Raw genomic sequence first — 288,358 nt, forward strand, 5'->3', positions numbered from 1 at the left:
ACGGGATTTGCTAGGTTTTTTTTTTCCCCTACAATTCCTAAAATTCCCGCCAAAATTTAGGAGTGTCATTACCAAATATAGGAAGGGAGGAGAGAGAGGGAAGAGAGAGAAAGAAAGAGGACATCATTCCCTAGGAAAGAAAATGAGGGGACAAGGAGTCCATGTCACCACAAAAGCAATTATTACAAGAGTGGGATTAAAAACATTATAGTCCTAAAAGGCAACCAAACATGGGATGGGACGAAAATTTTACTAAAGACTTCCTCAGAACCAAACGGAACATAATATCTTAAATCGACCGCCATGTCTCTCTCTCCTCTCTTTCTCTCTCTCTAAGCACCGCCCTATATGGGGTCGATTTAAGATACATGGGGGTCGATTTGTCACTGCCCTTAAAATTCAAGGTTTCTTGTCAGGGGATATGTTTTCTTCAAATTTGTTGTTCTTTCCAAATTCAAGCCCAGGTTTCTTAATTTCGCCAAAATTTCCAACACTAAAACCATGTGTTTTTTATGCAGATGCATCTCGCTGAGCATGCAGATCGATGGCTCACGTCGATCCTAAACCATAAGGAATTTTTAAAAGCTTAGTTAAGTAAATTATGTTGATTTTTTTTTTGACAAAAAGTAAATAGTACTGATACAGAACAAAATCTTCGGCTATATGTGTATCTAAAATTTTAATTCGCTTGTTCGGTCTCCAGCACTAGTTGGGATTCCGGACACTTGTTGAGGATGGGAGTCTAACTCTTGGAATTCCTTCTGGGATCGATTGGAAACTTTGATTTTGTTTCCCCATGATCGTAAAAGTTAGCCATTTTTAAAATATAAAAAATTTGAATTCCACAATTACAAACCTGTGGCTCCATGGCAGGTCCTTTGATGGGTGAAAGAAATTACTGTGGCTCAGTTCCTATGTAAGAGAGAAGAGTTTGAGACCCAATTGAAGTGTGAGTTACTGGTGTCTGTGGGGCCCTCCCTTATCCTTATAGCCGGTGAGTTGGAGTGGGAGTTCTGTGGTTACCTTAATAAAATAGGACTCTTGGCTTGCGTCCAAAGAAAAATTATTCCACTGAATATTGGTGCCAATGTTTCCTAGTAACGTTGGTAACATCATTTCCTAAACGAGGTGGATTTAATTTGTGAAACGAAGGAATTTGTTACTAGATTGCTATTTTTTTTTGTAAGGGGATTTGATTTTGATTGGTTTGCTCTCTGTTTCTAGTTTGGAATTTTGGGTCTTGAATTTTGTTCAGCTATTAGGTTTCATTGAATGGATAGGGTCTGCGATCAGATAATGGTATGTTAGGGTTCTCTGGTTTGGGTCATGGTTTAAAATTTCGACCGAAATCTGAAATTTCAGATACCAGTGGAGACCGAAACCGGAATTTTCCGAAATTCCATTTCACCCTTTACCAAATTTCAGTTTTTGGTGGGGTCCGAAACGGTTACCGAAACCGAAATTTTAAACCTTTGTTTGGGTCTATGTTTGATTAGTGTTGGGTAAAAATCGGTTTATATGGTACCAACCCTAAAGCTACCTCGAAACCTTAAAAACCTCCTGAAGGTTCGACAGGCAAATGACACAATCGGTACCGACACATATCCCAAACCTTCCCACAAGTTTTGCATCTTGCGCCACGTCAACTCTTCAAACGGTCGGTAACGACTAACGGAAAACATCAAACACAATCGCGGAAATCCCGCCCTCCAGCGACCTTTCCAGACAACCGTTACGTTAAGCGCGCCCTGTGTGAATTCAAAATATCCCGCCAAAACATGTTACGCGCCATCCCCGCCCAGGACATCCGGAGATTATGCTCCCACAACCGTAACTGCCATCCGTTACGCTAAAACACGCTCTGTTGTAGACACCCCATTTTGACCGGGCCCTAAACCTCCTTTTGTAAATAGAAAAATTTCCAAATCAATGATCTACGGCCCCAAATTTAACCCTAAGATAGTTTAGGATCCCAATTAGGTCCCTTTAAAATTTCGTAAAAATCCGTGGAGGTTTAACTAGCAAACGAGTGTAGTTCGTAATATGGTGTAGCATAGTGTAGCAGCAGGGGAATATATTATCCAGGCTCGGGGGTTACCTGGGAAAAATAAGACGTGATTAATTTGCAGTGTAAGGGTTGTATCTGGGTAACCAGAGGATCGCGAATTTATCTGTTAATATTTCACTAAAACTTTTCCTAGAGACCACCTTTTCCAAACCAAAACCGAGTTTAAAACTATAAAGTACATAAAAAGTGGATGTCTCGTCAACTTATAGGGCCCAATTAGGCCATAGTCTATAAATAGACGAGAGGAGGGGGCTCAGTCTCATTTTTTTACAGAGCAAGAGACAGGGGAAGAGCAGAAACCCTAACTTGTTGCCTTTTTTTTTTTTTTTCTCCGATTAGAGATTGTCTTCTCCGACCAGATTCAGGCAAGATCCCGGCCAATCTGCCTTCTACGGCAAGCATCTCTTTTCTTTAATTCACCTCAGATATGTTGTTTTCTCTTTCTTTATACATAAAACCCTAAGCTTCACCCCTTTCTTCTCCAATCATGTTTTTTCGGTAGATCTCCGGCCCACCAGCTCCAGTTTTCCGACAACTTTGTTTCTGTTAGAAGGTGTATTGCATAGCCTAAGGGCATAGTGGTCTTTGTATGTTCTCTTTATATATAAATACTTAAGTAAGGGGGAGTAAACCCTAACTTCTTCTTTTTCTCTCTAATCTCTTCTCCTCTCAACATGGTATCAGAGCCCTAGGGGTTTTTGTGCCCTAGGGACCATTGGAGGAGCTCCCCTTCTCCTTCTTCTCTCCTCCTCCCTCCATCACGCTCCTCCTTTTTCTCCTTCTTCTCGCCCACCCTTCCCACTCGCCCCAGCCAATTTTTTTTTTCCCGCCCCTGCTCCTCCTCCTCCTCCCTCGCTCTCTCTCTCTCTTCCACCCCAATCTCTTCCTCTTTCTTCCCATTTTCACTCTTCCCTTCCTTTCCCTCATTAAAACCCTCATTTTCCCCTACTAATCCCATTTCCTATCCCTCATGAAACCTTAAATCCCTAACCCTCCCACCCTAAGTTCAAACCCTCTTTCTCTCTATGGTCTAAATTTCTTCCGCCCCTCTTTTCTTCTTCGCTCCGCGACTCCGACCTTTCATCTTCTCCATTTATGCCCTAGAGGCCCTATTATGTCTTTTTTTTTCCTCTCCTTCTTCGGAGTCGCGCCACATTCTCTCACCACACATAGTGGTCTCTTTATGCCCTAGATGCCTTCTTATTTCTCTTGTCCCTTACTTTGACGTCGTGTGTTGTCTATTTTGTCTTCGTTCCTTCTATGGATCCTCCTATTGTAGACAATCCCTCTCTCGGGCAAACCTCTTCTTCTTCTACCCTTATTTCCCATTCATCGGGTGATGCCTCTTTCCTCCCGATGACCACGGTCAAGCTTGATGGTTCCAATTACATAAATTGGAAAGTGGCGGTGGAAGTTTATCTCATTGCCAAAAGGAAGGTCTACACCATACGTCGTGACCCTCCTGCGGCTTTGGATCCCACTTATGAGCAGTGGGAAACGGATGATGCTCATATCCGTAGTTTACTCTGGCAGAGTATGATCCCACAGATTTCAGGGACTATGATGCAGCTTCCGACTGCAAAGAGGATTTGGGATCATACTGCGGTTATGTTTTCAGGCGTTGGTAACCTCTCCCGTATTAGTGCCACATATTCTGCGTGGATGCATCTTCGGCGTGGTGACACCCCTCTTTCTACATACTATGGTCAGTTCGTCGCTCATTGTCAGCAGCTTGACATTTTTTTGCCCTTGACGACAGACTTAGCCGTCGCCGCTCGGCAGCGGGATCAGCTTCGCGTTGTTCAGTTTCTCGAGACCTTGGGCCCCGAGTTTATGTTTTTTCGCCAGCAGATTTATGGTTCTGGCACTATGCCTTCCCTCGAGGAGGTCTATCAGCGGGCACAACAGTGTCTAGGTGGAGCCTCTCTTACTCCTGCTGTTTTTTATGGTCATGCTACCGCGGCATATGCAGTAGGAGATCGTCCTGCCAGTGGTGGTGGGATGTTTGGCCGAGGCCGTGGCGTGACTCTAGTCGTGGCGGACGTACCATGGGTACGGATTTATCTAGTGGCAAGCGATATGGTGGCCGACCTCATCCATATTGTACACATTGCCGGCGCATGGGCCACCATGATGAGACCTGCTATGTGCTACATCCTGAGCGTCGTCCCTCGCCGCCATCTCAGTTCGGGCGATCAGCGCACCTTTCTACTCTGGATGACTCTGATCCTCGAGCATCTTCCTCCGGCTCCAGCCCAGCTATACCGTCTTTCACTCAGGCCGACTATGATGAGCTCCAGCGCCTACGCTTGGCCGCCCATCCTCCCGGTGCTGGCTTTGCACAGCCAGGTAGCACACCTGCCTCTCTTCTCAGTAGCTCGAGCTCCTGGATCATTGATTCGGGAGCCTCGAACCATGTGACAGGTACTCTATCATCACTCAGGTCTTTTCACCTTCTTTCCTCTCAGTCTATGACCCTCGCTGTGGCCGTACTACTCCCATTTCTGGTATAGGGAGTACCTCTCCCTACCCTGGTCTTACCCTCTCCTCTGTGCTTTGTGTTCCCCAGTCTCCCTTTAACTTACTTTCAGTCAGTCGGCTCACTAAATATCTTAACTGCTATGTCTCATTTTATCCATCTTATTGCTTATTACAGGATCTTGCGACTGGGAGGACGATTGGTAAAGGACGTGAGGTAGATGGGTTGTATCGTCTGGATGAAGGTCCCCCCCGTACCATTTTACACAGTTCTGTCGACGCCTACCAGTGGCACTGCCGCCTTGGTCATCCATGCATTGAGCGCTTACGACGCACCTCTATAGTTTCTGTTCCTATTCAGTCTTTTCAGTGCGAGGCCTGTGAACTTGGAAAACACCACCGTGTGTCCTTTCCCTCTAGGCTTGTTAGTCGAGCCTCGCACCCTTTTGCTTTAGTGCACTCTGATGTATGGGGTCCCCTGAGAACTCCTTCTATTTTTGGATATAGATATTTTGTTGTTTTCATCGATGACTATTCTCGCATGACTTGGCTGTATTTGCTTCACGATCGTTCTGAGGTTTTCTCTGCTAGAGAATATTTCTCCACTACCCATGGGTTCCAGGATTTTCTTTCCAGTCGGGGTATTCTCCACCAGTCTTCTTGTGCTCACACCTCTCAGCAGAATGGTGTGGCTGAAAGGAAGATGTGCTCTTTACTTGATGGGGCTCGCTCTCTTCTTATTCAGATGCGAGTTCCCAAGAGCTATTGGGGTGATGCTGTTCTTACTACATGCCACCTTGCCAACCGGCTTCCATCCTCGGTTCTTGGTGGCTCTTCCCCCTTGGGTGTGTGTGTTTTGTTCACCACCTTGGTCCTGGATTTGATAAACTGGACCCTCGGGCTGAACGATGCATCTTTCTTGGGTACTCCCGTACCCAGAAAGGTTATCACTGTTACAGTCCTCGCCTGCGTCGGTCCTTTGTGTCTGCCGATGTCACATTCTTCGAGTCTGAGTCCTACTTTGTATCTTCTCATGAGACTCCTTCCACAGGTCCTGACTCGGACCTTCCTCTTCCCCTCCCCACCCTTCAGCTCCTCTCCTCTCCCCTCCTGTATTAGCTCCTGAGACTATTCCTGTTTGTGATCCCTCCTCTTCACTACAGGCTCCTGAGGCTACTGAGGCTCCTCCTCCCGCTCCTCCGCAGACATATCCTCGTCGGCCGAGATCTACAGCTCATCCTCGTCGACCGAGATCTACAGCTCATCCTCCTCTGCCTGCGCCATCGTCCTTGCAGCCGGAGATCACACCCCCCACATCTCAGGTACCTATCTCTCCTACTCCTACTTCAGATTCTCCCATTGCTTCTCGTACTCGTTCTCACAGTACTGCTCACCCGATTTCCTCTGTTATTTCATATGATTCTCTCACCCCGATGTTTCGGAGTTTTGTTTCCTCTTTGTCCTCTGTTTCTTTGCCACAGTCTTTACTAGCTGCACTTGATCATTTGGGATAGCGTGCGGCCATGGATCTTGAGATGGAGGCCCTCCAGGCCAATAAGACATGGGAGTTAGTTCCTCTTCCTCCTGGGGCTCGACCAGTTGGTTGTCGCTGGGTTTATGCTGTCAAACACTTACCTGACGGTACTATTGAGCGCCTTAAGGCACGGTTGGTGGCAAAAGGCTATACTCAGACCTTTGGTGTTGATTATTTAGAGACTTTTTCGCCGGTCGCTAAGATTCCGTCTGTTCGTGTCCTTCTATCTCTTGCAGTTACACATGACTGGCCTCTGCATCAGTTAGATGTCAAGAATGCCTTTTTACATGGTGAGCTTACTGAGGAGGTGTATATGGAGCAACCTCCTGGGTATGTTGCTCAGGGGGCGATGTCCTCCTCAGTATGTCGGTTGCGGAAGTCTATATACGGTCTCAAGCAGTCTCCTAGAGCCTGGTTTGGACGATTTAGTGATGCTATCATGCACTATGGCATGAAGCAATGTGCAGTTGATCACTCCGTCTTCAGTTCTCATTCCACTACTGGTTGTGTGCTATTGATAGTATATGTCGATGACATCATCATTACAGGCAGTGATTCAGAGGGGATACACAGGTTGAAAACCTTCTTGTAGAACGAGTTTTTAACCAAAGATTTGGGTCGTCTCAGATACTTTCTAGGCATTGAGGTTGCATATTCTACTAGAGGTCTCTCCCTCTCACAGAGGAAATATGTACTAGATCTTCTTGAGGAGACAAGTCACCTTGGAGTGAAACCTGCGTCTGCTCCCATGGACCCAAATGGGAAACTTCTTCCAGAAGAAGGAGATTTATTAGATGACCCTGGCAGATATAGGAGGCTGGTGGGTAAGCTCATATATCTTACAGTCACTCGTCCAGATATATCATTTGTTGTTGGCTCAGTCAGCCAACATATGAGCTCACCCCGTACTTCTCACTGGGCAGCAGTGATTCAGATTCTTCGCTACTTGAAAGAAGCACCAGGGAAAGGACTCGTATTCAAGAAGCATGGTCATACCCGGGTAGAAGGCTTCTGTGATGCAGACTGGGCAGGATCTTCAGTAGATAGGAGATCTACCACTGGATATTGCACCTTTGTTGGTGGCAATCTAGTGTCGTGGAAAAGTAAGAAGCAGGACATAGTCTCCAAGTCGAGTGCCGAATCAGAGTATCGTGCTATGTCTCATACCAGCGAGGAGCTTATTTGGTTACGTTCTCTCCTTTCAGAGATTGGTTTCTCTTCATCTGCTCCAGCTCAGCTGTATTGTGACAATCAAGCCGCAATTCATATAGCTACCAATCCAGTCTTTCATGAGAGAACCAAGCATATAGAGGTTGATTACCACTTCATTCGCCAAAGGATACAAAGAGGCGAGATTCATGTTTCTTTCACGCGATCTGCTGATCAGTTAGCAGATGTGTTTACAAAGCCCTTAAGCTATACAAAATTGAGTGACATATGTAACAAGCTTGGAATGTACAATATATACATTCCAGCTTGATGGGGAGTGTTAGAAGGTGTATTGCATAGCCTAAGGGCATAGTGGTCTTTGTATGTTCTCTTTATATATAAATACTAAAGTAAGGGGGAGTAAACCCTAACTTCTTCCTTTTCTCTCTAATCTCTTCTCCTCTCAACAGTTTCATTTCGTTTTTCTCCTCCATTTTGCTGCCTTAATGTCCTTCCCTCTGTTTGCAAATCATACTTTTCTTGATAAAGTTCTAGCATTTCTAAATAAAAACTTGAGATTTCCTCATCTCACATCTCAGATCTGAGTCTTCTCTTAGCCTATTAAAGTTTTAAATCAGAAGGTTGAAGCAGTGATTTTACTGATCCACAAGTACCTTCGAAAAGGAGGAATACAAGGTCTGTGGATTTATGTACGTGATTCCCTTCTAAAGTTGAGATCTTTTTCAGGTAATCCTTTATTATTTTCTTTGTTTGCTTAATTTGTGAATAGTAAGCAAGTTACTTGGTTTCAATCGAAATGAGTTTGGAGCTTTTAGTTCAAAGTGATTGATCTATGTTTTATATTGAAGCAGATTTGTAGTTTTGAGTGCAAATGATAAGAATCATATATGAATTTATTATAAAAAGATTCAATGGCCTGTATACTATTTGGAAAAAGGTCTGAAAGAGCTGAAATATCATAAGAAATGCTCCACAAGTATATATTCTTAGTTGAACATTATAAATTTGGGAAGTGACATGAGGTTTTATCTTTGACTAGATCCCTGCCCAATCACCTTGAAATTTGTTACTTTTGAATTGGTTTGGGCGTCTGTTTTTCACGTTTTTGGAATATTCATTAAGTATGATTATAAATTGGAATGTAGGAATGACTGAAATTATTTGTTCCTATAGTGGTTTAAAAGACAACTAGAGTGACTTGTTGAACATGAAGTTAAACATGAAATTGCTTATGAAAATTAAAGGGTTTGATACATCTAAGAAGATTTGTTTATTCTCATGTGTTGTTATTAAAATTATTCCACCACTGGTATGCAACCTAAGATTGTCCTTGATTTTCTGTTAGTCCAAGTAATAGTGCCTTGAAATTGTATTAGTTATTCAAGATGAATGATCATGTCCTTCTCTTATTTGGTTAGATACTTATGTATACAGTTGCTTTGGTAGTTAATCCTTATTATTCAGGGTTATAAGATATTTCGTTTATTATTTGTGCACGTAAGGAATGATATCATTCATTTCTTCACCACTAGGTCCGCCCATTTCCTTTATCCACAACCATTTTCTTCATCAGCCACCACTTTATTTTGGATTCCTAAACCTATAGCCACAGCCCCTGAAATCCAGCCATTACTATCTTAGTCCGGCTAGCATCATTAACCTCCGCCACCTCGTCTCCTAGATCCCATCACCATAAGCTTCCCTTTATACATATATCCCAACCTTCTTGATATTGGCAGCCCTCACCTCTTTGAAATTGGCAGCCCCACCTTCTTGATATTGGCAGCCCTCATACCTTTATGATACTGGCAGCCCCCACCTTCTTGATATTGGCAGCCCTCACCTCCTTGATAATGTCAGCCTAAGTTTATTCTATGAATTGCACAAATTTAACTTACTTGTCTAATCCATATTTCTTTTGTACTGAATTGAATACACTTAACTGTTGTGACAAGAAGACAAGATAAACCGAGATTTATCTGCAGTTGAGGGTGAAAAGGAATTGCCTTTGACAGTCCTTATTTCATTTGAGCTGCGATTATATGGTTTTAGGTCTTGGTCAGCTCATAATGATGTTACACACAACTTTTTTGTGGGCTCTCTGTGTTATAGTCCTCATTATCCCTTGCTTCTAAATTTCCAACACATCTCTCTTATATGTCTTATTATACATAATTCCTTTAGGTATATCTCACAACCTGTGCTAAACTTATCCTGCTATTTATATTTGACATTGTTTCTTTGATATTTACCAAGTAACTGTAATGGCCTTAATTGACAATCATGACAATTAGCGGGTCACCTCACAAGGATCAGTTAGAGAGTTTGATCTTTTGTGTCCTTGTTGTTCCAAATTTGGGGTCCTTTTCTTTCTTTGTTCTCATCATTTTTGGTTATTGCATTCTAGGGTAATCTTAGTTTAGGTCTATGTCTCCATCTCCTTAAGATATTGCTCCAAGGATTGGGCCGTGGTCATTGATCTCTGAATGTTTATCTCTTATTAAATATAGCGGCAGGGGTCTGCCATCTCTTATTAAATACTGCGGCAGGGGTCTGCCTAATCCCAGCTTTCCCATAAAAAAAAGGTGTCCTGAATCCCAACAAGTGTCCTGAATTCCAACAATTAGGATTAGAACCCAAATTCCAGTAGTTATACTCCTGTCCCCAACAAGTGTCCGGAATCTCAACAACTGCCATCAGACCCCGAATTCCAATAGTTGTACTCTGGTCCCCAACAAGTGTTATCAGAGCCCGAATTTCAGTAGTTATACTCCGGTTTGCCACAGATGGCCGGAGTCTGAACAAGTGGTATCAGAGCCCGAATTCCAGCAGACTAATTTATTAAAAATTTAAATACACATATTATTGTAGTGAATTATATAATCATTCATCATTATAATATATGACTTCTGACTGATTTTGTTGTGTGTCAATATTATAGAAAAGTAAAATTGTTTTCTCTATCTCTAAGCTTTTAGGTAAGTAACATTGTTTTTTCTATCTCAAATATTTGCATGTGTTTCTTGATCATGATTCTTCTACTACAATTATTTTCTTTCAGATCATGGTTTTCAAATATAGTTTTTTTTTTTTTTTCTTTTCTCTCATCTTATTTCCAATTTCAATTCATAGAGATTCTTGTCAGGGATTTCTTCAAATTATTTATTCTTTCCAAATTCGAGTCCAAGTTTCTTAATTTCTCCAAAATTTCCAACCCTAAAAGCCCGTGCTTTGATCTATTTTTATCTCCTTTATTGATGGTTTTGTTTCAAATATCACTTGTTTTTTACTGATTTTTATCGACAAAATTTAAATCTTCAGCTGAAAACTGTAACGGGGACATGGAAGGAAGTACAATCTCAAGTGCATTCTCAACCAACCAACTGGAAGGAGATCCTGAATACGAGAGAAGATATCAACGGCTCAGTCACAGACAGAGACAAAGATTAGAAAAGTAAAGATTGCCTCTTTACAATAGCTCTGGATATTGAGATCTTATTAGTAGAAATAGTATTATCCTGATTGTAGGGATATAATCCTTCCTGATTTTGGTATGTTGAATTTATCATTTTTTATTATAACTGACATGATAATGATGATTTTGTGTTTAAGGGAATACACCAAAGATTCTCATATCAGCGAAGTAAATCGAAGAAAGCTCACTGAAGAGCTGAGCGTGGATTCTAGTGAGGTCAACTTCTGGTTCAAAAACAGGCGAAGTAAAGATCGAGTAGGATACCTTTTTATCGTTTTTCTTTTACTGTAAATGGTGATAGAGATTATTTGGATATTCCTTCGACTGGCCATCCTGCTTGGTAATTTTATCTGGAATAAACCCCATGGGATTGGCCATCATCATAGACTAGTCATTGTGCTGTTATTGGGGAGTGGGGGGCAGAGTTCTGGATCGGAAAGTACTGTTGAAGGAAGGATTCTCCAGCCAGAGGAAGCTGCATTCTTTTTGTTACTGGACATGCCGAGGCTTAAACCCGATGACATCAAGATGCATGTTGACAACATGAACAATGTGCTGGTCATAAGTGGCAAGCTGAGCGAGGTGGAAGAGGAGAAGGAAAAGGAGAAGGTGAACGTGGGTGCTAAACAATTCGTGCAGAAGTTCGAGTTACCTGATAATGTGGATAAGAGTGCGCTACAGGCTACCCTTCGGAATGGGGTCCTCAGGGTTATTGTGCCTCCATTAAAGCCAATGATCATCAAGTTCAAGATGTGATGAATGAAATGCAGATATGGAACAACTCTGCTATTGTTTGCCTGTTTGTTTTGCGCTTTTTTTTTTTTATTTAGGATTTTGTGTTCTCCATCTACGGGTAGCAGATGAATGTTACTGCTATTTCCAATAAAAAGTGATTATCTATTATGTATTGAGAAATGCTGTCAAATTCAAATATATCTATTTCAATCTTGTGGCAATTTCCTCTTCAGATCACATCAAGATGCACAGTGCCCTGTTTTTGACATTATTCTATTAGTGTATGGTTTTGGTCTTTAAATGGTTCTTATCTAGGCCGTTCTTACACTTGGGATAGCTTACACAAAGGTGACGGCGCTCCTGATCACAACCATTCATTTAGTAAGCCTTATTAGATGAACAAAACAAATTACAATAAATCTCATTTTTTGAGGTTGTGGTTCATAAATGATTGGCCTCATGGGAGGGAAAAATAGAAACATTGCCTTCTTAGGTGTTGGGAAAGCCTAAGTATTAAAAAAGGAGGTACGTGCATTTCTTTTCTTGGGTGGAGGCTACCTCAAGTGGGCGTGAAAAAAGAGAAAAAGGATAGAGAAGGGAGAGAGAAAGATAGATTCTTCTCAGGTTCTTCTCATGGGTTTTCTTATCGAGTTTTCTTCTCAAGGTTCTCTCTCATGTTACTCTTGGTGTACGGTCTTGGTTAAGAAGAAAGGGAAATAGTTGCGGGTTCATGGGTTTTGTATTAATCCATTGTAATCCTTGTACATTATTTTTTTCTCACAGTGGACGATCGTGCTCTCACCCGTGGATGTAGGCTTTTGTGCCGAACCACATAAATTGTCGAGGGCCGTGTAAGGTGATTGTGGTTGTTTTTGTTGCATGGTGGTTAGAGTGATCATTAGTGGTAAAGAGATTTTCTAAAAGATTCTTGTTCGGGTGGAGCGCTACATTGAGAAGTGCAAAGTAATATGACATGGCAGTAAATCGAGTTTTACCCAATTCAATATCAACAGATTTGACGGAAAGGGTAGTTTCATACTATGGCGGATGAGGGTGAAGAACATCCTAATTCAATAGGGCTTGGCTAAGGCATTTAAGGGAAATGATGGAAAGGTGGAGGAGATAACGAATGCCGAGTGGGAAGACATGGAGTTTAAGGCGGTCAACACAATTATGAAAAATATGTTGATAATGTTATGTTTAATGTGGTCTATGTCTCGGAGATAACGTTATGGAAGAAATTGGAGTGCCTAAATTAAGGGAGAAGTTGGAAAATCTTTGCATGTCAAAACTGCTTGGCCAACTGATTGTGTCTGAGGGGGCAATTGTATGGGATGAAGATGCAAGAAGGCAGAGACATTCTGGAACACATGATTGTGTTCAATGGGCTTGTGGATTAGCTCAACATAGTTGATGAAAAGTTGAGCTTCCAGATTCGTATGACAACCTGGTGAAGACTTTATTGTATGATAAGGATACCATGAAGTTAGAGGAAGTTACGGTGTCGCTCTTATCGAATGAGATATAAAAGAAACATGTTCTTAATGGGAGTCTAGAGCATGGACTGGTTGTTCATGGTGGGAATCAAAGAGGAAGGTTGTCTGACAGGGGATCAGTAAAATGTGAGTCAAGAGCCACTGTCAGCGAAAAGGGCGTGCAATGCTATCGTTGCAAGTAATATGGCCACATCAAGACATGATTGTCCGAAGCATGTCAGACAATGGTGCTTTAGACAATGGTGTTACGAATATGATGGTGCCCGTAACGGATGAGCAGAGCGAAACGATTGGAGATGTTCTCACACTTTTCACAGGTAATTAGACTTTTCCTCATGATAAGTGGATTTTAGATTCATTGTGCTTTGTTCATGTAGTTCTGGTACGTAATCCACTATAGTCCTTGTGACACGGCTCCCCACAAAAGAAGGAACCAGGGTGGTGAGTTGAAGAGCAGAAGTATTGTTTTGACACAGCAGTTGCTCACGGGCTCGCATCATCAACCAAAATGGGCTCGCATCATCAACTAACACCACATGCACCTGCAAAATCAAATTTGAATGCAGACAGGCACATGCAGTTTTAAGCGTTCTCTAAGCATACATATGATTTTCTGCAAGAATCTAGCCCTCAATGGTTATTTAGACCCTGTTTGTTTTAGATGTGACAACTTATTGTTTACCCCAAACAGATTATTGGACTCAAATTTACATTTAATTTTGAGTCCGACATTAGGCTTGGGGCTTACAATCGGTTGTCACAGTCTAAAATGAACAGGGTCTTAGATGTTTGGTTGAGTGCTCCGTGAAGCTGAAATGTAACAAATAACAATGAACATTGTCTAAGCAAATAACAGATAACTAGTAAAGAACACATCATAGTATGTGAACTTAATAAATGCGTTTATAAGTATTAAACTAACAGCTGCAAAATCTAAATTTACCATGATAAGGAAATGGAAATATTCACATATTGGGAGAGTAAAGTTGATCCTGGGGTTCAGAAATGCAGAATTTTTTTTTTTTTTGACTCGGCCCTTGGGATACACAGATTTTTCTTTTTTGAGACAATAAAGGAGAAAAGTAAAGAAAAAACTATACCTACCAAACTAATCTAAAACTATCAAAGAAACAAAAATGAAGATGCGAGAGTGAGAAAATTTTGGGTGGTTTTTTAGATGGATACTGGTGGTTTCCTTAAAAGTCACTGTAAATTTCTAGTTCTCCATATCTGAGGCTCCCCACTACCAAATTAAGTGATGCCTGACCCAGCTTTCACCCATGCTTAGCCCACCTAACACAATTAATTGATCCAATGTACGATGGTGGCTCCCTATGGTACCGATTTCCTATAAATTGTGGCTGAAAAGCTCCCTTTTATGGGATACCGGTGGTGGATCAGAGATGGCGGCAGCCCTGGAGGAGTTAGGCGTTATAGCAATGATTGGGTTTAGTGTTCAGGTTGTAGGGTTAGATCCTTTTTATTAGTTGAGTTTGTCATTAGGTTGTTTATCAAAGGAACAAAGACATGTACTCTACTACTCCTCCTTATGGGAATAGGACTACTTATCTCTTCTTCCCTTGAACTGGACAACCTCAATCTCGCTCGATGCTTTGAATAGCGTAGCTTCGTACCTGAACAATAATTGGATCCGTGCCTAATACCTTGCTATGGTTCGGCCTGAAACAATTGAGAGAGAGAGAGAGAGAGAGAGAGAGAGAGAGAGAGGGGAGGTGATAAGGCAAAAAGCTATATCATTTTCATTATATAGATATAGTGAGTGTGCGTGCAGGGTGTAGGTGTACCACTTACGAGAAATAACCCCAAGCTCAAGCCCAAGTTAGTTAAGTGGCAAGTAGTTAACCAAACACAAGTAACTAGTTTGTCAGTCCTTCCGACGACGCCTCCCGTTCTTTCTTCATTTCATCATGTTTGTTGTGTAGTTCCGTTCATAGGTCTCAAGTGTAAGAGTTTTCATCATGTTTGTTGTGTTGTTCAGTTCATAGGTCCCAAGTGTAAGAGTCAAGCAAGGTTGCTTGAAGCATTACACCCTAGGTATCTAGCTCGGAATACCAAGTTTGTTGCCTCCAGCCCCTATATATAGAGATACACTAGGGTTAATGACTAGTTAATGGACTATAGCCCATGTCTGCCCACTACACCGGTCCATTATCTTATTGGGCTTATGTTAGAACATACATGGGTTATATTATATACCTAACAATCTCCTCCTACGTTCTACATATAGCACAATCTAATAGATAGATAATGCGATGTCCAAACAAAATATTGAATCATTCATATCACCATATAAAAAAAATATGTAATTCAACTGAAAACAGGAATACTTTTAAGAATAACCAAGAGTTTTAGAAACAATCTAATCTCAAACAAAAGCAGTTTCACATGTAAGTGAACTATTTAATCAACTAAAAGAAAATAATAGTTCCCTCATGGCTCTATAAGGATTCACTCATGTAGCGATGAGGAGATCTCGAGACAATATGTTCTCATTGTTTATTTCCTTCTTTCTCATTAACCTAATCCTCCCGAATTTGAGGGCTTCCCAATTTCTTTGTGAATGGAGCTCTATGAATATTTTCAAAATAGGTCTTCACCATGGACTCCTCTAAATCTAACAGATCGTTATTAGTTGCGTGGGATTTCAATAGTATCATCATTTTTCAAGTATATACTCGAAGAACTTAACTACTTAGAAATCAATAGATTGTACAAAATTTCGGTCATTTGATCAAATGACCAAAAGACGTGATCTAATTCCTTATTGTCAGATGTGAATAAGATGGCAAGTTGAAAATGAGACAATCAAAAGCAAACTATCACAACCTACAAAATAAAATAGAGAAGACACAAATTTACATGGTTCGACGGTGTGTGCCTAACATTACACGAGTGATGAAGAGATTACTACATTATATTCATAAAAAACCTGAGGCTACGATCTCTCAACCTCACATCCATTTGAAAGAAAAAAAGGCAGACTTTTTTTTTGGTAAAACAATAACCCTAATTCGTGCGATATCGATTGGAGCATTTGATTAGGACCTATCTTCCAGCATTGGACCCCAATCTCATAGCCGTGCCCTTTGCTAAAGGTGGGCTTACATCACTATGATGGTTGTGGAGAAAACCTGTTTGTTCGGTCCCCTCCTTGGTCGTACTCTCGGTCTCCCTAACATTACTCATATTTAAAAACACAACTAGAAAAACAAACAGCATTTTGTTTTCCCACTTTTTTCGTTTAGATGACTATTCTCTTCTCACTCTCAATTTACTTTCCCCTTCCCTCCCCTACTCAAGGCTTAACTGTGTGCAACATAAGTAGGACCTAGCAAACTCCTGTGGACGGTGGATTCAAAATGGATTGTGGTTTGAAAATTTAGATTTAAATGGCACTCTGAAGAGGATCCAATCGAACGTACAACTCTTATAATCTTGCTAAATCAAATCTCTAAAAGATCTCCCAATTTATCTAAATCTACTTTTCCTAAAATTTCTCTAATATCAATTCCTACGACTAACTCTAGGAAATTAAAATTCTAACGAAAAGAAAATCTAAAATACTTAAACAATCATTGTCGGCCGTTGATCTCGTGATGTAACAAGATGCACCTACATCAATATTCCAAACGGGTAAGCTGTTAGAGTTGGTTTTTATTTAATCATTTATAAGGGATTTGCTAGGGTCCATCCCAAAAAGCATTTCGCAGGATGTCTGTTGCATGAGAGAGCAACCACCTCATGAATAAAGACAAAATCTGTGGAAAAGTGAGCCTGTGTGGCTGCTCTCGCATGCACCAGAAATTCCGAGAAATGCCATGCCTTATTGGTTGATGGGTTAATGGTCCCTAACAAATCCCCATTTATAATAATACACTCCGCTTCACGTGTGCCCCACTATTATTTTCATGTGGACTCGCCTCGGCGAAGTCCTTCGACGTCGTGGAGAGTCGGAGATGACTCTCAGCAGTAACAAAAAATATGTCTAAACCAGACTCCGCTAAATCTACAAAATCATTATAAGCTGGACGAGATTTCAACAGTATCATCATCTTTCAAGTATGCACTTGAAGAACTCAACTACTTACAAACTTTTGGTAGGGATTGAGCATCTAGCTCAATGGATAAGGCTGTTTGTTTTTCAACTTTGAGGTGGGAGGTCCAATCCAAGCTTACCTAACAAAAAATAATCTTATTGGTCGCTAGAAGAAAGGCTGAGATTAAAAAAACGTATTTTTTCAGAAGATTAATTTCAACCCTTCACAAAGGTGAAGACTGATTGTGACAGAGGTGAAACATCATCTTGAAATTAAAAATAACTATGTGCATATAACGGTTATAATGGTCTTTGAAATGCCAGGACCAAGATCGTTGATCTTTTAGAAACATCTTAGTCCTATCCCTCCCATGTGTAAGATGTAGGACTAGAAAAATCAAATGTTGGATCGAGGCTTGATGGATCAAGGGCCTAAGATCATCATACCAAGGTGTTCTCAACATCATTTCGCCAGCCTCATGATTACCATTAGGATCAACATATCTTAGAATCAGCTAAACTAGGCAGAAGTGTGCCCAAATGAGCATCTTCGAGGGAGGAACATATTTTCCTTATGGCTGTTATTTGAGAAGAAAATGACTTGACAACTGGAAAGAAAAACACGTGACTCTGTTTAGTTGTTAAAAAACTTAAAAGAAACTAAACAAAAAAATATACAGAGTCATGTGTTTAGTTGGATAGAAAATATACGAAAAGTTTACTAACTTTACCCCAAACATCATGTGAAGCCCACATGTGGCTATCCATGCCATCTACTATTAGAGACACTTATAAATATTTGGAAAACGATAGATTCACCCCCTTTTTTTACATGGGACAGCCCGCTCCAGCGTATGTGCGGCAATCAGACCCGTTGAATGAATCCCTTAACACGTGAAGTGTACAACAGCCCCTCTGCAGTCAGATATACACGCTGCTGGCTGGCTGTCTTAAGTTAAAAAAGGGGGGCGGATATATCACTTCCCTTAATATTCTCAAAATAAGTAGGCCCAATATATCTGACGGCTGATATTTTAAAATGCAAAAATTACAACTACAAAAGTAACAAAAAAAACAGACAGTGATCCATGGTAATAGCCACACTGTAGGCCTAGATCCATAGAAAAGCTTGTGTTCTTCCACTATTTTTGTTACTTCCTAGCCTTCTTTGAGCTGATTAACTATATATACCTTATCATTAAGTTAAACAGCGAGCCAAAACTGATACAAAATCCACTTATCAAATATTAAGATGGGTCTAACCTTATGCATGTGATGAAACTATATAAGTCCATTTTTTGGGATTGGAGCCTCTAGCTCATTTTGTTCCCAGCTTAACTACCGGAAAAAAAAAAGTAGGTGCAAAAGACCAAATTAATCCTTCATCATCTCCATAAAACCATCTTTGTTATTTGGATCAGGGGATGGCAGTGAAACTACAAGAGTCCCAACTTCCCCTGATGTTACTGTCGACTTTGGAATGATCCCTTGCTCTTCCATGGCGTCGCGAGCAGCTTTTTCCTTGGCTTTTTTCGCTCTCTCAAACACTTCCTCCTGCATAGATATTTCACTTTTTAATCAGATCAAAATGTACAACTCATCAACCATTTACATAATTTGCATAAAAAAATATGAAATTTCATCGGTCAAAATAACAAAAAACATGTACCATGCAACAACCCATTCACCATAATTTTCTTTGCATTGTAAGCAATCTTCTTTGTTTGAAACTTTAATGAACCATGTTATTTTGGGTTTTGCTAGAGACCATCGCAGAATGCATTTCGCGGTTGGGCTGTTGCATGTGAGAGCAGCCACACAGGCTCAGATTGTCTTATTCATTTTATTCATCTGGTGTGGCTGCTCTCACATGCAACAGCCCAGCTGCGAAATGCCTTCTGCGACAGTCTAGCAAATCCCTGTTATTTAAAGGCAGCTGACACCGATCATGCTTGCTATGCTCTATTTGGTTGCTCAAAGGTGGCTGGGAGATTAGTAGAAGAAGAGGTCAAAGGAAAGTAGACAAGCATCCAAGATGTCTAGAAGATTAGTGGAAGAGTGGTAAATAGTGTTTGGTTGGGCGGCAATCCTCTAGAAGATTAGTGGAAGATGTAGGGGTGTCATTACCAATATTTGCCAAAGGCTAGAAGATCAGCAGCGTTTCAAACGCCGCTAATCTTTTAGACATCTTCCCAAGCATGTTTGGTTGCCAAATTTGCAATGAAACTTCCTTTGACTCCCAAACATGTTTGAGACATCATGATTGGCTCTTTTCCTACGTGGCGCCTATGTGGCGGAGACGTTCCCTCCTCTAATCTTCCAACCAAATTTCACCATTTTGGTGGAACTTTGGTGGAAGAAGAGGTGAAAAGGTCTTGTCTTATTCTCTTTTCTCTCTTTCTCTCTCTTCCCCCTCTCTCTCTACAAGCCTCTATATTGGTAATAACACCCCTACATCTTCCACTAATCTTCTAGAGGATTGCCGCCCAAACCAAACACTACTTCCTACGTGGGAACTATAATAACTTTTTGCTCTTTAAACACTAAAAGACAAGATGCTTTAGTGGAAATATCAAAACATGGTAGTGCTGATATCATTTCCCTTTCTTTATTTTTGTTTTTTGGGTAAACAGTAATATTAATTGATTGAGGAAACAAAACATACACCATGGACTTACTTTGGAGCTTATTCAGCAACTAGGGCTATTTGGAGTTACTTTGGAGCTTATTCCTTCCCTTTGCTCTATGGTCAATTTGGAAAGAAAGAAAGGGAAAAAAAGGTTGTTTGACAATAAGGCCAAATCCCTGGAGGGAGCGACTCATGATGCTTTCAAGCTCACTATTCCCCTAAACTTTTTGAGGCATTTCTAGCTCCGATCTAAGGCACGTGTGGGGCTTTTCAAGATTGAGTCGGGTACTGCAGAGAGATCATGGCCCCTAGGGCCTAGGTGTCCGCCTCCCCCTCTAGAAGCCATCAAACTGAATGTCGATGGGTCTAGTCTAGTGAGCCCTGGGCTGGTGGGTGTTGACAACTTAATTCGTGATCAGTGATCACGAAGGTGAGGATTCCAATGAGGCAGAGGTGATGTCCATCATTTGAGGCGTTAGTTTATGGTTGGCATATGTTTTGATCCTTTGATTGCCAAAAGTGTTTCCAGCAGTGTTATCAAGTGGATCCAAGCTAATTACCCTTAGTGGTTCATCAAGTACTTCGAGGATATCATTGACCGATTGCATGTTTTTGTGTCTTTCCAGCATTCCCGGAGATCAGCGAAAGGGAAAGCTGACTCGTTGGCAAAAGACATAGGTCAATCATGGTGCTATTGTTTTCCTCTTCATCTTTTCCTATTGAACCGAATGTGTAGTCTCATCTTTGGCTATAGTTGAGTTCTCACTCTAGACCATCACTGTCTATGAGCTGTTGTTTTCCTCTTGATTCATTAAATAAAATCTTCTTTGCCATTCTAAAAATAATAATAGTAATAATTCCATGGATACTTTTGTTGTCAAACTAACTATTATGCTTCAAATATAAGATACTCTCATCTAATTAACTATCATTCTTCTTGTTTGTTACTGTTTTTTTAATGGCTTCTTGTTTGTTATTGTTGCTATTTGCAATTTAATTTTTGAGTGTGAATTTTGTAGATGCTATAATCAATGTATTAACAATTCCTAAAATTAAACCTAGTCAAGTATTTTAAATTTTATCTATGGATGGCTTGTGTTTTACCCTTTTTTCTAGTTGGACGTCACGTGTCTTTTATGATGCTTACCAGTGTCCTGCATTTTGAAAAATGTAGAGTCGTAACTCCACTTTTGTGTATGTGGTTGTATCCGTATCCTTATATGACTAATTGACAATGTTGGCGTTGCAGTTATTACAGGAGCGCTAAATTTCATTATCTCTCACCTAAGGGCATGATGAAAGTAAATCTATGACAATGAAGATCATGAATCTCATCCAAAACATCTGATAATCCTAAAGTACCTCTTATGCAAGTTGACTGACTACTGCAACAAGGCAATTAAAGGATTAATAATAAAACAATGTGTTCTGATTTCTTAAAAATAAAGAAATGTCTACGACATGGCAATGATCAACTAAAAAATAACAACTATACTTTGAAGTATTATCCAGAAGTGGGATTTCTAGAACTCATGACAAATTATCCCAACTCTTCCATGTTTTTTTCTTTTCTTCTTCTTCTTTTTTTTTTTTTAATAGCATCCCTACTCTTCCATGTTGTGGTATGAAACTGACAGTTTTTTATTGTTTCCTCATATGTTCTGAGATGTATGAGGAATTACTAAGCACTTCAGAGACATAGATGAAGATGTAATCATCCAAGGCATTGGTATGACCATGTTTCAGAGTAAAATCAACAATCTTATATAATGTCAAATGAAAGGAGAAAAAGAAGGCAGATATTATGTAAATAAATGAAATTCATAGGCGACCTACTACCTGAAGGTCTCGTGCTTGTTTTTGTTGCTCAGCTTGCCACCGACCGAACACACTTAAGAATTCCCCAACTGTAGATTCGACTCGTTCGCTAAGAGCCTCGGCCAAAGCCTTGCCCAAGAAAAAGGCATCTAAAACAGCTTTGTTTTCACTTTCACCTGCAATAAATCAACATCGCAGTATGCAGTAGAAAGGTCAGCAGGGTATCAGCCTTCCATTTGTTTGCACGAAATCAGGGAAGCACAGTGGTAAACCAGAAGTTTAAACCATGGTTTTAAATTTCAATCGAAAGTAACCGAAACAACCGAAATGTTTCTGTTTCCATCAGCACTGAAACCGAAACAACTAAAATGCATAAACTAAAGTCGTAAATGTAATAGTGGCATACTAGGTCAGTATGTATAACAAAATTATATTTATAAAAATTGCATGCAAAATGTAGTGCATGTAAATATTTATAGGAATTACATGTGAATTTTGATATACACTAAATTATCAGACATGCGCAGCAGGGCATGTCACTATGTGTTTGATGTTTTTAAAACTTATGTAATGGTTTCTAAGTGTGTATTTGTGCTTATTCAAGCATTTCAAAGCACCGATACAGAAGCAAAGGGACTTTCTCAGGATGGTAGATTGTTTTTTTTTTGAATGATATCAGAAGAATGATTGTACGAATGAAAATCAGACAATTTGAGAAACAAGGGCTTATCTTCACATGCTGGCCATGGATAAGCGGAAACAATAAAAAAATTGAAAGCACAAAGAAGGATGTCAACATATGTAATGCAAAAACTTAAAAAGGCAGGTAATCAATATTAAGGGGCTGTTTGGATACGTGGATCTTAGAATCCAGGTTTTATAATTTGAAAGCGGTGTAAATTTCTGGATTTTAAGTAAGAAATCTAGGTTTTAGAAATCTCTCCTCTATCCTGAGATTTCCAAAACCTGGAAACACGGGACGATCTCCTACTCTCTCGCTCGACAGAAAGAAGGGCGAGAAATCAAAAAACGACGGACGGTCTCCTTCTCTCGTCTCCCATCCAGGATTTTGAGGAAATCCAAGATTCTAAAATCCGCATATCCAAACCTAAGGGTTTAACAGGCATCACTTATAGATTACGTTGTGTTGCAATGTTTCATATTTTGTGATAGGGCCAACTAGTTAAGTAGTGCTTACGTTATTAATGTTCATTTAAGAGAATTTTTTTTGTTTGGGGGGAGGGGGGGGGGGGGATACTTTTGATTTTGAGCAAATCCAAGATTCTAAAATTCGCATATCCAAACGGCCCCTAATGCTCTGTTTGGTTGCTTGTAGATGGCTGGGAGAATAGGAGAAAAATAAGTCAAAGAGAATTAGACAAGAATGGAAGAGAATGGAAGATGGGGAGAATATTAGGAGGGAGATTTGCGAGTAGTGTTTGGTTGCGTGAGGAAATTAGCAGAAGATGTAGGGTGTCATTATCAAAATATATGTGGAGGAGAGAGAAAAGTAAGAGAGAAAAAGAATACGACAAGAATTCCCCCAACAAATTTCTCCATTTTGGTGAAAAAAGGGGAGAAGATTATGGGGGGGAACATCTCCGCCAAGTAGGCGCCACCTAGGATAAAAACCAATAATGATGTCTAGAAGTTGTCTAGTGGTCAAATGTGTAAATGACAACCAAACATGCTTTGGGGAGATCTCTAGGAGATCTCATGCATTTGAAACTCCTACAATCCCCCCAAAACAAGCAACCAAACAGAGCATAAGGGTTTAACAGGCATCACTTATAGATTACCTTGTGTTGCGAGTGTTTCATATTTTGTGATAAGGCCTACTAGTTAAGTAGTGCTTATGTTATTAATGTTCATTTTAAGAGGATTTTTTGTTTGCGCGGCCGTGTGGGAGGGGGAGATTCTTGTAATTGTGAGTTCAGTTGATAACATACATATATCGGCATGGAGGTTGTAGGGTTTTCTTCTTTTTAAACTAGTAACATTATGATCATGTTCAAAAAAAAAACATTAAACTAGTAACATTATGATCTCTTCTTTTGCTTCCATGCTGCTTCATCTCAGTTCAAGTTTTCTCCTTTTTTAAAGTTGAAGACATCATGAAACCCTAATCTAGAGTGTCTGAGTTGTGTAGCCGCCACAACGGTTGGCTGTGTTTCCAATGGTGTTCCTAATCCTAACAGATTGAGTTCCTCTTCTCATGGATTCAAAGTTTCAAACACAAAGATAAACAGATATGATTTCAACATTGGAATCAAGTGCTGAAATCATGATTGAAGTGTGCTGACTTGTGTCGTTTGATTTGTGAAGTGAAAAAGGTACATTGGCTGGTGTGTGCGCTCCTCCAAGACACAAAGAATATCAACTTGTTGCAGTAACTTAGCTTTTTTCTTAGTTACCTTCCTTTTATTTGGGTCGTAATGGAGAGTAAAGTGGTGGAAAAATCTGGTGTGTTTGATCCACCAGCATTTCTTGAGCTTCAAATGACTCCTATCAAATTAAATAGATCCAATTATCTAGAGTGGTCTATATCTGTTCAAGTTTTTCTTACAGCGAAGGGAAAATTGAAGTATCTTACAGAAAAATAAATGACCCTAATGCATCTTCATATGATGAATGGGTCCCAGAGAATGCTCAAATTATGACATGGCTTTGGAATAGTATGAATCATTATGTTAGAAGTAATGTAACATTTCTAGATACTGCTACGGAGATTTGGGACTTTCTATGTGAAATGTATCTGTTAAGATATTTCACGCATTACCAACTGAATCAAGAAATATATTATGTGCAACAAGGAATAAAAGTGTTGGAGCGTATTATGGTGTTTTAAAAGGAATGTGGGGGAGCTTAACGTGTATCAGCCCCTTATATGTTGCTAGTCTTTATTAACTTAAAGGCAACAACATGAAGAGTTCAGAGGAGCTGAAATTCTCTCTGAATTAACATTTGAAGCCAGTCAGCTGAGTCTATTGAGCCACAGAAAGCCCATAAACCAATGTGCGGAACCTTTAGAGTCTTCTCTGACTTTATAAGGTATACCCTATCTCTAAGCGCTAAGCTCCCTCTCGAATGCAAAGTCTCACATGCTAATCTCCATGCAACAACTTTCTTGACTTTCTGTTGGCAAAGAGATACCCTCATTGAATGACACCTTTCGCGTCTCTAGAGAGCTTCACTTGGTGGAACTCCATCTCTTGTTACCACGTGTGATAGATATGCCCTTATTATCACTTGATATCATGGAGTTAATGGTCGCGTAAGAAGGAAGAGGCAATAGTGGTGGCTGTGCTAGTTTTGGTGACCAAATTTTCATTTTTAGTGGCAGCAACGGCGGCGGCGGGTGGATGGTGTGTGTGTGTGTGTGTGTGGCGTGGGGGGGGGGGGGAGCACTGATCCACAGAAGTGTACTCATTACAGACAAGCCCATCATATAGTTGATACTTTCTAGGATTTATGGGGTAGTCATACTTTCTAGGACTTATATGGTAGTCCAATGTGGGCCAATCAAGTATCTTATAAAGAAGAGAAAGGATGCATTTTCATCGACATCCTCTTCTCAATAGCCCCTTTCCAATAATAAATTGGTAACTCTCACATAAGAAGAATATTAGTGGTTGATGAAAAATCGGGAGACTTCTCAAGTTCCTTCCAGACCCACTGCCACTTTTGCCAATACCAATGTTTCAAAATGCGAACATGGGTCAAATGTGACCAAAGCAAATCCTAGTCAACTCGCCATGATGCAGTCAAGTACTCGGTTGACGTGGTCATAACTCGGGAGAGTCAATGGAGTTCTGAATTTTGATTGACTTTGTAGGGCAAAATGCAGTCACGAACAAGAAGATGGCCAAGGTTAAAGGGAGTTGACTCGGGAGAGCCCATGATGAAGTGCGGGAGTTTTGAAACTGTGATAGGTACTGAATTACTTTCTTCTACGTCATCAGCTATTGGGTCAGTGATTTTTTAGCCACAGATCGTATTACCGGCGACGTAGGTAAGCCCATAGTTACCGGATACGCCATCCGCCCTCCGATCCGCGATCCGGTGTCGCATGATCCCAAACGTGGTTCGCTAGCGACCCGGATCACCAAAAATGACGAACCGTGGCGACCCGCGGGAGAGAAATAGAGAGATGCATATAGACTAAGAGAGATGGAGAGAGAGCTACAAATTCTATCTATTTTGGGTTGAATTGGAACTAGAGCTTTATTTTTGAACAAAATATGTAGGGATGGACTATGGATGGATATTCATATACTCCAACGGGAACTTTCTTTTTGAAAAAGTATGTATGACATACATGAGGTTTTTATCTGTTTTTGTATTAGATGTATGTAGTGTGTACTATGGAATTACATTCTTGTAAAAATATATGAAATTATACACACACACCCTCATCGTACTGCGTACCGGGATACCATCGTACCCCGTACCCGTTCCCGTACCACGTACCGGAACGAACTGCATTCCAAGTAACATTCCCTCCTTGTAAAATAAGTCTTCTTCATCTGGTTTTATCACTATAGCAGATGATAACACATTTAGAGTTTCTAGAGTTAGTAACGCACATCTTATTTCTAACATATCATTACCTGCTATGTCACTTGCTCCAATGGCAAGTGTAAGGGAAAATGAACATATTAACAGCCCTTTCTTTATTTTGAACTTTTGCCATTGTCTACCAGTTGGGAATTGCAACAGCCAGGGACAAAAGTTAAACAAAAAGAGAGAAGTGTCAAAATCAAGGGATGAGAATATCAGGAACCTCCTTGAATTTCTTGGAACTCTTTCATGAAACATGTACTTACCTTTTGGTTCCACTTCCTTTGTACTTACTTTTTGGTTCTACTTCCTTCTGCAGATAGAAATAAATCACTGCAGGTTTTTCTTTTCCCTTACTGAAAAGATTATATAATTGTTTTTTTTTTTCAACTAACCAAGACCTTACATGATGATCAAGTTTATGGTAAATGAACTTTCAAGCCCATGCTGGCCAGAAAAATCCAAACAGAATATTGAAAATCACATCTTAAGCTGAAAAAGAAAGAAAAATGAAGGGTCGGTGAGTCAGAATAATAAAAAATCCATAATTCGATTAAGTGAACAGGTATTATTTTTGTTATAATTTCTCAGAACCTATTGAATATTAAATATTAATAACCGTAGAGATGTTTCACTCATATCAAGAACAAGACACTCTAACAGATCACTCATTGACCACACAAATGCATAAATTTACTAAGAGGTAAATAGAATTTAGTCTATGATCCAATGGGTACTTAGGTGACAAATTTCAAACTCCTTGGATAAATGACCCAAAAGGATATTTTTAAAACTTTTTGTCTTGATTATATTACAAAGACCTTAAGAAGAAACAGAGAAGCTCCTCTCTGTAGAAGCCTCTGTATTTTGTAACTCCAAGAACTTGGTCTACTGTAAGGAAGTTTTCCATGACTTATGATTTTGCCTGTGCAAGTTAAGTATGTTTTGCCATTGATGATGGATGACAACATCCAATGACTGATATGCAAAGGATTCTTGGCTGAATAAAGCCTTGAAAGTGCCTTGGATTAAAATTCACATGCTCTAATGTTATAAAACCTCAATGCAAAGCTTGTAGATCTAGGCCAAAGGATGACAACAGAAAAAATAATCAACATTGGAGTTACAATTCCTTTACTAATAAATGGTTATCTGGGCTATCTCTCAATGTGTTTGGTTCTCATATTTCATCCAACCACTTCAGAATTTCCTAAAAATAGAAATAAACCTACCATAAAATTCATTTGTGTTCCATAGATTATAGATCCTCACAGACATCAAGTTCGTCTACCAAATGCATGAATAATATTTTATTTAAGTCGCCCAATCAACTAAACAGGCTTGCTTGCCTTTAAAATTGATGTATAAACAGCGCCTCCATCTATTATACACTGTTATAACTTATGAGAACCTAATACTTTCAAGGAACCAATCTAAATTATGAACAAAAAATGATGGTGTGAGTTAATGCTAACAGCTTCTAGAATCAATAACCCTAAAGAAACCTCAAGGAAATCCAAGCCAAACCTTAAAGAGACTAAACAACACCAAAACATAATTCAACCAGAGGACTTGACCTGACCAGAATATGTAGGGAGCCAAAAAAAACTATGAAACTAGAAGAAAAAGTCAACCTGAATCCAAGCAAAGAAGATAAAAGAGTGCAATAAATATGAAATACACACACACACAAAAGATAAAGAAAGGAATCCCACTTAAAATCAATTGAAGAAGCCAACCCAAATCCAACAAGATGAAACAGAAGAGCTCAAGAAAGTTTGAAGGAAAATACTAAGATGATGGTGGTTCTAAAGAGAATAGAAGAAACTCCGGTGGAATCAATCTATTTGATTCAAAACCAACTATGGAATGCAAAAAAGTTCAATAAATACAGAAAACATAAGACATGTGGAATTGAGAAATTAAGTAGAAATCCAACTCTTATTTTATTATAAACTCTTAATTTAGCTCTTTAACCCCTTCCTTACACCTAAAACCCTAAACAAACTCTAATTCCAATTTTATATTCATTATATCCTATTGGTCACCCTTTCTCATTGCATATTGGAGACTGAAGAGAAGTAGATTAAATTGATGAATGCATTGTTATTTGATTATCTCATATTTATTTTAGATTATAATTGATTAATCCTAAGGTTTATTAGTTTGTTAAGTGAATACAATATTTATATGGTTGCAAATTATGATAATAATCAATAATTGTATATGCATGTACGCTTATGGGCATGTCACCATTTCTAGATTTTTAAAGGTTGTAAAGCCAGACCCCTCGTATCCGTGTTGAAACTCAGCACACAAATCCGTGTCCACAAATCATGATTATATATACTTTATGTTTTAGACGTGTCCCCGTTTCTAAAAAAAAAAAAATTTTTTGCCGGGGGGGGAGGTTGTTGTGTCTGACACTCTAATGTCCTTGTCGACACACGACACCATTGTCCGTGTCAAAAACCCAACCTATATGCATAGATATATAATGGGGAAACTTAGGGTGTCATGCACATGCCCCCACGTCATTTATAACAATAAAAAATCATTTCCATAAAGGTACCTTCATACATTGATCGCTATTAGATTTCAAATATGAATTGAATGACAATGGAAGAAACTTAAATAATAATCTATATATGATATAGAATGGGAAAATTTGGGAGGATCCCAAGGTTATTTAAAACCTTGAATTTGAATCCCCTCTAAGCTATTAAATACCTTATAGCTATACAATATAAATTTGCCATTTCAAAAAAAAGCTATACAATATAAAAGAAAAGGCCCCAGCGTCATTTAAAATCATAAAAATGAAAAATTCTCTTAAGCTTTAAGTGTAAGTTTCTCTATGGATATTAAATATCTTATAAATGTAAATTTGTAATTGACTACTAAATAACTTAAAAATGTAAAGTTCATAACAAACACTATGTTGAAAGAATCTATGTACTACGAAATACTATGTTATAATACAGGATAGATTTCTGCAAATATTCTACAAATACAAACAAAATCTTCTAAAAGGAAGAACACTTAGCCATGCGAAAGAAAAATTAAAAAAACTTGACTATTTCACAATCTAAATCCAAGGATTTTTTGTCACGCAAATACAAAAAAAAAAGAAGGAAAGGTTAGTCTAGGCCACTCATGTCACATGTACGTAATCGAATCCATTAGTCGGTGGACAAACACAAGTCCAGCTCATTGCATTTGGCCCTACCATAATTGGATGATCATAAAACCTTGACCAAATAAGGCTTCTGTTAGTTCTGCAGAAAGTACACCTAAAGAAGCTAAACCATTGATTTTGTCAGTGCTGATCTTAGATAGGGTGACCATGTGGTGTGGGACCAAGATCGTGTAGGTCGCCTCATGGGGAACCATCAAACCAATGGTCTTGATAACACATGTATACTATGATCTTAACAACTATCATCTGGGATTTTTTTATCGTACGTATCTTTACCTCATCAAACCTTAGTCACCCCTAAAGCACATATTTGTTGCATGAATCATATAAGGAACATAGCGTGAGCTATGTGTGTCTTTCATTTTCTTCCTAAAAAATAGTTGATTAATGGATAAAAGAGAATAAATCATAAAGAAATGCCCAATTTTCAAATATAATTCCATCAGCATTGTATGACAGTGTCACAGAATCTAACAGTTTATCATCCCGTAAAAAGGGGAGACAAACTAAACCATTTATATTTATCAAAAACAATTAAAAATAAACCAATTTCCATGTAAATCACCTCATCATTTCATGGCATTACCATTGCTGCTATAGTAAAATTACATCTAGAAAAACATAATCACTCATAATAACAATATATTCGCCTTTTTTTCTTGAGACAGCCCCCCCTCTATAGTGTAAAAGAGCAGTCATAAATACACTAGAGCGAGCTGTCCCAAGTAAAAAAAGTGGGGCGAATATATCAGTTCCCCTGATTGGATAGCAAGAAAAACATTTCTTTAGCAATTTTTTTTTTCCTTTTGGGGAATTTTTTTATTTCCACATTTTACAGGAAAATGATAAATTTTAGGGACAACATTATAAAATAATGGTCCGTGTAAATAAAAGTTGAAGGTTCAAGCCATTCTTTAAGATGAAACAATGGAAAAGCATAAAATTTTGTTAAAAAATTTTTTATTTTCCAAACTTTTCCTAAAAAAAATAAAAAATTCCTGGAATCCAAACAGGGCCTAAAAGGGAAATTAAAAATAAAAGCAGAAGAAGAATAAGAAGAATCTGGTATACCTGAATTAAACCCAGATCCGTTGCTGCTCTGAACCCTAACCCTAGAAAATCGTCTAAGGCATTTGAGTTTTATACTTGAAGAAAGGGGCGACTGGGGAAAACGAGGGGGGCATATAACAGAGAAATGGCAGCGAGTAGCTTCCAATTGAGGAGAAAAGGAATGAGGGTAAGCTAAAATTCCCATCTCTCTCTCTCTCTCTCTCTCTCTCGACTAAACGAAGACTGCTAATGAAAGTGAAATGTCATCTTCTTTCTACCCTAAAATAGTAAAATGTGTACTAGTTTCCTCTGCTCATGTTATCTACGTGAAATGTTACAGACGGGAAATGGAATTCTCGTGGTAATAACATATCACCCTGATTTTACTTTTTATTACGCCCATGTTATCTTCTTATCTAGGATGGGGGCTCGCCAAACACCTGATAAGAACTACTTATCCTGAAACGAAACAGCAGTCTCTTTTACGCAAACCAAAGAAAGTTGGTGTGTAAACCAATGGCACCGACAGAGATGTGATCAAATGATCCTAACCATCAAATCATTGAACTTTTTTTTTTCTATTAAAATAACAATTAGGTATCTTTAGCTAGGAGATTTTACATTGTACGGGCCACACAATAGGATGATCCAAACCGTCCATTTGACGGGCCACAACCCCAAAAATCATTTTCACAGGATGATCCAAACACTCCGATCTATAGAGGTTTCCATAATGTGCAGTTCCTCTATAGATCGGAGTGCTGTGTTCATCCTATGGAAATGATTTTTTGGGCACAACTTATTTATGCTGTGGCCCATCAAATGGACGGGTTGGATCATTCCATTGTGTAGACCAGAAAAAACTTCTAAACAAAAATAGTTGACTATACAGGCTTACACCGTATAAAAACTAATCTAGGTAGTTCAATTTTTATTTTGTGGCACAACAAGAGGATGGTTTTATATCTTGATATTAAATTTTTATGTTGTGCCACACAACAAGAAGGTGGTTTTATATCTTGCCTCTTTATAATTAGCTAAGATTTTGTTCCACAACCATTATTACAGAGGAATGATGGATACAAGGGAGCCCTTTCATAAAGAGCCGTAAAAGGGCTTTTGATTGGATCCACGTAATCAGACGTAACTGATTTTACTTTATCAACCGATTTTAAAATGTAACTGAAAATGACGTGGATCCAATGAAGAGCCCTTTTGAGGCTCTTTATGCAAGGGCTCCCTCGTATCTATCATTCCTCTTATTTGAATGGCTACCGCTACTTTTTTAGGCGAGGAGAAGGAAAAACAATCCCAAAAATCTCATTCAAGAACTATGACATCTAATTGTTTCTATGTTTTGCACAGCTCAAATATGAGATTTCATGTAACGACTTGGAATCGCTTTCACAGGTTCTCATCGATCCGTTTCCGCCCATTTAGTCGGGTGATAAATGAGAAGCCTTGCTAAACACGTCCTAACTACATTGCATCATTCTTTAAAAGAGGAATTCTAAACACAGGGAGCCCTTGCAAAAAGGGTACCCTTTAAATTCACCAGATTTGTGTAAGGATGCCCTTGAGTTTAGCATTCCTCTATTTAAAAAGCATCTTAGAGGGGAGAATAATATTTTGGAAATTCTGACGTGTGACTGGTAGGTGGTCAGTCTATGTAAGCGGAACTTTGAACTTTATTTAAAGAATTCTTAAGCTTCATTTTTTTATAAAACGTACTAAATAATGGTTTTTATATAAAGTTTCAAAACTATTGAAATACAGATACTAATGAACTCCAATTTAGTTTTTTTCTTAAGGCCCTGCCTGGATTGCAACAATATTTTTTAACTAGTGTTTTCCCATTGCTCGATTACGCATTAAAAAAACTAACTTGAACTACTGCAGTTCAAATTTTATGTAGCGGAACCTTCAGTTTATTATGATATCCCTCTAAATAAGTCATGAACATATCATTTCCATCCAAATTGTGGAGAAAAAAAAAAGAAGTATAAGTAAAAAAATCTACAATCCAAACAAGACCTAAAGAAAGGTTAGATAAAACCTTATAAGTGTAAGAGTGAAAGAGGACGATTTTGTGGACGTAGGTATCACAGTTGAATCATGTAAAACTTGTGTTATTATGTCTATATAGTGTGTTTGCTTCCTCCCACTGCTTTGCGTATGATGGGATCAATTTTAGCCCATTTGTGTTTTGTGCACCTTTAATAGTCAAGCAAGTTGGAGCTATCCAATCTGGGCGTTACAGAATCTCCTGAACGGGAAAATGTTTTTCTTTTTCTTTTCTTTTTTTTATATGGGTAAGCTGGGATTAGGTGGACCCAGGTGCGGAGCCAGGAATTTACACTTGAAGGGCCGGACTAATTTACACTTTTGTGAATTAGTCATTCGGGGGACCATGGCCACTAAGCATGCATGTAAAGCCACTAAACTAGCTAAGCATGCATGTAAGGCCATAAACAATAAAAGGGATTTTGCAATTCATTGGGGGGCCTCATGCTATATGCGCCTCCGCCCCTGGGTGGACCACTACCAGTATATTAAAGAAAGAAAGATGAAACAATAGCGGGAACAAGATCACTACCCAATCCTTGGAACAAAGTCCGAGTAAAAGGGAAGAACAGCTAGGACCATGATATCATTCGGAACAGGAAAATGCTGTTTACTGGCCTTTTGAAAACCAATCCAAAATCTTCTCCAATCATCGTCAGTCTCCATTGATTTATATGCTTGAAAACTAAACTCTTTATGCCTATTTTTGTCATTTCCTTTTTCGTTCGATTAGATAATAGAGATTTTATATGATGTGTGCGTGTCTAGTATTTTTCAAAATGTAATACCGGTCCCACTTTGTAGGATGATCTAAATCGTTCATTTGTTGGGCCACAACACAAATAGGCTGTACTATGTAGATCATCCACATATGATGATCTTAAACCCTAGATCTATAGAGGGACTGCACTTTGTGGGTCATGTTTTGAATGGTTTGGATTATCCTACAAAGTGAGCCAAAAGTACTTGATGAAAACGGACTTCACGCATACAAACATATAAAATCTCTCGATAGTAAACCTAGTGAAATGATATATTCACCCCCTTTTCTTTCCCTTCATCCCCCAATTAATGTCAAAGAGCCAGGGCTGCAAATGAGCCGAGCCGGTTCGCGAACATGTTTGGGTTCAACTCGTTAAAAGCTCGGCTCGGGCTCGTTCGTTTACTAAATGAGCCGAATCCGAGCCCAAAAATTAGGCTCGCCAAATAAACGAGCCGAACGTGAGCTTTGTATAATTCGGCTCGGAAAAACTCGCGAGCTTTTTAGGCTCCGTTCATAAACGAGCCGAGCCAAGCCGAGCTTTAAAGCTTGGATTATGTTTGTTTTTTATATATAAAATAAAAGAATGTGGGTTGTTTATCACAAATGAAAATTTGGACGATTGGTTAAGGCACTGGATTTAGAAGGGGCTTGGGTTCAAATTCCACCGAGCCCGAACACCCCAAAGCTCGGCTCGGCTCGGCTCGTTTGCACCTCGCCTCCTATTCTATCCTTCTCATTTTTTTAGGGTGATTATAAATTCGCACCCCCTGGGATAATTCGCAACACCGTAAAACTTTGAACCCTTTTTAAAGTGAAAGGGGAGCGAATTATCCTAGAGAGGTGCGAATTTATCATCGCCCATTTTTAATCGTAATCATGCAATTTTTGCTTGGCAGCAATCACGATACACACGAAGTCCTCGTATGCCGTCCAACTGGCATTCAATTCAGACGTGTTACTCATTCGTTTGCAGATAAAAAAGTAAATACTAGCTGTCTCTAAGGGTACTTTAGGAAATTTTCCCCAAGGATATGAGCCCATCGCCTTCCTCGTAAACTCTCACTCCAAATCTATTCTCCGAAAAAGGTCTAGGGTTTCAACTTTCCACATCTCTCCAAACTCTGTTAGATTTTTACCTTTACCTTTCCCTTTCTAAAAATCGCTCTTTTCTAGGGTTTATTCCGAACTTCCGATTTTTACCTTCTCGTTAGCCGTTCGATCTGAGCTAGGGTTCGATCTCCGTCTCGCACGTGTAGAAACGTGCGTTTTATGCCCTTCGGATCGGTATGTTGTTTGATTTATCACTTTTTTTTTTTTTTTTCATTTTTAGGGTTTCAATTGATATTTTTGGTATTGCGATTAGATTAGGGTTTGTTTATCTATTCTGATTTTTCTTGGGATAAGTTTTAAAGGTGAGTGAGTTTGGAGCTGCATTAGGGCTTTGAAATGGTTCATATATCTCTTTTTTGTTCTCAGTTTGGTAGTTTTCATTGGGACTTGCTACACTGTGATTGGATCGACTAATGCACAATGAAAGTTATCAATTAGTCTGTGATTGCTTATTTTCTGTGGCCTGAACTATGTTATGGATTTCTCATTCATTTATGTTATGTTCTTGTATTTTTTTTCTTTTTCTTTTGATGGTTTTTAATTAGGGTTTATGTATTAGATGTCTAGAACCTGATATTAACTTAGCTTTCGGATGCGTTCGTCTTCCAAGTAACTCGAACATCCACCAATTACACAATTTTACGAAATTTTCCACGGTTGTTTCGAGAACGGCTACACTATTACTGTTATACTTTTTTGTTTTGTTTTTTGTTTTAGGGGGTGGCGTTGGAGGGGAGTTTTGAACTGTAGCAATAATCACGGATTATCTAAAACACTACTGCGGATAGAGAGCATCATTTCATGGTAGATGCTGTTATTAATAGGTCTGTCAATCCATATGAGCCCATTTTTAATGGTGTGTTTTTCTTTCTTTTTATAGGTACTCTGTGAAGGAGCCCTTATCATAAGTTAGAAGATGTTTTATTATCAGGGAATCTATGATTTGTTGACACGGCCACAGAGTGTCGGACATGGAAAACCCCCAAAATTTAGAAATGGGGACACAGCTAAAATAGAAAGTATATATAATCATAATTTGTCGATATGGATACGTGTATTGAGTTTCAACACGAATATGAATTATCTGACATGGAAATAGCTAAAAATATTGAAATGGTGACATGTACATATACAAAATTATTGATTATTACACAAATACGTGTCCACACGCCCACATTAACTCTTAACACTCCTAGCAATATATTTAAAAGTGTCCAAAGGAGTGTCGACACGGCTGGACATGCGTGTCAACAATAAATTCAAAATGTCGGCTAAATCATAGCAGGAAATACATCAGCACAACCATGTTTTGATATTTTCACAAACGCATCTTGACTTTTTGTATTTAAAGAGCTATCGAAAGGTTATTACAGTTCCAAAAAAGTTCCCACAAGCCAATTAAAAAAGAAAAGACAACTGGGTCCGTGCAATTATTAAAACATTGTTGTGCTGATATCATTTCCCTTTATTACATATACTCTATAACTCACTATATGAGGACTGGTAAGAACTATACAAAGACCTAACAGTTTAGACATTTGAGGTATCAAAATTCGAAACTGCTATGTTGTGCTTATAATCCACGTTTACCTAGGTAGAGTTGCGTTCCATCCTTAGCATGAGTGTCACCCATTTTGAACTGTCTAGGTAATGTGGGTCATTATGCACGTGGACCTCTTGTTCACTGTTCTACTTTGCACCATTTGTTACAATGTAAGGTTCTGTCGGGAGTATGTTATTCTACTCCACCATGTCTGTCCATTTGAGAGCTTGTTGACTTATTTCTGATCTTTTTAATCTTTAAAAGCAGAGGTCTTTACACCAATGGCTAGAATAAGGCTACTGGTCTATAAACTTGTGGATGTTGTTAATAAAGAAGGTGGTGCTGATGGGCATCTCATTGAGCTTTTTTTGTTCTCTTGCTCTGGACTATACACTGCCATGTTGTTAATCTATATTTTGTTATTTAGCGAAGTTAGAAGCTTTCCATTCACCCTCTTTCAATGAAAACTGGGAAAGGGACTGTGGGGGAAGCCAACGCATCATTCCTACAAAAAGCCATCTCATGGCATTTTATATCTTTTTTTGGTGTGGCCTAATGCTTTCCATTTTCTGCAGGGTTCGCCAATCATTTTTACAAAGAGGCTGAAGCGAACATAGCTAATGAATAAAAAGCAATAAAAGAGGTGTCCAAACTTCGAAGCCTTTTTCAGAATTGTGATTGATGTATTGGGAAAGAGTTCCCTCTCACATGCGTGTAATGCATATTCAGTTGGAAGTTTCTGTCAACAACTTAGTTGTCCACGAGCATACAAGACCTCCTTTTATATTCTTTGTCATGGATGACATAGAGTGGAAGCCTTTGGATCATTGAATAGGTTATTGACTTTGCTTTCCCATGGCTGAACATTCTTTAGTTGTCCCAGAGCATTCTTTAGCTGGTGCGGACCATACTTTATCTGTTGGCGACAATACATTATCTGTTGCGGACCATTCCTTAGTTATTGGGCAGGAGTTTCCAGATGTTGAAACTTGCCGAAGGACGCTTAAGGAGATTGCAATTGCCTTACACTTTGATCTTCGGATAGTAAAATCAGATCGGAGTCGATTTATAGCCAAGTGCTCCAAGGAAGGATGTCCCTGGCGCGTCCATGTAGCAAAGTGCCCGGGGGTTTCAACCTTTTCAATTAGGACTTTGCACGGCGAGCATACTTGTGAAGGAGTTCGCAACCTTCATCATCAACAAGCTTCTGTGGGTTGGGTTGCAAGGTCTGTAGAAGCACGTCTTCGAGATAATCCACAGTACAAACCAAAGGATATATTGCAAGACATCCGTGAACAGCACGGAGTTGCCGTGTCTTACATGCAGGCTTGGCGTGGTAAAGAACGCAGTATGGCAGCGGTGCATGGCACTTTTGAGGAAGGATATCGGCTTCTTCCCGCATATTGCGAGCAAATTAGAAAAACGAACCCCGGAAGTATTGCATTGGTTTCTGCCACTGGGCAGGAGAATTGCTTCCAACGTCTCTTTATTTCCTTCCGGGCATCGATCTATGGATTTATAAATGCCTGTCGGCCACTTTTGGAACTTGATAGAGCACATCTAAAAGGAAAATATCTCGGGACGTTACTTTGCGCTGCAGCTGTTGATGCTGATGATGCGTTATTTCCATTAGCATTTGCTATTGTTGATCAAGAGAATGATACGAACTGGATGTGGTTTTTGTCAGAGTTACGGAAACTTCTTGGAGTTAATACTGACAACATGCCTAGACTTACTATATTGTCTGACAGACAAAGTTGCATTGTAGAGGCAGTTGAAACACATTTTCCAAGCGCTTTTCATGGATTTTGTTTGCGTCATGTAAGTGAAAACTTCCGTGACGAATTCAAGAATGCAAAATTGGTGAACATCTTCTGGAATGCTGTTTATGCTCTTACACCCTTTGAATTTGAAGCTAAGATAGCCGAGATGGTAGAAATTCAACAAGATGCTATGCAGTGGTTCCATCGCTTTCCACCTCGCCTTTGGGCTATAGCGTATTTTGAGGGGGGACGTTTTGGTCATTTCACTTTGCGTGTTACGGAATTACTGTATAACTGGGCCCTTGAAGGTCATGAGCTTCCTATGGTGCAGATGATAGAACACATTCGCCTTCAATTAACGACTTGGTTTAGGGATCGTCGCAATATAGGTTTGGCATGGACGTCAACTCTTGTGCCGTCTGCTGAGAAGCTTGTTTTAGAAGCTATTTCGGATTCTCATTGTTACCAAGTGCTTCGAGCAAATGATGTGGAATTTGAAATTGTATCGACGGAACGAACAAATATTGTAGATATACGTGCTCGTATTTGTTCATGTCGCCGATGGCAACTTTATGGTTTGCCATGTGCACATGCTGCTGCCGCACTTATCTCTTGCGGGCAAAATGCCCATTTATTTGCGGAACATTGGTTTACAGTTGCTAGCTATCGTGAGACCTATTCACAAATAATACATCCAATTCCAGATAAAAGCCTTTGGAAGGAGCTAGCTGAGGGAACAGAGGGTGGAGGTGCCAAAGTCGATATCACAATACGCCCACCCAAGATTCGTCGACCGCCGGGGCGCCCCAAAAAGAAGGTTCTTCGCATAGAGAACTTTAAGCGTGGAAAGCGGGTTGTTCAATGTGGTCGTTGCCATTTGTTAGGACATTCTCAAAAGAAATGCACCCTGCAAATTCAGTAAAATTGTCAATTTGTATTTGCAATAGAACTAGTGTCCCTATTGTAATTTAAGTATATGTTTTGATCTTTTGATTGAAATCAAAGTCTTTCTCTTTTATTTATATGTAGTGGCACTGATGGAGCTTCAGATTAATAAAACTTGAGGCTTAACCTAAATGTCTGCTGTCTTGTTTATTGCTTATCGTTCTGCTTCTGTCAGTGCAGAGACGCTTTGAAGAAACCCACTGCATTTGACGCTAGTGTTTCAAAACGCAGATGTGGGTCAAAATGCGGCTGAAGAAAATCCTACTCGGCACGTCGTAGCTTCTGTCAGTGCAGAGACGCTTTGAAGCAACCCACTGCAGTTGGCGATAGTGTTTTAAAACATGGATGTTGGTCAAAACGCGGCTGAATAAAATCCTACTTGACTCGGCACGACGTGTCGAGTACTCGGTTGATGCGGCTGAGTACTCAGTTGATGCAGTCATAACTCTGAGAGTCAAAGGAGTTTTTATTGACTCTGAAGAGCAAAACACGGTACGCGGCCAAGGTAAAAGGGAATCGACTCGGGGGAGTCCACGATGACGCGAGGGAGTTTTTGAACTATGGTTGGCGCAGCATTGCAGGAGTAGATAATAGACGCCGCAGTAACATGAAAGATTTAACCAGAGGTGATTAAACTCATTTTCTTATCTATTCTATCTAGTGATCATATTTATATTGTCAGCCCCTTATTTTAGAGGGTGAGCCTTGGCGCAACGGTAAGGTTGCTCCATTGTGACCTGGTGGTCACGGGTTCGAGTCACGGAAACAGCCTCTCTGCAAAGCAGGGGTAAGGCTGCGTACATCTAGCCCTTCCCAGACCCCGCAATGGCGGGAGCCTCGTGCACTGGGCCGCCCTTTGTCAGCCCCTTATTTTGATAGATATACACCTCTTTGTTTTAAACTTGTTCATTGGTTCTTACAGCTCAATGGACATTGTAAAAGCCAGTGAAACAAGTTTAAACTAGAGGGGTGTAAAGGTCAGCTCCCCTTCTTTCTGTGCTATGTTTCTTTCTTTCGTGAGGCTCATCTTGCTAGACTGAAATGCTACTGAAGCCCGAAGGGTCTAACCCTGTCAAAATGGTTCTGCACTAAAGAGGTCTTGATTCGTATGGATTTTATATACCATATCTTCAAAATATAGAAAGTTAGATTTTGAATTTATAATTTTTGTCGGTGGAAAATCCCATCCCATGCTTTCTAATTATATTTGAATTTTATGCAGAGACTTGCTTCCTAAAACATTGTACCTGCATTGCCAAATGAACAGAATTTTAGTACTTTGATCTGTTTATAGGAGAACAATAATGGAAATTTGCATAGGAGATTTGTACTACTGAAATATTTGATGATAAAAAATGCAAATGTGACAATCTATAGCCTTTTCTTTGAATAGTTTGTGATGATTGCCGGGAACAATTCGCATAACTTCAGCGACTTGGATATTTCGTTCTAATACCAAATTGATGTAGGACCAAGAGAGTGATAGAAGCAATAGGGGAAAAAAGAAGAAGTAGAAGAAGTAGAAGAAGAGGGGAAAAAATAGAAGAATAGGGGAAGAATAGAGGAAGAAAGAAATCTGAGGGAGAAGTTCTTAATTCAATTAATCATCCAAAACTTAAAATCTCTACTACATAAGGCCTATTTATAGGTAAGGGAAATAAAATTCTGTGGGAAATAAAAGCCCTAAAACTAAAACATGAAAATAAAATCCTAGAAACTAAATAACATGGAAATTAAATTCTAAAGGGAAAATATGCCTCTTATTTGGCCTTTTATTTGCTAACACTGTTGAGGAGACGCATGATTTTAATATCCAGCTGATTTTGTGGATGAGACCATTATAGATGTTGAGTCCTTGCTTATGTCAGATATAGAGTCCATCATGGCAGATACATAATCATAGATGGAAGATATGGAGCCAGAGAGTCCAGTGACTGATGAGGTATTGCCAGAGCATGCAGAGCACGAGCAGTTCATTGAGGATGCCGATTCCATATCAGTACACGAGCACAGTGACATAATTTATTCTGTGGTAAATGTTCTCATCGATATGATTGTGGAGGTTAAGACAGAGGATTTCAGTATACATGACGATCATCGAGAGGATTATCAGTCTGACATCACTGAGCCACATAAGATGCCCACAGATGAGCTTCTTTTTGTTGATCTTTTGGAGGGTGGTCATGGACTGGTACTCCCCATAGCTCTCATACCGATCCAGGAGGAGTATGTTTCTATCTTCACAGCTACTTTACTTCTTCAGAGTGGCCTGTGTTCGTATGATTAGACATGGGTGATTTCTTCCGTATCGCTCCGCCAGCATTTCCGATCACTTTCACGGTTGTCACGCACGTTTGACATTAGGAGTGCCTCAGAGGGATTACGACTCCTACTACTTCAATGGATCGTTTATATTTTGATCCAGGCGGATTAGAACTTGATGGTGACTAGAACTTCAAGAAGGGGAAAATGATGCAGATAGTAGGCCCAATAAGAGGTATATTTGCCCATTAGTATTTATTTTCATGTTTTTAGTTTTTAGGACTTATTTTTCATGTTATTTAGATTTAGGGCAGTTATTTACTTTCCATGGAATTTTAATTGCCTATATATAGGCCTCATGTATTAGGGATTTTTACTTTTGGATGATTAAGATTGATCAGCTTCTCCCCTCTACAGGTTTCTTCTTCTTCCCCTATTCTTCGTCCATTCTTTTCCTTCCCTTCTTCTCTTATTTTCTTCTCTCTTATTTTCTTCTCTCCTCTTATTCTTCTATTTCTCTCTCCCGGTTCTACATCACCTACCCACCCACATATAATTATATGGACTCTAGTGGAGGTAAAGAGTCCTTCCCTAGGGCATGAACCCTCTGGAGCTCTAAATCATGGTTTTATCTAATGAGAAGTTCAAAAATTCTCCTTTGGTCTGTCTGCGCGCGTCCTCAGAGTAGAGTTAATGGGCTGGTAATGATACAACTCTTCCCATTTGCCTTTGAGCAGTCCCATGATAAGATTTGGAAGGATAGGAGCCAAGCGGTCTGTCATTTAGATCTACTGCAAATGAATATTGTGACCATTCTAAGTAATTCGATCTATCTAATCTGATGGTCATGATATGGACTTCATGTTGGCCCATCAGACTACTACCTTGGTTCGGAGAAGGGGGGGAAATGATCATAAAATTGCTCGAAGATCTACTCTCAGACATCTTCTAGCCTCAAACCTTCAACTAAGCTTCCATATTCAGTCAGAAATACCTTCATAGAAACTATCCTTGTGCAGTTAATTGTGGCCAGAATGGAGGCATTTAATTCTGACCAGAATGGAGTCGCATTACTTCCACTCTACAACCTCATTAAAAAATGATGGAGTGGGTACTACTTCTAAAAATACTTACTGCTTTGATCTTGATGAAAACTCCAATCTTGACTTTAGTTTTTTAGGAAGCTGGAAACCAAAAAACTCAAAATACTCCTCAAATCCACCATAATTTTTTTTTAGAGAAATGTTCATAAATGCCTCAAGAACTATCTTTATCATATTATGGTTCGTTTTTTCCACGTCTGAAAGGTATGGGGCCGTAGAGTTGATGCCTGATGATCTAAGCCATACAACCTAAAAAATGTGAATCTCTTCTCTTTACTTCAAGCTTTTAGATATCCAACTTGCCTCAATTTCAATGCATATTCTGGCATAGCTCAGTCTAGTTGCCTCTATTGTCTGAGCATCCAATTACAGGGGTTGATCGATTCGACTTGCAGTCTTTGCTTAGGACATGTTGGGTCCAGAACTTTAAATGGAGGCCTTGTAGCCTAATCCATACAGGAACTGGATAAATATAGCTTCTCCAAAGAGATGTCTGGAGTTCTGTGGCGGAGAAGAAGAGGGCGCCCCTCGTATCTGGGTATGTTGCCTTCCAGGACTTGATCAGAATCCTCTGGGTTAGTAAACTTAAATAGGAAAAAACCACTTTGAAACCCAAAGAGTTGAAAGTCTCCTTTCAGTTTCCAAGTTCTAGCCAGACGACCTTGTAAGGCCATGAAGTATGGTCGCTTACCCAGAAACTTCCAACAAGTGAGTTCGCCCACCTCTGTTCATTCTTCAAAAACCACTCCTGTATTACCCTCATCAGTAGTTGAAGGAGCAACAAATTCCGTTTGGATGGTGGTTGAGTCATCTTTTGGGTAAACAATGAACTCCATGGGGTTAAATGTGTTACAGTATTTTGCGAGGAATCCGGAATCTCTTGAGGCTGGGTAGGTTTTGTGGTTTTTAGGGAAGGCTAGTTCAAATTTAATCCCATGTCAGTTATCTTGTCTAGGATTTTCTCCATTTCCCCTTTTTGGAGTCATCTTCAAGCTTTCAACGTTTCTGGAGGAAGAAGATGAAGAGACGCTATTTAACTTTTCTTCCAGGAAATCAGAGAGCTTTAGGACTTGAGATGTTGTCTTCATCCTTAAGCTACTAGCTTCCAGCTGCTCAGGGGCAATGATGACCTCAAGCTTGGTGATGCCTTCATCCTTCATTCCTTCTTTCATCTGGTTCTCTTTTCCTTATTGAAGGCTCTCTTTTTTATCCATATTGTCGTTAATGGGGTTTGTCGTCAACCTCTGGATTCTTACGATCAGTCACTTGGAACTCTTCCTCTTATTGTTGGAGATTGCCAGATTTGGTCATCTCTTTTAGCCTTCGAAGCCTCTCTGCAATTCGGGAGTGGAGGCAGCTTTCATTTTTTTTGAAAATTGACATATATTCATTGATACGATGAAAGTTACATTAGGGACCAGGAGTCCCAACTATCTTTACATAGTATCAATTAAGGCAATTCAGGGCATACCCTGAATCACCAAAAGAGCCATATAGGCCTATGAATCCTACGGATTCCATGAGCATATCATACTCTACCGTTTCCTATTCGGGAATCTCCGTATCTATGCTTATTTTCAACTCCCCGAAGCATTTCGTCGCTTGCTACGTCCTTCCTCGTCTCTGGGTGCCTAGAAGCAACGTAGATTCTCCCCATCGCACCCAGAAATCTATCCCGTACCACTGCTGCCCCTCCATCATCTATTTTTAATCAATCACCCTACCCCTATAATCCCAGATCATCACCTCCTCACTGCTTAGAACATAGCCAAGAAATAGGATTTTCAGGCAACCGTCCCTCCATAAGCGAAAGACCATGGTCTCTCAAGCTTTGGAGGATCAACTTCTTTCCTGCAGCACACCTGAAGTTTGGCGTTATATGGCCCAATTCCACCTATTATTTCACCCGCATATCTATAACCAAACCTAGAACGCTACTTGTATATACTGTAAATTCGACCATTATCCATAACATCCCAAAAGTCCCGTCGTTTTCCAAAAATCCAAAACAAAGATTCCCCCAAGTTTCTACCCCAAATTTCATTGATAGAATTCTCCGCTACCCTCGAAATTTGCATTCAATGATATCAGAAATTATCATATTTTCTCCTATGGCAGATGTCCTTTGCCGCCATCTTCTTCCTCTCCATCCGCGGACCCCTAATCTTCCAGATTATGATATTCTTTTGAGAAAATGAGTGCCCTCCCACAATACCCTTTAACCTTCACGCATTGCAAGGCTTTGTGCTCCCTTTTTCCTTTTCCCAAGCTTTTGATTTATGTTTCCCGCCTCGATCCCTGGCATTAGTCATGCTCTCTGCCTCCACTGTCTGATCCGGAGAAGCTGCTTTGGATTGCATCGTTTTCCTCTGTATCTGATTGGGAGACGGAGAAGCTGGAGGGACAACGCCAATAAAGGGACTTCCAACTCCAATATTCGAAGCAGAATGAGTTAAGTTGGTCCGGATAGGGCCCATAATGCTCAAGTTAGGATAAGACAACACCCCATAAGGGGTATTTCTACCGACATCAGCAGGTAAACTTAGCAAGTTGGCACCCAGCTGTCCTTCATTCAGAGAACTTTTAGCATGCACCCCAGCTGTCGACCACTCGACTCTGTGATCCACACGATCTCTGTGTAAACAATCCACGTGGCAGCCATCATCGGCGCCCTCCTCACTATCATTATTTTGAAATTCGAATCTGCTTCTATCATGCGCCGCCTGCTATCTTGCACCTCCTGTCGAAGAGATGGTCTATCGTGCGCCATTCCAGGGTCCCTACCACCCAGTGCCGAGGTTGAAGATGATCCAGATCTGAGCTTGGAATCTGATCAAGCTGATCCCCTTCAACCCGAGACTCCCCCTTTGACCAATTCTCCTCAGATACGTCCTCAAGGCTCTCATCATTTAGAGTACCACCATCTGAATTTCCTGACCGCTTCTCCTCTCTCCAGACAACTTTGATCCATACAATCTCACCATCGATTCTAACTGGGAGATTGGACGGAACTCCATCCATCGCGATTTGAATACAAGCTTGCTTATATCCCCTGCCTGCTTTGCAAGATAAATCAATATTCATCACTTTGCCTATCATATTTCCAATCTTCCTAAAGTTCTCTTCGCACCAAGAATGTGGTGGCATCCCTGATAATTTCCACTGGCAAATTTTATTAGGATCTGGAAATTTCTCCGCCCACGGCAACAGAGCTTCAAATGGCTAGTTGCAAGCAGTTATCCATTTAATTCTCACTGAGTCTGCATTTGCTCCTTTTGGAGGGATCACCAAGATTTCTAAGACATCCATCACATATATGTGATGAACTTCTTTGGAACCAGACCTATGCCTCAGCCATTGTTCCATAGCTGGTAGATTACCCAACCAACCTTCCCTGATTTTACCCCAAAAACATGCTCTAGCATTAGGGATGGATTGAAGAGTTAAAAGTTCACTGTACTCGAGATAACTGGGGTATTCCTTCCTCTGAGAAACAACACCCTCAACAAGTTTTGGTCTCTCCGTCTCTTGCTGACCAGACACAAAAGCTTTGCGCTGCAATGAGATGTTTTCATCCGTTCCAGACTATACTTTTCCGCACTTCCCACATGCAGATCTCCATGCGAAATTCCTGTATGCACACCGTCGATATCTCCAATCGCCTAGATTCGCTTCACTGCGCCTTTGGGATGCACGGTCGATCCTCATTTCCTCGCAATCATTGGCTTTTGGATGTCTGTTACCTTCTATCTTGTGAACTCGGTAGAGTTTCCTTCGCTCTCTCTCCTCTTCCAAGCGCTTGATAGTGGCTTCATATTTGGCACCTCTATCGGGTAAAATAGATACTACCATGGCTTTTTCACATTGCACTCTCTGAATCTTTTCATCTATCTGATGATCAGAAAGAGACTTGAGACTGTCTTTTTGGATAATATCTTTGACGACCTCCACTTCTGCAGGAGGATCGTCTTCATTCATGGGCATTTTCCTCTTCTTCTTCTCTTATTCAATTATTCTTCTTCTCTTCTCTTCCTCCCATTAGTGACTCGATGCAGTAGCAATTCTACCTTCTTTTTTTTTTTGAAATGGTGAAGTTTATTGATATAAAAAGCGAACCGAGATGGTCAGCACAATACATGGAAACATACAATGAATAAAACGAAAAAAAAGTAAACTCTCAAGGAGGAAGTGAGTCAAATAAGGCTTCCTTCGATACTCCAATCCTCGCGGACGATCTGCTACATCATTTGCAAAGCGACGCACGTGGTGGAAGACAAATTAAGCATTAGCATACCAGTCATGTATCTCATCAAAAACACCATCAAATCTCCATGAATGTTTATGTGTCTTCTTAAGCCATTGAATAACACTCAAGGAATCTCCTTCAACCACCGCATTCTCAACCCCTTTGCTCACTAGAAGATTTAGCCTTTGATAAGCCGCTTTTACTTCGGCTTCAGTGGCATTCGCTACACCCAGCGGGCCTGCATAGGCCCAGATCACCTCTCCTATATCATCCCTGAGGACAACCCCTATTCCTGCAGGGCCTGGATTCCCCCTGCTAGACCCATCAAAATTCAGTTTCACCCAACCTGACTCTGGAGACGGCCATCTCTGAATCACTTTCATCTTAGGAGAATTGATGACGTAAACTTCCCTCCACTTTTCCCAAAGATCATAATTGGAAACACAATTGAAACTAGGTGATGATTTTGCCCAAGATATGACAAGGTCAATAATTTTCACATACAAATCCGCTGCGGATCCAGAGTTCCCTTGAAACACACGCTCATTTCTTTCCTTCCAAACCCCCATATGGTTGCTAGGAAACACATATTCTAAAGCACTCTACCTTTGCCTTTCCACGGCGCCCTCATCCACCGTGACAATAAAAGCTTTAGATTGACAGGGAATACCCAGCAAATGCCAAATTTGTTTAGTACTTTGGTCCAAATTTCCCGTGTCATTGTACAATGGATTAGAAGATGGACCGCCGTTTCACCGGCTTTACAACAAAGAGGGCAGTGATAAATCAACAACACCCGTCTTCTTCTAAGGAAATCCACCGTTTGGAATCTATTCTTTATAGCTGCCCAACCGAAAAAACCAACCCTAGGGAGCTTGAGTTCTGGCATTGTTATTTCTATTTTTCCTCTTCCCAGAAGAGTTATGGTTTTTTGACATATGCTGACTAGCAAGCCCATGTTGACCTGCAAATTTGTGTGAAATTAGCTGCAATATCACACTTACACAGGCTAGATGTTAATTTTGCTATTCATCGAGTATGTCAATTTGTGGATCAATCTACAACATCCCATCTAGAAGCTAATGAAAGAGTTCTTCATTGTTTTATGATCTTCCATCATCTCATACAGAACCAATTTTGTTAAGAACCTTATGTCAAATACCATTCAGAATAAAGAATTCACATCAAATTTGATTGGAGAATTCCTTACCTTCTGATGTTTTTAATGACCATCGTTGGAATCATGGTAACACTCACCAACATTCTTTTGTTTTCGTGCTGAAATGACAAGGCTGCAAAATGAAAGCATCCTCATTGGGTTCTCCGCAGGACCTGAATTACCATTACCTACTTATTTTTGGTTATTGTTTCCATGCATATCTTCCTCCAATCCAATTATGACTAGTAAAAGATAGCTTGCACCTTTAAGTGCTTCCATCCTCCAAGATGATAAACCTTTGTCACCCCAAATGATGTACCTCTTATACTTGTTAACCTACTAGCACATCTATAATCCAGTAGTTGCTACCCTCGTTGGTTTGATTCATCAGCCTCGTGGAATGACTCATGATCACAGGTCCCTTCCTTCAACTTTATCATATCCTTGCTAGTCTTCATCTATCCTTCAGCCCTTTTCATAGCATCAGTGGTATTTTTTCAATTCAATAGGATGTCTCTTGCTCATTACCGCACTTGGGATCCTGTCCTCTTCCAGCAAGTAAAATCTATATCTGCTGTCAGTAAATATCTACAGATGCTTGGTAGTTCTATTGAGATATGAAAGGTTATATCATATATGACGGGTGGTTGTCATTTGATATAGGAGTATGAGATACATTGGTGTGAGACTCCTATGGCAAAGATGGTAACTGTTGTTACTTGATGTTTTTGTTGCTATTTTTTTTTTTTTTTGAAATGGATCAAATTGTTGTTGCTATTTGTTCTCGGCATCTTTCAGCTGGATGGGAAAAATGCCTTCTTCCATGGCGACCGATATGAGATGGTCTTCATCTCTCTTTTTCTGGACCACCACATTTCAAATGATAGTCATCCTTCTAACTCCACTTATGTGAGATCTTGCTAAAAACATTAGTAGAATTTTTTGCATTGTGACGCTAGCTCTTCTTTTCTTCTTCCAGATCTTGGCAAGTTGGCTTCCTTTAGTATTGGTAGAGACTGATGACTTTGCAACATCTCAACACTAATATAGATGAAGCAATGGGGCAATCTTAACTCTCTCTGATGTTTTCTGGATATCAAGGTGACATGGTCTCATGTCGGTCAGTTTTTCCCAGCTCAGGTATGCTCAAGACTACTTGCTTATGCTTAGGGCTGTCAAGATTTGGTCAAGATGGACCCACTCCCATTAGTTTTTGTTACCATAGTGATAACTAGATCCCAGACATTGACACTCCTACGCTTTGATTTTCTGATGCAGTGGTCACGCTCAATTGCATACAGACATGTTTTTGTCAAAGTCTTGGATCTCAGTCTCTTGCATGATTGTCTTTGGAATTTCTCGAGGTGTATCTTATTTTTCTATTATTTTCAGGTTTATATATGAAAAAACTGAAAAATAAAATATATAAAAATATACAATTTAAGAACAACATTAGACAAGTAATATCATGATATTTTTGCAGTAAAAATAAAAAATATGAAGATATCTTTATGTTTTTTTAAAAAAAACTTGAGAATTTTTCCAAATTATATAAAAAAAAGGGCGGCCCAATGGACGAGGCTCAAGCCATTGCAGGGTCTGGGGAGGGCTAGATGTATGCAAAACTGCAAAATTTAGAGATATTTGTGTCTATGGTCTCTTGGGTCCACATTGATTATGCTGCCAGTGAAGAAGTATTGCATCTTGCATACAGAGACATGGGATTGGAAGTTTTTTGCAGATCTTTTCTTTTATAAACTGGCTCATTGGCTTCCATTAGTAATGGTAGATACTAGATAATGATGACATTGCACATTGGAAATCTTAATCCTCTGGTGTCTTCTGAATATATCAAGGTGGTCTGGTCTAAAAGTTGGATCTGTTTTCTCTTGGCTATGTGAGGTGGCTTGTATAATCTGATGGCTTTCTTTTCTGCCTTCAGTCTTTACTGCTTTGTTGATGCTAATTGGGCTGGCCATATTGACTCTGCCTCTCCTTGTTTTTTGGATCTCCAATATGTGAGGGAAAAGCAAACTTAGTTTTGCTAATGAATTGAGAAACTTGAGTATTTATTTGGCTATGACTTCTCCTAGCAGTGTTGTCTTGTCTGGCTTGTGTTATTTTCTTTGAATCTGATGTTTACCACTTCTTTGCTATCTCTGTTCTCTAAAGAGCAATGCAACTCAGATTGACTCAAACTTTAATCTTCCAAACCCTAGTAACCCTACTAAGTTGGCACATGATTGCCACTCATTCCCTACTTTGTGTCACCACTGTTACTTCACAGTTGTTCTCAGTAGTATTTAAACTTTTTTCAAGTGATCTGAACAAACATTATGTATGGGGATGCAACCTTGTCATTGTTGAAAATGGAAAAAAATTCCAGTTCTCGAAATAATAGTCAGGCTCGATCTCTCAGTATTATTTAAATTTTTCTCAAGTCTTTGAACAACATTATGTATGGGGATGCAATCTTGTCATTGGTGAAAATGGAAAAAATATCTGGTTTTTGAAATAATAGCACATCTAAGTTTGATCAGGCTCAATTTTTAAGGATCTTGCTAATTCCAAGCTATGATGGTGGCTTATGCCCTGTTGTAAAGCATTATTTCTTCAGAATGCTAGCACTTTTGATCTCAATTAATATTGTACGGCACAGGTTTGAGGCTTTACTGGAGGGTCTTCCTGGGGACTCACTGTTATGCGATGCAATGATTCCATCCCCGAGGGCATGTTTGGCAACCATGAAAAAAATATTCCATGGAATGTTAGTGGGGCCTGTTGTGAGAGATGGGTGGGTTGAGAGGAAGAGACTCTGAGAGGGCGGGTGTGAGGGGAGCATGAAAAGCCCCTGAAAAACAAAGTCAAAACAAACCCAATTAGTAGTAGTGTGTTTTTTTACTGTTTTATTAAACCTTGATGTTTGCATTGTTGAACTTCCTGTGGCATGTCTGGGATGCTCAAGTCTATGGCATCAAGACTTTCGTACCCATTTTTTGTGAATTTATATGAGTTTACTCAACAAGATTTCCTTCTGTGGCTGGTTTTCTTATCTGAGATTTTATAAGGCCGTGCAGCCCAAAAATACAGTGGGGCCCACATTGTTTGGGTGATCCAAACCATTCATTTGTTGGGCCCCACTTTATTCTTGGGCTGCATGGGTGGATGCCCTGCCGTCCACTATATAATTTCTCATCTTACATAGGCCCAGCTTGGGTTGCAGGAAAAATATTTCTTGTTGAAAAAAATTTCCCATGAATTTTTTTTCGTCTCCATGATTAAGATTATGGCTTATTTAGAGGGATATCATGAGTTTTTATATGGTGGCCGACCGTCAAAACGGTACCGCCCTTGATATTTGATCCAACAGCAGCTCACTTTTTAAGATGCTGCTGTTGGATAAATATCAAGGGAAGGTCTCTAGTTATAAAACTTAAAAAGCTGTGGCTCAAGTTCCTTTTTTTTTTTTTTTTTTTCCATGTGTAATCAATCAAACAATAAAAAAAAAGCAAGAATCTTGGCTACCATTCAAAAAAAAAAAAAAAAAAAAAAAAAAAAAAGGTAAAAAAAAGCAAGAAATTTAGGAAAAGAATTTAGTTGGCTGGCTCACAGGATATGTAATAGCTCCCAAATGACTTAGAGCCCCAGTGCTTGCTCCAAGTTGGAAACCCATGAACAATTCTTTTGATTCTTTTTTTATCTTCACTGAAACTCTAAGATTGCAATTTGCAAATAGAGAGTGAGCCAACCTAATTTAATTTCTAATAGGGTTATGTTTGAGGTCTTGGGCAACCGAACTCGACCTCCATCCTTTAATTAATTTTATCAGATTTTCCCCTTTGAATGGGGTACAAGAAAAATGACATGAAGAAAACCATCCTAACGATCCAATGAAGGGCATGCCAAAGAGTAACACTTGAATCAGGTAACATAGTGACAATAGAGACAACAATTGTTTCTATAAAATTAAAAGTTTAGACTACTGAGGTAACTGTCTGTTACAAAATATTTATTGCAATGGTTAGCCAACGAAGCACTCTGTACATTGCATCACGCACAACACCCAACAATATTTTTTGAAGTAGAGGAATTTCTGGAGTGAAAAGCTCACAACTTGAAGTGAGAAATTGCACCTTTATCAAACAAATACCTAGCATGAGGACCATCAACCTAGCAAATAACTGTACTCATCACAGAGCTCTGTAAAGGGAAGATCTACATTTGACAGCCATTCAGACAAGACCCAGCCAGTGTGAAATTGTCAAATTGTAGTTTTGTGTTGGGACTTTGACACCAGACTATTTGTCATCTAACCATGGTAGACACTAAACACTAATAAAATCATCTCAAATTATCTTTCAGGGGATAAGACTAGACTTACTACCTTTTCCCCAACTGGAATGCTCACAATCTAGTGTCCTTTGCACCATGTTTGAAGACCCTGTGAAAATTCAACAGAACATTTTATAAATAACTAAAATAAGAATTATAGGGAATGCACACAGTACATGATGCTTGTCAAAGCAATAGTCTAAACAAATAAAATGTACTATAGTTGTGCTACTTCGAAGCAATGGAAGTTCAATTAGGGAAAAAAGTAAATAAATAGGAAAACAACAAATTTAAAGCAACAGAGATGAGAAAAAAAAAATGCTCTTGTTGAATTTTACAAGATCACCATTACCACTTGATTTGTATGAAGAAAGATGAAAAGAAGAAGAGAAAGAGAAAGAAAGATGGAATAATTTTCGTAGTTGTTGAATATCCAACCCCACAATTTGAAGATTTTAAATAATCTCACCTAATGATAATTACAAACAATGCCATTAGGGCCATTCATGTTGCTATCTAATTAACATAACACAGACATAAAATAAGCACTCTACCTTAAAGAAATACACTGCAACTTAATGTATGGCAAACTTTATTCTTAACACTTCCCATCAAGCTCGTACATAGATATCGTCCATGCCCAACTTCAAACAAATGCTTCTAAATTGGCTCAGTGCAGGGGTGTAAATGGCTATTCGAAAATTCGATTACTGTCCGCATCCGCATCCGTTTATGAGATATCCGGCTCTCTTTTTTTTTTTTGGCCAGCACCTTACATTTTATTGATGAATGAAAAAAAATAAAAAAATACATGGGGGACATAGCACCTTACCTCAAACCCTACAAACAGAAAAAAAAACCTACATAATTCGAATGCTAGAATACCTAGAAAATCACACCTCATAGCACCCCTAGCTAATCTAGGGAGGTCTCTCCACTGATAGAACATGCTATTACCTTTACACAAGCAAAATTTGCAAGGGAGTCGACTACCTGGTTAGCCTCTCTATATTGATTAGATATCCTTGGCTTAATATCTAGAAGAAGATCTTGAAGTTCCTGCCAGTAATATATAATAGACCATGGTGGATCCCTCTTGGTACTGATCACATCTATTAGCAGTTTACTATCTGATTCAAGCCAAACTTTAGAAACTCCCAGGGCCTTGCAATACCTAAGTCCATCACGCATACCGACATCATAATAATGTGAAAAGGCAAAGATCATCTTTATTTCTAATAACTCCGCCACCACCAGAAATTCCGGGATTCCCATTAGATGCATCATAAGTATTTAGCTTTACCTCTTCTCGCCTCGCTTTAACCCACACCACTTTCAATATCTTGGGAAAATTGACCTTTTTAGGTATAATGCCTATAGCACTTACCGCCCAACATTCCCAATCAGAACACTCTAGGGACGGCGTGAAGGATTTAGATAACATCTTACACCATATCAATATATCATTAATGATTACATCAATAGGCTTGGCAATTCCCTCCATATGTCGTTTACATCGCTCCCTCCAAATCTCCCAAGTTATTAGGGATGGGATGACTTTCAAGGTAAAAACCATAATCTGAATTTCTTTTCCTCTTTGATATTTCAAACCATTGCAAAATCCTGGCACATATAGACTGGTTGCATATAACTAGAACTTGTAGAATGTTGGCAAAATTAACCCATAGAAAATTTGCCATTCTCAACAAAAACATGATCCAACTCTTCTTCCTTAGGCACAGCGCAACATGTGCACCCTTGAGTCTGCTATCCATGGGAACAGCTCTCACAAAAACTTTCCATATAAATCAGCTGATTTTAAGAGGAAGATCCTCCCAAATATAATTTGGCCATCTTTTCTTTGGAAACTTGCTCCTCACCATATTCCATGCAGAGCTAATATTAAATTGACCTAAGTTATTAAGGACCCAAACTAATTTATTCTGTTTATTGGATAAATTCAAAGAAGAAGCTTTGATGTTCTCAATCACACCTTGAGGAATGTAACTCTCCACTCTCACTAAGTTCCATATTCCAGTCTCATCAATCACATCTTAACACACAAATTCAAGTCAATATTCGCCCCACAAGTTACACAATCAACAAGAGGCTGATTGCCAAACCATACATCAGTCCAAAAAGAAACAATCCCTTCTCCAATGATCCATCTGGTGCTATTAGTCCATTCTTCCTTCAATAAGAGCATATCTTTCCATTGCTTCGAATCTCCAATTTTTCTTTCCGTCAAATAAAAGCTTTTACCCTTCAAGTATCTAGACTTAATGAATTCACACCATAAGTTTGACCTTAGGTGCAGATTATGTATGCTTTTAACTCTGAAGGCATTGCAAACTTCCTTCAAGGACTTTATACCAATGCCTCCTTCCTCCTTGGGTTTACACAAACTATCCCACGCCACCCAATGATGTTTCTTCCCTTGGTCAATGGATCCCCACTAGAAATTTGCAAAAATGCTCTCAATTCTTAGGCTCTTAGTGGATGTGAATCTGGTAAATGGTACATCCGATCCGTTTAACATCCGAATCCGAGAAGTACATCCATTTATCTCGAATATCCGCGTCCATTATCCGAATTCATTTGAAATCAAGGATGGTAAGATCCCAGCCATCAAAGACAAGATGGACGGTTCGAATTTACATGATAAGCGGATACAGATAATATCCGAATTTGAACAATATTCGCCGGAATCGAATTCGGTAATAGATATTAATTATCCGTCGAATTCGAATCCAAATTCGGATAGTGTATACTGTAATCGGATTCGAATTCGGATTTAGCCATATCCGCTTCGAATTCAGTCCATTTACACCCCTAGGATCCAGGAGAAAAGGCGGCGAATAAATTGCTTCCCTTTTTGTTATAGGCTATGTCCCATCTACATAGGCGATCCACTTCAGTCTCAAACCTTGATTACCCAACATTATAACATGTGTACAGTGGATACAAGAGAAAAATGCTAGCCATGGTTTCATGTGACTGCAGCCATCCAGATCAATGCTAAGGATCAATTTTTGGGTCCCACAGGGGACATGTATATTGAATCAAGACCGTTGAACATAATAGGAGGCCCGTCGTTCTTGACTGAACAGTTTAGCATTTCATGGCAAAATCATAAATGATCCGCCATTTGGGGGGCCCACATTTTGTATACTTCCTACACCTTAGATCTCGACAAATTAACTGTTGAGATTGTAGAGAGGCACAATTTAAAGAGCTCCCGCGAACATAAAAAAGTGTTGGAAGAGACAAGTGGGAACCCAATTGGAATTGACAAACTTAAAGTTAGGCATTATATCCATGCCAGTATGTCTTGTCTTATTCTCTTTCAAGACAAACGAAAAGGGGTGTCATTTGTAATTTTCAAGACAAACAAAGGAAAATCCATTTTTTCCCTTTAAGAGTAGCTAAACAATGAGTTAAATGGGTGTTTGGTTTACATGATAAGTGAAAATTTGATTTGTGAGATTTGCCTTATCTAGGCGTTGGCGGCCAACTAGGGGTGCAACTTGGGTCGGGTTCAACCCGAAAAACAATCGGGCCGGGTTGGGTATCCTTTGGGTCGGGTTCGGGCTGCATAATGTTGATCTAATGTTGATCTGGTAAATGGTACATCCGATCCGTTTAACATCTGAATCCGAGAAGTACATCCATTTATCTCGAATATCCGCATCCGTATATCCGAATTCGTTTGAAATCAAGGATGGTAAGATCCCAGCCATCAAAGACAAGGACGGTTCGAATTTACTAGATAAGCGGATACGGATAATATCCTAATTTGAACAATATCCTCCGGAATCGAATTCGGTAATAGATATTAAATATCTGTCGAATTCGAATCCGAATTTGGCTAGTGTATAGTGTAATCGAATTCGGTCCATTTACACCCCTAGCTCCGTGCAAGTGCATCCATAAATATATCTGCTAAGTGATCTTTGGATCTCACATGAATTAAATATCAATTTACTAGTGGCCTTTTCATAAATGAAACGTTAATCAATTTCAATGTGTTAAGCCCTCTCATGAGGGGTTTAATTATCACAGTACATCTTCATTGGCTAGCAAAATTTTGAATCCTAGTTTCTCCCATCAATTTTTCAACCAGACCAACTCACATGATGTGTGTCCTACTGCTCAATATTTTGATTCTGTTCTATCAAGTAGCTACATTCTACTTGTTATTATGGCAACAAGTAACTAGATTTTCTTGAACAAAAGTATCGTAGAGTGCCTACAAGGGGGTGATTCCTGTTCAATCTATATTCGGGAAACTTTCCACTCTTAAATGATTATTTTTCTTGAAAATAATTCTTCTTCTAGTTTAGACACCTCATTTTGTCCCATCTATTCTGACATTAGTCACCTGCAGTAGCTCCAATGATGAGGAATGCCCTTTATATTCCTCTCAAGAAGATTAACTTTGTACTACCCCAAGTCTGATTGATTTGAGAGGTATTTCCCGGCCTCCATGACACCAATTCTTCAAGCAAAAACCATGAGTTGCAGACTCAATTCTGTGAAGGAAAATCTTTCTAAACCAAACTACCCAAGTTGTGGAACTTCAGTCGATGTTAAGACCATCCAAAAATAACCCAGAAACATACATATTGCAAAAATCCTAATATAACTCCAGTCCTTATCCGACCTACAAATCTGAGCCAGAAGGAAACTTATTTTTTCAAAACCCTGACCACCTTTTTTATCCCAAGTTTGATTTTTATTGCAAATAGTAGTAAACTTGCAGATTACAAAATCAGGCTAAATTTCACAAAAGATCAAATGTTTAGTCCCACATCTACTAATGCCGCTTAGATTCCAGGTCTTGCGGCCGATAAAAGGCTCTTAAACAGAGGCAGAGATAGAGGAAAGTATTCACGATTTCCTAGGCAAGATAGAGTTCCTTCTCTAAATTTGAAGAATGTTCCAAGTTCCTTTGAAGAATTATGTGCCGAAAACAGGAAGCTGAGGAGCTACTAACTGCAACAACTCCCTGACAACCTCAGGTATAATCCCTCTTACCATGTTAGTGTTTATTAATTCCTTTTATGTTCTACATTTATGTTTTCTGCAAGTAGTTACTGTATTCTCGTATTTATTTCATTAGAAGGTTTAGGTCATGCTTAGCTGGCCTCTCTTGGCTTTGGGTATTTGAGTAATCCGAATTTTGGGTGTCGAAGGCCAGGCCCAGACTAGAAGACTCAAGCCCAACCATGAAGGTATATCTCTGCCTCTTAGGCACCTCCAACAGCTTCGAATGACTACGCTTTTGTGTCCTTGCACACCGGCATTAGTTCTACCTCGGCAAAAAACTAATGCTCGGACGATTTGAGATTGCAAAATGATAGGGCACTTATAGTGATAGACTAGGGATAGACGGGTGATTTCGGGTTGATAATACCTTTAAAAGGATGAAAAAGCCAATCGAAAGCCACTTGTGGATCAATCCAAGAATCAAAAATACAAATCTCGATCTAGTATCAGTCTTTCGCTTCTATATGTCTTGCAATTACATTTCTCAGAACTTGCAATTGGACCTTGGATTTGTATTTTGAAGCTGGGGAATATAGTTTCAGGGTTTGGAATGGTGGGGTTTGGGATGTTCTGATGCTAGAAAATTTGAACTTACGGTTTTCAAATGATGGCATTAGGTTTTGGGCAGCAAATGGATTGAGAGTAAAAGATGGATTTTGAATAGTGGGATTATTGTTTTGGGACAGTAACGTGATTGGGATCTCAATGCCTCTGGTATCAGAGAAGGTAAGATCCACAATGCACGACTTCGATAGCAGAGAAGGCTATCATGTGATTATGTCTTAGGTCTAAATGACTCCAAAAGCAAAGATGGTAAACTCCAGAAGATAAGAAGAGAAGTGTGTGGAGAGTAAAGAGCTCTATGATGTCCACAGTCCACACCTTGGATCTTGCTTTGATACCATGTTGAATTTTAGAAGATCAGTATTACCACTTGATTCGGGTAAAGAGGATGAAGAGAAGAGAAAGAGACAAAGAAGAAAAGGAGGAAATTATTTTGGTGGAGACTAAATACCCACCCTCAGAATTTGAATCCTTTATATGATCTCACAAGAATAATTACAAATTGTGCCATTAGGGCCATCCATGATGGACTCTATCTAATTAACATAAAAATGACATGAATCAGTACGCTACTTAACAGAATTGTAGCTTAATGTATATCAACTTAAACTCTACATTTTGTGTAGAAACATAGTTCAGAACAAGTTATAAAGATGGATATAGAAAATATCATAACTAACATTGATGAGAAGAAACTCACTCATGAGATCCCTTCAAAGTAGTATCCATGTGAATTTATCCCTCAGAGCAGCAGTTCGCGAATTCGTACTGGCCGTTTCACCGCATTTGTAAAACCCTGTAATATTCATATATAGAAGGCTTAAACAAAAAAATGAGAAATTATGAAAGAGGAGGAAGTAAACCTTGTCCTTGATGCCACTTATCAAGGGAGCAAAAAGAAGAATGACCATCCAACACTTGATTTATTTTCTTGTATCAGCCACACACCAGTTCCTTGAAACTCTATGGTAACTCTTTGGAAGCTATTGACCCTTAATAATATTTATTTTTTATAGACTTTTCAGCTGTTCAAAGACTTGTAATAATGATCGAGTATCATTTTTTGAAGTCAAAGAGTTTTGGGCGGAACTCATACTATAAACACCAAGCTATAACCAATCTGTGTGGGATACACTTGGTAGCTGGAGACATACTTGATTTTCCTATATTTTTTATATATCTTAGAGATGAGATAACTTTCAGAAAAGGACCAGCAATAGACAGAAATAAATACCTCGTTAAATTTGAATAGCAAAGGACGTGAATCTCTTTCTAATGTTGCTTGCTTTTGCAACGAATCATCAGGATTATGGGAGCTTTTATTCGACTTTCTAAACCTGATTGAAATAACCAAGAAAAATCAGAAACAAACAAATTAAATTACAGGCAATTCATATGTTTATACTATTCTGACATTAGTTTCACCCGTTTTGGTTTGTTTTCAAATATTAGCCATTTTTATGAACTAATTTTTAATAAAAAGATGATGAAAAGCGAACAGAATTGCATTCGAAATGGAAAACAAAGAACAAAAACACAACAGGAAGCTAATCTTAACTCGTAGAACCTCTCTGCAACTGCATAAAAATTTGAAGCTACTAAAGGTCAAAGAAAATAGATAGTCAAGGCAAATTGAGGAAATGAATTAGTTTGAGCAGCTTTGGTTCAGAAATCTAATAATTTGATGCCCAAACTAACAAATTATGAACACATTTCGGTTTCGGTACAAAATTTTGGCCGAAATCCTCTAAATCACGGAAACATTTCGATTCGAAATTATGGCCAAAATTCAGGTACGATTCTTCACCACTGTTTTTCTTTTTGTTATTTTTAGAAATATCTTAAATTAATCTCGTTGTTCTTCCTTTTCTGCACGCGGAGTTGATTTTTGTCAGGTTTCTGTCGAAATGTCGACATTTCAACAGACTTAGTTTTTTTATCTGAAAAGTTGCATTTTTCGCGTATATCGACCAAAACATTAATATATTCCTGAAAATTTTTGGTGAAATCTGGTGTTTTTCTGAAACCATGTGGAATTTGTTTCGGTAGCAGCCGAAATCGAAATATTTCAGCCAAAAAGAAATGTTTCGGCCAAAATTTAAAATCATGGTTGTAACAGCCTCTAAATGCTTTTAAAGCATAAATTAAGGAGTGCCATCATAATAACAAATAAGTATAAAATGAATACCATCGCCCGTTATAGAAACCTAGCGATATAAAGTGCATAATATGCCATTTGAAGCCATTTTGAATTCAGTAAAATTTGCATTTCAGGGTAGTTTGTCATTGATGTAATATGCATCATATATGTATTGGTGATGCATTGTAAAGTTTTTGGTTGAAATGTTTATATCGTATTATGTGATACATATCAGTTTATGTATCACATAGGACAATAATGTAATCAGTGACTTATGCATGGTCCACTTTATTTGCTTATTTTAAAAATTCAATGAGATTGTTCTCGGCAATGACCAAAAGAGGGAAAAAATAAGAAATAGGTAAGCCAAACATGAATCATCACCTGTCAAAAAAACTACAAGAGGAAGCACGAGAAGGTTTCTTTACATCTCCAGAGGATTTCAATTTCATGCCTGCATCAGTTGTGCTTTTATTAGATCCCAAAACTGAGGTTGTGGAGGCATCGGCTTTCCATTGCCTCTGAGTTGATGTAGCTTTTGGAACAGTGGTATAATTTGTTTCGGCAGCCAATGCTTTAGGTATTTCTTCCATGGGTAAAGCCAGGTCCTCACTCTTCTTTCCATCATTTGAATGTATAGATCTACCGATGCTTTCTCGCAGAATTTTTTGCTTCTCAACCTGCAACATTGGTTTACATATATCGAGGTTGATCCAAATATTTAGAGGGTAAAACAGGAGAAAACAATAATGGTTTCTAAAGGAGGAACATTTGAGGTCATGGTTTCACAGTACCATACCCACCAAACAAAACTGAGCTCTACAAATTCATTGGAAAACAAGTTGAACCACGGGCGTAGTAATATGGGCACTTGAATCTCTTGAAAATACAGTATTAGCCCATGTTCTTTTGGAAAAAAAAAAGTGGTGGAAGAAGGCCTTGGTGTTTTAGTTGTTAATAACAATGCACACACACACACACACACACACACACACATATTACAAAAAATGAAAAAAAAAATCAAAGAAATGGAAGAATCCCAGAATTACTTCTAGCAGATACATAATTAGCCCACATATATTACAAAAAACGAAATAAAATCAAAGAAATGGAAGGGTCCCAGAAATACTTCTAGCAGATACATAATTAGCCATTTAAGACAATAGAAGGAGCCATTTAGTCGTCCGAAAAAAATTAGTTGCACGTTTTGTTTTACGTTATAGATTGAGTATCTTGGGGTAAAAGCTATTACCTAGGACAACTTAGCAGTTCAAATCAGTTAAAAAAGTATTGGGTTCCTGCAGTGAGAAACACTGATATGACTCACCTCATGCACCAAAACCTGCTTCATTGCTAAAGAGAGTCCAGAATGCCCACAATGATAGTCCTTTTTACACCAGCAGAAAGAAAATGTCAACATAAATGACCAAAATTTTGTCATGTCATATGCCTCAGAAAGCAAAGTGAAGCTATTAAACCTTGAAGTTAACAAAGTCATAAATGGGGGGATCGAAAGAAAGTGATGGAGCTTCTGAAGGTGCTTCATGTCTCTGGGCATCAGGTTGACGTTCAGGTTTCGCGTTCTTATATGTAATGGAATAAGAAACCATTGTATCCACCAGTTGATTCAGATCATCCTTCTCTCTCTCTGATAACAATTGTAATGCTACCTGAGAATAATATCAAGTGTTGACCAAATCAAAGAAAGGCAATAGCACAGATTGCAAGAATTTCAAGCAAGTTAGTTAACCAATTCAGCACAACTACCTAAAAAAACATGACTTGATATTCAAAAAAAGCAGCGCCGAGGTAAGTATCTTAGACACCGATCATGTAAGAATTAGAATTCATGAATATGGTGAATTTGTATCTACCTTTCTAGCAGCAGCACTAAAATTTCTCTCTCTCTCTCTCTCTCTCTCTCTCTCTCTCTCTCTCTCTCTCTCTCTCTCTCTCTCATATATACTAAACATGTTCTTTTCCATTGTCATTCGTCATTTTTCCAAGAAAAATTTTTATTAGAAAAGGTTTTCCCCTAAGAAAATGGTTTTGCAGCTAATCATGCTTTTCCAAAATTAATTTTGATTTGCCGTTTCAATTTTCCCGTCAATAGACTTTTCCCAACTAATTGACACTACTACAAAATCGGTTTATTACTACTAATAATTTTTTCCCTATAAATTTGGTAATCGATACAAAATTAGTTTCCCAATACTAATCACGTTCCTTTTTCCCACTATTAATTTGAGTTTGCCTCCTAAAAAGAAATTAGTAGCCACCATTCCCCGCAAAATCAAATGTGCCAAAAATCGAAATTGCCACTTTAATTTAGGGTTTATGAACACCATCGCATTTAAATTTTAAAATTGAATCCCAACTTTTATGGATTAAAATAGTAACTGCCCATTTCACCTTCTCACAAAAAACTGGCATCCCCCCTAAAAAATGGTAACGTGCTCCCTTAATGCTTATCTCTCAGTTTTCCCTTTCCAAAAAATAAAATAAAATGCAGAAGGCAGTTTTCCTGTGTGTTCAGCGTCTTGCCTATTTCTATCTTGCTCCCGTTGCAATAGAGATTTTAACACCCTTCTCACCACCCACGGGCACTGCTTCTACCTCCATGGCATCGTTCCAATTGAAGAATATGTTGAAGAATATGATAGAAAAGGTGAGTTTCTTTCGTTATTTTTTTGGGCATTCCCTCAAGTTAACAACCTGATAACCCATTGCTCATGTATGCAGGGTCAGGGGCTGCAAATAAGTGGACTCAAACGGTCAAACCTATAAAAGACACTTGAAGCATTTCTATCCTCCACTCTAGCTCATGATTTGTACCTTCATTGCCTTTTATTTTCATGGATTTTTTTAAAATTAACATTCACTTTCACTACATGCAAGATAGTCCATAAATAGCCATAAAGCGCCATTTCTTCGATTTCTAACTTTATACCACCTTAAGAGCCGTTTGTGGCCTTCCGATTCAAGAATCTGGTTTCTATTATAGATCACACACCCTGATAGTAGTAAGTTCGCATATATTTACAGGCTTCGTAAGAATCAATGAGAACAGAGAAGGTGGGATTTGGTTTAGAGTAAATGTATAATGAGTTAGTCACAATTCCTAAGGCCTTTTTCCGGTCTTTAGAATGAATGTGTTATTGATTTAGATGTTTTCAAATGTTTGCAGATTGCTAAAGCTGTGCTGATGCAAATGGAGGTGCAAAAGTAGCTATATGAACAGATTGAGGTCAGATTGAATGCCTTCAATCCATATGAAACCATGGATTGTGGTGGCTGTGATCAATTTGAGAGCATGTAGTACTTTTTTTTGGTGGCTGAGCATGTAGAACTTAGTAAGGAGAACTTAGTTGAGAATCTTATGTTTAAGTTCATTGTTCTTATTTTATAAGTATTTTTTATTTATATTTTTCTTTCTGGCAATTTCTGGACATATTATACTTTGGGATAGTTTTGAACATTTCCATACTGATCTGCAAAATATTTTTTTAAAATCGTTTACATCTATAACTCATAGCGATGTTGGATATTTCTTTCTATTGCATTATCATTCATTTTACAGTTTGATTCTAAGGAACTTATTGGCTGTTACTCAAATCTCATATAAAGGGTCAAAGATTGCAAGTTGGAGTTTTGTCTTCCCTTTATTTCCTTATACTGCACAGCCGTTCATCGTTGCTTACAATTTTTTCATTTCTTACAATAATTTTAGATAGGTTTCATTTTGGCTTTTCTGTATCTTCTCAATACCAGAAATTAGATCTTAATACCTCCCCACGGGTTGTCTCTTTAAGGGCTCCTCAACAAAAACCTGCATCTTCTAGCCTCCCTCTTATCTTTAGACTAGAGCGCCAATGTACGTGTGCTTTCCTCATATAATGAATCTCAAAAAATGAACAGTTTGGATCATTCACAGAAGTAGGCCAAGCTTCCTATATGAACTACATGAGAGTTTAAGTAGAAGAGGACGGTTGGATGAACCCAATTTTTTTATTTGCGGACCTCATTTATGACGGCTCAGCAATGAAACCTCTTCTAATCACAGGGTTTGAGATCATTCAATGGGCTCCACTTTTTTGGATACGGCCCCCAAAATTGAATGGTTTGGATCATCCACGCAAATATACTTTTGTCCCACAGAGAGAGAGAGAGAGAGAGAAAGAGAGAGATTGAGAAAACAGTTTCTACACACATGTGTAGACAAGTTATCTACGCACTAGCTTAAAATACAGTGGAAGGCTTATTGTTTGGGTGATCCAAACCATTCATTTGATTGGCCCTCACATAGATAGGGTGTCCACAAAAAATCAGCTCCATAGGATCATCCCAGCCCTACGATTTGTGGAGGTAAAATGGACATGTATAAACCTTCACAAATCTGTCCATTTTTTGCCTCCACGGTTCGAAAGGTTAGGATGATCCTATGAAGCTGATTTTTTGGGCACACCCTATCTATGTGAGGGCCCATCAAATGAATGCTGGGATCACCCAAAAAATGTGGGCCCCCACTGTATTTTAAGCTAGTGTGTAGATAACTTATCTACACTAGTGTGTAGAAACCGTTTTCTCATATTATAATATATATATATATATATATATATATATATATATATATATAGAGAGAGAGAGAGAGAGAGAGAGAGAACATTTCCTACACACTTGTGTAGGTAAGTCACTTACCTACACACTAGCTTAAAATACAGTGGGGGCCCACATTGTTTGGGTGATCCAAACCATTCATTTGAATGATCCTCACATAGATAGGGTGTCCACAAAAAATCAGATCCATAGGATCATCCTAACCATTCGAACTGTGGAGGCAAAAAATGGACTAATTTGTGAAGGTTTATTCACGTCCATTTTACCTCCACAAATCGTAGGGTTGGGATGATCCTATGGATCGACACCCTATCTATGTGAGGACCATTCAAATGAATTGTTTGGATCACCCAAACAATGTGGGCCCCCACTGTATTTTAAGCTAGTGTGTAGGTAACTTATATATACATATATATATATATATGAGGAAAATCTGACTTACTAAAATTTTTCCATGAATTCTTTGAGGGAGTAGTTCTTGACAAAGGGACAGGTGCTACTTTTATTTCCCTAATTCCAAAGATCGAAGGGGCGTCAAAAGTTTCGGATTTTCGTCCGATTAGTTTGGTGGGTAGCCTGTACAAAGTTCTTGCCAAGGTTTTGGCGGATCGTCTCAAAGTGGTTTTACCATCAATTATTTCGGACTGTCAAAGCGCTTTCATAAGTAAAAGACAAATTCTTGATTGCTCTTTGATAGCTAATGAAGCTATCGATTATTACAGAAGGAATGGGGAAGGAGGGATTCTATGCAAGCTTGATATGGAGAAGGCCTATGACAGGGTGGACTGGGGAGCTTTAGATTATCTGCTGGGTCGAATGGGCGTTGGTGGCCGTTGGAGATGGTGGATCCGAAATTGCTTAGCGTCTGCTTGGTTCTCTGTTCTAATCAACGGCTCTGCCAAAGATTTCTTCAAATCGACTAGAGGTTTGAGGCAGGGGGACCCATTGTCTCCATTTCTTTTTGTGATAGTAGCAGAATCCCTTTGCAGATTGATAAAAAAAGGAAGTGAGTTGGGTCTCTTTGAAGGGTTTCTAATAGGCAACAATAGGGTAGAAGTATCGATTCTTCAATTTGCGGACGATACTCTCCTGTTTTGCCCTCCGGTTGTCTCCCAGATTCTAAATCTTAAAGCAATCTTAAGGTGTTATGAGATGGTCTCGGCCAAAGATCTAATTTTACGAAATCCAGGCTGTATGCGATCAACGTTCCCGAATGTGACGCTTCCTCCTTTGCAGGTATCCTGGGTTGTGCCTTCGATTTTCTTCCAGCCTCTTATCTTGGCCTTCCGCTAGGAGTGGGAAGACCAAACAAAAATTTATGGCTCTCCATTATTCACAGAATTGAGTGGAGATTGGACACCTGGAAGCGTAACTTGGTATCCAAAGGTGGTAGGTTGGTTCTCATAAAGGCAGTTTTATCAAATATTCCGATATATTTTCTCTCTCTTTTTAAATGTCCTGTGAGTGTAGCTCAGAGAATTGAGCAAATCTAGAGAAGATTTTTGTGGGGAGGATCGGGCTCATCAAAAGGGATTCCTTTGGTTAAATGGAGTGCGATTTCTCTCCCTATAAAAAATGGAGGATTGGGTCTTAGGAGGATTCAAGGTTTTAACAAGGCTCTATTGAGAAAGTGGCTTTGGAGGTTTGGCGAAGAACAGTCTTCTTTGTGGGTTAGAGTTATTGGAAGTATGGGTTCTCGAAAGGAAACTGGTGCTCTGCTGACAATTATAAATTCAAAGGTGTCTCGGTGTGGAGGGATATTTTGAAGGTGGAGGTTCTTTTTACGAAAGGCATTCATTTCAAGGTCTATGTGGGGGATAGGATTCGTTTTTTGCTGGATCCTTGGTGTTCGGCTGTGCCTCTCAAGGAGCTTTTTCCTGAGTTATTTATGGTGTTGTCTCAGAAAGGGGCATGGACTGCTTTGAAAGAGTGAATGCGAAAGTGGTTTGGACTCCCAAGTTTAGAAGAGCATTTTTTGATAGAGAATTAAATTATCTTCAAGGATTCATATCTCTATTAGAAGCTTGCTACATCAAGAAGGCGGGCGCAGATAGACGAGTATGGATTTGGAGCCCTTCTGGCTTCTTTTCAGTTAAAACTTGTTATCATCACATGATTTTTAGTATAGCGGAGCCTTTATCTTCCTCAATATGGAAGTTCTATTGTCCGCCGAGAGTTGCTTTCTTTTGGTGGTCAGTTTGCAGTGGTCATATTCAGACAATGGATTGTTTGAGGAAGCGTGGAATGTGGTTGGTAGATCATTGTCCTCTCTGTTTATCTGATGGCGAATCAATAGATCACCTTTTCATCCATTGCAAGGTAGCTAGAGTCATTTGGGATCTCATTTTCACTCGTTTTGGGGTCTATTGGGTCCCATCCAAATCTATGGATGACTTCATCAGGAGTTGGGAGTGGAATCCTTGGAGAAAGAAAGGCAGGATCCTCTGGAAGATGTGCCTTCTGGCTACGTGGTGGTTCTTGTGGAAAGAGAGGAATGCGCGAGTCTTTGAAGGAGAGGCTAAGTCTCCCTATTGGATTTATGTAAAGCTGATAGCTACTGTTATATCTTGGGCTCGGAGCCTCCATTTGTTTCGTTTTGTTTCAGCTTTTGACCTTTGGGAAGGATGGGCAATCATCTGTAAGGAATCTGTAAGGAAGGGGTCAGCAAAGTGAAAATCATCCAATCTTGGCATCCTCCTTCAGATGAGCTAATGAAGCTTAACTTCGATGGTTCATCCCTTGGTAACCCTGGAGAAACAGGAATTGGGGGTTTATGTAGAAATGAAAAGGGAAAGTTCTTTGGGCTTACTTGGGTCCTATCGGAGTAGCGGATTCAAATGAAGCAGAGGTCAGAGCTGTTCATAGAGGGATCAAGTATTTGGATAGATCGGCTTTTGACAAAATTATAGTGGAAGGGGATTCCTTAAATGTAATTCGCTGGCTTTCGGGTAAAGCGATTCCTCCTTGGAGATTTTTGCCTTTTTTCGAGGAGATTGAGGATCTGGTTCAGGGTTCTTCTATTGTGTTTGACCATGTTAGAAGATCAGCCAATGCTGAAGCAGATTCCCTAGCCAGGGGAGGTGTTTTTAGGAGTTTTAGAGTGTTTTGATTATCTTCCTCCTTGACTTATTGTAATTTTTCTCTTCTCTTTGTTTCTCTTCAGGACCATCTCGGTTCTGTTTTTTAATAAAAAACTGCCTTATTCAAAATGAGAAAACGGTTCCTACACATATGTGTAGATAACTTATCTACACACTAGCTTAAAATACAGTGGGGGCCACATTATTTGGGTAATCCAAATCATTCATTTTTAAGGCCCTCACATAGATAGGGTGTCCACAAAAAATCAGATCCATAGGATCATCCTAACCATTCGAACTGTGGAGGCAAAAAATGGACTAATTTGTAAAGGTTTAAAGACATCCATTTTACCTCCACAAATCGTAGGGTTGGGATGATCCTATAGATCTGATTTTTTGTAGACACCCTATCTATGTGAGGGCCTTTAAAATGGATGGCTTGGATCACCCAAACAATGTGGGCCCCCACTATATTTTAAGCTAGTGTGTAGAGAACTCTCTACACATATGTGTAGGAACCGTTTTCTCATTCAAAATATATATATATATATATATATATATATATATATGAGGAAAATGATTGTGAGCTTGAAGCTCATATAGCTTATATGAGCTTGAGGGCCCAAACACATGGGTCCCACATTTTTTGTGATCCAAACCTTTCATTTGCAAGGCCCCATCATAGATAGGGTGTGTACCAAAAATCAGCTCCATTGGATCATCCTAACCCCTCCAAAAGCGGAGGGCAAAAATGGGTAGACTGGTGGCAAACGGTGTCTGTCCATTTTGCCCTCCACTTTTGGATGGGTTAGGATGATCCCATGGAGCTGATTTTTTGTACACACCCTATCTATGTAAGGGCCTTTCAAATGAATGCTTTGGATCATCCTAACAATGTGGGCCGACATGTGTTTGGGCCCTCAAGCTCATATAAGCTATATGAGCTTCAAGCTCACAATCTCTCTCTCTCTCTCTCTCTCTCTCTCTCTCTCTCTCTCTCTCTCTCTCTCTCTCTCTCTCTATATATATATATATATATATATATATATATATAATCTCAACTCAACTAAGCCTTTGTCCCAAACTAGTAATCAAGTCACACATTTTTTGACCCTAAAACCTGCAATCTAGGTTACTAAGCTCCTTGCAAATTATGAACTGCAACATGAATCTTAATAGAAGAGACCTGTGGTTCAAGGACTAAAGTTTGATATTTTATGTTCTTATCGTGCTGATGAAATTCTTCAATACAAGTTATCATCTTTAAGTGAAAGATCTGAGATGAAAAGAAAACGAGTAATATAGTTGTAATAAAGCACAAAAATGGAACCCATTATAAAAAAAAGCACAAAAAAGAATGCAATTGGTAAAGTATGAGCAAGTTACCGGCCTTAGAGTTGGTGGCGATAAGATTGCTAGTAATGAAGAAACAGCATCTTCTACAAAATATTCAATTGACAGGTGCCTTGAAATAGATGGTGAGATCTTATTGTGCCAAAGCTTTAGAAGGTCCTTCTTTTCCATGAACATTGCCCGGTATCTGCAAATTTGCTTTAACAAATGTTAATAAGAACAATGATAGTGAAATATAAGGGAAAAAAAAAAACTTACCTCTGAAAAGATTTTGGCCACTCAATATTCGGATATTCTACTTGGGCTATTAGAGACCGAATATTTATTGCAATGGAAGGCTGATAAGCTGCCAAAAATTATATTAATTTTCATTTTTTCAGTAGTGGAGGCAAAAATTTATAGGAAATGATATGCTGATTACCATAAAGTGAAGTCTGTTGTGTTCTCATAATATACTGAACTAATGTATCAGAAATGCCAAGAACATTTAGGCACTTGACCTGCCAGTCATATGACTCAATAGTCAGATATTTGGTTAAAATAATCAAACCTGATAAAATGGAGAAAAATCTTATAAATGCCTCACAGTCTTCTGCATCATTGGATCATGATAATGAAGTTGCAAAAAGTTTTCATGAACCCCATCCATAGTCAATTCATATTCGCCACTGAAAAAATGTATATATTTACAGGAAAATTTGTCAATAACTCTAATATATAAAGAGTAAAATTAGATTTTGGGAGGAATTTTCATCATACCGGTTAGATATGAGGGAGTATAGAAAGTCAAAATCCTTTGGTACACTACTGCAGCTATTCATGGATCTTCTTTCATGTTTTACTTTTCTCCTTTGGAAAATCTAAAAGACAAAGGAAAATATCCCCATATCAAGCAAGCGGGATAAAAAAAGGGTGGCCCAGTGTATCAAGCAAGCAGGATACATGTTATAAAATATGAGATGAAGAAACAAATAAAAGTAGAAATAAAAAAGAAAGTTCAGTGGCGTTAACAACACAGAACCTCCTTCCACACATCAAAAGCACTTCTTGACATATCCTTTCGACCGACGACTTGAGAACCAACCTCCAACTAAATACCAGTTAAACAATTCATTAAATTGAAATGGTATAGTATCCATCCATAAGATACTTCAGAATAAGCAGCAATATGCATGTTTACAGCTTACAATGTTGATGGTTTGTTTCTTCTTGTTGAGAAATTGAAGTGTGTTCAGGCATGAACGTATGTCACATTCTGCAGAAGGCAACATAATTGAAAAAAAAAAAAACATAATTGAAAAAAAAAATCAAAGAACAAGGCAACTGAGACACGTAGAATCCACATCATATATCAAGGAAGCAAAGAGCAAATTTTTTTAAAGAAAAAGTGATGTGGCATTTTCACAATCAAAGAAGTCATTAATAAAGGCCAAATGATGCAACAAGCCCCTCCAGATTGGACTGTCATACTGCATAAGTCGAAGTTGAATTTGAATGACTCTGTATTGTGTTTACTATCTAAAACAAATAAGAAATCTGCAATATCTTGCATTTTTTCAGTCAAAAATGATCTCAAATTATGGGCTGTAAGGTAGAATCTCACAGAAATAAAGTACAACAATGTATCAAACTAGATGAGAAACTTTGCTTATTGTCCATTTTGAACTGGAAAACATTCTGAAATATAAATACAATATCAATGTGAGACGAAATGATCATTGATTAAGGTTATCACAATCCATTAGCCCCCAAAGTTTAGTTTAAAAGAGCCAATGTAAGCCTATAAAACTGAATTCCCCAAGGTAAGAGGAAATCTGACTCACCAGTATACTCAGCAAGTGCAGTTAATGCAATACCACTTGTCTTGAATCCTTCCTTGTTGCAAATATATTTAAGCCTTCCATAAGCAATTTAGGCATGTTGAATCAGAAAGGGAATGTGAACATGAGGAAGAATAAGGGTGACATATAAAATATGACAGTTAGAGAAAGCCAACATTTTCTTAGGCATGCTTGAAGGAAAATAAAAGTAGGACCCATTATTAACAGGTTAAATCAACAAATATTTATTTTCTTCAAATGCATTTACCTGTTCACTACACGACTAATTGTTGGCTGCACAAATGTATGCACCCTATAAATTAAATAAAATGTTCACTGTTAGAGTAATGAGATATGTGCAAACAAATCATAAATAAATGGGAAGAGGCTATAAAGCTTTCTCATGACTCATGTAGCCTTATGTCAACAGAAAACTAGACTGGAACACCAAACTGGTCTTACTTGGCTACTTGGCGCAGTTGCCTCAAAGCAGGGGCAAAAAGGTCATTGCAAATGCAGATCACCTTCATTTCAAATAATTTCACTCATTAAAAGAGCGGAAGAAAGCACTAACTGAATAAGAAATTTTGGTGATTAGTTCTTACGGGCCTTGATAGTGTTGCAACTTTACGTCCTCTTTTGGAGGCAATCATTCCTGGTTGTGATTCCTGATCAACGTTCTTTCCAGCAACAGATTTCTTGTCACCAGCCACCTGCATGAACAACACATGCATCACTCTAAGGTGATAAGACAATGGCATGGTTGGGCATGAATTGCCAAGTTGGAAGCGAAAGGGTAGAATAGATTCAGTTAACTGAATAAATAAAATGTGAAAATCAAAATCTAGACAGTTTCTCTCAAAACTCTTTATTTTATTTTTTTTGAACAGTGAATGATTTTATTAAGAAAAGGGAAAGGCCCAACAACCGAGTTAGGCAGTACAAACCAAAGCAAGACAAAATGCATCATAAATAAAATGAAAAAACAGAAACCTAGACATGGTTTTAAATTTCGGCTTGGTCAAAATTTCAGATTTTGGCCAAGGCGTCACCGAAAGTACGAATTTTGGTGTCAGCCCAGATTTTGGACGAAATTTCAGAAATTTTGGCCATATGTATTTTTTTAATTTGTTTTTTTTTTACAGAATTTCGGCCGAAATTTCAATTTCGGCCACAGCTGAAACCGAAATTCCAAACCTTGACCCTAGAAAGACCAAGGTGGAAGGTAATCAAATAACTCCCAGTGGGCTCTCACAACTCCTGTACGAACCAATCTATTAGTGTCACTATTGGCAGATCTCCTGAAATATTGAACTATAATCTCATGGCCTCTCAAACAACCCTAGATTTCTTCAATGGAATTCACGAATCTCCAAGGATAGCGGTTCCTATGGTCCATCCATCTAATCACATTTAGGGCTTCTTCTTCCATGATCAAGCAATCCAAATCTCCATGATATGTCAGCCTGATACCATGAAGAATAGCCATCACCTCTGCCTCCTTGAAATCCTTGATGTCAATTGGGCCCGAGAACGCCTACTTTGTTTGCTCGAGTTCGTCTCTAAGGATCCCTCTAACTCCTGTTGGGTCCGAATTGCCTAACCTTGATCCTTCAAAATTAAGTTTCAACTTGCCTTGGGCTGGCACAGTCCAACTGGGAGCTGGGATGTCGATTCTCTCCGTGCTCATGCATACCTCTCTCCAAAAATGGCTTAATGCATAGCTAGAGACAACCCTAAAACATTGTGCCCATCTACACAGCAAATTAATCACCTTTGAATAAATAGAAATAGGATCTTTGGAAATGCTTTTGAAGATCCAGTCTTTCCTTTCTTTACAGATAGCCCATACAGTAGAAAGCAGAACCAGTTTATAAAGAATTCTTCCTTCGTCAGGCCAAGAAATAGCTATCCAAATGTTAGAAAGAACAATTAGCTGGGCAGGGAAGACTCACAACATACCAAACCGGCCTAGAATGAGACTCGACACCTCCCTAGTGATTCTGTAGTGAATGAAGAGGCCGACTACCATATCTTTATCCATGTTCTTCCTCAGCTTCTCAACGTATCAAATGTATCAGATGTAGGATTTGTTGGAATCTATTCATTTTTTCATGCTTTTAGAGGTAATTGATCGGTGAAAGGTTGTATGTCTCCTATCAAGGGTTTTTTGAAGCTTTTCCTAGCAGGATTTGGAGAGTTTTGTTTGAGCATCCTCCAATTTTTAATAAGACAGCTGTCTGTCTATTTCGCGCAATATAAGAAGCTTTATATGAAGATGAATATTGCTTACCATCTTTAGAATCACCTCTACAGCACCCTTCCCTTCACCTAAAGCTCCATCAATTTCATCAATTACCTGTAGAAAACTTAAATCAAAATTTACCCAGATCAACAAAACAAAATAAATTCAGGAAATTCTAAATGAAACCCACCAGACACTTAGGCCTTGAGTCAGCCATGACAGAGTTCATCTGTACCACATCAAGGATTTTTGACTCGATTGTTGATGATGACCGATCATCGCTTGCATTTATCTATATAGGACCAAAACAATCTTAGAGAATACTTTAAAGCCCTTCAAGAAAGCTGAAGTGAAATCAAGCCCAAACTATGTAACCAAAGGGGCCACCAATATCTTGGTTTATAAGCATGCAAACAACTAAAAATTGAAGCCAACAGAGTCCAGATTCTACCAAACTCAGATCTAACAAAAATGAACTCCTGAATAAAGATTTCGATGTCTAGAAGGAATTTAAAACATGCACATGACAAAGTTTAAATCCATTAATATATCAAACACGAAAATATAAAGGTACCAAAGGCAAAGTGATGACAAAGATAAGATATGTGGTGCAAGACTATTATATCATTATGCAGAAAAATGATGTTCTATATACATCAGCCCTCTAACTCACGGGCTGTGTATCTAGGTAAATGCATGTGAGCATGGGAAAGAAAAGAAAATCTTCTTTTTAAGAATGTTCAGAATGAAAATTGTTTAGTCTTCTCCTTGATGAAGCTTTCTTTTGAGACTGAGCATGATATATATATGTTAAGAAGAGCAATCAAATCATAATGCATAGTGAAATGCAAAAGTCCATGAGAATATATGATTAAAATTACTCAAACATGAGTATATAGAGTGTACAGTCCAAACCTCCACAACACGATATCCGCAGTGCTTAGCAGCGACATGTGCAAGTGTGGTCTTTCCAAGCCCTGGTGGACCACAAAGTAACAAAACCTGCAAAAAGGCACAAACTTCACTTATTATTTACCAATGACCATGAATTATAAGAATCTACATACAATCAATTTATAGAGAAGTAAGAAAAGAGTTACTGCTGGTATAAGGTGAAGCATAGAGATCATTCACTACTTTTAAACTTTAATGCTTACAATTTGGTGCATGTGACTGCTTTCCATATGGGAAAGAAATCATGTTCGTCAATGAAATACAACATGAACAAAGATTTTGCAAGCAAAAAATATATATTCTGAACTAATAAAGGGCCAAATAATATCTAATTCAAGCTTTTGCATGCAAAAAAAATTGCCAAAATTCATCGATGATCAAGAAATGCAGCAGTAAAAAGGGATTATGGCTTGCTATCAATTACGGATTTAGGTGTAAGCTTTAATAACAGATGAGATAGACAACAACCTCAAAACTAGCCCATAAATCTGATTTAAGGATCCTTATTCTTAATGTTTGGATTTAAGCAAATGGGGAGGTAGAGAAATACAAAAGTAGACAGGCAACAACCAATAGGGCTCCTTCAAGAATATTTACTCAAAAGCGAGGAAATACTTGCACTTTGCCCTGCAAGTTTTCCATACGAGCGGCCAATTTGATCAATTCTGGACAACCCAAATATAACCCATGAAGCAAGTAAGAAAAAAACGCCCAGGATGCAAAGCTGGATAATAATAAACATACAAGATGCCTGAAGGATTCCAACACTTAAGTACATGGGATGGCAACTGTGATCAAATCCAATAAGGTCCTTAATGAAGTAATATTAATGATATAATGAGCTAGAATTCAACCTTCTTGTCTTGACCTGCCATTTCAAGTCCAATCATAAGATTTACAACAAGCAATGGCTACAAGCTGGTGTGCAATAGATTTTCACTAGAAATACTCCAACTAGGACATGGGCCCAAGCAGTACCTTCCAATCCTCCGCCTAGCATTATAGACCATTTATTGTCTTTGCATCATATAAATCAGCTTTATTGGTTCAACCTTGGAGAATGAACTCTCCAATGTTCGTGACAGCAATGTCACACTAAATATCACTCTCACAGAGGCATTCACTGGGAGACTCCAAAATCCTTCTCAACCATAATTCTACCACTACATGCATATAGCTGGAAAAAGCTATTACTTTCAATAACCCAAAGCAGATTTATTTAAGGCGTGTTCAGCAAGGCTTCTCATTCTCGTCCAATTAAACGGGCAAGAAACGGATGGATGAGAATCTTAGAAACGACTATTAGTCACTCCAAAGAATCCTTGCTTTTAGCCTAAAAAGAAGGCATAAGTTTAGAATCGGGCTTAGTGGGCCGGATTGTCAAACACAACTTTTTGAGATACTTTTGCGCTTTCACATTCTTAACGCCTAAAAAAGAGGAGAATGCAGTTATTTAATGGTTGCCGAACACACCCTTAGTTTCCATGGCCATTGGCTAAAGTGCAATGGTGAAGCTTTTGGGTTTTTCAGATTCGAAGCACCAACCATCATAGATTAAAGATCCCATCCCATTTAACGAGATGAACGCCTCTCTCATCCTCACTACCCATATGAGATATCTTTGCAATTTTCCAATTACTGCTATGAAAGTATCCCACCTTTAATCATTGACAGAAAGTATACCATACATTCGTTAGTGTCGCCTTTATTAAGCTAGTACTTATCCAATTTTGATAGAAGATAGCCTTTCAAAGAAGCCAGCTTTTGCCTGATCTTGCAATTAAATTTTCCCACGAAGATGCCACTATTAGTATGAAGATGGCAATAATTTCAACAGACCAAGGAAAACAGGGAAGCCATATTTTCAGTCAGTACAAAAATATTTGCACAAGAATTGCACCCCCTACATACTAGATGTTTAGTAGGCAAGATTAAAGTGGCTTTAAGTGTAAAGATACCAAGGAAAACTGTCTCATATAAGGGTCGTTAAATGCACAGGACCACAAATACATTTTCACCAATTTTACTGTTTACATGAATGCAATTATTGGATTTCATTAACGTGTAATATATGTCACTTGAAATGCAAAGCCAGATAGGAATGAGTATGCAAACAATCCCATAACGCACCTTCTGGCCAGATGGATCAGTAGCCAAGGACTTTTTGTTCCACAATTCAGAAATGCCTTTTAGACTTTCACTTTTCTGGTTGAAACCATTTGATTGCTTAAATGTTTGGTTACTCAATGGGGCTCCTTTATTCTTGCTGAAGGAACTTTTACTATCAGAGAATTTTTTTTGTTGCACAAAAGAAGAATGTCGTCTGAGAGAAGACAACACATCATCTGCAGTAGACCTAATTTGTGATCCAAATACACACGAATCCCATTGTTTCAGCCATAGGAGCACCTACAAAACGGCAATAATCAAGCTTCAAAATTGAGGTTGAAAGCCAAAATCATGGGGAAAAAACGCACACATACGATTCAAGAAGATTTAGCCAAAAAGGAGGTTAAAATAGGGTAGACGGTTAAGAAATCTATGTACCTCTCTATTTGTTTGCTCATCACTAAGAAGCTCAGTAAAGGAATGTGGAGCATATTTATCCACCCAAAGTTGTTCACTGACTACTTGCATTGGTGGTTCAACCAAGTCATTGGGACTTCCTGTACTAGCTTGCAAAGCCTTCATCGCCACAATAAGTAATTAAGAAGCTCGTTAAGGAGAGAATGTATAATTAAACATACTAGAAAAGAACATAAACAATTAGGAGAAAAAATTTCCAGAACAGCATTACTAGTATTTTCAAATAGAATCTTTGAAATGAAGACTAGGATCAGTTCATCTTTCCAATCATATGGTAATGTTAAGAAGAAATAATAAATTTAGGCTTGGATTGCAAGAAATGAATGAGACAAACAAGGAAAAAGTTGGGTTTACAAAACTTGCATTTCCTTAAATGAGACATTATTGCTCCCATTAATTTGGCTCAATATAGAATGAAGATTTGCAGGTAGGAGGTAAAAATTCTCTAATATTGCCTAGCATCAAACGAGGACACTGTTCCACCGGATTGTATTAACTGGAATGGTGTTCAATATTCTATTAATTGGGATGTTGATTTAGATTTCAGATGGTGTTTCGATTTCTATTTGTCTCCACTGGTGATGTGCTTGTGCATCTAGATGGTGAGATGTGGTAATTCATTCCTATGTAGAGGCCTAAGGACAGTTGGCAAGTCCAAGCTAAAGTTTCGTAATTCCGACCAGATTTGGAAGAGTAGGCAACCAAGGTCTGGTTCAAACTGCCTCGACTTTTCTTAGCCTACCAACAGCAAACAATGCTGGAAAAAGAAAGCATTGTCTCTCGAAAACTGAGTCAAATTAATTTCTCATTATCCTGTGATCCAGTATATTAAAGAGAGATCCACTAAAAGTGGAGATAATCAAGATGGCATAATACAACATTGGATCCCGTTTGAAGGATTACTTAATATACTCAAACTGTTTCAAGGCTCCAAAAATATTTGTATACCTTTGTCAAAGCCTCTTGTTCCATTCTTTCCATTAGAACATTGATAGGTTCTGACAGAAGACCTGCATGGTACATAAGTTGGCAAGTATAAAGTTTCAACAATAGGCATGTGTTAAAGGATATATCAGAATCATCATACTAGACTTACAAATAACAACAATGAATAGGATTTGGTGCTAAGGTTGGTACCATAGCACTGTTAAAACTGTCAGCACCAGAGCACAGACCAATATTTGAAAAAGGAAGAAAATGGCAACATGTATCTAGGATAAAAGCTAATCTCCTACAATTCACATATAGAAGTCATTTCTGATCTGTCACAACAATCCTATCTCGTTTCGATCGGATGATCCAGAACAATCCTATAGACCACCCAGTTTAAAATTTCCACACTAAAATGGCTCAAAATTAACAAAAATAAATAAATGACGATGTGAAATCTAAAACCCTAAGAATAAGAAGAGAAGAAGAATTACTCTTGCCATAGATAGGTCTCTCTACATTTAACCTCTTCACATCATCCTTCATCTCCCCCCGGCTCATTTTAGCATAAACCCTATCACCATCAGGCCCCGTCACCGAAATACAATCTCCTTCGATCTCCGATGCAAAACGCGAAATAAATTTATCCTCGACGATGACTGTATCAGCATCTGAATTTCGCGGCGAATAACGCAACCAGTCTTCGTCTGTTTCGGTTTCGGTTTCGGTTTCGGAAACCGTCCTGTTTCGCTTCTCGTTTGCTTCTCTTCCTGACGCATTGAAGTCTCCCTTATCTGACCAGAGCCTCTTGCGGGGTGTAGGGTTTTGGGCAGGGGATAGATCTGAAAGATGTGATGAGAAATCAATGGGTGAGATTTTAGGGAGGGTGAATGTTCCTGAGACTGTAGTAGAAGGTTCTGGAAATTGTTCTTCAGGGAAGAAATCTTCTTCTTCGTCTTCAAAATCTGCGTTGCTTTCGAGCCATTCGAGTTCTTCTGGAAGTGGAATATCCATTTCCATGTCCATTTTCGATGCCCTAATAACAGAGAGAGAGAGAGAGAGAGAGAGAGAGAGAGAGAGAGAGAGACTTATGAGACTCTTGGCGGGAAAAAAAGAAGAAAGGAGTGAGCGAATTGTCTAAACTACCCTTACCTTTTGAAGATATACCAGAAGGAACATTACCGATTTGAGAGGATTAGAGGAATGCTTCCTTATTGGTTGGGAGATTTTATACCGTGTAAGCCCTTAATAGTTAATAGTCACTTAATTTTTCAAGTACTGTACGGACCACACTATACTATAGGATGATCCAGACAGTACATTTGATGGGCATAACGTAAACTAGTAAAAAACCCGTACATCGACAAAGAACTGTACGGCCACGTCATAGGTTGATCCAAACCGTCCATGTGATCGGACACAACATAAATAGGTTGTGCCCCAAAAATTATTTCCATAGGCTGATCCTAGCCCTCCAATCTAAGGGTGTCAATTTTGGCTCGGGCTCAGAAGCTCGCTCGAGCTCGGCTCGAATCCTTAACGAGCCGAGCTCGAGTTACGCCAGGCTCGGCTCGGCTCGGCTCATTAAGGCTCGTTAAGAATTTAATATATTTAAATATATACATTAAAAGGGTTGTCCATGGAGTGAACAGGGGGGCAAAATATGTCACTTCATTTTTGGAACCCCATTTGTTACTAGGACCACCCCCCATAGTGTAAAAAAAGTAGTCAAATTACACTAGTAGGGCTGTCCAGGGAAGATGAGGGGTGTGAACATAATATAACCCGAGCTCGGTAAGGCTCGCGAGCCTGACCGAGCCGAGCCCGAGCCTGAGCCGAGCCTCACTTGTGAGCTTAACGAGCCAAGCCGAGCCTGGCCAAGCTCGGCTCGGCTCGGCTCGTTTACACCCCTACTCCAATCTATAGATTTTTCCATAATTCCTCTTAAATCGGATGGTTAAGATCACCCTATAGATTTTTTATTAAAAAACCATAAATGAGGAGTGAGATTGAAATTATATGGCTTTAATGGGTGCCTTTGTTAAAAGCATAAAGGAGAGGGTAGGATTGAAAATATGTGAGTTGAATGAGTGCATTTGTTAAAAAAAGAGTGATGTGTAATTCTCATATAATTTTCAAAAAAATCAAAAAATTCACTTTTTTTCCTCCCAGCTTATAGTAGTAGATAGGTTGTGTCCAAACAAACCATTTCCATAGGATGTTTAGACCTGGCAAACGGGCGGGCCGGGCCGGTTTTGACAAGGCCCGTACGGGTCCGGTCAAACGGGATGACCCGAAAAATTTTACAGGTCACTAAGCTTGGGCTGGGTCAACCCGTGGGTCACCCGGATATTTGACATATTTTTTAAGATTTTTTTATTTGTAGAGGGATTTGCTAGCCACATTCGCTAACCATTTGTGTTGACTGTTTGAGAGATTTGTCTTATTGTCGCGAGGTTCAAACTGCAAAGATTTGGTAGAATTAAGATTTGTGAAAAGGTGGCTAGCAATAAATAATAATCATGGGTTAGTAAGCTTTAAATGAAAAATTACGGAAAAATGGAACCAGAGTAGAAAAATTAAGGGAAAATACATAAAAAAACGAAAAATTATGACAATGACTGAAAAAAATAAATAGAAAAAGTAAAAGTTATGACAATTACGGAAAAAAAAGTTCAAAAATAAAACCTTTTGCACTTCTCTACCGGCGCCCCCGGGTCCACCCAGCCCCGCCCAGTTTTGAATGGCCGGGTGGACCCGTGGGTCAATTTCAAACGGGTCACTGATTGGTGACAGGACCCGTAATTTACAGGCGGGCCAGGTGGACCTGCGGGTCCGGGTCACTTTTTGCCAAGTCTAAGGATGATGCTAAGATCATTTCATCTATAGACCGGACGGCTAAGATCATCCCTAAAAAAAAAAAAAAAAAACACATACTCAAATAAAATTTCTTTGGGTCAAGCTTGTTATTGGACAGGCCACTTGTCCTGCCATGCTGGCGAGGCGTGTATGCTTGTCCACGTGTGCACACGAGTCTGCGTGACGACAAATGGCTCAATCAAGGAATATGCAACATATTGGCATCAAAATTATTTTATTTGATTAATTGAAAAGGCCAATGATAGGTGAAGCATCTTCCTCTTGTCCTTGGAATTAGCTTAGCTAGCTACCTAGTAAAATGAACAACAAACAAACAAACAAAATTTTCCAAGGAATGATGCTATCTCTTTTGTTAAAATACCTGTACTAGCCCTACTTATAGAAATATATTAAAAAAAAAAAAAACTTCATTTATCTACTCATACTCTAAATTACGGTAAAGGCTCTACGATATGAGAGATAACGACGAGTAAAATACCTATTTAAGGGTGCGTTTGGATTGCCGGAATCAAACGCTAAAATCAGGATTTGATTCCAATTGTGGCGTTTGGTTCAAAAAGAAAGAATGGAATAGAGGAGGCGGAATTGACATCGAGGCCAAATTAGAGGGCAAAATACCAAGAATCCGTTTCTTGCCCCAAAAGAAAAGAATGAATGCGCCCATTCAGAATAGAATCTTTACTAGAACTCTATAGAAATAAAAAAGTTTCATTTTAAATTTGTAATCAAGGGAAAATTGGAATAGGGATTGGGATATGATGCAGTGATAAACCATGTCCAAAGACTTTACAATATGTTGCTTTTGGTATTTTGAAGAAATAAAAGATATCCCATAATGTAGGGTATTTTAGGAATCTAAAAATATATATTATTAGTCTAATATATAATTAATCACTTATTAATCCTGTTTGAAGCCGGCAATCATAAGACCATTTTATACTTTATCCGGGCGTAGTCTTCAATCTTAGGTTAAAATAATGTAAAGGAAGCTTCCTACGAATTATATATATTGCCATCTTAGGACCCTTTGCATGTAAGTTCGTGTGTAAATATATATAAGGGCGTGGGATCCTTGAACTACACCAAGGTTTTCTAGCCATGAATATTTCACACTCTCAGCAGCCGAGGTGGTCTACAGGCCTCTGTGGTTGTGAAGACTCCGGTACATGTAAGGTTCTTTTCTCATTTCTTTATTTTCACACACACACACACACACGAGAGAGAGAGAGAGAGAGAGAGAGAGAGAGAGAGAGAGAGAGAGAGAGAGAGAGAGAGAGAGAGAGAGAGAGAGAGAGAGAGAGAGAGAGAGAGAGAGAGAGAGAGAGCATTATTTTTTTTTTTCTTTGAGTTTTTATATGGTGCCCGACCGTCAAAATCAGACAGGCAGGTGGTTTGCCACCTAGACCGTCTGATTTTGACGGTCGGGCATCATATAAATTCTCTTTTTTGAATGGTAAGGAATTGGATTATAAAGAATAAAGAACCGGGGGATGAGCCTGGCAATCGAGATGATCAATGTACAACCGAATAGGAAAAAAACCAAAACTACAACAAAATGCTCATCAATGTTTGTATGGAAATTATGGATCTTAAAATTAAATATTTGGATTAGAAAGGAGTTGGAAGTTTTACAAAGGAGAGTGAATAATAAGAAATACAGAAGAATGAAATCATTCCTCTTTTTTCTCTCTTCAATATTTTTTTAGTTCATTAGAGGCTTTTCAGCATTGTAATCAACAGACACTTTGTTTTATTTTTCCATCTTATGGCAAAAAAAAAATCTATTCGAACTAGGTTTGATGTGAGTTTGAATGGCTTACAGGTTGCATTACATGTTTCCTTCCATGCATCACCTTCGGACAGATAGCAGAAGTGTTGGACGAAGGACGGACGTGTGAGTATATCTAATGATAAAATAAACACAAAATCAACTACATAATCCATTAATTAACAACATTTTTAAACTACATTTAAGATAGAGTACCATGATGAGTAGTATGTTTCATAGGTTCAAAACTCGCCCCGGTCATTGTCGACTCTTCCTAGTCAATTCCCTTTCACCATGGCCGAGTTCTCGTTCGAGTTTGCATATATAAAATACAACTCTTTCGAATTATGTCCGTGAACTTTTGCCCACAATGTGTTTTAAAGTACCCGCCTATATTGTAACACATTGTCATTAGAGGCAAATTAATTTCAATCCTACAAGACAGAGCCGTTTGGATCTAGGAAAAAAATATGGAAGAGGAAAATTAGAGGGTCTAGTAAGTTTGAAATTTTAGATATTGCCAACATTTAATGATATTACATATTACCGACGATTTTTTCGGTAGCCAAATGTATATAGAGATGGAGATTTATTTAGGAAGATGATAAATTTGCACCCTCTGTATGATGATTCGCCCCCTTTAAGATGAATTGACCTCAAAAAGCATAAAAAGGCGTCACTTTAACTCTCTTTTGACGTCAATTCACATTAAATATGGGAAGTTAATATGTTGACTCCCTTGTCCTGAATCTTCATAACATATATCCCTTTTGTTTAGAATTTTGCAAGCTACCAGAACATATAGGTTTAAATATATAAAAGATAAACGGTATCTGCTCTTCTTTAACGAAGGTTTTATGAATTGAAAAATATAATTTATGCATGTTATTGTGACTGGTGAACAGCATGCATTGCGCACGGTTGTGTGTTTGGCCTATTGGCATTAATTCAATGTCAATGGCTCTACTCATGCGTTTATAGAGAGAGGTTAAGGGCTAAGTATGGTTTACCATCCGAGCCATGTAACGACTGTTGCGTTCATTGTTGCTGTGAAATGTGTGCCCTTTGCCAAGAGCATGCCGAGCTGAAGAACCGGGGCTTGAACCCCTCTAAAGGTTAGCCATCTATCCATAATATATACTATCCATGTTTCTTTCCGTTGCCATTCGTTCTTTCCAAGACAAAATTTTATTTCTTTCCAAGAAAAAAATTATTGGAAAACCTTTTCCTCCAGAAATCCCGTAGCCTCTCTATCTCCCTCTCTCTCTAACAATCTATCATGGGGCCCATTATTTTTTACGTATGCAATGTTGGCGTTGGGCCCAACGATTTATAACCATGCCTAGAATGGGTGTAACTCACCATCTCTACCAAACCCATACATAGGCTGGGGCCCACCATTTCGCATGTGTCATCATCATCATTTGTCAAAAAAGTTTTAAATTTTTCAAAATGAAAATTTAAATTTCCCTTGTTTTGGTATATATTTTGAAGAACTAACACTTCATGTGTTATAAATCAGGTTGGATTGGCCCGCCATATGCTCCTCCTCCAATGCCCCCTTCCATGCGCAAGTGAGCCTTAAGACCGGAGCGAATCCGTTGGTCCAATACTTTGTTGTAACCAAGTCCACAACGAAGATATTAGTGTAACTTTATTCCTAATAATTGTATTTTTCAAACTTTGATCTCCGATCAAATGTGTGGGTGCTTGAGAAAATGGTCAAATTTTGATAGGAAGGAGATTTGAATAATCTAACTTGATTATAATTAGCCCTAAAACAATGTTTATATAGGACACTTAAGCGATAAGCTTATAATTAAAGATATATATAAGGATTAAAATAGGGAAATGATATCAGCATTGCTAGATGCACGACACATACACATTGTGTCGTGTAGTATTTAAAGGGCTGTCAGAACAATATTACAGTTCTCAAAAAGCTTTAGCAAGCCCTCTTAATACTAAAAGATAAGATGCTTTTGCGCACCTTATAAAAAGAGTGGAGTGCTAAAATCATTTCCTTTAAAAGATAAGATGCTTTTGCGCACCTTATAAAAAGAGTGGAGTGCTAAAATCATTTCCTTTAAAATGTTCTAATCTAACCTGACCACCGCATTTACTTGCCTAATCTAACCCGTTACTCATTCTACGAAATATAACAAACACTAACAATCTAGCGGTGAGATTTCGAACACTCCAACAAATTCATCGACCAAACATTGCTTGTTTAGCATCATATCGGTGATTTATGTATTCCGCTCGCCTTAAAATGATGGAAAAGTCTATGGGCCTCTTTGAATACATTTAGAATTTATCTACGTATAATCTTGTATGTTTGAAGTTAGATATAACTATTTGAAAATGTTTTTGAAGTCAGTCACGCATAGAGTTCCAAGGGGCAATATTTCTTTGGAAATGATCGACCCAATGGGTGAATTAGGCTTCAAAATAACCCAAAGCCCATTCACCTTTTGAGAAAGCCAAAGCTCAAGTTTAACTCATTCCCATTTTTAACATTCAATACAGTCCGAAGAAAAAACATTAGGGGGCGTTCCTTTGTCAACGTTATATAAAGACAATTTTGTGTTTTCTTTAGGGAGATATTTTATCCCCCCCCCCTGTACGATTATGTGCCCCGCTTATAACATGAATTGTGGGCATACTTTAACGCTTTTTGACATCAAATCACGCTACAAAGGGTTCCTTGAGAATTTCATATTTGCCAAATAGTCATAGCTTTTGGAAGTTAATTGCAATAAAATTCCCTCTTTCGGAATAGAATTTCTATTAGAACTTTTTTGAAATAAAATTTTCATTTTAAATCTGTTCTCAATCCATCTAAGGGAAAATTGGAATATGAATCGGAATATGTCGCTGATTTTGATTCTTTATTCAGGCAATCTAAACGCGGCTTAAGTGTGATAAACACCCACCATTTACAAGCTCTAAGGTGCACCCACAAATTTCTCTAAATTTTTAGGCAATGCAGTGACTACCACTGGCGAAACACCCTATGAAGATTTTCCTATATGTTGTTTGGGTACTTTGAAGAAATAAAAGATATCTCAAAATGAAGGGTATTTTACAAAACAAAAAATAAGCAATTTAATATAGTTAATCACATCTTAATCATGTTTGAAGCCGGCAATCATAAGAGAATCTTATACCTTACCCGAGCGTAATCTTCAATGTTTGAGTTAAAATAATGTAAAGGAAGCTTAGGACCCTTTTAAATGGAAATTTCAGTGTAAGTATTATACATGAAGGGAGTCATTGCAGGCAAATTTCAGTCCAACTAGACGCTGAGGGGCTGTTTGGATCTAGGAAAAAAGAAAATTACAGGGTTTAGTAAGTTAATTTGTAACTTTGGTACAAACAGGTTAAAAAATAGTATTGGAAAAAAATCATGGATAACAAATGCTGAGATATTCATTTTCCATGAAAACAAATCCAATAAAAAAAATGCCCTCTAACTAAATAGCCCTCAATTATTTCCATGGAAAATTTTATTTACCACAAAAAAATGCCCTCTAAGCTAGCCTTTGAAAAGATAAACAGTATTTACTTTTCTTTAACCAAGGTTTTATGAAATGAAAAATGTAATTTCTACATGTTATTGTGATTGATGAACAGCATGCATCGCGCAAGGTTGTGGTACGGTCTATTTTCAATAATTAAATGTCATTGCCTCTACTCATGCGTTTATAGAGAGAAGTTGAGGGCCAAATATGGTTTACCATCCGAGCCATGTAATGACTGTTGCGTTCATTGGTGATGAGGATTGTGTGCGTTGTGTCAAGAGCATGCCGAGCTGAAGAACAGGGGCTTGAACCCCTCTAAAGGCTAGACATCTATCTATAATATATACTAACCATGTTTCTTTCCGTTGCCATTCGTTCTTTCCAAAGACAAAATTAATTTCTTAGAAAACCTTAATTTTCTTCTAGAAACTCTCTCTCTCTCTCTCTCTCTAACAATCTATGATGTGGCCCATTATTTTTTACTTATGCTATGTTGGCGTCGGGCCCAACGATTTATAACCATGCCTAGAATGGGTGTAACTCACCATCTCTACCAAACCCATACATAGGCTGAGGCCCACCATTTTGCATGTATCATCATCTGTCAGAAATGTTTTAAATTTTTCAAAATGATTCAAATTTCCCTTGTTTTGGCATATTTTGAAGAACTAATGCTTCATGTGTTATAAATCAGGTTGGATTGGCCCGCCAAATGCTCTTCCTCCAATGCCCCCTTCCATGCGCAAGTGAGCCTTAAGACCGTAGCGGATCCGCTGGTCCAATACTTTGCTGTAACCAAGTCCATAACGAAAATATTAGTGTAACTATTTGTATTAATTGTATTTTTCAAACTTTGATCCAGGATCAAATGTGTGGGTGCTTGAGAAAATGGTCAAATTCTGATAGGAACAAGATTCGAACAATCTAACTTGATTATAATTAGCCCTAAAACAATGTTTATATAGGACACTTGAGAGCTAAGATTATAAAGATAAATATAAGGATTAAAATATTCTAATCTAACCCAACAATCGCATTTACTTGCCTAATCTAACTGTTGGAACGTGCAAGCTGGTCCTGCCTTTCTCACCTCTTGTTACTATTCTTGGAAGATTTGCTTGATCTCTAAAATGGAAGAATGGCCAAATCTCATGGGATTTGATTGAGAAATTGTGGCATGACCGTTACATCTTCTTCTTATATATTATTTCTAGACTTGTATTATTTTTCCTATGAATGAAAGAACAAATGAGAGATCTCATCGTGGAGTAGGCACTGCGGAACCATGTAAATTGCTTGTGTTGTGTGGCTGTCGATTTCTTCACTAACCAATTACTCATTCTACAAAATATAACACACTAACAATCTAGCGGTAAGATCTCGAACACGCCGACAAATTCATCGTCCAAAACATTTCTTGTTTAGCATGATATCGGTGATTTATGTATTCCGCTCAACTTAAAATGAATGAAGGAATATTTAACGTTTTTCTCTGCCTTTAAAACTTAACGAAAATGTTGTGTGTGGGGGATATCATTTCCCTATAACTATTTGTAAATGTTAGAATATATCACATCGATTAGGATCTGGCCATTGGATCATCCATGGTTTAGATTAGGCAACTGGATTGGATTAGGTAGCTGTTTAGACTAGACAACTTGTTTTGACTAGTCTTATTTGCAAGTTGTTTAGACTAGACAACTTGTTTTGATTGGATTCTCTATCCCTAAATCTTATCTTTATTTCTTACCTATTTTATCTCTTAAGTGCTCTACATAAGCAATGAATTTGGCTCACCTCGATGTAGATTCACAGTGTAGGCTTTTCCTCCTCTCCATTCCAATTTTATACTCTGGCCTGGCTATTAGGCCTTGGCCTCACCTCCCTGCTATAATCATTTGTCTCTAATAATAAGATTAAATTAAAATAATCATATTTGCAAATAAGAGCCAATTTTGTTGCATTCGAGTCTCTTTGAATTTAAAGTTAAATATTGTTGTTTGGATATATTATCATCGATTTAACGATAATGACAAGCGCAGAAGTTGGTCCCGAAGGACAAAAAACAACAGGAATAGAGTTCCAAGAGGCAATATTTCTTTGGAAATGGACGACCCAATGGGTGAATTAGGCTTCAAAATAACTTTATTATGGGGAGGGCTCATGTGGAGGCGTGGAGCCCATTCACTTTTTGTGGAGGGTAAGTATTGGGTTTGCGTTATTGAATGCCTAAGCCCCAACGTTGAAGTGTTGAAAGGGTAAAACGAAAGAGTTTTGTGCACGTAAAATTAAAGATTTAGGGCTTAAGAGGATTGGATTCCTAGGGCTTGAAACAACCATTCTATTTTTCACCTTCTAGATAGTGTTTAGGGTTTTGTTTTCAATTGTTTTTTAGGGTTTCGTGGTCTTTAAATTCCCCTCTGCATCTCTCCATCTTGCATAACACTTCGTTCTCCGGCATAAAACAACTTCTTCCCCGGAAATACAATCGTTTCCCGCTTCTTGGTTTCTAAAACCTCAAATTTGGTTAGTCGAACCCAAATTTGGTTACTCGAACCCAAAAGTAACCTAAGGTCATTTTTGGTCATTGAATTTCGTTTTTAATTTTCTTATAAATTTGCATTTATACGATTTTCTTAACAACCGGAATTTTCACGTTATATTTTCAACAATTTGGCACGAAACAATAATTTACCCTTTTTCTATAATTTAAAAAGGAAAATGATATCGGGACAACCATGTTTTAATAATCGCACAAACTTAGCATGTCTTTTATATTTTAACTGTCTTGTGATAGATGTTTGGGAACTGTAATAACCTTTGGCAACTCTTTAAACAATAAAAGACATGATGGGTTAGTGCAAATATCAAAATGGTCGTGTTGATATCATTTCCTTTAAAAAAAAAAATCTAATATGAAGTGTAATATGATTTTAAAAAAGAAAAAGAAAAAGAAGTACTTAATTTTTAGCATTGACATTCTTATTTTGGCAAAAATGTGGGCACCACCATTTTCCTAAGTGCAAAAAAGTAGTTACTAAAGTTAATGGAATTTTCAGGATTATGATAATAGTTAAGGGCTTAGTTATAAGGGATTTTCCTATTACGCCCTACTTTGCAAAAGGGAAATGATAAATTTGCCCCTTTTCATCTCTTGGGACACCCAGCTGCATTGTACGTGGCAATCAGATCACTCCATTCCTTCAAATGTGAAGTACATCAGCACCTTTGCAGTCATAGATACACTGCAGCTGGGTGTCCCTAGGAATGAAAAGGGGTGCATCTGTCATTTCCTTTGCAAAATTATTACTATATAGCCCTTGAGAATTTCATATATGCCAAATAGTCCTTCCTTTTGGAAGTTAATTGCAATGCGATTCCGCCTCTTCCGGAATAGAATTTCTGTTAGAACTTTTTTGAAATAAAATCTTCATTTTAAATTTGTTCTCAATCCATCAAAGGGAAAATTTGAATAGGAATCGTAATATGATGCTGATTTCGATTCCTGACTCAGGCTATCTAAACTCAGACTAAGTGTGATAAACACCCCCTGTGTTCAAGGTCTAAGGTGCATTTGCATGCGCTGCTGCCACAAATTTCTCTAAATTTTTAGGCAATGCGGCCCTTGCCAATAGCAAAACACCCTATGAAGACAGAAGACTTTCCTTTGTGTTGTTTTTTGTAGTTTGAAGAAATAAAAGATATCTAAAAATGAAGGGTATTTTAGGAATTTTACAAAAAAAAAAAAATCAATCTAATATAGTTAATCACATCTTAATCATGTTTGAAGCCGGCAATCACAAGAGAATTTTATACTTTATCCGAGCGTAATCTTCAATGTTTAGGTTAAATTAATGTGAAGGAAACTTCCTGTGAATTATATTGCTAGCTTAGGACCCTTTAAATGCAAGTTCGAGTGTAATTATATATGAAGGGAGTGCCAGTTGAACTGCGCACCAAGTTTATCTAGCCATGAATATTTCAAACACTCAGCAGTCGAAGTGGTCTTCAGACTTTTATGGTTGTGCTGAAGACCCAGGTACATGTAAGATCTTTTCCTCCTCTTTATTTTCACACACACCCAGCTAGTTTGGGACAAAGGCTTAGTTGAGTTGAGTATTTTCATAGAGAGAGACACAAACACATAGAGAGAGAGAGAGAGCGAGCGAGAGAGAGTAAGGAAATTACGGATGTTAAATAATTGGGTTAGAAAGGAGGTAGAAGTTTTACAAAGGAGAGCGAATAATAAGAGAAGTTCCATTTTTGTTTTCTCCATTATTTTTTCTAATTATTTAGGACCCGTTTGGATGCCAAGAAGATTTTGATTTGGATTTCTCACATTTGCAGCCCATTTTGCGTTGTGATTTGGATCCGGATCAAATCCTTGGATTTCCAAATCAGTGATTCACAGTGAATAAAATCAGATTTACAAATATGCCGTGGAAATAAGTAATTGGAAATCCACTGGTAGTTTCCTTTACCCTCTTTGCTCCTCAATCTCTCCCCTCCAGTAGAAGTACCCCCTTCCCTCTCTGTCTCCCTCAACATGAGCTGCCGGAGCTATTCATTTTGTATTCAAAACTCAATTCCAAATACAAATACAAAATATGAGGAATCCAAACGGGCCCTTATTTATTTTTCTTTATTAACGGCTTTTCCTCACTTCTTTTTTTTCCTTCTTATGGCATAAAAAGTCTGTGTGAACTAGGTTTGATGTGAGTTTAAATGGCTTGCAGGTTTCATTACATGTTTTCTCCCATGCATCACCTTCGGACAGATAGCGGAACTGGTGGACGAAGGACGGAGCTGTGAGTATCTAATTAGACAAAAATGCAACTACAATATCCATTTAACAACATTTTATAAACTAAATTTAAGATAGAGGAACATGACAGGTATAATGTTGCATGGCATATATGTATACATACATACAGGGAAAAGTGAGTATGAGCTGCCCCTCATATAAGCTTATATAAGGTAATAGCTAGAAACACGGTGGGCCCACATTTTTGGGGTGATCCAAACCATTCATTTGCTAGGCCCTGACATAGATAGGGTGTGCCCAAAAAATCAGCTCCATAGGATCATACCAACCTTTCGAGCTGGGGAGGTGAAAATGGGCAGTTATAAATTTGCCCAAATTTTCCCATTTTCACCTCCACAGTTCGAAGTGTTGGGATGATCCTATGGAGCTGATTTTTTGGGCACACCCTATCTATGTTAGGGCCTATGAAATGAATGGTTTGGATCACCCCAAAAATATGGGTCCACCTTGTTTCTAGCCGTCACCTCATATAAGGGGCCACTCATACTCACTTTTCCCTATATATATATATATATATATATATATATATATATATATATATATATATATATGGGAAAGGTGTGCGTACTCGGTCGAGTAGATAAGCTTATCTACTCGGTCGGGTTAAAAACAGTGGGGGCCCACAATTTTGGGGTGATCCAAACCATTCATTTAAAAGGCCCTTACCTAGATAGGGTGTCCACAAAAAATCAGCCCCATAGGATCATCCTAACCCATCCAACAGTGGAGGGAAAAATGGGCAGATTTGTGGACAAGCTGTGTTTGTCCATTTTCCCCCATTTTTCCCTCCACTGTTGCATGGGTTAGGATGATCCTATGGGGCTGATTTTTTGTGGACACCCTATCTAGGTAAAGGCCTTTCAAATGAATGGTTTGGATCACCCCAAAAATGTGGGCCACCACTGTTTTTAACCCGACCGAGTAGATAAGGTTATCTACTCGACCGAGTACGCACACCTTTCCCTATATATATATATATATATATATATATATATATATGAGAAAACGGTTCCTACACATATGTGTAGAGAGTTCTCTACACACTAGCTTAAAATACAGTGGGGGCCCACATTGTTTGGGTGATCCAAGCCATCCATTTTAAAGGCCCTCACATAGATAGGGTGTCTACAAAAAATCAGATCCATAGGATCATCCCAACCCTACGATTTGTGGAGGTAAAATGGATGTCTTTAAACCTTCACAAATTAGTCCATTTTTTGCCTCCACAGTTCGAATGGTTAGAATGATCCTATGGATCTGATTTTTTGTGGACACCCTATCTATGTGAGGACCTTAAAAATGAATGGTTTGGATCACCCAAATAATGTGGCCCCCACTGTATTTTAAGCTAGTGTGTAGATAACTTATCTACACATATGTGTAGGAACCGTTTTCTCATATATATATATATATATATATATATATATATATATATATATATATATGTGTGTGTGTGTGTGTGTGTGTGTGTGTGTGTTTCTAAAGCCACCGAGTGGTTCATATGGCGGGTCCACCTCTGCGGGGTCCACAAAAAGTGACCAATGGACAGACAGTGTTTGTCCACAAATCTGCCCATTTTGCCCTCTAGTTTTGGAGAGGTTAGGATGATTCAATGGAGCTGATTTTTGGTATACACCCTATCTATGACGAGGCCTTGCAAATGAATGGTTTAGATGACCACAAAAAATGTGGGACCCATGTGATTTGGCACTCGAGCGTACCTAAGGTTAGGTACACTCGAGCGTACAATCCTTTTCATATATATATATATATATGAGAAAACGGTTCCTACACATATGTGTAGAGAGTTCTCTACACACTAGCTTAAAATACAGTGGGGGCCCACATTGTTTGGGTGATCCAAGCCATCCATTTTAAAGGCCATCACATAGATAGGGTGTCTACAAAAAATCAGATCCATAGGATCATCCCAACCCTACGATTTGCGGAGATAAAATGGATGTCTTTAAACCTTCACAAATTAGTTCAATTTTTGCCTCCACAATTCGAATGGTTAGGATGATCCTATAGATCTGATTTTTTGTGAACACCCTATATATGTGAGGGCCTTAAAAATGAATGGTTTGGATCACCCAAATAATGTGGCCCCCACTATATTTTAAGCTAGTGTGTAGATAACTTATCTACACATGTGTGTAGGAACCGTTTTCTCTCTCTCTCTCTCTCTCTCTATATATATATATATATATATATATATATATATATATATAGAGAGAGAGAGAGAGAGAGAGAGAGAGAGAGAGGAAACTGTTGGTGCGCTTAAGCTCACCAAGCTTATGGTGCGCTTAAACGCTCAATCACATGGGGGCCCACTTTGTTAGGATGATCCAAAGCATTCATTTGAAAGGCCCTTACATAGATGGGGGGTGTACCAAAAATCAGCTCCATAGAATCATCCTAACCCATCCATTTGTGGAGGTCAAAATGGACAGACCTTGTTTGTCCACAAATCTGCCCAGTTTTGTCCTCTACAAATGGAGGGTTAGGATGATCTTATGGAGCTGATTTTTGGTACACCCCCTATCTACGATAGGGCGTTGCAAATGAATGGTTTAGATCACCACATAAAATGTGGGACCCATGTGATTGGACGCTTAAGCGCACCAACAGTTTCCTCATATGGGCAGATTTGTGGACAAACAAGGTCTGTCCATTTTGACCTCCACAAATGGATGGGTTATGATGATTCTATGGACCTGATTTTTTGTACACCCCCCATCTATGTAAGGGCCTTTCAATTGAATGCTTTGGATCATCCTAACAAAGTGGGCCCCCATGTGATTGGGCGCTTAAGCTCACCAACAGTTTCCTATATATATATATATATATATATATATATAGGGATTGGATTGGCTAGCGTCCATCGCAGAAGGCATTTCGCCGATGGGCTTTTGCATGTGAGAGCAGCCACCTCGTGAATGAAGACAAAATTTGCTGAAAAGTGAGCCTGTGTGGCCACTCTCAAATTTCAATCCAACTAGATGCTGAGAGGCTGTTTCGATCTAGGAAAAAATATGGAAAAATTACAGGGTTTAGTAAGATTGTAATTTTGGTATAAACAGGTTAAAAATTCATCATTGGGAAAAAATCATGGAAAATGAGTTAAACAAATGCTGGAATATTCATTTTCCATGAAAACAATTCCAATGAAAAAAAATTCCCTCTATCTAAATAGCCCTCAAATTTTTCGAAGGAAAATTTTATTTACCGAAAAAGAAGATTCCCTATATCCAGACAGCTCCGTAATTTGTTTAAATTAAGGAAAGAGCAAGCCAACTGCACTACAAGAAAACCCTTAGCAAACAGAAATAATCCATCTTATTCATATTATAGACACTTTATAGGGACTGATTTTATTCATACTATGGCCAATTTTATACATTTAACTACATTAGATATTGCGGAGGATTTTTTCTGTTGCTAAACGTATATTGAGATGGATTTAGGACTTTTGGCCATAGATTTATTTCTTGTAGTGCAATTTTATTTTATCTATACTCAACTCAATTAAGCCTTTGTCCCAAACTAGTTGGGGTCGGCTAATGAATCATTTAGAAAATTTTCATGAAGAAGGTGAAAGGTTCTACCCGGCTCAAATTGACTAAGTCTAATCTGACACTAGTTGCGTTCGTCTACATGGATCAATTTCTTCTATTCTATCCTATCCAAGGTCATGTTCTCTGTTATATTCCTAGCCCTCGAGTCTTTCCTCATTGTTCCTACCCAAGTTGTTTTCGGCCTGCCCATACCACTTTTTACTCCATCAACATGGCAAGAGTCCCTTCTTCTTACTAGAGTATCCCTTGTCTTGAATCTTGATAACATGTACGCGTTTTAATTTGATTAGAATTTTGCATTGGCTATTAAAATATCCAATGAGCTGTGTTTGCATGCTACCAAAACATGTGGGTTTAAATATAAGTTAGCCTTCTAAGGCCCTGCTTGTTTTAGATTATGACAACTGATTGTGGACTCCCCAACAGATTATTGGACTGAAAATTACACTAAATTTGAGTCCAATAATCGACTGGGAACGCCACAATCGGTTGTAATAATCTAAAACAAACAGGCGGTAAAAGATCAGAATTTGCCCTTCTTTAACGAAGGTTGTATAATTGAAAAATGTAACTTCTGCATGTTATTGTGATCGGTGAACAGCATGCATCGGGCAAGGCTGTGCGTATTGCCTGTTGTCAATAATTCAATGTCATTGCCTCTACTCATGCATGTATAGAGAGAAGATGAGGGCTAAATATGGTTTACCATCAGAGCCATGTAACGACTGTTGTGTTCATTGCTGCTGCGACCGATGTGCATTGTGTCAAGAGTATGCCGAGTTGAAGAACCAGGGCCTGAACCCCTCTAAAGGTTAACCATCTATCTATAATATAAACTAACCATATGTTTCTTAATTTCCATTGTCATTCGTTGTTTCCTAGACAAATTTTTTTTTTCTTTCCAAGAAAAATTTATTAAAAAAAGCTTTTCTTCTAGAAATTTTGGAACCTCTCTCTCTCTAACAACCTACGATGGGCCCACTATTTTACACCTGATGCTATGATGGGTCGGGCCTAACAGTTTATAGTCATGCCTATCCTGAGCGGGGCTCTCCAATTCTACCAAACCCACGCATAAGCTGGGGCCCATCATTTTGCCCCTAATGTTATTGATGTGTGGGGCCCACCATAACGGAATTGGATTATGATATCAATCTTGATTCCCGATTCCGACAATCCAAACCCAGCCAAAAATGTTTTCCTTGGTCTTATCATACATTACCACTAAATATAAGTTACTAATTGAAAGTTAGCTTAAATCAATAATAACATTTAGTATAAGAACGGTATACTATAAAGATCACATGTATCACCATCATCATCATCGTCATTATCATAATCATCTGTTAGACATGTTTTAAAATTTTCAAAATGAAATGTCAAATTCCCCTTGTTTTGGTATATTTTGAAGAACTAACACTCATGTGTTATAAATCAGGTTGGGTTGGCCCGCCAAATGCTCCTCCTCCAATGCCCCCTTCCATGCGCAAGTGAGTCTTAGACCGTAGCGGATCCGCTGGTCCAATACTTTGTTGTAACCAAGCCCCATAACGAAGAAGATATTGAGATGAAAGATGATTTTTACTTCGCTTTTTAGTTTAACTCTATATGTATTGATTGTGTTTTTCAAACTTTGATCTCATTTCATATGTGTATGTGTGGATGATCAGAAAGATAAAGATAAGGATGAAAACATCCTAATTTAACCTAACCACTACAATTACTTAGTTTCCTAATCTAACCCATTACTCAATCTAAGAAATATAACACATAGCAATCAAGCCATGAGATCTCACACACTAACAAATTCATCATCCAAGCATTGCTGGTTTAGCCTGATATCCATGATATATGTATTCAGCTCGCCTTAAAATAAGGGTCAATTATGTTGCATCAGAATCTCTCTGAATTTAAAGTTAAATATGGTTAATATATTATCATGATATAACAATAATGACAATCCCAAATGTTGGTCCCAAAGGACGAAAAAACAATAGGCATAGAGTTCCAAGAGGCAATAATTTTTGGAAATGAGCAACCCAGTGAGTGAACTGGGCTTCAAATTTGTCGGGGTTCCATGCAAAAGCAAATAGTCCCACATTGGATAAGTGGAATGGATGAGGATGGGTTATATGGGAATGAGCACCCTCCCTCTAATGGCTAGCTTTTAGGGGTGAGTTCTACCTGATTAAAGTCCTAACAAATGGTATCAGAGCTCAGGGCGTGGTACCCCGGTTTGCCTCCGAGGGCGGGAATGCCCCTCGGGGAAGAAAAAATAAATCTTACCTTGCTCTTATTATCTATAATGACACCTCCTCCTCCGGCATTACCAATGTTGCCTCTAACCACACACTCAACATTTAGCTTCATGATGTTGCCATCAGATCTTCTCCAGTAAACCAAAAAAAAAAAAAGATTTCTCAAGGATGGGCTCCTTAATTTGCTCCATGAAGTTACAACCGGGGGTATTTTTAGCATTATCGCTTACTTTCCCAAGCCAAATTATGATTTTATTTTTAATCTGATTAGTTTGGGTCATTTGATTTTCCATCATTAGATCAAATATCAAGGGTGGTAGCTTTTTGACGCTACCTGACGGTCGGACATCATATAAAAACTCCGCTTTTATTAATAGATTTAAAAATGCTGCAAATATGGACATTTTGTCTATAGACGAGTTTAAAAAATATATACTATGGGTATTTTGGTCACAAAATTATGGCATTGCGGATTTGCAAAAGGGAAATGATATCAGAACAACCATGTTTTAATAATTTCAAAAAATTATCTAGTCTTTTATTATCTAAATAGGCTATTTCACCTCTCAAAAAGTTCGACAATCCAATTAAAAAAGAAAAAGGCAAGCAGACTTCGTGCAATTATTAAAACATGGCTGTGCTGTTATTATTTCCCTCTGCAAAATTCTCTCGGATGTGATCTTCAAACTGTAAAAGTAGAAGATTTCGAAAATAGAGCAAAGCAGAAGTCAGTTTTTTTGCAAAAACCACCTTTGCGACAAATACGTGCACGTCCGTGCGGACACCCTATAAAATCTCCTTTTGTCAAACCATATAATTTCTCGAGAAAGAGAGGAGATTTTATACGGTGTAAGCCGTATAGCCCAGCTTTTTACTTTAAAAAAAAAGTACTGTACGGCTTACACAATAAGATCGTCTAAACTGTCCATTTGATGTTGTAAAAAGTAAAAGGCCCCAAAAATTCATTTCCATGGGATGATCCTAGCCCTCCGATCTATGGAGGAACTGCATATTATGGAAACATCAAACATATGAAGGGCGATGGTTTTCGCCCCTCTGTAGGGTAATGTACATACTTTTTAATCGTCAAAAAGCGTTAAAGTCTGCCCCAAATCAAAGGGGGGCGCATTATCCTACAGTGGGGTGAAAAAATCATCTTCCCCATATGAAAACTCAAATTATACCTAGGGATGGCAATAGTTCGGTCTGACCCCCAAATCAAACCAAACCGAAACTTGAATAGTCTACCGAACCGAATTTTGAATCGGTTTGGTTTAACCAAACCGAAACTGAATTTTTGGTTCGGTTTCGGTTCGGTTCTGCCAATTTTGCCACTCCTTACTCATAATCATTGGAAATCTTCAGTTTCGGTTTGGTTTGACCCCGAAACCGAACCGAAATTTGAAACGGTTTGGTTCTAGCGAACCGAAATTTGAAGAAACCGGATTTTCTGTTCAGTTTAAACCAAACCGAAACCGAAATTTGAATCAGTTAACCAAACCGAAACCGAAACCGAAATTTCGGTTCAGTTTCAGCTTGGTTTCGGTTCGTTCGGCTTATTTTGCCACCCCATTTATACCCAGTTATCATTTATAACAAGAAAAACATACATGTACGTCCGTGCGGAAATTTCGGTTGAATTTCAGTTTCGAAGAGGACCGAGACACATTCCGAAACCGAAATTTGAAACCATGATATGAGTCATATGACTACCCCTCATGTTTCTTCTTTTAAAAACTGATACTCACACTGTGAGTTTTTATATGGTGTAAGGCCTTGCAACTATACGGTGGAGGTATCACCCTTGATATTTGATCCAACAGCAGCACACTTTTTGAGCAGCTGCCATTCGATCAAATATCAAGGGTGTGTATCTCCACCGTACCAAGGCCTTATAGTTGTAAGGCCTGACACCATATAATTTCTCATTGCTTTGATATTGTCAACCCCTCTGATTTTGAATTTTTCTCATTGCTTGATACAAGTTCAAGCAAGCTGAGAACAACCAATCAAAATCAGACAATAAGAGGTGAAATGTTCAAAATAGAGGTTTTCCAATGTCAAAACAAAGAGTTGCATTTGCATATAACGATCGGTAGGACTCTATTTTAATTTTCTCTCATATTGACATCCATCTCTTATGGGGAGTCGATCTAGAGTAGAGAGAAAGACACATGGGGAGTCGATTTATCCATTTGGGGAGTCGATTTATCACTGCCCATCTCTTATTTGTCTTTATTCGTACATTCCCAACGTGGGCTATTTGGGTGCAGGACTGCAGGGTAATAAATTTTCCAGCATTTGGCATGACTTAATTTCTATGATTTTTTTTTCCAAACTAGAAAAAACTCCATGATTCTTAGGGACGTTGCAACCCTTGGGCTGTTTGGATCTTTTATTGGAATTTTTTTCCAGTGTTTGTTTGGTAAACTTATTTTTCGTAGAATTTTTTCTCAAAATCTTTTCCTTAGAAATTGCAATCTACTAGTCCCTTAAATTTTTCCATGCAATATTATTTTGCCGGAGTTTCTTCTTCTATGGAAATAAATTTAAATAACACGAAAAGTAAGACGAGACGAATGAACAAGTGATTAATGTAGGTTCATGATATATTCGCATCCCCTGTAGGATAATTCACACCCCTTTTAACGTGATTTGATGTCAGAAAGCATTGAAGTCTGCCACAATTCACGTTGTAAGGGGTGCGAATTATCCTATGGTTGAGTAGTGATACAGCTTCGGTCGTTTTTTTGGAATTTGGGCTCAGTTGTTGCCATGAATTTGGGTTGGGTTTCGGTTGATTCCAATGTATTTTTTTCCCAAAAGCTCAACCCGACCATACCCATTTCAATTTATTTATTTTAGCTCAACAAGCCAATGGAAAGTTATAGACTCTCTGAGGGCCTTGCACATAGGCCAGATCACATTTAGAAGGGCACTAGCATTCCAGGCCCATGCTAAGCATGGTTCTAAAACATGGTGGGTCCTCCATCCTATCCAAACCATTCATTTCTTGGCCTTCGCGATGGATAGGCCATGATCTAAATATCTTGATCACTTGATGCTATTAGCCATTCATGCTATAGGATTTAAAAAGAACCATGCCTAAAGTAACATTGGCATATGAAACTTAAAAATTGGAGGGTTGGCTTATGGTCTGGATTTTAGGTCCCGAAAGTGGTAGACCCCACACAACTTTTGTTACTACCAAGGTTTTAAATTTTGTTTTCAGTTCCTATTTTGGACCCCACCGAAATCCGAATTTTCGGTCCGAAATTTGGTATTAAGGTTCGAAATTTGGGACCGAAATTTGTAGCATTTTTTTTTTAATGCCATTTTCTCAAAAGTTCGGTCGAAATTTAAAACCAAGGTTACTACGGTAAGTTAAAAAGAGATTACCTTTGTACAGAGGGAGGACGGAAATCAAATGTTCTTTTTCCATATCACCTCTGACCGAGAGAAAGAGTGAGGAACACATGCAAACGTGGGTTTCTGTTTGCTAGTTCCCATCGTGTTCATTTAATATGAGAGAGACCATCTTTTTGGATGGAAATCTTCAAGATCCAAATTAGTATTTTTTTGTCTGAAATGGCATATTTAAAATGGAATGTTTGTTATAAAATTTGTAGTGGAAACCGATTTAGAAACTGTAACCACATTTATAAGGGGAAGGTTGAAAATGGTGGACACGATCTATTAGTGGTAGGGAGAAGTTGAATTGAAAATGAGAGAACATTTCCTACACACTTGTGTAGGTAAGTTACCTACACTCTACCTTAAAATACAGTGGGGGCCTACATTGTTTAGGTGATCCAAACCATTCATTTGAATGGTCCTCACATAGATAGGGTGTCCACAAAAAATCAGATCCATAGGATCATCCTAACCATTCAAACTATGGAGGCAAAAAATGGACTAATTTGTGAAGGTTTATACACGTCCATTTTACCTCCACAAATCTAAGGGTTGGAATGATCCTATGGATCTGATTTTTTGTGGACACCCTATCTATGTGAGGACCATTCAAATGAATTGTTTGGATCACCCAAACAATGTAGGCCCCCACTGTATTTTAAGGTAGTGTGTAGGTAACTTAACTACACAAGTGTGTAGGAAATGTTCTCTCATTGAAAATAGCAAGAACGTCAAACCGAATTCAAGGGGCGGATTTTTCTCTCTCGGAATTTGCTAAATTTTATGGGTCATATTAGCTGGCGAGACCATCACAATAGTAAGTGCAATATCCTAAAATCTCTCCTTGATTTCCATATCAAATAAAAAATCCTACTTTTATGGGCGTAATCGGTAACCCCACCGTTTTACCTCTCCATGTGTCCCATTCTTATTGGAGAAAAATTATTTCTAGAAAACCTTTTCTAGGAAAAGGCGAATGACATTTTGGAATCCTACACGCTTAATATATATTATAGATAGATAGATTGATTGAAAGATTATATTGTGGCAATTGACCAGCATTCAAACTAAGTAGCCATCGTTTTGGAGGTAATACCATTTTTCATTAGTTTGCTTGTCTGTACTCTCTCTCTAGTGAATGAATAAAAAAAATATTGTGGTGAGAGAGAACCATTTTTCATTAGTTTGCTTGTCTGTACTCTCCCTAGTTGAATGAATAAAAAAAAAAGATTGGGGTGAGAGAGGCTCGAACTCTCGACCTCAGGATTTCTCTAAAGCTATGAGACCTACGCGCTAGCCAACTGCGCCACCACCCCATTGTTGTTTGGGAGTTCAAACTTTATTATAAAGTAGTATTTAAATATGGCTACAACAAAATCAGATTGTATGATATCAGAACTTAGTTGCATAAAACGCAAGTTTTTACCACAGAGAGGTCACCCCCGCTCATAAACGTTGGTGAATGACTTACACACTGGTGGGAAGAATAGTATATGTTGTATGATAGGGCCCACACCTTACTTGAACATGAAATTGAAATTTTTTCATTTTGACTGCTGTATTAATCCTAGAAATCAACATTGTGTCCTAAAGGGGGGTCACATGTGTATAATTGGAGTAATTGAATCCTGCGGATCATCACGAAAAGGCCCACATGATCTTGGCTGCATACCGAATTAACCGTAAGATTAAGGCCTACATTAGATCAACGCCTCAGGTTCCATTGGCAGAACCCAAAATGAGGCTCATTGGGTCTCTTCTCTTTGGGAATAGATTTGTCTCAGATTAGGCTGAGAAGAGAAGAGAAGGGCAGAGTGGATAGAGTGGAGATAAACAGGGATTATTTTTATAACATTTAAAAGAGGGATTATATTAACCGCGGTTGGTGGGATGTAGAAAACTTACTCCCTGAGATTTTAATATCCCTAGAAATCAAGATTAAGGGGGTGTTCGGCTACCATTCTCCACTGCATTCTTAGTTGCAGTGAACGAGAAATCCCAAAAACTAAGTTTCATGAAGTTCGTTAACCAGATCCACTAAGCCTGTTTCTCCTAATTCCGATTTTTTATGCTAAAGTATGTGGAATAATGAGATTTTCCGTAGCGACTATGATCCGCTTCAAAAGATTCTCATCCTCCCGTTTCAATTGAAGAATCTCGAAAATGGTTGCCGGAATTGTTCAACCTCCTCCTGAGCACCTAAACCAACTCCTAAATCTCCTTTTTATCATGCCAAACACCTAAACCCTCTTTGCCCTATCAAGGTAAATAAGCCCACCAAATAGAATAGGCCCAATGAGGCTGCTAACCCTGAGTGGGGGCGTGCCTGGGTATGGGACGGATGGGACCCAGCCTGCCATGGAACAGATTTAAAGGGCCTAACTTAATGCGTTCCATCAGTTTTGGAGTTTTTGGTGTATTGGTTAGGTACCTAACAATTGAAAACAAAAGATTAAGACAAATGTTTTCATGGTATCAGGGCACTAACAATTCTCTATTGCTAGTCAAATCGATCCTTCTCTTCCTAACTCTCCTTCTTCTTCACTTCCTTTTCTCTCCTTTTTCAATAGCTCTTCTTCCCTCCCACCGTCTGGTTCAACAATCATGCCCAATGTTGGATTGCTTACCAATATTTCTCATCCTGTCTCTGTGAAACTTGATAGAACCAACTACATATCATGATGCCTTGACTATATAGAAGGTATGTCGTGGTTATCTTGAATGAGATACGTTAACAACAATAACAAAGCCTGGACCAGATTGATGTGAAATTGAAGCTCATGTATCTCTACCCTCCGATATAATTTTCATGGAGTCTTTGTGAACGGTGACACATATTGAAGACAATGATCACTTTTTAATAAGGATAACAACTATGCAGAAAGTCACTTTCACCGTAAGGGTAAAGGCTAATTTTTGGGTATTTAGGGGAATCTGGGTGGTATTCTGATTCTACCTTAGTCGAAGTAATTTTTTTATTATTAGAATATTTTTGAATTAAACTTTAATTCTAATATTTTTCTATTCCGTTTACAAAGGAATCAAAATAGGACGCCGATTCCTATTCATGATTCCAACCACCCAAACATTGACCCATATATTTTCATTAGCTTGGAATAAAGCACACCTTGGTGTATTATACACCGCACGACAGACTGTGATGTCTATCGTCACATGGTGTCATGTGTTAAATATAAGATATTTGTTAAGAAAGTTGAAGACTGATAAAAAATAGGTTGTCGTGAGATCAGATATCAAGGTGGCACCCCTTGGTTTGAAACTTTTCCCCTTGTTTTATTTTAAAATTATATGATTCGGGAGAAGAAGCCACCATCAATCAATACAGTGATGCATATATGAGAGTGACAAAAGTTAAAGAGAAGGGGGGGTATCAACAGTAGTGCAAGAGGTGCAAGTGTGCAGCTATCAGCACCCTTTTGATATAGAGGAAGAAAACTACATGATAGATTTATAAAGGTAAATAATGATAATACGGTTCTTCTAGTAAGTCCCTAAGTCTTAATCCAGTCAGGGTGAATAATGTGTTATACAGGTGAAGTGTATTTTGTATGGGGTAATTTAAGATAAATAAATTGAAATATCGTGATAATCACATATAGATAAAGAAGGTGATAAATTGAGATGAAGTGTGCTAATTATGAGAGTAATCATACTATGGTAGATAAAGTGAATTATCAGGATAAAGAGTGACAGTATGAGTGAGGCTTACTTGTAGATTCACATGAGAGTACGAGCCTGGCCTACTTGCGAGTGAGCCAGTAGTATGAAGTGAGACCAACTTATGGTGACAATATGAGAGTTGCCCTGAGGTGGTTGGTCTGACATGCGACAGACCAGCTGAGAAGTGCCTTCTGCGATGGACGCTAGCAAATCTCTTATAATATACAATATATACAATGCCAACTATTAAGATTTTCAATATATTATTACATAGTTCATAATAATTCTAACAAGTGAACAGTTTTATCATAAAATAAGTGCCCCCTGCCTTTGATTGATAGGGACCATCTATTTAATAGATACTAAAATAAGTCCCCCCCCTATAAGACCGCCGTTATATACTATTCTGCAATAGCAAAAACTGATACAGCCAAAAAATTAATATTAAAATAATGAATTTCCGGCTTAATAAAATAAGCTGATCCCCAATTTCTTGTAAAGAGAGCCTTCATTAATAAATTATAACCTATTGATTTTTGCAGTATTTTATCTTACACATGGGAAGTCCATTTGGAATAGGACTAATTAAGACCGTGTGGATTGTCTCAAGATGATCTACAAGATCAATGGTTGTCTTGATTTCACATGCATACCTTTTTGTGGGGTCCAAAAATCACCTTACCATTGATCCCAAAAGTGCCTTACTGATGTTTTCTATTTATATAATGTGATTCCAAGTGGCCCGACAAATATTCAATGGATTGTGGCAAGGTTTAAACTTTCGGTTTCGGAACCGGTTTTGGACCTTGAAATTTTGAAATTTCAAAATTTATGTCGAAATCTGGTACAAAAATCGAAACCAATATTCTATTCAATATTAATTTTTGGCCCAAAACAGATTTTTTGGGTCAAATTTCAGAAAAACCGAAATTCCGAAATTTCGGCTGAAATAAATGACCATTTCGGTTTTGGGTGGTTCCGGTGTCGGTCTCCACCGAAATTTTGGAGGACCGAAATTTAAAACCATGGATTTTGGACGGTTGAAGAAAATCTTTTGTAAAATTTGGGTTTGACTATGACCAAACAAATGTAGGAAGACTTCATTGTGGTTAGATACATGATCACAATTGGCATACTTGGGGTGCACTTATCAAAGTTCTTACCCAACAAAAAGATCTTCCTTGTACTTGTAAAATCCTCGTGGCCTTTCACATTCAAAATTCCAACCATGTACTCGTTACCATCTTAATTACTTGATCGCTCAACTTCAACCCTACACGTGGCACGCATAAGGTGATCGTATGGCTAAGATTGCTTGTCAACGAGATCTTTATACCAAGGCCAATGCAAAATATTTCATTGATAGGGTAATCTAATCATCTAATCAATGGATTTTCTCGAACTTTAGCAAAAAATATTTCTCGGCTTGCTGATCCTGTGGCTAATATTGCTCGAAAGAGAGATCTTTATCCCATGACTCATATATAGTGGGTCCCAAACGGATCACTGACATATCAGGGTGAAATACAAAGGGACATGATAAATTCGCACCCCCGGTAGGATAATTCGCACCATTATAATGTGAATTGCGGCAGACTTTAACGCTTTTTGACGCCAATTGAAGTTAAAAGTGGTGCGAATTTATCAGCACCCAATACATAAATCCTTGTGAAAATTGCGATGGTGAATCGGTCTTTTGGCTAAAAGGCATGTAATCCTCGCACCCACAAACTGACATGGTCCCCATTTTTCAGCTTCAGTGGTCCTTTCGTAATTACTGATCTAATCAAGGGTAAAAATAGAAACATCATAAGCGTCAAATGGCATTGTTGAGATTTGATCTCAAGTAGCAAAATAGGAAGAAAAATCGAATCTTCCCTCCTCTCTCTCTCTCTCGTATTCAACATCTAAAATATTAAAACCTAAATAACTCTTTCTAATTTCAATCAGTCCGATCTCGAAACCCTACAAGGTAAAGCTTCCAAACTGTTACGAATTTCGCATCATTTTTTTTAATGTTCTTGTAATTCTGTAGAAATTTAAATAAGTGTTCATTTTGTATTTGTTTCTTTAACTTATTTAGGTCTTGGATTTGAATCTGAAATCAGTTTGTTTGATTTCTCAAATATCAGTATAAGGCTTTGATTGTTAATTGATTGTTTGTGTTTGAATTTTTCTTAATGATTGCGATTTTGGTATAGATTGAGTTCTCTTCATAGTTTAACCATGTCAAGGAAGATGCTTATTGATGGAGAGAAGGGCAATTCTAATGAGGAAAATGTTCAGTATGATTTTGATCTATTTGTTATTGGAGCTGGCAGTGGTGGCGTTCGAGCCTCTAGAACTTCGGCCGCCTTTGGAGCCAAGGTAAAAAGAGAAGAAAAATCTTGAAACCTGCTAGGGTTATTTCTGTTCATCATGATCAGTTAAATGAGTATTTTCATTTATGCGATTGCGGTTTACTTTACTGAATCTTGTTTACTTGTTAGATACACTGAAATATATATTATCTCAAATGATAGTGAAAAATTAAAAAAAGAAAGCCATTGGGAAAAAAATGCAGATCAAATCTAATCATTTTATTATTTGGGTTTTGAGATTTCTTTCTTTTTGCAGATATTACTGCTGCAAAGTAGAATTTATAGGAATTGATATTTTAGAGGAATATCTACTGTCTTATCTTCATAGAGTTTGATTTATCTTTGCCTGTCTGATTTGTTAACCTTATGCTTAGGTTTGTTAACTTCACCTCTTTTTCCCTTGGTGGAAATGTTGTAACCCGGGATCACGTAGCTAGAATTTTCAGCAGAAAATATGTCAAAATGAGGGGATGGATTATAGAACAGTCCCTGGATTGTGCTGGTTGTGACTGTTCGTGTGACAGTAAATAGCTATGCTGCTGTGGAACTTTAAACTAGACTTTAACTCTAACACAATCCAGTCTTCCAAGTTATAAAATAAGAAATTATTGCTGAATTATAATTACTAACATAAATCCTAAAACTATCCATATACTTGTTATAAATCGACTAGTTATATCAGGAAAGTGCCTAGAGAGGTACTTGGAGAATCTAGAGGAAGTGGGTTACCGTCTAAAGACACGTGGTGGTGGAACGAGGAGGTCCAAAAGGTGATTAGGTCTAAAACAAAATGTTATAAATGTTTGCATAAGTGCAAAAATGAGGAGAATATTGAGAAGTATAAATTGACTAGAAAAGAACCTAAGAAGGCAGTAAGGGAAGCTAGAGGCAAGGCATATGAGGATTTGTACCACAGGTTAGGGACGAAAGAGGACGAAAAAGATGTCTACAAGCTTGCTAAGATGAGAGAAAGGAAGAGTAGGGACTTGAATCATATAAAATGCATCAAAGACGAGAATCAAAGATTGCTAGTAAAAGAAAACGAGGTTAAAGAGAGGTGGAGAAGTTACTTCGATAAGTTGTTTAATGGAGAACCTGTAGCGAATTTGGGAGAACTTGGTAACGCTTTTGATGATACAAACCGGAGGTTTATTTGTAGAATCCGAACATCATAGATAAGAGTATCTATGAAAAATATGAAATTAGGTAAGGCTAGGGGGCCTGACGATATTCCTATTGAGACTTGGAGATGCTTGAGTGATGTGGGTTTGGTTTGGTTAACTAGATTATTTAGCAATATTTTGAAGACTAAGAAGATGCCTGATGAGTGGAGGAAGAGTACATTATTATCTATTTATAAGAATAAAGGGGATATTTAGAGTTGCACCAATTACCAGGGAATTAAGCTAATGAGTCATACCATGAAGCTTTGGGAGAGGGTAATTGAGCATAGACTAAGAAAAGAGACTAAGGTGTCAGAGAATCAGTTTGGCTTCATGCCCGGACGATCGACTATAGAAGCTATCTTCTTGATTAGGCGGTTAATGGAGAGATTCAGAGAAAATAAAAAGGACCTTCATATGGTTTTCATTGATTTGGAGAAAGCGTCTGATAGGGTTCCCAGGAGTGTTATGTGGTGGGTCCTTGAAAGGAAAAAAGTTCATACTAAATATGTTGATGTAATTAAGGATATGTATGATGGAGCAGTAACTAGTGTCAGAACCACGGATGACACGTCTAGTGAGTTTCCAATTACAATAGGACTGTACCAAGGATCAGCTCTAAGCCCTTATCTTTTTACCCTAGTTATGGATGAGCTTACGGAGGGTTATCCAGGATGAGGTGCCGCGGTGTATGTTATTTGCAGATGACATAGTATTAATCGATGAAACCAAAGCAGGAGTAAATGCTAAGTTAGAATTATGGAGAACTACTTTGGAATCCAAAGGTTTTAGACTGAGTAGGACTAAGACATAGTATATGGAGTGCAACTTTAGTAATGTAAGGAGGCGTGACGAGATTGTAGTAAATATGATGGACAGGAGGTACCTAAGAGGGATATCTTTCGCTATCTTGGTTCAATTCTACATAAGGAAGGAGAGATTGAAGATGATGTTAACCATAGAATCAGAGCAGGTTGGTTGTAGTGGACCTTAGGAGTTCTGTACGACCGTAAAATTCCTACCAAGGTGAAGGGAAAGTTTTATAAGACAACTGTGAGCCCAGCCATGCTGTACGGCTCAGAATGTTGGGCCACCGAGAAGCAGCATGTGCATAACATGAGTGTAGTGGAGATGCGAATGCTTAGATGGATGTGTGGCCACACGAGGTTAGATAAAACTAAAAACAAAGACATTCGTAAAAAGGTGGGGGTGGCACCAATTGAGGAGAAGATGAGAGAGCACCGCTTAAGATGGTTTGGACATATCCAACGTAGGCCTTTGGATGCTCCGGTGAGAAGAGGCGACTCGTGCCAAATTGATAGAGTAAAAAGAGGTAGGAGCAGACCGAAAACAACTTGGGTAGAAACAGTGAGGAAAGACTTGACAGCTAGGAACTACATGACCTTGGATAGGATAGAATGGAAGAAAATGATTCACGTAGAAGAACCCAACTAGAGCCGGGATTAGAGCCGGTAGATTCCTTTCACCTTCTTCATGAAATTTTCTAAAGGATTCATTTTAGCTGACCCCAACTAGTTTGGGACAAAGGCTTTGTGGAGTTGACTTGAGTTGAGTATACTTGTTATAAATCAAACCTGACTCAACCGCATTGTAGAAGTAATCTTCACTTTCTGCGAAAATAACTATTATTATGGAAAGTAAAAACTGAAAATCTCCCTACTTTCAGCTTCAAAAATCCAGTATGGGTGATAAAAATCTTCTCTTCTGGAACCAAATTCTGTCTTTTATATTCTATTTTCATAGCCATTCAATATACTATGACCACTTCCACTCTAACGATTTTTATGAATTCTGATGCAAGGTTGCAATCTGTGAGCTTCCATTTAATCCAGTCAGTTCAGAAGTCATTGGAGGAGTAGGTGGAACGTAAGTTTGTTAAACCTAAATGCTTATATTCTATTTTCATAGCCATTCAATATGCACACGAGAGCAACAATTGCAATTTCTAGGTTTTGGATTTCTTTCATTTCGATATGAACCTATACTCATTCTTTGAAGCTTATGTTGTTATGAGCATGGTCGAAATTTTCTGAAATTCAATTTTTCGCCATTTACCGAAATTTCGATTTAATGACATTATTTATTAAAAAAAAAAGTGTTACAAAATTTCGGCCGATATTTCAAAATTTGGGTCCGGAATTTGGAACCAAATTACCAAATTTTGGACCGAAATTTCGGCGAAATCCGAAATTTTGGTTTTTGGGGGTCCGAAACAGTTACCGAAACCGAAATTTTAAACCATGGTTATGAGGGAGATCCTGACCATCTCTAGTGTTAGAAACCCCTTCTCGTTCATGTTTTTTCCCATAATGTGCATTTTCAGAGCGTTTCCAGTCATAGACGGTGATGTTTGCCAGTATATTCTGCTGACATTGCTAACTTTTTGTTCTTTTCTTTTTTCATTATATATATGTCGTTATACCACTTGCTCTTCTTAAGCTACCTCCTTCAATCCATGTCCATGTCATCGCATTTTAACACGTAATTCAATTGTAAATTATGCAAAAATCTATGTCTGTGGCTCTCTTAAATATTTATGTTTATTTTCCAAATTGCTATCTTACATTTTATCAGAGGAGACTAAGGGAACCCGACTCCTTTCTTTGACCCTATCAGTCACAGCCCTTTTTTTTTGGATTGCCAGCAAGTCAGACATGGTGATTTTGTTTAAGGTGGGAAATGGAACAAATGGAAGATTTCAGTGGTCAATGATACTAACCAGTGTTTAAAAACCAATATAAAAACTCTCTCAAGGTAAATGCAAATTGACTTAGACGAGTCAGTGACTGATGCAATCAGCTTTTGTTGATTTGAGCGAGTCAAAGTAGTTTCTGATGTATCGGCTAAGGCCAAAACTGAGTAAACTGGGGTAGTCCCTGATTGATTCAGGGAATTTTCAAACAGTGCTTCAAGCATAACCTTGCTAATTACATAATTGTCAAAATGACAAGTCCAACTTCGATTTAGCCAGGTTTTCTGACCATGCATCTCAGATGGCAGATGGAAATTGATTCATTTGGCTGTTACTATCTATAGCATACATTGAATTTGTCAATTTTCTGCTTGAAATGACTCATTACTGAAATTGACATTGATGTGATTATTTGTTTGACTTGTCCATTAAGTATTCGTGGTTGTATGGTTCTGGGTTAACAGGACTTGCTTCTATTAGTTTGGGTTGTGCTAATATAATACTGGTACTTCTGTAGTTGACCTTCAGTGCGATCATGAAATTCCTACCATCTGATATTGTAGGTGTGTTATTCGTGGTTGTGTTCCTAAAAAGATTTTGGTGTATGGATCATCGTTTCGAGGTGAATTTGAGGTGAGTCTTGATTGATTTTTGTTGAAACTTGACCGCTTTGAGCCTTTTACTGCTGCTGAACATTTTTTATTTCTTTTTCTTCATTGGATATTATTATTTTCATGCTTGTGTGACATCTATTTCATTGGTACTTACATTAGCTTTTAGTTCTTTTAATTGGTTGCATGCGTAGGCCTAGTTTCAGACTAATCTTTCTATTATCAATTCATCTAACGAATCCTTATCGCTTTGATTGATTTGTATAAGGTTTAGTTCATGCTTAATTATATTCTTTACAATTATTTATGCTATTTAAGTCTCATTATTGCTGCTGCCCATAGAGTAATTAGGCATTAATTCGGCCCTAGGTAAGTTGTTAAGTGTTCTTTTAGTTTTCCGGGTAAGCCCTAAATTGTCCTAAAGTCTTAATCCCACTAGGAGTGTAGGATTTTCCCTAAATTAGGTATTGTCCTACATTAGATAGAAAAAGTTAGGAAGAAAGAAAAAAAGAGGTGGATGGAAGTGCTTGAGATGCAAGTTCCCCAACTATAGTTTCAAGAGACGTTGCAAGATTTGTGCAAAGTTCTGGTCCAGAACAATCAGGAACAATCAAGATCATAGACCTGTTCAAGAAATTCTAAAAGAGGGAGAGAAGACTAGAACCTCGGTAGGTCAGAAAGAATGTGAGCTGAATTGAATCAAAGTGGGAGGGGGCTGAGAGGACTAGAGGGCACTGAGAAGGAGAGATGGGGTCTAGGAGAAGATGGGGAGCTTTGCAAATAATAAGTGGAGAGGAAGTCTCCATCGCCCTCCACTCTGCGTGTCGAGGACACAACTCGATAGCTGGCAGTCTTCGAAATCCATATACACCCATTTGATCAACATAGGAAAGCATTGAAAATTAAAAAAAGAAGACATATAATTGATGAAAACGAGTATCTTTCAGAAAAGGCATTAATGGTTTATGTCAGCTGTCACTGTCAGCGGAGGAAATGCCTGCATGTCAGGAGCATGTGTTGAAATGGCATGCTGGTGACTGGTGAGTTGACTCACTAGCATGGGATTCCTCTGGCTGAGTCAAGCCAAAGGAGATTAGCGGTAAACCTGGCTCTGGGGTGCAATTATCTTGGAGACAGTGCTGTATCAGGGGAGCCTAGGATCGAGCCTAGCGAACCCCAAAGTCCGGTGTCTGCTGCCATGAGGTCTGACTATCGCAACCTGGACTTGCTGTTTTCAGGGGGATGAGCTTCCACGATCAATGGTTGATGTTGTTTTCCTCCCTATCCTAATAGAAGCGCATAAGAACATTAGGAGTCACAAGGAGTAAGGAGAATTTCAGATGGATAAGCGTTCCAACAGGGGCGGCCCTACGACAAACATCATATGCTCCCTGGAAAACCATGGCTTTGGTGATATGAGAAGGGGACCGCAAAGCTGTGCCCCAAACAGTAGAGGGAGTCATCCTCCAAACCCAGATTCGGAAAGGACAACAAAGAGTCGTGGGCCGAGCCATTCTAAGAACAAAAGTAAAGGAACAGGAATAATGGCGAGCCAATCATGGGCTTTAGGGAATACCAGTGGATTTTCCCTTCACGGTGCGGCTTCTCCATTCCTTGTGGCGTCATAGTGCTTGAGATCCTCTTTGACTCCCTTGAATGGTGTGTCAGGGTTCATCAAAGCGTGAAGGTCGGAGCTAATGTCTATCTAGACCTTCAATAAGGAATTTTTGCTGATGGGATTGATGGCATCTCTTGGGAAGGTATGCCTTTAGCTCAGTCATCTGCCTATGATTTCCATTCTAGCATACAATCTGATGGAAAAAATTTCGTGGCCCTTAACTTGCCTCTAGAGGAGATGGGGGACCCATCTCTAGTCCATTTAGGTCGTCTTTCTTGTGGCCAAGGTAAACCCTAGTCCCCTTATACTGCCCCTCTACTGCCTAGCGTAGGGATCTCAAAAATTTTTAGACCGATCAGCCTTCCTAGGTACTCTGAGTCTCATATGGTTCCTCTTGGGGTGGTCCAAGATAGTTGGTCATGAGGATCTAAGCTCCGAGTTGGTCGTTTCCGGCTAGATGTCGAGTAGGATGGTTGTCTAGTCGCCCCCGATCCCAGGGGCTCTGTAGATGTCTCCAGTTGTAGTTCTTACTCTATCTCTCCATCATTTAAGGAGACCTTTTGGTTGCGATTGTCCCTGCTGAGCAACCTTTCTAAGCCCATTTCAAGAAGATGCTAAAAAAAAATACAAACCCTCCATCTTCACTATCCAAGAAACAAAAATTGAGGGTCTATCAACCTCGGTTATAGAAATCTGTAGTTCTGCTTACATCTGTTTCTCTGCCTTGGACTCTAGAGGCAGGCTGGGGATATAGTAGTTGCGTGGAAAGTAGCTAAAGTTGTCCTTAGTTGAGGAGGTCATAGGAGATTATTGGGTTTGTTATTACTGAAAAGTGTGGAAAATAACTCTAGGTGAGCATTCTTCGGGTTTTACGGCCCCACAGATCCATCCTTTTGAGCACTTTTGTGAAGTGAACTCAACGCCAGAAGTGATGGATGAGATACTCCATGGTGTTGGGGGGTGGGGGGGGGGGGGGGGGGGATGGGATTTCAATATCACTATATTTCTAGGGGAGAGAGCGGGGAACTCTAGGGTTACTAGTAGCATGGCTGCATTCCCAACTTTGTTGGTAGAAACTTCTTTGCCAACTTCCCATTGACTGTTTTGTGTTTTTCCTTGCCTGGTGCTCAGAGTTCTTGGGTTCAATTTTGGTTAGCCTTCCCATACCTGTCTCGGACCACATGCCTATCCTATTATACCTGGACCTTGGGTCGTAGGGAGAATAAACATTTCTCCCTTCTGTTTTGAACTTGCTTGGGAGAATAAACATATCTGACAACAAGCATACAGTTAGAACCCACTGGAAACTCCGGTTGTTCTCCAAGGGAGTGTAACTTATCAATTTACCTGATGGATGCCATAGAGCGAGTCCTCATACTTGTTTCTTTAAACCCCTTCCATCAATTTTCTCAGTTACATGATGTACGCTTATATGAAACATTATGTTCTTTATTAATTGAATTCATGCATTGAATGTGACCCAACTACTGTGACATGTTCCAAAATTAATATCAATCTAGTTTATTTGGTTTTTTATTTCTCTTTGATACATGCAATATATGGTTTACGGATGGTTTCTTTTCTGTTTTGTATTCTGCAGGATTCAAAAAATTTTGGGTGGGAAGTTAACGAGCAAATTGACTTCAACTGGAAAAAACTATTGCATAATAAGGTTGTTGCTAATCGATGTATTCTTTTGACACATGGAAGTTATCATTTTTTGCTATCTGTAGCATAACTTGCCAAAGATCATTTATATTGTATATTGTAACATCGTTCTCACCCAGAGACAACCATGCACACTTCTAAAATCATGCATATGAACAACCTTGAACACCTTGTTTCAAAGTGGTGTTCTTGTTTTTGGCTGTCAAAAATCTTTAATTCCGATTTTTATATGTTCAAAAAATTACTTCCAAAGGTATTGCCTTTCAATTTGAGGTCACGTGCAGTGCCTAAGGACAGTTTCCCATTCTGTATTTGTGGTTCTTCAAGGAGCAACGTATCTTCTGGTTTCAATACTTTCCAGCAGTTGAGGACTTTCCTTCTATCAAAGTATTGGTTTAATGGACATTTTCTATTATGATTATCTTTGCTGTCCATATTTTCAGTAATGTTCCCATATGCTTCCTAATTTACAAATTGGATGGCGACTGCTCCGTGCACTTGTCATCTCGCTCACATTTTGTGGTGGAAATAGGGAATGATTTGATCATTTACCTTGACTTTTCTTGGACGCCGAAAAGGAAGGCCCTGCAGATTCAAGAATATTGTTATAAAAATTGTAGTCAATTTGTAATTTGGGACCCCCCAAAGGCCCCAAGGTCCATTTTCAGTGTTTCAAAAGGCGGATGTGGGTCATAACTCAGCCCAAGCAAATCCGAGTCGATTCTGTTCTGCTCAGCTGAGTAGACTGAGTTGTCGAGACCTTAAAAATAAAATACAATGGCTTTTAATAAAGACAATGGGATTGTAAATCCTAGAAAGGGGGGTGGGTGATCTGAGATGTCAAGGTAAACACAGAAACGAGAAAGTGTGCATGCTCTCTCTCTCTCTCTCCCTTTACGCCTTTCCTTAGCTGTCAACAGCTGTTACGGTTCCCAAAGAACTATGAACAGCTGTTACGAATCCCAAAAACTATCAACAGATAATCAGAGAAGTTTTGAAGTTTAACAAAGAGCTATGCGATTTTTAAAACCTTGTAAAACCCTAAAAAAAATAAAGAGAGAAGTGGCAATTGTTGATAGTTTTCTGAGCTTGAAGGAGACACAGAGATAAAGACAGATTCTTTCTCTCACTGTGAAGGAGATGGAGACAGATCCTTTCTCTTTTCAAGTATAAAGGATATGGAGACAGAGAGGGACACCTTTTTTCTAGTTCTCTACCTAGAGTGTGTGGGGGTTAGTATATGCTCGTATGGTTTTTTCTTTCCTTTTTCATTTCTTTCCTCATTTTTTGCGTATCATTCTTGCTTTTGTTTCTCTCCTTTCATTTCCTTTTTTTTTCATTTCATTTAAGCCACTAGGGCTTGGGATTCAGGGGTTCATGTTTGACTTTTCCAAAACTTTGCCGAGCTCTAAAGCTCGAAAAAGCGCTCGGCCCTAAATCATGTTGGCTCAGCCAAAGTCCTGAGTCAAGCTGACAAATTTTGAAACATTGAACATTATAGGTAAAGAGCTTTTGGTTTTTGTTTCTTGTGTGCCATTTTATTTCTTTGGGTGTGATAAAGTATAAAAGATTAAATAACACCATCACTAACGGCTTAAGCTTTTGGGGTAACTGGTTGTTTCACAGGGTTTTTTTTTTTTTGAATGATTTGTTTCACAGGCTGTTGGGTATGGATATTCATAGAAGTTGGCTTGTTGACGTTGCAGACACAGGAAATATTCAGATTAAATGGAGTATACAAGCGTTTATTGTCAAATTCGGGTGTGACACTATTTGAAGGCGAAGGAAAGGTCACTGATCCTCACGGGGTCGAGTTGACACAAGTGGATGGCACAAAGCATCGCTATTCAGCAAAGCATATCTTGATTGCCACTGGCAGTCGGGCTCAGCGGGTACCGTTTCCTGGTCAGGTATTTTTCTTGACAGAATCCTTAGAAATTGATACTACGCTGTGAACTAGGAGGCACAAGATGCCATTTTGTAGTAATGGTGATGGAAAAAAATTCCCCAATGCACACAACAAATATAAATCCACCCAAGTATCTAAACAACCAAAAAGAACAGAACAATATAGGGTGCTGGGTTTCAATGAGAAATACTTCAAAAGATAAATTCAAGGCTAAAATTCCTTGAAATTAATAATTATAAAGAAAAAATCTCTTACATCTCCCATGTCAAGCCAAAACAATTCCTAAACCCATTTTTTATTCCAATGTGGAACTTAGAAACAAAGTTAATAGACCTTGTATTCTGTGTCCTAAATTCCTAATCACACTTGATAGCAAGTAACTTACAAATTCTATTTTTGGAAGATCACTTCAAGTAAGAGAAATTCCTAAGCTTTTCCTACACTTCTAAATGCCTATTTCTAACTTGAATTGGATGGTAATGCCCCTATCTAATTCGTAACTACAGTCCCAAAACAACCCAGATCAGATTTAGAAACCGACTTGTCTAAGAATGTTATTCTGGTTTCTCCATATAGACAACTTAAAAAAACTCATCTATACTCATATTCCAAAGCTGTTAAAAATCACCATAAGTTGATAAATTAAACCACTACAATTTCTGGCCAAACAAAGCCATCTAGAGGCATATGCCGAAGCCAGCATGACATCATGACAACTTGTAATAACAGCATTCGATTAGCCTGTTTTCATGTACTCTTATTTCCTCCATTCATCATAGGCATGTGGGAACTATGAGATTGTGCGAAGTGCATCAGATCGATAGTTATCTCTTTTTCTAAAAGGTTCTTACCATGACCAGTTTCATGTTTAAAGGACCAGGGTTTTGAGTTCTGAACTGCGTCACTTAAGTCATGTGTTTACAAATGCCGCCAACAATGCGATCTACTCTATCTTCTGATGCATCTTGTACCTGGATTTTGTTGAATTGTTGTAGATGATCTGAATTTGTTATTAGGTCATTACATCTTCATAGCTGCCTATGGATGTCTGGATATAGGGTGGTACTTGGGGGTTTAGCTTTTACTAGAAAATTAATTGGGTTCGAACTGAACCTAACCCGATTTCAATGTAAAAATTCAACTCAAAATCTTAAAAATTGTCCCAAGTTGCACTATTGCCTAGATATGGATGGTTATGGCTGCTACACTTATCTACACATACTATTCAAGTATTAAACTCAACACAATATAGATAATTACATATTCGAACTATCTTGGTAGTAAAGCTTCAGATATGAAGTATAAGCAATTCATCGTTGCCGAAAAAATTATTTAACTAGAAAACTTTTTTCTTTTGTGGAAAATGTGACTTAAGGTTTTATTGTTTAATTTTCACTTCTATACTGTCATACCTCTGATATGACTTTTAGGAGTTGGCTATCACCTCTGACGAGGCTTTGAGCTTAGAGGAGTTACCTAAGCGTGCTGTAATACTTGGAGGAGGGTATGCCATTTATCTATTCAATTTTTCATGTTACCATTAATTGCTTATTGGTATATTGTGGTTATAATTTGATTCTTGTTACCACCTCATGTTGTTTAGGTACATTGCTGTTGAATTTGCTTCGATATGGCGGGGGATGGGCGTTAGCGTGGACCTATTTTACAGAAAGGAACTTCCGCTGAGGTTGTTGCTCAAATTCTTTTTCGTCTTCTTTTCCATTTTGACTTTAGAAATTCGATTATTTGTTTTCTATCTCAACAGAGTGCTATGCAAAACAATTACTTGTTATCTATGTTTCTGCGTGTCAAGAATGAACTAGCCTTTTTTACGTCATGGAGTTGGTTCTAATTGCTTTCATGTGCTCTTATCGCAGAGGTTTTGATGATGAAATGAGGGTTGTAGTCGCGAATAATCTCGAAGGCAGGGGAATTAAATTGCATCCAGGGAAGACTTTGTCACAGGTACATCAAGTTCTAATAGTGACTTCATTATTAATTATACTTATCATTTCTCTATTTTTTTGTTTGGTTTTCTCTTTCCCGTTGCAAATACTGCTTTTGTATTTTAGTTGATCAAAACAGAACATGGAATAAGAGTTCTCACAGACCATGGGGAAGAATTGATTGCAGATGTTGTATTGTTTGCTACTGGTAAATTTAATCCATCTCTATTCCCTAGTTCATATAGATTTCAAATTCATGAAGAGTATTTTGTTATTGAACTTGAATACTTTCTTTCTTAGATATGGCTTTCTGATTGTTTGTTACGGATGCATCTTCATACTGTGTTACCAGTGTTGTTTACTTTCTTTCTTGTTTTCAGGCCGACTTCCAAACACAAAGAGGTTGAATTTAGAAGCTGCAGGCGTTGAAGTTGACAAAACAGGAGCTATAAAGGTTTACTTCGTTTCTCTTCATTTTTGTCTTGTACATGTTATGAATTTCTCTACCATTTTACTTATTCAGAATAAGAGATCTGATGAAGGTTGCTTGCTTTTTCTTTATTTCTTATGTACCTGCTAAGAATTTCTCTACTAGTTTACTTAAATAGAGGAAGAGATCTCATGGTCTAGGCGTTTTCATTTATTTTGGCGAATGTACAACACTGTTGGCCTTATACCGCATTATAGTTCCAGATGTAATGAATATTGGAGCAAATTGATCATACCCGGGAAAAAAAATGCAGTCATAGGAATCATAATTTCGTAATGAGACTGGTCACTTTATGGGAAATTTAAGCATTTGAATTTTTCTATTTCCAGGTAGATGAGTACTCACGCTCTTCCGTCCCCAGCATATGGGCTGTTGGTGATGTTACAAATCGAATGAATCTTACTCCTGTGGCCTTAATGGAAGGAACCTGCTTCTCGGTATGTGGAACGTCAGAAGCTTCATAAGTTACCGTCATTGAGCTCACCACAATGCTTCTTTGTTTATTTACTTATACTTTTGGGCAGTTAAAGGAAATATTCCATTTCTTGTTTAATTTTGGTTTACTTTCGTCTGCATGGCCTGCAGAAAACTGTTTTTGGTGGCCAACCAAGCAAACCCGACTACAAAGATATTCCTTGTGCTGTCTTCTGGTATCAAAATTCTTCCCACCTGACTCACAAAGTGATTTCACATCTGTAACTGATGCATATGATACACATATTACATATTCTACGTCCACGTCCAGTTTATCTGCCGGCTTTTATGAAATAAAATAAGTTAGATATTGTCTGACAAATATAAAAAATACTAATCAAAAGAAATAAAGGATAAATCGACCCCCATATAGGGCAGAGAGAGAGAGAGAGAGAGAGAGAGAGAGAGAGAGAGAGAGAGAGAGAGAGAGAGAGAGAGAGAGAGAGAGAGAGAGAGATGAGAGAGAGAGAGAGAGAGAGAGAGAGAGAGAGAGAGAGAGAGAGAGAGAGAGAGAGAGAGAGAGAGAGAGAGAGAGAGAGAGAGAGAGAGAGAGAGAGAGAGAGAGAGAGAGAGAGAGAGAGAGAGAGAGAGAGAGAGTTGATTTATCACTGTCCAAAATGAAATGACAAATGTAGTAATGTTGTTCAGGTGACACATTATCAACTTCTACTAAAGTTATGATGCATGTGATCGTATGTTCTTACTTTTTACAATGTTTATTGTTTGGAGATTTCCTTTCAATCTTGTTTTAGAATTTCTAGCTGTATATACGCATGTTAGATATATCTCATACAACATCTTGTCTTGGCAATACTAGTATTATCTATGGATTCAACATTTTCCATTGGCATCTGAGTTAACAATCGTACTTTTGTCATGTATGTAAATTGCATTAGGGTAAACATGCATGTAACTGCTCATTTGTGTATCAATGAAAATTACGAACAATTTGTTGCTCTGAGATGGTGTCTATCAATGAAAATCACGAACAATTTGTTGCTGTGAGATGGTGTCTGTTAGAAGTTTGCAAATCAAAATACTCGAAACCTCTGCACCATTCTATTCTTTCCTACATATTGATGCATTTTTGACCCATGGACCATCAAGTGACTCGAAAGGGATTATTCTAAGGTTGGGTTGGAGTTCAGTCAGTTTATTTCCACATGTGAATATTTATTTTCTTTGATATCATTTTACATTGTAATAGAGACGGAAAACTGTTACAAACTATGATTCTTTTTTCTTCTGTCTTCCTAGTGACATAATCGGATCGTGATATGAAATTTCATTTTTTTGGCAGTATACCACCTCTCTCTGTAGTGGGCCTCAGTGAACAAGAAGCCATAGAGCAAGCAAATAGCGACATTTTAGTTTTCACGTCAACATTCACTCCCATGAAGAATTCGATCTCTGGGTAAGTGCATGGTTCAGAAATGTTTCTTCGTTCTTATTAAAGAAACCAAAATACAAATAGTGATAGTTGTTGGGTTACTCTTCTATTTCAGCAAAAATATTTCTTCTTTCTTCTTATTATTTTTTGAATGGCTGAAGTTTTCACTCAAAAGAGACCGAGATGGTCAAAGATACTGAAGAAGATAGAACAAACCAAGAAAATATGAGTACATCGATGGAAAAAAGAAACCTCTCCTGCCACAACAAATCAAGTAGGTAAATTATCGAACTGTTCAAGAGCTTCTTTATGCACCCATTCCCTAGCAAGCTTGTCCGCCACCCCATTCGCCGATCTTCTTATGTGGCAAAAGGAGATGAGTGAATTATCTGAAATATCCTTGATCTCCTCAAAAAATTCGGCAAACCTCCAAGGGAAGACATGGGATACCCTTAGCCATCGAATGGCATTTAAGGAATCCCCTTCAATCATCACTTTATCTAAGTTTTCTCCCTCTAATAGTTTGAAACCTTGGTGTACAGCACGCACCTCCGCTTCGTTTGAGTCTGCCAACCCAATTGGTCCTGCAAAGGCCCATTTTATATTTCAAAATTCCGATGGTTGACGAGCGTTTGTGCAACCAAACACTGCCTAGAGAAAGCCCACATGAACGCAAAAACTACTTATAATCAAACTCCACACACTCCTCGCCATCTTACAATGAATGAAGAGGTACTTTACTCCACACACTCCTCGCCACCTTACAATGAATGAAGAAGTACTTTACTCCACACACTCCTCGCCACCTTACAATGAATGAAGAAGTACTTTACTGATTCCTCTGCTTTCATTCACAACATATACATGCAATCGAGCCTTTTTCTTCTTCGAAAGGTCAGATTCCATCAAAATATTTCCACTCTAGGTGGCATTGGAGTCCCCAACACTTCTTAAAGTGGAGAATGATGGCTCCCCAATCTGAGGGCCGTAAAGAAAATATTGTTGCCATGCTGGAGTCTCCACTGGGATCTTTCAAGCTTAACTTCGATGGTTTTAGTCTTGGAAATACTGGTTCTATGGGTATCGGAGGCATCATTAGGGGTCATAATGGTATGAGAAGAATGGGTTACTCTGGGCCGGCTGGTTTTCATGATTCCAATGGTGCGGAGGTCCAGGCCTTTAAAGCATAGATCAAGCTTTGGGCGTCGTTGTATCGTGAGCTGCTGATTTTCGAAAGCGATTCTGATAACTTCATTCATTGAATGAAGTCATCTGGGCATCCTCTATGGAGATTTCTTGACACTATCGATGAGGTAGTGGATTGCATAGGAGGTTCAGAGTCTACTGCATTTTCAGATTCTTATCCAATCGATATAATTCAGTAGGGATTTAATGTCGTCCTTTCTCTGATGGATGATTCCTGTGTTGCTTGGGAACCATCGTGCTCTGTGAGCTGGGTGAATCTTTTGGTTTCTGTTAGTAAGATTATCTATCATTTGGAAAAAAGAATTATTTGAGAATAACCTTCGATGATCGCACACCCATACTCTCCTATCTACCTACCAAGAGAATGTGGACCTCTTCTACTGACCTAATCAATGGTAAGAAATCAAATTCACCCTCTTTGAGGTTTCTCATAATACCAAGCTCCAAACATTTACCGTTAAAAAAAAAAAAAGCTCCAAACATGTGTGCCCATGGTCTTTGACACAGAGATACTAATAAAGAGGTATGATTCCCCAAGTCGATATTAAAATCTGCTATGCAGATTACGACAGTGGTGTTTGGCTATGGTAATATAGTAATATACAAGATACAGGCCATACAGCTGAAGATTGTCCACCTGTATCCCCACCTGTATCTATATCTCCTATCCCATCAGCTAAGACACCGTCCTACTCCTAATACAAGTGTGTATATCTACATGTTAATTTTATTGTTTTTGTACTCAACTGTGCATGGCTGTGAGTGTGTTTCTGTGAATATAGTTGATGCAGATTGTAGGCTAAATAAGTGGCATATTTGCCCATTATGACTTTTAGGGAGTTTGGGTGATGCCTCTTGGTTATATATGGTTGAAGCATGGAGTGGGTGGTATTTGCGCTGCCGCTGAAAGAGGAAATGGTTAAGTGGCTAAGTATTGGCGAGTTCACAGTCAACAGAAACTTCGGTGGTGAACTTTGTGACGGGATGCAGCTTGCGATGGATTGAGAAGACTTGGATCGTTTGCTCTTGGCGAATTCTGATGACTTCGACTATTGGATCTTTGGTTCTGATACCAAATTTGATGTAGAACTGAGAGAAAGAAATTGAAGAAAGAGGAGAAAAGAGAAGAAGAGGATTAGAATAGAAGAAGAATAGAGGAAGAAGAGAAGAAGAGGAGAGGAGAACGCAGAAGAAGAAAAGAATTAGAGGGGAGAAATCTCAATCAATCAATTAATCATCCAAAACTTCAAAATGCCTAATACATGAGGCTTATATATAGGCAATGGAACTAAAATTCCATGAAAAATAAAATCCCTACAAATAATATGGAAAATAAAATCCTAGAAACTATATAACATGTAAATAAATCCCTAAAAGTCATACCTGCAATGTGCATCAATAGTCCATAGTCCATACATATATGTGCTCAAAGATGAGTGACTCTGGGCTTCTATTTATCCCTTCTGGCATGTGGATGAGTGTGGGCACATGTTTGCTTATGTGGGGCATGTATGTTGGCCTTTCTATTTCTATATAAAATGTCTGATTTGGTTAGTGCGTTGCGTAACTGGGTTCAAATTTTCAGCTACTGTTCAATAACTTCTCAGTTAATGGTTCTATGATGTTTCTGACCTTTCGTCTCGAATGCTTGATATGACATTGCATTTCTTAGATTTCTTTTGTTGTAACTCTTGTGGGGAATTTTTTTCTTCCGTAGTTTGTTAATGCTTGTTGTGGTTTTCACTTAAATTTTATGTGGTTTCAGAAGGCAAGAAAAGACACTTATGAAGCTTGTTGTTGATTCGGAGACTGATAAAGTTCTTGGGGCATCCATGTGTGGCTCAGATGCACCTGAAATCATGCAGGTATTTGTTTTGGGAGGACATTTCACTTTGTCAGTTCCAAAATAATGAAAACATGCTTATTTTCTCAAGAGCTGTTCTCTTTCAGATGCATGTTTTCTGCCAGCCATTTTATAGACTTCTTTAGATTTTGGTAGTTACATGCGTGATTTTTTAGGATAATAAGGTTCCTAAAAAATAAAAAAAACAATGAAAAATATAATAAGTTTCTGAGTGGCAATTTGTAAAATTTTCTTTTTTTTTTGCAGCAGTGAAGTGTATTGTCAGTTTCATTTTCTCAGTGCTAGATGCTTGAAGTGACTATCTCTATATTATATAGCCCTAATGAGAATTCTTTCTGATTAATCACTTTGACAAAACAATTCATATGAGTTGTGTGTATATCTGCATGGGCCTAGTTTAGTGTATTCTATGTAGATGATCCCGGTTAAGCTCTAAGACATTGTTGAAATATTTCAAGTATCATTGAATACTTAAGCCATGTATAAAAATAAAACCATGAACAAGGACATGCAATGTAGACAGGAATTTTGTGCCGATTGACTTAAGATTACATATCCCCAAACCAAATGGATGAATATACAATATTTGTACATGGGTATCCATAATTCCATATACATCAATCGAAATTCTACCTTATTTCATTCTCTATTAGTTGATAGAGAACATTTGCTAGATGTAGCTAGACTCCTCCTTTCACACAAAACAGATGTTTTTAAAAAAATTCCAATTTATCTGTTCTGGAAATTTTACCATTTAATTTTCTGACTACTTTTTTGGTCTAATTTGCAGGGTATTGCTGTTGCACTCAAATGCGGAGCAACCAAGGCCCAATTCGACAGCACAGTAAGCCAATGTTTCCCCATTAAACTATCCCTATATTGGGAGTGCAAAAAATGAACAAATGAAAATTATACCTTGCTTTTGGGGTCGCTAGACTACTTAGAACCTAATCTATTACTTCTAGCCTGCAACCATCACATGGCTAGCTCTTGGGGGTGAGACCCTTGTTCCTAACTACGTAGGATTTCATGGGAGATATGTGATGCAGTTAAACGACTAGGGATCCACCAAAAGTGGAAACTTGCTTGAGAAGTGAAAAGTTAAATGAACATACCTATCAAATTGTGCAAACTAGAACTAGAGAGATAAAACAATATTAAAACATGACTGAAATGGTATAAAATTCGTAACCATTCATTAACATTTTCAAGTACACCATTACACACACACACACACACACACACACACACACACACACACACATATATATATATATATATATATATATATATATATATATATAGCAGAAGAGAAAAGGAGAGAATTATTTGAATTTCTCCCAAAATTCTATGAGAATTACACAACACTTTTTTTGACTTTTTTTAACAAAGGCACCCATTCAACCCACATATTTTCAATCCTACCCCCTCCTTTATGCTTTTTAACAAAGGCACCCATTAAAGCCACATAATTTCAATCCTACCCCCCTCCTTTATGCTTTTTTAATTATGGAAACCTCTATATGGAAATGATTTTACGGGCACAACCTATTGATGTTGTGTTCCATCACATGGACGGTTTGGATCAACCTATGATGTGGTCCGTACAGTTCTTTGTTGGCCCGTGCATCGCACGGGGTTATATATATATATATATATATATATATATATATATATATATAGAGAGAGAGAGAGAGAGAGAGAGAGAGAGAGAGAGAGAGAGAGAGAGAGAGAGAGAGAGAGATGACACCAAGAACCACTTGGTTTAGGGTTTTCTAACTCCAAAGTCCCTACCCATGCCTTAAATTTTCCATGTATATCATCAGAGGGGTACTTTTGTGATTTTATCAAGAAAACAATGATATTTAGTAATGAAAAATGGTAACGTATGCGTTGGTGTGTGGTGCTAGACGGTGCAGATTAGGGGCATCCATGCTGCTCTCTCTCATCTTATGTATATATAAACATAAACAATCCATGTTGGGGCCCGTGCAGGTCCTGCCAAGGAATCAAACTTCGGTTTTGATATGTGCTTTGGTCCCCACAGAAGTAGAAGTACTTCGTGGAATTTTATGGAAGCCCGTAGAAATCTTGTAAAAATCATAAAAGTTTAAGGAAGTCCATGAAAATGATGGAAATTTACGTTGAAACTTAAGGAAATGCTAGAATAAGTGCAAATGCACACTTGAAAGCCATCCATAATGGTTTAACAAGATCAAGCGCGTGTCACACATGTCTAGAGCAGTAAGGTTCATTCTAGATATTGATATTTCACATGTTTTGAAAGTTGACGATTGTGTCATTTCTTTTACTTTTCAACTTACTCATCTTGCTAATGGACTGGGCATATTAATATTTTCTACATATATGGGATTTTTTTCGTTATGTGGGTGCATGAAAGGAACCATACTTTGGAATTTAATCCTCAAGAAAGTTGACAAATGTCAGCCGAAATCGACACATGTTGGTGGAAGTTTAAATCTGTGGGTCCAACATGCACAAACATATGCCACGTCCAAAATAGAAATTCCAGCATTTTTGATTTGGTGCTATAATGCCTTGATCCTTTATATATGTATGTGTATATATATATATATATATATATAGAGAGAGAGAGAGAGAGAGAGAGAGAGAGAGAGGGAAATGATTGTGAGCTTGAAGCTCATATAGCTTATATGAGCTTGAAGGCCCAAACACATGTGGGCCCACATTGTTAGGATGATCCAAAGCATTCATTTGATAGGCCCTTACATAGATAGGGTGTGTACAAAAAATCAGCTCCATAGGATCATCCTAACCCATCCAAAAGTGGAAGGCAAAATGGACAGACACCATTTGCCACAAATCTGCCCATTTTTGCCCTCCGCCTTTGGAGAGTTAGCATGATCCAATGGAGCTGACTTTTGGTACACACCCTATCTATGATGGGGCCTTGCAAATGAATGGTTTGGATCACCACAAAAAATGTGGGACCCATGTTTTTGGGCCCTCAAGCTCATATAAGCTATATGAGCTTCAAACTCACAATCATTTTCCTCATATGTATATATATATATATATATATATATATATATATATATATATATAGAGAGAGAGAGAGAGAGAGAGAGAGAGAGAGTGTTGGTGAGCTTAAGTTCACCAAACTTATGGTGCGCTTAAGCGCCCAATCACATGGGTCCCACATTTTCTGTGGTGATCCAAACCATTCATTTGCAAGGCCTTATCATAGATAGGGTGTGTACCAAAAATCAGCTCCATAGGATCATCCTAACCCCTCCATTTGTGGAGGGCAAAAATCGGCAGATTTGCGGACAAACAATGTCTGTCCATTTTGACCTCCACAAATGGATGGGTTAGGATGATCCTATGGAGCTGATTTTTGGTACACATCCCATCTATGTAAGGGCCTTTCAAATGAATGCTTTGGATCATCCTAACAAAGTGGGCCCCTATGTGATTGGGCGCTTAAGTGCACCATAAGTTTGGTGAGCTTAAGCTCACCAACACTTTCCTCATACATATATATATATATATATATATATATATATATATATAGAGAGAGAGAGAGAGAGAGAGAGAGAGAGAGAGAGAGAGAGAGAGAGAGAGAGAAAACGGTTCCTACACATATGTGTAGAGAGTTCTCTACACACTAGCTTAAAATACAGTGGGGGTCCACATTGTTTGGGTGATCCAAGCCATCCACTTTAAAGGCCCTCACATAGATAGGGTGTCTACAAAAAATCAGATCCATAGGATCATCCCAACCCTACGATTTGTGGAGGTAAAATGGATGTCTTTAAACCTTCACAAATTAGTCCATTTTTTGCCTCCACAGTTTTATTGGTTAGGATGATCCTATGGATCTGAGTTTTTGTGGACACCCTATCTATGTGAGGGCCTTTAAAATGGATGGCTTGGATCACCCAAACAATGTGGGCCCCCACTGTTTTTTAAGCTAGTGTGTAGAGAACTTATCTACACATATGTGTAGGAACCGTTTTCTCATATATATATATATATATATATATATATATATATATATATATATATATATATATATATATAGAGAGAGAGAGAGAGAGAGAGAGAGAGAGAGAGAGAGAGAGAGAGAGAGAACGGTTCCTACACACATGTGTAGATAAGTTATCTACACACTAGCTTAAAATACAGTGGGGGCCACATTATTTGGGTGATCCAAACCATTCATTTTTAAGGCCCTCTCATAGATAGGGTGTCCACAAAAAATCAGATCCATAGGATCATCCTAACCATTCGAACTTTGGAGGCAAAAAATGAACTAATTTGTGAAGGTTTAAAGACATCCATTTTACCTCCACAAATCGTAGGGTTGGGATGATCCTATGGATCTGATTTTTTGTAGACACCCTATCTATGTGAGGGCCTTTAAAATGGATGGCTTGGATCACCCAAACAATGTGGGCCCCCACTGTATTTTAAGCTAGTGTGTAGAGAACTCTCTACACATGTGTAGGAACCGTTTTCTCATATATATATATATATATATATATATATATATATATATATATATATATATATATATATATATAGAAAGTGGTCTTAAGCTATAGCTTAGATAAGCTTATCTAAGCCATAGCTCAAAAACACATGTGGCCCCACATTTTTTGGGGATCCAAAGCATTCATTTGGAAGGCCCTTCCATGGATAGGGTGTGTACCTAAAATCAGCCCTATAGGATCATCCTAACCCTGCCATCTGTTGAGGGAAAAAATGGGCAGAAACATGGACACACAGTGTCTGTCCATTTTCCACTCCACCTTTGATTGGGTTAGGATGATCCTACAGGGCTGATTTTTGGTACACACCCTATCCATGGAAGGGCCTTCCAAATGAATGCTTTGGATTCCCCAAAAAATGTGGGGCCACATGTGTTTTTGAGCTATAGCTTAGATAAAGCTTAGATAAGCTATAGCTTAGGAATACTTTCCTCTCTCTCTCTCTCTCTATATATATATATATATATATATATATATATATATATATATATATATATATATATATATATGGGATTTGCTAGGGTCCATCGCAAGGCGCATTTCGCAGAACATCCGTTGAGAGAGCAGCCACCTCATGAATAATGACAAAATCTGTTGGAAAGTGAGCCTATGTGGCTGCTCTCTCATGCAACAAATGTTCCACGAAATGCCTTTTGTGATGGACCCTAACAAATCCCCATCAAATGAATGCTTTGGATCACCCAAACAATGTGGCCCCCGCTGTATTTTAAGCCTAGGGTCTACACTAGGGTGTAGGAACTCTTTTCTCATATATATATATATATATATATATATATATATATATATATATATATATATATATATATATATGGGAAAGGTGTGCGTACTGTTTGGATCACCCCAAAAGGTGTGCCCCCGCTGGATTTTTCGTGGACACCCTATCTAGGTAAGGGCCTTTCAAATGAATGGTTTGGATCACCCCAAAAATGTGGGCCCCCACTGTTTTTAACCCGACCGAGTAGATAAGCTTATCTACTCGACCGAGTACGCACACCTTTCCCTATATATATATATAGTGTTGTAGATGGATTTAGAAGAGAACCGAATGGATAACCTACAATTCCATAATTCCAACCTAACACATGGCTGGGATGAAATTGGAAATCATCCAAGTTAGTTTCTCCCTTTGTCATTATGTCCCTAATCCCTCTATTTTTGACCACTACCCTTGACTCTTCGTTGTTGCACTCTTGTTCCCCTTTGCCAGCAAAGTGTTTTGTCATCACCACCAATATTGGCCTGATTCTTCAATGGCGTAGGCTCAATGATCGATCGCTCTTTCTTGGGCCATTGTGAGAGATACTAGAACCCATTTAGATCGATTTCAGTCAATGATCAATGATCGATTTCAGTCTGTAAATAAGAAATTGGAAATCCACAGATCTCGCAGTTTCCTTCACCCTCTTTGCTCCTCAACCTCTCCCCCTCCTGTAGGAAGTACCCCCTTCCCTCTCTGTCTCCTTCAGCATGAGCTGGTGCATCTATTCATTTTGTATTCAAATCTCAATTCCAAATCCAAATACAAAATACGAGGTATCCAAACGGACCCTAAAGGAATCTCCTACGACAAGGATTGGTGTCTTAAACCTGTTTTTATTCTCTTAGGGCATGTTTGGTAACCATGAAAAATATTTCTTTAACTAGTGTAACAGAGGGTCGGAGATGGTGGAGAGACTGAGATTTGAAGGCGTGGTTAGTCAGGATAGCATGGATGAGGCTAAAAAACAGGGAAAACTATTTTTTAACAGGAGTTTTTTTTCTCTCTGTTTTCCAACCCAGTCACATGCTCTCCTTTTTCTCTGGCCTTTCATATCTCTCTCTACAGCCGCCTCCACCCCTCTCCCCTTGGGTAAATAATTATCCCATCACTTTTTTTAATGGGTGCCAAACATGCCCTTAATGTTTTTTGTTAAAAGGATGGAAATAAGGAGGGTATACTATCTTTCACATGACTTATTTCATTTTAATTATTTCTGCTCCAACTATTTATCCATGATTTCCTAGGCTGGTTATGTTATATGAACTTTTCAATGAACTTTCAGCTATTATTTACCAGTCCTTGACAGATATGTAATGTCATTTATACTCTTTTGGTACTAATAAAGGAAATATATAATCAGGTGGGCATCCACCCTTCTGCTGCTGAGGAATTCGTGACAATGCGATCTGTGACGAGGCATGTCACTGCAGGTGGTAAACCAAAGACAAATCTATGAACAATATCAGAAATTATAGGTTGTGTCCTCTTACAGAAATCTAGATTTCTCTTATTCTTATTAAAACACTTCACAATAGAAGGGATCTATTCTGGTCCTCTCTGCATATCTGTCTGGGGATACGCATGGAGCGTAACGAACCTCACTTTCTATAGTGTAGGGAGTGGGCTATCTTCTTTTTTCAGATGATTGTTACAGTTAAAAGTGTAGCATTGAAGTCGCCTTTCCATTAGTCGACAGAATAAAAGTGTTGTAATGATATTCTTAATTCATGGACCAAAAAGAAACATTTTTGTACTAATACTGATGCATTTCTTATTAAAATGGATTAGTGATGGCATGGTTCAAGAATAAATTAGTAGGGTGAAGTATATTGATTGTTAGAGAACAGATTTGGAGGTTCCCAAATGCTGCTTTGTAAAATCTTCACCATCCACATTCACGTTTGAAGTGATCAGACTTGCTGGAAAAGTGGTTGGGGATATATTTCGTCTGGGTTCTGCCAAATTTCAAGTCAGCCTGCAGCTATACCATATCGGTGTCCTGAGAACTGTTAAATTGCAGTGCGTTGATTTTGGGAAATGTTTTCTTCGTAAATTGGCTTGTGAGAGTTTTTCGGAAAATGTAATTACTTTTGCCAGCTCTTTGAATACTAAAAGACGAGTTTTTTTATATGGTGCAAGGCCTTGCAGCTCACTTTTTTAGAAGCTGCAATTGGATCAAATATAAAGGGTGGTACCTCCACCGTACAAGGACCGTATTGTAAGGCCTTACACCATATAATTTCTCGAAAAGACAAGATGGTTTGTGTAAATATCAAAATATGGTAGTTCTGATATCATTTCCTTTGATTTTTCATCTAGTTTTTGTGTCCTTTTGAAGGCGGAAATTGTGTACCGGAGGCTTTCTACCAGCGTAGAGGGAGAGGAAGATACTGTTTTTGCATCCATCATCGTTCAGGGTCTAAATTGCACGGTCTCAGGCCCTCTACATTCTTATCACAGGGGACAGAATGTTACGGTCTTGAGTGGGTCCATCTAGTTATGGGACTAGGTGGGACCCAGCATGGTACGAGAAACCATGAGACAGGTTTAAAGGGGCCTAGCCTAATGTGTTCCATAAGCTCTGGAGCTCTTGGCATATTGGTTAGGTAGTAAGGCAGCAACTTTGGTCGGGTTTAGAAATCATGGGTCTTGGATAGCGTCGGGTTTAAAGAAAAAAAACTCGAAACCCGACCTGAGTCATATAAGGTGTAGTGTGACTTTCTTAAATATTTCTTGAATAACATAGCAAATTAATTTTCAATATGCTAATATAATTGTATTCATCGAGGTGATCATGTTTGTGATGTGAAAATAAAGTTTTCTTCTTAAATTTATACACTAGATGGCATAAATTTAGAGATTTTTGGTGTGAAGATTTGCTTTTTCTCTACACTCTTTAAAATTATTAGTCACTACCCTATGCTAAAAAATAAAAACCCTAACCGGCCCGACCTAAGAAACACTATCTTGGGTAGTGCCGGGTTTAGGAATCTCGGGTTTTCCTAAAATGAAATTAGAACCGACCCGACCAGTTGCAGCCCTATTAGGTAGTAGACTGGTGGACTGGAGGTGAGCGGTTTTGAAAGGTGGAGAAATACACACTAGTGGGTGAACAGTTTTGGGCCTCCAAGGGTTGCTAGAACTGATTGAAGAAACCAAGATCATGTTTTCACTCAGCTGTCAGATGTTGCAGTACCTAAACTGACACAGGTGGGGTCAGATATATATTCCATTTGCATGGATTTGGTATTTTTAAGGATCTCACTTTAGGGCTCTCTTTGTTTGTTGAGCACTTATTGCGAGTCCAAAACTGATCATTGGACTCAAATTTACGTGTAATTTTGAGTCAAACAATCAGTTTTGGACTCTCAATCAGTTCTCAAAATCCAAAGGTCTTGTTCATTTAAGATTACCAAACCGATTCTGCGTACCAAACCGATTATTGGACCCAGAATTACGTTTGAATTTGAGTGCAATAATCAGTTTGTCACTCACATTCGGTCATAATCTTAAGTGCCTGTTCGTTTGAGATTGTGACAACTAATTGTGAGCTCAAAACCTATTATTAGACTCAAAATTACATTAAAATTTGAGCCTGATAATAAGTTTGGGGCTTACAATCGGTTGTCACAATCTCAAACAAACAGGGCCTTTAAACAAACAGGGCCAAAACAATCAGGGATTAGAATTACATAGGGGTAGTTTCTGTTGTTGGGGAAGTCTTCTCTTATGGGGTATGGGGCCATCTTGTCCCCATTTTCCATGCAGGCTGCAGGGGCCACCTTGTCCCCTAATCTTACCTGTTTTCATGACTTCTTGTATTCAAATGCATGAGAGAGATCACTATTATCCCTGGGGAAGTGACATATTTGCCTCTTTTTTCCCTGGGACAGCGCCTTCTAGTGCATTTTGTACTGCCTTTTAGTCTTTTACACTACAAGCAGGTGGCCCAAGGTGAAAAGGGGGAGACTATATCATTTCCCTTATTCTGTTGAATAGAAATATTAAGCAATTTTGTTACAGTTCATTCCTACTTCAACAATTGAGATTTTTTTTTACAAGCATTGTTTTTACCATGGAAAATGATTATTGTATGGCTATCTGATGAAATAAAATCACTCTAAGGGGTGTGTTTTGGCCACCATGAAAAAAAATATAGGAAATGATATTTACGCCCCTTTTATCACCAGTGACACCCCGTGTCAGTGTACGTTGCAATCAAATCCACTGGATTTTTTCTGACATCAAGTGCATTAGCCCCCCTTTTGTCATTAATACACTGACACCGGGTATCCCTGGTGATCCAAAGGGGCGTAAATATCACATCCCAAAAATATTTGTGGGGCTAGTTGTGAGAGATAGGAATTTGGTTTTCACGAGTTTTTAGGGATTTTTTATGCTGTCTCCATTCCACAGCACACTTAATTCTCTCCTCCCTCCCTCGCCCTTCTTAGACAATTGGGCGTACAAATATTTCAATGAATAGTTTTTCATGGTTACCAAATGTGACCTAATTGTTCGAAGGTTAATGATAGTTTGCAGCGACAGCGGACCGGCGGTGACACTAACGAAAAATCTTTAGGTGGATGGAAAACAAGCCAAGGTGGAGATCGTTGGGAAGTTGCCTTGTTTCCTACACGTTGAGTGAGAAGCAAAAATAGAAAGTTGCCTTCATTCCTGATTACAGTGGGAAAGTATGCTGGTTTAGGTTTTTACAAAACCTAGGTATATAAAGATATTATATTCACGGCCAAAATTGTGGGAGGCTAAGGGGCAGCAAGAACGGGTTTTCTCTTTAGAGAGAGAGAGAGAGAGAGAGAGAGAGAGAGAGAGAGAGAGAGATGCTTCTTGGGGCTTTTTCTCGGGTTGCACTTATGTGCGGTCTTAATTGAAATGAGAAAGGGTTTGTGAGTTTGTAGGCTCATCTTGTTGTAATCCTTGTATTTTGATTTCTCATAGCGGAAATTGTGTTCTCGCCCATATCGTTCCCTAGGCACTATGCGAAAGTGGATCTCAACAGATCTCCAATCTCCACCAGCTAATCAATCTTTGAGACGTAGGCAATTTAGCCGAACCTCATAAGATATGGTGTTCATTTTGTGGTTTGTGTTTATTTTTATTTCTTCGTTTAGTTGTGCATGATCGAATCGGAATTGCCCTGTAGATTTTCTCAATAAATATGATTACCTCTCGCATGTGATATATTTACTTATTGGTTCTATGTAGTCATGATAGATGAACTGTTGGACAAATTAGATGTTATCCAGTATGGTCTGATATATGGCTTGATTGAATCCAGAAATTAGAAATGTAAATAAATCAGTACTTAGCTTTTGTAGAAAACATTTCTGTAAAACAGATCGAGAAGAAGAAGGCTGAGTCGTGCCACTGGTCACTCTCCTTAAGAATCGTATCCGCCCCCTACCGGTGCAAATCGGTATCCGCGAACCGATGCTCCAAGATAAAACAGCCAAAGTTGGCTCTAGTCTACGTGCACTCGCTGACTGGTCCACCCAGAATCACCGTAGAACTGTGCTCAGATCAGAACGGAGGAAAGGAAGAAGACAAGCAGAAACTTTGATGTTTTTTCTGTAAAAAACTATATCCTCCAATGGTGCTGTTCTCTTCTTTTTATAGATGAGAATATGACTGTTGGAGGATAATTAATCACCATTAAAAGACCAAAATATTTCTCTTTTAATCACCATTAAAAGACAAAAAACGTTTCTCTCTTAATCACCATTAAAAGACAAAAAACGTTTCTCTTTTAATCACCATTAAAAGACAAAAAACGTTTCTCTCTTAATCACCATTAAAAGACAAAAAACGTTTCTCTTTTAATCACCATTAAAAGACAAAAAACGTTTCTCTCTTAATCACCATTAAAAGACAAAAAACGTTTCTCTTTTAATCACCATTAAAAGATAAAAACGTTTCTCTCTTAATTACCATTAAAATACAAAAACGTTTCTCTTTTAATCACCATTAAAAGACAAAAACGGTTTTGGTTTTGAAAACACACCACAAGCACACTCACCAAGGTCTTGGGTTCAAGTCCCCACATATGCAAAAGTCTTTTGCTTTAAAACAAGAGAGGGAAACATAATTTGAATCTTCCCTCCAAATTTTTTAAACAAAAAGAAAAAGCATATTTGACTTTTCAAATCTTTTTATTATTTTGTTTAAAAATTCTAACAATCCCCCACAAGATTCAAAATACAGTTGAAAATTGAAAACGGAAGTATCTGAGCACATTAGAAAATAGAGTGGATTCATACCGGTGTCTTTTGGACTTCAACCGATATTTAAGATAAACAGATTACGTTACCGAGTATGGGTAGAGTTAGACTCCTTCAACCTTTCCTCGTGGGTGTAACTGACTAACCTGTTATCCACACTCTACATTTGATTCCTTGGTGATTCATTCACAGTTTTGGAACATTTTGGCCTTGTTCCCCTCTTGGTTCTCATGAATGTTCTAGAGAATTACTCGTTAAATTCTCAATAGGAAGCGGCCTTACCTCCACATTCACTTAGGTCAGTCATCAAGTATGCACTGCAAGTAACATACCACCCAATACAGGTTATGATCTGATTAAGAGTCTATAACTCATCCTCTCTCATTTGCAGTGAACACTATCTTTCATCATTTTGCATCTAGGAGTAGGGGGTGATAGTGTTAACAAACCATCCGGTGACTTGTTAGTACCCATTGAACCAAATTCCAGGGATCTCCTTTCACATTGGTTGGGTGTCCATCACTAATGATTCATGCCACGAGCTTTAACCCCATTCCTTGCGATGTCTCATAAACCACCTTGTTTATCTGTGGTTTTGTCAGAGGATCTGCCAGATTCCTCTCCGACCTTACAAAGTCGAGTGCTATTGTTCCCTTACTCAAGTATTGCTTTACCAAATTATGCCTTAGGCGAATATGCCTTCTTTTGCCATTATAGGTCTTATTTTTGGCCTGGGCTATAGCATTTTTTTGGCAGTCACTATATAGAAACACCGAGGGAACTGGCCTTGGCCATAAAGGCACATCTGCCATAAAATTCCTGAGCCATTCGGCTTCAGCTCCTGCTAGGGCTAAGGCTATAAATTCCGCTTCCATAGTGGAACTTGTACTACAAGTTTGTTTAACCGATTTCCAAGAAATCGCACCACCACCAAGGGTGAATAAGTACCCACTGGTATACCTTGATTCTCTCAATTAGAGATACATTAGCACAACGTAGCCTTCTTGAACAACAGGGCCCCCACAATTTGAACAATTACCTCTTAATTCTGAGTTACCAGGTACTACCCATCCCAATTTGATGTACACATGTACCTTTCGAGCAACAAACCATAAGTGAGTACATGGCATTTACATTTTAAGCCGCCATACTCCAAAAATTATGGTTAGCCTCCCATTCAAGAATTTAGAGTCATGTCCATACGATACTCATACGCAATTACATTCAATTATCCAATCTTTATATAAGTATTCTTACTTTCTACAACCTGCAGAATATGTATATATTAGGCACATAATGCATATATTGTTCAAATTTTGTTCCAATATGCAAAATCTACTTATTTTTCAAAAAAATATAGAAAAATTAGAATGACATTTTAACATGCATTATATTGATGAATTTCATCAATTCTTCTTTAGATGGAATAAATTAGTTAGGGTAATGCCAAACCCAATTTGGCTCTTAGAGTTCCCATGCCATAGTACATATAAAACATCATTTCCAATACATCAAGTTCCTTAACAAGAACAAGAACTTTAAACTTTGATACTATATAGCATTCCCATTCAAGTAATGCGGATTTTTTGTCATTGAAAATAAATCATTACTTATATTGCCATTAGATTCATTTACAAGCATTCAACAAGACATGCTTATCTCTTAAAGGCATTTTAGCAAACACTTGACAATCATCATTTTTTTTAACTATGTACCATTACCAAAACAAATGAGTGTCAAAACATTTAACTAGATAAATGGGTGTTGATATCAAAACATAGGCTACTGATTTTATGAGCCACCACAAACGGTCCAAATATCAAGCCCATATGATGATCAACCATGAATTCCCTTTTCTTTTATCAACAAACCAATAAAATTTCTTAAAACAGAAATTTAACATGTTGAGGCAATTGTATAAAGATACAATAAGAAAATCCATCATCAAAGCCAAACAAATATAATCTACTAGTTTAGGTGCCAATAACAATATTGAGTCATAAGGTACTCAACCTTTTAATTTGCCAAACCAAATAAGAAATGGGTTTTTGCAAATATAATCAGCATTATTCCAGTTTTCAAAATCAGCAGAATCTTCAGATGGTTTTGATTGTGTAAGAACAAAAGCGGCACCAATTTGTTGTAGAGCAAACAAGATCTGTTGTTTCCATCTTTTATAGTTCAATTTAGTAAAACGTTCGATCTTGGAAAAATCTGGAATGGTGTTGAGAATTCTGTTCACAACAGAGGTGCGAACAACCGTTGGATTGGAATTCTCAACAGAGATGGTATCAACAGAAGTTGGGTTCGGATTATCAGAAGCCATATGATCAGATTTGAAAAATTACGATTCTTAAGATTGTTGGACAAATTAGATGTTGTCCAGTAGGGTCTGATATATGGCTTGATTGAATCCAGAAATTAGAAATGTAAATAAATCAGTACTTAGCTTTTGTAGAAAACGTTTCTGTAAAACAGATCGAGAAGAAGAAGGCTGAGTCGTGCCACTGGTCACTCTCTTTAAGAATCGTATCCGCCCCCTACCGGTGCAAACCGGGATCCGCGAACCGATGCTCCAAGATAAAACAGCCAAAGTTGGCTCCAGTCCACGTGCACTCGCTGACTGGTCCACCCAGAATCACCGTAGAACTGTGCTCAGATCAGAACGGAGGAAAGGAAGAAGACAAGTAGAAACTTTGATATTTTTTTTGTAAAAAACTATATCCTCCAATGGTGCTGTTCTCTTCTTTTTATAGATGAGAATATAACTGTTGGAGGATAATTAATCACCATTAAAAGACCAAAACATTTCTCTTTTAATCACTATTAAAAGACAAAAAATGTTTCTCTCTTAATCACCATTAAAAGACAAAAAACGTTTCTCTTTTAATCACCATTAAAAGACAAAAAACGTTTCTCTCTTAATCACCATTAAAAGACAAAAAACGTTTCTCTTTTAATCACCATTAAAAGACAAAAACGTTTCTCTCTTAATTACCATTAAAAGACAAAAACGTTTATCTTTTAATCACCATTAAAAGACAAAAACGATTTTGGTTTTGAAAACACACCACAAGCACACTCACCAAGGTCTTGGGTTCAAGTCCCCACATATGCAAAAGTCTTTTGCTTTAAAACAAGAGAGGGAAAAATAATTTGAATCTTCCCTCCAAATTTTTTAAACAAAAAGAAAAAGCATCTTTGACTTTTCAAATCTTTTTATTATTTTGTTTAAAAATTCTAACATGAACCCATGTTTAAGGTCTTGATGGGTTAGCATGGTTTGTATATGGTGCACATGTACTCTTTTAGCTTCCCCTTGGAAAATAAATTTCCTTGGTCACTTGAAAAAATTGGTAGTCAATTGATTCAAGAAAGTGATCAAACGGGCAACCGATAAATCATCTGTTCGCGAGCGATTGCACCTTTAATTTGGTGCTTTAACTTGAAATTAGCTGAATATGTTGAACTGCTACCAGTTTTGGCACATTTGCACACACCATCAGCCAACAGTTTTGACACATTTACACACACCATCAGCCAACAGTCAGTCTCTCTCTCTCTCTCATATGCAACAAGAGTGTTCAAGCAAACCTTATGTATCTTATTCATAATTCACCCGTACATATTATATAGATATAGATAGTTCATACATCATACTACCAGTCTACCAACAACGATCATTATTGAGAATAATACAAGAGTGATCGCCCTTCAAGGTCTTAATCCCATACTCAAACATACCTTAAAAGTAACCTAAATGACAAGTAGCGCCTTTCCATCAGTTTGCATTGACCTGGATCTTCATCCCGGCCTCACAGTGGCCTGGAAGACTGCAGATGAAGAAGTTGGCCCCCTTCTTTAGACTGAACTTGTCGTTCCCACTCGTTGCAGCCTTAGATGTACCAGCCTTGCAACTTCTATACTCCCCAATATTAACTGGAACCACGTTATGTTGCCCAGCTGCGTAGTTGAATACTGCAGTAGACAAGGATCCTACAATTAGTAACTTTGGATTGGTCTGGAAATTATTTTCTTGAGGGAACATAATGAAATATTTAAGGGGCACATGTGTAGTATAAGCAAACCATTTTAAACCGTCAAGTCCTTGAAATAGGGGACATCTATCATGACTATATAGAGCCAAACAGGTAACTATATCAGAAGTGTGGCCCACTAAGTGTCGTTTAGGTGTGGAAATATAGCCATTGTAGGGGCTGTTAGGATATTAGGGAAAGTTTATATTGGAAATTTTTTTCCATGGAAAATGCATTTTCCAGCATTTGGTTAACTCATTTCACATGGAGTTTTTATTTTCTAAAATTGAAAAATTTCCATGTGTTCTAGGAAAATTGAAAACCTACTATTCCACAGAAAAATTTATTTTTCATAATTTTCGTTTTTGTAGATCCATCAGGCCCTGTTTTGAATTTTTAAGAGAAATATTTCTGACAGGAAAATTTTTCATTTTCCACAATTTAGTGGGTGATCATATGATTGTGGTTAAGAGGAATATTATCGTAAATTGAAGGACCTTTTTCCTGCAAAAGTGAAAATAAGGCTCTGTTCCTTTCAACGTAAAATGGGTGTAAATACAAATTTTGAAGTCACTTTTACACTTAAAAATGAGCATAAAATTTGTTTCACTTCCATTTTACGTTGAAAGAAGCAGAGCCTAAGGCCTTGTTCATCTTGCTGGAATTTTCTGGAAAAGTTTTGAAAGGAAAAAATATAACTTGAACCGACCCTATTCATATTTTATTCAGAGGGGCCTTTAATTTTACAATGATATCACTATAGTAATATCATTTCCCTCAAAATTGTGGAAAGGAAAAAAACTTTCCCAATAAAAATTTTCATCAGAAATGCTTTTCATGCAATCCAAACGGGGGAAATGAAAATAAGTGGGTACAAACAGGGAATATACCGAGAGTGTCCCCTACAGCCCTGGGTTTTGCATTAGCCCAATCTTCATATGAGACTGAGAAACCCCACCCTTGTGAGTCCCCAACCACATGGGTCGTGGAAGCACTTGTGCCACTCGACCAACATATTACTATGAAAGCAAGAAACACAGCCACTATGCAACTGCCTCTTCCCAGAGCCATTTCCTTTGCTTGGTTTCCTACTCTGAAGAGAAACTCAAGTATGATATTTATAAGGGATTGGAGGTGGGGGCTTTGTTAGTATTTCCAATATTTAAATTGATCTTTGCTTGATAGAGGAGGTCTCTTTCATTCTCATCTCATCCCTATGTGTACCCACTACTGCAAAAGGAACACTTTTGCATCTCTAAATCAAGAGATGATGAGAAATTATCACCTTAGGGATTATATCCTCTAATCTAATTTAATATAACAAATACAAAATCAATTCACATGTTAGAAGCGAGCCTCTAAACCATGATTTAGGCAGTGTTTGGCAACCATGAAAAATTATTCCATGGAATACTCGTTGGCTCAATTGTCTGAGAGGGGCAGCCCCAAACATGGCCTTAAGATTAAGAGATTATTTCATTGACGTTTACTTTATTTCCAACACGACCAATCTCCGATTTTCAGCACATAAAAAATAAGTAATTATTCAATCGCGAAGTTGATTTGGGGCTCTATAATAATGTTAAGATGATGATAAGAAAATAGTATTAGTGCAAATCCACAAGTTAGGCACGATTAGCAGGGCTAATGGGAAAAGAAAACAATTCAGATATCATTCTATGTGAGTAGATATGCATTTGCCTTAGCATCCGTATCAATCTTAAACATTAGTAAAATTGCTCGTGTGATTTGGCCACTTCGAGCACTTAAGACGAATCTTTTGTTTGACAAATAGGATCTAACCAATGTGTTGGGTGGTGATATTAAATCTAGGCTATATTTTGATACGAGACGCTCATTTTTCTTGTCTTTTAGTATTTACTTGTCATGTAAGTGCTTTTTGGGAACCGTAAAACCTTTTAACAGCTCTTTAAATACTAAAAAACAAGAAAGATGAGCATCTTGTATCAAAAATGTTTGTGTTGAAATCATTTCCCTTTGTTTATTGTAAGAAGGATGAGATGTATTACCGTGATGGGATTTTGCTCAATTTCTTGTCATGTGAAAAGCTCTTGTGAGGCCAAAAGTCAAAATGACCCACTTGATATTAGGGAAATGATATCAGCACAAATATATTTTGATATTTGCACGAATCTCGCTGTCTTTTCTTCTTTAATTGGCTCGTGAGAGCTTCATGAGAAATGTAGACGGCTCTTTAAATACTAAAAGACAAGATGGGTTAGTAAAAATATCAAAATATGATTGTGTTGATATCACTTACATTATTGTTTTGACGCTGCAGCTTCTAGTGCAAGGAAATGCAAAAAACAAAATAGGGTTTTTGCTCTTGGAGAAGCTAAGTTTGCATCTCTGTCTTCTGTGTGTAACTTGTTGCTGCCATTTTTTCTCATAGACATAGCTCATGGTTGACAACGTTAAATCTATAGTCTGATTTGTGTGAGTTGCATTTGTTTATTCATTGAAATATATCCCTTAAGATTTGTTTATTCGCTAACCAACAAATTATCTCCCTTAAGATTGTTTTACGAGAGGATCAGCGGATGAACTATTGGGATCATCAAACAAGTGGAACGGAGCTGCAATTTCCTTAAATTTTTTCTTGGAAAAGAAGACTGACACCGAATCCACTCTTTAAATGTAAAATTTTTATTGAAATTTTTTATGTAAGAAAACAATTTTTTGATCATATGTCAACTCATTTTTCATGGATTTTTTTTTTCAAAATATAAAATTCCAAGGAAAATTACAAATTTACCAGTCCCTACGAATACACACAACGACCTACTCACCACGGGTATCAGTTAAGTCGGGGGTGGGATTCGAACACTCGTCAATAGGGAGCAAACCCATGACTTTATGCCGAAGAGCCAACGCCTCGGTGGGTTACAATGATCCAGATGTGGTTCCACTTAGTTGCCCCTAACTGGCTAACTCAACCTAAATATTTAGTAATCTAAAGTCAAGAGACCCCAACAAAATGTACGCTTCTAAGGGCAATCAGATGGATTTACAAACTCTTATTAACAATATAAAAATGATAAAAGGTGTAGATCAGGAATAGAGGAAACAAAGAAAAAAAAACAAACCCTAAAAATTGAATTTGGTAAAATATTATTGTAAAAAGTAAAAAATGAGAAATATATTATTTTCTCATCATGGTATTTTGAGCAGTCTCTTATTTAGACTATAAAGGATTGCTCCAACACCAATGTCAATATTTAAATTTCTTTCTTACTACAATAATGACAGCAAAGTAACAACCTATATAAGAAGTTAATCCTTTTCTTCCCATTCATTGTGGACTAAACATTAGATTTATTAGGGCCTTATTCGGTCATTACTGTCATCTACAATTAAGGCAGTGATAAATTCGCCCCCTTGAAAGAAGAATACATCCCCTTTTGACAGAAAACGTTACGTTTTAATGCTCTGGAGTTAACCCTAGCTCATATCCTAACGATTTCTGTTAGAGGGGGTGTATTCTTCTATTTAGGGGGTGAATTTATCACTGCCCTAAAATTATTTTTTAAGTTAATCTTGTTTGCAAATGGACATTAAAACCTCTTTAGAGACAGTTAAGCATACAATTTCCAAAACTACTAATGCATTATTTCCAAATAATGCAAAATGTATTGAGGTATCCAAAGCCAAAGAGGCCCCCTTAAGAAATGAGGAAGCTAAAAAATAGGAAGAGATATATCCACCCCCTTTTCTTCCCAAACCACTCCTCTCTAGTGTATTTATGACTCTTCTTTTTACGCTACAAATGCATTATTTCCAAAATCGGGTTCGACGGATTGAATTAGGGTTGAGAGATTTAAAGGTGGGTTAGGTTAGGGTTAACCCTCGTCAACCCGAGGTTTGGATTGATTAAGGTAGTTGTGTTAGAGCTTGGGATTGGTTAACCCGGCCCAACCTGCCTTGCACTCCTAATCATCTTTTCTTCCAAAGATTGCACCGTATAGATATCAATTGCTCCCCTACCATAGCTGCAAAAGCAAATAAAGATAATAAAATAAGGGAGATGATATTTTCACTCTCCCTGCATTATGTGCACGCCCTCCTTAAAACCTGATTTGATGTGAAAATTGGGCAACTTTATGTCAAATCACATTATAAAGGGAGCGTGCAAGTAATGTAGGGGGGTGAAAATATCATCACCCTAAAATAAGGCAAAGGAGAAGAAAAACGAAGGACTCGTAGGCACTTGGCAGTTGAGACTTGAGATCATAGCTGCTCTCATCCTTATGATTTTTGTTTATTCAAAAGCAAAAAGAATCGAAAAAAAATCTGTAACGTTTAAGTCCCGGGATTCGAGTGGCACACATCCCTCTTGGTTGACAATGCGTGTAACGAATGACCACTTTGAAATGACAAAATACCCTAGTCATTTTTTTAGGATTAGCCCATATTTATCAGCACTACTGTATTTTGATGAGGGCACTCACTTTATTAAAAGTATGGTATGGCTCGCATCATAGGATGATCCAAACCGTTCATTAGATGGGCCACAGGCTAAATAGGTTGTGCGGCGAAAATTATTTCCATAGGTTGATCCTAACCCTATGATCTGAATGTTAGAGCATGTAAAATTCCAAATATTTTGAAAGTTATGACCGAAACAGTGGGACTCGCGAGAGTTAGGATCAACCTATGGAAATGATTTTCGCCGCACAACCTATTTAGGCTCTGGCCCATCTAATGGATGGTTTGGATCATCCTATAGTGCAAGCCATACCGTACTTTTACTAAAGTGAGGAGTGCCCTCATCAAAATACAGTAGTGCTGATAACATTTTCCAAAATATAATAGGGGCACATGGCCTATTGCCTCGTGCATGGTGTTAGGGTATGTTGATCTCATATGGGAATGCAGATCTCCCTAAACATAATACAGATTAAAAAAAGAGCACCAAAAAATAGTAAATGAACAAAAGGGAGAAGAGAACAAGAGGAGCTAAACTATGGCCTGGAATACCCTAAAGTTTCCACGCAGAAGACTCGCCAAAGATCAAACCTAATCCATGTAAAGAATCTTTTGCCAACTTATTCAATATTTCGAGATGGGTGATTTGGTCATTGTGGAAAATCAGGACTATGAACATGGATTCCCTAAAAAATGATCTTGAAGATACAAGCATGATGCATAGCTGGCTCACCCACTTGTGTTATCTAAGAATTGACAAAACCCTAATAAGGACACATTTTGTGCAACTTTTTCTAGCACCTAACCCTAATAAGGTCTCTCTTCCACACTAGTATTCCAAACCCTCACATGTATAAATACTTCACTCCTCTCCCAGGCAAGGGAGCCTAGGGTATACTGATCTGCTTTGCTACTTGCTTGACATGGCGCGTCTCCTCCTAGTATTTGCTGTTTTCTTATTCCTTGTTAGCTTCATCCATTCATCCTGGCTAACGGGCCGACCACTTCCCCAACAGGGGACTTCCCTTCCGCTCGATGGAAGGATCACAGGTGGTGGTGGTGGTGGTGGTGGTGGGGGTGGGGGAGGGACTAGTTCTGGTAGAGGAAGTGGGTCCGGGTCCGGGTTTGGTAGTGGTAGTGGGTCAGGTGTAGTGGGGAGTGGGGGAAGTCGCACCGGAGGTGGTGGTGGTGGCGGAGGAGGTGGAGGAGGGCGTGGTGATCATGGTGGGAGTGGAGGTGGTTTTGGTAGTGGAGGTGGCTATGGATCAGGCAGTGGGGGAAATGGAAATGGAAATGGTGGTGGCGTGGCAGAGCCATCGGACGTGGAACGTGGTGGAATCCCTTGAGAGCGAAAGAGTGGAGATCCCTTATCTCTCTCAGTAGATGGAGATAAGAACTTGTTAAGGAACTGTTTAATCCACATTTTCTCCCTATGTCTTTTAAAGGCAAATAATGTAATGTGGCTGGATAAATAATGACAAATAAAATTTGTACTTGCTTGAAAATGCCATGTCTCTGCATTAGTATATCTTCTTTTAAAAAAACAATCGTGTGGGACATTGTGGGTTCAAGTCCACTGTTATCGGTTCTCTTTGTATTATTTGCATATTTAAAGATTGAGCCTCTAGCTCAATAGCCAAGGCTTTGTTCCTCAACCTGGATTTCCAAGGTTCAATCTCACCTTAGTAGCTTTCCTGTATCCTACCAAGAAAATGTAAAGCTTCTTTAGAAGGCATAATTTGTGGTTTCGAAAGTGTAGGAAGACATGACCGTGGACAGAAGTCCCTAATGCCTAGGGGTGTCATGGACCCATACGGTCTGAGATCTAAGGGATAACAGCGGACTTGGATTGTGCATTTTCAGGATTGTAAAATCCAGGTTTTAGCTTATAAAATCTAGGTTTAGCCTGTAAAATCCTGGATTATAAAATCCATGTATCACTGCCCTTTGGTTGTTACCTTTAAAAAAAATTGGCCCCGGCCACCACAAATCTTTTTGGGTAGATCAAAGGTTCAGATTATCCAACATGTGGGAGCAACTGAGCATGGTGTTATGGTGGTGGACTACTAAATAAAACTTATAAAGTCCAGCCCCTAATTTTATTTTTATTTTTTATTTTTATCTTTTTCTAAATATGAATTCATTTCAGCAAACCAAAATATCTCTCCTTTTGATTCATTATTTTCCTACCACATTTTTATTAAAAATTTCTGTAAAAAATATTGATTTATTTTCTGTAATCATATTCATCCTTTACGTAGATAGGAAATTATCTTGATAGAAGAAATGCATTACCCAAGTCGGATATTATCTCGATAGAAAATGTAATAAGATATTATCCACCTAGGAAATGCGATATGATATCACCTAGGACATAACCTCAGTAGGATATTATATCCCGATATAAGATATTTACTTTGATAGAAAACATGCATTTTCTTCTCTACTCCTCTCCCATTTTCTTGGTGTAAGAGGCAACTGGTATAAGCCATTGTCGAAAGAAGATATCATCCATTAAATAGAGGACGGCTAAACATGAACGGAGACATCATCCGTTAAATAGAGGACGGCTAAAAAGAAAAGGAAAAAAAAAATATATGAAAGATAAAAATAAGAAATATATTCATTTGACAACAATTGGTATCAGAGCCACTTCTATTATTTAGGAAGAAGCTTTGATACCAATTGCGGCATATATTATATTTCCCATTACATTATTTAATGAAAACTACCTCTACTAATATAACTTGCCCAAATTCTTTTCCTGATTCGATGTGGGACTACACAAGACTAGGGTTTTTTATTCAGCATGGTACCTTTTGATACATATTTTAAAAAGAACAGTCATCTATTGAGATTTTCTTGAACAGGCGTTGTTTTTTCCAAGGAAAATGATTATTTCACGGCATGAAACCATTGCCAAGTGTATGATGATTAGGTCCGCAAATCTTATTGGCCATTAAGGTTTATTTTACCCTGGTCCAACAGATGACTCTAGATCCTTGATCAAGGTTTATAAAGCACACTTCCATAATGTTTTTTTTTAAGCGACAGAGCTTTATAAAAGGGGGAACAAACTCTAAACCGAGAAGGTTGGGAATTGTATCATATCAAACGGGTGGGTCGGGCCGGGTCAACCCGCGGGTGATGCGGGTGCGGGTCACACGGGTCGGGTCAGGAGATGACCCGCATTTTTGCGGGTCAGAATTTAGGTGACCCGCGCGGCCCGCGGGTGGGCCGGGTCAACCCGCGGGTCACCCCCAAATTCAAACAGTTGTTTATTTTTGAAAATGTTATCACTGGGTTTTGATGAGGGGGGTATGGCCGGCACCGTGGGATGATCCAAACTGTCCATTAGATGGCCCACAGCCTAAATAGGTTGTGCCCCAAAAATCATTTCAATAGGTTGATCCTAACCCTCTGATCTATAGAGGGTTAGGATCAAGTGATCAACCCTCTAACATTCAAATTGGAGGGTTGGGATCAACCTATGGTGCTAGCCACAACCTATTTATATTATATGGTGCCAGCCATAACCTATTCAGGCATCAAACCCTTAAAAAATAGATTAGCATGACAAAATCACCATCCTTTACATTAGAAAAAAGCCATCTAACTAGATTAGCATAACAAAATCACCACCCTTAAAAAAGCCAAGTGACTTGCGGGTGCCCGCGGGTTGACCCGACTCGACCCCTGTTTTTGCGGGTTGGGTCACCCGCGGGTTAGTTTTGACGGGTCACTAAAACTCAGACCCGTGCCCGCAAATTTGGGGGTGGGTCGGGTCGCTTTTGCCAGGTCTAATCATAATATAACTAGCAAAAAACCCCGTGCGATGCACGGGCCGACAAAGAACTGTACAAACCACAAGGTTGATCTAAACCGTCCATGTGATGAAACACAACATAAATAGTTGTGCCCGTAAAATAATTTCCATAGACTGATCCTAGCCCTCCAATTTATAGAGTTTTCCATAATTGTTGTTCCTCTTAAGGTGCCCAGAATTTCTCAATATTTTTACAGGTGTCCTACATTCGCAATATCAAACTTTCCATAATTTGACCCGCACATAGTGAATAAGGAAAAGTAGTTTTTTCGTCATCGTTAGGGGTGCAACTTGGGTCTCCACCCGACCCAACCTGAGGAACCCATATTTTCCAACCCAACCCGACTGGGTTTAACCTGACCCAACCCGATTTGCAATTTCCTCAACTCGATCCAACCCGATTTCCAATTAGGGTTGGGTTGGGTCGGCCTGACCCGATTTGATATGGTACCAATTGTTGACCACCTCAACTCAATCCGGGTTGTTTTGCATTTTGAGAACCAATAGTGAGTCACCAATAATAAGTTTTTAACTCACAATTGGTTCTCAAAATTCAAACCAAACAGGGACTAACAATTAACAAAGGAAAATGTTATCTGCACCTCTATATTTTGATGATCACACTCCTCACTTTATTAAAGTACGGTATGGCCCACACCATAGGATTATCCAAATCGTCCATTGTGGACTGTGGAGACTATTTCAATGTTGAAAATGAAAAACACATATACAGAACTTCTTTAGATGGAACCCAAATTCGGGTTTCGGGTTGGGTCGGGTTGCTCAACAGCCCAACCCGACCCGACCCGATTTCGAATTCGGGTGGATTTTTTCCAACCCAACCCAACTCGATTTGCGAAAAGATTAACCCGACCCGACCCAACCCAAATTCAGGTTGAACCCGTCGGGTTCGGGTTGAACCAGACCCGCGTGGGAACATCCAAGTAACAACGATGGTTCAAAATTATATATAGTGCTAATGTCCTCACTATCATATTTTATAATGGCACTACTCACTGTATTTTGATGATCGCACTCCTCACTTTATTAAAATGTACGGTATGGCCCGTACCATAGGATGATCCAAACCGTCCATTAGATGGGCCACTGCCTACATAGGTTGTGCCCCAAAAATAATTTTCATAGGTTGATCCGAACCCTCGGATCTATAGAGGGTTATAGGTTGATCCCAACCGTCCATTTGATGGAACAAAACATTAATCGGTTGTGCCTTTAAAATCATTTCCATAGGTTGATCCTAGCCCTCCAATCGATATAGGTTGATCCTAGCCCTCCAATTGGTAGAGGTTTCCATAATTGTTGTTCCTCTTCAGGTGGCTGGAATCCGTCAATATTTTGCAAGTGTCCTCCCATGCGTAATATAAGGTAGTTCTTTCGTCGTCATATGTCTCTACCTCTTCTTGGTAGTTTTTTTCCGTAATTGTCATAGATAGGTACCATATGTCGGTACTTTTCGTATGTTGTGGAACCCGATCCGGGACGGGCGTGGAGGACGGGCCCCCGCGCGAGTCTCTCTAGATCGTCCACGTGAAGGAGAGCCCCACCAAGGAACTCTCGAAAGAGTGCCCCTCACAGCATGAGCGGCGATGTAAAGTGAGATACCTCTCGATTCGGGGACTAGCCCAGATTCGAGGCGTACCTTAAACAAAGAAGAGTCGCCATCCAAGGAAGTGGGCCCTGGATCCCATGCTGTGCTCTGTTGCAACGGATAACCAGAGATATAAAATAGGGTTCGTGCCTGATGACGAATGGGGAAGGGATTAGGCGCCCCCAATTCGCCCAAGTGCTAGCACCTGGTCTCTTATGCCATTTATTATTAATTTTGAAGAGTTTTGGGCGAAAACCATGCGAAATGGGAACGAATATCTCCGAGATAACGTCTAGCTAATCATGCATGTCTCGGAGATGAATAAGAAGCACACACAAAAGAAATGAAAGATATGTCGCCTAAGAATAGCTAGGTTATGAGTGCCATGCCTAATTGGTGTCTAAGTTCTGGTGGACAAGCACATGCATGTTACAGCTAAAGGTATAGGATCTGTACATAAAAATAAGAAAACACAGCATAACACACAACACAACACGACTCGACACACGACCCGACACGACAAACCCTAGACTCTAATGCAATACTTGACTCGGACCAGGATGGCCATTCATCCTAGCTGCACTACGTATCCCGGCCTCGGGAAGAATCAGAGCAAACGTAGTTCGGTGTCCTATGCTAAACCACAATGCCTAAACCTCTAGGACCGCTATCCTAGACTCGATCAACTAGACTCGACTAGTTTTTAAAGCTTTTTGTGCGATTGCTTAAATTCAAGTGGATTGTAATTTTTAGGACTCTCTATATGTCCTAACTAATGCAAGTTGATTAGCCTTAAGCTAATGCAGGTGGGCCCTACATCCTATGTGTATCTAGGCTGTGCATTCTAAGGAAAACCATGGGTTGACTATATGCTTCCTAGTCTAGCCATCGGTTCGACTAAATGTCTAACCGATCGACTTGAGGCCTCCTAACTCTAGGGACACTCACACGACAGGACACACCATATCAATACAAATCAGGACCGACTCCTAACTCTAAAACACCCTAAATATCTAGGACAGACTCCTAACTCTAGGGGAAGATCTTTTTTTTTGAAAAGGTTTTGAAGTTTTTTGTATTTTTTTGGAATTTTTTTGAAGTTGTGAAAATTGTGAAAGTTGTGAGAAATATTTACAAAAAAGGTGTCTAAAAATGGTGTAAAAAAGAGTGAAAGTGAAAATAATGGTGACTGCACTCAGGATGCCAGCAGCACGCCTGAGCTGCCTACGTACCCCTCAGCTAGGGATCAAGCCATCCGTAGTTCGGACTGAATTCCTAACTACTCTGCACATGACTCAAGATTTTTTGAAATTTTGATTTTTAAAATGTTTTTGGATTTTGAATTGTTTTTGAGATGTTTTTGAATTTTCAAGTGTTTTTTGGAATGTTTTTGTTGTTTTCAAGTATTTTTGAAATGTTTTTGTTGTTTTTTTGACACCAGAGAATAAAATCCTATCATAATAAGGGTAGGGAGACTTCTGGAATCCCGCAAAGGTTGGACATCATCCTATACTTTGCGGGGGAACGAACAGGAAAATAACTCGGCAAGGGTTGGACAGCATCCTATACCTTGCCGGAGCGGGTAAAGATCACGACTTGATGAGAGGATGGACAGAATCCTAACCCCTATGATGATAGGAAAAATTCCTGGACTGACTGAAGGACTGACTCTCAAACTGGAAATTCTAAAAAATATATGCTAATGAGACAAGGCATGTCTCTTAAAGAGATGGAGGACAAATAAGGGTGTTAACACCATTTGCAAGAGGGTTGCACATACCAAAATGAAATGGGTTGCCATTATTAAAGTGAAGAGGGCTGTACAAACCAAAATGAAATGGGTTGCCATTATTAAAGTGAAGAGGACTGACAATATCAAGATGAGGGGGCTGACATATATATATAAAAAGAAAAATGAGGTGGCTGCCAATACAGAGTCGGTATGCTTGTGTGGGGCCCGCTGGCATTGGGTCCCGCTACTAGTGGGGCCCGCTGGTGTGGGGCCCGCTGATGTGGGACCCGCTTATGGTCAAAGAGAGAATAAGGACGGTCATCATTTCCCTTGTTTTTAAATTGCATGTAATGAGTATGTTTTGATTTTTTTTATGGCATCCAATGCATTTGATTATTGTTTTTTATTTTTTTTGCAAAAATATAAGGGAATTTGGGGAGACAAGAGGGGGACAAAAAAATTCTCATTTCTCCCCTCATGATGACTCATGATGGGTCTTCTCTCGCGAAGAAGAAAAACCAGAAAAAAAAAGAGGCAGAAGAAACCAAAAAAAAAGAAAAGAAAAGAAGGGAGAACGAGAGAGAGGACAGTGAAAAAAACCAGAGGAGGGAACCAGAGAGGAAAAAAAGAAAAACCAGAGGGAAGAGAAAAAAAAAAAAACAAAAAAAGAGAAAGAGGAGAGAGAGAGAGAGAAAGAGAGAATTGCAGAGGGAGAGAGCTCATCATCTCCGGCAAATCCGCCGGAGATCCAACCTTCATCTCCTCTTCCCTCACCGGCCGCCACCACCGCCTTCTCCGGCAACCTCTACACCTCCAATCCTACGGCTTCCATTTTCTCCGGCCGTGTTCTGATCGTCTTCCCCCATTTTCCTCCGGCCTTTTCTGCAAATCTGAGATTCATTTTTTTTCGATCTAAGCTCCGATCTGAGATCCTTCTCTGATACTTCTCCGATCCATCTCCGATTCATTTCTTTTGTGTGTGCTTCTTATTCATCTCCGAGACATGCATGATTAGCTAGACGTTATCTCGGAGATATTCGTTCCCATTTCGCATGATTTTCGCCCAAAACTCTTCAAAATTAATAATAAATGGCATAAGAGACCAGGTGCTAGCACTTGGGCGAATTGGGGGCGCCTAATCCCTTCCCCATTCGTCATCAGGCACGAACCCTTTGTATCTCTGGTTATCTGTTGCGACAGAGCACAGCCTGTGGACCCCGATCCCGAGACAGGACGGGCGTGGAGGACGTGCCCCCGCGCGAGTCTCTCTAGATCGTCCACGTGAAGGAGAGCCCCGCCAAGGAACTCTCGAAAGAGTGCCCCTCACAGCATGAGCGGCGATGTAGAGTGAGATACCTCTCGATTCGGGGACTAGCCCAGATTCGAGGCGTATCTTAAACAAAGAAGAGTCGTCATCCAAGGAAGTGGGCCCTGGATCCCATGCTGTGCTCTGTCGCAACAGATAACCAGAGATACAAAGGGTTCGTGCCTGATGACGAATGGGGAAGGGATTAGGCGCCCCCAATTCGCCCAAGTGCTAGCACCTGGTCTCTTATGCCATTTATTATTAATTTTGAAGAGTTTTGGGCGAAAATCATGCGAAATGGGAACGAATATCTCCGAGATAACGTCTAGCTAATCATGCATGTCTCGGAGATGAATAAGAAGCACACACAAAAGAAATGAATCGGAGATGGATCGGAGAAGTATCAGAGAAGGATCTCAGATCGGAGCTTAGATCGAAAAAAAATGAATCTCAGATTTGCAGAAAAGGCCGGAGGAAAATGGGGGAAGACGATCAGAACACGGCCGGAGAAAATGGAAGCCGTAGGATTGGAGGTGTAGAGGTTGCCGGAGAAGGCGGTGGTGGCGGCCGGTGAGGGAAGAGGAGATGAAGGTTGGATCTCCGGCGGATTTGCCGGAGATGATGAGCTCTCTCCCTCTGCAATTCTCTCTTTCTCTCTCTCTCTCTCCTCTTTCTCTTTTTTTGTTTTTTTTTTTTTTCTCTTCCCTCTGGTTTTTCTTTTTTTCCTCTCTGGTTCCCTCCTCTGGTTTTTTTCACTGTCCTCTCTCTCGTTCTCCCTTCTTTTCTTTTCTTTTTTTTTGGTTTCTTCTGCCTCTTTTTTTTTCTGGTTTTTCTTCTTCGCGAGAGAAGACCCATCATGAGTCATCATGAGGGGAGAAATGAGAATTTTTTTGTCCCCCTCTTGTCTCCCCAAATTCCCTTATATTTTTGCAAAAAAAATAAAAAACAATAATCAAATGCATTGGATGCCATAAAAAAAATCAAAACATACTCATTACATGCAATTTAAAAACAAGGGAAATGATGACCGTCCTTATTCTCTCTTTGACCATAAGCGGGTCCCACACCAGCGGGCCCCACACGAGCGGGTCCCACATCAGCGGGCCCCACACAAGCGGGTTCCACACAAGCGGGCCCCACACAAGCGGGTCCCATATCAGCGGGTCCCACATCAGCGGACCCCACATCAGCGGGCCCCACACAAATGGGTCCCACATCAACGGGCCCCACATTCATTCATTTTCCGTCTGACCTCGGGATTTCATTCGAATACGCGGGTTTAGGGTCCTGTCAAAATAGGGCGTCTACACTTAGCTCGTTCGCTAGGCAAACGTGGTCGGATCTTGACAAAATTTCACAGGGACCTTGGTGGGACCCTAAGCTAGCTCAGGGTGCAATTTGGGACCCCAACTCACTGATTTGACGAGACTCGCACAGACAACGCAAACTTGGGTCTGGTCAAAATGGGGTGTCTACATATGTAGATTACGATTTACCCTCAAATAATTTCTCATGGAGATAGATGTTAGATATCAGCAAAGGGGTTAATGGCCGACAAAGAACTGTACAGACCACATCATAGGTTGATCCAAACTGTCCATGTGATGGAACACAACATCAATAGGTTGTGCGCGTAAAATCATTTCCATAGGCTGATCCTAGCCCTCCAATCTATAGAGATTTCCATAATATGTTGCTCCTCTTAAGCTGTTTAGAATTCGTAAATATTTTTCAAGGTGTCCTGAATTCGTAATATTCTCAAACAATTAATCAGAAAAGTAGTTTTTTAGTAGTTGTCATATTTATATATACCTTACTGTGTAGTTTTTTCAGTAATTGTCATATACAGGTACCCTTTTTTGTAATTTTTCTACTTGACAGCACTTTTTTCATAATTTTCCTCCAAAAGTTTAGTGCGTGATGATTATTATTGCTAGCTTCTTTCGGTACTTGTTATTGCTACCCACCTTTTCAGAAATAGTATTTTCATGCAGTTTTCACGTCTAATTAGACAAATCTCTCAACACATACAATTGCAAAGGATGGGCGAGAAGTAGCCTTTGGAGAAGGTGACTAGTGATTATTATTGCTAGCTTTTTTGGGTACTTATTATTGCTAGCCACCTTTCCTAGAAATAGTATTTCCGTGCAGTTTTCACCACGTCTAATTAGACAAATCTATCAACACATACAATTGCAAAGGATGGGCGAGAAGTAGCCTTTGGAGAAGGTGGCTAGCAAATACCTATAAAAACTAAAGGTGAAGAAGAAAACGACAGGAAAGAATGAATGGAAATTACCGTCGACGTATTAATTCCACAGCTTTTTCAAGTAATTCCGAAAATTCACCTTTTACCTTTCCAGAAATCGTATTTCCGTGCAGTATTCACCACGTCTAAGCAGACAAATCTATCAACACATACAATTGCAAAGGATGGGCGAGAGTAGCCTTTGGAGAAGGTGGCTAGCAAATACCTATAAAAACTAAAGGTGGAGAAAAAAACGACAGGAAAGAATGATTGGAAATTACCGTTGACGTATTAATTCCACAACTTGTTCAAGTAATTCAGAAAATTCAAACCTTTTCTCTTCTGCTATATATATACTAGTAAAAAACCCCGTGCGATGCACGGGCCGACAAAGAACTGTAAGGACCACATCACAGGTTGATCCAAACCGTCCATGTGATGGAACACAACATAAATAGGTTGTGCCCCAAAAATCATTTCCATAGGCTGATCCTAGCCCTCCAATCTATAGAGGTTTCCATAATATGTTGTTCCTCTTAAATCGGATGGTTAAGATTACCCTATAGATTTTTTATTAAAAAAGCATAAAGGAGTGGGGTAGGATTGAAATTATTTGGCTTTAATGGGTGCCTTTGTTAAAAAGCATAAAGGAGGGGGTAGGATTGAAAATATGTGTGTTGAATGGGTGCCTTTGTTAAAAAAAGTCAAAAAGAGTGATGTGTAATTCTACAAAAAATTCTCTTATTTTCTCTTATACTATATAGATATAGATATATATACTAGCAAAAAACTCCGTGCGATGCACGTGCTGAGAAAGAATTGTACAGACCACATCATAGGTTGATCTAAATCGTCCATGTGATGGAACACAACATAAATAGGTTGCGCCCGTAAAATAATTTCCATAGGCTGATCCTAGACCTCCAATCTATAGAGGTTTCGATAATTGTTGTTCCTCTTAAGGTGCCCAAAATTCGTCAATATTTTTACAGGTGTCCAGCATTCGTAATATCAAACTTTCCGTAATTTTACCCGCACATAGTGAATAAGGAAAAGTAGTTCCCGATTTCCAACCCGACCCAACCCGATATGCAATTTCCTCAACCCAACCCAACCTGATTTCCAATTCGGGTTGGGTTGGGTTGACCCGATTTGATATGGTACCAATTGTTGACCACCTCAACTCAAGCCGGGTTGTTTTGGATTTTGAGAACCAATGAGTCACCAATAATAAGTTTTTAACTCACAATCGGTTCTCAAAATCGAAACCAAACAGGGACTAACAATTAACAATTAACAAAGGGCAATGTTATCCGCACTACTATATTTTGATGATCACACTCCTCACTTTATTAAAGTACGGTATGGTCCGCACCATAGGATTGTCCAAACCGTCCATTGTGGACTGTGGAGACTATTTCAATGTCGAAAAAGAAAAACACATATATAGAACTTCTTCATATGGAACCCAAATTCGGGTTTCGGGTCGGGTCGGGTTGCCCGACAGCCCTACCCAACCCTACCCGATTTCCAATTCAGGTTGATTTTTCCCAACCCAACCCAACCCGATTTGTGAAAAAGCTTAACCCAACCCAACCCAAATTCGGGTAGAACCCGACCCGGTGGGAACATCCAAGTAACAATGATGGTTTCAAATTATATATAGTGCTAATGTCCTCACTACCATATTTTATAATGGCACTACTCACCGTATTTTGATGATCGTACTCCTCACTCTATTAAAATGTACGGTATGGCCTGTACCATAGGACGATCCAAACCGTCCATTAGATGGGCCACTGCCTATATAGGTTGTGCCCCAAAAATAATTTTCATAGGTTGATCCGAACCCTCCAATCTATAGTGGGTTATAGGTTGATCTAAACCCTCCGATCTATAGTGGGTTATAGGTTGATCCCAGCCCTCCAATCGATATAGGTTGATCCTAGCCCTCCAATCGATAGAGGTTTCCATAATTGTTGTTCCTCTTCAGGTGCCTGGCGTCAATATTTTGCAAGTGTCCTGCATGAGTAACATAAAGTAGTTCTTTCGTCATTGTCATATGTCTTTACCTCTTCTTGGTAGTTTTTTTCGTAATTGTCATAGACAGGTACCCGGGTCGGTACTTTTCTTATGTAGATTACGATTTTACACTCAAATAATTTCTCAAAGAGATAGATGTTAGATATCAGCAGAGGGGTTAATGGTAAAAGAGTAATGCTGATGTGTAAATCTCACTGAAAAAGAAAAGAAATTCCTTTTTTCTCTAGCTATATAGTAGTAGATGCGACAACTATAGGCATCTTTTGGATCTTTCTGTTTTAATTTTCTTACTCACAGCACCTGAAAAGCGTGTGGAGAATGATTGCCGAAGGTAACCTATATTTGATGAAATAAAATCACTCTAATTGTTCTGTTCTAACCAAACAAATCTCTCCTATTGGATGATCATAGGTGGGAACCGAATCTATGTCAAAATATTTTCTAAAATGAGAAATATATTAATTTTTCCACATGGTATCAGAGCAAACTCTTATTTGGTACTTTATAAAGGATATAAGATTTGGTCTCTTATAAACCATATAAGGGATTGCCCTAATACCATGTCAGAATATAAATTTATTTCTCATTACAATAATGAGAGCAAAGTACAAACGTATTGATGAGGACATCGACCATTTTCGTGGATTCAAGGTCAATAGGCGTCGAAGGAGCCAACAGATATCCGCGATCCGTACAGCTGATGATGGAGATGATCGTGATCGTTGATATTAGCATGGCCCACGTTACCACCATGTGTGGGACGTTTTTTTTATTATTGCTTTATTTCATTAGTTGCACGTTATTTTTTTTACTATTATGAGATGTCAATTACTTATATCAGAGTTGTAATAGATTAGGAAACCAATTACTTAGTGATTAAGTAATTATCTAAAGCCGTGTAGCCCCACTTAGCATTGGGAATATTCACACGTGAACTCTTTATGTGAAATGTTGGACATTACTTTTGGGAATAGAATACAATTATCGAAAATTGCTATTGCGGTGGAATTCTTCTCTCTTTCTCTGCAGGTGGCTTGGAGCTGACCCTTCTCTCCTCTTCTACCTTTTCTCTTCTCACATCTTAGATCTGTTGCATCACAGGTAAGATCAAAACCCAAACTGCATGTGCCTTCTTCGTCCAACTAATTGGAAATCCTATATTCGAATTCATTTATTTGTTCGTATGATCTTAATTGGAAACTTGAAGAACCCTAGTTGGAATCAAATTTTCAACCAAATACCGAAGATCCATTGCTTTAAACTCTCCAAAATCCCTAATTAATAAGCCTTTGATTCTAGCCTTTGGTTAACAGCATCAAACTATTTTTGGCCGTTAATCTGAACTATTTTTTTCAGATATTTTGAAACCGCTGAAATTCCCTCTTTGCCGTGAATCATCGAATGATACTAGTTTCATATCTATAGAGGTTTAATTCATTGTGTTACATCGTTCTTTGTTATTTTAATTGATCTTGCATAATAGACTACCGTTTTGGGTTAATTTTGCTATTATCTGTTATCTCTAGGATCTATTACTTGGTGATTTCATTTGCATGGATTTATCTATTTCATATGAGTTGTGATCTCTCTAACTTATGACCGCTTGTATAAGTCGTACTACTGCCCATAGAAATTAGAGAGTCAAATCAGCCATACTTAGTTAATTTCTGTGTTATTTTGTTTCCTAAGTAAGCCTAAAAATTTCCTAAACCCATCATCCCATTGGAGTGTAGGATTTTCCCTATTCTAGGTATTGTCCTGCTTCACATATAGAAGCAATTATCCTTTTTTTCTCAATTGATGTGAAACTAAACATTAGATTTATTAGCAATCATTAGTTTAGGGCCTCATTCGGTCATGACATCCATATAGAATTATTTTAAGTTAATCTTATTTGCAATTGGACATTAAAGTCTCTTTAAAAATAATTATATATGCATATAATTTCCAAAACTATTAGTGCCATTATTTGCAAATAAGGCAAAATGTTTTGAGGTATTCAAGGAGTCCCTTTTTTTTTTAAATGGTGAAATTATTAAAGAGAAAAGACTCCCATGACCAAGTAAGTCATGGGAAATCGAATGCATCAACAAAAAGATCAAGAGAACAGATACAAGGTTCCTAATGATGTAAGAAAATAAAAAAAATTCAAGTCCTTCTCTAGCCACTCCGGCACGAGCAAGATCGCCTTACGATTTGCCACCTTCTAACACGATGATAACAAACTTCATGACCCTCGACCGGATTTGAAATTTCATCCACATTTCCTATCGGACCTGAGAAGATAAAAAGGGGAGTGATATATTCGCCTCCTTTTCTTTCCTATCCACCCCTCTAGTGTGGGGCAAATATATCATTTCCCAAAAAAAGATAGTGTCAATAACTGATTATTGGACTGAAATTTACATTTAGACCCAGTTTGTTTTGGATTTTGGCAGCCTTATTGTGATCTTAAGACTGAATTTGGACTCTAATTTGCAAATTTGGGCCTTTTGGGGTCACAATAATTCCAAAATCAGTTTTGGGGTCGCAATAAGGCTCTCAAAATCCAAAACAATCCGGGCCTTAATCTGAGTCGAGTAATCAATTTTGGGAGTCTATTAATCAATTTTGGACTCACAATCGGTTCTACAAATCCAAAAGCCCTGTTTGTTTTTTATTTTGAGAATAGATTGTGAGTTCAGACTGATTGTTGGAGTCAAAATTAAATATAAATTTGAGTCCCAATAATCAGTTTTTGGACTCGCAATCAGTTCTCAAAATCCCAAACAAACAGGGCCTTAGTGAGTTGTGAAACATTGCACACTACAACAAAAAAAGGTTTTTCCTGGCATTCATGACGGCCGGAAAAAACCCTCATTTCTGCCGATGTAAATTTTACCGGTGGTTTATCATCTGCTGGTGACGAAGCCATCCTTAAAGGTTTTACGGGCAGATATGACAGACCACAGCGGTATAGATGAAATTATTGGTAGTCTAGACGGCCGCTATATTGGGAATGGAATCGCTGAATATGCGTCATTCACCGGTATTCAAATGCCGGTAATTAACAACATATATGTACCGGTGGTCTTAACCGATGGCATAGGTCCCCTTATTCGGTTTATTTCTGAATTAAAATGGGACGGGCGTATACGATCCCCGTTAAATCGATCATCCTATGGAAATGATTTTTAGGGCACGACCTATTTACAGTTGTGGCCCAACAAATGGACGGTTTGGATCATCCTATGGAGTTGGCCGTACCAAACTTTTTGAAAAAATATGGGTTTATACAGCGACATGTCATATAATATCTCTATGATGTTAAGCTTGAATCATACGTTGGTATTCAGATAAGAAAAATGAAACTTAAAAATGATTCAATGCTTAGAGGTAGGGCTGCAACTCGAGCCGGGTTTTACCCGACCCGCATCGACCCGACCCGAAAATAGCCTGGGTTGGGTTCAGGTTTCATGGGTTTCAGGTCGAGCCGGGTTGAGCATTCAAAAGCCCGCATGAATCTCGGGTCGAGCCGGGTTTGAAGGGGCTCGACCCGAGTTACATAAGTTATAGTATGTACATTTTTTTCTATTGTTAGTTAAAAGTTAAAAGTGAAAACCCACGCACCCTCTGTTATTGTATGTGAGTGTAATTTCTGCTTCTATGAGTTGAGTTGATTCAGCATTGTTTGATTGTAATTACAACATTGTTTGATTACAACATTGTTTGATTCAAGTGTAATGTGAGTGTAATTACATCATTGTTTGATTCAAGTGTGATGTGAGTGTAATTTCTGCTTCTATGAGTTGAGTTGCCTTGCAGACCAAGAATTTTCCTTAAAAATTGCGTCAACGTGAAAAAACCCGACCCGACCCGAGATTTATCATGGGTAGGGCCGGGTTTGGGAATCGTGGGTTTTCCGAAAAAAACCTGACCCGACCCGACCCGAGATATTTCTCGGGTAGGGTTGGGTTCTCCAAAACCCGACCTGCCCGACCCGAGTTGCAGCCCTACTTAGAGGCGTGATTATTTGTGTTATTTCATCTAAAAGTGGGCCCCTGGATTAAAGATAAGGTTCATGCTGACATCATAAGGTCAATGTTCTCACCTCTCGAGGAAAACGGGATCCCGTGCTGAAAAAAAAAGCACGGGATCCCTTATTGTGACACGCGTGCAAAAGACAAATTAATAGAGCGATTATCCCCACAAAAGTTAAAAAAAGACATGTGAAAATGCTTTATCCCCTGTTGTGCCATTTTCATCCTGCTTTATTCTAGAACTAGAAAACCTCACCTTTGTTTTTTAGCAGAAAGAGGCTACTATATTCCCAATACCATATTTTGATAACAAGACACACTTACATTGTCTTTTATTCCTTAACCTGCCAAAAGCTATTACAATTCCCAAAAAAAGCTCTCAACGACTAATTAAAAAGGAAAAAGACAAGGTGAATTGTCTTATTATCAACGAATGGTTGTGCAAATATCAGTAGTCATAAGAAATTAGTTGTGACTTTTGACTACTCTTAGCTAGTCCAAAATTGATATTTGGTTGTGCAAATATCAGTAGTCAAATTTACATTTAATTTTGAATCCAATAATCAATTCTGGACTTGCAATCGGTCCTACGGATCCAAAAGAATTTGAGCCTGAAGTCTTTTCAATGAAATAATTGATTAAGGGAAATGATATCTGCGCCAAGTGTTTCAATAAACATGCGCTCCACTTACTACAACTACACAACAAACAAGTGGAGGCTTGTTTAGAAACACTTTGGCGCAGATATCATTTCCCAGTTTTAATTGCCCTAGAATTAAATTTTTTACAAGGAAATAACCTTTATTTTTTTAGGCTACTGATATCTGCACGATGATGTTTTTATTATGAGGCCAACTCACTTTGTTTTACACTTTAATTATCCCTTGACAGCTGGATAAACAAAACGTCAATGGCCTATTTGAATTTGAAGTATGAACAAAAGGCAATTTCGTTCCGTCTTCCGAACGCGACCGACCCTCCGATCAATAACAAAAAAAATGCCACGTCACAAAAAAAGGTAAAAGGTTGAGCGTAGGCTGGATTACGGTACAAAATACGGTTTCACTTTCATCAAAATATCAAAATTACCCTTCTAGCTTCACTTCTTTGATCCAAACCAGTAATTTAGCAGGTCCCACTGCATGTGGGCCAGCCCATGGAAGTCTCCTTCACGGTTTCACCTACCATTTGATTTGGATACAACTCCACCAATCAAATGATTAAAATCTTTGGCCAACCTAAATAAATATAGGAATATTTGCAAAAGAAGTGTTCTACTTTTCTTTAAGGGCAGTGATAAATCGACTCCCCATTTGGATAAATCGACTCCTCATGTTTCTATCTCTCTCTAACCTAGAGGAGAGAGAAAGACACATGGGGAGTTGATTTATCAATTTGGGGAGTCGATTTATCACTCCCCTTCTTTAATTGCAAAAACAGTATTCAAATCAAGTCATGCCATCAATTTATGACCAAAACAGTATAAAAAGGATTTTTTTTTTTTTTTTCAAACTTTTAAAAGACTACAATGTCCTTATATGTGACAAGACAAAGATTACCTTGAAAATGATCAGAATACCTTATGTTTTGAATCAAGGTTGTGAGAATATCATCATTTCTATAAAGATACACTAGCATTCTTGGCCCCGCCCTATAAATGGGCTTGGGTGGAGATTGTGGATTCGTGGGTTCTAAAACTTAAGGCAAAAATGGTGGGCCACACCCGATGCATGGGTTTGAGTTGAGTTGGTAGGACCCAGCCTACTAAAAACCTATCTTTGAGCGTACCACAGGCATTCGGTCTTTTTACAAGCTACTTTTCGTCTTTTCAAATATAAGGACATTTTGGCCATTTTATGAGTTGAAAATCTAGATTTTGGTAACAAATTGATAGAATGACTTGATTTGCAAAATTCACTCAGGCTCTGTTCACTGGCGTTCCCGGGAAAGCAAATCCCTAGAAAACAACCTCTTTTCTCCTTGACAAGACAGAATTCTGGTGTTCACTTGCTTTCCTAAGAAAGTAACAAGCCTAGGGTGGAAAATGTCAAATAATGATATGAAAATTGCCAAAAATGATGTGAAAATGTCTCTTTTCTCATAAGTGTGGGAAATCAAATCCCACTAATTTGGTCGGATTTGCTTTCTCGGAAAAACTAGTGAAAAAACATGGGCAAGCAGTTTCTCGGGAAACCTTTTCCTGCACAGTTTCTGCGCACGTGAACAGGCACAGGAAACCTTTTCCTACACAGTTTTTCTGGATTTCTTTTCCTAATGCCACATCAGATTCCTAGGAAAGGTTTTCTTTTCCTTTCCCAAAAAAACAAGTGAACAGAGCCTCAAACTCGATGACTAGAAGACTGTTTCTTACAATTAAAGCAGGGAAATGATATTTTCACCCCTCTGCAGTATGCATTCGCCCCAACTTTAACGCTTTTTGACGTCAAATCACGTTAAAAGGGTCGAATGCGTACTGCAGAGGGGTGAAAGTAGAAGAAGACATCTTTTGCAAAAGGCAAAGCATCAATGGCACTTTCGATATTATATTAACAAAGAAGGTCTTTTCAGTACACCGATCAAAACTAGAAACCTCGGCACCTCCTTACATATACTTTGCCTTGTAACTCTCGTCAAACATTTCTCCCAATACCCAAAAAGGAGAAAAAAAAATAAAAAAATCCCTCTTTTCTCTTATCTTCTTCATCTCTCTCTCGTCAAGAAGGGGAAAAAGAAAAGAAAAACTCTCTCTGTAACTTTTATAAATCTAGGGTTAGGGTTTCTAAGATGGGGCAACAGTCCTTGATCTACAGTTTCGTGGCTCGAGGGACATCAATCCTCGCAGAATACACAGAATTCACAGGCAATTTCACCAGCATAGCCGCTCAGTGCCTTCAGAAGCTTCCTTCAAGCAACAACAAGTTCACATATAACTGTGATAGTCACACCTTTAATTACCTCGTTGAAGATGGATTCAGTAAGTCTCTGATTTTCTCTTTGATTTCACGTTTTCACAGTTTTGTGGAAGAAAATCGGAGTTATATTCGTTTGATTTATTGATTTCACAGTTTTCGCTCGATCTAGTCGTAAATCTAGGGTTTAATCGGGTTAGGGTTCAGTTTGATCCATTTCTATAAGCATATTGTCTCTTTTTCCTTGTTTTCTTCATGATCTGTTTGTTTGCGGCTGAGTTTGATTCACTTTTTGAGTTTCCTTGGTGATTTGCTTGTTTGCGGTTGAGTTTGATGCACTTTGTAACTGTATTTTCTTTTTTGTTCTTTGTATTTCGTCCAGATCTGGTTCTTTGTGCTTGGATTTGCTTGTGGTTGGGGTTTCTAGATCATATTGTTTCGAGATATGTTGTTTGAACTTGTATCAGTTGATAGGTGTCTTAATATTTGCATTTTCCTTGATGGTGATACATAGTCGATTGATAAATTAGAGAAAAGTTTATGGGGGAACACCTTTAGTACTGTGTTTTGTTTTGGATTGTTGTAGCAGTTGGTGACCTTTTCAAATCTTTTGTCGGATCAGGGTAGCTCTGTTCATGATACATAGACTGGTGTTTTCTTTTGTTTACCTGCCTATTTCTTTCTGTTTTTTCTGCATCTAATTTCTTCTCAGATGTCTGATATCTCGACTGGGTCTGTTTTCGATTTGAGGGGTTCCAATACAAAGAGACTATATTGAAGGAATGATATAAATTCCTCATCAAGTCATTTATAATTATCACCTCCTCCCAATCCTTTGGTGTTAAGTCCGCGCCCTTTCTCACCCGCATACTACTGCCCACTCGTTTAATAGGTTCTAGAAATTTAATTTCTGCTCAAAAGTCCACACCTTTGTATCACACATCTATTACTACGTTGAGAAAGATAATATTCATGCAAGAAAGATAACATTATGACTCCGCATCTTAGGGTGTGTTTTAGGGACAGAGCCAGTAAATTTCAATCGGGGGTCAATAACGAAATCAATTTACATTTTTTCACAATTAATGATAAATATATGTGATATTTTAACACAAAGGACAATAATAGACTGTTTGCAATATCAGACTCTCCTCTAGTGTTGCGCTATTTAAAACTATCAACTACAAAGCGATCAATATACTAGGATTCCTCAAATATGAATTATGATGCGATATGCGAATGTAAAAGTATAAAAGCATTTGATCAAATGTGTGTGGAATATGTTAAAATTTAATGTGATAGAGATAAATATGATACATGCTATGTTGCTGTGTTCAAAATCTCACTCTTGGACCATAACTTGTCTGAGGTGAGACCCAAGTCAGCTTGGGTGAGTGACTGGATGTGAGTAGTTTTTGTTGGTTCATATGAGTCAGACAAATTTATGATTGGCCTGGAAGGGAAAGACTGAGTTGATTCAGGGCAAGTAAATGGTTGGCTTGGTGATTTTTTTAGAGAATGCTATGTAATTTGGAACTAAAATGGTGTGAATTAAAAAAAGGATAATGGAATCTCATGGAATAAGAAAAGGGGACTATTACGTCAATTATACATGTAAAGTTTAAAGGTAAACAATCAATTAGTTCTAAAAATGGGTATTAAATTATAACTGTTGTTGTGGACCTGGTCCCTATGTCACTTATTTTCAAATTCTCCTTCCTATTTATAGCTGAGGACTCACAGTAGGTTGTGTTTCAACTGTTTGGACTGAGCTGGTCACACACGTAGAATTTTACTGAATTTTATTTTATAAACCAATGGTTGGATACTCTTCCATGGACATGTTTATCTTACACGAGGACTCACAATAGGTTGTGTTTCAACTGTTTGGACTTACCTGGTCACACACGTAGATTTTTTTATTTTATTTATTTATTTTTGAATGGCAACACACGTAGAATTTTACTGAATTTTATTTATAAACCAATGGTTGGATACACTTACATGAACATGTTTATTTTACATGCTCCTTTTGTGACAATTATATTTTATAATTATTGGTGAACACTTGTATACTGCCCCTTATGCAGCTTTTGCTACTAAGGGCCTGTTTTGTTTGTAGTAAAGGGCTTTATAGATAGAAAGAGCTTCCCTCAGAATGCTTTATCCCATGTCACATGGATTCTTCTAAATGAGCGAATTACCCGTGTCGGACATATCTCGGATTCCAATACTTAAGCATTCTTTGAGACACTTCTAGATGTCTTTTATCTGTTTTTTTTTTCTGAATAATACTACCACAATTTTACAATTATCACATGTTTTGAGTTTTATCCATTCTTATAGTAAGTTTCTTAAATATAAATAATAAAATATTTTATTTACTTAAGCTAGTATAATTTTCGATATATTACTTGTTATAATTTTCAATATATTACTTTGTAAATCGATCTTTTTCAGTCTTTCCAAATCCAACACTCAATACCTGTGTGGGATTCCGACACTCGTTTTGTATTGATGCAACACAGGCTGCCGTCTCCTTTTCGTTACTTTCCTTGAAAATTGTTTTAACTGTTTGGTTCAACAATATGAAATGGAAAACTTTTTTTGGAAAAAAAAAGTACTTAAACTATTTGGATGCTCGACACTTGGAAAATGAAAATGAACATATTAGTTATTTTACTTTTATGGTAATCAATGATCTAGTAGTCATGCTGAGATATAGGGCCAATTTACAAACACCCCCACTTATAAAGTAATGGGTTATATATTATTAGGGCCTACATAGAAGGCCTAATGGTCGAAAAAACAATGGGCCCCACATGTATGCTAGTCAGTTGTCTATTACCGGGCCTAAGATGTAGGCTCCGTGATAAAAACTAATGAGACCAACATGTATAATAGTGAGATACTAGTTAATGACCCCACTTGTATACTATCACTAAACTATTTCCATGATTCATCCAATCAATTATAAAACATAGGGATATTAATTTTGAAAAAGCGAGGTCTAAAGGGAAAGGGCCTTGATTGTTATCTTATTTTTATTTTAAGTAACTGATCACAAGTAGCGAATGTTGATACCTGGGTCAGTTCTCTTACAAGCAAGCTTCATAACTGACACTTTGAAGTTGCCTATGGATTCTTTAAAAATCTTATTTTTTGACAAGTCGCAACCAGGAATCCCATAAATACTAAAATTTATCTAATTTCTTTGGATTTTAGATGATAGATGTGTTACACATTTGTTGCAATTTGGGATTTCATGCTTGATTTTGGATAAGTTCTTACCAAATTGGAACACTGGATTTAGGAAGTAGGTTGCAATTTCAAAGAAAAATGAATCAGTCAAATCATGCATAGTTTGTATTTTGTAATATGAAATGAATGAAAGATATACTCATTAATCTGCGGAACATAGAAGTCCCGGTGGATCTCCTTTTTACATGTTCTGAATATAGCCTTATTGAGCCAACCATGACTTCTAAATGTTTAGAGAAGTTTTTTCCATATTGTAATACTGGATTTTGAAGTAGGTGCACTTTCAAAGAACAATGGAGGAGTGAAATAAACATGTATAGTTTGTATTTTGTAATATGAAATGAATGAAAAATATACTCAATAATCTACGGAACATATAAGTCCCGGTGGATCTCCTTTTTGTATGTTCTGAATATAGCCTTATTGAGCCAACCATGACTTCTAAATGTTTATAGAAGTTTCTACAACATTGGAATACTAGATCGAGGAAGTTGGATGCAATTTCAAAGATAAGTATAATGGGTGATTGTCTTTGGCATGTAATGCTTGTGTTTTGTGAATGAAACATAAATTCCTGCAACAATAAAATCCTGATGGAGATCAAGCTTGGCAATATAAGTGGTCAATTTTTTTATTTTTTTTGAGGAATTCCTAAAAGCCTCCTGCTTATATCTAAGGGTTAGAATCGGCAATATGGTGTTGGACCATTCTTTTCACATGGGTTGGTGAGGCCCAATTCCTGATCAGTTTACACATGCTACATGTAAGTTGGGAGTGGTGGCTGAAAAATGGATCTCAATTGGGTGTCTGGGCTTATCAACATCTAATTTATAACTTACAACATAAGTTCGTATGTATAATTATATGGTTACTTCATAGCATGTACCCTGTGATACTTGGATGCTTGATCCCTCACAACATTAACAGTAACACTTATTGTATCCTTCAAAACAATCTATGGGCTATCAAATTTAGAGGTTTCATGCACTTTATTCTTTTCATATTGAACACATGTAGCCATATAGGGACGAACCAGCACAACCAAGTCCATAAATCATTTAACTCATCAATTAACTGTGCCAACCTCCACGGACTAAAACTCATCTTTTTTGCTTAAGCTATAAAGTTTGGTGAATCACTTTCTACCCTAACAGAAGTCGCCATATTGTCAATGAAAATAAGGAGTCAGTAAGAAGGGCCCACAGCTTCAATTTGTTGAATCCATGTCATTACATTGGAAAAAGTTAAAAATAATCCCGCACAAACCATTCCTCGAAACATTCTCTCTCCCACCAGATTTCCCATAGATGAAACATCCAAATTAAGCTTGGGAGTATTAGGGGGAGTGGCTGTTATCCCATCTCTCACATAGAGCTTTGATAGAATACCACTTAAAACTCTTTCATCACTAGGGACCAGTTAACTTCTATGCTCTTCGCCTCCCAAATTGGATGTTTCACATGTCTCTCCTTGTCCCAAAACTTTCTTCGGTTCCTTCTTTTTTGAATGGCAACTTTATTCGGTTCCTCTCCACCATAGCTTAAATTTTCCACCAAAACCTACACGAAACTGCCGAAATGTTTTCATTTTCATCCCCATCGAAATATATACCAAAACTGAAACGTATTACGAAACCAAAGTTAGTAGTATACTACATCAATCCATATTATATAATTATATTTATATAAATTTCACGTGAAATATGGTGTTTGTATTTTATATAAATATTTATATGAATTACATTTATTATGTGGTATATACTGAATTATCGTCCATGAGCGACAACGCATGCCACTAGGTGCTGATATTGTTAAACCATTACGGGTTTTTTTTTTGCTTATGCGATGGTTTAGGGTGTATTTACTGAATTATCATACATGAGTGACCACGCATGCCACTAGGTGCTGATGTTGTTAAACCATTCTGGGTGTTTTTTTGCTTATGCGATGGTTTAGTGTGTATTTTTGTTTATTCTAGCATTTCCTGAAGTTTCACCTTAAATGGCTGTTATTTGCATATACTTCCATACATTACTGTAATTTTATAAGATTTCTACCAAAATTTCCATCCTGAATCGATACGTTTCCATTTCTATCGCTATTGAAGCCGAAGCTTTAAACCATACTCTCATCTGGTTCTCATCTGCACCTTTTGCAAGACAGAGCCTAACAAAAGCAACTAAGCTCCTTAAAATGCCACTCTTCTACCCATAGAACATCAACACTACTCTTCAAGTCAAGATAATGTGAAAAACCCAAGCACAAGCAAACCGAGAGGAAATGCCTATCCAGAGCTCCCTAGTTTTTGAGCAATGGATAAAAAGTGACCAAAGATTCATTTTAATTTTATATAGATGAGAAGCAGAATCCCCACAAGAAGTTAATCTGCAAATTGGAGATAGGATATGGTTGAACTGAATCTCTTTTTTGTTGAGAAAGTCTTCAAATTAATATTCCTACCAAAACTTTATACTTTTCAGTTCGCAACCCCTACTCCATTTGCCTTTACGATAATTATTTTATTTATTTTGTATTTAAAAGAAATGAAGTAATTTTGTCTAAGATTTCTGAACACTGATATTTAAATTCTTCTTATATGATTTTATACTCACCCAATAGTTTGGAGATTGCTCCATTAGTCTTTCTATTAAACCTTGTCCTTAAATAGAGGGAAAGAAGAGGAAAATACAATAAAAGCATGCATTTTAGTATCTGTTTTGGCAATGTGGTAACTCTACAGGATTAGAGCCATCTAAGAAACTCAAATGATTTTGGCTGTATTAGAGTTCATGGTTAGATGCTTCGGAACTCATCACAAGGATTTTGATATATCTTGTTGGATCTTGCAGCCTACTGTGTAGTTGCAGTTGAATCAGCTGGCAGACAGGTTCCCATTGCCTTCCTGGAGCGGGTCAAGGATGATTTCAACAAGAGATATGGAGGAGGAAGAGCTGCAACTGCTGTTGCTAACAGCCTCAATAAAGAGTTTGGGTAACACCTATTTCTAAATCCTTCTGAGAGTTTGCATGGCCTTTGTTGGTGTTATTGTTGAATGATGGAACTATCATAAATTTCTCAGGTCCAAACTAAAAGAGCACATGCAGTACTGTGTGGACCACCCAGAGGAGATTAGCAAGCTTGCAAAAGTGAAGGCTCAGGTTTCTGAAGTTAAAGGAGTGATGATGGAAAATATTGAGAAGGTATGGCGCATCTGTTCTCTTCTGCTTATTTTGATGTCCCATTTTTGTGGATGCCACCGAATGATTTCAATCTTCTTAGTTGTGGGATGATCCATACTTGACTCCTACCATTCAAAAAAAGTAAAAAAATAAAATCCGTACTTGACTCCTCCCTCTCCTTTTGTGCAGGTTCTTGACCGTGGTGAGAAAATTGAGCTTCTTGTGGACAAAACCGAAAATCTACGCTCTCAGGTTGGCAGTGTTTCATTTAATTAACTTTAAGTGTTCAAAAAAATTTGGAATTCAACCTGGACTTGATCAGCATCATGATCCTAGTTGACATAAGACTCATTTGAGTACGTGATTGAGCTTTTAGTCTTCATGCCAGAAAAAATGGTGAGAGTAGTTAGTGCCAGTAAGATGACAGTTTGTGTTGACTGAAAGCACAATGGTGGTGTCTAACAATGTAATAGAAGATTTTTGCCATTAAAAACTGTAATAGATGATCTTCGGTTGATGTTTACAACCTGATTGGATGCACCATAATTTCTTTGTTATAGTATATCTTTTATTTCGTACCACACAATGTAATATTTTTTTTATGTTAAGATGTAGCTTCCATTTCAAAAAAATAAAAATAAAAAAATGTTAAGATATAGCTTAGACAAATTTATTTCACATGCTTGTGATGAGAAAATATCTTATACAAAATTATCGCTCTCTTGCAACGCTGAGTAATTTGAATTGTGCCATACTAAATAACCACAATCAAAACCTAAATTGACGGAGATTGGGATGTCACATCCTGGTCTGCTGGATAAATACTAATTGAACGGTAAAAGCTTTTTTGAGTAGTTGATACACACTTGAATGTGTTTTGTGGGTTTTATGTAGCACCATTAGAAACTATGGAAATCAGATTGTCTTTTGACTACTTGCTGTCTTGAGGATGTTTCGGACTCTCGGTTATTATTTCTTGCATGGTTTTGTTCATTATTGTGTAGACTATGACTGTATCCACTGGCCATTGGCATTTGCTTTATTTAATAAAATTTCCACTGTAAAAATAAAAAAAACGATGGAAATGCCCATTTGTTTTGTGGGCAGGGTGACATGATGCAGATCCCGAAGTGTGTTTCAAATGTTTTAGCAGGGTTATTTCTTCATCTATCTGACATTTTTGTTGGGTTTTGTTTTGTTCTAGGCACAAGATTTTCGGCAACAGGGTACACAGATGAGGAGGAAGATGTGGTTGCAAAACATGAAAATAAAGCTAATCGTCTTAGGTATCATCGTTGCTTTGATTCTCATCATAATCTTGTCTGTTTGCCATGGCTTCAAGTGTTGATCAACACCTCTTTCTTCCAACGACACTCTCGCATTTTAGTTACAGCATTCACTATATTGGTTCTAATCTGTTGTTTTTATACTGTTCATTTTCAGTCTTTGCTGTTAGTGTTTGTGATGTGAACAATCTGTATTATTTTTTTTGCTATGGCCTCTGGGTGTATAAATTTTATGCATGATTTCTTTCTTTTCAGTGTTGTTATTCTTGTATCGGTTTGAAAAAAACAAAGTGCCCTTGCCCACCTTCAAATAGACGCTAATTTTTCAGGTGGACGAGTGAGGCCTCTCGTCCACTTTTCCCTTGGTTGCGATGCGAGTCTACATTATTTAATGTTTTATGGGGGTATCTAGTCACAAGTCTACTTTAAAACTTGTTCCATTTACTATGTATAGCTAGTTTTTGTCCACCGAATTGGGGAGTTTATTTTATGTTTGGGACAAAACCTAAATGAGAAAAGAGTTCCTACACTAGTGTCGATAAGTTATCTACACCCTAGCTTAAAATACAGTGGGGGCCATATTGTTTGGGTGATCCAAAACATTCATTTGATTGGCCCTCACATAGACAGGGTGTGCCCAAAATATCAGCTCTATAGTATCACCCTAAGGCCCTAACCTGTAGGCAAAAAATGGACAGACCCTGCAGTATTTTAAGCCTAGGGTGTACATAACTTATCTACACTAGGGTGTAGGAACTCATTTCTCAACCTAAATAGGTTGTGCCCCAAAAATCATTTTCATAGGATGATACCTCTAGATTGGACGGTTAAAATCATCAACGTATGGAAATGATTTTTGGGGCACAATCAATTTACGTTGTGGCCCAACAAATGGACGGTTTGGATCATCCTATGGAGTGGGCCGTACCTTACTTTTTGAAAAATACTAGACAATAAGGCCACACCTTCTAAAATATCTGAATATCAGTATGAAATGATGACATTAGTGATTATTGTTTGGTAAATGACATGAGGACACTCGAAAAAGAGGTTTGGCCCTTCCGTGGAAATATCATCTCTAAATATTGACGGCCATAGGATGATCCTAACCCTTAGATTTGTTGCCCTTGTTTTTGGACGATGCGATAGTAAAATCTTTTATAAATCAGAGGGGTCACGATCATATGGCCCCAATTTTTGAAGCAGGGCTTATATATAGTGAGGACCCAAAACTGAATGGTTTAGATCATCCATTCATGAGCAGTGCTACTTCGTTAACCATATAAAAACGCAGTGGTTGAATGGTTAGCTTTGTACCTATCATGATAGATTATTAGTATGGTGTTAGCCCTTAAAGAACTGTACGGACCACACTATAGGATGATCCAAGCCGTCCATGTGATGGGCCACAACGTAAATAAAGTTGTGCTCCGAAAATCATTTCCACAGGATGATCCTAACCCCTAGATCTATAGAGGTTTCCATAATATGCAGTCTCTCTATAGATTGGAGGGCTAGGATCATCCTATGGAAATTATTTTTGGGGCACAACCTATTTACATTGTGTTCCATCACATGGACTGTTTGGATTATCCTAGGATGTGGTCTGTACATTACTTTTTGAAAAAATAAGGGACTATAAGGGCTTACAGCGTACAAAAATTCCATAGGTAGAACCAGGAGGCTTCATTTGGATTAGGGCCCAAATCATGTATAACCTTCAAATTTGTCGCTGCAAAATGCCAAATTTTATTCAGGAGAACAAATCATGTTCAAGCAATTTTTCATAAAACGCGTTCTCTCGGGGGAAAAAAAAAAAAAAAGGAAGAAGAAAGAGGGAACATAAACGTTAGGAGAGAAATGCTAACTGAAGGCCGCTCTGCAAACACATGTTGCGAGGATACCCTTATATTTTAACAATGAAACGTGTATTTTGAAGATTAGCATCAGGATCTATGAAGATGGGAAGATGACGACAACATTGTTGACAGACTAATGTTGGAGTGAGACTCTTAACACCAGATGGATTGATGGGAGCAAACCACATCTGTTGTGATTCGCTGCAAATTCATTCGATGAAATTCGAGACATTGTAGAAGGTCACTCTCTCCATTTTCTGCATGTCGAGACATTTTAGAAGGTCACTCTGTCCATTTTCAGCACCTCCTTGAATTATAGGCCATACAATTGCTATTCATAACTAGGGAGAATAATGGATCTCGTCGTTAATAAAGTGAAATAGGTGCTCGTCATTCATCGGTGGGAGGTAAACCTTATCATGTCAAAGTCGAGTACAGAAGTACAAGCTTTAGCTCAACATATATGTATGTCTGCTCACAAAGTGCGAAGAGTCATTGATCAGATTCGTGGGCGTTCCTATGAGGAAACACTTATGCTACTAGCATCTTATCCCATTTTAAAATTGGTTTAATCTAAAGCAGCAAATGCTAGTCACAATAAGGGTTTCAACGAAGCTGATTTAGTCATTAATCAAGCCGAAGTCAATGGGGGTACTATCGTTAAAAAGTTAAAACCTCAGGCCTTACCTTGTATAATTTACTTTGTATAATTTTTTCCCTCTATTTTCAGTCGATTTAAAAAAAAAATGAAAAAGGGCGCCCTTGTGGCTGGTTTTTGCTAGGCGCCTTTGCTATAGTATCACATGCAAAAGAAGTTACCCTTAACAACATTCTCTTTTCCAAATTGCATACAAAAACATGTAATCACCTTCATGGAAAGAATTCTCTTCCATCAAACACTTGTTAATTGTCTCTTACGAGGAAAAGAAAGAAAAAACGGTACACACCTATCTCCACAACTAACACCACCAAACTCCAAAGAAAACCCCATTTATTTACACAAGCACTCCCCCTCCCCAACCCAAAATAATCTCCATGGAGAGAAAAATTGTCAACAAGCTACTTGATCCCTAAACGAAGAAATCTCTTCAAAGATGGGCAGTCTTCTAGACCTAAAAGGGGCCCACTCATTCATCAAAAGGTCTAGCCCTTCCAGGATGGTCTCTTCAATGTACAAGCCAGGAGAAGAAGGTACTTGTGATTCGAGTTCAGGCGGCCGAGTTTCGATCTCACTCAGCAATTCCTCAGCCCGACTCAGCGATCTGCAATCATCGGAACTCGGAATTCTACCCTGCAAAACATCTTGGAGAACGGACTGGGCCTCGTCAAAGCGGGCCTGCTTGATAAGGCATAGGCCCAAGTTGCAAGCCTTGTTAGAGTCCGGTTCGATCAGTTGGGCTTTTTGGTATACGATCTCTGCTGCTGTGTAGTTTGTTTGCTGCATGTAAGCCCAACCAAGGTTTCCCTGTAAGATGAGATGGAGCCAATTGAAGTGAAATGAAAAAAACAAAGAAATTGTTGGCAAGGGTATACAAATAGTCAATAACATTGATCCTAGTACTATTCTCATCCAAGCCCGCTTAACTTCGGAGTTTCTTGTTGGACACAATGTTTTATTATTAGCAAAATATTTAGTAACCTAAATATCCGATAAACCCAATCTATCATCTGATACTGCAGTTTTATCGGTTTTGAAATTTGATGGAAATTCAAATTTATAACCTTGAATTTTTCTCTCAAAATAATTATTAATAAAATGGAACTTGTTTTCATGGCCGGAAAATCTTGAGATTTTAGATTTAACAGCATTGCCCATGGGTATATATGACTAAGAAGTCGATGGTTCAAAACCTTGGTCAGGTCAAAATTGGTGCAATGTTGAATGCAGCGGTTTGGTCTCTTGAAATCACAGGAGAGTTTCAATTTGGCCAAAATTGTGATGAGTCATGTGGCATCAAATGTTATATAAATTTTTGTAACTAGCTACTACAATTCCAAACAAACTATTGAAAGCAATGTGTCAAAACACGGATGAGGACCAAAATACGGCTAAAGCAAATCCAAGTCGACTCAATGAGGCACAACTAAGCACTCGGTTGACGGAGTTTTAACTCAGTAAGAGTCAAAGGAGTTTTGGTTGACTTTGTAGCATTATTTCAAAACGCAGATGTGAGCCAAAGTGCAGCCAAAGCAAATCTTAGTCGACACAGCGCAGCACTATCGAATATTCGGTCGACATGGACAAGTACTTGATTGGCGTGGTAATAACTAAGGAGAGAGAACTTTTCATTGACTTTGTTGCACAAAAAACAGACTCCGACAGGAGCGTGGCCTAGGTCAAGGGGAGTCGACTCGGGAGAGTCAATGATGAAGTGAGAGAATTTTGAAATTATATGCTTCGTAGGGCAAAACACGGACTTGGACAAGAACTCGACAAAGTTGAAAAAAAGGAAGTCTAGGGCAATTCGACGATGATGCGGGGGTAGCTTTGAAACAATGACTGTGAAGGGGGAGATTAGATCGGTCTAGCAAGGAATTAAATTGATTGGCCAAGAGCTCCTATAAGATGGTTGAAAGGAAGCAAGGCTCATCCATAGAGGTCAGTGCAGTTTATTGATGAGATCTTGGATCGAGTAGCATGATCCTCGATCACTTTTCATCATGTAAGAAGATTGGCTAATACTGAGGCCGATAGGCTAGCTCGGGAGGGGGTTTCAAGGGCGGAGTTGGGCAATTTCGATTTCCTTCCTCCTTGATAGTTTTTTTTATTATTGTGTAGTTTTTTCAATTTTCTTTGTATGGAACTATGGATCGATCTTCTCGATTGGTGGCGGATCTCCCCTTGTTTCATTTCTCTATTAATTTAATTATTTACCATTAAAAAAGAATAACAAAGGATGTACAAATATCAAATAAGAGGTTCCAAATTAATAAAGTGAATGATCTAAAACAGATGTCTAGCAGGGGAGGCCCACTAATAATTGACTTTATAAATTAAAAACATCTACAGTTAACTTGATTCAAAACTTGATAACTAATAATCTTTAACAACTCCAACTCCGGGAATACACCTCTCTCTCTCTCTCTCTCTCTCTCTCTATATATATATATATATATATATATATATATATATATATCATATTTAATATCTGTCCTCTTCCCTTTATCATCTTCTATCAACCTTGGGGGTTCGTTTGGAGGTGCAGCCCAATACCATTTGGGGGGAAGTAAGTGCGTAAACTTGTAATTTGCAAACTTGCATATTCTTTAAAGTTTAAACACAAATTCCACCAAAAATGCTAATGGGTCGCACACAAACCAGACCCAATGAGTTTTTTTGGTCTGTACTAGATTAGAACATGCATTCATTTGTGCATGCACATCGTTGGGATGTGTCTTGTTTCCACAATATTGTGGGAATGGTCTTGTCCTCTCTAACAATGGGTAATAGGTTCGAAATTGTAGTTGGACTAGGATAACTAATCTCAGTGATTTTCATATGGAATATTTGGAACGAGCAAAATAACATGATATTTGAAGAAAAGGAGAAGAGGCGGCACCAAATTGCTATTGACATCAAGTTGGCTCTAATAGCATGGACTAGAGAAAAGGTTGGTTTTACTTATAGTGTTGGGTAAATTCTTAGAAATTGGCATGCAATTTTATGGGAAAAGAGAAGAGAAGATATCTCATAAGTGGAAGGCCCCTCTGGTGGCTTGGGTCAAGGTGAATTTTGATGGAAGCTCTATCAGTAATCCAGGTCGAGTCGGAATCGGAGGTTTGATTCGTGATGCTAGTGGTGTCGTATTGATGTCATTCTCGGGTCCGGTTGGAAATTGTGATGCTAATGAAGCCGAAGCTAGAGCTATGCTATTTGGTCTTTAGATGGTTTGTAAAGAACAACTTAGGCCCACTCATTATCGAAGGTGATTCATTGAATGCGCTAGCATGAGTGTCTAACAAGTGTAGGGGTCCTTGGAAGCTGGAGAATATTACAGTGGAGGTTCGAAATTTGGTGCGTTTTATTTGCCCCAAAATTCAACATATGAAAAGGTCTGCTGACGAGAAGGCTGATCGATTGGCAAAGGATGGTGTGGAATTGGAAAAGGTTGACGTGTTTATACGCCACCCTCAGGAGGGTGTTGCATAATCTTATTTTTGCAATTCGAAGTTGACGTGTACTTGTATCTCTTTCTTTTCTAGGAGTTGCATACTTTTTTACCTGATGCAGGCACTGTCTGTGTTGTATCTTGCATTTGGGGATAGCTTGTCCCCTTGGCTGTAACTCTGATTTACTTGGAATGATTGTTACCTATCAAAAAAAAAAAAAAAAAAAGAGCAAAAGAGGAAAAATGTCTAGAATGGGTAATAGGCTAGAAATCCTACTTGGACTATGATAAATAATCTAAGTGATTCTTTTCTATGGATGAAAGGAAAAGATGAGAAATAAAAATCTCAAGATAGAGTGAGAGAGAGACTTTCCATGTAAAAGAGACGGTTGGTGTCTTTCGTTGGGGCATATTTGAAAGAGGTAGAGCTTAGGCAATTTTCAGGGTGAGAGAAGGAGAGGATTCCTTCCTTTCATGGTGAAAATTGATTCTCGCCCCAGTGGACGCAGGCATTGTATCTTGTACTCTCTTTGGGTGCTTCTTATCGTCAACATTATTTTGCGCCCGTGTAATGAGATTGATTTTACCCCGTTGATTTTCTACAAAGTACTATCAGAGTTGTAGGATCGACTAATCGGAGAAGAACATGGAGCTAGAAAGCTTGTTCGTGAGATTTTCTTTGAAGGTGGAGTTCTGCAACGAGTTATTTATTCTCTAAACTTTTCTTAGTCATTTCGGAAGGTTGTTGAATCCATCAATGGTTATTTAGATTGATTGGTCTGTGGAAAAAGAGTTTTCTACTTGTCTTTCTCAAGTTACCTACTTATGTACGAGGTGACCAAGTTTATAGAGTGTTGTCTAGAAGGTGTGGGTCGATATGAATTGGTAGTAAAGAACTCAACTTCAAAATTTGAGATTTGAGTAACTTTACAAATAGGACAGTTTCAATCTCTGGTAGAGAAGAGTGAAGGACATCTAGTTCAACTAGACATGGCTGAGGTGTTGAAGGAAAATGATGGAAAGTCAGAGAAGATGTAGGATGTCGAATGAGAGGAGAATGAGCCAAGGGCAGTCAGCATAATTCGACTACGTTTGGCGAATGGCATTAGGTTCAACGTTATAGAGGAAGTATCGACAGCTAATGTATCAGAGAAGTTGGAGAAGCTCTGCATGTCAAAGAGCTTAGCTAATAGTAAGTAATATGAAGCATTAGTTGTACAGGATAAAGATGAAGAAAGACTAGAATCTTCTTGAATACATGACAACGTTCAAACCGATTCAAATTCCGGTTCGGTTCGGTTTGGGGATCAAACTGAACCGAAACCGAATAATTTAACCACTCGAAGTGGAACTACCAATAGGGGTGGCAAAATTGGCCAAACCGAACCGGAACCGAGCCGAAACCGAACCGAAAATTCGGTTTCGGTTTGGTTAAACCAAACCGATTAAAATTTCGGTTCGGTTCGGTTTGGGGATCAAACCGAACCGAAACCGAATAATTTAATCACTCGAAGTGGGACTACCAATAGGGGTGGCAAAATTGGCCGAACCGAACCGGAACCGAGCCGAAACCGAACCGAAAATTCGGTTTGGTTAAACCAAACAGATTCAAATTTCGGTTCGGTTCGGTTTTGAGGATCAAACCAAACCGAAACCGAATATTTCCAATGATTATGAGTAAGGGGTGGCAAAATTGGCGGAACCGAACCGAAAATCCGGTTTCGGTTCAGTTTCAGTTTGGTAAAACCAAACCGATTCAAATTTCGGTTCGGTTCGGTTTGGGGGTCGAACCGAACCGAAACCGAACCATTGCCACCCCTAACTACCAAGAACATGCTCATAATGAGAACAATAACGGTTTCGAAAATATTGTAGTAGTAGTGGTGGGTGAACAGAGTTTGTTAGAGATGTTCTCATAATCTCCAAAGGTAATAGCAGTTCTTATGACGAGTAGATTTTAGATTCAAGGTAATTGCACTTCTCGTGATGAGTGAATTCTAGATTCAAGGTATCCTCTTCATATATAATCTGAGCGAGAAAACTGATACATTTAAAGAGAGATTCAGGCATAGTGTCCTAGGGTGATGATATTATTTGTGACATCACTGGAGTTATGACGGTAAAAATCAAATGTTCAATATAGTGTGGTTGATATTTTGGGTGGTGTGATATGTCTTAGAGATACGGAGAAATCTGATATCCCCTAACAAGTTAGACTGTAGGGGTTGCAAGTATTCAACGGCAGGTGGAGCCATGAAAATCACATGTGGTTGCATGATTCTAATGAAGGGAGAGAGGTATGAAGGATTATATTGTCTGGTAGGGAATACAATGCCTATTAGTATTCTTATGACCTCGACATGTGATTAGAAATAAGGTATATAGCATCACAAGGCCTTGTGTAGGGTCTCTTTCACAGTTGGTAGAGAGCATTGATGGGTTTCAATGTGCAAACAATGATGAGAAGTTCGTTTGTGTTGGGAGAGGACGGATCGTGGCCTCTGTCCAGAGTTGACTAGTTGATTGACTCGGGGCAATTGCACATGTGCATTCGCCAGGTTGATCGAGTAAGGAGGAATCAGAATCAAGATGATTCAATTGTGTGTAGCAAGTACTTTAGAAGGTCAATAGTGATTTGTGGCGACATCAGACAAGTAAAGATGTCAATGAAAAATCTTCAAAGTGATTATGAAACAAGCCAAGGTAGAGATTGTTGGGATTGGTACCTTGCTTCCACACGATTCTGAGAATGGTCTTGTCCTAGTCTCACTAGGATTAATAGGTTGGAAATTCTAATTGCACTAAGAAAACTAATCGGAATGACTCATTTATTATTAGGTACATAGATGAGTGAAGACAAGAAGAAATACAAGATACTCATGAGGGAGACCGTGAGGGGAGAGAGAAAGGGAAAAGGAGTTAGAGGATTTCCACGCAAAAGAGAGACGATCTCTCTCTAGGGGCATAAGAGAGAGAGAGAGAGAGAGAGAGAGAGAGAGAGAGAGAGAGAGAGAGAGAGAGAGCTACAAAATCTATTCCCAACCTAAATATTATTTATTAGAAAACACAATGGTAAAAGGAAAAGAAAACTTATAGCTCATATTCTCTAATAACTACAAAATCTATTTCCCACCTAAATATTATTTATTAGAAGACCCAATTGTAAAAGTAAAGGACAACTTATAGCTCATTCTCTAATAACTACAGAATCTATTCCCAACCTAAATATTATTTATTAGAAAACCCAATTATCGGTGTATGAATAATTGAGATCCTAAGTAAATAAAAAAACAATAAAAAAACCCAATTGGACAATGAACATAGGTGTACGAATAATTGGGATCCTAGGTAAATCTAATAAAACAAAGCCACTTGTTCAGTGCTAAATCAACCCTTGCTACAAGCAAAAGCCCTACATAGTTTTTCCATTTGGACCATGTTCTACATGCTAGATCATCTTCATTTAATTAGTAATCAGTTAACTAATACCTAGAGAGCCAAGGAAGTGATTAATGAGTGTTAATTACCAGTATCCTGGATGTCTCTTGCTTGATAGAAACCTGGAATTTCTTGCCGTGTGATCGGGCTGTCTTGGTGGCCTTGCCATTGAAAACCTCCCCTTGGTAAATCATCTGAAGCTTCCGCTTAAGCAGCTCTATCTGCTCCTCGACCCTTCCACATTTCTGTCAAATCCAGTCATTGTTCATCATTCATCATTAATCAACAACATCATCACCATCTCAATGAGCTCAAACTATTGTTATGTGGATATGGTGATGTTCACATCCCCACATCTAGGATAAAAATTAAAAATAAATCCCAAATAAAAGAACTAAACCAGTCTCTCATAAAAAAGTTACCTAAAATAAAGTTTATGGCTGATGCATCACATTGGGATATGAATTACCTTGTAGAGATCGATAAGTACATTGTCTAGGGACTCCTGGGCTTGCTTGGAGCAACGATCCCTGAAAGATTTAATGGCTTCAATGGCTTCCTCCGCCCTGTCTTGTTGCTTCATCACCACTGCCATGTCTTTCAGAGCACTGTCCACTCTGTCGCCTGCGTTTATCGCCTTCCAGAACAACACAATCGCTGCTTCTGGATCTTTATCTACTAGCTGAAAACCGCATTCACCAAAATGACGAAACAAGTTATCTACAACTCAGAAATATGGATCCATTAACCCCAACTTCATCCACACTATACAAAAAGAAAATCCTAATAAAGAAGAGCCAACAACTTCCAAAAATAAATCTATCTACATCATCTACAAATAGTATACATTTTTGGCTGAAACATTTTATTTTGTCCGAAATATATTGATTTCAGCTACTATTGAAACGAAATCAATTCAGAAATATACAAAATTTTGCTCAAATTTTTGGATTTCATTAATTTTTTGGTTGAAATATGCGAAACATGCAACTTTTTAGATAAAACATTTCGACAGAAACCCTGACAAAAATCAACGCCACTTGTATAAAAGAGAATAACTACGAGATTCATTTATGGTATTTCTAAATTATGACAAAAATAAAAAATAAAAATCAATGGTGAAGAATCTTGCTTGGATTTTGGCCATGATTTCATACCGAAATGTTCCGGTGATCTAACAAGATTTCGGTAGAAATTTCGTATCAATGTTTCGATTTCGCTGATGATAGAAATTAAAATGGAAACCTAAATTTAAAACCCTGTTATATATCTTTACGTAAATAAAAAAAGCAACCAATAAAGTTGGAGGGGAGCTTATTAGAAAGCAATCTCTCTCTCTCTCTCTCTCTCTCTCTCTCTCTCTCACACACACACACACACACACACTCTGGCAATAAGGTATTTTCATCTCAATATGGAACTGATACTCTTGCCCTTTCTTTTGATATTTGCAATTTTGCACCCATCTTTAGAGGAATGCTAGCTGCAGAGCCTGCAACTGCACTCTATCTACTCTTACAAGAAGGCACTTATTTTTAGTTCTAACAAACAAGAAGGCACTAATGCACCTAGTAAAAAATAAAAAAGAAGGCGCTTAGGGTGTGGCTCTGTTAGGTGCCTTACCAATACGCCAAAAGCTTCAGAGCTGATGGAACGCGTTAGGCAAGGCCCTTTAAGCCCGTCCCATACCAGGTTGGGTCCCACCATGTCCCATACTAAGGTGGGCCCCACTCAGGACCGTAACATACCACCACGCTTCCGCATCCGCCGTCCTCGGTGGCCGACTTTCACTCTGGCCTTTTCTTCAAGGTAGCCCTTTTCACAGGTTGCCCCTTCCGTGACTCAAACACGGGACATGGTTGCTGCTCTGATACCAAATGTTAGGTACCTTACCATTACACCAAAAGCTCCAAGAGCTGATGGAACACATTAGGCAAGGCCCTTTAAACTTGTCCCATACAGTCTGGGTCCCACCCAGTCCCATACCTAGGCAGGCCCCCACTTAGGACTGTAACACTCTCCTTCAAAAAAAGGAGCGGGCTGTCAATATCAAACAAGTGGTGCCAATGTTAGCCCCCAATCTTCAGATTTCATCATCTAACGAAGATGAAATTTGCACGGTAAAGGGTGATTTCCACATCTAGTAGACGTTACTTATGCCCCTTCGTGGCATATTTCCAAAAAAAAGATAAAATTTGTCCGGGAGTGGCGATAACAATTTTATCATATAAGGCCATGTCGCCGACACGAATTACGGATCGGGGAATTTGTTAAGATCCAAAAATCTCGGAATTTTTTCTCTCCTATCAATACTGAAGAAAAAGAGATACCATTAAAAAATTAAAATGTTCCTAATTTGCAACAAAAAGAGATCGAAATAAATTCAACTGAATTTCTGAGAAAATCAAAGAAAAGTAAAACGAGGATGACGAAATTCAGAAAAATCACAAAAATAAAAAAAAAAATAAAAAAAAAATTGATCATTGCACGCAGAAAATATAAGAACAAAAAATCAAGAATGTTTATGGAAATAACAGAGAAAAAAAATCACATAAGACAAATCCTGGATCTAAATTCATAAATCCCGCAGTTCCATAAATAAAAATAAAAAGAAAACTCTGATTAATAGGCTACAAAAATAAATCATCTCAATTCACAGAGTAACAGATAAAAGCCTAAAAAGAAATAAATTTTCACCTGTACGTGCTTAGCTCGAACGTAATTTAGAAGAAAAAAAATTCACTGTTTGAAAAAAGAAATTAAAAAAAATGAAGATTATTAACAGAAAACATAACAAAAAAAATTCTTAAAATCACATGAAACAAATTTGAAGAAATAGGCTAAAAAGTAATACATTTTCTTAAAATTTGAAAAAAAAATAAAAAATCTCTTAAATGAGAAATAATCTATAATAAAAATTCAAGAAATCTTCAATAATCGATTCGAAATATCAATCAAATCAAAATAAATAAAAAAAATAGTTTTTTTTCTCTATTTTTTTTACCTGAACGTGCTTAGCTCGAACATAAGGACTATCTCCTGAAGGAACTTTGTGAATAACATGAAAAGGATCTCTCTTTTCTCCTTTTCGTGGAGAAAAATTCGAGTTTTTTTCCATTCTCTGTTTGTTAGATTTTCTTTCTTCGTTGGATTTTTTGTGAGAAAACTCAGGTGGAAGAGCTCAAAAAAAAGAAGGATTAGGAGAAATGAATGTGGTTGGAAAAGAGTCCAGATTCATTTTGTTGAGAATCGGATTCTATGGGAGACCCTAGTATCCGTTGCCACGTCATCATAATGGACACCTGGGGAATTTTATTAGGGTCAAATGATAAATTCGCACCCCGGTAGGATAATTCGCACCACTTTACGTTAAAAAGAGTTAAAGTCTGCCACATACTCTCGTTTACAGGGGTGCGAATTATCCTACAGTGGTTTCACCAATCGAGTTGTTTTGTTTGTGGGACCTTATTTGTTAGATCAAGACCGTTGATCTAGTTGGGGCCATGTTGGGATAATTCTAATAAATTCTAGGAAATATATTATCACAACCATTTTTTTAATATTTGCACTAATCGTTCTTGTCTTTTTATTATTTAAAGAGCTGTGAAAGGTAATCACAATTCCCAAAAGACTGAGCTCCTAAAAGTGACTTAGAAAAGAAAAGAAAAGACAAGCTTTTGCTGGTATCATTTCCTTAAATTTATCTGTCCTAGCTTCCTAGGTCGGTCTTAGGCTGTATATATTTCAAATTGGAGTGTCTTATGTCGTTCTTACATTGCAAGTAGCTAAGGCTTAGTCAAGACATAGGGTTAAGAGGAGGGTGTGTGTGTATGTGTGTGTGTGTGTGAGAGAGAGAGAGAGAGAGAGAGAGAGAGATGTGCTTAGTCAAGACATAGGGTTAAGAGGAGGGTGTGTGTATGTGTGAGAGAGAGGGAGAGAGATGTTGTTTGTGGTTTTGAATAGGGTTTTCTATAGGGAATTGCTAGCGTCCATAGCAAAAGGCATTTCTCATATGGTCTTTGCATGTTAGACCAGCCACATTGTGAACGATGACAAAATCTACTAAAAAGTGAGCCTCTGCTGGTCTAACATGCGACAGGCCATCTGCGAAATGCCTTTTGCACGCTAGCAAAACCCTTTCTAATATTATGAAAATATCCCTTACGAGGATATAAATAAACGAAAATATGAAGGAGATTTTCTCATTGCTAGGGGTGTCAATGGGGCTAGGCGAGACGATCCGATTAAAGGATCTGAATGTTAATGGATAGGATTTGGGCACATAAGTTGGATCCGAATTTTGTTCATGGGATCCTTATCGAAATCCCCGGAAGGGATTTTGCTAGACTGTTTCGTGGAAAGCCATTTCGGGGCTTTGTTTTGCATGACAGAACAGCAACATAGGCTCACTTTTAAGCAGATTTTGTCTTATTCATTTAATTCATCTTAGGTGGCTGTTCTCTCGTGCAAAACTCAGCCCCCAAATTATGAATCCCAATTATGAATCGTAACCCAGACTAGCCAAAATATTTGATGGAGTGTCCTAGATCCGAATGGAGAGTTGCAATGAGTATTCATTTAATTCATCTTAGGTGGCTGTTCTCTCGTGCAAAACTCAGCCCCCAAATAGCCTAGCAAATCCCAATTATGAATTGTAATCCAGCCTAGCCAAAAAATTTGATGGAGTGTCCTATACCCGAATGGAGAGTTGTAGGAGTGTCAATGGACGGTCCGATGGATAGTCCGAACCCGAACCTTAATAGACAGGATTTAGGCACACTAGAAGGACCCATGGGCCATGGACATATTTTGGATCCTTTTCGTAAGATCCAAAAAATTTCGGATCGTGATCAAGAAAAGGCAAAAAAATCCAATGGATAGTCACGATCCGAAGTCCTTTTACTAAAATACCCTCAAAATATTTCTTATATTAAGTCTTAAAAGAGGGGTATTTTCATAAAAATGAACTAAATAATGCTTACCTTACGACTTCCCACTTCTCCCCCCCCCCCTTCTCTCTTTTCCAGGCATCTTTTTCTCTTCCTCTCCTTAATCACTTTTTCTTCGTGTAAACTTGCCACTCACCCTTAACAAGGATTAGTTACTAGAAAGTTTTATCGTCACTCACCCTCGAACATTTGGGTTCTTTTAATAAACAAAAAAATCCTATTCTTCATCAAAATTACGGGTTATTATTAAGTATAGTGACTCATTCTTTTCTGAATTGAGGAAGTTTTGGAGTTCATTTCAAATGAAAAAAACTGAGATTTTTTGCTATTTTTTAAGTAGGGCCTACTAGGACACTCCAATGGACGATCCGATCTGAAATGGATCTTGACCGGGACACAAGAAGTAGGATCTAAAGAACACTCCGAATCCGATCCGACAGAAGAGATTTGAATGGATCGTGACTAAGACATAGGTGGATCCGATCTGAAGTGGATCTGTTGACACCCGTAAGAATAGGAATGGCAGTAGAAGAATCTAAGAGGGGGTAAGGAATGAGAGTGGGCTGAAAGTCTGGGAAAACAATTCCAAGCAGCCTTCCACAACCCACGCATCCCTCCCTCCTCCCCCTCTCCCCCCCCCCCCCCCCCCCCCCTCCCTTTTTTAAGGATTTCTCATACTTCCCCTCCTGTCTGTCTTTCGCAACTGGTCCCACAAATATTTCATAGAATATTTTTTAGGCCATCTTCGTTTAAGATTATGATAACCGTTTGTGAGTCGATTATTAGACACAAAATTACGTTCAATTTTGAGTCCAATAATTGATATTGTACTTACAATCGGTTGTCAGAACCAATTGCTGGAGGCTGATAACTGTGAATTTCCGCCTTCCCTGGGCTACTGACATTCCCCACTGGATTTGATAACGAGACAAACTCACCTTGACGTTTATTATTTACTTAGTTTCAAGTTATTAGAATTTGCAAAATACTCCCAGTAGCCAATTAAAACGAAAAGACAAGGTGATTTTGTCTCGTTATCAAAACATGGTACTTCAAATGTCAGTAGCCTAATTTTTTTGTGTTGCCAAACATGCCTAAACGAAAGAAGCTTGAATTATCAAATCAAATATATATAGGGATTTGCTAGCCTATTCCGCGGAAATCAATTTTGCAGCTGGCTTTTGCATGTAGTACATCCACCTCAGATTAATAATCAATAAGACAAAATCTGCCAAAAAGTCAACCTGTGTGTGGCTGTCCTCACATGGAAAAGCCAGCGGCGAAATGGCTTTCCGCAAAATTGGCCAGCAAATCCCCTCTAGGTTTGGTAGTTGCGGCCCCTGAAGCCACCATGCAACATGGTTTTAAATTTCGTCTGAAGTCTGAAATTTTAGACCGAAATTTCAGTTGGGTCGGAAACCGAAATTTGACCGAAATTTGGCCAAAACCCAAATTTTGTATGAGAAAAGTGTTCCTAAGCCATAGCTCAAACAAACATGTGGTCCCACATTTTTTGGGGATCCAAAGCATTCATTTAGAAGGCCCTTCCATGGATAGGGTGTGTACAAAAAATCAGCCCTATAGGATCAACCTAACCCAATCAAAGGTGGAGTGGAAAATGGACAAACAATGTATGTTCACGTCTTTGCCCATTTTTCCCTCAACTGATGGCAGGGTTAGGATGATCCTATAGGGCTGATTTTTTGTACACACCCTGTCCGTAGAAGGAGCTTCCAAATGAATGCTTTAGATCCCCTAAAATATGTGGGGCCACATGTGTTCCTAAGCTATAGCTTACTAAGCTTATCTAAGTTATAGCTTAGGAACACTTTCCTCTTTTTTTTTCTTATAAGAAATATTATTATTCCGAAAATTCGGTAATTTCAGCCAAAAATTTGAAATTATTAAAATATTAGGTTTTTTTTTCATTACAGGATTTTGGCTGAAATTTCAGAATTTCGGCCGAAATTTTGGTTTCGGTGAGGGGCGAAACGTATACCGAAACGTAACCATGCTATGCAGGCGTGAGAAGATTTATTCAAGGTCAAGATGAGAGGTCACAGCTCTTGTAACACGTACGTACGATGATGACACCTTATATCTTAAGGCCCTATTTGTTTGTGCCTGTTTGTCTTGAATTTTGAGAAACGATTGATTCCAAAACTGAATGTTGGATTCAAAATTAGGGCCCAGTTTGTTTTGGACTTTGAGAACCGATTGTTAGTCCAAAAGTGATAGTTAATTGTTATCATATGATGCAAAAACAATTATCAATATGGAATCGATCATATGATGCAACAACGATTATTAGAGGGTTGAAAGGGCAAAAGAACATATATGAAATGAATTACAGCAAGGGATAACAACTGTGAAACAAAAGGAAACAAACAAACAAACAAAGCCTGCCCACATCCATGTAATAGAAAAGACAGAACAAGCCACTGACTCTCTTGAACTGACGCTCAAAAACAGTCTTAACATTCCCCATTTAAACCAAGCAAGAATTAAGCAAACACCACACTCTAGGCCGGGTTGCCCCTCCCCCTTCCGCCCATCCTTCCTCGGCCTCGACCATAACCTCGGCCACCACTTCTGCCTCTTTCATATCCAGTATCTGCAGTGTTAGCAGTTGAATGGATAGTCAAACCTACCTACATAGTAAATACACAAGTTCAAAAATACAAAAATAGACTTGGATTTGACCGGGCGAAACCAACTTTTGAATCGATATGAGTCGGGTTTTCCTAGTCTTGACAAGTTTATGGTGCAGTATCAATTTCTGAGTACTTTGGTAAGAGTACTGCTTAAAACTCTACTGACTTTCGTGGGTTTGAAAGAAAACACTAGCACCAAATCAATCTGACTTCTCAATAGCGAGGTTAGATTTACATTTTACACAAGAAAGGGGTGAGAAATTTCTACAAGTGAGAATAGCAGCCAAGAGTCACCTCCACTTGAGCTTGAAAATTAGCGCCTTACATCTAGGCTACTCATATCTGCACTACCATGTCTTAAATTAATAGTTACAATAACTCACCTTGTCTTTTACTATCTAATCAGATGTCAAAGGTTATCACAGTTCCCAGAAAAGCTCTCACAAGCTATTTAAAAAGACAAAAGACAAGGTGAATTAGTGCAATTACCTAAGCATTGTAGTGCCGATATCAGTAGCTTACCTCTATCCACCTTGTATTGATGAACCCCTCCTTTTCATTTCAAACCTCTTTATCGGTTATGAAAGCCCATTGGGGATTTTAACAGCCAATGTAAGAGTTTCTAAGACATCAAATAAAGGACCTGGAATTATAAGTCCCTCGTAAAAAACATATCTTGCTAAGAACATCATGCATGCGTGGTACATTCTATTTGACTAAATCTTTATCAATATTAAGTATGAGTGGTTGTCAAATGCTTACCTCTATAACCCCAGCCTCTGCCTCGTCCACTACCTCGACTCCAATTCCAGTTATTCTCCCACCCACCATTATCTGCCAGAGAAGTATGAGTGATTGGTTGTCAAATGTTAACAAAATGAAGGGACCACAAACATCTCATACCTTGATTGATTTGGTAACCTCCTCTGCCCCATCCCCTTCCTCTTCCTCTACCTCGACCATGTCCTCGTCCATATGAATCTATATAAAACAACCAAGACGTTCAATAGAAATTCCACAAGTTGCAACAACTTGCTATCAGCTTTTAAGGGTGGAATACATTTGTTGATAGGCAGCACATGGGACAAATACTGCACCATGTGGAATTCGTGCCGGGCCCAATAACGTGCCAAAAACACTGTAAATATCGCAGAAATAATGTTACCTTGACACCACAATCTGTTGGTCTTTTAAAGTGCCGGCACGACACACATTTCATGAGACACTCAAACAAGGTGACCTGATGACATCTTCACAGCATGCTAGGACACTTTTGAAGGGCAATCTAACTACAGTTTTTGGACACCTGAAAATTAGAATACCTAAGAATTTTTTTTTGAATGGCAAGAAAATCTAAGAGTTTGACACCTTTAACAAAGTTCCCAAGACCACATCACATATGCCTCCATTCCATCATGTATTGCATCTTCCATTCTACAATGATAATTTAGGGTCTGGAAATGATGAACTCTCTCGCTCTCTCTTTTGCCTCCTATATTTATTACAGGGCAACAATAGACTTACGGCAGTCTCCTCCCTGAATTTTCATCTCCATATAAAATTTCTTAATGTTAATAGTATGGACTAGTGAGTCATAGAATATTAATAGATACCACAAACAGTAATCATTGCTTTCTTTTGCACTATTAGTATCTTTTCAATTGGTTTACTTATTATGCATGTGTCTGCCGTTGGGTATTTCCAGAGGTTCAAGAACCAGACAGTTGGGATCAACCACACGGGCTGAGACACGGCCCAAACTCCCAAGGGAGGCAAGTGTCCAGGTAACATTGCGCAAAAATCCTGCCAGACAAGGACTACTATCCTGGGATGGAAAGGACCATCAGAAGGAGGTGGGATCTGCTATCCCGGATATGGAGTCTATTATGTCGAGAGACTCGACGGACATGGATTAGTGGAAAAGTCAAGGACCGTCTTCGAAGGGCTGAGCAGCCTCCCGAAGAGGAGGAGAAGGGAGCTTCAGGAGACGTAGAGAAAGCCATACAGGAGGAAATAGAGCAAACCCAGTCGGAATCGCATGAGGGAAATACCACATTGGAGGAAGAAGAGCAAGTTTATTCTGAAGAATTTGAGGAGATGGCCAAAATGGGGGATGTACTGGGTATAGACTACAAGGGAGATGTGGAAGAAACAAATTGAATGTTTTTTGATATCGAGAAAAGAGATGCGGACGGGAAGAAAGGTAAGACCCCTGGTCGTGAGAGTCGAGAGCTCAAAGCTCTCAGGAAATGAAGGGGGATCTTTTTTTGTAAATATGCTGGTTGAAAGCTTTTTGATGGTAGGAAGTTCTCGGGATTTTGTTTTGTTTATGGTAGGCAATGGTAGTTCTGGTTGGTGCAAGGGTTGGGACTCTTGTGAGGAGCTGGAAGCCCATGTTAAAAACAAATTTCTTGAAGAATTAAGGATGGGCTGTAGGTCTATCTGAGCGTGCTTGATGGACATTGTCCTTCGCTGCTCAGGGGAGATTTTCTCCCCTTTCCTACCATGATGGTTGGTATGTTATTATTTACCAAGGTGGTTGAAAAAATGTTTTAGGTTCTTGATGCACTTCAAGGCATATTAACTCCTTGGTTTCTTCAGTTGAATGGATGATGTGTGGTGCTTCTGTCATTGGATGTTTTTGAAAGGCATAGTGGAAGGTTGCTGGGAAGCGTCGATATGAAAGGAAGTTTAGATGATGGTGGATTTCTGTTAAGCGTTGGAGGAAGTCTGTATACAGTCTTTTATGCTTTTTCTTTTTGGATCCTGGAGTATGCTCCTGGACCATCATACTATGTAATTTCTGGTAGGACTAGGACCCATGTATATTTCATGGTATGAATACAATAATCACCTTTCAAAAAAAAAATAAAATCCCGCCAGACAAAGTTGCAAGCAGTTGCAGTGCTATCATAAGCAGACAATTTTTTTTTTGGTAGCAAACGAAGTACCTTCGTAAGCACCAGTAACTGGAAGTGGTTCTTGCTTGGGTTGATGCTGCTGTTGGTGATGCTGTGGCTGCCATTGCTGCTGATACTGATGCCGCGGCTTCGGCTGCTCCACGTACAATGGAGCTTGATACCTAACAATGCAAACAGTATCCCTTCAATAACTTAATGGAGCAAAGTCAACTTGGAGACCGTAAATAGGAGAAAATATGTGAATTGCATCCATCCAAGCCCAGATATGCCTCAAGCATATGCACATGATTTTTTATTTTTTTTAATAGCTAGAATATGCACATGATACCTAAACAAAATATAAAATTTGAATTATGAAAATTACCCAGGAGAATTCTTGTTTTGCTCTCTGGTTGACAAAGAGATTGAAATCATTGAAACATGGCGAGTCATCTCCAAGCTGCATGAAACATTTGGTGAATCAAAGTAGAGAACATGCTTATGGCTATAAGAGAGAGAGAGAGAGAGAGGACTTACGGTACAAGGCCCTCTTCAATGGGTTCCCATACATCTGTTATGCTTATCGAACTAGTGGTAGTATCTTGATGCAATCCAGGAATCCTTTTCTGTTTTTCAAAGGTAAACAGATACATTATTTATTGATGGTAATCAAATACAACATTAGATAGTATTTCTGTTTTCTCTCATGACTATAACAGTTATTTATTTTACTTTTTCTCCAAAAACAATTACACTTGTTCAGAAAAAAAAAGTAAACCTATGAAAATGATTTCACACAAGGTAAATACAACATCGCAAGGCTGAAACCAACCTTTATAATCTCAGCGATGGCCACAGTCTTGTTGATTGCCTGCCCCATTGCCTTCAAGATAATCTCTCTCACTTGTTTTTCCTGTATACAGCAACACCAAGATTATTATAAAAATGGCTAATAATATTGAATACACATTCCAAAAACAGCTAAAACCGCCATTCTTATTTACAGTAACAAAGTGCATTTTATTGGCATAGTATCAAAATTGAGAATCAGGTCCCAAAAATATCAAGAACAAGCACAAACTGAAAACGAGTAAAACATAAGTTACTCTTGTAACAACCAGGAGAAAAAAGAAAACATAATTCAAACTCATCATTTACACTGGAAAATTAAAACATATTCTTCAACGAATCCTATGTAGGATCCCACTTAATAAAGATGTTCCAATTATAGCCCTGACATGATAGTACACCATCCAAGATCAATGTGTTTTAACTAAAAATGCCTTGTGTATATGAGATCACCAAACCATAACATCTGGCCAAACTTTGAGGCCAATCTTTAAGCAACTAGTGTCTTCTTGACTGTCATTACTACCCATTGCAGGTGACTATTCCATCTTAGTCCGTCCGCCCCAATGTTTATACAAAGGATTACATATGGGCAATATTGAAACTGTCAGGACAAAAGACAAATTTCCATAAATAAAAAATCTTTGCCACACTTGGATGCGGAGGTTTCCCAGGGGCTTGCAGGAATCATGGGATGTTTGTTGGATCATTTACCCTCTACTTATCTTGGCCTCCCATTGAGGGTGGGTAGGCCAAAGAAATCTTTTTGGGACCCATAGTGGAAAGGGTGGAAAAAAGGCTAGACACATGGAACAGAAACTTGGTCTCAAGGACGGCAAATTGACCCTCATCAAGGAGGCTTTCACAAATATTCTTATGCATCAACTCGCTCTATTTAAATATCTTGTGAGTATAAAACTGAGAATTGAACAAATCAAAAGAAGGTTCCTATGGGCTGCTCCAAAGTAAAAAGAGGAATTTCTTAGTTGCATGGGAGGAGGTCTGTAAACCTTTGAAGGCCGGTGGACTTGGGATTAGAAAGGTTAAAGAAGGCAATCAGGCTCTTCTGGGCAAATGATTGTGGAGACATGGGGAGGAAGAATTGCAGCTTTGGGTCAAAGTAATTGATAGTAAATATGGGTCTCAAGTGGGGGGCACTGGGAGCTATGAAGCACGGGTACGGGTACGGGGTGCGGGTACGGCACGACACGGGTACGTGGGTACGTGATTTGCCAAAAAACCGGGTGCCGGTACGTTCGGGTACACCGAATATAATAATATATTTTAATATTTTATTATGTATTTATAAAAATTAAAAAAAAAAATTGTAGAACAATCAAATAACAATAACATCACCAAAATGGAAAATTCTAATATTACTCTTCATTGCTTAAGTGATTAAGTTCCATATTTCATAACATGAGGCATCAATACATCATTCATTAGAAAAAAAAGTCTGTCACCAGTGTGTTGACCAGTGCCTGACAAGATGAATAATTTTTAGAGACCAAATTATGAGATTTTTTTACCGGACTTTTGGGATTTAATAATGTTTGGACAAAATAGATTTTATGAATTTTTAAAATTTGAAAAATACCCCACCGTTTGGAAGTTAAGAAAGTTAAAATTTTGACCCGACCTTTTCCTTTGAATTTTGTACTAGAACTGGAGAGTTGACTTTTTTTCCTTTTAGATTTGGGTGTTGAAACTATTTTTAATAAATCCAAAAGGGGGGTATTCCGTTATTTACATGTAAATCTTAAGTAAATGGACAATAAAGTACAGGAAAGTAGAGATGAGTACAGGAGAGGAAAGAGAAGCAGCAGGAAGGAGCAAGACGTGTCGGGTACGCGTGGTGCGCACCCGACACGCACCCAACCACCAAAAGTACGTACCCCGGACGTACCCGGGGCGTACCTGCACCCCATACGTGTCGGGTGCGGGTGCGGGAGCCCCGGGAGAGTACCCGTGCTTCCTAGACTGGGAGCCAAGAGATGCCTTCAGCCAAGCTGGGTGTACTGTGTGGAGAGACATTACAAGGTTCAAGCACCTTTTTCTTGCAGGCACTTACTTCAAAGTCCAGGTGATAGAATAAAATTTTGGCATGATAAGTGGTGTTCTTCTACTCCGTTGAAGGAGTTGTTACCGGACCTATTCGTGTCGAACCCACAGGCCTTAGTTAGAGATTCCTTTCAGAGGAGAGGGGAAAGGATTGAATGATTGCCAGCTTTCAAAAGGAATTTATTTGAAAGGGAGGTACAATCGGTGGCACGATTCTTGGAGTTACTTGAGAGCTGCGAACAAGGAAGCACGAGTACTCTCCCGATCCCCCCACACCCGTGTCCGGTGCAGGTGCGCCTCGGGTGCGTACCCCTTTTATTTTTTCCAAAAAAGAAAAAAAAGTGGGGGTCGGGGTGCGTGTCGGGTGCGCACTAGACACGTTTTAAACAATTTTTTTAAGAAAAAAAATAAAAAACGGGGTGTGGGTTTTTAAAATGGGGGGGGGGGGGGGGTTAAAAACAACTAAAAAGACCATTAAGTATTCCCCCTCCCCCCCCCCCCCCCCCCCAATTCTCCCTCCTCTCTCTCGACCTCTCTCCCCAACCCATTCTCCAATTATTTTTTTAATTTTTATAAATATATAAAAAATATTAAAATATATTAAATTCGGCGTACCTGCACCAGGTTTTTTTTTTGGAAAATCACGTACCCGCACCCTGTACCCGTGCTTCTTAGGCTGCGAACTTCGAAGGAATGGATCAAACATAAGAGTATGGGTCTGGAATACTTTAGAGGAATTCTCAGTCAAATCCTTCTATCAGCACTTTGTGTCTTGCTCTACAGCCCCTAGCTTAGCACGGGTTTGGCCCATCCAAGCTCCTCCTAGAGTTGTTGGGGTCTTCAACCGGGTTGCACTTCGTCAACAGATACAGACGAATGATTTCCCGAGGAAGCGAAAAATGTTAATAATCGACCACTGCGCTTTATGCATCCAAGATGGGGAATCAGTAGACCACTTATTCATTCATTGCAAGATGGCTAGGGAGGTATGGAATATTATCTTGGGCATATTTGGTATATCTTGGATGTTTCCCAAACACCTCATTGAGCTCTTGGATTGTTGGCAAATGTCTCCATGGAGGAAAAAAGGAAAATTTTTATGGAACACTTCCTTCTTGGTTATTATTTGGGAACTATGGAAAGAAAGAAATATAAAAATTTTCAAGGGGCACGCCAAGAGCTCTTCTTACCTATTTAACAACGTGATAGCATTTACAATGTGTTGGGTAATGTCACTCCCAAGTTTCAAATTTGTTTCCGCATTTTACTTATCAAACGGGTGGCAGGAAATGTGCTTCGCTTCGGATCGAAGACCGACGATTGTTTAGGAGTGGGAGCCCCCGGCTCCTGGTTTTCTAAAATTAAACTTTGATGGTTCTAGTCATGGCAACCAAGGGCCTGCTGGCATAAGAGGTGTCCTTAGAGATGAATAGGGACCAGTGAAGTGGGCTTTCTTTGGTCCTATTGGGCTGGCTGACTCGAATGAGGCGGAGGCGCGTGCGGTTCACCAAGGAATTAAGCTTTTAGGGTTTGTTTGGTTGCCACATGCCTGGCATCCTCAAGGATCTCCCAAGTAGAAAAATACTTTTTTGGTAACTTTATGGTGTTCGGTAGCCAATTTAGCATCACAATCCCTAGAGACTACTGGGCAAGATTCAAAGGTAATAATTGCTTGTCTGGTGATGTGGCACCCATGTTCTTTACTTATACCTTCCACGCCATCCTCCTAAAAAAAGAAGGAATTTGCCTAGCAGAATTTCTCTCTCTCTCTCTCTCTCTCTCTCTCTCTCTCTCTCTCTTTCTCTTCTCTTTCTATGTATTGGTAATGACACCCCCTCCCATTACTCTTGCGAGATTGGCAACCAAACACTACTTATCACTATTCTACCAGGTAAATCCTAGGTAGATCAAACATTACAAATGTTTGTCTCCTTCCTATTGACTACTTGTACCACTAATGTATGAGGTAACTATCTGCATACAAATAGACCCTTAATGGGAGAAGATTTAGATAGAGTGGTGGTAGAAGGGGACTCCCTCAATTTTTTACGATGGTTAAAAGGAACACATGTATTTCCTTGGAGGTTTGCAGATTTGTTCGAAGAGATTAAATATATTATGGGCAGCTCTTGTATCTCCTTCCGTCATATAAGGAGATATGCTAACGGGGCTGTGGATAGGCTTGCAAGGGAGGGGGGCCATTGGAAATCATTTGAGCAGTTTGACTTTTTACCGCCTTGATTTGTTGTTTTTTCTTATTGTATTCGATCTTTTATGCTCCTTCATCTCATATATTTGACCATCTTAGTCCTCTTCTAATGAATTGTTGACCATTCAAAAAAAAAATTCACACATAAAGATGGATAGATATGTAATAACGTAATCTATTCCCAAACACGTTCTTGCATAAATTAAAAATAGAGGGCAAGTCCATTATTCATAAACAAAACTAATGATGACGATGATAGACAAGCTAAGCAGACTAGCATACTATCAACCACAGTTAGCAAAACTCCATTTCAAATGGTGTTTTTTTTTTGGAAAAAATGTGTTTTATCGGTTTGCCAGTTAATACTCCGTTTAAACTCAATTTTAGGAAAAACTTTTAAAACACGTTTAAAACTCATTGATGAGAGCAAAAAATAGTGCAAGAGTGGGTTCCTCCTCCCCAAGTTTATTAAAGTTTAATTTTCATGGCTCCTAGCATGGGGAATCCCCGGCTGGCGGGGATCGGAGGAGTCCTACGAAATTATCTTGGGGAGGTGATTAAGGCCTTCGCGGGCTGCATTGCAGAGGCGGATGTTTCGGAGGCTGAGGTACGGGCAGTGAACCAAGGGTTAAAGTTGTTGGCAAGAGATCGGTATGGATAATGTAGTGGTGGAAGGGGACTCCCTTAATGTTATACGGTGACTCAAAGGGTCGTGGAATCACCCTTGGAGATTTGATAAATTCTTAGATGAGATGTTGGATTGGGTGGGATCTTCTCCTATTGTGTTTCAGCACGTTCGTTGCTCTGCTAACAAGGTGGCGGATAGCATTGCTAGAGCTGGAGTCTCTAAAGAAGTGTTGGCCTTGTTTGACTCTCTCCCACGCTAACTTATCTTATGTTATATTCTGTTTAGCTTCTTTTCTAAAATCTAAAGTATCTTTTATGTAATTTCACCACCTCGGTCCCCTTCGTTTTGCAATAAAATTGGCTACCATTCGAAAAAAGTGCATTGATGAAAACTTTTAAAATACGTTTAAAATTTTCCATCAAATGGGTTTTTGGCCAATTTTCCAATTTCACCCCTGCTATATTTTGAACATGACAAAATTCTAAACACATTTTTTTGTGCTACAGTTTTTTAACTACGTTTTTTTCTTTTTGAACCATTGTTGCATTAAACTCGAATTTTTCCTGTCTCGTCATTTTTTTTCCCTGCCGAATCGTGTTTTGCTAACAACACCTTGTCAAAAAAAGGAAAAAAAGAACAATGCATATAAAAATAAATGCGACCGAATTACAAACAATGTAATAGAGAGAAGAAAGTAAACATAGGAAAGAAAATACTCATTTTCCTGGAAAGCAATTCCTAACGCGCACACACAAAAAAGAATAGTAAATTCCATCTCAAGGAAATTATTGGAAAAGTAAATAAACAACTCAAAAGACAGAGCAAGAGAATAACAGAGACAGAGACAAAAGAAAAATAACCTTACAGAAACCAAACACAATAAAATTGAAAAGGCAGAGAGGAGATAAAAGAGTTAGAATTATCAGAGCATTGAAATCCAAAAGAGAAAAAGAAAAGAATATGTCATTGAAAAAGAATCAATCAAAACCCTAGAGAATACCTGGAGGAGGGTGGTGGCATAGCTAATGTAGTTCCTTATGAGGCCTTGTGTGGTGATTCTGATCTCGTTCTCGTTTATGGTAGTCTCTGGCCTCGGCTTCTCGACTCTCTGGTATCTATCCATTACCTAGGGTTAGGGTTAGAGTTAGGGTTAGGGTTTTTCCTCTTTTGGCGAGGAGAAGAAGAGAAGGAGCGAAATCCCTAAACCCTAGCAAGGTCTAAGATAGCTAAAACCCCGCTAAAGGGTGCAACTCGGGCGGGCTCGAACATGACCGACCAACTATTTACTCAACCCAACCCAACCCGACCCGACCAACCATTTACTCAGCCCGAACCCGAGCTCCAACCCGAGATTTTAAGCTTATAAAATATAAAACATATTAAAAATGTCAGGTTGAACTCGAGTCGGGTTGTCCAAGCCCTCAACCTGAACCCGACCTAAACTCAACCCAACCCGACGGGTTCGGGTTGAGCCCGCCCAAGTTGCACCCAGTGGAGATTAGGGCACTTTTTTAAACAAGAAAAAATGGAATGATATGTTTGACCCTTGTTCTTCCCTGAGTCACCACTTTTAGTGTTAAAGAGTAGTCATAAATACATTAGATGGGGCTGGGCTGGGGAAGAAAAGGGGACGAATATATCTATTCCCAAAAAAATAGGCACGGCAGCAAATAGACAATTTGGGAAGGGGGTGGGGGCGAGATTTTTTCGCACCCACCGTAAGATAATACACCCCCCTCTTAACGTGATTTGACGTCAAAAAGCATTAAGTCTGCCCACAATTCGGGTTCCAAGGGGGCGCATTATCCTAAAGTGGGGCGAAAAAATCATCTCCCTTTTTTCTTGCATGTGGTGTGTTGTAATGGCTAACGAGTAATGAGTACGGGTGCAACTCCAGCCGGGTCGGTCCCGGATTGACCCAACAATAATCCGACCCAAACTGAGTCTTGATTTGAGTGTCCAAACCCAATTCGTCTAACCTGTTTGTAGATTTGGCTCGAGATAAAAATAGAAAAAATACAAAAAATATAACCTCAAGATTTTGAAAATCGTAACATTCAGAAAAAAAAAAAAAAAAGATTTTGAAAATCGCGATAAAATTAGATGATGGGATCGCGTATGGTTGCACGAGGCCTCTTCTACCTTTACCTAAATCAAAATAAAATCCAGTGGGCTTTTCCCAACTCTAACCCAATCCAACCCGTGGAAATGCCAACTCAACCTGAGCTGAAATCAGGTTGAACCCATCGGTTTTGGGTTGAGCCAGGTCCAAATTGCACTCATAGTAATGAACCGGGTCCAAACAACACACTCTTTATGAGAATGACCAGAATACCACTTAAAATGAACAAACTGGCCTTGCTGTTTGTTTGGACTCTACGAGCGCCCCTTGAAATGACTAAACTGCCATTGAGGTGATAACTTAGTTTAGATGGTGTTTTAGTGTTGGCCTTGGTCCAATCAAACTACAACAATATCTGGAATTTGAGGGATTAAAATATACAGTTATGGCTAAAAGTAAAACTGCCCCTGAAGAACTCATACATAATGAAGACTGGTGCCTGCGATACACACACATTTTGAAGCCTACAAGTTATGCCATTTTAAGAAGAGAGTAATTATATGTTGCTGAAGTCTAGTGTAGGCGTGATATTTGACCCTAACAAGATCCTCTTAAAAAATGAGCTGTTGTTGTTGGATCAAATATCAAGGGCGTGAAGTCCTAAATTGGACTTCGTGCTTGGACACTGTTAGGTCTAAAATTGGTAACAGGTTATGGTAGGGCCGGAAGGGCTGATCTGGCAAGTCACACCTGAAAGGCTAGGGGAGTCCTGCGCTGCACAAGGGCACAGACAAGAAGAGAAAGGGTCAGAGGACCAACCCGGAGTGGTGCTCCGGACGGGCGCTTCGACACTCAAGTCAGTATGAGCAGGAGTGCAAAGCAATGTCAGAGCAAAAAGCTTAGGGTTTTGATTTTCAGATCCTTCACCTTAGCACAAGTGAAGGCTATTTATAGTGATTCTGAGCCACCTGTCTAGGACAGGTGGTAGTTCTGAGCCACCTGTCCAGGACAGGTGGTGGCCTCTGTATGGACCAGGTCTCATACCTAAGAAGGGTAGGTGGAAGTCCCTGATTGGTCCAGGTGTCACACCTAGCAGGGACATGTGTTGGCTTTGCAACGGTCCCTGTGAGGGTCACGTGCCAACAGCAAATTGGTTGCTGAGTTCGGACCTCATCAGTACTGAGTTCGGACCCATCAGTGCTGAGTCCGGACCCCATCAGTTGCCCCCTGGTTCTCCGAGTCGTGACAGCGGCTAGGGGAAGCAAAAAGAGGGTTAAAGCAGCATCTAGCCGGCCTTGAGGCCTCTGGGCAGCTGAGGCCGGCCTCAGACAGGGGCCAGAAAAAACCGCGGTGGCCAGGGGCCTCTGGGCGGCCTGGTCCGGCCTTAAGACTTGGCCTGAAGGAGCACGGCCGGGCAGGAGCCCTTGTGCAATCCAGTCCGGTCGAAATTTGAACCAGAAATCTGTCCGGCCAAACCTCCTGGGCGTCGTGGCTGAGCAGATCTCCTGGACGGGGTGCCTAGGCCGGACAGGTCCTCTGTCGCCTAGTGAACGGTCATATCCTGTCCGCCTAAGCCTTCTGGGCGGCTAGGCCGGGCAGGTGTTTTGTCGCGTAGCGATTGCGCCATATCCTGTCCGGCTTCGGTTAAGGCGTTGGACGGCTAGGCCGGACATATATTTTGTCTTCTAGCGAACGCATCATATCCTGTCCGGCTAAGCCTTCTGGGCGGCTATGCCGGGCAGGTCTTTGTCGCGTAGCGATTGCGCCATATCCTGTCCGGCTTCGGCTAAGGCGTTGGACGGCCAGGCCGGACAGATATTTTTTCTTCTAGCGAACGCGTCATATCCTGTCCGGCTAAGCCTTCTGGGCGGCTAGGCCGGGCAGGTCTTTTGTCGCGTAGCGATTGCGCCATATCCTGTCCGGCTTCGGTTAAGGCGTTGGACGGCCAGGCCGGACAGATATTTTGTCTTCTAGCGAACGCGTCATATCCTGTCCGGCTAAGCCTTCTGGGCGGCTAGGCCGGGCAGGTCTTTTGTCGCGTAGCGATTGCGCCATATCCTGTCCGGCTTCGGTTAAGGCGTTGGACGGCCAGGCCGGACAGATATTTTGTCTTCTAGCGAACGCGTCATATCCTGTCCGGCTAAGCCTTCTGGGCGGCTAGGCCGGGCAGGTCTTTTGTCGCGTAGCGATTGCGCCATATCCTGTCCGGCTTCGGTTAAGGCGTTGGACGGCCAGGCCGGACAGATATTTTGTCTTCTAGCGAACGCGTCATATCCTGTCTGGCTAAGCCTTCTGGGTGGCTAGGCCGGGCAGGTCTTTTGTCGCGTAGCGATTGCGCCATATCCTGTCCGGCTTCGGCTAAGGCGTTGGACGGCCAGGCCGGACAGATATTTTGTCTTCTAGCGAACGCGTCATATCCTGTCCGGCTAAGCCTTCTGGGCGGCTAGGCCGAGCAGGTCTTTTGTCGCGTAGCGATTGCGCCATATCCTGTCCGGCTTCGGTTAAGGCGTTGGACGGCCAGGTCGGACAGATATTTTGTCTTCGGGCGTCATCACTTTGCGCTTTGGAACTTGTACCTCGCATTTAATGCGGAGCGGCGCATTTAATGCGAGCGGCACATTTAATGCGGTAGGTGACGTGGCGCACTCCGGCTGGTGGGAAAAGGGCGGGATTTTTCCCGCTCTTCCAAGCCTATATATACCGGAGTTTTTACTCTTCATTTTTTACTTTTCACATTCTCCTCTCCTTCTCTACTGCTCGGCTAGTCAAATTTCTGCCCGCCTCGGATCAGTGAGCCCGGAGATCTTCGGTCAGCACCTCAGTTCGGTAATTTCTTTTAGCTTTTCTTTTATTCCCTTTTAATGTCTATGTAGACACCCCATTTTGACCGTACCCTAATCCCTTCATGTTTGAGCAAAGCCTCATCAAATAAATGAGATAGAACCCCAAATTTCACCCCAAGCTAGCTTAGGGTCCCAGCTAAGCCCTTGCAAAGTTTCAGGAAGAGCCGAGCGCGTTTGCCCAGCAAACGGGCTGAGAGAGTATATGTAGTGCAATCAAGGGGTGGCCCACTAGGTTTTGATTTTTATCCCAAAATCCTTGCTTTTTAATGAAAATCTAGGTCAACCTAATGCTTCAAATGCCCATGAACACATATTTAGAAGCCTCAAGACTTCAAAAAAGCCCCTGCAAAATCTCAGAAAAATCCGACGAAAATTTTCGGAAAAGACAAGTGGAGTTAGTGCAGTTATCAAGTGGGCGGGGGTGATTTAGCTAGATGGGGTCGCGCATTCGTGCGCCCATCAAGTAGTAGTGCCATTATCAACAGATATATTTTCTATATATACAAAAATTCAGAATCACTGTTGAGGAGGAGGAGAAAATTCGCAGAGAGAGAAGAAGAGAGAGAGAGAGAGAGAGAGAGAGAGAGAGAGAGAGAGAGAGAGATCCGGGTTTTCCTTTTCTCCGGCAAGAATCCGATCGGATTCCGGCGGCTTCCATCTTCTCCGGCATCTTCTCCAACCAATCCCTTCCGGCTACCTCTGCAGATCCGAGATCCGCAACTCGATCCTTCTCCGATCTGCACAGTTACAAAGAGAGATCCGGCAACTTTCTTCTCCGATCAACCGTTTCATTGTCCTTGCCGGAGCTCCGGCCGATGCTTGTCATTTGTTCGATCACCGGAATTTCCCTACATCTCTGATCCTTCAGCTCCGATCCATCTCCGGTCATCCTCCGATCACTTTTTCCGGCCATTTCTTATATAGATCCAAGCAAAGAAATCTCATTTTTACAAAAATCAGAGAGAGACTCTCATTCTTTCAAACCGGAGAGAGAGAGACAAGGGTTTCTTCTCCGGTCAATCATTCCGGTGACCTCGCAAGAGCTCCGATCAAAGTGTAAAACTCTAGATCCATCTCTCTAAGCCTCAGATCCTCATTTTCAAGTCTCAGATCTGGAGTTTTACTTGGAAAATCGTCACATTTGGTAAACATCTTCGTATTTCAAGTATAATTTCCTCAAATCAGAGTTCGAGAGAGAGATCTGCTTCTTCTACATCTCTTAAAACCTTAGATCTATAGTTTCTGAGCCATGAAGCTTTAGATCCATTCCGTTTTAGCTCATCTGTTTGTAGATCTGTTCATTTGTGATCCAAAAGAAGAAGAGCATTTTAAGAAAAAGAGAGGATCTAAGAGAGAGAGTATAGATTTGGCCATTCTTCACCTTCTCCGGTCGAACTCCGCAAGGCTCCGGTAGAATTCCTTTGCGACAGCGTGGATTATGCTTCAAATTGTTCTTTTCATCAGCTTTGCAAGGATCCGAAATTAAGCCTTGAGATTCCACATTGATAGTTCGGATCTGCCGAAGAAGAAAAGGAAGATCAATCCAGGTATTTTAGTGTCTAATATCATTTCAATTTCTGAAATAATCTTATTAAACTATCTATTATTTTCTAGTGTTATTTTAGAAAGAGGAATAGAAGAAGGATACATAGAATGTTTATGATTTTGAATTCTGTTGATTGATTATATGTTATAATTTTGTTTGTTGAAAATTTTATTCTTTGTTTTGATTAAAAAAAAAAGAAAGAAAAGGGGAGTGTTTTCTTATTTCTTCGATCACGTAATTTTTTCCTTGATGATTTGAAATTCAATTCGGTGATAGCTTGAATGATGATTCTCGTTAATCCTCGAAAATTCTTTGATTTGAAATATGAAGTTCAGAATTTCTAGAGGATTATATGTTAAGAAAATCTTAAAATATCAAGAAGTAGTTTGTATTAGTTATTTTGTATTTAAATAATAAGTTGTTAAACAAGGAAGTTAATTTGCACCAAAACTGTGAATAAAATAATCTCTTACGTATAACAGTAGTATGATCATATCAATAATCATATAAATTTAGCTAATAGTCTTTTCCCTATTATGATTTTGGGCTTATAAAGGCCTGGCATTTCTAAGCTTATTATTTCTTTGTATTTATGTTATGTACTTTCAATGCATATGCTCAGTATTTAAAGTGTGAAATAATGTTTTCTTCGGGTAGTCATGCTAATGCGTGGAACTTTTCACACAAGGCTTGGGTTTCAAGGGAGTTATATTTAGTAAAAAAATAATTATTGGTTTTTCCCTAGCTCTTAAAATTAAATATGGATCAAAGTCTGTCCATTTAGTTATAGTCAAATCCATATGTTGTGACATGGGGTTAGCTCTTTCACTTGTTAAGTTCAGTACATGCTTTATATGTAATAGAATTAATTCATTCATTTGTGATTTAGTTCATTGGTTATGCTCCCTGTTTGCATTACGTCAGTTTATGATTTAGCCCATGAGTCAAATCCTGTTTCGGATCAGCCCATTAAGTCAGTTCATGAAATTAGAAGAGAATGCTAGTATTAAAATATGTCCATGTTAGGATTTTAGACTAACATGCAAGATAGAAACTGAACAGAAAGATGATGTTGATTCTTTAAAATGCTAATTTTATTTTATTGCTATGATAGCCGCTTTCCCACCCAATTTGATATGGCCACCATCTCATCTTTGATATTTGCAGCCATCACTATTTTGATATGTACAACTCTTTTGCCCCTTTGGTATTTTCGCCCTTTTTAATATTAACAGCCCTTACCTCAAGTAGAAAAGAGACCAAGCCTGGCATCACTTGCAAAAGGACCGAACAATTAGTCTTCTTTTATCTTATACAGTGACTTTCTTAAGGAAGTTATAATAACATTGCACTTGTCTATTTTATTATGCTTTGAAAATAGCCTGCCCACTCTTTGTAATCAATACAGTTTTATCTTGATGGTGGTGGCTACAACTGATATGTCCTCGTGTTCCATTATTAAAGCATGTGTTGAAATTTATACTCTTGGTAGCCAATTCAGTCACCAATAATGGAAAATTAGATTTTTAAATAAGTTATAAAAGTAGTTGGAAATCCATAGATTTATAGATTCTTTTACCCTTGTGGTTTTTCAATGCAAAAGGAAGTGATTTCATTAGATTAGGAGAGTATTTTTTTTTTATGTTTGCAAAAAGAATTTTTTTTTATATTGTCATAGTCAAAATCAAATGAGTGTTTTATTTTTTTATTTTGTATGTTGTATATTTTAAACCTAAGTATTTTGTTTATATGATAAGAACTGTTTGTACAGGGTTAGAATGTCCAGAGTGGGTTGCAATGAATGAAATGTTGTAATGCTTATATGATTTGATAAAAGTTTTTAAGTTTTGAGTTAGATTCTGAAGATAAATGGATTGTTCAGGTGAGATTATCTCAAAGCTTATTATACTTGTCTCTCTTTTATTTAAATGAATTGTTTAATAGGAAGAAGGAGATCAGATGACTACTCTATTCGATATTATCGACATGAGTACTGTCTGATCTCAAGGCGGGATTAGAAATATTATCATGTGTATTATGATATCAGATGATTACTTTAGCATCATCTGATTTCATCCCCATATTGGGGTGGTGTTTGTGGTTGAGCATAGAAGTGTTTGATATTGCTTTCTTTTACTTTATTAGGCTATCCAGCGGCTGGGTCTGGACTAATTAATGTTATTTATCATTTTATGATTGCTTTTAGATTGTATATTCTTTTTATTGAAAATTCTTCTTTGCTTAGCACTTGATTTATTTTTAGAATGAAATTTACGATTATCTGGTAGCCTTTTCTTCTCTCTTTGATAGACTAACACAGTCTTATAGATTTCTGTTAAAATTCTTTAGATACTAGAATTCCCTCTCGTTGCAAGGGCGATGAAGGTGATAGCCCAAGCCCATCCTAGGAGACTTGCCCAGTCTTTCTAGCATTTTTCTCTATATCATCTCTGTGCCTAGGAGACTTGCCCAGTCTTACTAGCATTTTTCTTTATCCTACCTCTATGTCTAAGAGACTTATCCGATCTCATTTTCTTGCTAAACCTCCTCTTTGTGCGTCTTCTGGTTTTGAGAGAACACCTTACTCGGCTTGGCATCATACCCCTACCCTTATGGGTATTGGGTTGCACATTTGTTGCAGCCTAGGGCTAGGTAGCTGTCCGGCCCGGCTGGGTGTTTTACCTTTGTCAAATATGCACAAGGTCTCTTTTTCCTTGTTAGCATTTTTCTCTATCCTACCTCTGTGTCTAAGAGACTTACCCAGTCTCATTTTCTTGCTAAACCTCCTCTTTGGTGCGTCTTTTGGTTTTGGGAGAACACCCTACTCGGCTTGGCATCATACCCCTACCCTTATGGGTATTGGGTCGCACATTTGTTGCACCCCAGGGCTAGGTAGCTGTCCGGCCCAGCTGGGTGTTTTTACCTTTGTCAAATATGCACAAGGTCTCTTTTTCCTTACTATTTGTGAGTTTTATCTTAGTTGACAGTTCACTAGCATAGGAATCCGTCCTTAGTCTAGGGAGTCAGTCCTATCATCATAGGGGTTAGGATTCTATTCTACCTCTTATCAAATCATGTGTTTTTTCTATCCACTCTTGCAAGGTATAGGATGCTGTCCAACCCTTGCAGAGCTGTGTTTCTGTTCTTTTCCCCCGCAAAGCATAGGATGCTGTCCAACCTTTGCGGGATATCCGGAGTCTGTCTTCCCCTTATGATGATAGGATTCAATTCTCTTGTGTCAAAAACTCAAAAAACACTATAAAACAACCAAAATATCAAAAACATCTGAAAAACCAAAAAAAATCTCAAAAATTTTGAGTCTTTCAGAGTAGTTAGGGAATTCTGTTTCCGAACTACGTTGGCTTGATCCTCTTCCACGAGGTACGTAGTGCAGCTTGGGATCCACATCCCAAGTCCAGCCAAACCTTTAAAAATAAACATTTCAAACATTCAAAAAATACAAAAATATTCAAACTTTTTTTCAAAAAGATCTTCCCCTAGAGTTAGGAATCTGTCCTAGTTTGTTTAGGGTGTTTTAGAGTTAGGAGTCTGTCCTGATTTGTTGATATGGTGTGTCCTGTCGTGTGAGTGTCCCTAGAGTTAGGAGGCCTCAAGTCGATCGGTTAGACATTTAGTCGAACCGATGGCTAGACTAGGAACCATATAGTCAGCCCATAGTTTTCCTTAGGTTGCACAGCCTAGTTACACATAGGATGTAGGGCCCACCTGCATTAGCTTAAGGCTAATCAACTTGCATTAGTTAGGGCATATAGAGAGTCCTAAAAATTACAATTCACATGAACTTAAGTGATCGTACAAAAAAGTTTTAAAAATCAGTCGAGTCTAGTGGATCGAGTCTAGGATAGCAGTTTTAGATGGTTAAGCATAGTAGTTTAGAATAGGTCATCGAACTACGTTGACTCCGATTCTTCCCTAGGCCGGGATACGTAGAGCAGCTGGGATGGACGGCCATCTTGGTCCGGGTTAGGTCGTATTAGAGTTAGGACTCATTTTGTCCAGTCATGTTTAGAATTGAATTGTGTTGTGTGTTTTGATGCGTTTTCTTATTTTCATGTACAGATCCTATGCTTTTAGCTGTAGCATGCATGTGTTTGCACACCAGAACTTAGACACCAATTTAGGTTTGACATTCATAACCTAGTTATTCTCAGGTGACACTTTTATTTCTTTTATGTGTGTTTATTATTCCTCCGAGACATGCATGATTAAATAGACGTCTTCTCGGAGATTTGTGTTCCCATTTCATATGATTTTCGCCCAAAACTCTTCAAAATTATTAAGTAAATGGCATAAGAGACCAGGTGTTTGCACTTGGGCGGATGAGGTGCTCTTTAGACCTTTCGAATTCGTAACCAGGCACGAACCTTATTTTATATCTCTGGTTATCCGTTGCAACAGAGCATAGTATGGGATCCAGGGCCCATTTGCTTTTTTCCTTGGATGGCGACTCTTCTTTGTTTAAGGTACGCCTCGAATCTGGGCTAGTCCCTCAATCGAGAGGTATCTCACCTTTTTATCGCCACTCATGCTGTGAGGGGCATTCTTCTTTCGAGAGTTCCTTGGTAGAGCTCTCCATTCACGTGGATGATCCAGAGACTTAGCGCGTGGGGGCACGTCCACCGCCGCCCCTCTCTCGGATCGGGGTCCACAGTCTAGCACCAGTTCCGAGTCGGACTCCGGCTCAAAGGAGTCCGGTTCGACTAGTAGTAGTACTGGGTCCGAGGCGTCGGAGAGGACGAGGCCGGGCTCTCCTGCGGAGGCTGGTGTTGAGGACGAGGAGGTAATAATCGTAGTAGACGAGGAGAGCGGAGAGGAAGAGATTGTGGACTTAGACACAATCCCGGTCCGTGGGGACGGACCGCACCGGGTAGAAACCAGTGACGACGAAGAACACGTTGAAGTTCCTCGCTTGCCGCGCGCACCCGTGGAGGTGATAGCGGAGGCGCGGATGGAGGCCAACCCATAGTACATCGTCGGGGCCCTGTACGAGGTGAATCATCTGGGGCCGGGCAAACTTCAGGCCGTCAAGGACAAATACTTTATCCCTGATCGGTACCTTTTGAGGGCGGCCGTTGAAGGGGACCGGGCCAGCAACGATAGTGCAGATCTCTGCCTATACGAAGAAGCCTTACGGGCCTGGCTCAGGCTTCCCTTACATCCATTTTTTGTTGACGTGCTGAATTATTACGGGCTGGCGGTTACACAGGTCGTGCCGAACTCTTGGAGGACGCTGGTCTGCTTCCTGCACCTTTTGGGAGTTTGGGTCCGTAGGAACCCCACCCTGCCCGTCTTCAGGATGTGTGCGCATCTGAAGAGGCACAAGGACGGTGGTTGGATCTACATCAGCCAACGGCCCGAGGTGAAAATGATCACTGGCATACCTACTTCCATTCACACATGGAAGAACAGGTTTTTCTATGCTAGGGACACCGAGCAGGGCTCCCACTGGCCGTTCTCGTTGGAATGGAGAACGCCGGACACCAAGAGCCTTAGTCGAAAGCCAGTCCTTAAAGGCTACGACTACATGACCTTCGTTTTGATCAAAGAAGAGCTGAAGCGCGGTCAAATAAACTGCTCGGAATTCTCCGAGGAGGCCGTCCTGGTGGAGCTCGGTATCAGCCGTGCGACGCCGGCACGTACGTAAACATTTTTAGGCCAGCTCTTATTTTTTGAACTATTCATTTCTTTTCTTCTTTTCTGTTTTTTTTTTATAGTTCTAACTCTGTTCTGTTTTCACGTGCAGAAATGGTGAAGCAGATGTCCATGATGGACAGAATCAGGCAGAGCTCCCAAGCGTCCCCAACGCATGAGCAGCCCCAACCTAAGGGCAAGAAAAGGAAGGTGCCGGAGTCAACTCCGGCGATGGTCGCACTGGCTAACCCTCTCAAAAGCAGCCGGGCGACACACAAGCTTGCAGTTAAGCCGAGCCGGCCAAGTCTCACCGGGCAGAGCTCCGGGTCTGCACGGGTTGCAGAGCCCCAACAAAGCGGGCCAGTCCTGGGCATCCCCGCCGCCACAGCGGCGAGAGGCGACAATGTCTTCCGCCCAAACTAGGCGGTGCAGAAAACGGACACCGGCCTCGGGGATAGCCGGGTGGCCACAGAATTGATGTATCAGGGCGTCCTCCCGCGCGACCTTCGGGAGGCCGAGAAAGAGGCGCCGGAGACCTGTGCAGAGGCGATTGCCTCCGCCCTCTATCAGCTCCAGGTGTACTCTAGAGATATGGCGAAGAAGAGTTATCTCTTCTCTGAGACGCTCACAGAGATAGAGTCCGAGAAGGGCCAGCTCCAAAAAGACAAGGACGGGCTTAGTGAAGCTTTCCAGGTCAAAGAGGCCGAATGCAACAGCCTGAAGGACGAGGTGCAGAGGGTCAAGAACCAAGCCGTGCAGGATCTCCTAACTGCGAGGGAGAGAGCCGACCAGAGGGAGAAGGCGGCTATCGAGGCGGCCGTGAAAGTGGCAGTGCGGGAGGCCGAAGAGAGGAAGGACACACAGTTCTTCAACCTGGGCCTCCAAGCCTATAAGGCGGGGTTCCTTCTCTGCTCTGAACAGGTTAAGAAGGCTTACCCCGAAATCTCTCTGGACGGACTGGACGTCCCGTATGCACCTCCAGAGGATGAAGAGGACGAGGAGGAAAAAGGTGAACTGGACTCCTCCCAACCCAACGAGGTAGAACAGGAAGTCGCTCTGGCTTCCGAGGTCACCCCTCCAACCGCCGAGGCCGGCCAGGCTGCAGCCCTTACTGTAGAGGCAGTCACCGACGAGGCGGCCGACGGGGAGGCCTGAGTGGCCGGGCAGATCTCCTATCCTTAATTTTTGTAAATTTTTGTAATGGCCCGCGAGGCTCAATCTTTGTAAGCCAGCTCGGCGAAAAGAGCACTTTTGTGATACGAATACAAATTCAATTTTGTCTAACTGTCTGTACGGCTGTCTTGTTTTTTGTATTTATGACGTCTGTGCTTCTTTCTCATCTCTCTGCCGAGCCGGAGTGGTTAACCGGATGTCATTTGCCGGAATGACCCACTTCTGTCTCCGAGTTTGCAAACACTTAGAGTCTTTTTGACGTCTAGCGATTGCGCCATATCCTGTCCGGCCAAGGCTGTGGACGGCTAGGCCGGGCAGGTCTTTGAGGAGGTTTCCACTAGGGCGGGTCCATGTGGTCGGAACTGATCTCCACACCAAATTGGACGCGCCGGAGTGCTCCACTGCTGTTCTCTAAGTCTGCAAACACTTAGAATGAGAGCTAAGTCTGCAAACACTTAGAGTCTTTTTGGCGCCTAGCGATTGCGCCATATCCTCTCCGGCTAAGGCTGTGGACGGCTAGGCCGGGCAGGTGTTTTGGCGTTTAGTGATTGCGCCATATCCTGTCTGGCTTCGGCTATGGACGGCCAGGCCGGGCAGGTCTTTGAGGAGGTTTCCACTAGGGCGGGTTCATGTGGTCGGAAATGATCTCCACACCAAATTGGACGCGCCAGAGTGCTCCACTGCTGTTCTCTAAGTCTGCAAACACTTAGAATGAGAGCTAAGTCTGTAAACACTTAGAGTCTTTTTGGCGCCTAGCGATTGCGCCATATCCTGTCCGGCTAAGGCTGTGGACGGCTAGGCCGGGCAGGTGTTTTGGCGTTTAGCGATTGCGCCATATCCTGTCCGCCTTCGGCTATGGACGGCCAGCCCGGGCAGGTCTTTGAGGAGGTTTCCACTAGGGCGGGTCCATGTGGTCGGAAATGATCTCCACACCAAATTGGACGCGCCGGAGTGCTCCACTGCTGTTCTCTAAGTCTGCAAACACTTAGAATGAGAGCTAAGTCTGCAAACACTTAGAGTCTTTTTGGCGCCTAACGATTGCGCCATATCCTGTCCGGCTAAGGCTATGGACGGCTAGGCCGGGCAGGTGTTTTGGCGTTTAGCGATTGCGCCATATCCTGTCCGGCTTCGGCTATGGACGGCCAGGCCGGGCAGGTCTTTGAGGAGGTTTCCACTAGGGCGGGTCCATGTGGTCGGAACTGATCTCCACACCAAATTGGACGCGCCGGAGTGCTCCACTGCTGTTCTCTAAGTCTGCAAACACTTAGAATGAGAGCTAAGTCTGCAAACACTTAGAGTCTTTTTGGCGCCTAGCGATTGCGCCATATCCTGTCCGGCTAAGGCTATGGACGGCTAGGCCGGGCAGATGTTTTGGCGTTTAGTGATTGCGCCATATCCTGTCCGGCCTCGGCTATGGACGGCCAGGCCGGGCAGGTCTTTGAGGAGGTTTCCACTAGGGCGGGTCCATGTGGTCGGAACTGATCTCCACACCAAATTGGACGCGCCGGAGTGCTCCACTGCTGTTCTCTAAGTCTGCAAACACTTAGAATGAGAGCTAAGTCTGTAAACACTTAGAGTCTTTTTAGGGGGGAGCTGGCATATACTAGTGACTCAAAAGTGGGGGACACAGTTCAGAGACAACTCCACTTTATTTCTCTTTGAAATTTAATTACAGAGATTCAAAGGCAAAGGAAAAGACTATTGATAGTATATTCGAAGATTTCTGGAATTCCAGGCGTGTGGCAGCAGCTGCTCGTCAAGTGTATCTAGGCGGTAGCTTTCTGGACGGATGACCTCTTTGACTCGGTACGGCCCTTCCCAAGTCGGGGAGAGTTTGCCCACCCTTCTTGGCTGGGAAACGGCCGCTTTCCTCAAAACTAGGTCGCCTGTGCGGAACTCCCTTGGTCGGATCTTCGTGTCATGGTATCTAGACACCTTTTGTTTATACGCTGCGGCCCTGATCTGTGACTCCTCACGGACTTCTTCAAGCAAGTCGAGGTTGACACGGAGCCCGCCCCCATTAAGCTGTTCATTGAAGTGAACAATTCTTGGGGAAGGAATGCCGATGTCAACCGGGATCACAGCCTCTGTTCCGAAGGAGAGATTGAAAGGCGACTCACCCGTTGCAGTGCGTGGGGTAGTCCGATACGCCCAGAGCACATAGTACAGCTCGTCAGCCCAGCGTCCGGCCTTATCATCCAGTATCTTCTTTATCCCCTGCAGCAGAGTCCTGTTCGTCACTTCGGTCTGCCCATTCGTCTGAGGGTGTGCCACGGAAGTGAACCTTTGCTCAATCTTCAGATCTGCACAAAACTTTCTGAAGTTCCTCGAATCGAACTGTTTGCCATTGTCCGTTATGAGGACCCGGGGTATCCCGAATCTGCACACCACTGATTTCTAGAAAAAGATCTGGACGTTCTGCTCGGTGATCTTGGCCAGAGGTTCAGCTTCTACCCACTTAGTAAAGTAGTCGATGGCGACAACGACGAACTCGCGGCCTCCGGAGGCCGGCGAAAAAGGACCTAAGATGTCCATTCCCCCAGATAGCAAAAGGGAGAGGGCTGATGATCGGAGCCATTGGCACGGCAGGCTGGTGAACGGCGGGAGAAAATTTCTGACACTTCTCGCACTTCTTCACAAGGCTCAGTGCATCTTGTCTCAATGTAGGCCAGTACAGGCCTCTTAGAAGGACTTTGATGGCAAGGGCCTTGCCCCCAAGATGTTCTCTGCAAATCCCTTCATGGGTCTCTCGCAGGGCATACAGGGCATCGGTTGGCCGGAGACACTTCAAGTACGGGAGGGTGTAAGATCTCTTGTACAGAGTCTTGCCGTCAAATGAAAACCTTGCTGCCCGCTGTACGACTTTACGGGCCTCTTTTTTCTCCCCGGGGAGCTCTCCGCTGCGCAGATATCTGATGATCTCGTCCATCCAGCACGGCTCGTCGTCGATCTGCATTACTACGACGGGCTGGTCATCAATACTGGAGGTCTTTAGGAACTCCATACGGATTTCTTTGAGAGCGGTGTAGCCTGATGCCGCTAGCTTTGAGAGCACATCAGCCTTTGTATTTTCAGTCCGGGGGACTCTGATGACCTCAAAACTTCCGAACTTGCCGGCCAGGACACGGACCCTTTGCAGATATTTTATCATTCGCTCTTCACGGGCCTCATATACTGTAGACACCCCATTTTGACTAAGCCCTAAACCTTCCTGGCTCGTGCCAAATCTATCCGAATCTCAGCATTAGGGTCCCAAACTTCGCCCTAGGCTGGATTAGGGTCTCTTCTAACCCCTTGCAGAATTTCATCGAGATCGAGACTCGTTTGCCCAGCAATCGGGCTAAGAGAGCGTGTATAGTGCAATGAAGGGTGGCCCACTAAATTTTCATTTTCCCCTAAAATCCTTGTATTTTAGGAAAAATCCAAGTCAAATCAAGCCCCTAAATGCCCATGAATACATTTTTAGAAGCCTTAAAACCTCAGAAATGCCCCGGCAGAGTTTCAGAAAAATCCGACAAAAAAATTTGGAAAAGACAAGTGGAGTTTGTACAGTTATCAAAGTGTGGGGGTGATTTATCCAGATGGGGTCGCGCATTCGTGCGCCCATCAAGCAGTAGTGCCATTATCAACCCCCTTTTCTTTTCTATATATACGAAAAAAAGCCGAAAAAAAAAAAAGAGGGAGAGGGAGAGAAATATTTTCGCAGAGAGAGAGAGAGAGCGAGAGATTTTCTTCTTCTTTTTGCTTCCGATCACCTTCTCCATTCAAGTTCCGGCCAAACCCCGGCCAGCTACGATTTCGTTTTTCTTTCTTCATTAAATTCTTCTCCTCTCTATTGCAAGCCCTAGAAATTTTTAAATCCTAGTTTCGAACCCTAACCTCATTCAGACCTTAATTTGAAGCTTAAAAATCCTAGATCTGTTACTCTCTTTCTTTAGACCAGCCTTTTAAGCTTTAGATCCTAAAGCTTTAAACCTTCAGCTATCATAAGGCCTTTGATCGGAGTTATTTTTTGTAATAGATCTGTTAATTTTGAGTTTAGATCTGAGCGAGAAGAGAGAAAGAGCGAGAGAAAGAGAGGATTTTAGAGAAGAGAAGTAGATATGATTTTCTCCGATCATCTTCTCCGACAGATCTCCAACCGGCAAGTTCATTTTATTTTATTTTTTTCTTTCTTCTGCCTCATTTCTTTTGATCTTTTCCTTGTTTCTCATTCTAGCATTTGATTTGCTATATTTTGTTGCTTCAAGTCTTAAAAAAAAAAAATCTCTTATTTTCTTAGCTTTTACTTGTTAGATTCGTCTCTTTTGCAGATCTAAGCTTAAATTCCTTCCTCTCATTCTTTACATCGAACATATTTTATTTTTCTGCAATCGCATTATCAGATCTGTTGTCTTTTCATTGTATAAATTTTAGCTTGAACTTTTAAACTGTATCTTTCAATTTTTTTTAAAAAAAAGTCTAGATCTTTGTATTTTTACCTCTAATTTCAGTATATCTGTGACTACAATTTATTTTATTTAACTCATTGGAATGAAATTTTTTTGTTTTTTTGTTTTTCTTGGAGTTATAGAAATTTTCATTGATAATAAGAAGCTATTTTCTGTGTTGAGCAATTCACTTGATCTCTTGTTTTCATTAATATTATAGTTAAAAAAAAAATGATGCTATGATATCAAGAAAGAAATTGCATGTAATTGAATAATTATCTTGGAAATTCTCCTCAGTTTTTGTAAATCCAAAAGATCTATGTATGCTTTAACTTCATTCAAGATGCAATGGCACAGTTTCGGTCTGTTCATTATTCTGAATAATGTAATTTTTTTTTACCATTATAAATTGTGCTAAAGGAAAAATGCATTAGTTCTGAGTTGTTTCAGAATTAAATTAGGGCCAATATATGTATTAGAAAGGGTAGTACCGATCCAGTTAGATTATGAAATCTGTACTGTATAGCATGTGTAAAAGCAAAGTTATTGTCCCTGTTAACGTGAACCTGTACAAATTGATGGCATAATGATAAGATATTTGTACCATAAATTTTTCATGTTAAGTTTTCTTTGGTCATTCATACTTTCTTATCCTTCTTTCAGTGCATTATGTCAGTACATTAGCTCACCTTTTAGAACTTGTCAAGGTTTGAGTTGATACTTTGATTATGAGGGGTCGTTGAAATAAGTAGAAGATGTTTTGTTGACCTTCTCACTTCCTTGAGATTAATGATGGCTGCTTTACAAGAATTCCATGTACTCTATGTCATTCATGGTATTTATTGTAAGTGTTTAGAAGAGATAGAGACATAGCCCCACTCCCAATTTGAGTTTCATATTGACGCTGATTTTTTTTAGGGTGCTGTGTGGACAAGGGCTTAGACCCTTTTCCTTCTTTTATGGTTAATTTCAAGATCTCCATTGTGGGCCTCAAAAGATAAATTGATATTCACTGTACCAAAGTCATTTGTTCACTTCACCTGTTACACTTCAAGTTGTACGAATTCACTTTACTCTTCACACTTTACATTACCAGTTATACAAGTTCAGTCCTTTTCTTTACAGCCAACACTATATGTCACATAAGTTCAGTCTATTTTTACAGTTGTTGCATGTTCTCCTTTTACTGTAATACAATAATTTTTGTATATACTGCATGTCCCTTATGAATTTGCTAATTCAGAATGTGTAACAGATGGCTGAATATGATAGTTATGGGTTCATTTCTTATCTTACATTGTATAATAGACAATAGCTATTTGTTTTCATTTCAATGAGGGGTCATATGCTTATGAGATCAAAATGGAATGAAATGCATATACTGATATCTTGTACTTTAAACTTTGATCATCATAAGGATCGGTATGAAATTTTCTTTGCTGGGTGTCTTCTAAGAGATTTCTTATAGTTGGATGAATAATTACTTAGTTGTGAAAGTGGAGGAATGGAGTGGTAATAGTGACACGAACATGATTGATTTAGTCTTTATGATATAACTGGTTTATCTTTATGAACTCAGCTGATTTTGTTATTTCAAATCTTCTTTCAAGTATTTTCCAAATAATCGACAGATGCCTGATCAATGTATGATATAATGGCTTTAGTTCATATCAAAAGAAAAGAAGAAAATTAGGATCAGTACAATGAATAAGCATAGTAAAGTTAATTTTCCTTTTCCTCGAATAAATGCATCCATTCAGATTGACCATTTGAAATAGTATGAATTGTTAGAATGAAGAAAATGTTGTCAACATAGCCGAGCTAATATAGTTACATCTTCATTATTATTTGAACATCATTTCGAATGTCTCAGATATTTTCTTGGTTCCTGGCGATGAAGGCGTTAGCCCAAGCCCATCTTTCAGGGAGATGTAGATATCATTTAATATGTTTCTATAATCTGTTGAATATTTAATACTTGTCTTTTATACTAAGCTTTGAGTTAGGGTTTGAAGACGGTAATAAATGGATTGTTCAGGTGAGAATATCTTGAGGCTTATAATACTTGTTTTATTTATTTATTTAAATAAATTGGTTAATAGGAAGAAGGAGATCAGATGACTACTCTATTTGATATCATCGACATGAGTACTGTCTGATCTCAAGGCGGGCTTAGAAATATGATCATGTGTATTTGTGATATCAGATGATTACTTTAGCATCATCTGATTTCACCCCCATATTGGGGCAGTGTTTGTGGTTGGGCATAGAAGTGTTTGATGTTTTTTTTACTTTATTAGGCTATCCAACGGCTGGTCTGGACTAACTAAATGTTATTTATCATTTTATGATTGCTATTAGATTGTATATTCTTCTTTGCTTAGCACTTGATTTATTTTTAGAATAAAATTTGCGATTATCTGGTAGCCTTTTCTTCTCTTTTTGATAGACTAACACAGTCTTATAGATTTCTGTTAAAATTCTTTAGATATTAGAATCCCCTTTCATTGCAAGGGCGATGAAGGCGCTAGCCTAAGCCCATCCTTAGGGGACTCGCTCAGTCCAAGTAGCACTCCCTTCTTTGCTTAAAAGACTTGTCCAAGTCTTTATGGTGTGTATCCCCTAGAAATTAGAAATCCATTCATTGCAAGGGCAATGAAAGAGTTCTCTAAAGCCCTCTCAGGGAGACAAGCTATGTCTCAGACAGAGAAAGTTGTATCCTTTAGAGACAAGCTTTGTCTCATTAGTGAGTCTATCCTTAGGAGACATGCCATGTCTCGTCAGCACCTCTCTTGGAGCTCATCTTTTTGTTTAGGAGTCTCACCCAATCTCATTTTTCTTCCTAAACTTCCTCTTTGTGCGTCTTTTGGTTTTGGGAGAACACCTTGCTCGGCTTGGCATCATACCCCGACCCTTATGGGTATTGGGTTGCACGTTTGTTGCACCCTAGGGCTAGGTAGCTGTCCGGCCCGGCTATGTGTTTTACCTTTGCCAAATATGCATAAGGTATCTTTTTCCTTGTTAGCATTTTTCTCTATCCTACCTATGTGTCTAAGAGACTTACCCAGTCTCATTCTCTTACTAAACCTCCTCTTTGTGCATCATTTGGTTTTGGGAGAACATCCTACTCGGCTTGGCAACATACCCCTTACCCTTATGGGTATTGGGTGGCACATTTGTTGCACCCTAGGGCTAGGTAGCTGTCCGGCCCGGCTGGGTGTTTTACCTTTGCCAAATATGCACAAGGTCTTTTTTTTTTCCTTATTACTTGTGAGCTTTATCTTAGTTTGATAGTCTACTAGCATAGGAATCCGTCCTTAGTCTAGAGAGTCAGTCCTCTTGTTCAAGAATCAAATTCTATCATCATACGGTTTAGGATTCTATCCTACCTTTCGTCAAATCATGTGTTCTTCTATCCGCTCTTGCAAGGTATAGGATGCTGTCCAACCCTTGCAGAGTTGTGTTTCTGTCTTTTTCCCCCGCAAAGCATAGGATGCTGTCCAACCTTTGCGGGATTTCAGGAGTCTGTCCTTCCCTTATGATGATAGGATTCAGTCCTTTCGTGTCAAAAAACATCAAAAACATCTAAAAAACCAAAAATCTCAAAAATCTTGAGTCATTAGGAGAGTAGTTAGGAATTCTGTTCCGAACTACGTTGGCTTGATCCTCTTCCACGAGGTACGTAGTGCAGCTTGGGATCTACATCCCAGGTCCAGCCAAACCTTTAAAAATAAACATTTCGAACCTTCAAAAATACAAAACTTCTTCAAAACCTTTTCAAAAAGATCTTCCCATAGAGTTAGGAGTCCGTCCTAGTTTGTTTGGGATGTTTTAGAGTTAAGAGTCTGTCCTGATTTGTATTGATATGGTGTGTCCTGTCGTGTGAGTGTCCCTAGAGTTAGGAGGCCTCAAGTCGATCGGTTAGACATTTAGTCGAACCGATGGCTAGACTAGGAAGCATATAGTTAGCCCTTGGTTTTCCTTAGGTTGCACAGCCTAGTTACACATAGGATGTAGGACCCACCTACATTAGCTTAAGGCTAATCAACTTACATTAGTTAGGGCATATAGAGAGTCCTGAAAATTACAATTCACTTGAATTTAAGCAATCATACAAAAAAGCTTTAAAAATCAGTTGAGTCTAATGGATCGAGTCTAGGATAGCGGTTCTAGATGGTTAGGCATAGTAGTTTGGAATAGGGCATCGAACTACGTTGACTCCGATTCTTCCCGAGGCCGGGATACGTAAAGCAGCTGGGATGGACGGCCATCTTGGTCCGAGTCAGGTCGCATTAGAGTTAGGACTCATTTTGTCCAGTCAGGTATAGAGTTGATTTGTGTTGTATGTTTTTGCTGTGTCTTCTTACTTTCATGTACAGATCCTATACATTTAGCTGTGACATGCATGTGTTTGCACACCAGAACTTAGACACCCATTAGGCATGTCACTTATAACCTAGTTTTGCTTAGGTGACACATCTTTCATTTATTTTGTGTATATGTTTAATTTTCATCTCTGAGACATGCATGATTAGGTAGACGTCTTCTCAGAGATATATGTTCCCATTTCATATGACTTTCGCTCAAAACTCTTCAAAATCAATAATAAATGGCATAAGAGACCAGGTGCTTGCACTTGGGCGGATGAGGTGCTCTTCAGACCTTCCGAATTCGTAACCAGGCACGAACCCTCTTTTTATAATCTCTGGTTATCCGTTGCAACAGAGCATAGTATGGGATCCAGGGCCCATTTGCCTTTTTTCTTGGATGGCGACTCTTCTTTATTTAAGGTACGCCTCGAATCTGGGCTAGTCCCCGAATCGAGAGGTATCTCACCTTATATCGCCACTCATACTGTGAGAGGCACACTTCTTTCGAGAGTTCCTTGGTAGAGCTCTCCATTCACGTGGATGATCCATAGAGACTGTTAGCACGTGGGGGCACGTCCCTGTGGGACCCGATCCCGCGAGAGGGGTGGTGGCGCGAGCCGCCACGCACTATCTCTTGGTCTCTCGTACCCACGCGATTGGCGTGTGCCTTTCATTATTGATTTTAATTCGTCTTTTATGTGAACTTGGGATCACTAAGGCAATCCGAATTCCACACAAAAGAGACTGACAGAGTCGCCACCTAGATGTGGGATCTAGGACCAATAATTAACCAGAAATCTAGACTCGCTACCTGGTTACAAGAATGGAAGGTATGGGGATTTATCCACCACATGCACCATTCCTGCCCGATAATCGGTCTTCAATTCCAAAAGTTAACTCTTTTAAATTCATTTTAAATGGCTCATTCAACTCTCTGTTAATGTGCGAACTATGTGACATGCATCCTATGATCTAATTTCAATGTGAATCCTAAATGTGTATCTTGATTTCTTAATTGGTTTGGATTCATTCTAAGTGAAAGTTCTCCTAAAATTCTAATTTCATGGAAAATCCTAAGTGATTTGATCGTTTCAACAGTTTTAAAAGTGATTAGCCCGAGTCCTCAGATGGTCTGGTATTCATCCAAAGAAGCCTACGTATCCCCGCCTCCACGAGAATCAAGGCAACGTAGTTCTTCGTGCCTATTCTAAGCTAAGATGCCTAAGACACCTAGCCCTCTATCCTAGACTCGATCTAAAAGACCGGACCAATTATTAAAGTTTATTGTACGATTATTTAAATTCCAGTGAATTGTGAATTTTAGGACACCCTATATGCCCTAACTAAATGCAGATTAGCCCTAGCCTAATGCAGGTGGTTATTACAACCTATGTGTGACTAGGCTGTATTTCCTAAGGAAAACAAAGGGTGGACTAGCGTATCCTACTCTAGTCATCACTCGGCAATATGGATCGCCGACTGACCGGACGGAGGCGCTCCTATAACTCTAGGACAGACCCCTAACTCTGAAACAAACAATCAAACAATCAAACAACCTATCAAAAGAAAAACCCTAACTCTAAAACTCTCTATCTAGGAGAAACTCCTAACTCTAGAGGAAGATCTTTTGAAAACAAGATTTTAAAGGTTTTTGAAGAAAGTTTAAAATATTATTTACAAAAAAGTTTGGCTGGACTTGGGATATAAATCCCAAGCTGCACTACGTACCTCGGAAGAGGATCAAGCCAACGTAGTTCGAAAATCGAACTCGCCTAATACGCTTCTAAAAGAAACACTCAACACTTTAGATTTTTTTTAAGGTTTTTGATGTTTTCAAATGTTTTTTGAGTTTTAAATTTCTAATGTTTTTGGATTTTAAAGCTTTTCCAATGCTCAGGACCTTAAAATATTTTTAATCTTAAAGGGAACACGCAAGTAATACCACAAACTAGGGCAAAGCTCTAAAGCAAAAGGGGAAACCCCGAATAAGCAACTAGCGTCTCAAAGAGACAAACCACAACAAGAAAGATAGCGTCCCAAGAAGAGAGAAAATGGTCCAAGATCCTAAGCAAGCAAAGCTCTAATAAGACTGAGTTAGCCTCTAATCAAAAGCGAAGTAATCAACAACTCTAAATGAGAAACTCCGAACTAACAACACTAAAGAGGGGAACAAATGAGTCAGAGACTCTCTAATACTACAACTTAGAGGAGGAATGAGTCAAAGACTCCCAAATAACGCCAACAGAAGAACCAATGAGTCAAAGACTTCCTAGTAGTACAACAAAAGAACGAATGAGTCAAAGACTCTCTAAAAGAAATGGAAACATGAGTCAAAGACTCCAATAACACCAACTAAAGGATAGATGAGTCAAAGACTCTCTAAAAGAAAAGGAAACACGAATTTGCACATTTGGCAGAGGTAAAACACCCAGCCGGGCCGGACAGCTACCTAGCCCTAGGGTGCAACAAATGTGCAACCCAATACCCATAAGGGTAGGGGTATGAAGCCAAGCCGAGTAGGGCGTTCTTCCAAAACCAAACGGCGCACAAAGAGGACTAACGAGAGAATGAGACCGGGCGGGTCTCCCAAACACACACAAAGATGAAGGTGCTTTAGAGATTTTAAGATGATTTTCACTTAATTTTTATTTTTTTAATGGATTTTACCAATTTTTAACCATATGAGTGATTTTACAAGTGAAGCTGTTGCAAACGAACTCGAAATGAGTTGAAACTTCTCCACCAACAAGATATGATGAGATGTAATTTACTGGAAGATTTTTACAGATTTTTACATTAAACTCATATTTAATATGGATTTAAAAATTAATTAACCAGATTGCAAAAATAACACATAAACTACTAGAAATAGATATCTAAATTCCATGAAATTTCTACAGTAGTAAGAGATAAGTGAAAATAGCATGCTGTGAGATTTCCATGAATTTAGAAAACTATTTACTATCAGTTTCGGATTTTTCAAATTTCAAACCAGATTATGAATTAACACTACAGCTCATATGAAACAAGATCCAAATCACTTGAAAATTTTACAGAAGCAAGAAGTATAGAATTTAAGACTACTGTAAAACTTTGGAGAATTTTATCTGTGATTTGACGTCAGTAACAATTCTCCCAAAATCTGATAATTTTCAAAGAATGCGTAAAATAATATACCAAACAAAATCCAAAAATTCTCACAAATTCATGGTAGAATGTATCATTATCATATTATTTTCCCACGAAATTTCATTATTTTTGGAATCTGTTTAGTATATCGTTTAGTTTTCTTTGTTAAAAATCATGCAAAAATCCGAAAATATACCAAATAATTCTAAAAAAAATTCCGAGAACGGTGTACCTACCTGTGATCGAAATCCTCGCCGAATCCGAGAGCCGAAAAACTCGAAAATTCCGCCTCCGTGCGATCGCTTCCGCTTTCTTTCTCTTTTTGCTTCTTTTTTGTTTCTTTTTCTTCTTTTCTTGTTTCTTTTCTTTTTTTTTCTTTTCAACCCCTCATAGCAACTTTGTTAGAACACATGATAGAAGAGAAATGAGTTCTCCCTCCCTCTTACTCACCCTCATTGAACCATTTATAGCAAAGGAATGGGAGGGTGGTGGCCACCATTGTGGACTTATTCCATGGTAGGTGGCCACCATTGTGGACATATTCCATGGTAGGTGGCCACCATTGTGGACATTGAATTTTGACATGTGTGTGGCCCCATGCATGTTTTTTAAAGTTCTTTTGAGTAGGTAAAAGATAACCCAAATGGGTCCCATATGTGACCAAATTCCCAATTGTGCATAAAATCATATGCCCCACTCCAAAGTATGATCGGAACCGTTCATTTGATGGGCGACAATGTGATTTAATTTGTGCTCCGCTAATCAATCCTATGGGCTGATCCAAGCCATCCAATAGATCAAAATGTGAATATGTTACCCCATTTTTAAATCACTCCTATTTGATGATCCGAACCGTCCATTTGATGGGTGACAATTGATGATCTTGACCGTTCAAATAGTGGGCTGCGATGTGATTTAATTTGTGCTCCACTAATCAATCCTATGGGCTGATCCAAACCATCCAATAGATCAAAATGTGAATATGTTACCCCATTTTTAAATCACTCCCATTTGATGATCCGAACCGTCCATTTGATGGGCGACAATTGATGATCTTGACCGTTCAAATGGTGGGTCGCAATGTAAATTGGTTGTGCCCCCTTAAATCATTCCTCTATGACGATCCAGACCATCCAATTGATGGGTCCCCTACCTAAGTAGGTTGTGTCCTCCTAAATCATTTCAATGGGCTGATCCGAGTAACTCAACCTGATGATCGAAACAAAATTGGTTGTTAAAACGACTTCTCTGAGATCTTGACCGTTCTCTTGATGATCATCTTTAGGTGTTGGATCGAAGTAGGTTCAAAACTCATTTTTCACTAAAACAATGTGCGGGCCACCCTGTTTGATCCAAATCTAAACAAATGCTCAAGACGGGCCCATCAATCGGATCCAAATTCTCTCTTGTTCGGATTCTTGGGAATAATCTCTCTCAACACTTAACGGAAAAGTGCGAAACATGGCGGAAATGATTGAACGGGATTTCGCCCAAGCATAGCGAACTTGGGTCCGGTCAAAATGGGGTGTCTACAGTCCCTCACCGCTCCCTCTCTCGGATCGGGGTCCACATATACTCCTTGGATCTGACATACGACTAGCTGCGAATCGCAGTACGCCTTCAGTTTCTGAGCGTGGGCCTGAGTGGCGAGGTTCATTCCGGCGATGAGCGCTTCGTACTCTGCCTCATTGTTTGACGCACGGAATCCAAACCTCAGGGCATAATTCAAGACGAAATCATCTGGTCATGTGAGAACTAGCCCGGCACCGCTGCCACTTTTATTTGAAGACCCGTCAACATATACCTCCCAGAGCGGCTCTTCAGGACACGGAAGCGGACTGGTCGGAGGAGCTGCACCCTCGAGCCCGGGAAGCGGAACCGCTTCGGCTTCGATCTGCTGCTCGGATATAACCGGTTCTGCTTCCGAAGGAAGCGCTGCTTCTGACCCGGGGTTTGAATCTGGCATGGTACACTCAGCTATGAAATCTGCAAGAACCTGAGCTTTGATTGCTGGCATGGGCAGATATTTGATGTCAAACTCGCTGAGCTCCACGGCCCACTTCACAAGTCGACCTGAAGTGTCTGGACGGTGGAGGATCTGCCTCAGGGGCTGTCCTGTCAGGACTTTGATCGTATGCGCCTGGAAATACGGCCTTAATTTTCTGGCCGCCATAACGAGGGCGTATACAAGCTTCTCGACTCGCTGATATCTTGTCTCTGCATCATGGAGGACCTTACTGACATAGTAGATCGGCTTTTGCTGGTGGTACTCCTCTCTGATCAGTACTGCTGCAACTGCCAAAGGTCCCGCTGAGAGATACAGAATCAGCTCTTCTCCTGGTTCTGGCTTCGATAGCAACGGCGGAGAGGACAAGTACTGCTTCAGCTCTTCAAATGCCGCTTGGCACTCCGGAGTCCAGGGCGCGGTTTTTATACCCTTGACTGCGTTGAAGAAGGGAAGACATCTTTCTGCGGACTTAGAGATGAACCGTCTCAGGGCAGCTACTAATCCGGTCAGGCGCTGTACTTCTCTGATAGTTCTGGGCGGAGTCAGCTCCATCACCGCCTTGATTTTCTCAGGATTTGCCTCTATCCCTCTCTGGCTTACCATGAAGCCCAGAAACTTGCCTGCTCCGACGCCGAACGTACACTTGGTCGGATTGAGCTTCATGTTGTGCTCCCTCAAGACTTGAAACGCTTCTTCGAGGTCGGCAACATGATTGCAGGCAGCTCTGCTCTTGACCAGCATATCGTCCACATACACTTCCATATTGCGGCCGATCTGCTCTTTGAACAACCTGTTGACGAGCCGCTGGTAGGTGGCTCCTGCGTTCTTCAGTCCAAAAGGCATAACTCGATAGCAATAAGTCCCCTGATCGGTTACAAAGGATATCTTCGGAATGTCGGACTCATGCATTCTGATCTGATTATATCCTGAGAAGGCGTCCATGAAGCTTAGCAGCTCGTGACCTGCAGTAGCGTCGATGAGCTGATCAATCTTTGGGAGCGGGTAGCTGTCCTTCGGGCAGGCCTTATTCAGGTCTGTAAAATCTATGCAGGTCCTCCACTTCCCATTAGATTTCTTTACCATCACAACATTCGCGAGCCAGTCCGGGTACTGGATCTCGCGGATGAAGTCGGCCTTCAGAAGCCTTTCCACCTCTTCTCTAATGGCCCTTCGCCTCTCCGGTGCAAAGTGCCTCCTCTTCTGCTTTACGGGCTTGCAGGTCTGATCAACCCCGAGCTCATGGGTGCTGATTGCAGGGTCGATACCGGGCATGTCTGAAGGAGCCCAGGCAAAGACATCTGCATTGGCTCTGAGGAACTGAGCAAGATCCTGCTGCGCGGCCTCTGACAGGGCAGAGCCGATCTGAACAACCCTCTGGTCGTCATCGCTATACAACGGGACAGATATGACGTCCTCGGCCGGCTCGTTTACTGTGATCTGGGCTTCGTCCCTTAGATCAAACAGCTCGATCGGCAGAGACTCGGACGCATTCTTTCCTTTCAGCGCCGCTGCATAGCACTGCCTCGATGGGGCTGGTCCCCTCTGACCTCCCCTACGCCCCCTGGTGTACTGAACTTCATCTTCTGATGATAGGCGGAGGGAACGGCTCGGAGGAGATTCTGGCCGGAGCGGCCCAGGATAGCATTATAGGCCGACTTGGCCCTTACCACCAAGAAGTTTACCATGGCGACGGACTGGCAGGGCGGCTCCCCGATAAGAACTGGAAGCTCGATCTGCCCTTCGACTTTAACAACTTCTCCGGAGAACCCGAACAGATCGGAGTTGGCCGGCTTCAGACAGTCGGCTTCGATCAGCATCCGCTCGAAGGCGTGATAATAGAGGATGTCCGCGGAGCTCCCGTTGTCGACCAAGATCTTCTTCATTTCCCAGTTCGCCACCAGCATGGTGATGACCAGGGCATCATCATGCGGAAGGATCAGGCCGTCGGGATCTGCATCTGAAAAGGATATCTCGTTCTCTAGCCTGGCCTTCTTGCTGCAGGTATGGACGGCGTTGACCTGCCGGGCATAAGTCCTGCGGGCTGATGAAGAGGTTCCTCCTGCGGTCGGCCCTCCTGAAATGGTACCAATAACACCATGAGGTTGAGGTTGAGGTACCTGAGGAGGAGGGCTGGCCGGGGCCGGAGCTTGAATGCGGTCGCCTAGAGGTTGAGCGCCCCGGGGGCTTCTGCCTCTGGGCTTCGGCTTGTCCCTGCGCTCTCTTTTGTTGTCATCATTTTTCAAGTACCTCCCGAGGTACCCTCGGCTGATCAACTGCTCGATCTCCTCCTTCAGATGAAGGCACGCGTTGGTGTCGTGGCCGTGGTCCTTGTGGAACCTGCAGTACTGGGACATGTTTCTCTTTGTCGACGAGTTCTGCCTCTCCCGCCACCGGATGAAGTCCTCTTCCCGAATGGCTGCCAGGATTTGTGCTCTGGACGCGGTCAGCCGCGTGTAATGCTCTCTCGCTTGGGGGCTTCTCCCCTTTCGAGAAGGGCTTCTCTCCCTGCGGGAAGGGCTTCTCTCCTTCTTCTGAGACTTATCATCCCTACGCTGCTTGGTAGGGTTCTTCTCCTCGGGCCTTCTCCTGCCAGCGGAGTCCAGGGCGGCGAGAGTTTCCTCCACCGAGATGTATTCCTCCGCCCAGGCCATCAGGTCTGCGAGGGACTGCGGGTTGCGCCGGGCCACTGCTCACCTGAAGTCAGTTGATCGGACGGCGGCCAGAAGGGCGTTCGTGGCCGCGGAGGGATCCAGGTTGAGAACCTGAAGAGCTTCCCTGTTAAAGCGACCGACGAACACTTTCAAGGCCTCATCATCTCTCTGCCTGAGGGCCATCAGCGAAGCGGTCGTCTTCCTGGGTCTCCTGCTGCTCATGAAATGGCGGGCCAGGTCATCCCCAAAATCCTCAAAATTATCCACTGACCTGGGCTTAAGCCGCAAGTACCAGTCCCGCGCCGCTCCGGTCAACGTGGTGGGGAATGCCCGGCAAAGGAATCCATCCGACGCCCCGTGGAGGAGCATTGTGGTCCTGAAAGTCTCCAGGTGGTCCACGGGGTCGGTGGTCCTGTCATACTGCGGAATCTGCGGCATCTTCCAGCCCGCAGGGGCCTCTGCGCTGAGCACTCTGTCCGAAAATGGTTGAGCGCTTGTGAAGATCCGGGAGGCAAGCCGGCCCTGCTCTCTGGCGAGCTCTTCGATCCGGTGGTCGATCTGCTGGATCCTTCGCAACACCGGGTCCTCTCTTTCCTCAGCCCGGTGGACGGGCCTCTCTCTCCTCACTGGTGGGCTTATAGCCGATCCGGACTGACTGGCCGGACTCCTTCGCCGGTGCCGCGATCCCTCTCCGTGCGTGGCGTCTCTCTTGCTGCCATGCCTTTGTACGGAGGGAGATCGTGACCGGTGATGTAGGCGAGGCTCGGGGCGCACATGCTTGTCCCGGGAGAGGTGATCTCGTCTTGTAGAGTGACGAGTCTGCTCCCAGGGCGGAGGCGTGTGCTCTCTGCGGGAGCTTCCCCTCCTCTGGGCGGGCCGAGAGGCCTCGGCTGGGTGCTGCTGGAGTGCGGTGGCCGGATTCCTGAACTGCGCAATCACAGCAGTCATTTCTTGGAAAAGGGCCCGCATCTCCCTCGGGGTCGGGGTAGGGTCTGAACGGTCCGATCGAGTCGGACTGCGCTCCCCTGGCGCCCCGACCTCTATCTGCGAGGCCAATCGCTCGCTTCTTCCTTCGCGGGGGGCTGTAGCCCGGGTCGTCCGGGAGGTTGGCACATGTTTTCCGTTTTTTCCTACCATTGCTTAAGTGAGGTTCCGAACAGCTTTTTGTTGCGGGGTCCCACGGATGGCGCCAAATCTGTTAGGTCTAAACTTGGTAACAGGTTATGGTAGGGCCGGAAGGGCTGATCTGGGCCTGAAGGGCTGATCTGGCAAGTCACACCTGAAAGGCTAGGGGAGTCCTGCGCTGCACAAGGGCACAGACAAGAAGAGAAAGGGTCAGAGGACCAACCCGGAGTGGTGCTCCGGACGGGCGCTTCGACACTCAAGTCAGTATGAGCAGGAGTGCAGAGCAATGTCAGAGCAAAAAGCTTAGGGTTTTGATTTTCAGATCCTTCACCTTAGCACAAGTGAAAGCTATTTATAGTGATTCTGAGCCACCTGTCTAGGACAGGTGGTAGTTCTGAGCCACGTGTCCAGGACAGGTGGTGGCCTCTGTATGGACCAGGTCTCATACCTAAGAAGGGTAGGTGGAAGTCCCTGATTGGTCCAGGTGTCACACCTAGCAGGGACAGGTGTTGGCTTTGCAACGGTCCCTGTGAGGGCCACGTGCCAACAGCCAATTGGTTGCTGAGTTCGGACCTCATCAGTACTGAGTTCGGACCCATCAGTGCTGAGTCCGGACCCCATCAGACACCATATAAATCTTTTTAAGAAAATGAACTAATACAAAGACGCGGTGTTGTCAAGCAAATGCGAAATTTATTCACATTATTTATCCTGCAACATTACATTGTTTGCCTTTAGAAGAGATAGGGAGAAAATGTGGCTTAAACAGTTCCTTAACAAGTTCTTAGCTCCATCTAATGAGAGAGATAAGGAATCCCCTCTCCCCCACCCCCCCACGCCACCCCACCGCCTGCTATCCTTCCATTGAGTGGAAAGGAAGTCCCTGTGGGGGAAGTGGCAGGTCTATTAACCAGGCAGAGTGGATGAAGCTAACAAGACAGAACAAATACTAAGAGGAGACGCGCCATGTCAAGCAAGTAGCAAAGCAGATCAGTATACTCTGCTTGGGGAGAGGAGTGACGTCCTTGAAAAGTTTACTTGCTAGAAAAGTTGCACCAAATGTGGGTCCTTATTAGGGTTTTGTCAATTGTTAGATAACACAAGTTGTTGAGCCAGCTATTCATCATGCATATATCTTCAAGATCATTTTTTAGGAAATTCATGTTCACAGTCTTGATTTTTCACAATGACCAAATTACCCATCTCGAAAGTTTGAATAAATTGGTGAAAAATTGCTTCCTCACATGGTTTGGGTTAATTTGATCTTTGATGAGTGGTCTACATAGGAATGTTAGCAGTGGCGGAGCCAGGAATTGACACTGGGCGGGGGGGGGGGGGGGGAGGCAGCTTACTAAATTTTTGTAATAAAATGGATTTTTCAATACCCTCAAAAGGGATTTTGCAGGTCAGAGGGGGGGGGCAGGCATGGCCCCCCTCAGGCTATATGTGCCTTTGCCCCTGAATGTTAGGGAACTCCATGCCATGGGAAAGCTATCATGTCCTCTCCTCCCTCTTGTTCCTATAATATTTTTTCTACTCTGTATTATGTTTTGGGGGAGATTTGCCCTCCCATATTTGATAATAACACTCCTCACGTTGCTTTACATGCAACAGCCAGCTGGGAAATGCCTTCATGCATTGGTCCCTAGCAAATCCTAATTACAATAACATCAATTACAATAGGAAAATGATAAATGCGCCCCTTTTCATCACTTGGGACACCCAGCTGCATTGTAACTGGCAATCATGTCACTTCATTCCTTTAAATGTGAATTACATTAGCACCTTTGCAGCCATAGATACACAGAAGCTCGGTGTTCCAAGTATTGAAAAGGGGCGCATTTATCATTTCCCTTACAATAATAGGGCAGTGATAAATCGACCCCCAACTATAAATCGACCCTAGAGGAGAGACAAAGACACATAGAGGTTGATTTAAGATATTTGGGGGTCGATTATCACTCCCCCAAGGATCAATTACCAATGGGGAACAAAAATTAGGTGGAATTATCAACAGGACCCGTGCTTTTCAGAAATTATCAACGAGGGACAAAAGAAGTCTTGTCATTAAAAGCTAGACAAAAATGCCCTTTTCTTAAGCAACACATTTTGCTTTTCCACTTTTCCCTCTTCTCTCTTCTTTCCCTCTTTTTTTTTACTTTTTCATTTTCAACTTTGTTTTTTTTACCTTACCAGTCATCTTCTTCATCATTTAGCCACCATTGGAGGCGGGAAAGTTCAAAAATTTGAAACATGAGTTCATTCACATCTATCTCTCATTATCTAGGTTTTGCCTTTCATTTGTTTTAGGGTTTTGCATTTCTCCTTCTCCCTTTCAATGGAGGATGAAGAAGATGAATCGTACGGTAGAAAGAAAAAAACGTGAAAATGAACGAGTGAAAAAAAAACAGGAAGTAAAAACGTGTTCATAAGGGACTTGATAAGCCCATTCGGAATTTGGTAACCCCATTTTGATACTGGATAACCCCAACTCCAGAGACTTGAAAACCCCCTTCCAAAACTCCAGCACCCTTGGACAATTTTAAGGGACTTGATAAGCCCATTCGTAAATTGGTAACTCCATTTTGATACTAGATAACCCCAATCCCAAATACTTGAAAACCCCTTTCCAAAACTCTAGTGCCCTCGGCTAATTTTTAGGGACTTGATAAGCCCATTCGGAAATTGGTAACCCCATTTTGATACTTGATAACCCTAATCCTAGAGACTTGAAAACCCCCTTCCAAAACTCCAGTACCGTCAGCCAATTTTCAAGGACTTGATAAGCCCATTCAGAAATTGGTAACCCTATTTTTTATACTAGATAACCCCAATCCCAGAGACTTGAAAAACCCCTTCCAAAACTCTAGTATCCTTGGCCAATTTTCAGGGACTTGATCACCCCATTCGGAAATTAGTAACCCCATTTTTTTATACTAGATAACCCATTCCTAGAGACTTGAAAACCCTCTTCCAAAACTCCAGAACTCTCAGTCAATTTTCAAGCACTTGATAAGCCCATTCGAAAATTGGTAACCCTACTTTTGAGAGTTACTAACCCCCTTCCAGAGAGTTGATAAACCCCTTCTGCTAGAAAACCCCCTGCCTATAGCAACTCTTCTAATGGCATTACAATTCTGCTCATGATAGAAATAACAAAAGAAATGGATGCTGTTTTCATTAAATGTGCTTCATGTATTACATCCCAATTGTGTATTACAAAAAAAAAAAATTTAAGTAAATAAAAAAATGTGTAGCCATCCATTCATGTATTACATCAACTTCTTCTTATATAACCACTTGTCTTCCAAAAAAGTGAGTGAAGCCATCCATGCATTATCTCAAGAACTCACCCTAAAAAAAATAGCTTAAACCCTAAACAAGATAAATCAGAAACAGTGGAATGAAAAATAGTGCAAAACCCTAACAAAAAAAGAAAAACAAAATCTAAATACAAAGAGATAGATGGTAAGAACTCAACATTCAAGTTTTCAAGATTTGCCAACAACAATGGTGGCTGAACAAGGAGGAAGATGACTGGTAGGGTTAAAAATAAAAAAGGTGATAATGGAAAAGTAAAAGAAGAGGGAAGAAGGAAAAACCAAGGTCAAAACGTGTTGTAAATGCCGAAGGACATTTTCGTATGGCTTTTACTGACAAGACCTCTCTTGTCCCCCATTGATATTTTTTGAAAAGCATGGGTCCTGTTGATAATTTTGCCAAATGTTTGTTCCCCATTGATAATTGGTCCCTCCCCCAATAATATCATACAGAAAAAGGAGATGCCACGTGCAATTGAAGTCCTATTATATTTTTTTTCATAAAATTCGGGTAATAAACATAGGGTGATGATAAGTTCGCACCACCTTAGGATATTTCGCACCCCTTCTGACTTGAATTGACATAAAAAAGCATTCGAGTCTGCCAAAATTCATATTAAATGGGGTGCGAATTATACTGCAGCGGGTGCGAAATTATCGTCGCCCTAAACATATTGGTCAATCCCCAAAAAGATTAGGGCTATTTTGTCTTTTCAAAGTGGCCAAATGTTACACTCATTGTCAACCAAGAGGTATGTGTGTCACTCAAATCCCGGGATTTAAACGTTACAGATATTTTTCGGTTCTTTTTACTCTTGAAGTAGAAACTAAGGAAGAGAACAATTGTGTTCTCAACTGCCAAGTGCTAATGAGTCCTTGGTATGGGATTAATTGGTTTCTATTGTGGGTGCAAAAGCAAACAAAAATAATAAAATAAAGAAAAAGAGAAGAAAAACGAAGGATAAAGATAATAAAATAAGGAAAAAGAGAAGAAAAACTAAGGAGTTGTGAGCATTTGCAGAGGGAGATCACAACAGTTCTCTTCAATCTATTATTTGTTCATTCAAAAGCAAAAAGAAACAGAAAAATAGAATCTGTAACGTTTAAATCCCGGGATTCGAGTGGCACACATATCTCTTGGTTGACAATGGGGGTATGGTAACATATGATATGACCACTTTGAAATGACCAAAATAGCCCAAGTCACTTTTGGGATTGACCCATATGTCTATTACACTAATTCTATGAAAACAAATTATAAGCAATCGGAATGTTCATCTCTTTTTTGAATGATATTATTGAAATTTAATCTTTTCTTACAAATGAGACATTAAGGCTGTGTTTGGATTCCCATAATAAGCCATCGGAATAGACATTATATTCCTATTCCGATTCTCCCCTAAACGGAATGAGAAAAAAATTTAAATTTAAAATGGAGGACTGATGTCCACACTACTATATATTTTGATAATGGCACTTCTATCTTTATTTTACACTTTTCATTTTAAACCTGCTGCAATAGGATATTACAATTCCCAAAATGCTCTCTGTGGGCAATCAGAAAAGCATAGAATAAAGTGATTAGTGCCATTGTTAAAATATGGTAGTGTCGATATCATCTGCCTTAAAATAATACTAATAAAAATTCCATCCCGCCCGAGGCGGAATCAGAATACCACCTCTTGTGGGTGAGAACAGATTTCGGCATATTTCCCCCCTTTAATTCTGTTCTTTTTATGAACCAAATGCTTGAATCGGGTGGAATAAGAATCAGATACCGATTCTAACACCTGATTCTGGCAGTCTAAACAACCTTTTTTTTTATAGGCAGAAGTGACAGGGGTGCGATCTTACCAGCACAAATGCAGTGGATCCCATCAGAACTCCGAAGTTAAGCGTGCAACCTAAGGCCTCTTTGCAAGCCATTCACCATATCAATTTTAGAACTAGTATATCAATTATTTTAAAATAATCATTATTAACTTCAGAACCATTTGAACATAAAATTTTAATTTTAGAACTATGATGTACTTTATTTGAAAATTAATAAATATATTTAACTTCAAACCCATTTTATCATATGCGAAGGTCAACATACAAGTGACACTTAAACTCATGGTTATAGAACTGTCAAAGTCCTTCGTTCAAGGTTAATGAAAGGTGTCCTGATCAAGGTTGATTAAAGATGTCCTAGGGAAAATCTTAACCGTTGATTGTTTGTAGGAGTTGATCTTGCATACTAAATCTCGTTGAATGTGGGCCATAGAACAGTTGTGTCACTTGGAGGGTCCCAGTCTATCCTATCTACAATCATCTATCATTCATTCCCCTAATTCTAATCAATTTTTGTTAGTAGGCACTTCATACTTGCACGCGCTCTTGTTTCTTGTTCCGATATTCATAATTTATTACCATACATACCAAGAAAATTATTTTTTGGCTATTAATAAACGTATATTTTGATAATGGCACCACTCATTTCGTTTTAAAGCTTTTAAATGGATGGTGATTGCATCTCGAGTATTGGCCTTAAATAGATAATTAAAGGGAAGTGATCATATATCCACCCCTTTTGTTTTACTCGGTACAGGCAGCTGCAGCGTATCTATGACTGCAGAGGGGCTGATTTACTTCACCTGGGAAGGATTCAACGGACCTGATTGCCACGGCCGGCTGTCCCATGTAAAGAAAAGGGCTACATTTATCATTTTCCTAATTAAACTAGTGTAAAGCAAAAGTGAGTAGTGCCATTATCAAATATGGGACTGTCGATCTCCTCTAATCTTAATACATATTAAAAAATGACTAGAAAAAAATATAGTAAAGGAACAAAAGGGAGAAGAGAACATGGGAACTATCCCATGGCATGGTATACCCTAAAGTTTCTATGTAGAACACTCATCATAACCAAAACCATGTGAAGAATCAATTTTTTGCCAATTTATTCAAATTTTCGAGATGGGTAATTTGGTCATTGTGAAAAATCAAGACTCTGAACAAGGATCCCCATGAAATGAACTTGAAGGTGTATGATGAATAGCTGGCTCAACAACTTGTGTTATCTAACAATTGACAAAACACAAATAAGGACACACATTTTGTGCAACTTTTCTAGCACAAAACTCCAGTAAGGACTCTCTCCAACACTAGTATTTCATACCCTCACGTGTATAAATACCTCACTCCTCTCCCTCAAGCTAGAGTATACTGATCTCCTTTGCTACCTGCTTGACATGGCGCGTCTCCTCTTAGTATTTGTTGCTTTCTTCTGTCTTGTTAGCTTCATCCACTCTGCCCGGCCAACGGGCCGATCACTGCTTCCAAAAGGGACTCCCCCTCCACCTCCACTGCTTCCAAAAGGGACTCCCCCTCCACCTCCACTGCTTCCACAAGGGACTCCCCCTCCACCCAATGGACTGATTGCAGGTGGTGGTGGGGGCGGTGGTGGGGGCGGGGGAGCCAAAAGTTCGGGCGGTGGAAGTGGGTCTGGATCCGGGTTTGGTAGTGGTGGTGGGTCAGGTGTAGTGGGGAGTGGGGGAAGTCACACAGGAGGTGGTGGTGGCGGTGGTGGTGGAGGAGGAGGCCGTGGCGATAATGGAGGGAGTGGCTTTGGTGGTGGAAGTGGCTTTGGATCGGGCCGTGGTGGAAATGGCGGAGACATAGGCCGTGGAGGCATCCCTTGAGCGAAAGAGGGGATCCCTTATCTCTCTCATTAGATGGAGATAAGAACTTGTTAAGGAACTGTTTAAGTCACATTTTCTCCCCTATGTCTTTTAAAGGCAAATAATGCAATGTGGCTGGATAAATAATGATAAATAAAATTCGCATTTGCTTGGAAACACCACGTCTCTGTATTAGTCGCCCCCCCCCCCCCCCCCCCCCCCCCCCCTGAATGGTATCTCTCTACTAGTAAATCTTCTTAAAAACGACATAGTTTGTTGGCTTCAAAATTAGGGGTGCAACTTGGGTTGGGTCGGGTCGAGCTTTTGCTAGAAAATGAATTGGAATCAGCTCTAACACGACCCAATTTAAAGGTAAAAGCTCAACCTGAATTCCCAAAAATCGACCCGAGTTACTCCCCTATCTATGGTGCAATCTTTCAAGGAAAAGGTGAATAGTGCAACGGATAGTTAGGGTCGTTGAAGCCACCTGTAACCAAACCCGAGCCCTAACCCAGTTACCTCAATCCTAATTAACCTGACCCAACCCTTGAACCTTGGATTGAGGAGGGTCAACACAAACCTAACCCACCTTTAAATTTCTCAACCCTAATTCAATCCGTATTTTCCAAATTGGGTTGGGTTGGATTAAGGTTGGCCCTGATATAAAAAAAAATAAAAATAAAAATAGAAACAATGGATATTGGAGTAAGGTGTCGGGTTGGGTTGGCCATGGCCTCAAACCTAACCCAACCTGGAATTCAATCAGGTTGGCTTTTCCCAACCCTCCCCAAGTTGAACCCCTAAAGATGATTTTGGAACTAATTAATTTGATCTATATTTTACTTCATAAATGAGTTTTTTTCTTCTTGAATGGCAATTTGATCTCTATAAATATTACTTCATAAAGTAGTTTTTTTCTTGAATGGCAACTTGATCTACATATATTTTATTTCATTAAGGAGTTAGTAGCTGTGGACCCAGATCCGAGAGAGGCGGGGGGACGGGCCCCCACGCGAGTCTCGGGATCATTCACGTGAAGGAGAGCCCCGCCAAGGAACTCTCGAAAGAGTGCCCCTCACAGCATGAGCGGCGATGTAAAATGAGATACCTCTCGATTCGGGGACTAGCCCGGATTCGAGACGCACCTTAAACAAAGAAAGAGTCGACATCCAAGGAAGTAGACCCTGGATCCCATGCTGTGCTCTGTCGCAACAGATAACCAGAGATACAAAAGGTCCGTGCCTGATGACGAATGAAGAAGGGGTTAGGCGCCCCCAATTCGCCCAAGTGCAAGCACCTGGTCTCTTATGCCATTTATTATTAACTTTGAAGAGTTTTGGAAGAAAATCATGCGAAATGGGAACGAATATCCCTGAGAAAACGTCTAGCTAATCATGCATGACCCGGAGATGGGCAAAGAAAGTGAACATCCAAATCCTAACTCATCGCATCTAATCGTAACTCATCACATCTAAGAAAGCAATAAACAATCGCATGCATAGCTACAGCTAAGCAGATAATGACAGATATAATGAGATAAGGAAAGCAAATATCTAAGTCTAGACAGATAATCAAGCTAAGACAAATGGATAAACGTTATAGCTAAGCAATCAAAGCAGTAAAGTAAACACACTAGCATGCGAGCCTATGCAAGAGATAAGACTAAGAAAATGGCAATCGACCGCACGCTAGAAGAATAAACAAATTAGAATGCATGAGAAATCTAAAATAAGCACACAACAAGCTAAAAGGTGTAAGAAAAGAAAGAAATCGGAAAACCAACGGCGTACGAGAACCAAAAAAATGCCAGAGGAAAGAAGATGGAACACACGATAGGCTCAGAGGGCGATTCAAAAGGAATCAAGCCCAGCGGTCCTAATCTGCTGAAGATCGAACAAGTCTCGCGATCGTCATGACCTATCGTTGGGCTCAGCGAGGACAATCCCTGTAAAGGGGCCACGCTACGTCATCGCCCGTCCCAAAACCCGATAAAACGTCAGAAAACCGATGAAAATCGAAAAATCAAGATGAAAACCGAAAATGGAATGAAAAGAGGGCTCCGAGTGACCTGGCAATCACCATCCTTGCCCATTTTTGCTTTTGTTTTGAAGTGCTTGAAAATATTTATTAAAAAGGTTTGACTGAACTTGGGTGGACAAAAATGTGAGAAATATTTGTAAAATGGTGATTTAAAAAAATGGTGTGTGAAAATAGTGTAAAAAGAAAGGGTGACTGGACTCAGGATGCCAGCAGCACGCCTGAGCTGTCTACGTACCCCTCAGCTAGGGATCAAGCCATCCGTAGTTCGGACCAGATTTTCCTAACTACACTCTAATGACTCGAGATTTTTGAGATTTTTGATTTTTCAGATGTTTTTGATTTTTTCGACACAAGAGGACAGAATCCTATCATCACAAGGGGAGGACAGACTCCTGATATCCCGCAAAGGTTGGACAACATCCTATGCTTTGCGGGGGAATGAACAGAATCACGACTCTGCAAGGGTTGGACATCATCCTATACCTTGCAGGAGCGGACAAAATCACATGACTTGATGAGGGGATGGACAGAATCCTAACCCCAACGATGATAGGACAGACTCCTGAAAGACTGAAGGACTGACTCCTATGCTGAAGACTGACTCTGAAAGATGGAAGGACGGAATCCTAAATTTTATGAAGGGATAGGACAGAATCCTAAACTCTACAGGGGTAGGACAGACACCTAAACCCTAGGATGGTAAGACTGACTCCTAAACTCTTTAGGACTGACTCTAAAGAGGAAGAAATCCCTTAACCTGCGAAAACTCTAAGGCAGGAAGGGAAGGGGTTGGCTCAAGAAGTGTTCCGTCATAGCCTAACCCGAGGGAAGTGACGAAGTGTTTCCAAAATCGATGGGATCCCGAAATGCAAAGAGTATCCCAAGGAACGTGTAAGAATGAACCCGAAAAGAAAGGAAATCCCGAAGAATTAATAAAAGGATTAAACCCTGGTGGCAATTCTAGACTTTGATGAAAGCCCCGCAAAAAAAGAATAAGCTCTAATGATCGAAAATGAGATGCAGATGATGATACGAAACTCAAAATTACATCATTAACTTGATCTACGATCTAATCATGATTAAAAATGAAAGGGAAAGAGGATTACCTGAATCTGTCCGGGGTAGAATAGATATCAATTCTCTAAGAGCTCTTTCTACTGATGTCTCACAAAATAACCAATCCGGGGACGATCCCCGCGCTACGAGAGCGTAATGCTCGGTCAGAACTTCTCCTTGCAACCCAGAGAACAGAATCTGAAAGAAGGCTCTTCTCACAGACCTCACACGTGTTAGTGACGCCCTTACCAGGCCTTGGCTGAGGCCGTTCGTTCAAGAAAACAACCCTAGCACTGTTTATAATGTAGGTCTGAACCCCTGTTATGTCCAAAACCTTCTGAATCTCAGAAACCCTAATCACACCATGATAAGACGACCTCCTTATCTGTATTGCGCGATGGTCTTTGTGATAAGATAGGCAAAGAGAACAGAGCCCTCCATTCATACAGTCTCCAGTTCCCATGATTCTCGGATTCTTGGGTTTAAAAGTGGGTTCTTGATCGATAGCCAGTTTGAAGAAAGGGGATTGAATAGATGAGGGATTTGGGTTTGCTTTTCTTGCTTTCTCTGTTTTCGTTTTTTTTTTTTTTTTTTGGGGTTTGATGAAACAGAGGAGAAGGTTGAGAAATAGGAAGAGAAAGAGAAAGAGAGCTAAAAGGGTTTTGGGGTGTGGCTGTCGTGGAAGAGAGGGTGGCCGACGAAGGTGGCGGTTCGGGGTAGAAATGGTGTTGGAGGAGGGTGGATTGGGTTTTCGAAAAAGGGGTTGAGGATGGTGGCTGGTGGCTATGGGTTTCGGTTTTTGGGAGGTGTAGAGAGTGGGTTCGGCTTTAGGGGTTGTGGAAGGTGGAGGTGGAGGATGGTGGAGGATTTTCGAAGGGTTTCGGTGGCTGTTGGTGGTGTGGGTGGTGGCGGTTGGCGGTTTTTTTCCGAAATGGATTTGGGTTGTTTGGGTTTTAATGGGGGGTTTGGGTTGATGGTTTTTAGAAAATGGGTTTTGTGGTTGGGGATTGGTGGGGGTTGGAGATGGGGATCGTGGCCGATGGGGGTGGAGGAGGAAATGGGGGTGGTGGCCGACGGTGGGAAGGTGGTGGCGATCGGTGTCAATGGAGGTGGCGGTGAATGGGTTTTTCTTTTATTTTTCTTTCGAAAAGGGTTTGGGGGTGGAGGAGTTGCAAAGGTGGCTCCGGTGGGAAGGTGGTGGCAATCGGTGAAGAAGGTGGTGGCTGTAATGGTGGAGGTCGCGGCCGATGGAGGTGGTGGCTCGGTGGAGTGGGTTGGAGGTAGAAGAAGGTGGGTTGCGGTGGAGGTTGGAGGAGATGGAGGAGATGGAGGTGGATTTTCGGTGGGTTGCTGGCCAGAGATGGGTTTGGCCTCGCCGGATTCCGGCTGGCGGTGGTGGTGGAGAGGGTGAGGATGGGGGGAGGTGATGGAGAAAATGGAGGAAGAAGAGGTGGAGAAAATGGAGAGTGGAGAATGGAGGTAGAGGTTTCGGTCGGTGATGGGAGCCGGATCCTTGCCGGATTCCGGTTAGGGAGGCCAAGGAAGATGGGGATGGGGTTTGTGGAGTTCCTTCCTCTCTGTTTCTCTCTTCCAAAAAAAAATGACCTCCCCTCCTCCCTTTTTTTTTGTTTGGTTTTTTTTTATAACTAGGGTTAGGGACCTGATTCTAATCTTCACCATCCATTTCACTTTTGATCCTATAGTCTCTGTTCGATGCTTGCAAGACAAGCCAAAATGATAAATTCAGCCCCCCTCTTATTGCCCTGGACAGACCTATCTAGTCTTTATGTCTATTCTTAAACCCCACAGGGGGGTGGTACAAGTAAAGAAGAGGGGAGGATAAAAAGGTATTATATTTGCCTTCTCTTTTTTTTTTCTTTTTCTTTCTTTTGGGAAATTGGGGCTTGGTCAAAATGGGGTGTCTACAGATGCCCCTCTTTGGCAGAGGGTGCTCGTCACACGATTGTCAAAGCCAAGAGGACAACGCATTTTGACCTGCCCCGGAAATTGGTTTAAAGAAGGAAAGAATTAACGAAAATGATTTTGCGAATGTTGAATTCTTAAAGAGCGTCTGATGCCTCAAGGGTCTTACACAGAAGGGATGCCTCAGGGGTCTTACACAGATGAGATGCCTCAGGGGTCTTACACAGAAGGGATGCCTCAGGGGTCTTACACAGATGGGATGCAAGGGGGCGACGAGATGGATCGACGAGACAGATTCTCATCGAGAAGGAATGATAAGATGAATTGACGAGACAGATTCTCGAAAAAAAAACTGAGATGAACTCTCAAGGGATAGTGAGATTATAAAGCGGAATGATTAGACAGCATCATGATCAAACCTAAATTGGGATCTGAGAAGACAACATCTTGACAGATGAACAAAGCGGAATGATTAGACAGCATCATGATCATTCCTAAATTAGGATATGAGAAGACAGCATCTTGACAGATGAACAAAGCGGAATGATTAGACAACATCATGATCATTCCTAAATTAGGATCTGAGAAGACAGCATCTTGACAGATGAACAAAGCGGAATGATTAGACAACATCATGATCATTCCTAAATTAGGATCTGAGAAGACAGCATCTTGACAGATGAACAAAGCGGAATGATTAGACAACATCATGATCATTCATAAATTAGGATCTGAGAAGACAACATCTTGACAGATGAACAAAGCTGAATGATTAGACAGCATCTTGATCAAACCTAACTTGGGATCTGAGAAGACAGCATCTTGACAGATGAACAGAGCGGAATGATTAGACAGCATCATGATCAAACCTAAATTGGGATCTGAGAAGACAGCATCTTGACAGATGAACAAAGCGGAATGATTAGACAGCATCATGATCAAACCTAAATTGGGATCTGAGAAGACAGCATCTTGACAGATGAACAGAGCGGAATGATTAGACAGCATCATGATCAAACCTAAATTGGGATATGAGAAGACAGCATCTTGACAGATGAACAGAGCGGAATGATTAGACAGTATCATGATCAAACCTGAATTAGGATCTGAGAAGACAGCATCTTGACAGATAAACAAAGCGGAATGATTAGACAACATCATGATCAAACCTAAATTAGGATCTGAGAAGACAGCATCTTGACAGATCAACAAAGCGGAATGATTAGACAGCATCATGATCATTCCTAAATTAAGATCTGAGAAGACAACATCTTGACAGACGAACAAAGCGGAATGATTAGACAGCATCATGATCATTCCTAAATTGGGATCTGAGAAGACAGCATCTTGACAGATGAACAAAGCGGAATGATTGGACAGCATAATGATCAAACCACTCTAGGAATCAAGAACACGAAACTCAAGAAGGAACAATTTTGATTCAAGAAATCGAGATTCCTAGAGTGGTTCCATTACAGGACTGATTGTCTCTTGCCGAGAACTTTAGGAGAGCGCGATCTCTGTTGAGAACCAGACACAAGTAACTTGCTGAGGTTTTGAGTAGACCATTTTTCTGAGAGAACTGAATTCTGCTCGGGATTGAAGGTTGCGTGAGCAAATTCTAGACTCCGCTAGGGAAACTGATTTTCTTGGAGAATTGACTCTTTTGAAGAGTGGACTCAACTGAGGAGTTTAGAGGTTTGGCTTGAGATGTGCTCGTACCCTTCTTATCTTAACTTGTTTGAGACATTGTTACTGATTGCCTTTGTGTGCTTGACATCTTTTATGATGCAAGTCATAAAAGATGCCCCTAGTATATTGTGTTTCCATGACAAGAGTTTTAAGGAGGCAGGACAATGATGGTTGAAGAAAAATGCATCGTTTCATGAAGGCTTGAGGTTGCACAGTTTTTTTTTTGTATGGAGAGAGTAGGACAATCACCATGATGGCTGAGTCTGAAAATCCCTTCTTTCGCACGGCTCACTTTTTGAGGCTTAAGGTCTTTGGCAGGTTCGAACAAGATGTCTCTCGCCCCTTCTGATACCTAAACCAGGATTTACTCTGAATTTTCTTCGCATTTTGGAGGACACACTCCCATTCTTCCAGCACCCGACAGTTTGGACTTTGCAAGGAAAGGGAACATAAATATGAGGAGGAACAGATTTCCAAGGACTCAATCAAAGAAGATTCTTGTTGTTCGAAGGACTCGACTCACTTTCGACTCATTCTTGGATCTGATGTGTCATTTTTTAAGGGTATGGCTTAGCCACTCTTAGAGTATTTCGAAGACCGTGTCAAGAGGCACTACTCTCCTCTTTCGGTGTTTACGTCATGGTTATTATCCCTTTTAGATTGCTCGGTTTCAATGCCCCCAGTTTAGAGGAATGTTAAAGTAAGCTTGCTGGCACTACTTGGACTCCGAGATTTTACCCTGGTTGAAGACTGTTTCTCCATCTCGATGATTCGCTTTTTCGTTGGAAGTCATTGCCATTGACCAGATTGCCTTTTCAGGTTTTCAATCTGACGAACCGCTTGCCCTAACTTTTGCGTGGTTCGCCCTTTCGGGTTTTCAATCCAGCGGGCTTGATACCCTAATTTTTACCTAAGCCGACTTTTCAGTTGTCAACTTAGCGGGTGAATGACCCTAAATTTTGCCTAGACCGCCCTCTCGGGTTTTCAGCCTAGCGGGTCTTCAGACTCCATCGTTTTTTCTTCTTGACTTTGAACCTCTGCTTGTTCACCAGAAGGACTTTCTAGGGCGGGCTTGGGTTCAAAAGGGTTGGATATTTCTTTTGGATTTCAAAGTTTCAACCGAACCTGGATTGGTCAGGTTGCCTAAGTACTCCAAAAATGGAGGATCAGGTCCGCGTAGTTCGCTGGGGTTTGGAACATAATGATTTGGCTTTAAGCTCAAAAGTTGAAAGGGAATAATTTGATTTTTATTCCAAAGGTTGACCGAACCTGAATTGATCAGGTTGCCTACGTACCCTGTAGAAAGGGATCAGGTCGGACGTAGTTCGGAACGAATGCCCCTGGTTTGCGGGTGTTTGAAAAAGAATGTTTGATTTTGTTGAGGCTCGAAGGTGTTTGCAAAAGGATTTTTTTTTTTAAACTTGGGATTTTGGCATTTAAGGCTCAGGCGTCCAAGGATGGCCTTCTGATGTTTTGGCATACAAGCTTCTTTAATGGTTAAGGTTCAATGGCTTTGAACTTTTTCTCTCTTTTTTTTTTGAGGAGTCTGGCGGCATTTCCTGGCAAGACTTCATCTGCACGGTGCAAGCTAGACTGATTGAATTCCCACTTTGTCTTTGGAATCTTGGACTGATATTCGGGATTCTACGACTCTGGGTCTTCTCTGAATGCTGAAGATTTTGAAAATTTTCAATCTATTTATCGACTCTGCTTCCTGCGATTCTGACGTTCTTGAGGAGCTGACGTGGGCATGCTCCCTTCTCCTTTCTTCTCTGGATTCTATATCTTCTTTTTTTTCCTTTGTTCATTCTTCTTCTTTTTCACTTGAAATGCGGGAATGCCCCTACTCCTTGATTACTTTGACTTAAAATTCCATCGGAATGTATAGCCCAAGTATTATTTTTTTTGGGTTCATGTTCTATACTCATGACTTTGTTGTCCGAAAGTCTTCTCTCAATTTTTCATTAACTTCACTTGATGTCTAGTATTCTTCGTTTGAAATTTTCTTTTTCTTTTTTTGACCTGATGTCTGAAGCTGAGGGTGACGTACGTTGAACAGTGCCAAGGCACGCTTCCGGTTTATCCTCATAGGACCAAGCAACACTTCTTTGAACACTCTAAATAGGTTTATCGATTCTTTGCGCTCTTAGGGAGATAAAATTTTACCAATCCTTATTTCTCGAGTTTCGGATTTCGATACCACTATCCATGGTATCGATTTCATCTGCAAGTGGCTTTGCTCGACATTCTTCCTCTCGTTTGATCATCTTTCAAATCTCGAGGAGAATTTCATCGGCATCCTCGTCCGAGGAGGGTGTCTTAATTTGTTTATTAACATTAGATCCAAGAGTGAACATATACAAGAATATTGACGACACTGGAATCAAATGTTCATTGCATTGAATGTTTGAAGTACACACAATAATTTTTGACGCGCCACGAGAGGCTCTCCATCAAATTCAACAAAAGATCGAACATTGGCTCACAATGAGAGACCAAAAAACACAACATACTTAGAATTGATATTGACATGGTTAGACTTATCAACTTTGACAGGAGGGTTGGTATACACACTTCAAAACAAATTTCAAAGATGAGACACTTCATCAGAGGCAACGAATTGGCGCTGAAAGTTCAAGGACAACATGCCTTCCTTAATGATGATAATGATTGGAGAGATCGACCCTGGAGTTAGAATCTCAGAAGGGGCAATCCTATAATGTCCTATCAAATTAGCTCAAACTGCTCCATTGGCATTGGTGGGATTTTCTCAGGCGTGGTGATATTTCCTTAATTTCAAGCTCTGGCATCTTTCATTTTCCCTTTGCAATCAATCTACTTCCCAGCCCCAGGGTGGCACAGGTAAAGGTAGTAAGATATATGAAGGGTTGAATGGGTGAAATGGTTCCCATGGTGGGCGAAAGAGGTGCAACACGGTCAGGTGTAGGGTTCTTGGAAGCACTCGAGTTCAAGAATAATGAGGGGATCTCTGTCTATCAGGTCATGGATGTCATCATCATCTCTCTCATTTCTGTAAAGACGAGATTTTCAGTATACTCAGCCATCTGGACAATGTGAGAGGTGCAATGGGTGAAGCAGAATTGCGGTTAAGCCTTGAAGCTGGGCGAGGCCAAATGGGTTTTGAAAAGGTGAATCTTTCGAGAGCTATGATTAACCAACCGGGCAAGATTCCTATCATGGACATCACAAACACTAGGTGCAATGAGAAGAAATCGCATGGCAATGTAATGCGCAAGTTGAAACAAAAGGCAGAACAAAGACATCCTTCCCTTGGATAAAAATCCAACAGCATAACAACTGTACATGAAGATGTGGTACGGCAAGTACATGGTTCGTCAACAAGCCTAAAAGGATGATGACCACACTCAAAGTATTTGGAGATAATTCGGCAGCATAACAGCTATACTAGGAGATGTGGTGAGGTAAGCACATGGTTTGTCAACGAACCCAAAAGGATAATGATTACGCTCAAGGGTTCTGAAAAAAAATCGGCAGCATGACGGCTATACTAGGAGGGTCTCAGCAACTAAACATGAAGAGTATGCCGTCATGATCAAGATAAAGCAGGGCTCTCAGCAAGAACACACACTCCGATAATGATAATGGCAAGATAGACTCACAATCGACATGTGGAACACGGTCTGATCAGGATCAATCAAAGGATCAGGCTCATGGGCGATAGATCATGACCAAAAGAGCCAAGCATCTGATGATAATCCACAGAATGGATAGAGAAGAATAATTAATTAGATTATGAAGGAAAACTTAACTAGGAAGTAAACCCTAATCTAATAACAAATATGTACATATATATACATATATATACATCCTACCAGGGGCACTAACCCTAGTCTAATCTAGCGGAGCCAAGGAGGTCTCGACTCGTGACAGACTGATGAGTGTACTAGGACCGCGCTGTAGCTACGCAAGGTGAGCTATCCTAGTCTACAAATGGGACAAGGCTCCTAACTCTAGGCTTCACATGTGTAAGCAACACATGTTCGTCCTCATATGAATGCAATATAGATGTATATAAACACGGGTACTTCCTAGTCGGATTTCACTAAGTCAGTAAGTATATACATAATATATAAAACAAAGTAGGGCTCCGGACTCAATCTATCGGGTACTATGCTTATGAAACATACTTAATATGTATAACTCAAGTGCACCGAGTGTTATACATAGTATGCTTCATTGCTCATCGGCAGCAAATATACAATTTGGGAAGGGGGTGGGGGCGAGATTTTTTCGCACCCACCGTAAGATAATACGCCCCCCTCTTAACGTGATTTGACGTAAAAAAGCATTAAGTCTACCCACAATTCGGGTTCCAAGGGGGCGCATTATCCTAAAGTGGGGCGAAAAAATCATCTCCCTTTTTTCTTGCATGTGGTGTGTTGTAATGGCTAACGAGTAATGAGTAGGGGTGCAACTCCAGCCGGGTCGGTCTCGGATTGACCCAACAATAATCCGACCCAAACTGAGTCTTGATTTGAGTGTCCAAACCCAATTCGTCTAACCTGTTTTTAGATTTGGCTCGAGATAAAAATAGAAAAAATACAAAAAATATAACCTCAAGAATTTGAAAATCGTAACATTCAGAATTTTTTTTTTTTTTTTTGAAAATCGCGATAAAATTAGATGATGGGATCGCGTTTGGTTGCACGAGGCCTCTTCTACCTTTACCTAAATCAAAATAAAATCCAGTGGGCTTTTCCCAACTCTAACCCAATCCAACCCGTGGAAATGCCAACTCAACCTGAGCTGAAATCAGGTTGAACCCATCGGTTTTGGGTTGAGCCAGGTCCAAATTGCACTCATAGTAATGAACCGGGTCCAAACAACACACCCTTTATGAGAATGACCAGAATACCACTTAAAATGAACAAACTGGCCTTGCTGTTTGTTTGGACTCTACGAGCGCCCCCTGAAATGACTAAACTGCCATTGAGGTGGTAACTTAGTTTAGATGGTGTTTTAGTGTTTGCCTTGGTCTAATCAAACTACAACAATATCTGGAATTTGAGGGGATTAAAATATACAGTTATGGCTAAAACTGCCCCTGAAGAACTCATACATAATGAAGACTGTGGTGCCTGCGGTACACACATTTTGAAGCTTACAAGTTATGCCATTTTAAGAAGAGAGTAATTATATGTTGCTGAAGTCTAGTGTAGGCGTGATATTTGACCCTAACAAGATCCTCTTAAAAAATGAGCTGTTGTTGTTGGATCGAATATCAAGTGCGTGAAGTCCTACATTGGACTTCGCGCTTGGACACCATATAAATCTTTTTAAGAAAATGAACTAATACAAAGACGCGGTGTTGTCAAGCAAATACGAAATTTATTCACATTATTTATCCTGCAACATTACATTATTTGCCTTTAGAAGAGATAGGGAGAAAATGTGGCTTAAACAGTTCCTTAACAAGTTCTTAGCTCCATCTAATGAGAGAGATAAGGAATCCCCTCTCTTTCACTCAAGGGATGCCTCCACACCCTATGTCTCCACCACTTCCACCACCAAACCAGCGCCAAAGCCACTCCCACCATGTTCACTACGGCCTCCTCCAGTGCAACTTCCCCCACTCCCCACTCCCCACTACACCTGACCCACTTCCACTACCAAAGCCGGACCCATACCCACTTACTCTACCAGAACTAGTCCCTCCCCCCCCGCCACCTGCTATCCTTCCATTGAGTGGAAAGGAAGTCCCTGTGGGGGAAGTGGCCGGCCTATTAACCAGGCAGAGTGGAAGAAGCTAACAAGACAGAACAAATACTAAGAGGAGACGCGCCATGTCAAGCAAGTAGCAAAGCAGATCAGTATACTCTGCTTGGGGAGAGGAGTGACGTCCTAGAAAAGTTTACTTGCTAGAAAAGTTGCACCAAATGTGGGTCCTTATTAGGGTTTTGTCAATTGTTAGATAACACAAGTTGTTGAGCCAGCTATTCATCATACATATATCTTCAAGATCATTTTTTAGGAAATTCATGTTCACAGTCTTGATTTTTCACAATGACCAAATTACCCATCTCGAAATTTTGAATAAATTGGTGAAAAATTGCTTCCTCGCATGGTTTGGGTTAATTTGATCTTTGATGAGTGGTCTACATAGGAATGTTAGCAGTGGCGGAGCCAGGAATTGACACTGGCCGGGGGGGGGGGGGGGGGGGGGGCTCAGGCTATATGTGCCTCTGCGCCTGAATGTTAGGGACCCGTGCTTTTCAGAAATTATCAACGAGGGACAAAAGAAGTCTTGTCATTAAAAGCTAGACGAAAATGCCCTTTTCTTAAGCAACACATTTTGCTTTTCCACTTTTCCCTCTTCTCTCTTCTTTCCCTCTTTTTTTTTACTTTTTCATTTTCAACTTTGTTTTTTTAACCTTACCAGTCATCTTCTTCATCATTTAGCCACCATTGGAGGCGGGAAAGCTCAAAAATTTGAAACATGAGTTCATTCACATCTATCTCTCATTATCTAGGTTTTGCTTTTCATTTGTTTTAGGGTTTTGCATTTCTCCTTCTCCCTTTCAATGGAGGATGAGGAAGATGAATCGTACGGTAGAAAGAAAAAAACGTGAAAATGAACGAGTGAAAAAAAACATGAAGTAAAAACGTGTTCATAAGGGACTTGATAAGCCCATTCGGAATTTGGTAACCCCATTTTGATACTGGATAACCCCAACTCCAGAGACTTGAAAACCCCCTTCCAAAACTCCTGCACCCTTAGACAATTTTAAGGGACTTGATAAGCCCATTCGTAAATTGATAACTCCATTTTGATACTAGATAACCCCAATCCCAAATACTTGAAAACCCCTTTCCAAAACTCTAGTGCCCTCGACTAATTTTTAGGGACTTGATAAGCCCATTCAGAAATTGGTAACCCCATTTTGATACTTGATAACCCTAATCCTAGAGACTTGAAAACCCCCTTCCAAAACTCCAGTACCGTCAGCCAATTTTCAAGGACTTGATAAGCCCATTCAGAAATTGGTAACCCCATTTTTGATACTAGATAACCCCAATCCCAGAGACTTGAAAACCCCCTTCCAAAACTCTAGTATCCTTGGCCAATTTTCAGGGACTTGATCACCCCATTCGGAAATTAGTAACCCCATTTTTTATACTAGATAACCCATTCCTAGAGACTTGAAAACCCTCTTCCAAAACTCCAGAACTCTCAGTCAATTTTCAAGCACTTGATAAGCCCATTCGAAAATTGGTAACCCTACTTTTGAGAGTTACTATCCCCCTTCCAGAGAGTTGATAAACCCCTTCTGCTACAAAACCTCGTGCCTATAGCAACTCTTCTAATGGCATTACAATTCTGCTCATGATAGAAATAACAAAAGAAATGGATGCTGTTTTCATTAAATGTGCTTCATGTATTACATCCCAATTTGTGTATTACAAAAAAAATAAATTAAGTAAATAAAAAAATGTGTAGCCATCCATTCATGTATTACATCAACTTCTTCTTATACAACCACTTGTCTTCCAAAAAAGTGAGTGAAGCCATCCATGCATTATCTCAAGAACTCACCCTAAAAAAATAGCTTAAACCCTAAACAAGATAAATCAGAAATAGTGGAATGAAAAATAGTGCAAAACCCTAACAAAAAAAGAAAAACAAAACCTAAATACAAAGAGATAGATGGTAAGAACTCAACATTCAAGTTTTCAAGATTTGCCAACAACAATGGTGGCTGAACAAGGAGGAAGATGACTGGTAGGGTTAAAAATAAAAAAAGGTGATAATGGAAAAGTAAAAGAAGAGGGAAGAAGGAAAAACCAAGGTCAAAACGTGTTGTAAATGCCAAAGGGCATTTTCGTCCGGCTTTTACTGACAAGACCTCTTTTGTCCCCCATTGATAATTTTTGAAAAGCATGGGTCCTGTTGATAATTTTGCCTAATATTTGTCCCCCATTGATAATTGGTCCCTCCCCCAATAATATCATACAGAAAAAGAAGATGCCACTTGCAATTGAAGTCCTATTATATTTTTTTTCATAAAATTCGGGTAATAAACACAGGGTGATGATAAGTTCGCACCACCTTAGGATATTTCGCACCCCTTCTGACTTGAATTGACATAAAAAGCATGAGAGCCTGCCACAATTCATCTTAAAAGGGGTGCGAATTATATTACAGCGGGTGCGAATTTATCGTCACCCTAAACATATTGGTCAATCCCCAAAAAGAATAGGGCTATTTTGTCTTTTCAAAGTGGCCAAATGTTACACTCATTGTCAACCAAGAGGTATGTGTGTCACTAAAATCCCGGGATTTAAACGTTACAGATATTTTTCGGTTCTTTTTACTCTTGAAGAAGATACTAAGGAAGAGAACAATTGTTTTCTCAACTGCCAAGTGCTAATGAGTCCTTGGTATGGGATTAATTGGTTTCTATTGTGGGTGCAAAAGCAAACAAAAATAATAAAATAAAGAAAAAGAGAAGAAAAACGAAGGATAAAGATAATAAAATAAGGAAAAAGAGAAGAAAAACTAAGGACTTGTGAGCACTTGCAGGGTGAGATCACAACAGTTCTCTTCAATCTAATATTTGTTCATTCAAAAGCAAAAAGAAACAGAAAAATAAAATCTGTAACGTTTAAATCCCGGGATTCGAGTGGCACACATATCTCTTGGTTGACAATGGGGGTAGGGTAACATATGATATGACCACTTTGAAATGACCAAAATAGCCCAAGTCACTTTTGGGATTGACCCATATGTCTATTACACTAATTCTATGAAAACAAATTATAAGCAATCGGAATGTTCATCTCTTTTTTTGAATGATATTATTGAAATTTAATCTTTTCTTACAAATGAGACATGAAGGCTGTGTTTGGATTCCCATAATAAGCCATCGGAATAGACATTATATTCCTATTCCGATTCTCCCCTAAACGGAATGAGAAATAAATTTAAATTTAAAATGGAGGACTGATGTCCACATTACTATATATTTTGATAATGGCACTGCTATCTTTATTTTACACATTTCATTTTAAACCTGCTGCAATAGGATATTACAATTCCCAAAATGCTCTCTGTGGGCAATCAGAAAAGCATAGAATAAAGTGATTAGTGCCATTGTTAAAATATGATAGTGTCGATATCATCTGCCTTAAAATAATACTAATAAAAATTCCATCCCACCCGAGGCGGAATCAGAATACCACCTCTTGTGGGTGAGAACAGATTTCGGCATATTTTCCCCCTTTAATTCCATCAAGGTGTTAATTCCACCTCGTTGATTCTGTTCTTTTTATGAACCAAATGCTTGAATCGGGTGGAATAAGAATCAGATACCGATTCTAACACCTGATTCCGGCAACCTAAACAACCTTTTTTTTTATAGGCAGAAGTGACAGGGGTGCGATCTTACCAGCACAAATGCAGTGGATCCCATCAGAACTCCGAAGTTAAGCGTGCAACCTAAGGCCCTTTTGCAAGCCATTCACCATATCAATTTTAGAACTAGTATATCAATTATTTTAAAATAATCATTATTAACTTCAGAACCATTTGAACATAAAATTTTAATTTTAGAACTATGATGTACTTTATTTGAAAATTAATAAATATATTTAACTTCAAACCCATTTCATCATATGTAAAGGTCAACATACAAGTGACACTTAAACTCATGGTTATAGAACTGTCAAAGTCCTTCGTTCAAGGTTAATGAAAGGTGTCCTGATCAAGGTTGATTAAAGATGTCCTAGGGAAAATCTTAACCGTTGATTGTTTGTAGGAGTTGATCTTGCATACTAAATCTCGTTGAATGTGGGCCATAGAACAGTTGTGTCACTTGGAGGGTCCCAGTCTATCCTATCTACAATCATCTATCATTCATTCCCCTAATTCTAATCAATTTTTGTTAGTAGGCACTTCATACTTGCACGCGCTCTTGTTTCTTGTTCCGATATTCATAATTTATTACCATACATACCAAGAAAATTATTTTTTGGCTATTAATAAACGTATATTTTGATAATGGCACCACTCATTTCGTTTTAAAGCTTTTAAATGGATGGTGATTGCATCTCGAGTATTGGCCTTAAATAGATAATTAAAGGGAAGTGATCATATATCCACCCCTTTTGTTTTACTTGGTACAGGCAGCTGCAGCGTATCTATGACTGCAGAGGGGCTGATTTACTTCACTTGGGAAGGATTCAACGGACCTGATTGCCACGGCCGGCTGTCCCATGTAAAGAAAAGGGCTACATTTATCATTTTCCTAATTAAACTAGTGTAAATCAAAAGTGAGTAGTGCCATTATCAAATATGGGAGTGTCGATCTCCTCTAATCTTAATACAGATTAAAAAATGACTAGAAAAAAATATAGTAAAGGAACAAAAGGAAGAAGAGAACATGGGAACTATCCCATGGCATGGTATACCCTAAATTTCTATGTAGAACACTCATCATAACCAAAACCATGTGAAGAATCAATTTTTTGCCAATTTATTCAAATTTTCGAGATGGGTAATTTGGTCATTGTGAAAAATCAAGACTCTGAACAAGGATCCCCATGAAATGAACTTGAAGGTGTATGATGAATAGCTGGCTCAACAACTTGTGTTATCTAACAATTGACAAAACACAAATAAGGACACACATTTTGTGCAACTTTTCTAGCACAAAACTCCAGTAAGGACTCTCTCCAACACTAGTATTTCATACCCTCACGTGTATAAATACCTCACTCCTCTCCCTCAAGCTAGAGTATACTGATCTCCTTTGCTACCTGCTTGACATGGCGCGTCTCCTCTTAGTATTTGTTGCTTTCTTCTGTCTTGTTAGCTTCATCCACTCTGCCCGGCCAACGGGCCGATCACTGCTTCTAAAAGGGACTCCCCCTCCCCCTCCACTGCTTCCAAAAGGGACTCCCCCTCCCCCTCCACTGCTTCCACACGGGACTCCCCCTCCACCCAATGGACTGATTGCAGGTGGTGGTGGGGGCGGTGGTGGGGGCGGGGGAGCCAAAAGTTCGGGCGGTGGAAGTGGGTCTGGATCCGGGTTTGGTAGTGGTGGTGGGTCAGGTGTAGTGGGGAGTGGGGGAAGTCACACAGGAGGTGGTGGTGGCGGTGGTGGTGGAGGAGGAGGCCGTGGCGATAATGGAGGGAGTGGATTTGGTGGTGGAAGTGGCTTTGGATCGGGCCGTGGTGGAAATGGCGGAGACATAGGCCGTGGAGGCATCCCTTGAGCGAAAGAGGAGATCCCTTATCTCTCTCATTAGATGGAGATAAGAACTTGTTAAGGAACTGTTTAAGTCACATTTTCTCCCCTATGTCTTTTAAAGGCAAATAATGCAATGTGGCTGGATAAATAATGATAAATAAAATTTGCATTTGCTTGGAAACACCACGTCTCTGTATTAGTCCCCCCCCTCTTGAATGGTATCTCTGTACTAGTAAATCTTCTTAAAAACGACATAGTTTGTTGGCTTCAAAATTAGGAGTGCAACTTGGGTTGGGTCGGGTACGTTGAGCTTTTGCTAGAAAATGAATTGGAATCAGCTCTAACACGACCCAATTTTAAGGTAAAAGCTCAACCTGAATTCCCAAAAATCGACCCGAGTTACTCCCCTATCTATGGTGCAATCTTTCAAGGAAAAGGTGAATAGTGCAACGGGTAGTTAGGGTCATTGAAGCCACCTGTAACCAAACCCGAGCCCTAACCCAGTTACCTCAATCCTAATTAACCTGACCCAACCCTTCAACCTTGGATTGAGGAGGGTCAACATAAACCTAACCCACCTTTAAATTTCTCAACCCTAATTCAATCCGTATTTTCCAAATTGGGTTGGGTTGGATTAAGGTTGGCCCTGATATAAAAACAGAAAAAAAATAAAAAATACAAACAATGGATATTGGAGTAAGGTGTCGGGTTGGGTTGGCCATGGCCTCAAACCTAACCCAACCTGGAATTCAAACAGGTTGGCTTTTTCCAACCCTCGCCAAGTTGAACCCCTAAAGATGATTTTGGAACTAATTAATTTGATCTATATATTTTACTTCATAAATGAGTTTTTTTCTTCTTGAATGGCAATTTGATCTCTATAAATATTACTTCATAAAGTAGTTTTTTTCTTGAATGGCAACTTGATCTACATATATTTTATTTCATTAAGGAGTTAGTAGCTTTCATTGTTTGAGAGATACTTAAAGGAAAATCTATGGGAGATGGTTTTTCAGCCCACAGATGCTGGAATGGTAGGCAGCCTCGTTTCTGCAATGTTAATTTCTTACGTATTTAATATGGCCCTTGGTCTTTAAAATGGCTCTTAGTTTCTGCAATGTTAATTTCTTACGACTTTAATATGGCCGTTAGTCTTTAATATCACTCCTAGTTTTGGGCATTCTATTATTTTCCTCTTAGCAAGTGACCTTCCCTTGTACCACACACAGACTCTCTCTCTCTCTCTCTCTCTCTCTCTCTCTCTCTCTTCATTTGTTCTTAGTAAAGTACTGACTATTTCATAATTAAATAAAGGCTGCTGATGTTGGCACTACCATGTTTTGATAATTGCACAAACCCAGCTTGTCTTTTCTGTTTTAAACTGCTGTCAAAGGTTATTAGATCTCTGAAGCCAATTAAAGCTGAGAAGACAAATCTTACTTTGTTCAATTATTAAAACATTGTAGTTCCAATATCACTAGCCATAAATGAAATGTAACGATTTTGAAGTAGTACTTATGCTTTTTATATTACCTTGAAAGGGGTTCTAAACTGAAGGGCACCATTGCCAAAAAGGGATGAAAAGGTGCCCCCATTGGCTGTAAATCACCAAAGTTCATTTATTGTTATTTCACTTTTCATCTCATTTAATGTACTTTGGTGATTTACAACCAATGGGGGCACTGAGAGATTCTCCTACTACCACAAACAAAAAAAGGGGATGAGGCATCTCCTTGCTTCAATCCCTGGGAGGACTTAAAAAATAGTCTTTTGGGTCTTTCTAGCCCACGTTTCAGAATTTCTGGAAAGTTAGAATTTTGCTCCGTGGCCCAGCAATGGGAAAACCTTTTGGATTTTGGTCATGATGGATGCAATTTGGGTGTTATGGACATAAATGAATGCTTGAACATTTAAGAATGTGGCTAAAAGTGCCTCTACTTCTTTCCGTAGGATCGTTTCTTTAGTTGTTTCTTGGGCCAAATCTCTTCCCGAATTCTTTCTTTACTCGGCAACAGGCATTAGATGTTGGAAAGAGATATGTTATGGCAGGGAAAGTGAAGAAGTAGTGGCTCCTCGATGGCCACCTGGCTAAAGTTGAATTTTGATGGCGCCTCAAGATTGGAAAATCTAGGGTCTTCGGGTATTGGCGGAGTTCTTGAGATGATAATAGCATCTGTTTGAAAGTCTAAACATAAGCACATTTTAGAACAGGTGGGCCTATACTTGTCTGGTGGCGCCTGGCGGACCATCTGGTGAACGGCCCAAATCAACAAACACAAGCTCATGCACGAAATATGTGCGGGGAAGGAATGATTGGTGCAATACTACAAAGTCTAAACATGATAAAGGACTGAGGCCCCATATTTAGCAAAACTTATATCTTGGAAATAATCCATGAAACATCTACCATGGAAGGAATGATGATGAAAGAAAATGTATCGTAACTTGATTTGACCACCTCCTAAAATGTTGAAGTCCTTTACAGTCCGATCAGGAGCGGATGGTGATGCAAATCATCTGGAGAAAAATTAAGTTATTACGGGCATTCTTATAGAAGGGGAAATGATATTTCAACCCCCTTTTGTTTGCTTTTGGCCGGTTAAAATGAAGCTATTTTAATGGAAAGAAAACAGGACCAAATACAACCATTTTTAGGGGAAGATTGGCGCAGTCAATGGACCCAGACAGTCCGATGGACCATCCGAATATGAACTTAAACATACAGACATTTCGAGACCCAATTATTGGATCCGAAACTGAAATTTATATCGGATCGGATCCTGACAACTAACAAAAATCCATGGGACAGTCTTAAATCAGATTTTGTTAGACTATTTTTCGAAATACCCTTCATATTTTTATAACTTTAAACCAATAAGTTATTTGAATGGATCGGTGACCAGACCGTGAGTGGATGGTTTACAACCCTGAGGAGCAATAAAGAAAATGTGAAAATGCTAGAAAAAGGGGGTGAAAATATTCTCCCTTTAACAATGGGCCATTAGGTCTTAAGCTCAAATCTCATTGCCATCCAAAAGAATCTTAAAAAAAAAATAAGGGGGGGAAATACATGCAACGACGAATTGCCTTGGAAACCTAAAGCTTCTCTCGTGTTGTTGCAGGTTCATGCACTAAAACCCTAACCAATGGTGAATGAAGAGTGGAACAGACCAATTTAGAAGTTAGAGCTAAACTATTCTCAATGCTCTCTTCTAACGTGGAAACAGCTATGCAATGCAGGCTTCACATGTGTCACTTGAAACCTTCTTTGATATTTTCTGAGAGGGGAAATGTATCTCTAAAGCAAATTAATTTTGTCCCATTTTCCCCCCCTCTATATAAAACCAAAGTGCATGGGAACTACTAGACACGTGAACAAAGCTTGAAACATGAAGGTCTTACATGTCTCCCTTCTCCTTCTGGTTCTTGGAGTGTCTTTGCTTTTCTCCCATGTTAGTTGCTCTAGACCCATGAAAAGTAATGGGTTCAATGAGACAAAAATCAAATGCAAGCCCGGAGAAGATGGTGGCAATGGAGGTGGTCAAGGTGCTAAGGGGCCAGGAGAATATCCCAATGGTGGGTCAAGGGGGCGTGGCAATGGTGGCAATGGCTCAAGAGGAGAAGGTGATAAAAATGGTGGTTATGGAGGTAATGGTGCACCAGGAGGTGGTGATGAGTCCAGTGGAGGTGGTCAGGGCATGCCGAGAGCTGGCGGTGATAACAGTGGTTCGCCAGGATCTAGTGGTGTTGGTGAGAAGGGTGGTGGTGGTGACAATGGAGGCGGAGGAAATTGTAATTGTGGAGAGAGAGGTAGTGATGGTGAGAAAGGTGGTGGTGCAATTGGAAGTGGTGGAGAGAAGGGTAGTGGTGCAATTGGAGGTGGTGAAAAGGGTGGTGTCGGGGGAGGTGGGGGAGTTGATTTAGGAGGAGGAGGAAAGGGTGGAGGTGGTGGATTTGGAGGTGGAGGTGGTGGTGGTGGTGGAGGTGGGAGTGGTGGTGGTTTTGGAGGAGGAGGGGGTGGAGGATATGGAGAAGGTGGTGATGGCGGCTTTGGAGGTGGTGGAGGTGGTGGATTTGGGGGAGGTGGAGGTGGAGGTGGAGGTGGAGGTGGAGGTGGTGGATTTGGAGGTGGGTTTGGTGGTGGTGGACCTGGTGGTGGTGGTGGTCATGGCCGTTGAGAAAATAGAGGTTGTAGTTACTAAAAACAGTATTTGATGATAATGGTTCTAGGGTTAATGGTAATGGCATGGCAGATATGTATGAGGACCATAGGTTCAATAGGAAGTCTCTTATTTTTTGTTTTCTTGAGTTTTTGTTTTTATTATGTTGGCATAAAGCCTATATTCATCTGGGCTCTTCTTGTTCTTCTTCTTTCCCTCTGTAAGTCCAAAATCCTAGAATGTTATGTGTCCTTTGTTGTATGGATCTTCTATTCAAGCAAAATTTATGGCAAAAATAAAAATAAAAATAAAATAATTAATCAAACTCCCAAAATTCCAACATGAGAAAGCTATCTAGCCTTATATTGCGAGGTTTTGTCCTTGGATAAGCTTGCTATCCTATATTTACATCTCAATAGGTAGGATATATATACTAGACAAGCAAAAGCAAGGTAGGCAACCCCAGATGTTTGTTTATTCAAGATAAAATTAGGGCGCTTAAAAATTCACCATATTAAAGTTCCCATTCGCCCCAATTTTACCGAAAGTTTAATAATCGGTCAAGAGAGGCTTCTAACGACTTTTCTTCTTTGGTGTTATTTGTTAATAAAATATTTATTATAAGATAAGACAAAAAGCCCGTCTAGCTCACTTGGTAGAGCGCAAGGGTCTTAAGGTTGAATGGGGCCTTAAGGTTGAATTAATTGACCTCATCACTTCCACATGAATGGGGCCTGATCAGGTCCACATGGCATGGAAATGGGGCCTTAAGGTTGAATTAATTGACCTCATCACTTCCACATGACATTTCACGGGCCCCAAAAGTGACATTTAGGAAAGAGACTATTAACCACAGTTGCTCTAACATGTTCCTCATATTCAGGAAATGGTTTGTGTGCAGCTGCACAGATGCATGGCTCACAAACCATAGGAGGGGAGAGGGCATTTTTTGGGGATCCAAAACATTCATTTGGAAGGCCCTTCTATGGATGGGGTGTGAACCAAAAATTAGCACTATAGGATCATCCTACCCTGCCATTTGTGGAGGGAAAAAATTGGTAGAAACAATGTCTGTCTATTTTCCCCTCCACCTTTGATCGGGTTAGGATGATCCTATATGACTGATTTTTGGTACACACCCTATCCATGGAAGGACCTTCCAAATGAATGCTTTAGATCCCCCAAAAAATATGGCCCCCTATGGTTTGTGAGCCATGTACAGATAACTTATCTGTGCATTTGCACACAAACCATTTCCTCATATTATAATCCCTAAGTGATATTATTTGTTGAACAAAATGCGTAGGCCTAACCACTTGTTTGTTTAAGATTCTGAGAACAAATTGTGGAGTCCGTAACTGATTATTGGACCAAAAATTGCACTAAATTTGAGTTGCACTAAATTTGAGTGCAACGATCGGTTGGGGACTCCACAATTGGTTGTCATAATTTAAAACAAACAGGCCCCTTAATGAAATACTTAACACAATAAGCCCGTTGTGTCTGTTTGTTTAAGATTATCACAACCGATTGTAAGTGCCAAACCTTTCATTGGCCCCAAAATTACATTTAAATTTGAGTACATTAATCGGTATGGCAATCACAATCGGTTGCCATAATCTTAAACAAACACTGCCTTATTGCTTGGATTTTGAGAATAGATTGTGAGTCAACTGTTGCTTGCCATAATCTTAAACAAACACTGCCTTATTGCTTGGATTTTGAGAATAGATTGTGAGTCAACTGTTGCGAGCTCGAGGGATGAGGGTGCACTACCAATTCCAAAGCGGTAGTTTGTCCATTCAAGTTTCAACGAGATCATATGGTTCACATGAGATAATGATGACAAGGAGGCAAGGGTGGGTTTAGCTCTTAAATGTCAACAGTTGCAAGGGAAGTGGTAGAAGCTCCGATTCTTTCGACGTAGAAATGGACGTAAAGTTTGTTTTATGTTTCTATATGAAAAGAAACTGAGGCAGAGGATAAATAGCCAATGCCAAACATGGAGAAAGAGAAGAAAAGACTAAAATGTAGTAGATGAGCTAGGAGAACCAAGATGTTTGATACCATGTGATAACAAGGGTTGCATTTGAATATTTTATTCATTTTATTCATGTGAGGTGTCTCTTCACTCATGCAACTGTCAGCTGCGAAATGCTTATGACATTCCCTAGCAAATTCCTTTAATTAATGGGATTTGCTAGCATTCATCGCATGAGGCATTTCGTGGATGGCCTGTTGCATGTGAGAGCACCCACCTCGTGAATGAAGACAAAATTTGCTGAAAAGTGAGCCTATGTGGCTACTCTCACATGCAACAAGCCATCTGCGAAATGCATTTCGAGAATGGCCTCTTGCATGTGAGAGCACCTACGCCGTGAATGAAGACAAAATCTGCTGAAAAGTGAGCCTATGTGGCTGCTCTCACATGCAACAGGCCATCCATGAAATGCCTTCTGCTATAGACGCTAGCAAATCCCTTAATTAATATGATGATAAAGATTATATGAGATAAGCAGGGTACATTTGGATATATGTTAACTGTTAACTAGAAGTAGAAGTAAAAGCAAAATGGCATTATTTTTCAATTAAATCAAAGTAGAAGGAAAAATCCTGGTTACTCCAGCCTCTTTTGGCGTGGGAGAAAACTTAGAAAGCTATTACTTAAAATATTCCTTACTGACAAAGAAAGTAGAACCAAAGTCTTTATTTAAACGAATGAAATATTGACACCTATTACTTTCCTTTCTCAGGGAAATACTATTTCAGTGGCTAGTGTAACAAAGTAAGAGGCCAACTGGGAACATACAATACGAACTAGGAAATTAGGTGATGAAGGCCTTTAGCTGTACCTGTTATCCTTAACAGGGCCATGTTACCTCCAACAAAACCTGGTTTTAATAGCAAGGGTGTGGAAATATCATATTCCATGCTTGCTTTTTGTTTGCTAAGTATTAGTCGTTCCTTCCCTCTCAATCAAAATTTAGAACTGAATGTGGCTAGGATCAATTTCTTTCACATTTATTACACTCACCAGTCACCAACCATTAGAGCCATTAAATGTGGGCTCATAAAACAGAATTAATAACAACGTGGATAACAGGAGTACGGTAAAATGTATGGTCCACCGTAAAATTAATTGACAAGCAAGGGTCTTTGGGCTTTCCTTTTCGTTTTCCTTTTGTAATTTTACAACCTCGAAAGTATATCAGAGCCTCAGAGGGCTACCTTTTTGTTAGGGCTGCAACTCGGGTCGGACGGGTCGGGTTTTGGAGAACCAACCCTACCCGAGAAATATCTCGGGTCGGGTCGGGTCGGGTTTTTTTTCGGAAAACCCACGATTCCCAAACCCGGCCCTACCCATGATAAATTTCGGGTTGGGTCAGATTTTTTCACGTTGACGCAATGTTTTAAGAAAAATTCTTGTTTGGCAAGGCAACTCAACTCATAGAAGCAGAAATTACACTCACACTACACTTGAATCAAACAATGATGTAATTACACTCACATTACACTTGAATCAAACAATGTTGTAATCAAACAATGTTGTAATTACAATCAAACAATGCTGAATCAAACACTTGAATCAACTCAACTCATAGAAGCAGAAATTACACTCACATACAATAACAGCGGGTGTGTAGGTTTTCACTTTTAACTTTTAACTAACAATAGAAAAAACTTACATACTATAACTTATGTAACTCGGGTCGGGTCGGGTCGGGTCGGGCCCCTTCAAACCCGGCTCGACCCGAGATTCATGCGGGCTTGTGAATGCTCAACCCGGCTCGACCCGAAACCCATGAAACCTGAACCCAACCCAGGCTATTTTCGGGTTGGGTCGATGCCGGTCGGGTAAAACCCGGCTCGAGTTGCAGCCCTACTTTTTGTGATCCGGCTATTCATTTGCTAGACCCCACAACTATGTATTTTCGCCCCATTTTCTTCCTCTGTCCCTCCCTTTACTGTATTTATGACCATGGTGTTAAATTTTGACGGAAATCCAAAATTTCAATCCGAAATTTCCGTTTCGTCGAAATCGGGTACACCCAAAAAGTTACAAAATTTTGACAGAAATTTTAAAATTTTGGTCGAATTTTCATTTTTTGGGATGAAGTTTAAGAAATTTCACCCAAAAATCTTGATTTTGTTCATTATTTAATATTTTCCTGAAATTTCGGCCGAAATTACCTAATTTTCCACCGAACTTTTGTATGAGATAAAATATTTTTTTTAATGATTTTGTTGGATTTAGGCCAAAAATTTGAAATTTCAGCCTGACGACCGAGATGCATTCCGAAACCAAAATTTGAAACCATGTTTATAACTACTTTTTACACTAGAAGGGGGTGTCACAGGGGAGACAAGGGGGATTATATCATTTCCTTGAAAATTATGATATTTTTGGTGAAAATGATGAGACCCATATAATTTAGCCGTGATTTATCATTACTTCCACCGAAACCCTATGCTGGCACCTGAGCAAGAAGACAAGGAAGTGAGCTGGAATCCCCACAAAATGCAAAAAAACACTGAAAATGACTAAATTGTTGGTCAGTTTCACTTTAGTCTTTGTTTTCTAGGGCTGGCAACGGGGCGGGTCGGGGCCGGATGTTGGGGTCCCCTACTCCTTCCCCTTTGCGGGGAATTTCCTATACCCAACATTTCCCCCTCCCCTTCCCCTCCCCTCCCCGCGGGGAATATCTAATCCCCTTCCCCTCCCCGCATCCTTCGGGGACAAAATCCCTGCCCCGCCCCGCTCCAACATCACCCCCTCTTTAGTCATTGATACACTGATGATGGGTGTCCCTAATCAACTCGATGCAATTTCAATATATAAAAATGTTATAAACTAACATACTTGTAGACGAAGGAGATATATTTCTTACTCTTCAGAAGATAGCAAAATCCCTTGAAGTACTGACTTGACTCTTGAGTGCCCTCGCAGCAGTCGCACCAACGGGCGTTATAAACCCAAATAGATGCCTGAGCAATGTTCAGAGGCTTGGGAATCACCAAAATGCAAAAAGTGAACTGTGTCCCTAACCTGAGCAATGTTTCTTTCGTGGGAAGGAATTAAGGAAACCCTAAGTCCCTAACCAAAATAAAAATGCAATTTATTATTTTATTTTCGCCACCGATGTTGGTACTACGATTTTTTGATAATGGCATACACTCAGCTTGTCTTTATTATTTCAACATCTGTCAAAAGGTTAGTATAGTTCCCAAAATGCTCTCAGAAGCTAATTAAAAGGAAAAGACAAGCTAAGTTTATGTTTGGGGGAATCTTGTAGCCGATCCACAGAGTTTCTAGTAGTTTTCCTAAAAAAAAAAACACTTAAAAATATACAAAAAAATGGCATTGATTAACGGGGCGAGCGGGGCGGGGCGGGGAGGGGAGGGGACAACTACATCCCCTTCCCCTTCCCCTCCCCGCACCGGGGAATTTTTAAATTCCCCTTCCCCTATCAAATCGGGGAATCCCCGCCTCAAACGGGGCGGGGCGGGGCGGATCCCCTCTTTTTTGGGTGAAATTGCCAGCCCTATTGTTTTCCAAACGGAGTCCCGGTTTGAAAGTGCCTTCCAAAGAAAAAACACAACGTTACTTATGCTATCATTGGTCTAACTCTTATTTAGGTCATCTCTGTCAATCATAAAAGAATAGTCCATTGAATATTTGTAGGGCCAGTTATTTGATGTGAGATGGGGAAAAGACTTGATATGATGAGAGTGAGAGATGAAGAGGAAAAGCTCCTATGAACTAGGAAAGCATTAAATTTGTCTTTTTTGATGGTCCCCAGCAAATCCCAATTTTAAATATGTACTTGTTTCACTAGTTTTTAGGGATTTCTGATGTTCAATTTTATGAGATTTGCTAGGGAATTTCGCAGAAAGGCATTTGCATGAGAGAACAAAAACCGTTGGATAGAGAGAACAAATACCTTAGATGAATTAAATGAATAAGACAAAACCGGCTGAAAGGTGAGCCTATATGGCTGTTCTCTATGCAATGCAAAATTCAGCCCCGAAATGCCTTTCGGTGAAATTCCCTAGCAAATTCCCATTTTTTAAATGTGTATTTTTTCACTTGTTTTTAGGTATTCCTTATGCTATCTTCACTCCTGCTTACTCAAGTCCCCCTCTCCATTGTTCTTCGTCCCACTGCACAATTGGGCACATGAATGTTCCGTGAAGTAGTTTTTCAACTCAACTCAACAAAGCCTTGTCATCTTCTCCTCATCTTCTCCTCACCGGAGCATCCAAAGGCCTACGTTGGATATGTCCAAGCCATCTTAAGCGGTGCTCTCTCATCTTCTCCTCGATTGGAGCTACCCCACCTTTTTACGAATGTCTTCATTTTTAATTCTATCTAACCTTCTGTGGCCGCATATCCATCTAAGCATTCGCATCTCCGCTACACTCATGATGAAGTAGTTTTTCATGGTTGCTAAATATGGCCTTAATTTTACGCTTTGTCTAGGTTTCCTTCTAAGGTCATGTTTGGCAACAACGAATTTTTTTTTCGGGAATATTAGTTTGCCAAGTGTTGAGAAAGGGATAGAAGGAGTAGGAGATCGAGAGAATTGAGAGGGCATGGGTGAGGACATGGCGCTAAGTGGTTGAAAATAGGAATTAAAAGTAAAACTCTATTTTGAGTAACCATTCAGAAAACAAAAAAGCTCTATTTTGAGTTAGAGTTTTTCTTTTCCTTGTTTTCTTTCCCTCTCTGACCCTCATTGCCTCTGTTTTAGGGGTGAACATGGTTCGGGTTGGTTCGGTTTTGGGGTATACTCAGATCCGACCCAATCCCTATCGCTTCCCAATATTGGGAACCATAACCGAACCATTGAACCAGGGAACCGAACCGAGCCAGAACCGAACTTGATCGGGTTGGTTCGATTTGGAACCAGAACTGAACCATTGAACTGTTAGTGATTTTGCATTTTCAAAATCATGTATATTACATGTTTTAGTGTTTTGGAAAATGTTTTATCAAAAGCGTTTGGGAAAAAGAAAATATTTTCTTGGAAATATTTGCTTTTACAAAAGGATGTAGAAGTGTAGTTGAAAAAGATAGTTCCACATCGGATGAGAGAAAAGAAAGAGAAGGGCTTATAAAGCACTACCTTTTCTAACTCTTGTTGATTGCACATTGGGTTGAACCCATGGTTGGACCCGCGGGACGGTGCAACGCACCGTTCGCACACGCGCACGCGCACGCGCGCGCGCGGCGTGGGCAATGGGCTATAGGGCGCATAGTGGCGCTTTATTGGCGCTTTTTTAGGCGCACTTTGCACTTCGCACGTACGCAACGTCGCGAGGAGCGATTGGAGCCTTTAATTTTTCCAGATTTGATCTGCACCGTTGGATCAAGATGAAGGTGGACCGGTCAAATGGTTCGCAGGCCCATCAAGCCGAATGGTATAGTTGGGTTGGGCTTCGGTTCGGGCCTAACGGTCGGCCCAACGGGCCCATGACTCCAACGGTCAAAGGGTGTGATCAAATGGGTTGTGTCCCTTCCCCCAACGGTCATGTGCCAAGGGGGTGCGATCCACACCATAGATGGTTGATCTAACGATGACTGGGTTGGAGAGAGGATTTACTCAAACCAACAGTCACCTCTAGAATCGATCAGGACCATTCAATATCAATGGGTGCGATCTAACGGTCAGATTTCAAACATTTTGGAAAGGTGCCCTGTAGAGGTGTTTTTCACACTGAAAAGACACCAGATGGTCTATAAAAATGTGCAAACTTCAGTCATTTCAGAGAGAAATCGAATTGGCAATTCTGACTGATTTTACACTCTCTTCTACACTCCTACAAAAATCCCCAAGTATTTCTACATACTGTTTTTCTTTCTTTTACTGTTCTAGATACTGTTTTTCTGCAGAAACAGAATCTAAAGATTTCTCTAAGGCTTGAAATTTCGGAAGGGCATTTCGGGTTTGATTCCGCTAGTGCTACGCGTCATCAAACATTAGTAGGGCTTCCCTACTAGGCTTCATTGTATCTTGGAGGCAATTCGCGGATCCCCTTTGCACACTACTAGTGGGGGCGAATCTTGTCTTAAGGAAAGTGATATCACGCCTTGAAGCAACAAGTTTCTGTTTTCTATCATCAACAGTACCCTCAACAAATTTTCCAACAATCTTAAGAATCACTGCAATTGAACCTACAACTTCTGTAGATCATCATTTAGAATCACAAACAGAAGTTGGTGAACCTAGTGTACAACCTAGTAAAATAAGAAGAAGTTCAAGAGATAGAAGGGATAGGAGTTTTGGCCCTGACTTTGTAACCTACCTGGTAGAAGGGACAAGGGAAAAACTCCAAGGTTCTGTCTTGTTAAACTTAAGCATAGAAAGTGACCCTCAAACCTATGGAGAAGCCATAAAGTCACAAGATGTTGCTTTTTGGAAAGAAGCAATTAATGACGAAATGGATTCTATCATGGGTAATAAAACTTGGATTTTGGTTGATCTACCACCTGGGTCTAAACCTATAGGATGTAAATGGATCTTCAAGAAGAAGATCAATGTAGATGGGATCATAGAAAAGTTTAAGGCAAGGTTAGTTGCCAAAGGGTTTACTCAAAAACCCGGTATTGATTACTTTGATACATATGCACCTGTTGCTAGGATTTCTACCATTAGAGTGTTGATTGCCCTTGCTTCCATATACAAACTTCACATTCACCAGATGGATGTTAAAACCGCATTCTTAAATGGTGAACTTGATGAAGAAGTGTATATGGAACAACCTGAGGGATTTATTCTGCCAGGCCAAGAGCATAAAGTATGTAAGCTTATCAAATCTTTGTATGGGCTTAAGCAAGCCCCTAAACAATGGCATGAAAGATTTGATAAAGTCTTAGTGTCAAATGGTTATAAGATACATGAATCAGATAAATGTATATACAGTAAATTTAAGGGCAGCAAAGGTGTTGTTATTTGTTTATATGTTGATGACATGTTAATTTTTGGTACTGATATTGCAAGCATTCAAAGTACTAAATCATATCTTTCTCAAAACTTTGATATGAAAGATATGGGTGAAGCTGATGTGATTTTGGGTATTAGAATCATAAGACAGGACAATGGTCTTATTCTAACACAATCACATTATATTGAGAAAGTTCTTAAAAAGTTTAACCATTTTGAATGTTCACCCATTTCAACACCTTTTGACCCAAATATAAAGTTGTATCTTAATACTGGCAGGACTATCTCTCAACTAGGGTATGCTAGTGTAATTGGTAGTCTTATGTATGCTATGACTTGTACTAGGCCAGACATAGCATATGCTGTAGGTAAACTTAGTAGGTTTACCAGTAATCCTAGTTTTTCTCATTGGAATGCAGTCTATAGAGTTTTAAAATATTTAAAGAAAACTATAGACTATGGTTTATGTTATAGTGGGTATCCAACTGTAATAGAAGGATACTCTGATGCTAGTTGGATAACTGAGCGTATAGACCATTTATCAACCAGTGGGTGGATTTTCACCCTTGGTGGGGGAGCAGTCTCCTGGGCCTCTAAGAAACAGACATGCATAACAACTTCAACTATGGAAGCAGAGTTTATAGCTCTGGCAGCATGCTGTAAAGAGGCGGAATGGCTTCGGAATTTGTTATTGGAAATTCCGTTATGGTCTAAACCAATGCCATCGATTTATGTCCATTGTGATAGTCAGGCCACACTATCAAGGGCATATAATCATGTTTATAATGGTAAGTCCAGACATATAGGACTTAGACATAGTGCTATAAGAGAGTTACTTACTAATGGAGTAGTAACTATTGATTTTGTGAGATCGAGCCAAAACTTGGCCGATCCATTCACTAAAGCTCTTGCAAGAGATCTGGTGTGTAAAACATCATTAGGGATGGGGTTAAAGCCATTAACCAATAGTCACCAATGATGGAACATCAACTCAACACTTGAATAAATATCAAGTCTTGAGTTCAATGAGTCCAAGTACATCATATGGAGTGATTGCAAGCACTATAATCTGTATTATTTGCCATCCCAAGGTAAAGTGCTTGGTACCTGTAATGTTTAAAAGGAGAAGGCTGAGTATTTAAACTCTTAATAGGCTTATAACATAGTGTTGGAGTGTTTTAGTTACAGGGGCACTCTTGATAAGCCTACCTATGTGAGTGTGGAAGTGGTGCCGCTTCCTATGAGACCTGGCTAGTCTCTAGAGCGCTCATGAAACCAAGATATAGACACAAGGCCAGTACATGTGTCGGTTTTAGAAATTGCCCAAAGAGGTGAAATCTTGTGTGTGAGACGTATCCGGTTAACCAAATAGAATAGCTAGTTCAAAGATACGTCTACTATGCAATTCTGGTTAACTTTGATATGTCCTCACTAAGTGAAGGTTCAAATCGAGAGATACCTTCATCTATGCATAAGATTTCCAAGCCTGATGAGAAAATTTTCTTTGATTTTGAAAATGGTGGGGGATTGTTAGTGATTTTGCATTTTCAAAATCATGTATATTACATGTTTTAGTGTTTTGGAAAATGTTTTATCAAAAGCGTTTGGGAAAAAGAAAAAGTTTTCTTGGAAATATTTGCTTTTACAAAAGGATGTAGAAGTGTAGTTGAAAAGATAGTTCCACATCGGATGAGAGAAAAGAAAGAGAAGGGCTTATAAAGCACTACCTTTTCTAACTCTTGTTGATTGCACATTGGGTTGAACCCATGGTTGGACCCGCGGGACGGTGCAACGCACCGTTCGCACACGCGCGCGCGCGGCGTGGGCAATGAGCTATAGGGCGCATAGTGGCGCTTTATTGGCGCTTTTTTAGGCGCACTTTGCACTTCGCACGTACGCAACGTCGCGAGGAGCGATTGGAGCCTTTAATTTTTCCAGATTTGATCTGCACCGTTGGATCAAGATGAAGGTGGACCGGTCGGATGGGTGGGTCAAATGGTTCGCAGGCCCATCAAGCCGAATGGTTCAGTTGGGTTGGGCTTCGGTTCGGGCCTAACGGTGGGCCCGTTTCGGTTCGGGCCTAACGGTCGGCCCAACGGGCCCATGACTCCAACGGTCAAAGGGTGTGATCAAATGGGTTGTGTCCCTTTCCCCAACGGTCATGTGCCAAGGGGGTGCGATCCACACCATAGATGGTTGATCTAACGATGACTGGGTTGGAGAGATGTTTTACTCAAACCAACAGTCACATCTAGGATCGATCAGGACCGTTCAATATCAATGGGTGCGATCTAACGGTCAGATTTCAAACATTCTGGAAAGGTGCCATGTAGAGGTGTTTTTCACACTGAAAAGACACCATATGGTCTATAAAAAAAAAATGTGCAAACTTCAGTCATTTCAGAGAGAAATCGAATTGGCAATTCTGACTGACTTTACACTCTCTTCTACACTCCTACAAAAATCCCCAAGTATTTCTACATACTGTTTTTCTTTTATTTACTGTTCTAGATACTGTTTTTCTGCAGAAACAGAATCTAGAGATTTCTCTAAGGCTTGAAATTTCGGAAGGGCATTTCGGGTTTGATTCCGCTAGTGCTACGCGTCATCAAACATTAGTAGGGCTTCCCTACTAGGCTTCATTGTATCTTGGAGGCAATTCGCGGATCCCCTTTGCACACTACTAGTGGGGGCGAATCTTGTCTTAAGGAAAGTGATATCACGCCTTGAAGCAACAAGTTTCTGTTTTCTATCATCAACAGTACCCTCAACAAATTTTCCAACAATCTTAAATTTATTAGTGGGTATCCAACTGTAATAGAAGGATACTCTGATGCTAGTTGGATAACTGAGCGTATAGACCATTTATCAACCAGTGGGTGGATTTTCACCCTTGGTGGGGGAGCAGTCTCCTGGGCCTCTAAGAAACAGACATGCATAACAACTTCAACTATGGAAGCAGAGTTTATAGCTCTGGCAGCATGCTGTAAAGAGGCGGAATGGCTTCGGAATTTGTTATTGGAAATTCCGTTATGGTCTAAACCAATGCCATCGATTTATGTCCATTGTGATAGTCAGGCCACACTATCAAGGGCATATAATCATGTTTATAATGGTAAGTCCAGACATATAGGACTTAGACATAGTGCTATAAGAGAGTTACTTACTAATGGAGTAGTAACTATTGATTTTGTGAGATCGAGCCAAAACTTGGCCGATCCATTCACTAAAGCTCTTGCAAGAGATCTGGTGTGTAAAACATCATTAGGGATGGGGTTAAAGCCATTAACCAATAGTCACCAATGATGGAACATCAACTCAACACTTGAATAAATATCAAGTCTTGAGTTCAATGAGTCCAAGTACATCATATGGAGTGATTGCAAGCACTATAATCTGTATTATTTGCCATCCCAAGGTAAAGTGCTTGGTACCTGTAATGTTTAAAAGGAGAAGGCTGAGTATTTAAACTCTTAATAGGCTTATAACATAATGTTGGAGTGTCTTAGTTACAGGGGCACTCTTGATAAGCCTACCTATGTGAGTGTGGAAGTGGTGCCGCTTCCTATGAGACCTGGCTAGTCTCTAGAGCGCTCATGAAACCAAGATATAGACACAAGGCCAGTTCATGTGTCGGTTTTAGAAATTGCCCAAAGAGGTGAAATCTTATGTGTGAGACGTATCGGGTTAACCAAATAGAATAGCTAGTTCAAAGATACGTCTACTATGCAATTCTGGTTAACTTTGATATGTCCTCACTAAGTGAAGATTCAAATCGAGAGATACCTTCATCTATGCATAAGATTTCCAAGCCTGATGAGAAAATTTTCTTTGATTTTGAAAATGGTGGGGGATTGTTAGTGATTTTGCATTTTCAAAATCATGTATATTACATGTTTTAGTGTTTTGGAAAATGTTTTATCAAAAGCGTTTGGGAAAAAGAAAATATTTTCTTGGAAATATTTGCTTTTACAAAAGGATGTAGAAGTGTAGTTGAAAAAGATAGTTCCACATCGGATGAGAGAAAAGAAAGAGAAGGGCTTATAAAGCACTACCTTTTCTAACTCTTGTTGATTGCACATTGGGTTGAACCCATGGTTGGACCCGCGGGACGGTGCAACGCACCGTTCGCACACGCGCACGCGCACGCGCGCGCGCGGCGTGGGCAATGGGCTATAGGGCGCATAGTGGCGCTTTATTGGCGCTTTTTTAGGCGCACTTTGCACTTCGCACGTACGCAACGTCGCGAGGAGCGATTGGAGCCTTTAATTTTTCCAGATTTGATCTGCACCGTTGGATCAAGATGAAGGTGGACCGGTCAAATGGTTCGCAGGCCCATCAAGCCGAATGGTATAGTTGGGTTGGGCTTCGGTTCGGGCCTAACGGTCGGCCCAACGGGCCCATGACTCCAACGGTCAAAGGGTGTGATCAAATGGGTTGTGTCCCTTCCCCCAACGGTCATGTGCCAAGGGGGTGCGATCCACACCATAGATGGTTGATCTAACGATGACTGGGTTGGAGAGAGGATTTACTCAAACCAACAGTCACCTCTAGAATCGATCAGGACCATTCAATATCAATGGGTGCGATCTAACGGTCAGATTTCAAACATTTTGGAAAGGTGCCCTGTAGAGGTGTTTTTCACACTGAAAAGACACCAGATGGTCTATAAAAATGTGCAAACTTCAGTCATTTCAGAGAGAAATCGAATTGGCAATTCTGACTGATTTTACACTCTCTTCTACACTCCTACAAAAATCCCCAAGTATTTCTACATACTGTTTTTCTTTCTTTTACTGTTCTAGATACTGTTTTTCTGCAGAAACAGAATCTAAAGATTTCTCTAAGGCTTGAAATTTCGGAAGGGCATTTCGGGTTTGATTCCGCTAGTGCTACGCGTCATCAAACATTAGTAGGGCTTCCCTACTAGGCTTCATTGTATCTTGGAGGCAATTCGCGGATCCCCTTTGCACACTACTAGTGGGGGCGAATCTTGTCTTAAGGAAAGTGATATCACGCCTTGAAGCAACAAGTTTCTGTTTTCTATCATCAACAGTACCCTCAACAAATTTTCCAACATGAACTAGGGAACCGAACCGAGCAAGAACCAAACTTGATCGGGTTGGCTCGGTTTGGTTATGAGTTTACCCAACTTTATTTTTTATTTATTTTTTCATTTTTTTTGCTGAAGGACATGCAATGTGTATGTTCACTTCCAATTAACATTCCTCAAGTTGTAATTTTCCTACTAAATTATAGCTACTCGGACATTTTCATGTGACAAGAGTTTAATTTGCTTATGATCCAGATAGATGGGAAAAAAAGCTGTGTGCAACATGCAACATGTGATATACACGAGTTACATGCTTGAACTGCTGTTAAATAATAAATGTATGATCATCTTTAGCATTTAACTAGCTGTCAAAAGTCAAAACTCAAAGTCTCAAACGGTTCGGTTCGGTTCGGTTTTGGGTTCTAAGACCCCAAAGGCCCAAACCCAGAACTGAATAGGAAACCCATGGTTCCCAAATTTGGGATCCAGAACCGAACCACCATTTTCTAGAAACGAACCAAATAGGCCGGTTCGGTTCGGTTCGGTTCGGTTCTTCGGGTTAGACCTGAACCATGTCCACCCCTGCTATCTTCTACCCCTGGAAAAACTAATATTCCATCGAAAATTTTTTCATGGCTGCCAAAACATGGGCCTTAGAGTATAATATCTTTCACATAGAAAAGTTGGATCTAAATGTTTTTTTTTTATTGGTAAAAAAAAGAAGTCTGCCATGGAAGCTTCTATAACGGGTGATTTAAGCTCCCTCACTGCCAGAGTTACTCGCACGGAAAGTCATTTAATTTTTAGCCGTTGAAGTCTGCCATGTTTCCTTTGGTTTAATCTCAGCCGTTCACAAAAAGTGAATAGTTGTGAATGTAGTGAATATGTTAGGTGGGAGCTATGGCATGACAGAGCTTAAGCCACTTCTTTTACAACAAGAATATGAGTAGTAATAAATCAAAAGCAAGAAAAATGATGTTTCCACCCCCCTTTTTAGGTGGGAACTATCCTTTTAGGTGGAGTTCCGGCGTGACAAAGATCACCCACCTCTCCTACAACAATAGGACTAATAATATAACAAATACAAGGCAAACGACAAATGATATTTCCAGCCCTTTTCAAATATTCCACCCCTTTTGTTTGTCTTTTCTCGAAATGAAGTTATTTTCAGTAAAAGACAAAACCAAAGGGGGGCAAGTGAAGTATTTCTAAGAAGTGACAAATGAAAGGGGGTTGAAAATGCTATAGAAGGATTGATAAAGGCACTCTCTACTTATTAAACACTTATTTAATATGCAGTTGGTAGGTTTTGGTAAGGATTTTGTTAAATCGACCCCAAATATCTTAAATCGACTCCCTATGTGTCTTTCTCTCTTCTTTGGGTTAGAGAGAGAGAGAGAAAGAGGTGAGAGAGATAGACACACAGGGGGTCGATTTATCACTCCCCTTTGGTTTATCCTTAAAAAATGCTCCAGCCAATTAGAAAAGTATAAATGAAGATATGAGTGCCATTACATCATTAAGACAAAAGAATGAGATATAATTTTCTTAAGCACATGCAAAGGAATTCAATTAAATTGAGATAAAACTTGGTGTATCAGCAACATGCAAGTAGATTCTTAGTTAATCAAGACAAGTGTATATCATCATTAATTGATACAAGGGAATGCGATATCATTTATTTAAGCACATGTAACGGATTTCTAGAAATACAACATCATGGTTAGTGGAAGATAAAACTACATGTTTATTAATCAAATGACATAAAAGAAAGTAAAATAATCACCATGAGAGAGAGAGAGAGAGAGAGAGAGAGAGAGAGAGAGAGAGAGAGAGAGAGAGAGAGAGAGAGAGAGAGAGAGGCTTCAACAGACCTAAACCTTGAATCATGACATATACCAAAGGAACTTGAATCAAATCACAAATGCAACCCTTGATACAACTTAAGATAGAACTGAGTAGATCAGCAACAAGCCATGCAAGAAGCTTCTTATTCAACCATGGAATATCCCTCTTCATTGATAAACCCATACTTTTCCATATAAGGGTTAACTAGGGTTTCTGGTGGGTACTCATGGATGCAATCCTCCCAAACATTCTCATCCTCCAAATCTCTAACCACCTCCCACAAGCAACTATTACACTTAAAACCAGCTCCAAAACTAATCATCAAAACTCTATGTCCCTTCCTTAACCTCCTCTTAGCCTCCATGTACCCCAACACATACCAATTGCTACTTGCCGACGTGTTCCCAAACCGATGAAGTGTCATCCTCGCGGGCTCGAGATCATACTCACTCAGCCTTAGACTCCTCCCAACACCGTCGATCACTGCGGTCCCACCGGGATGAATGCAAAAATGATCAACCCCAGACTTGAAGTTCACATGTGTAGTCCTCCCCCCTTGAACTTCCTTATCTTTTTTTCTTGTAAGATGTTGTGCTACATAAAGGAGCAATTCCTTTAGAGGCAAAACCCTAGGCGCCAATTCTCGTAAATTTTGGAAGAATGCTTTGGTGGCCACCTTTGGTAGACCCTTCCCAAGATGGAACCCTAAATACCCCAAATTGTCCTCCATTTGTATAGCGCACCCATATGCGTCATCACTAGATCCGAAGTGGGTCCGGTTCAAGCACTTTAACCGGAATTTAGCCCGGTCCTTAAGACTAGGGTTATTGGTTAAGAGAACCAAACACCCACCTGACCGGAATAAGCAATTGGCCAAAATCATCGACTTGTCGTTACCAGAGTACCAATTGGGTCCGATGGACTCCGACGTGACCACAATAGCGAGCATTTTTGGATGAGATTTGAAAATGTTTTGGACTATATCTACGGATATGAGGCTCGCGCTACAACCCATGCCCGAAAGATTAAAGACTTTGATATCTTCCCTCATTTTGTAGCGATTCACTATTCGTGCGCTTAGTGAAGGGGCCGGAGAGAGCATTGAGACATTCACGACGAGAATATCAATATCCGCCGGAGATATGCCAGATTTTGCGAAGAGCTGACGGAAAGTGGCATCGAAAAACTCGTCCATTTCGGAGATTCCGGCCATGATGGACGGACCGGAGTCTTCTCGTTCTTTGCCGGAGATTATGTTTCTAGGACCGTAGGTCTGTTCTCCGATGCCGGAGCCGACGATGATTTTGAGTAGGAATTTGTATTCACTAAGACCCAAGTTTTTGTTTCTCTTTACTATGTTGCCACAGAGTTCTGTGTCAAGCTTTCGGTCGTCCGATGGTTTGAAACAAAAATAGTCTAGAATGTAGCAGGATTGGTTTCTCCATTGTTCATACAAGTTCCAGAGGAGGAGGGAAAAATAGACTAGGAAAATCGTACAAAGTACCATGAAGAGCTCCATGAGAGAGAGAGAGAGAGAGAGAGAGAGAGAGAGAGAGAGAGAGTGAGTGCACCTTTTTTTTTCTCTGACTTAAGAAGGTTGATGGAGTCTAAGAAATAAAAAGGAAGGGTACTTATTATGCAATGGAAAGGTGAAAGATCAGCTGTAAAGTATGGGAAAGGCATGTAATGTGGGGATGGATATAATTCGATGGCCGTATATTTATAACAGTTAGAGTTGCAGACATGCAGGTGTTAAATAGCTTGTTGGTCTCATCTGAAGTTTCCCCACCAAACTCGTACCTTCACATCATAAATGAGTCATTGCCCGAATAATTGTTTCAAAACTCCCCTGAGTCATCATGGACTCCCTCAAGTAGACTCACTTTCTATCAAACTCCTTTTGACTCAGTTGAATTATGACCACGTCATCCGAGCACTCAACCAGTCTACTGACTACTCGATGGCCGAGTCGACAAGGATTTGCTTTGGCCACATTTTGCATTTTCACAACTTCACAAAGAGGAAATTTCCATCCCCTCTATGAGAAATTCTGAATTGCATTAGATGGTTTAAAGCCAAAAATAGTTATGATCAGATGGTTGTTATTATTAGATAGATATGGTAAGAAAAAAGGGTACAATATAAAAGCATACCATAATGTAGATTCAATAGCTAACAAAGCCGTTAAAGATATAATTTCAATGAATGGTATTTTGGCTCAGGGGCGATGCCAGAAATTTTGCAAAAGGGAGGCAAAAATTATAGTAATTTTTTATCTATCTTAAAATTAAGATGGAAAAAATTTCTATCTAAAATTTTGCACAAGGGGGCAAAAATTATAGTAAATTTTACACAAAGAAGGGAGATAAAAATGGTAACATTAAAATTTTAAACTTATTTTCTATCTTAGGGATGATTGGAAATGGGGGCATATTTTTTTAAAAAGGGGTAAAAGTATAAAAAAAAATTAAAAAATAAAGGTATATATATATTTTTTCCGAAAAATAAGGGGGGTAATTGTCCCCCTTTCCTTACAAGTGGCATTGCCCCTGTTTTGGCTATAGTCAATCTAAAGGTGAATCAAACCAAGCGGTTAGTTTATTTCCATCAATGTGGGAAGCGACCCATCACCCAAAATAATGACCGGAAGGTGTTTGCTTTACTATGAGTTGCTTTTCATGAAATAAAAAGAAAAGCGCGGCAGTTTCTTTCCCGTCACCTCCTCTAGTGTATTCATGACTACTCCTTTTACGTTTGCACTAAAAGGGGCGGCCCAGGAAAGAAATGAGGGCTAGTATATCATTTCCCAGGAAAATAAATAGGCGAAATTGGGTTGGGGCTACATTTTAAGGATTCAATCCCATCCCATCTTGATAAATATGGTTGGGGAATTATCCTATGTGGTGGCCCTTATTAAATAGGTAAGGGGGTTCTGCCCTCTATTGGATTTCGTTAAGAAGGATTAGGAGGGGATTTCATCTTCCCCTTTGAGTCCGTTTCATTAGAGAGAGAGAGAGAGAGAGAGAGAGAGAGAGAGGAACAAAACTTGGCTGCAAAACGGTTTGCAGGAACTTCCTGCATAACCAGTGCACCTGGTTTTAAATTTCGGTTTCGGCTAAAATTTCAGACTAATTCGAAACTGAAATTTCAGCAGAAATCTTGAAATTTTGGGCGAAATTTGTTATTAACGCATGAAATCCTGGTTTATTTGGACAAAATTTCGACCGAAATTATTTCGATTTCAGTACGTTTCGGTTTCGTTCCTCACCGAAATCCAAAATTTGAAATCCGAAATTTCAGATTTCGATTGAAATTTCAAAACCATGCCCGTGCACATGGCAACTTTTTTACATGTAAGGAGGACAAAATTACCCCTATCACGTTTAAGGGAATTGCCAGCGTCGCAAAAGGCATCTTGCGGGTGGTCTGTTGCAGACCGCCCCACCTCGTGAATGGAGACAAAAGCTGTTGTCTTCATTCACGAGGTTGCTAGTCTGACATGCAACATAGCAGCTACGAAATGCCTTTTGTGATGGACCCTAACAAATCCTCACATTTAAATATGCAGGGTTTTGTAAGTAGGAGCTTCCAAAAAACTATTTATTTGACGTTTTGAGCACGTGTTTTATTGAACGTCACAGTAAAAACACTCATAAATAGACAAAATAAAAAAATCAGTAAAAAAATCGACAAAATAAACAAAACCAAGGGGTATTTTTGTACAATGACTCCCTACATTCGGACCTAAGACGATCTAATGGATTTTGTGGCTAAGTACGGGTCAAGATTAGAAATAAATTTGGAACTTGGGATACGGATCCAATAGACGTGGTTCATATCCATTTGTTGGGCCCAAATGCCATTAACACTCATACGAGAGAATGTTTAGAATGCAGTACGTGAGAGAGAGAGAGATGAGACAGGGAGGGGGCCGTATGCAAATCCGTTCTAGAACAAAGACATTTGTGCTTCGTCATTAATGAGGGTAAATTTGTCTTAATGATGGTAAATTTGTCATGGCATAACTGGTCGAAGGGTATGACCTTTTTAATGGGTAGGAGAGATAATTATACACAGAGAAATGCTAAAAAAGAAGGGTGCCTATTAATTCATTGGATTTGCCAGGGTCCCTGGCAAAAAATTTCTCATTGAAAACAACACAGAATATTTTTCTCATTGAAAATTTTCTTTCCATTGGAAAAATTTTCAGTGAAATTTCTCCCCAGGAAAAGAAAAAACATGGGTATGGCATGGGTCTTTTCTTCCCATGGTTAAATTTAAGTACTTTTTTACATGAAAAAGTACACATTTACATTAAGGCCATGTTTGGCAACCATGATATTTTACTGGAATATTAAATGCTGAGAGAAGTTGGGGTGAGGAGAGGGTCCCAAGTGGCTGAAAAATAGGACCTTTTTTTAAGCGACTTCTCACACTCTCCTCAGTCATGCTCATGCCTTCTCAATTCTCTCCCCTCTCACCCTCCTTGCCCTTCTCCCACCACTATATAAACTAATATTCCATGGAAAATATATTCATGGCTGCAAAACATGGCCTAATAAGTGGGTTATCAAATGTTTGAAAACTTGATTTTCATGGATTTTTTTAATGAAAATATTTGGGAAATGTTATCAGCACAACCATGTTTTAATAATTGCATAAATGCAGCATATCTTTTCTTTTTTAATTGGCTTGTTAGAGCTTTTGGGAATGGTAATGACCTATGACAGCCCTTTAAATAATAGAAGATAACATGTGTTTGTTCAAATATGAAAACATGGTTGTAGAGCTTAGCTATTTCTGCAATTTTAAAATGTTCCTACGCATAAAAATGCTAACTTGAAACCGTATTTAATTACTATAACATTGTGTCCACAATGGACTAGAGGTATGAATCTTTGCATGCAACCCTGCACCAAAAAATTATTACTGACATTCAGCTGCTGAGTATAATGCAACATTGTAATCCAAATATTTAAACATTAGGCTTTTCACTAGGTAATTCCAGAAGTAATCCCTACTATTCTAAAAGCCTACACCTTCAAATTTTGTCAACCAACTTCTCCTCAAACACCATGTGTGTCCCACTTAATATTTTGATAAACTTCCTTCTGTATCCTCTTTTCTCAAGGCTTTTCCATCATTTTCAATTGTGCTTTGCCCCTGAGATAAGTCCAAAAATCCCACCAGATGTCAATTCATCTTCTGAATTACCCCTACATACCCGTCCAAGAGATCGCCGCTCCTTCTACCAAGTACCAACAACACTCTTCTCCCCTAAAGCACGAAATCTGTTAGAGTAATTAGGTCAAGTAAGAGGTTGCTTGAAGCATTACACCCAAGGTATCTAATTTGGAATACCAAGTTTGTTGCCTCCAGCCCCTATATATAGAGATACACTGGGGTTTTAATAGGTTAGTGGGCTCTAGCCCAAATAGGCCCACTACACCGGTCCATTATCTTATTGGGCTTATATTAGAACATACATGGGTTATATTATATATCCAACAAAATCCTCCTATGTTCTACATATAGCACAATCCAATAGATAGTTAATGTGATGTCCAAACAAAATTATTGAATCATCCATATCACCATATCGATAAAGATTTGTAATCCAACTAAAAACAAAAATATTTTAAAGAATAATCAAGAGTTTTAGAAATAATCTAAACTCAAACATAAGCAGTTTCATATGTAGGTGAACTATTTAATCAACTGAAAAGAAAATAATAGTTCCCACTGCTCTATAAGGATTCACTCATCAAGTAAGTCATCCTCATCAAGATCCAAATTGAGGCAATCTCCTCCATTTTTGCCAATTCCTGTAAATTAACAAATATGAATTTCATTAAAAACGAATCCAATCATTTGTGTATTTTACTAAAAGTATCTAGTTCTACCAGAAGAACTTAGTACAATTTCATAATGGCTGAAAAAACAAATATCAATATAAAAAAGCATCAATGTCAAGTTTCAATCAAGAACAAGACCTAAACAGTTTCTTTTACAAAGAACCATTCCATGTTTCCATTTGGAATGTTACAGGCATCATATCCAAATTGAGTTAAGCTGTATCATCAAGTTTGGAATGAAACAACCTTTCCCAAGAAGGACATGTCATCAAATGTGGAATGACATAAAGACAACTCTAAACATCATTGAAACATATCAAATGCTTATCTTGGCCAAGATAGGGAGATTCAAAAAATTTAAAATAATATGAATGTAGGTTAAGACACGTCTACACAGTCTTTATCCCCATCTCCCTCACAGTTTTGAATATTCGATCTTTGTTCAGTCCCTTCGTAAGAGCATCGGCCATATTATCCTTCAATTTCACATCAACCAAAGTGATAATACCTTGTTTTAGAAGATAATTCAGCGTGGCATGTTTCAGCCTGACATGTCTCCTCTTACCATTAAAGAGTGAGTTTTTCACAACCGTAATTGTAGCTTGATTATCACGGAACAAACTTAAAGAGTTAATCTTTAAATGGGTCAATGAAATGTCCAGGATCAGATCTCTTATCCACTCTGCTTCATCTCCTATAAAAGCTAAAGCATAAAGTTCCGACTCCATAGATAATAGAGCAATACAAGTCTGTCTCTTTGACTTCCATGCAACGGCGGCTCCACCCAGTGTAAAAATATAACCACTGGTAGATTTACTGTCTCCTAATTCTGTGCCCCATGAGGCATCAGAATACCCTTCAAGGATAGGAGGATGGCCATTTTAACATAGAGCATATCCTTGAGTACCCTTAAGGTATCTCATCAGCCTCATAAGGGCATCCCAGTGCTCATGGCCAGGATTACTAGTGAAACGACTCAGCATGCCAACTGTAAAGGCTATGTCTGGCCTAGTGTAACTCATAGCATACATGAGACTGCCAATCAGTTTATAATAATCTAACTGATGCACACTGTCTCCTTCATTAGAGATCAGCTTCTTGGTATAATTAAATGGTGTCTCAATCGGTTTACACTCACTGTATCCCCATGTAGAAAGTAGTTTTTCAAAATAATGGGCTTGGCTAAGAGTAATCCCTTGCCTTTCAAAACTTACTTTCATACCAAGAATGGTGTCAACCACACCAAGATCTTTCATGTCGAATTCTTGAGCCAAAGTGGTTTTCACGTTACTCACTACAGAGAGATCGGAACCAAGAATCAACATATCATTTACATACAAGCAAATAATCGCAACCTTATTCGACACAGAACGAAAGTAAAGGCATTTATCTGAGTAACTGGTCTGAAAACCAAAGCTCTTTACTACCTTGTCAAATTTTTGATGCCACAATTTAGGTGCTTGTTTAAGACCATACAAAGATTTGTGTAACTTACAAACTTTGTTCTCGAAACCTTCCATGATAAACCCTTCAGGTTGGTTCATGTAGATTTCCTCTGTGAGGTCTCTATTAAGGAAAGCCGTTTTTACATCCATTTGATGCACAACATACTTCTCAATAGAAGCCAAAGCAAGAAGAATTCTTATCGTTGCCAAATGACAGACCGGTGAGTAAACATCAAAGTAGTCTATCCCACTGACTTGAGTATAGCCCTTAGCTACTAAACGTGCTTTATACCGAGCTATAGATCCATCAGGATTAAGTTTCTTCTTCAAAATCCACTTACAGCCCACAGTCTTAGCCCCTTTTGGCAAATCGACTAGCTGCCAAGTTTGATTTTGTAACAGAGAGCTCATTTCATCATCAATGGCTTCTGCCCACAACAAAGAGTCCCTAGATCTCATCGCTTCCTTATAGGTTGACGGATCAATCTCTACATGGTAGGTCACAAAGTCCTCACCAAAGTTCTTGGGTACTCTATCTCTTGTAGAAACTCTTAAATGTTCTGATGTAGAAATCAGTGTAGGACAGGTGTCAGAAATAGTCTGTTCAAACTCTACATGCGATTCTGTAACCATCTCGGTATCGCCAGGTAGGTTCAGACCATGATCTCTGAGAAATTTATTCTCAAAGAATACTACATCTCTAGATTCTATAACCAAATTGGTAGATAGATCCAAAAACCGATCAATAGCACTATCTTCTGCACCACCTAGATAAACATAAGTGTTTGTTCTAGGTCCTACCTTAGGTCTCCTAGGGTCTTGTATCCTCACATAAGCAATACAGTCCCAAGTCTTAAGAGTGGCATATCTACAAGGATATTTATGCCATAACTCATAAGGAGTAGAGGTCAACTTAGAGTGTGGTACTCTATTCAGGATGTGATTTGCAGTTAAAGCTGCTTCTCCCCAATAGCTAGTAGGCATGCCAGCTGTTAATAACATAGAGTTTAACATTTCAGTTAATGTCCTGTTCTTACGTTCAGCTATGCCATTAGATTGAGGTGAGTAAGGAGCAGTAGTTTCAAGGATTATGCCCTGAGAGGCACAGAATTCCTTGAACTCTGTCAAAGTGTATTCTCCTCCTCTATCACTCCTAATTCGCTTAATTTTCAAGTTCAATTGATTTTCAACACGATTCTTGAAAATTTTAAATTTATCAAAAGCTTCATCTTTCGATTTTAGGAGATAAATATGACAATATCTAGAAAAATCGTCTATAAAAGTGATTAAATACTTCCGACCACCTCGAGTAGTGAAACTTTTAAAGTCACAGAGGTCAGAATGTATTAACTCAAGAAGTTGTGTGCTCCTAGAAACCGAACAAAAAGGTTTTCTAGTGATCTTGGTTTGTGCACACACTTCACATCTGTCAAATCTAATCGATGTATCTAAAGGTATATTATGAGTTTTAGCAAGGGTGACCATTTTCATATAGTTTACATGTCCCAATCTAGTGTGTAACAACTTAGGATTAATCAAAGTGGAACTAACCTGACTAACGGTTTCATTTGCCAGACTCAATCTATACATACCATCGATTAAGAAAGCACAACCAAAGTAATAAGAGTTAACAGTTAAAGTTACTCTACCACCCCAAAAAGATGAACACATGCTAGCATTGTCTAAAAGACTAATAGAAATTAAATTCTTTTGAATAGCAGGAACTACTTTAACATTTTTTAAAGTTAGTATTTTACCTGAAGAAAGGACCGGGTTCGCAGTTCCAGTGTGAGTCACATTTGCCTCAGCTCCACTAGCCACTGTAACGGTCTCTTTCACGCCAACAGCATCCGTAAGTAGTTTCTTCAAGTTGCAAACATGGCAGGTGACTCCTGTATCTAACCACCAGTCTGAAGAAGTACTGGCCTTACCATTGCCTAACATGGCAATAAAATTCTTAGGCGCAGCACTGCCCACCATCATATGAGCTTCCTTTTGTGGTGTGTCAGATTTAGCCTTCTTAGGTTGTTTGCACTCTGCAGCAAAGTGACCCAATTTGCCACAGTTGTGGCACTTGCCCTTCTTTTTCTGAAAGATAGTCTTTTTGGCCTCCAACTTGGGATGTTCACTTTTAGGTGACTTGGATTTCCGAGGAAATTTCTTGGGATATATTACCGCGTTAGCAGCAGACTGTTGCTGTCTAACCATCTCCAAGTTATTCCTAGCTCGATTCTCATCTTCGATTCGAATGAATCGTTTGAGATCATCCAGTCCCACTTGCACCTTTTTCCGATACATCTCGGTTTTGAAAGAGTGCCATGAAGATGGTAACTTGTATATAATTGCACCCACAAGAAATGAATCACAGACAACTATTTTTTCATTATGCAACTTAGATCTCAAATTCTCTAGATCAGTAACTTGAGGAGTGATTTCCTTGTCTTCTTGAAACTTGAAATCCATGAATTTGTCCACAAGATGGGTCTTGGACAATTCCTCCTCTGTCTTGAATTGAGCATCTAAGTTGTCCCATATTGCTTTAGCAGTGTTAAATTTACTATAGGTTTCTGCAAGACGATCTGAAAGACAATTCAACAAGTAGTCTTTGCAGAAATCCTCATCTCTAAGCCATTGAGATTCATCAACTTCTTCATCCGTCTCAGCAAAGGTACTCAAAACAGTGTAAAAACAATTCATATATTTTAGACCGAATTGAGTCTTTCGCTTACATAAGTTAAACTCAAATCCACCAAAGGATTGAAGTTTGACCATCTCAAAAGGCATACCATTCTTTTCCATTTTATTATTTATATGAAATAAAAAGTGAAAAGATTGCATATGATTGGCAAATTGCGAGAACCCAATCCAAGAACGACGGCAAGAACCGAACCGTGTGAACCGTTCGCAAGAACCGAATCCAAGAGAGTGGCCGACCAACAAGAAAGCGAACCCAAAATGCAACCGGTGAGGGAGGGCTGCCAATATCAATTTCCAATATAAGGTTGGTTCACAAAGACGATTCGGCCAACAAAGAGGGTTCGGCCAACAGCCAAGAGATGAGTGCAAGCTTCTTGAAGGAGCTGCCCCCGTTCAAGCTCTCTCCTTATTTTGGTTGGAAGGAGTTTATAAAACCCTCTTTTTTTTTTCTTTTTTTTTTTGATGCGTAATAATCCCAATCGGCGGCGTGTGAAACCCAACGACCACAAGAACCGGCCACTAGCCAAGAATCAGCCACAAGGGTATATTGGAGGAAAAAGATATTCGATCAAAACGTTTTCATCACAGTTATGTCTATTGGAAATAAGTGAAGAGAATTTTGGAAGTTGCCTTGTTGCACGTCTCCAATATATTAAACCAATTTTAACCCCGTCCAATTGCCGACGAGAATCCGAGAAGGAAGCCTGTAAATCCGGCAAAATTGGCACTGGCGGCAACGAGAGATGGTAAATCGAACTCTTCCACCGAAGATAACCCCAACCGATTAAGTAGCCAGTGGGAGAGACCCAACAGAAAATCGATATTCTCTATTAAGAAAGAGGAGAGGTCTTCTTCTAAGTGGGAGGTGAGAATAAACCCACTCCCAAAGAACGTTGCCCTCTTTTTCAAGAATTGGAAAACAAAATCACCAAACTCTGTTCAGAGAGAGAGACCGGCTGAAAGGTGTATAACATTAAAGAGAGAAGAGGGCGGCAATAGAAACTCCCTTGTTTGTGCCGAGAGCGTCTCTGTGTGGGAATACGAGGTGGGGGAGAGAAGAATCCCACGCCCAAAAATTTTTGAGGAAAAAACCCACGCCCAAAACGATTAAAAATTAGGGTTTTCCTAATGCTTCAAGATTGTTAGAGTAATTAGGTCAAGCAAGAGGTTGCTTGAAGCATTACACCCAAGGTATCTAATTTGGAATACCAAGTTTGTTGCCTCCAGCCCTTGTATATAGAGATACACTAGGGTTTTAATAGGTTAGTGGGCTCTAGCACAAATAGGCCCACTACACCTGTCCATTATCTTATTGGGCTTATATTAGAACATACATGGGTTATATTATATACCCAACAAAATCCAACGTCTCTCCAACCAATAGCTGTTCATCTGCACAGGTGTCTCCCCAAACCGATCGATTTCGCCACAGGTGTCACCTCACGCTGCCAGCTCTCTCGGCCTCTGTCTCCTTTTTTTCTCCTTCTATCTATACCCTCTGTTCTCCTTTCCATGCCCCTCCACCCTCTTCCACTGCTGTCTCCCTCAATCTCAACCATATTTTCTTCTGACCACCACCACCATCGTTGGACCCCTTGCCAAGCTTTTCCCGACTTCCTTCAAACCTAACACAATGAAAGGCCAGTAATGTTTTCCCCCAGCCTGATGAGTGTGATCGGCAAGCTGGATTTGACATCAAGAGATTGGATCCAAATTCTTCAGACTAAAGAACCCCTTCCATCTTCTAATTCCTTGTTGTCTTCTTCTTCCATCCTTTTGCTTCCAGATGGCATCCAGAGCTCAAGAGCATGAACCTACAGGTGGAGAGAGTACTTTTTCTTTTCTTTTTTTGGGAAAGCTACAGGTGGAGAGAGTATTTGCAGGACGATCTTATGGTTGGAATCACCGTAGGCGCTTGTTCCGTAGGTATCTCTCTCTCTCTCTCTCTGTATTTATTCTTCACCGTCTTCTTTGATCAATTTTTGTCTTTTTTGATGGATATTCAAGAGAATTTCTGCATGGAGATCGGTGATTATTTCATTTGTGAACTATAATTCCTGGAAATGCTAAGAGATTTTTGCTTTCATTTGAGTATATTGCACTTTTATTCCTTTCAGTGTATTTGGTTTCCCTTATATGCTACACTTTTCTTTTCTTGATTGAATTATATCGTTTTTTATACACAGATTCTGGTTTCATTCCTATCTTTATTTATTCTATATTTGAGTCATTGAGTCAAGTTGCAGTTGGTTCGGTGGCATTGGTGTATCTCTTAGTCATTGTCTATTCTTCATATGAACTATACACAGAGCTTGCAATATTGCTAGGCTGCTAGCGCAGATGGTCAGCGTTTTTTTAATGTATAATGCGTCTGTTGAGGTATGAAGCCAATTTTTTTATTTTCTTGTATTTTAATTGCTACAGGTGATCAACAATTTTGTAGATTAATTCTGAGAATGTGAGACCAAAAAGTTGATGATTTATGCACTACTAAGCAATAATTTGTCTATAAAAGGACTTGTTTATATTCTGCTTTAATTTTTTACAATGGCCAAAGTTAGTGGAAGCACTTTGAGCATTTCTCATAGCCCCTTAATTTTGCATGAGTATAATTAGACTTTTTTTTTTTAAAAAAAAAAATACTGGGTACTTGTTTATTGAACGAAATAGAACCTGAATCCTAAGCACCCTATATAATTAGACTATTCTAGAAAAAAAAGAAATAAAAAAGGTGAATTAGTGACTTAAGAACTCTGACATGTATGTTAATGAAGTGTTGATTTTGTACTGCTAATTAATTGATGATTATTGACAAAGTGAAATCTAGAGCAGTGATTTCAGGATATCGCCATCTGATTGATGACGTCGATAGGCCTAATGACAATACACGTGAGTGACCAATTTCATGTTCAGGTTGGTCTCATTGCTGCAACCAATCAAATGGGCAGAGAACGAACCACATCTGTTGGATTAATTTACTATGATAAATGTTGATGAGAAATTGACAATGATAAAAGGAGAGAATTCCCTTAGCTCTGTTACCAATTTGTTGTTGTGTTAGGGGAAATGTTATAGATTGTTGTCTCTCCTAAACCAATTTGTTGTTTTGTTGGGGGAGATGATATAGATTGTTGTCTCTCCTAAAAGCCAATGTAGGACATTCATAAGATATGATGATAGAAAAGTTGGATTTCAGTCAGTGGCGGAGTCAGGATTTATACATAAGGGGGGCTGTTTATACATAAGGCTGGGCCCATTTGAGTTGGGCCTATTAAGGAGTTTGGTCCAACTCAACAGGGGCAGCTGCCCACCTTATGCTACATGTAGCTCCGCCCCTGATTTCAGTGATGGTTTGATTTATGCATGTGAGAAGCAAAACATTGGTAAATACTTGTGTTTTATCTCTTCACAATGTCTCTTTGAAATTTTGAGCAGTTTTGGTCGTTGCCTGCATTTGACGTTTCTTGCTTAAAATCATTGTCAATTTCTCCTCTATGTAAAATGTAAGATCAAATCAAATAAGGGTAGTTGATATGGTGAAAAAATGCCCTAACATATCTTTTTGGTGACTAGCACACCAACATACCAATTTTTATGGTTGGAATTAAATAACTTTCATTTTTTTTGACATTTAATAAGTGATCTATTGGGACCTACTTTGCATCAATGTATGATCTAGATGGGTGCTGTGTAGAAACTTCTACACTGAAATTTTAGTTTTGGGGATTTTGTTTATAAATCTATGATTCACACATTTTTTTCCAATGTGTACTTTTTATCGTTCATTAGTGAAAGAAAATTACATCTTGTTTTGTAAGTGATGTTGCTTCTTGCATAATGATATGTTTAGGTGTGATTTCAGCATAGGCTACCATGCATGACAGTGCTTAGGACACATGAGTGGCCAATAGAGCACATTTATTCTAGACATAATCATGCTTGGATTAATTTATTTTGGATTTGCAGTAATGAATTTCTTATATTTCTAGATCACCCAAGGCTATTTAACAAATCTGCTCACTTCCCCCAGGCCCCAGTAAACAACAGTTGTTGCATAACAACCCCTATTTTGCTCTTGTTGTGGATGATTCTGAAGATGATAGTTATGAATTGCTTATCGTTAATTGATGATTTAAAAAGGTTATCAAGAGTTTTTTTTCCTTAGAGATTTATAAAGATTATCAATGGAAGTTTTTTATTCTTACGATTAACGATGAGGAAAGTGTTCCTGCGCAGCTGCCTAGGGAGCTCCCTGCGCTTAAGTGGCTTATAAAGCCACCGATTGGTCGCTTTTTGTGGACCCCGCAAAGGTGGACCCTCCATACGAACTAATCGTTTGTTCTTTTAAAGCCATTCCATCAACTGATTAGGTTTAGATTTTCTAATTAGATTTTTTATTCAGCTGTATGTCTTTTGAATAAATATCAATGCAAGATCCATCCATTTTTTTGACACTTGGATCATCTATATTTTGTTAATATTGGGTGGTAAATAGTAGTATAGCAGTCGATGTATGAGTAAATGCTCCCTAGAATTGGTTATATCGTATGGAAATTGTTTTTCCCTGTCTCCCTCTCTCTATGTGTGGGGTTTTTTTTTATGTACATCATAAACTCTTGGGCATGAACCATGAGGCACTACTCCTATCGATTTTTAAATTTGAATTTCTCAACTGAGCTATGAATTTTATACTATTTTACTTCATTTGTCCCGAATTGAAATGCTTCTCTCTTTCTCGCTCATATGTCTCTAAAAGCTGGTGTCGGTTGACTTGAATTGGCCGATTCTTGATTCAACTTTGTAACTTATCTATCATTTAGTTACATGGTTTTTTTTTTTTTTTTTTTTTTTTTTTTGTGTGTGTGGCAGAGGAACAATTTTGGTAGAATTCTTTTCAATCTTTTCCTTTACCGCACTTGATAGTGAAGGTGGAGTTCTCTTTGCTTAATAATAAAACAATGGGGCGAAAAATGAGGAAAAACTTCAAAAAAAGTTATTTTTTCACAGGGAAAACTTTACAATAATTTCCTATTTTTTTCATTGTTTCGCTATATATGGAAAAATAACTTCAACCGGCGTGGTTCAATTTGTATTCTGAGAAACCCTTGATATCCCTTCAAATAAGCCATAACCAATTAACCATATCATTTCCCTCTAAATCATTGAAAGGAAAAAAAATTTACACAAAATCCGGCAAATAGAATTGAGAAGAGAATTCTTATACGTTTTATGAGTACTGACTTTAACTTATCTAAATGGGAAACAAAATTTCGAACCCTTTGTTTTGGTATGTCTTTATTTGTCTTGGAGACTGCATTTTCTAACAGCTTATCTACTAATACACACACAGGCATGCTCAGATAGTAGTTGAATGTGACGAGGTGTGCAACTGCTTGAATGTTTAAAACAGTTCCTTGTATGAACTCCATGCAATAGAAGTTTCTTTTAGATTGCAATTACAATCACATTGACTACTGGACTTTGGTTTCACAAAAATCTTTGTTTATGTGCAAATTGTTCAATTATTATTGGATTAGCTAACAAACATCCACATAGTGGTCTGTTTGAAATTTTCATGTTGTTTCTATAATTTTAATATATTTTCTGCTATGAAAAAATAAAATAATGTTACATAAATATGCTATTGCTCTATTCCCTATGCCAATTTTCCTGTTCATTTGATTCATTTCCTTCTCACGGAAAAAACCCACCATTCTCTGTTTTCTTACTTCTTTCAAATATTTTAATAGTAAATTTATGATTTAGATTTGTTCACTTTACTAATTTATTTGTCAAAATATTGACTTTTCTATTTTATTGTAGGTGTTCTTTTTTAAATTGACTTGATGGGACTTGACGGAGATAGGTGTCTGCTTTTTTTTCCTGGTAATATATGCTCTTAATGGATTTTATTAGCAGTTCTGATCAATATTTGTTCGGTTTAAATTAAATGTATAATTCAGTTTTCTTAACCGGATAATTAGGTTTGGTGTAGGCTTGACTGATCATGTTGATTATCAAAGGACACACTTGCCTCTCTGAAATCGGTCTTACTGACATTTATATTCTCTTAGAATGTCATGAATAATAATACCAACATCTTATTTTAATCATTCAAGTAAAATTTTGATCTATTATAATTTTGCCTCTAAATATTAAGATAAAGTTAATTTTTTAGATTTCTTTATCTAAACCAAGAGAATGTGTTTTAAACAACGAATCATGATCTTATGTTTGTTTCCTTTTTGTTAATTAAAGAGGGTACTCTATTTAGATTGTTTAGATTTTCTTCTTGGTTATTGTTGTGGTGTCAACAACAACAATAGATCAAAAAGAAGATATCATCAGACTTGGTTATTATTTTCGTATCATCAGAACCTTCTTGGTTATTGATTTGACTTTGACGATGCCCGAAAGATTTAAGGTGTTTGATGTTTTTTTTGTTTATTTTCGTATCATCGGAACCTTGTAGATATCTTCTTTATGCATAAGATGCATGTACATCTCACATCCAAAAGCTTGAAAGTTTTGGTGTCTACCCTATTCTTCAAGAAAAAATACTGGCAACAAAAGTATAGGTGTGATTTGCTGAAGTTGTTTGATGATGTAGGCAATTTATCTGGCAGGCATTCCAACAGATGGGCCTCATACTGAAAATCGCTTCTAACTACTACGCTAATCCTCCTCAATTACAAGAGGAAGCAGAGCACTTCGACGGTTGATCTGCTTTGGGTTTAGTCGGTTTTGGAAATAGGAAATTGATTTGGTGACTTCTTTTGCGATTTCCAGCGGTAATGGATGATATATATATATAAGGAATATTGCCTCTTCTGGGCTTGATACAAGAAATATCTCATCTTTGTTGGATGCCTATTTTTATTTCTAGAATCTTTCATTTCTTTTTCCTTTTTTCCCCTCCTAGAGTATACTTCTTGAAATCAAAAAGTTCCGGGTAGGTCCTGAAGGTGCTGAGATTTTTTACTTACACTTTATTTTGAAGAGCATTTCCATGGAGCATTGAGGAGAACCCGGATTTTGGTACATGACTAAGGTTCCCTTCCTCTGCCTAAACATTATTCTATAATTTGTTAAAC

The 288,358-nt window shown here is 39.5% G+C and overlaps 10 protein-coding genes, 2 long non-coding RNA genes and 1 other non-coding gene across 16 annotated transcripts; 6 read left to right on the forward strand and 7 right to left on the reverse strand.

Moving 5' to 3' along the window:
- Positions 1-10,068: 10,068 nt before the first annotated feature.
- LOC143891457 (uncharacterized) lies at positions 10,069-11,681 on the forward strand. Its single transcript, XR_013255339.1, has 2 exons — positions 10,069-10,704; positions 10,863-11,681. It is a non-coding gene; the product is annotated as an uncharacterized LOC143891457 (long non-coding RNA).
- A 6,554-nt stretch (positions 11,682-18,235) lies between these two features.
- Positions 18,236-30,563, reverse strand: LOC143890111 (uncharacterized protein At4g13200, chloroplastic-like). Its single transcript, XM_077394669.1, has 3 exons — positions 30,291-30,563; positions 21,482-21,636; positions 18,236-18,567 (listed from the first exon to the last, which is right to left on the reverse strand). The coding sequence occupies exons 1-3, from the start codon at positions 30,472-30,474 to the stop codon at positions 18,388-18,390; spliced, it is 519 nt and encodes a 172-aa protein (XP_077250784.1). The 5' UTR covers positions 30,475-30,563; the 3' UTR covers positions 18,236-18,387.
- Positions 30,564-34,121: 3,558 nt separating this feature from the next.
- Positions 34,122-38,534, forward strand: LOC143890112 (uncharacterized). 2 transcript variants are annotated; one of them, XM_077394671.1, is made up of 3 exons: positions 34,122-34,380; positions 34,924-35,030; positions 36,325-38,534. In XM_077394671.1, exon 3 carries the CDS (start codon positions 36,605-36,607, stop codon positions 38,432-38,434), a length of 1,830 nt encoding a protein of 609 aa, XP_077250786.1. In that variant the 5' UTR covers positions 34,122-34,380; positions 34,924-35,030; positions 36,325-36,604; the 3' UTR covers positions 38,435-38,534. The 2 variants fall into 2 exon arrangements, with proteins under 2 accessions (XP_077250786.1, XP_077250785.1); XM_077394670.1 differs by lacking the exon at positions 34,924-35,030.
- Positions 38,535-51,162: 12,628 nt separating this feature from the next.
- Positions 51,163-77,950, reverse strand: CTF18 (P-loop containing nucleoside triphosphate hydrolases superfamily protein). Its single transcript, XM_077394673.1, has 24 exons — positions 77,392-77,950; positions 76,916-76,977; positions 75,929-76,066; positions 75,512-75,790; positions 73,343-73,429; positions 72,618-72,719; positions 72,476-72,541; positions 70,788-70,895; positions 70,645-70,706; positions 70,451-70,495; positions 70,186-70,259; positions 69,550-69,617; positions 69,384-69,452; positions 69,122-69,222; positions 68,949-69,030; positions 68,784-68,862; positions 68,621-68,708; positions 68,396-68,549; positions 60,791-60,982; positions 60,640-60,699; positions 59,697-59,992; positions 58,407-58,509; positions 57,873-57,968; positions 51,163-51,668 (listed from the first exon to the last, which is right to left on the reverse strand). The coding sequence occupies exons 1-23, from the start codon at positions 77,921-77,923 to the stop codon at positions 57,915-57,917; spliced, it is 2,901 nt and encodes a 966-aa protein (XP_077250788.1). The 5' UTR covers positions 77,924-77,950; the 3' UTR covers positions 51,163-51,668; positions 57,873-57,914.
- Positions 77,951-79,520: 1,570 nt separating this feature from the next.
- Positions 79,521-169,946, forward strand: LOC143890115 (vesicle-associated membrane protein 721). 2 transcript variants are annotated; one of them, XM_077394676.1, is made up of 6 exons: positions 79,521-79,533; positions 161,731-162,032; positions 168,077-168,218; positions 168,307-168,427; positions 168,596-168,658; positions 169,611-169,946. In XM_077394676.1, exons 2-6 carry the CDS (start codon positions 161,843-161,845, stop codon positions 169,752-169,754), a joined length of 660 nt encoding a protein of 219 aa, XP_077250791.1. In that variant the 5' UTR covers positions 79,521-79,533; positions 161,731-161,842; the 3' UTR covers positions 169,755-169,946. The 2 variants fall into 2 exon arrangements, with proteins under 2 accessions (XP_077250791.1, XP_077250790.1); XM_077394675.1 differs by lacking the exon at positions 79,521-79,533 and having other exon boundaries at positions 161,687-162,032.
- LOC143889367 (cell number regulator 7-like) lies at positions 80,876-83,123 on the forward strand. The gene is made up of 4 exons (XM_077393537.1): positions 80,876-80,945; positions 81,600-81,671; positions 82,451-82,660; positions 83,068-83,123. The coding sequence occupies exons 1-4, from the start codon at positions 80,876-80,878 to the stop codon at positions 83,121-83,123; spliced, it is 408 nt and encodes a 135-aa protein (XP_077249652.1).
- On the forward strand, positions 89,033-95,072 carry LOC143889343 (cell number regulator 7-like). The gene is made up of 4 exons (XM_077393529.1): positions 89,033-89,114; positions 89,806-89,877; positions 94,074-94,283; positions 94,911-95,072. The coding sequence occupies exons 1-4, from the start codon at positions 89,042-89,044 to the stop codon at positions 94,964-94,966; spliced, it is 411 nt and encodes a 136-aa protein (XP_077249644.1). The 5' UTR covers positions 89,033-89,041; the 3' UTR covers positions 94,967-95,072.
- TRNAM-CAU (transfer RNA methionine (anticodon CAU)) lies at positions 100,376-100,460 on the reverse strand. The gene is given in 2 exon segments: positions 100,376-100,411; positions 100,423-100,460. It is a non-coding gene; the product is annotated as a tRNA-Met (tRNA).
- LOC143890114 (glutathione-disulfide reductase) lies at positions 104,680-129,364 on the forward strand. The gene is made up of 17 exons (XM_077394674.1): positions 104,680-104,797; positions 105,027-105,192; positions 108,171-108,235; positions 109,625-109,694; positions 112,891-112,962; positions 114,665-114,868; positions 116,298-116,371; positions 116,471-116,554; positions 116,745-116,832; positions 116,940-117,021; positions 117,194-117,267; positions 117,633-117,740; positions 117,889-117,953; positions 119,078-119,191; positions 122,139-122,238; positions 123,028-123,081; positions 128,914-129,364. Exons 2-17 carry the CDS (start codon positions 105,052-105,054, stop codon positions 129,007-129,009), a joined length of 1,491 nt encoding a protein of 496 aa, XP_077250789.1. The 5' UTR covers positions 104,680-104,797; positions 105,027-105,051; the 3' UTR covers positions 129,010-129,364.
- LOC143891458 (uncharacterized) lies at positions 137,376-138,958 on the reverse strand. The gene is made up of 2 exons (XR_013255340.1): positions 138,720-138,958; positions 137,376-137,770 (listed from the first exon to the last, which is right to left on the reverse strand). It is a non-coding gene; the product is annotated as an uncharacterized LOC143891458 (long non-coding RNA).
- A 2,420-nt stretch (positions 169,947-172,366) lies between the features above and the next one.
- On the reverse strand, positions 172,367-182,324 carry LOC143890116 (protein SULFUR DEFICIENCY-INDUCED 1-like). The gene is made up of 4 exons (XM_077394677.1): positions 182,103-182,324; positions 179,568-179,780; positions 179,188-179,343; positions 172,367-173,016 (listed from the first exon to the last, which is right to left on the reverse strand). The coding sequence occupies exons 1-4, from the start codon at positions 182,214-182,216 to the stop codon at positions 172,603-172,605; spliced, it is 897 nt and encodes a 298-aa protein (XP_077250792.1). The 5' UTR covers positions 182,217-182,324; the 3' UTR covers positions 172,367-172,602.
- A 4,038-nt stretch (positions 182,325-186,362) lies between these two features.
- On the reverse strand, positions 186,363-196,602 carry LOC143889171 (uncharacterized). Of its 2 annotated transcripts, none has more exons than XM_077393371.1 (8): positions 196,349-196,602; positions 190,434-190,514; positions 190,139-190,227; positions 189,987-190,061; positions 189,653-189,783; positions 187,605-187,682; positions 187,464-187,535; positions 186,363-186,661 (listed from the first exon to the last, which is right to left on the reverse strand). In XM_077393371.1, the coding sequence occupies exons 1-8, from the start codon at positions 196,469-196,471 to the stop codon at positions 186,570-186,572; spliced, it is 741 nt and encodes a 246-aa protein (XP_077249486.1). In that variant the 5' UTR covers positions 196,472-196,602; the 3' UTR covers positions 186,363-186,569. The 2 variants fall into 2 exon arrangements, with proteins under 2 accessions (XP_077249486.1, XP_077249487.1); XM_077393372.1 differs by having other exon boundaries at positions 186,655-186,698; positions 196,349-196,601.
- A 74,446-nt stretch (positions 196,603-271,048) lies between these two features.
- On the reverse strand, positions 271,049-272,962 carry LOC143889172 (3-ketoacyl-CoA synthase 12-like). The gene has a single exon (XM_077393373.1). The coding sequence runs from the start codon at positions 272,784-272,786 to the stop codon at positions 271,410-271,412; it is 1,377 nt and encodes a 458-aa protein (XP_077249488.1). The 5' UTR covers positions 272,787-272,962; the 3' UTR covers positions 271,049-271,409.
- Between the last annotated feature and the right edge of the window lie 15,396 nt (positions 272,963-288,358).

This window comes from Tasmannia lanceolata, unplaced genomic scaffold (assembly GCF_043159265.1).
Source record: "Tasmannia lanceolata isolate RefF3 unplaced genomic scaffold, GAP_Taslan_0.1 ptg000013l, whole genome shotgun sequence".
NCBI lineage: Eukaryota > Viridiplantae > Streptophyta > Magnoliopsida > Canellales > Winteraceae > Tasmannia > Tasmannia lanceolata.

Excerpts from the sequence above, each read along its gene's own strand:
- LOC143890111 (XM_077394669.1), bottom strand. The coding sequence starts at position 30,474 with ATGGGAATTTTAGCTTACCCTCATTCCTTTTCTCCTCAATTGGAAGCT. Across the intron at positions 21,637-30,290 it reads CGGATCTGGGTTTAATTCAG|GTGAAAGTGAAAACAAAGCT; the intron begins GTATACCAGATT and ends GATTTATTGCAG. Across the intron at positions 18,568-21,481 it reads AACAAGCACGAGACCTTCAG|GAGGAAGTGTTTGAGAGAGC; the intron begins GTAGTAGGTCGC and ends ATATCTATGCAG.
- LOC143890115 (XM_077394676.1), top strand. The coding sequence starts at position 161,843 with ATGGGGCAACAGTCCTTGATCTACAGTTTCGTGGCTCGAGGGACATCA. Across the intron at positions 168,428-168,595 it reads TGATGGAAAATATTGAGAAG|GTTCTTGACCGTGGTGAGAA; the intron begins GTATGGCGCATC and ends CCTTTTGTGCAG. Across the intron at positions 168,659-169,610 it reads CCGAAAATCTACGCTCTCAG|GCACAAGATTTTCGGCAACA; the intron begins GTTGGCAGTGTT and ends GTTTTGTTCTAG.
- LOC143889172 (XM_077393373.1), bottom strand. The coding sequence starts at position 272,786 with ATGGAGCTCTTCATGGTACTTTGTACGATTTTCCTAGTCTATTTTTCC.
- LOC143890114 (XM_077394674.1), top strand. The coding sequence starts at position 105,052 with ATGTCAAGGAAGATGCTTATTGATGGAGAGAAGGGCAATTCTAATGAG. Across the intron at positions 117,741-117,888 it reads TGGAAGGAACCTGCTTCTCG|AAAACTGTTTTTGGTGGCCA; the intron begins GTATGTGGAACG and ends CATGGCCTGCAG. Across the intron at positions 123,082-128,913 it reads AGGCCCAATTCGACAGCACA|GTGGGCATCCACCCTTCTGC; the intron begins GTAAGCCAATGT and ends ATATATAATCAG.
- LOC143889171 (XM_077393371.1), bottom strand. The coding sequence starts at position 196,471 with ATGGATAGATACCAGAGAGTCGAGAAGCCGAGGCCAGAGACTACCATA. Across the intron at positions 190,515-196,348 it reads ATGCCACCACCCTCCTCCAG|GAAAAACAAGTGAGAGAGAT; the intron begins GTATTCTCTAGG and ends TGCTGTATACAG. Across the intron at positions 190,228-190,433 it reads CCATCGCTGAGATTATAAAG|AAAAGGATTCCTGGATTGCA; the intron begins GTTGGTTTCAGC and ends TTTGAAAAACAG.
- LOC143890116 (XM_077394677.1), bottom strand. The coding sequence starts at position 182,216 with ATGGAAAAAAACTCGAATTTTTCTCCACGAAAAGGAGAAAAGAGAGAT. Across the intron at positions 179,344-179,567 it reads TACTTATCGATCTCTACAAG|AAATGTGGAAGGGTCGAGGA; the intron begins GTAATTCATATC and ends TGGATTTGACAG. Across the intron at positions 173,017-179,187 it reads AAGAGACATCCAGGATACTG|GGAAACCTTGGTTGGGCTTA; the intron begins GTAATTAACACT and ends CTCATCTTACAG.
- LOC143889367 (XM_077393537.1), top strand. The coding sequence starts at position 80,876 with ATGAATATTTCACACTCTCAGCAGCCGAGGTGGTCTACAGGCCTCTGT. Across the intron at positions 80,946-81,599 it reads TTGTGAAGACTCCGGTACAT|GTTGCATTACATGTTTCCTT; the intron begins GTAAGGTTCTTT and ends AATGGCTTACAG. Across the intron at positions 81,672-82,450 it reads GTTGGACGAAGGACGGACGT|CATGCATTGCGCACGGTTGT; the intron begins GTGAGTATATCT and ends ACTGGTGAACAG.
- LOC143890112 (XM_077394671.1), top strand. The coding sequence starts at position 36,605 with ATGGCTGAACATTCTTTAGTTGTCCCAGAGCATTCTTTAGCTGGTGCG.
- CTF18 (XM_077394673.1), bottom strand. The coding sequence starts at position 77,923 with ATGGACATGGAAATGGATATTCCACTTCCAGAAGAACTCGAATGGCTC. Across the intron at positions 76,978-77,391 it reads GAGACCTATCTATGGCAAGA|GTCTTCTGTCAGAACCTATC; the intron begins GTAATTCTTCTT and ends TGTACCATGCAG. Across the intron at positions 69,453-69,549 it reads AGAAACAAACCATCAACATT|TTGGAGGTTGGTTCTCAAGT; the intron begins GTAAGCTGTAAA and ends ACTGGTATTTAG.
- LOC143889343 (XM_077393529.1), top strand. The coding sequence starts at position 89,042 with ATGAATATTTCAAACACTCAGCAGTCGAAGTGGTCTTCAGACTTTTAT. Across the intron at positions 89,115-89,805 it reads TGCTGAAGACCCAGGTACAT|GTTTCATTACATGTTTTCTC; the intron begins GTAAGATCTTTT and ends AATGGCTTGCAG. Across the intron at positions 94,284-94,910 it reads GGGCCTGAACCCCTCTAAAG|GTTGGGTTGGCCCGCCAAAT; the intron begins GTTAACCATCTA and ends GTTATAAATCAG.